Below are 288,358 nucleotides of genomic sequence, written 5' to 3' on the forward strand. Positions count from 1 at the left end.
TTTTATAGTTGTACGGTCTGTTCTGGATTAGCACAGTAGAACATGGGAGAGTTTAATTTTCGATTCTTGTAAATCGGGTATCTGCATCTGCCAAGGTTTGTACTGATGCGGTTTAGGATGGACCATGAGTTTCGTGGAAGATTAAATATAGGAATCTTCTGCGTTCGATCTTTTACAAATTTACATGACCTACATGAATATCATCATTCGATTCAATAATAATTACCACCCTTGTGAACCTAGGCAGCATCTTGTGGTTTCAGGGATCACGTGAAACCATTGCATCCAATCAATACGAATCAACATTTCATTAATCGGTTTATTTGCTGATGATACAAATGGAAAACTGATTCTTACATGAGATTCAATGCTTTGAATCGTGAGCCTAATATAATCGATAATACACAAAGCGTGAAAGAGTAAGCCAGAATACCCACGATAGAGTGGCTCTCGAAGGCTTGACCTATGTTTTGCGGAGGCCCCAATATATTATACCTGTCAATCAAATGTTTTGTCCGTATTGAAACGGCTGTACGCCGTATGGACCTGAACACTCAATTTCCCTGTAATAGAATACGGGTAAACCGTATGGATTTACAGGTATGATATAGTGTAGTGTATAGTGTAGTGTATAGCAATGTAGTGTATAGTAATGTAGTGTACTGTGTAGTAGTGTACAGTAAAGTAGTGTATAGTGTCGTAGGGGTAAAACCGCTATGGGCTCACAGCTATGCACTTTGACACTGGAAACAACAACAACAACGTCACTATGGGAACCTCATTTGCCAGTAAAAATATGATAATTGGTTCTTTACCCTTCTATCTGGCAACAAAACTGACACCTTTTTACAAGGAGTCATGTTTGCATAGACCGCAATACCTGCAGTCATAATACAAACAAAAGAACATAACTCTGATAATGTGCATTGTCCTTGAAGTTGATTGGTCCACACCCGAGACAGCTTTCCTTAGAGCCTAGTCTCACATGGGTTGGACCAGATGACGCCAAAAGGCGCACAACTCAAGGACAATGCACCATCAGAGTATGAGAGCTCGGGGCAAGCATCTACACTATGGGAACCTCATTTGCCAGTAAAAATATGATAATTGGTTCTTTACCCTTCTATCTGGCAACAAAACTGACACCTTTTTACAAGGAGTCATGTTTGCATAGACCGCAATACCTGCAGTCATAATACAAACAAAAGAACATAACTCTGATAATGTGCACTGTCCTTGAAGTTGATTGGTCCACACCCGAGACAGCTTTCCTTTGAGCCTAGTCTCATATGGGTTGGACCAGATGACGCCAAAAGGCGCACAACTCAAGGACAATGCACCATCAGAGTATGAGAGCTCGGGGCAAGCAATTATCATATTTTGACTGGCAAATGAGGTTCCCATAGTGTAGATGCTTGCCCCGAGCTCTCATACTCTGATGGTGCATTGTCCTTGAGTTGTGCGCCTTTTGGCGTCATCTGGTCCAACCCATATGAGACTAGGCTCGAAGGAAAGCTGTCTCGGGTGTGGACCAATCAACTTCAAGGACAGTGCACATTATCAGAGTTATGTTCTTTTGTTTGTATTATGACTGCAGGTATTGCGGTCTATGCAAACATGACTCCTTGCAAAAAGGTGTCAGTTTTGTTGCCAGATAGAAGGGTAAAGAACCAATTATCATATTTTTACTGGCAAATGAGGTCCCCATAGTGTAGATGCTTGCCCCGAGCTCTCATACTCTGATGGTGCATTGTCCTTGAGTTGTGCGCCTTTTGGCGTCATCTGGTCCAACCCATATGAGACTAGGCTCGAAGGAAAGCTGTCTCGGGTGTGGACCAATCAACTTCAAGGACAGTGCACATTATCAGAGTTATGTTCTTTTGTTTGTATTATGACTGCAGGTATTGCGGTCTATGCAAACATGACTCCTTGCAAAAAGGTGTCAGTTTTGTTGCCAGATAGAAGGGTAAAGAACCAATTATCTTGTTTACATCTTATTCTTGGTTCTTTCGGTAAATAAAATAATAAAAATAAAACACCAAAATGTAGTCCAGATTTATTAGTATTTATTATCTCCCTTCTACGTGACTTTACCGAAAGAACCAAGCATATGAATCCATTGCAGTCACGAAAGCTTTAAATCGAAATTAGTTCACATCTCTTTTAAATTCCCTCCCCCGCCCATTGCCCCGCGTGCAAATCGCCGCGGTCCCTTAGCCCCCTCTTTCATTCGTTAAGAAGAAGGGAGGAGGAGGCGGCGGCGGCGGCGGCGAAGTCGTCGCTATTTTTGGACTTCGCCATCCGCATTCTCCTGGCTACTGCGGCCCACAGCGAACGTACGCCACCACCACCACACACACACACACGGCAGCAGCAAGCAGCCAATTTTAGCGAACTTTGTTTCTTTTATAAACTTGCTCTACCCCCCCCCCCCCTGCATCTCCCCAACCTCTCCCCCCCCCCCCTTCTCTCTCCGCCAGCTTTAAAAGAACAACTTCAATAGTATTCGGTGGTTGGAGCGGTAACGCTGCGGTTTGGTTGGTGGGGTGTGCACTTTGCACTTGGAAAATCGTGGGCCACCACCATCATCACCGCCACCACCACAACCATCATCACCATCGGAGTTGGGATTTATCGCGTGGTTAGCGAACATCGCTGGCGAGAGAGCGAGATCTTTACACGCACAGCCTCCGTGGAGAACAAAACAAAAACCTTGATCCTGGTTGCTTGGACCACCCGTCAAGAAGCCTGCATTGACCAGCGTGGTGAAGTATGTCCGAATGACCACCCTTGACCCATTTACTTGCGGCACGGTGCGACGGGGGGGAGGGGGGGCACTCATCCAGCAGTGGAGAGGCAATGGGGGAGCGGTCACTCGTCCGCTCACGTGCAAGTTGGGACAAAGGTTCCTGTACAAAGCACGTGTTTGCGTGGGTTAGTTGTGTTTCTTAAATGTATAGCCGTGAAATAAATGATAATACGGATGGGGAACAGCTCTTTGTTCGGTCCACTGCTGGATGAATACCCGTGTTTTCGTGTGAACGTGTTGGGTTCATTGCGTTCCGGTTTTTTTTTAATATACACAACGACAACATGAAAAGTGTCGTCTTGTGACCACGAATTACAGCGCACGTCAGATCTCGGGTGCTTAAAAGGCATTCTGTTGAGTCTGGTTGAGAGCTTTGATGGGTAACCACTGTGCATAATAGGTGTTACAGGCTGCAAGGGGCCGTAAGTGGAACAACGTGTGAGTGGTGCGCAGAGCAGCACCCACATCCCATTGTTCTGTGCTCCCAAGTCCCACGTGCTTTTCCACATTCGCCAAACTTACATTGACCAACGTGGTGAAGTATGATCAATAACCCCTCCCCCGTGACCTGCGCAGCACGTGGAGGCCGTCGTCCAGTAGTTGATTTGACAATAAGGGTTGTACAGCATACATGTTCGTATTGCACAGGGAGAGATTTCAGTTTTCAGTTGCATTTATTTGGTATAACCCTGTGAGCCATTCGGCTCTTGAATTGGGTTCAACCGCAACAAACAAAAAACAAAAGCACGAACAAGAAAACAACTTCAAGTGATTATGCGCAAACAGAAAAAACCAAGGAAAATCCATCTATCGATAAGGCCACTGAAGTCTTCATGGCCGAGTCGGTAATTGATGACAACAGGTGACTTCTGGCTGGGAAAGCGCTTGACATCGGTGGGAGACATTGTGGCGGTGTTGAATTCAAATGTTGTTTACTCTGCGTCTTTGGTTGGGTAGCTTGTACAACGTTGACTGTTAAGTTGCACCCAATCCATTTGTCTTGTGGTGCTGCGTTGGACATGGCGCAATAAGCACGAATTGCAATCGCTCAACACATTTGCCCATGGCACATCGCTCACCGCCTTAGAAGGAAGCAATATAGGCCACGTTTCGGGCTATGACCCTTCATTAGTATCAACCACACTTGTTTACCCAGGAAAGCCTCACTGCGTCTCAACACTCAGAAGGGCCCTATCAAGTTTTTGCAGGAAGGGGCTTACTGCCGATTCGAGTAATTGTCAAGATTCAGGGTCGCGATTCGGTTCAAGAATCCCATTCTCTTTCGTCTCGTTTTAATCGTATTTTTTTTGCTCTATTAATGCATGTGCATATAGTGCACACAGTTGCATGCTGTACATTGTCAATAGAAGGCACATAGATTATCGTATTTTCCTGCATATAACCCGCAGACGCATAGACCCCGCAAAAATAGCGTTTTGTTTTAAACAAATTTCAGATAGCCCGCACCTCCATATACCCCGCAGGGTCTTGTTTTGTTTGTAAAAAGTGGTATACCCCGCGGGTTATATGCGGGAAAATACGGTAATTATCTATGTGCTCTTTTCAATTTTCTTTAATGGCAAATGTTATTGACGAATGCGAGCGGCGGTAGGACTGCCGCAGGGCGCAGATTATATGGCTAATCATCACTGATGACTATTGTTTCATATTTTGTTTAATAATTTGTGCGTACACATATTTAGCCATTTTTTTTCAATCACTGTAGGATTCAGGGCCATTTGTTCGAATTAAATCTCAATCCCAAATCGTGACAACTGTATTCATCAAATCACTGGTAGCAGTAGGGTTATTCGTTATATCGTCTCTTAACAGGGTTTCTTCCCACCAGCAAATGCATTCACATTTTCTAATCATTGGTTTTGTGAAGCAATGGTGTCTCTAATGCAAATGCATTTTGGAGGCAAATGAAAACTGCGCATTGTAACTGTTAAAACTTATGTCGGTGTCCAATGAATGTATTGCACATCTCATCAGGATGGCGTGTGCAGTGGCCACCCCATTGCTGGAGCCGAGCGGGGACTTCCCGGCGTGGCTGGAGGCGCAGGGCGTGAACGAGGAGGTAGCCCGGGCCATGAACTCGGAGCTGGGCATCCGGGACTACGGGGTCCTGCGTGCCTGTGTCAGGGACGGCCTCGTGCGGGCCGAGCTGCTGGCCACGGCGCGCGACCGCCTGCCCTTTGGCTTCTACGCCGTGCTGCGGCAGGTGGTGAAGACCCTGCAGGGTGCCGAGCCCCACGACCCTGAGACGCCGCGATGGGACGCTGCCACCGGCGCCCCCTCCTATCCTGGCGACGTGACGCTGGGAGGCCTTGTGGATGTGCTCCTCACACTGTTCAGTGGCTTGAGCCGGGAGCTGCAGTTGTGTGTGCAGAGGCTGGGAGGCATGGATGGCAATGAAGTGTGCACCGAGTATTCCCCTTCACCTACTACGGCAGTCACCCTGGAAGACGGTGCAATGCATGAAATTGATGATTGCAACATCAATGGTAAATTTACATTCTTAGAACTAGGCGCATCTCTTTACATTGTCATACTTATCAAGTAGGATTCTAGATCTACGTCCCAAATGGAGTATTCATCCCATGACCTGATGTAGATAGCACAATGAGAAAATGTTTTAATGTTGTAGAAGGGTATAGAGTTTTGGCTATATGGACATCCGAAGATGTAGCCTTGAACCTGACTGATGCTGCTTCATCAAAAGGTAACACCTTTTGAGACTAGGCTCCAAAGAAAGCTGTCTCTGGTGTGGACCAATCAGTTTCAAAGACAATGCATATATTATCAGAGTATGTTTTTTGTTTGCATTCTGACCACAAGTATCGTAGTTAATGCAGACATGATTCCTTGTGAAAGGTTTCAGTTTGGTGTTTTAACATCTTAACACCTGTTTTGTTTCCAGAAAAAAGGGAAAAACCTATTCTCGTAATTGATGCTGTGTTCTTGAATTTCCCCAGATGAGGTTGGAGAGAACCAAAACTCGGAAAGAGAAGAGGATGGCCCCAGCGAGACATTGCACACGATTAAAACGGAGCACTTCAGAGGTAAACCTTACATAATGATCTATATTTAAACATTTTAATTGTTCTGTTTCACCCAACAGATTCAGCACGGTTGGCTACTGGTGGTGCAGAAAAAAATTCAACGTACAACTGCATTTAAATTGCACGGGAAAATAAGTGAGGTTTAGGATAGTGGCTTATACAGCTGTCTTGACTGTTGATTCATGGTTCAATTTGTTTGGAAAATGTGTTATGAACAAATAGCTTGGGCCACTTCAGTGGTTTGATCGTGTTGATACTGTAACTTTTGACTCGGTAGATGAAAGGAACACACGTATGGACATGGGAAATTCTGACCCAGAGCGTATATTGCACAAATTAAAGACTGAATTGCTGTGAAGGTGAATCAGGATTGCAACAATAAATTTCAACATGTTTCATGTGACCTCACTGCCAGACAAACGAGAGGAAGTAGTGCTAATCTGAAACAGTCACAACAAGGTCAAATTACAGCATACAGAGCAAAGGATGCAAGTTTACAGGACCTTCAATTTTTATGGAACCACTTTCAGTTAACCCCCACATGTAATCAAAGGGAAGTGCAGTAAAATATATCGTACTTCATCATCTATGCTGCCTGCATTCAACTCACACTGACCATTGTGGTGAAGTATGGTCAATAATTACCAAGACGCACTTACCATAGGAGGTCCTCATCCAGGAGTGGATTTGACAAAGGGCCATACATTTGCATTTACATTAGAAAAATAGACACATTTTTTCTAATCCCCAATTCAAGTGTTTGTGAATTTCTCTATCCAGTTTTTCCACATATGCTGACTGAATGTCTACATCACCAACATGGCAGATCACCACAGTGATACATTTTTACCCACAGCATCAAGTCAAGTGTGTGAGATCAGGCTACATTGAAAGAGTGGCAATGTCTTTGCTGAGGTCTGATTTTTAACAACTGAAATCCCCCATACCATAACTAACTTGGTTTTTATTGTTTTTTTTCTATATCTCAAAATAAAATGAAAGGTGATGCAGGACTCGCCATCACAGGCGTGCTCTCGCTCGTCGAGAGAAAATCAAACCTCGAACACGTTAAGGAAGATCCACAGATCCACCAACAGCAGCTTGAGCAGCAGACTGGTGACGAAATACAAATCATCGCCGACGCTGAAGAAATGTCTTCGTGCAAAGTGAACACGCACATGCCAGCTGATACACAACACACTTCTGAAAGCCAGGAGAACCTGAATCATAATTTTACTCCCTTGAATGACAAGGATATGCCGTTAGAGCTCCAGCATGATGAACCGAAATCTTCAAGATCTAGCTCGATGAGAAACGTGAATGAAAAATCCGAAAAGAAGCCCTTTGAGTGCACAGTGTGCAACAAGAAGTTTGCACGGAAATACCAATTCCTGACCCACCAGCGTGTGCACACGGGTGAGGAGAAGATGATTCACTCCATGTGCGACCTTTCTTATCCCCAGTCTTCCGAATTTGGGGCCCATGAGCAGATGCATGAGGAGGAGGAGGAAGAGGAGACGCACCCGTGCAAGTTCTGTGATCAAAGCTTCGCATACAAATCGATGCTCATGGACCACATGCATTTACACTCGGAGTGGAGGCCCTACCAGTGCAAGATTTGCGACAGCAGCTTCTTCCGTAACGATCACTTGCAAATGCACGTGCGCACGCACACAGGCTTACGGCCGTACCAGTGCAAGGTGTGCACGAGAAGTTTTATGCGTAGTCATCATTTAAAGGTTCACGAGCGCACGCACACAGGCTTGAGGCCTTACCAGTGCAAGACGTGCAATGCGACCTTCATATGTAGTCACCACTTGAAAGTCCACGAGCGCAAACACTGTGGACAGTGATGGCAATCGAACGAAGTGCGTCAAATTCTTGACTTTCTTGAGTACCAGCCCCTGTGGCGTAGTGTGGATGGCACAGGTCCATAGTGAAAGAAGAGAAATGGGAACCTCTGTCTCAATCACCCTTCCCTCTTTGTAGCCTCAAACCTGGGCCCTTTCTGCCCCATTGGCCTTTGTGCAGTTGCACTGCCTGCACACTGCAAAGCTATTCCTCTGACAACCCCCAAGAATTGAGCCCATTTGTCAGCCGATGCAGTTTTATTTTCACAAGTAAATTTGAGTTCACATCCTCCCTCACACCATATATTGATGTTCCGGGTGTTGGTTCTCGGGGCATCGGTGGTATAAAATATAACTCCCACAGTGAACTCTTCAGAGCAGGTGGTGGGAGGAGGGGGGAGATTTTCCGTGGGTGGGGAGTGAGGGTTGCCTGGACATTACCATTCTGGGTTGATTCTGGGTTTTTCCGTTTGAGCTTATAGTTCTCATTCTACAGGATTTAGATTGGGCCTAATGAATTCAGCCATTGAGTATGGGAGGGGAGTAGGTGATTATTTCACGTACTCAATATGGTTTTCCTGGCCCGATATATGGAAAGTTCTGAACAAAACTTTCTATGCTCGGGTTAGCCCCGCTTCTCTTAGGCTCACCAGGGTAGTTTCCATACCGATATTGACAAGATGTATTGTTAATCTTATTGAAAACCACCATTATATGTTCATAGAGCTCAGCAATAGTCGGACATGACCGTAAAGCACGTTTGTAATTGTGTAATATATCTTGGGGGGGGTCATTCGGACATGAGGCTGTACCAAACTTGGCGCTCCTCTGGTTGTTTGTAGGCCCCATGTAAGAGTTTGATTTGGACAGTTCTCATGTAGAAGGATTTTTTCCCTTTGAGAAGTGGATTTCTAATCTGGGTCCATGTCTGATTGGGGTTTGGCCCATTTGCAATTTGCTCCCACAACCAATTCTCGCATGTATCCCACCAGTGGCGTGGGAGGGGTCGTGAAATAGGCCCTCAAACGGCCGGGAGGGCTGATCGTTAGAAATATTATCTAGCTCCTCTCTTGCTCGACAGAGCTCAACCCCACGTCTCCTTACCTTGGGAGTGTCTTAATAGTAGTTATCGAGGAGCCTCTGTCCCCTTACTTTCCTGAGCCACACACCCCTTGCTATAAGGACCTCTATGAGGTGAGCAAAGGCGATGTAGGAGGTTACGCACTTAACCCTTTCCCATTCCGATGACGTATGTGTATGTCGTCACCTTTTATTCCGATTCCATTCCCATGACATACGTGTACATCATCAAAACAAAACCGGAAGAAAAACTAAAATAACTTTATCAGTACCGAGGCTCCCCCAACGCCATGCAGGAGGGCGTGTGGCACAGTTTGGCACTAGCCAAACTGGCACCAGCCAAATTGAGTGCGGTCGTGTTCCTGTAGTTCTCTGCGTTGACTACAATGTCTTTTAAAAACAATGGCGCTATGCCTCGAAATAAAATTTACGCTGACCCGCTTCCACGTTCCACGTTCCAAGCATCCCTCGGAGGCAAATGGAACCCACCCTACAACTTGCAGACGTGTTGGAACGGGAAAGTGTTACTTTCCATTAGCGACCCTATTTTCAACTTTCCTATTTTATCTTTTCAACCGTTTATCCCTACTAAGCAGGCCTCCGTCTGGGGCCCATGTCCTGTGCATCCACTCCTTCGGGTCCAATACCAATTGTGTAAGGACTGGGGTGTGATCACACATTTGGAAGTCCAGAATTTTTACTTTTGTGACTGAGAGGGGGGTGTTTGACAACAGAAAGTTGTCTATCCTTGATAACGTCCCGTGCACTCTAGAAGCGTATGTGTAATCTCTCTCCCCAGAATTCAAGGCCCTCCAGGGGTCTGTCAGATGATGGACTGAGGAGATCTCAGCTCGGAGTCCTCTGTCTGGCGTGCGCCTCCGTTTTTGGGGGATTTGACCTGGCTGATCCAGTTTTTTTACATTGAGTACAAGTAGCAGATTCATCTCTTTGATATTGATAATTGCAGGTTAAATACAACAGTTTTTAAGAAAATGAATTTTTTATGCAAACATTTTGATTCAATTGATTTCATGGGTCAGATCGTGCAAGTAAAATGAGAGTCGTTAAAAACTCCACCTTACACAGGATTATCACGCAGCGAAAACCGACTTAAAATGCTGGTTGTAACTGCCAGTGAAACGTTGCAAATTGTTAAATGTTATGGGTAGCTCTCCAACACACCGGTGTCTAGAAGCACTCAGTGGCATGTTCACGTGACGCATTTATTGTCTGCGTCGTTTGGAAGAGAGTGTACAACACATTTTACGCGATATTAACCAAATATCTCTTATGACTCATTGGTTGTGAAAGCCATTGTGTTAAATCTTATAGTGTTTGGGAAGGGCGCCGCAGTGGTGAGATGTTAACTCCCTCGCCTGGTATGCAGGAGGTCGTGGGTTCGATTCCGACGGTGACCGCCTGTGTATTTGGCGTTTGCGTATCTTCCTGTGGGGTCCTCCAGTTTTTCCCTCTACATTTAGAAACATTCGTTTTGAGTATTTGGCTACTATAAATTTCCACATGATAAGCCACTGTTGAGCTATCATTTGTGGCCAGGTCGCTTCTGAAAAAATAGCCACAAAAAGAAAGTGTATGTACATTTTATGTCCAGGTTTAGATTTTCTAGCCGCGTGTTAAATAAATACTTTAACTGACGTGTGTTTGTACCGGTTGTAACTTTTTTGTTGTTAAATTAGTCATAAAAAATTGTAGACTGCTACAGTAGTAAGGTGACGGCTAGCAACCGCTGAGAATCTGGGTTCAAGTCTGGACAGCAGCAGCAACAGCCCATGGTTAAACCGGCTTCTCATGTGCAGTGAGTTGATGGTATACCAACACAAATATAGTTTTTTATTTGCTTTGGCCAAATTAAAGTTACGAAAATGTTATTAATGTAGATTAATAGACTGTGTGCTCGTCAGTTTGACCGTCACCGACATGGTTCAGCCTCCTCCCTGTGTTATGAATCCGGCCAACTTCCATCCATGGCTGAACAATCAGTGGCGAGAGATATTGGAGCCGGTCCTGAACAATCCCCACTCCCCACCCCTTCCTCCTCCAACCCACTGTGACCAACGTGCTGAACTATGGTCAAACAACCCCACGTGGCCGACACGGCATGGTGGTGTCGGTGGGGGGGGGGGAAGCCCTTCACCGAATAGCAAAGGGGCCGTCCATAAATGACGTCACGCACCTAGGGGGGGGGTGGGTTCAGACATTTGTGACTGTAACAAGGGGTGGGGGGGGGTGAGAAATGTGACGTCACATCAAAATGCGCAACTTTAAATAAACAGACAACACGTTCTAATTAATTAAATAGACTTTTAAATATTTTTTTCTCCTACAACATCAGAGTGCAGCGCCACATTAAATACGCACTACAATGACAATAGTTTAAAGCGATTTGAAGCATGTTTTAAAAAAATGGGGGGGCAGAGATTTGTGACGTCATTTGAGGGGGGGGGTCAAAAATCGTCCAAAATCGCGTGACGTCATTTATGTACGGCTCCAAAGGGAAAATCCCGCAACATCCGGCGCGTCAAGAGTGCCGCCCGTGCAGTTGTGGTCAAATTGCCGCGTTCCCTAAGTTCGCTGGGTCTGGGAACGGCGCCTGGCACGTGAAGAAGAAGCAGCAGCGGGCATCTTGGCCTCCGTTTTTTCCCATTCTGACACCGCGGCTCCAAACATCATCGTCGACAACAACAGCATCGTTAACATCCACAACAACAACATCAGGTACGGAAAGTAACAACATCATCGGCTAACAGCAGCGGCGTACAACGGCGATATTCAACCAGTATCATCGATTCTAGATTTGAAGCTTTCGTGACTGCAAGGATTCATATTCACGTAGGTAAAACATTAAAAAAGTAAAATAAAATAACCGTACAAAATTGATTTAACTACACTTATTTGCCAATCTTATTTGACAGATAACTATTACAGTTTTACCATGTTTAGTGGTTGTCTCCCTGTCACAGGTTGATTCACAAACCGCACCTCTCCATAACAAAAGCTCACCCTCTTAAGCCTCACCTTACCATATTAATAAAAAGTATGCGGTCCTTGCGCTACCACCTTCTCCAACCATTATATAAACGTAGTGGTAGCTCCTGTAATCTCTCATTTACTTGATGCAGCTGTCGTGGCTGTGACGGTCCCACCTGAAGACGGAGGCTTGTGTTGCCTCCGAAACGTCGTGATTTTTATTTCATTTTACTTTTTTAATGTTTACGTACGTGACTTTACCGAAAAAACCTAAGAATACAGTATCATCGACATCGTCGGCTGCAGAACGCAAGCATCAAAAGTGAGTTTACTGGTAAACTTAACCCCCTTATTAAGTAAGCGAATTAATTACGAATTAATCACGGCTGTACATGTAACGGCGGGCCGCGTTGAGTGGCGAAATCGTCCCGTTGTAATGCTCTGGTCAACAGTGCAAACTCTGGCCCTTCTTTATGTTAGTAATAACGCAGAATTGTGAATTAAAATTAAAATTTCACGCGTTTTGCTCCACACGTGCGTGTACTACTGTTGTGTTAATAAAGTGAAAGTTATTAAAAACACAAGGGTGTTAATTTCATGGGACCTACATGACAGTATACAATAGGCGACGTTTCGGGCGATGTCCCTTCACAAGCACACAGAGGCCGCTGAGGAAGGGTCCATAAGAGGTTTTTGGGGTTAGATCGCGTAAATATAAATGTGTCGTTAAACCCGCCACCACCCGACACAGACAATTAGTAAAGGTTTGTCACGTAAACAGAACACGCCAATTCGTTGCTAGTTCAGCACACCGATGTTGTTGGAGAGTAAAACTCACAACATTTACAATTCGAGTACGTTGTTGCGCTAGTAATTACAACTAGCATCAGGCTGAACTAGTAAGGAATTGGCATGTTTTGTTTACGTGACAAACCTTACTATAATGGGCTGTGTCGGGTGGTTTCGGATTTAACGACTAATTTATATTTTACGCGATCTAACCCAAAAACCTCTATTGTGAATATGGCTCGCGAAAACCTCTGTGTTAAACGGAAGGGTCATTTGCCCAAACGTCGCCTATTATATAATTTAATTTTAAGGCGGTGCTATTGACATGTTAAGGTATTTTTTTATTTGTGCTTGTGTACCACTGTCAGTGCAGCATCACAAAATAGTGTGCTATACAGTACATATTTTTTTATTTAATTTTCACTGTTGATGGCAGGCCAGTGTTTCTGTATGACGTGAAGCCTGAAACTTGTACCACATCTATGAAACGTGAATCGGGAATACCTTAAAGCTTTATAACCCACAACACTCACCCATGGTGAATCAATGTGGTCTGGCCACAAAGCTCTGAACACCTCGGGGAAGACATCGTGGTGTTTGGGTTACTCCCACAATCTTCTTATGTAACTCCCGTATGCCAGAATCGCGAAAGAATAGTGTCCACATTTAAAATGAAAAATTAATTCACTTTGCAGCTGAAATGTTGTTTGTTTTGTATGAGTCTATGTGGTAAAAGTATTTTTGATAAAATTGCTGCCCGTGTACCAAGCCCCACCAGAATGGCGTGCGCGGTGGCCACCCCGGTGCTGGAGCTGAGCGGGAACTTCCCGGCATGGCTGGAGGCGCAGGGCGTGAACACGGAGGTGGCCCGGGCCATGGACTCGGAGCTGGGCATCCGGGACTACGGGGTCCTGTGTGCCTGCGTCGACGACGGCCTCGTGCGGGCCGAGCTGCTGGCCACGGCGCGCGACCGTCTGCCCTTCGGCTTCTACGCCGTGCTGCGGCAGGTGGTGAAGGCCCTGCAGGGCGCCGAGCAACACGACGACGGGACGCCGCGCTGGGACGATGCCACCGCCGCCGTCACGTCCTCCCCTCGCGACGTGACGCTGGGAGGCCTGGTGGACGTGCTGCTCGCACTGTTCAGTGGCTTGAGCCGGGAGCTGCTGCTGTCCGTGCGGAGGCTAGGAACTATGGACAATGTCGGAGCTGTCGATGTGGATTCGCATTTGATTTCTCCTGAGGACAATGTGGTTGACGATACAGATGAAGATGCGGCTCATGGTAAAGTCGTTCAGTTCGCGGAGGTGCTTCGTGAATGCTCATGTGGCATACTGATTATCCTATCATAAATGTTTAAGATAAGCCATGTGTAAATAATATTGCAGTGGTAGATTTCTAAAATGCATATTTCTGCCACAGCCAGACTTAGAAATTGCAGTCAACCGTCCCTCATTGAGAGGTCACTCATTCTTCTCTGCTCCCATTATTGTCTGCAACTCGCTTCCCGCCAGTCATCTGTGCAGCTGACTCGCTGTCCCTAGTCAATTCCGAATGTGGGGTAACCCACATTCGGTAACATCCTGGCTTCATTCAAACACACGATGATCTGCTTTTCATAAAAAAAAATTACGTATCATGTTCACACAATTAACTTAACAATTCACTCACTATCCCCTCGATCCCCATGCTCTTAACAAAACACTACTTTCTAGACAGTGTATTGCATTTTATTTTCCAGTGTAAATTATCAAGGCGTAATTCATCCTCAATGAGGGGTAAACTGGCTGCATCTGCAAGGGGGGATGTTAAGTGCCTAACGTGTAACCTGTCTGTATGTATCTATTAATTTTTAGTGGCATATAAATAATATCACCTGTTTGGGTTACCTTTTCTAAGATGTCACTGTTGTGTTCTTGAATCTTCCCAGATGAGGCTGGGGGGAATGCAGACTGGCAGAGAGAAGTCATCAGCCCAAGGCAGACATTACAAATGATTAAAGAAGAGGCAAGTGCAGGTAAGGCTGCACCAAAAAAAAAAACACCATAAATCATCTGCTTGGCTAGCAGATTCTTCAATAAGGCCTTTAAACACTGTAAGCTTTATGATCTTCCGTTTTTAACTGGTACAGCATATACTAACACTCTCAGGCATGTTTCTCTGGGTTCCATGCTGTCACCAGTCTCGTCCATTGGATATCCTTTGTCGCACGGCAACTTTCCCTAGCCCACTTTTTAGATGGACATTGTTTCTAATGTGCCTTTTCTCTTAATCCAAGAGTTCCTGTTTCTGTATTGGGTGTTATTTTTTTCAGAGGCCGCAGACATTTGTTCAGATTGGACAAATAGGTCTCGAAACCAGAGTTTCAGCGACTAGATCAGCGATGGGACTATATTACGGCGAATTCAAGTAGAACGGTGCGATGTTTTTTGGGACTTTTTACCAGATTACGATGGAGAGAGGCCAACATCAAGCGCGGAGGATTCGGACCCCATCACGGTGCTACGTCATTTAAAGACGGAGCCCTTTGATGGTAGAGCTGGATTATCTTCACTGACCACACATTCTATAAAAAATATTATTTTACCAGGTAAGGCCTCACTGAACTATGTAGCGCTTTTTCAGAAGCGACCTGGCCAAATATTATAGCTAAACTAAGTGGGTTATCACATGGAAATGTATAGTAGCCAAATACTCTTAAATGCACGTTGATTCTAATTGTGGAGGGAAAAACTGGAGGACCCGGAGAAAAATCCACACGACCAAGGGGAGAACATGCAAACTCCAAATATACAGGTGTCAGGGTGGGGATTGAACCCATGTACTGTATACCAGAAGAGGTAGTTAACATCTTACCACCACGGCACCATTCATATTGCCTATGACCAAATCACCCTAAATTTGCCAAATCTCGTTTGGATCTTGGAAGCTCAGCAGGTCTTAACCTGGTTGATACCTGGACGGGTCACAACTGGGTGAGAAGAATCAGTGGCAAATAACATCTGAACCGATCCTAAATATCCTCCCTTTATCAACTAACACAGACCAAGTATGGTCAAACAACTTTCCATGGTTGACAGTGTGGTGAGGCCTTCATCCAGCAGTCGATTGACTAAGGCATGTATATACATTTTCAGCTTGTTTTCCAGGCACTCCTATATCTTCCCAAACCCAAATAATACTCCGAAAAGGAACTGAACCAGCATTCTAGATTAGGACAATTCTGATCTTGACTGTTTTCTCGAGAGCCATTCAGAATATTTCTAGGTAATAAATAAACAATTTTGGTAACATTCCATTACACTTCGGTAATTATATATGTTATGATGTCCATTGCTCCTAGGTACAGTCCAAGGGCCCAGTCCCATTTAGATGTATCTTCTTACAAGCCGAATTGAATTTTGGTTGTCTTATTGATGGAGTATTTGTCTTGTATTCGCACTATAGGTAAAAATACTATTGAAGATTTTCCAAGATTCGTCCATCAAGAGGAGACCTCGTTTCAAGGGCTGGGAATATGTGTGGAAAACTCCACCAAGATTGGCACTCACCCACAAGTGAATCAGCAGCAGCGAATGGACAACGAAACGCAAGACAACACCGACGTATTTGACAGGTCTCACAGCACCAAGTGTTCAACTGAGGCGTTCAGCGGCCATTGCTCCGAGGAAGAGATGCCGAACAGAAACGCTTTTCTGCCAAGCGACGAGCAAGGTTTTGCCTTTGAAAATCACGAACCATTTGATTTCCAGTCCTGCGCGCAGTGGCCCACAACGTCCGGTTCCCTGAACAAGGGAGTAGACGTGGCAGCGGTGAAGAAGCCTTACCAGTGCGCAGTATGCGAAAAGCGTTTTGCGCAGAACTGCCTTCTCAAGTACCACCAGCGGATGCACACAGGCGAGAAACCATTCCGCTGCAAGATGTGCGACCATTCCTTCACCCAGTCGTCCCACCTGAAGGCACACCAGCGCACGCACACGGGCGAGAAGCCCTACCAATGCAGTCTGTGCAGTCAGAGTTTCTCGCGCAGTCGCAATTTGAAAGCCCACCAGCATACGCACACGGGCAAGAAGCCGTACAAGTGCGAGCTGTGCAGCAAAAGCTTCCTGCGCAGCGATAGCCTAAAGACCCACCAGCGCAAACACACGGGAGAGAAGCCATACAAGTGCACGGTGTGCAACCAGACCTTCGTGAAAAATTACCACCTGAAGGTCCACGAGTGCATGCACACGGGCGAGAAGTCATTCAAGTGCAACTTGTGCAGTAAGAGTTTTTTGCGTAGCGATAGTCTGAAGTCCCACCAGCATACACACGCACGGGCGAGAAGCCCTACAAGCGCAGGGTGGGCGATTAGAGCTTCCCGTAGCCAAAGTCTTAACATCCACCAGTTCATGCACGCCGTGGGGACAAGTTATGATGCAAGGCGCCCACTCAAACCTTCTTGCACGGTACAGTTTTAAACACCTGTAATTAGATGAGCGCCATCCAGTGGGTGCCAGAGGATAACTGGGTACAGGCACTTAGGTAATCGCCATCCAGTCCTAAGAGGGAATGACATCTGGGCCAAAGGTGACGGGCAGAGTCGAGAGAGATGCTTCGGGAACCATCGGGAAGGTTCCACGAGGGGGCATGGATAGAGGCGGAGCCTTGCTCCGCCAGGGGAAAATATAAGCAGGGGAGAACTCGGTCGGTGTGGGGAGCCTGCGGTCCGGACTGCGTCGCTGCTTGTCATCTCCTCTTCGCCACCGACCATGTGCCGGGTTCTCCAGTGAAGCTTGCCTCTTCTCTTCGGCACGCCGCCAGCGAGACCGGGGGAGCGCAGCGAACCTCGCTGGTGAACCGGAGAGAGACGCCTCGTCCATGGTGTTGTTATTATATAATTACAATACCCTCCCCCTCCTTGCCTCGAATCACTGTACCAGATTGAATTGAATTAAATGATGACGTCACCATGATGCTGCTCTATTTAAGACCGGAAGCAACAGGAGAGCTTCACTATTCTTGCCCGATGAAGCTGATTGTAATTATCAACGAAACGTCGTACTCAAATTTTTAAATGCTGTTGATTCTCTCTTCAGCACACCGGTGGGCTAAAGAAGTCAATTAATTTGTCCTTTGAAAACGTGACGCATTTTTTTACTGTTTGGCCGTGTCGGGTGGTGGAGGGTTACGACACATTTATAAATAACGCGATCTGACCCAAAAACCTATATTATGAAGGGAAATTACCTGGAGAGGGAAGAAGAGAACCGTTGCAGTGCTACAGTTAATAAAGAAGCACTCTTTTCACAATCGTCGTGGAAGTCGTTTATTACACACCTAACAGCCCGCACCGTATGTCACGGACTCGCACAAGCGGTTTAAACGAAGGAGCGAATGGATGTAAGACCAACGTAGCATTCGTGAAGGATGTCGGGCTAATTGTACTGCAGAATAGTTAAACCGAAGACCATTTGATTCACAAGCGAATGCGGAAAGTGGGCAAATGCGGGCCTCGTTGAGCTGGATTGGAGACTTAACGCTTGGTTACTGTTCTAAAGTATTTTTAAGTTTTTGCGTTTTATTCTGATTTGTGTACACACTTATTCTGTTGGCATCATGTCACGGGGTGATAATATTCCACTTGGAACTCGTGCAGCTGTCGGCGCACCAACTTATAGAACGGGACCGAGAAGATGACATTTGTCCACACAAGGGTTACTTTTTATAAGCAGAGTATATTCATCGCATGACAAACCAAATAGTTTTCGTTTACACCATTGGAACCTCCTTTGCCAGTCGCAAAATATGTTGTTTTTTTACCCTTTTATCTGGCACCAAAACTGACACCTTTTTACAAGGATGTCATGTTTGCATTGACCACAATACCTGCAGTCGGAATGCAAACAAAAAACACAACTCTGATAATGTATGCACTGTCCTTGAAATTGATTGGTCCACACCCGAGACAGCTTTTCTTAGAGCCTAGTCTCACATTGTGTTGGACCAGATGACACCAAAAGTGTGCCTTTTGAGAGCTGGAATATGCTGCAATGCTGAAAATGTAATAAATTGGGTATTTTTCAGTCAACGGTGACCGACCTGAATCCATCCACCTGCTACACTTGAGAACCCAGTTTTAGTCACAGGCTCGTGTGGCTATTGCCCGACTTTCACACCCAGGGTCTGAGCAGTGCTGATTCGGTGCTTCCGACAGTTAACGAGTCCCTTTGAGCCACCTGGCCAACCTCTGCGTGTCATGTGCTCATGGCGGCGGTATTGTACACCAGCAGACACTGAACACGCTGTTGGTGATGCTGATATTGAAAGTTGTCCGACGGCTACAGGTTCCCGTTTGCACATGCAGCCGGTGTGAGCTCACCTGTAATTTAATCACGAATAATTGCGCTGCTGCTAATAGCACGGGGTCGCTAGGTGCGTTTTATCATTAAAGTGAATGCAATGGTGATCAGGGATTGCATCCAAAGCCCTACGTTCACTGTGTACGACACTGCCACGCTAGGATTTGGGCTAATTTCGGACTGAGAAATTGAGCTGCGGTGTTTGTGGGGAGTGGTGTTTCTGATCGCCATTGCAGAGAGCACAACTGCCCTTCTGAGGAACGCTTTGAAATAAAGTTTCACCTTTTCACAAATCCCACCCGGGTGCTCAGCTCATACCTGTCAACCCCTCATCAGTGCCTACCTTATTGCAAGACCAATTCAGACATTATTGGTCACACAGTACTCCTTAAAAATCTCAACGTTCATTCTATGAAGTCCCATCACAACGAAGAAACACAAATGGTCAAAAAAGTGTCCGGATTGAAACGGTTGTATGCCATATGGACATGAAAACTCATTTATTGTACAAAAATACGGGTAACCCGTATGGGTTGACAGGTATGTCAGCTTTTTTCGATTTAAAGCTTTCGTGACTGCAGGGATTCATCTTCTTGGTTATTTCGGTAATGTCACGTAGAAGGGAAAGTAATAAAATAATAAAAATAAAAATAAAATAATTCTCACGACGTTTCGGCTTCACCTGAAGACGGCTGCTTGCGTTGTAGCCGAAACGTCGTGAGAATTATTTTATTGTTTTATTTTTATTATTTTATCACTTCCCTTCTACGTGACATTACCGAAAGAACCAAGAAGAGGTATGTCAGCTGTTGTGGAGTCGCCCACGACGCAGAGGACGCATCAACGCATCCGTTTCAGAACTTGATTAATTGTATTGGCGATTTAGCCAACCGATCCCCCCCTCGCAAGGATTCACGATGGGAGGAGAGGGGGCATGGCAGACCGGCTACACATGCACACGTTGATGTTTATTCCATGTTTTTCACGATGGATTTTTGCCTTTAGATTTACTGGCTTGTTCAATAAAGATTGTTCTTTAGAGGGGTGGCCGAGTCCATTTTATGCCATTACCGGTGGTGATGGGTGTGCTGGGTGGAAGCCACGGGACATTTGTGTACACCAGTGGTTCTCAATTTTCGCTTCTAAAAAATACCTACATAGCTCAGTGGGTCTTACCTGGTAAAATAAAAACATTTAGTTCAGTTCTCAACCTTGTTTGGTTATTGTACCCCCTTGTTGACTTTTGTTTCAACAGAGTAACCCCCTTACCTGGCCCTCCATGATTCTGAAAAATGTAAGTGAATAATGAACATCAATATTTAGACCACTTGTTCATTTTGGGAGGTATCCTAACTAGCTCGTAACTGCAAGTGAATAAAAGACATTGAACAGACATTCCACTCTTGGAAACCACATTGTTTATGATTAATCAGTTTAGGTCTTTTATATCGTTCTAGGTTACCATATGGATTTAAATTTTCATCATAGTTTGTTTATATTGGAAAAAAAAATATTCACCAATGACTAGTATGTGCTATAATTTCACACAACCTCACGTACCCCCTCTCCTAGTTGAGAACCACTGCTGTACACAAACCACTGCGATTGCACTTAAAGATGCAGCGAGTCAACGCATGTTAAGGGTCATATTCAAGAGCCAATCAATAGTTCTGCCCTTTCTGCTCCGAATAATGACCATTGCCAAACGTCCGGATCTATTTCGTGTATATTTTCTATGCATTTCAACTTATTTTCTCGGTGTTGCAAGGCAATCTCGATGACAAAAGGTATAACGTTTATTGTATTACTCCGAGTACGACACTTACCTACCTTGGCGAGATGAAAGCCAATCATCACCACGAACCAACAAACAGCAACATCGCAAAGGCGCCAAACACATTGTGAGCGATTGCTTTGTTTTGCTCGATTGAGGAGAGGTCAGGAGTGGTAGCCCAGTGTTTCTATCTCCAGCATTCTTCACAAATGTTAAGAGCGGGGAGCACTTTCGCCGATAAGACATCAATGTCAGGGCCACCACACATTTGAAACCATTGGGTTTCACAGCACGATTGTGGAGGGTGTTTTCACATTAGGGTTATTGTCAGAGGCCGCACTAAAGGTCACCCAGGATCGCCAGTGGCCTTGCAATGAAGAACACAGTTCTAAATTGGACTCCAGTAGTTCTCCTCTGGGGTAGAGTCCTGGATCAGGGCGGGGTACCTTACCTCAATTCCAGCGTACCCACAGATACCCGCAAAGGGTAACCCCCCCCCCCACCTTCCACAAGTGAGCTCCCAACTAAATAAAATCATCCACTTTTCCTACGTTTTACCCACGGACTATCGAGGTTTCCTTCGCTTTACCTTGCTGATCTGGTCAAGGAGCATAAACCATCACGCAAACTCCGGTCGTCCTCGCAGCAGTGTCTTTTGGCTAAGCGATCGAACAAAGACGGTCACCCCATCGTCGCGCGCTTTCAGATGCCTCTGGAACGCTCTTTTTTCCGATAGGAAGCCGCTGGAGCTATGCACTTTTAATTATTTGTATTTCGTTTGTTGTCCTCCCCCACCACCTATGATTAGTACGGCTGGCAATGTACCGTGCGAAAGAAGTTCAACATACGATACATGCAGTAGATGCATTTTAAAAAAGGACGCAACAACGCGAAACCGCACGAGAGAAGCTACCTGCCCGGTAGCGCATATAGCACACAATTTCCCAAGTCCGACCGCCATAGCCGCATGGGTGAATTTAAATTGCTAATTCTGAATTTTGCGTGGAAATAGGTTTTATGTTGCATGTTGAACTTATTTCGTACCGTACTAATCGGAGGTGCGGGGGAAAGACAACAAACTAAACACAAAAAGCAGTTCTAAAAGAAATAAGTTACCCGCATATACGAGAAATCGCACAAACCAAACTCGCATATGGAAAGGGGACCCTGTACTTTGGAGTAAAGTTGGATTTTGTTTGATAGGCAGGCACATGGGAGTGGGTAAAGTAATAGCCTGTGACTCCAATACTATCCGGTTGGTGAGCTTCATTAGCACAGTTGGCTATGCACGGTGCGAAAGAAGTTCAACTTACATACATTTGTCAAGACTACGCGAGCACAATCTACGCATCCCAACGAATACCAGGTAGCAGTGGATTCAGCAGTTGTAAGAGGAACATGCATCAGGAAACCAGCAGTAGCAACAGTGAAAAGCACCCAACATTAGTGAACGGCAAGCAGCAGCAGCAGTTGTCGTGGATGAGCGTCAACAATTCACAATCAGAATATTTATAACTGGAAAAATTCGATGAGCTATAAAGCAATTCTTTTCCACAGATGTCCAGGAGATTACAGGAAGCACTCAGGACGCACAGCGCTCCCGGCAGTTTAAAGTCAGTCAACCGGTTCTCGCAATGAAATGGCTTGTCGAAAAACCAGTTTTGCTCGCAGTATTGTATTACATAGAGTCGTGCCCGTGTGGCCACTCGTGAAAAGAGGATTTCAGCTCGGCCTGTGGAAGCTCTGTGGATCTTCCCCCCCCTCTCCCTGTCACCTACTGCCCTGGTGGGAATGGAAGATGGTTGCCTTCACGAGGCCCACTGTTAAGTGGGAAATCGCAACGAATGCTTTCAACGTGGCAACCATCGAACATCGATCATCTATCTCCAGAGCGACAACACTGTCCTGGTGAACAGCCAATGATCGTAGCCGGCTCTTGCTGCGTTTCATTGTTGTCAGTCTCTTTGTTATCTTTTGCCTTCCCTCTGGGTGGGCCTCATTCAGACCACATCAATCTTTTCAGTCTTTATCACGCAAGTATGTTCCGATTGACTTTAATTAACGATAAATGTACTAGCTGCGAAATGTATTATGCACTGGGAATCTATGGATAAAATGCACCTTATAAATTAAAATTACTGTTCATGATTCCTTAATTTTATTTGTAGATGTGGTAGTACAAATTAGTCATGGCCAGCTATCCAAAGCCTCAACGCAAGGCGTCCTACCACCCTGGTGCTTTGCAAGAGATGCAATGTTGCTGTGCAGTACACTTAGCACAAGTTCCACCGCGCGCTCTCGCTGTCTTCAAGGAGTCAGTATAGCACGGTGTTCTTCACTAATTTTCAGAGGGAGAGAGCCACTTTCGCAGATATGACATCAGTGTGAGAGCCACCACACATTTTAAACCATTGGGTTCGACAACACTAAGGGGTGTTTTCAAATGTTGTGTATTGCTGGGGGCCGCACGTCAGGGGCCGCACTAAAGGCCACCAGAGGCCACCAGGGGCCGCCAGTGGCCCGCAGCACATGAGAGTTACATTGTCAAACTACAAAATCAAATTGACTTTGGCCCAGAGTTCCAAAGTCTCGTGGGAAAATAAGCAGCACTGCCTTTACAAAGCAGCCCCAAAACAAGGTCAAGCTCGTGTCCAGAGGGAAGGGGCAGAGCCTGAAGAGAAAGAGGTGCAGCCTAAACACCAGAGGGCAGGCATCCAATCTAAAAACACAAAACAAGAATAGGGATTTGGTCTCAGAAACCAATATCTGAGAAAATGTTATTTGAAAACTCATCCCGAGTGGAGACTGTGTGCACATGTACATCTGTTTGTGCGAATTAATGTGTATAAAATAATGTGTGTGTTGGGGAAGTACTACCCCCGTACTGTGTGTATCAGTGGTCACTTAAAGGCATCTTGGGAGGAAGTTCTCTTTTACAGTGATACCCAGATTTAGGCCCTCCCATCTTGTGCTTTCGCTATAGCGTACCCAACTTCTTGATAGGCAATCCCGTTTTGCGTACTGTGTGGTACCTTGCCCTAACGTGCTCGAGATCATCTGTGACTACTGGACATGTGAAAAAAGAGCTTCATAGCTCATCGGATTCCTCCAGTGTAACTAAATAAAGATTCGGAGATTTAACAACTTCACCATTTACGTCGTGGCATTCAAAAAATAATTAAGCTCGAAACTACCGTCGCATTTCTCGCTCCAACTTACTCAAGCTCTGTGGGTGCGCTGGTGACCTTTTAAGTGTTGACTCTGCTTGAAACATTTGTTGCAGATCTTGCACCGGTAGGGCTTCTCCCCCGTGTGCGTGCGCTCGTGGACCCTCAAATTGCCAGAGTTTGAGAAGGACCGGTTGCACACGCTGCAGCGGAACGGCTTCTCTCCCGTGTGCACGCGATGGTGGTACCGCAGGAGCGAGCGCCACGCAAAACTCTTTTTGCACACCGTGCACTCGTACGGCTTCGCCGAGTTGACGTTCAGGCTCGCTTGTCGCGAACCGCACCCCACCATGTAAAGCTGGCGCTCCGCTGGATTTTCCTCTGCAAAAGCAGGAATCTGCCGCACATCGCTCGGCAGAGCCTCGGTAATGTTCAATGGCGCTTGTCGCCCGTGAACATGTCGATTTGCTGGAGGGTTGGACGTGTACAAGCTGCGCAGAGAAATGTTTTCCACCTCGTCAACTTGGCAGCTTCTTCGCATTCTGTCTCCTGTCTGCTGCTGCTGCTGTTGTTGCTGCTGCTGTTGCCATGAACATGAACCAACGTCACCAATGTCACCAACGTCATCAACGTCATCAATGTCACCAACATCACCAACGTTCGTAAAATGGTTTCCCATTGCTTGGAGTGAAACCACATCTTGCACTGAATTGCCTTCGATGTCACTAGAATCTGTAAGGGCATACCATTGAACATGTTATTAAGAAGCCATAGACAGTTAAGCGAAAAAAATCGGACGTTTGAAAATGCTTCACATTTGCACTTGAGTCGATACAGTAACTTCTGTATCATACCCTTGTGGTCGGTTCTGGAAGGGACTCCATGTCAACTGTTGTCTCTTTATTCTCCCATTTGATTTAGTAGCGACCAGAGAGTCGAACTGAACTAATAACGTCAACCGTTAACAAAATATAGTTGCTTTCGATTTTGAACTGTTATCAAAAACCAAAGTGAATTTACTTTTCACGAAGGAACAAAAACTATGAAATGTAATTTGTGTAACCAGTTTTAACCATTTCATGCATTGGATATCTAAATGTTGTTGTCACCAGCTGTCTTGCATGCCATGGTGTGCATCTGCACTATAAAAAGTCCACTTGGAAACTCATTTCTTTAGAACTGCCTTTCTTGTTTAGTTCGTTATCCTTCCCCCGCACCTCCGATTAGCACGGTTGGCTACGTACGTGCAAAATAAGTTAAACATACATACACACCTTTCCCTCAAGAAAACGGTAAAGGTGCACTTTTCTGTGGACTCTCAAATCAATGTGCGCTTCTCCAATGTGTTTTCGGATTGTATTGCGTGTTCGGCATTATGAAAATTAGGACATATGCATTCCCGTGGCAGTACAGAGAGCAGAGTGACACAAAGCACAGATACAGACAGTGATAGACACAGAGATGTAGAAACACAAAGAAGTGAATGTTGCAGCAATGGTGCAGTGGGTTAACAGACTGAGCTAAAAACCCAGCCCTGAGTTTGATTCACGGCCATGGCTTTTACTTGTGGCAGGTGAAATCTGAAGCAGTCCTGAGAACCACCTTCACCAACTTGCATCAAGCAGCTTGGTGAAGTATGGTCAACAATTATCATGACCAACGTGGGGTGGGGAGGCCTTCATACAGAAGTAGATTGACAAAAGGATGAATATTATTATCAGAGGGGAATGGGAAACGTTAAAATTGGGTTTATAATTTGGTTTTACCTTCAAGGGCTTCCGTCTTTATTAAAGGTGATGTGTCCACAGCTTGCGATTCTCCCATATCTGGGATGAAGTTCCTCTCACTTTCATCTGTGTAAAGCATAATGCATTCGCGGGTTTATTTTCCAAACCTATGCGTTATTTTACAAGTTAGCTAAATCCAATGGCTAAATACCATAAATGAGATTTAATGTTATAAAATAAGTTGAGACTTAAAACTTTCATATTCTTGGTTCTTTCGGTAAAGTCACGTAAATAGAAAAATAAAAAAATGAAAATAAAATAAAAAAATACAAATTAAAAAAATGTCATTAAAATAATAAATTGAAAGTGGGGGCAAGCCTCATAAGCAGCTACATTTGGAAGCTTGCCCCCACTTTTCTCTCCGCCTGATGAAGACCGCTTGTGTTGCGATCGAAACGTCGTGGGTTTTTTGCTTTCATTATTTTCAATTTATGATTTTGATTTTATCTTATTATTTATTATTTTCATTTTTTATTATTATTTTCTTAATATTTACGTGACTTTACCGAAAGAACCAAGATTATAAAATAAGGTCGGCGAACAAGAATACAACTTTACCGTTCACTTTGTAATCTTCAATTTCATTCATCACACTGTTCTCAGGCAAAACGACATTGTTGACTGAAGGAGAGCCAACAGCACACATTCCAGTGTTATCAATGTCTCCCAGCCTCTGGACGGACAGCAGCAGTTCCCGGCTCAAGCCGCTGAACAGCGCGAGCAGCACCTCCACCAGGCCTCCCAGGGTCACGTCGCCAGGGGAGGAAGCGGCGGCGTCGTCCCAGCGCAGCATCCCAGCGTCGTGGGGCTCGGCACCCTGCAAGGCCTTCACCACCTGCCGCAGCACGGCGTAGAAGCCGAAGGGCAGGCGGTCGCGTGCCGTAGCTAGCAGCTCGGCCCGCACGAGGCCATCCCCGACGCAGGCGCGCAGGACCCCGTAGTCCCGGATGCCCAGCTCCGAGTCCATGGCCCGGGCCACCTCCGCGTTCACGCCCTGCGCCTCCAGCCACGCCGGGAAGTCCCCGCTTGGCTCCAGCACTGGGGTGGTTACCATGCATGCCATTCTGATGGGAGGTAAATATTTGAAAACAGTAATGAATGCATCGAAGACAAGAAACTTCTCACAACCACCGTGGAGATGCGGCGATGAAATCAGTTCACGCGAAGATGGATGGAAGCAGCATTGAACTGCGAGGGATGGCGACGGCACGGGGATGAATTCCTCCAGCAGTGCATAGACAATGGCTGATGATGTTGAGTGCACATTGAGACTAATTGTCTCTTTTAAGGGGGAGATAGATGGCCTTATTAGCCCTTCTATCCGAATTTGATTCCAGGCCATTGCAAGCATCAGAGGCAAATGATGTCTAACCTGGTCCCTGGCCATTGACAAACAGCTGAAAATCATGATCAGGTTTAGAGCATTGTGAAGTTAAACATATTAACACAGGTTAACTGAAATGCATGTAACAGGCAAGGGGAGGTAGCATCGATATAATTGGTCTTTGAAGCTACGGTAAAACCCCGGATAGCCAGACTGAGAAGCGGAGTGCTCTGGGGCCTGATTACATACAAAAATTGCAAATAAATTCCGAGCAGGCAGCGATATTTGTATTTGTGTGCGTCTAAGCCACACAGTGGTCGCTAGGGATTACATCATCACTACACCAGCCAATTAGCTGCCAGGAAAGTCATCCTGATGTAATATGGCTGCTGTTGATGCACCAAGTCCCCAACCCAATGCGACATAGCCCCCGGTGAAGTCAGTTGGTTTTGTTTTTTAACAAAGTCAGTTTAACACGTAGTGAACTTTCGCCCACCAATATTATCCACAAGAGATGTTTGGGTTGGATCGCGTTAAAAAATGTGTCGTTAAACACGCCACCACCCGATGACACAGCTACACACATAAACAAAACGTGCCAATTCATTACTAGTTCAGCACACCAGTGTGTTTGGAGAGTAAAACCCACAACATTTACAATTCGAGTACCGTGAGCTTTCGCCAGCAATTACAACTAGCGTCAGGCGGACCGCCTGGCTGAATTAGTAATGAATTGGCATGTTTTGTTTAAGTGACAAACCTTACTAATGGGCTGTGTCTGGGGGGTGGCGGGTTTAACGACACGTTTATATCTACGTGATCTAACCCAAAAACTTCTATTATGAACAAAAAAGTTAACACGTGCGATTTTGCGTGCATTTGTTTAATGCGTGGTGTCCGAGTGCACTTGATTGGGTCAAACATGTTACTTTGCGTGAAAAGGTGCGTGTTGAAGGTGTAATCGACCTTCAGAGATGCTCATTAACAGTCTGTTAAACAAAAGGCCAGGGCGTGGTGCTGACCCACCAACCCCCTCGTGTGTCACACAGTGCTGGCCTTCATAGGTAGGTGCTTCTACTCATTACCAGCACTTGCCCCAACAGTCTGTTGAGGCTACACGGTGGATCTTTGCGAGGGCGCGGGTTTGTTTGGTGGCCTCAAGGCCGAAATTTACGCAATCCCGTTGGGAATCGGATAATAAAAAATGAGAGACCACGAGAGAAACCGTGAAGAGATGCCCCTATGGTGTTTTTTTTGGTTTACAGGTGGGGCCAAATGTTCTGTGACCTCCCCAATTCACTGACCCCGAATATATTTCCACCCTTTGCACGTTCACTTGTTTCAAATAATAACAAAATAAGTTTGAGAGAATGAAAAGGGGGAGGGGAGGGGTCAAAAGACATCTGGTGCACCCAGTCCTTAATCGAGTGAAACATTTACTAAGGGCCACGTGTACCCCAAAACCAATGCCCGCCATTCAGTGAGGGTGACGTCACAGCGGCACCTGTGCCAGGCAAGGTGCACGTTAAGGGGGGGGGGCAGACCGAGCACACACAAAGACAAAGATCCCCCGTGTAGCCCTTAAAAGACTGTAGGGGCAAGTGCTGTTAGCGAGCACCTATAAAGGCCGGCACGGCACAAGAGGGGATGGGTGGCCAATACCCACTCCCGGCCGCCTTTGTCTCCCACAGTGGCGATGTTTACACATCGCACCAGGTACTCATTTGATGCCGAGTCGATCTAGGGGATGCCCTGCACCGGTTCGAGATAATCTTCACTGGTTGTTGGCCGTGAGCGGGAATCGAACCCGGGTCGCCAGGTTCATAGCGCAGCGTAGCGCTAACCACAACACTACCGCTCCCCACACACACACAGACACACACATAGACAGACACACAGACACACACACAAAACAACAACCGCCATTCGCCACTAAGTGGCGGTGACGTCACCACGACGCTTGTGCCAGGCCATGTGCACCCTGAGGCCACGTGAAGTGTCGAAAGCCCGCTGGCAGGATGTCACGGGACAGACCCAGCAGGTGCCACGGGTCGACTGACTGAGATGACCGAGATGACTGGCTGATGCACCACCTGTGCCCCCTACTGTGCCAACTTGCTGTGCTTTATCCACCATGCGCTCCGCTCGTTGTTGTGAGCGTCGCTCCTCCGCCCTCCGTTGTTGCTGGAGGGCGACTGCCTCCAACTGCCCAGTAGCGTCCTTCACGAGCCTCCTCCACTGAGGCCGATCTTGACACCGCTGGTACCAGTCGTCGGCAAGTCCACTCAGCTCCACGTCCTCCTGTACCACATCACTCCATCTCTTCTTTAGCCCGTTTAGCCCCCTCGATCCGACCGAACAAAAGCTGTTTAGGCATGTGGTGGCTGGGCATGTGGGCTACATGACCCAGCCAACGCAGCCTTGCCTGCCAAAGGTGCTCACCGATGGGACTTTGTCCAGATCTTTCAAGGATTTGTGAGCTCCTCACACAATCCAGCCTGGTTAAACCCAGGATGGATCGGAAGGCAGGCCAGCCTGAATGTTTCTAACCGGCGAAGATGTTCCATTAGAGGGGGTCCACGTTTCGCAAGCGTAGAGAACGGAGGGAATGACTGTGGCCGAGAAGACACACATACACAGACACACACAGACAGACACAGACACACACACACAGACAGACACAGACAGACACGCACACAGACACACACACAGACAGGTACACACAGACAGACACACACACAGACAGACACACAGACAGACACACAGACAGACACACACAGACACACACACAGACAGACACATAGACAGACAGACACACACAGACACAGACAGACACACACAGACACACAGACACACACACATACGAAGACACACAGACAGACACACACACACACAGAGACACAGACACACACAAAGACAGACACACACAGACAGACACACACACAGACAGACACAAACACACACACAGACGAAGACACAGACAGACACACAGACACACACACATACGAAGACACACAGACAGACACACACACACACAGAGACACAGACACACACAAAGACAGACACACACAGACAGACACACACACACAGACAGACACAAACACACACACAGACGAAGACACAGACAGACACACACACACAGACAGACACACAGACAGACACACACACAGAGACACACACACACAGACAGACACACACAGACACACACAGACAGACACATACAAAGACACACACACACACAGACAGACACAAACAGACACACACACAGACAGACACACACAGACACACACACAGACAGACACACACAGACACACACACACAGACACACACACAGACAGACACACACACAAAGACAGACACACAGACACACACAGACAGACACACACAGACAGACACACACAAAGACAGACAGACACACAGACAGAGACTACGTACGCGATTCCGTTTAGTCTCCGGGCCCCGGCAGCTTACGACGATGTTGCTGTAACTGATGATGATGATGTTGTTTGTTTGTTGTTGTCGTTGTCGTAGTAGTAGGTGTTGTTGCTGATGTGGATGATAACGTTGTTTTGTTACACTCACGAAAGGCTGTCGATGTTGGAAGCGGCGGCCTCAAAACGAAATTAAAAACCCAACCCGGATCACCAAATCGCTCCGACAGCCGCCTCCTTTATAAAGAAAAGAGAGTCAGGGACCGCGGCCATTTGACACCCACTCGATTCTGCGGCAGTGTCGATGAAACCCAACACCCAGGGACGCACGTGGAACTTATTTCGCACAGCACGTAGCCCAACCGTGATAACACTGGTAGGAACCACCTGGTTCCACCTGCTCACAGGGGATTATTGTGTCCGTCCGTCCGTCGTGCATCCAAAAATGGGAGGGGTGGAGCTGGGTGGAGAGGGGACGGTGGGGAGGGGCTGGGTGGGGAGGGGCTGGTCACCCCGTGGTGCCCTTATAAAACTCAACGTTTAACCTACTCACGCCGGCTTGTGCCCGCCCTCATAGTCAACCATATTTGCGGAATATACCATGCCGCCGTTGACCCTGGCCATTGACCGAGCAACCCAACGTTCCTACCAGCTCCCTCCGCAGGAATGTGTTTATAATCGGGAGGTGCAGCGTTGAGTTGTCTATGGCCAGTGTGAGTCTGTGGGCAGTGTTGAGTTGATGGGCAGTGTTGAGTCTGTTGGTAGTTGTTAGTCTATGGGGCCGTCCATGAATGATGTCACGCGATTTTTGACCCCCCCCCCTCGTCACACGGCGTCACAAAAAGTCAGACCACCCCTCAAATATGACGTCACGAAGCTCTGCCACCGCCCCCCCCCAAATAAGACATGCTTCAGATCGCTTTAAACTATTGTCATTGTAGTGCGTATTTAATGTGGCGCTGCACTCTGATGTTGTAGGAGAAAACATTTATTAAAAAGTCTATTTAATTAAGTAGAACGTGTCGCCTATATTTATTTAAAGTTGCGCATTTTGATGTGACGTCACATTTCTCAAATCCCTCCCCCCTCGTCACACATCGTCACAAATGTCTGACCTACCCCTCCCCCTAGGTGCGTGACGTCATTCATGGACGGCCCCGTGATAATAGGGTTTTCCCCTTTCTGGCAATTAAACAGGTGTTCAGATGTTAAAACACCAAACTGAAACCTTTGCAAGGAATCATGTCTGCATTAATCACATATACTTGCAGTGAAAATGCAAACAAAAAGCATGCTCTGAGGCTCTGGGGTCACACCGCTGGCTTGCTCTGCCAGGCCCTGAGAAGGACTGCGGGTCAGAGGAGTCCCAGGGTCTATCTAGCCGGTCTTCAGTCTTCAACTGGGTCTTCGGACTTCGGCTCGCGAACACTGCCCCTATCTCTCTGGCTCCCCGTCTTTTATACTCATTTCCCCACCGAGGGGCGGGGTTCTGAGGGATCACAGCACACCCCACAGCCCCCACCCGTTGGGAGGGACACGGGGGATCCAAAGCCCACAGCCCCCTGCGGGTAAGCCAAGGGTGCTAGCTACACCAATATTAAATTATTGTCTTTGTGCGCTTCGCCTTTTGGCGTCCTCTGGTCTCTATATAACTGTGTTTAGATTATTAATTTGGGTTCAAGGGAAAAACCACGAGATATTATTAATTTACGTCAAAATCTCAGGGGCGTGATTAATCCACAAATCGGTTAAACCACACGCGGATAGTCGAGAGTCTACTGGACAAATAAACCACCACTCACACATACCAGTTGCACACAACCTAACTGCACATCATCAAATTCGGGCCTACTTCTTCTTTTGTACAGCTGATGTAGATGCAGAGGAACCATAAGTTCACATTCAAGGTGGTCAAGCCAGATAACCGCATTAGGAGCAGCAGAGTGTATCGCTGTGATGTCTTCTTCGTATTTGTGGATCGGGGCATTGCGTTGTTATATGTTGTACTGTCTGTTCTGGATGACCACAGTCGCACACCTGAGGATTGTTAATTTTCCATTTGTGCATTAGGTATCTGCATCTAGGCGAAGACTCCGGGGCCGGCCCAGGACATGCTGGCGGCACTATGTTGCTCGGCTGGCCTGAGAACGCCAAGGAAAGGGAGGTCTGGACCGCCCTACTCAATATGATACCGCCGCAACCCTCACCAGAACAAGCGGATTGAGAAACTAGCAAACAATATCTGCCATGGTTTGTGTGGATGCGTTTTAGGGTCGACCAAAACCAGGGGATCATCTGCGTTGGGTCTTTCACAAGGTGTTTGCAAGTTCTTATAAACTCCATTCAGCTTTCCAAGCTTCATCAGGATTGAATTCACATTGTTGAAGGTTACTGCGAATGGGTCCCAAAGGGCTATGGAAAAACACTGGATACACCTTAAATGTCCCCTGCATTGCAGACTGATCTTTTTATCTGCAAATGGAACGGTCTCGTTACCTGTATGGACGTTGATCTTGTTAATTATAATTATCAGTTGTATTATTCGTTTTACCAGTTGCAGTCATTAAGGTATCCCTTGAACAAAATTCAACATCCAAAAGGATATTATTTGATGTCATGTCTTTTATTCTACAAAACTGCATAGTAGTATACCTTACACAACACCGTGAAAAATGTCCACAGTAACACATTTCATCATTACAGCCGATATCCCGCACCTCCAATTAGCACAGTTAGCTACGTACGGTGCGAAAGAAGTTAAACATACATAATATCCAATGTGGGTGTGCCGCAAGCGAGCTTTTATCCCGGTTATGCAAGCTCACCGGGTGGCTCACAAGCCCGGGTATTGAGCCGGTACCATAGAACCTGGGTTCGAATCTGGGATTTATCAGGCCGTGATTAAATCTGGTTCTCAACTGGAGTGAGATGGCCTCAGTCTAGCCACCAATAACTGTACATTAAAAAAAATTCATCGCGTAAAATTAGATTCTGCACTTAATTTGGCTAAATGTAATTCTGAAAATTTAAATGTTTCACTCAGTGGAAAGATGGTAGGGAAAAGCACTATCTTACCCTCGACTGTGTGCACCATAGGTCACGAGGATGGATTTGATCTGCTCAAGTAGGCCATTCGCTGGCACAAAGGGTTGCACTTCTATGTGAGAGTTCTGAATGGATTCTTTGCCTCATGACCTGATACGGATAGCACAATTATCAAAATCAGAATATGTATTTATACTGGAGGAATTCGATAATCTATCTCTTTTTCCCAGATGTTCAGTAGTTTTCACTGATGTCCAGTAGTACAAAAAAATTATGCACAAATCAACAATCGCATTTCTTCTACCACTATTTCTGCTCAAGGCTTGTGCGTGCGCTGGTGACCTTTTAAGTGATGACTGCGCGAGAAGCTGCTGTTGCAAATATCGCACCGGTACGGCTTCTGTCCCGTGTGCGTGCGCTCGTGGACCCTCAAATTGCCAGAGTTTGAGAAGGACCGGTTGCACACGCTGCAGCAGAACGGCTTCTCTCCCGTGTGCACGCGATGGTGGTACCGCAGGAGCGAGAGGCACGCGAAACTCTTTTTGCACACCGTGCACTCATACGGCTTCGGCGAGTTGACGTTCACGCTCGCTTGTCGCGAACCACACCCCACCATAAAAAGCTGGCGCTCCGCTGGATTTTCCTCTGAAAAAGCAGGATTCTGCCGCACATCGCTCGGCAGAGCCTCGGTAATGTTCAATGGTGCTTGTCGCCCGTGAACATGTCGATTTGCTGGAGGGTTGGACGTGTACATGCTGCGCAGAGAAATGTTTTCCACCTCGTCAACTTGACAGCTTCGCATTCTGTCTCCTGTCTGCTGCTGTTGTTGCCATGAACATGAACCAACGTCACCAACGTCATCAACGTCACCAATGTCACCAACATCACCAACGTTCGCAAAATGGTTTCCCATTGCTTGGAGTGAAACCACATCTTGCACTGAATTACCTTCGATGTCACTAGAATCTGTAAGGGCATACCATTGAACATGTTATTAAGAAGCAATAGGCAGTTAAGCGAAAAAAATCGGACATTTGAAAATGCTTCACATTTGCACTTGAGTTGATACAGTAACTTCCGTCTCATACCCTTGTGGCCGGTTCTGGAAGGGACTCCATGCCAACTGTTGTCTCTCTATTCTCCCATTTGATTTAGTAGCGACCAGAGAGTTGAACTGAACTAAAAACTTCAACCATTAACAAGATATAGTTGGACTGTTATTAAAAACCAAAGTGAATTTACTTTTCACGAAGGAACAAAAACTATTAAACATAATTTGGGAAACCAGTTTTAACCACTTGGAAACTCATTTCTTTAGAACTGCCTTTCATGTTTAGTTTGTTATCCTTCCCCCGCACCTCCGATCAGCACGGTTGGCTGCATACGTGCAAAATAAGTTAAACATACATACACACCTTTCCCTCAAGAAAACGGTAATGGTGCACTTTTCTGTGGACTCTCAAATCAATGTGCGCTTCTCCGATGTGTTTTCAGATTGTATTGCGTGTTCGACATTATGAAAATTAGGATGTATGCATTCCCACGGCAGTACAGAGAGCAGTGACACACAGCACAGATACAGACATTGATAGACACAGATAGAGATGTAGAAACACAAAGAGGTGAATGTTGCACCAATGGTGCAGTGGGTTAACACACTAAGCTAAAAACCCAGCCCTAAGTTTGATTCACGGCCATGGCTTTTACTTGTGGCAGGTGAAATCTGAAGCAGTCCTGAGAACCACCTTCCCCAACTTACATCAAGCAGCTTGGTGAAGTATGGTCAACAATTATCATGACCAACGTGGGGTGGGGAGGCCTTCATACAGAAGTAGATTGACAAAAGAATGAATATTATTATTAGAGGGGAATGGGAAACGTTAAAATTGGGTTTATAATTTGGTTTTACCTTCAAGGGCTTCCGTCTTTATTAAAGGTGATGCATCCACAGCTTGCGATTCTCCCATATCTGGAATGAAGTTCTTCTCACCTTCATCTGTGTAAAGCATAATGCATTCGCGGGTTTATTTTCTAAACCTATGCATTCTTTTACAAGTTTGCTAAATCCAATTTTAGTGGATTAACGCGCGCCAAAAGGGGGAATTGGAAACATGTGTGTGTTATGGACAGTGGGGTTGCGTCAGGGCAAACAGGTGTTGCTGGGAGGATAACGGCCGGAGGGAGACGGTTCATTAAGCGGTTGTAAGATGCGTGGCGGTGATTGGATGGTGGAGGTAGCAGGTGCAGGGTGGCGCCAGCAAGTCTGCAGATGGGAGCGGTGGCGTCGGTGGGGACGCCGCTTAATTAATTGGTAATGAATGAAGACGGAGATATATACGAGAGCGTGAGAGAGGGACAGGGAGTTGTTGCTGGGAGCTGGACGGAGATGGTCGGGGAGAAGCAGTGGAGCAGGAACAAGAAGAAGATATGAGAGATAGAACAGGCTAGCAGTGGAGCAGGAACGAGAGAAGAGTGAGACAGAGCAGAGTGAACAGAGAAGAGTGAGACAGAGAAGAGTGAGACAGAGCAGAGCGAGACGGAGATGCCGAGAGAGAGACAGTCAGAGCAGAGTCAGTCGGAGCCGAGAGAGCGGAAAGTTGGGGAGAGACGGGGCGAAGCGGAGCGAGCGCGGCGAACAAACGGCGGAGGGCGGGGAATCACGCCGAAGTTACGGATGTTGAATGTGAAGAGTTTGTAATAAAAGTGACAAAGAAAAAAGGAGAAGTTGTCTGCGTAAAGTTCAGCACTCCACAATGGCTAAATACCATCAACGTAATATTTAATATTATAAAATAAGTTTAGACTTAAAACTTTCGTGACTGCAGGAATTCATATTCTTGGTTCTTTCGGTAAAGTCACGTAAATACATTTTTTAAAAAAAATAAAATAAAAATAATCAAATTACATTAAAATAATAAATTGAAAGTAATGAAAGCAAAAAACCCACGACGTTTCGATCGCAACACAAGCGGTCTTCATCAGGCGGAGAGAAAAGTGGGGGCAAGCCTCATAAGCAGCTACATTTGGAGGCGTGCCCCCACTTTTCTCTCCGCCTGATCATCAAGCAGCTTGGTGAGGTATGGTCAACAATTACCATGACCAACGTGGGGTGGGGAGGCCTTCATACAGAAGTAGATTGACAAAAGAATGAATATTATTATATGAGGGGAATGGGAAACGTTAAAATTGGGTTTATAATTTGGTTTTACCTTCAAGGGCTTCCGTCTTTATTAAAGGTGATGTGTCCACAGCTTGCGATTCTCCCATATCTGGGATGAAGTTCCTCTCACTTTCATCTGTGTAAAGCATAATGCATTCGCGGGTCTATTTTCCAAACCTATGCGTTATTTTACAAGTTTGCTAAATCCAATGGCTAAATACCATAAATTAGATATTTAATGTTACAAAATAAGTTTAGACTTAAAACTTTCGTTTCTGCAAGAATTCATATTCTTGGTTCGTTCGGTAAAGTCGCGTAAATAGTAAACAAAAATGAAAATAAAAACTAATAAAATAAAAATTAAATTAAAATAATGAATTGAAAGTAATTAAAGAAAAAACCCACGACGTTTTGATCGCAACACAAGCGGTCTCCATCAGGCGGAGAGAAAAGTGGGGACAAGCCTCATAAGCAGCTACATTTGGAGGCTTGCCCCCACTTTTTTCTCCGCCTGATGAAGACCGCTTGTGTTGTGATCGAAACGTTGTGGGTTTTTTGCTTTTATTACTTTCAACGTATTCTTTTAATCATATTATTTAAATTGCATCTTATTATTGTTATTTTTCTATTTACGTGACTTTACCAAAAGAACCAAGATTATAAAATAACGTCGGCGAACAAGAATACAACTTTACCATTCACTTTGTAATCTTCAATTTCATTCATCACACTGTTCTCAGGCAAAACGACAGTGTTGGCTGAAGGGGAGCCAACAGCACACATTCCAGTGTTATCAATGTCTCCCAGCCTCTGGACGGACAGCAGCAGTTCCCGGCTCAAGCCGCTGAACAGCGCGAGCAGCACCTCCACCAGGCCTCCCAGGGTCACGTCGCCTGGGGAGGAAGCGGCGGCGTCGTCCCAGCGCGGCGTCCCAGCGTCGTGGGGTTCGGCACCCTGCAAGGCCTTCACCACCTGCCGCAGCACGGCGTAGAAGCCGAAGGGCAGGCGGTCGCGCGCCGTGGCCAGCAGCTCGGCCCGCACGAGGCCATCCCCGACGCAGGCACGCAGGACCCCGTAGTCCCGGATGCCCAGCTCTGAGTCCATGGCCTGGGCCACCTCCACGTTCACGCCCTGCGCCTCCAGCCATGCCGGGAAGTCCCCGCTTGGCTCCAGCACTGGGGTGGTTACCATGCATGCCATTCTGATGGGACATAAATATTTGAAAACAGTGATGAATGCATCGAGGACAAGAAACTTCTCACAACCACCGTGGAGATACAGCGATGAAATCAGTTAACGTGAAGATGGATGGAAGCAACATTGAACTGCGAGGGATGGCGACGGCATGGGGATCAATTCCTCCAGGCAGTGGATAGACAATGGCTGATGTTGAGTGCACATTGAGACTAATTGTCTCTTTTAAGGGGGAGATAGATGGCCTTATGAGCCCTTCTATCCGAATTTGATTCCAGGCCATTGCCAGCATCAGTGTCAAATTATGTCTAACCTGGTCCCTGGCCATTGACAAACAGCTGAAAATCATGATCAGGTTTAGAACATTGTAAAGTTAAAGATATTAACACAGGTGAACTGAAATGCATATAATGGGCAAGGGGAGGTAGCATCGATATAATTGGTCTTTGAAGCTACGGTAAAACCCCGGATAGCCAGACTGAGAAGCGGAGTGCTCTGGGGCCTGATTACATACAACAATTGAAAATAAATTCCGAGCAGGCAGCGAGATTTGTATTTGTGTTACTTTTTTGATGGAGTTAAATAGTGATTTGTGATCATGGGCCACTGAGGCAGACTCCATCTCCTCAGCAACCCGCGACCACCACCCATCCTTGCAGCGCCTCACTGCTCTCCGAACCTCCGAGCGAAGGCTGCGGTAAGCCTCCTCATTCTCTGACGTGGGATGCTGTAGCCGATGAGAGTGGACCTGTCGCTTTTTCTCAACTATCCCGAACACCTCCTCTGTCAACCATGGTCTCTGAGGAGGTCTGGACCGCGTACCCAAAGCAGCCATTGCATCTGCATGAGCCACAGTCCTAATCGTCGCCCATTTACCCTCGACATCAGGAGTGGGGGACGATGCCAGCCCCAGTTGCAAGCGATGATGAAATTCTCGCTTGCAACTTTCATCAGCTAACTGAGACCAGGCCACTTTAGGTTGGAATGGGGTCCTGGGTGTCCACCCACCACCGGAGTGGAAGAATGGCAGGCGCATCTTACAGATGACTAGTCGATGGTCAGAGGGCAGATCAGCTCCACGGTAGGTTCTGGTGTCAAGGACATGGGCTCGCATCCGCTGGTCCGTCACTATGTAGTTCAGCAGATGTTCTTGCTTGGACCCGGCATGCATCCATGATGTTGTGTGGATGCGCCGATGCCGGAAGAGCGTGTTGGTAATTACAAGCCCATGGGCTGCACAAAATTAGACACAGACAGACACACACAGACAGACACACACAGACACACACACAGACAGACACAAAGACATACACACAGACAGACACACACACACACAGACAGACACACAGACACGCACAGACATAAACAGACACACACACACAGACACACAGACAGACACACAGACACGCACAGACATAAACAGACACACACACAGACACACAGACAGACACACAGACACGCACAGACATAAACAGACACACACACAGACACGCACAGACATACACAGACACACACACACAGACACACACACACAGACAGACAAACAGACACGCACACACACACACAGACACACAGACAGACACACACACAGACAGACACACACAGACACGCACACAGACAGACACACAGACACGCACAGACATAAACAGACACACACACAGACAGACACACACACACAGAGACTACGTACGCGATTCCGTTTAGTCTCCGGGCCCCGGCAGCTTACGACGATGTTGTTGTAACTGATGATGATGATGATGTTGTTTGTTTGTTGTTGTCGTTGTCGTAGTAGTAGGTGTTGTTGCTGATGTGGATGATAACGTTGTTTTGTTACACTCACGAAAGGCTGTCGATGTTGCGAAATTAAAAACCCAACCCGAATCACCAAATCGCTCCGACAGCCGCCTCCTTTATATAAAAAAGTCAGGGACCGCGGCCATTTGACACCCAGTCGATTCTGCGGCAGTGTCGATTAAACCCAACACCCAGGGACGCACGTGGAACTTCTTTCGCACAGCACGTAGCCCAACCGTGATAATTATAATCGGAGGCACAGCGTTGGGTCGTGTTGAGTCTATAGGTAGTTGTCAGTCTATGGGGCCGTCCATGAATTACGTCACGCGATATTGGACGATTTTTTACCCCCCCCCTATCTCGTCACACGGCGTTACAAAAAGTCAGACCCCCCCTCAAATATGACGTCACAAAGCTCCCCCCCCCCCCCCATTTATAAAAAGTATATTTAATTAAGTAGAACGTGTTGTCTATATTTATTTAAAGTTGCGCATTTTGATGTGACGTCACATTTCTCAAACCCCTCCCCCCTTGTCACAAATGTCTGACCCCCCCCAGGTGCGTGACGTCATTTATGGACGGCCACCATGATAATAGGGTTTTGCCCTTTCTGGCAATAAAACAGGTGTTCAGATGTTAAAACACAAAACTGAAACCTTTGCAAGGAATCATGTCTGCATTAAACACGTTCCTTCGGAGTGGGCAGGTAGGAACTTGGTTGGACAGCGCATTCGTGCACGACAGAAAGCTCGTTGTCACGTGACGCACTTCAACCAATCCGGGAGCGTACATGTTTGGGAGGGGCTGTGCACGACAGACAAATAATCCCTGGTGGGCAGTGTGGAACTGTTGTTCCTGCCTGTACCACATATACTTGTGGTGAAAATGCAAACAAAAAATGCTCTGACAGTATGTGCATTGTCTTTGAAACTGATTGGTCCACACCAGAGACAGCTTTCTTTAAAGCCGAGTCTCAAACGGTGTTAGAAAAGAGGATGCCAAAAGACGAACAACACAAAGACAATGCACTATCAGGACATTGAGAGCTCGTGGTGTGCAGCTACATCACGAAACCTCCTTTGCCAGTATTAAATTGTCTTTGTGCTGTTCGCCTGTTGGCATCCTCTGGTCTGTATATAACTGTGTTTAGATTATTAATTTGGGTTTAAGGGAAACACCATGAGCTATTATTATTTATGTCAAAATCTCAGGGGCGCGATTAATCCGCAAATCGGATAAACCACACGCGGATAGTAGAGAGTCTACTGGACAAATAAACCACCACTCACACATACCAGTTGCACACAACCTAACCGCACATCATCAAATTTGGGCCTACTTCTTCTTCTGTACAGCTGATGTAGATGCAGAGGAACTAAAAGTTCACATTCAAGGTGGTCAAGCCAGACAACCGCATTAGGAGCAGCAGTGTATTGCTGTGATGTCTTCTTCGTATTTGTGGATCGGGGCATTGCGTCGTGATATGTTGTACTGTCTGTTCTGGATGACCACAGTCGCACACCTGAGGATTGTTAATTTTCCATTTGTGCATCAGGTATCTGCATCTAGGCGAAGACCCCGGGGCCGGCCCAGGACATGCTGGCGGCACTATGTCGCTCGGCTGGCCTGAGAACGCCAAGGAAAGGGAGGTCTGGACCGCCCTGCTCAATATGATACCACCGCAACCCTCACCAGAACAAGCGGATTGAGAAACTAACAAACAATATCTGCCATGGCTTGTGCGAATGCGTTTTAGGTGAAACTAAAACCGGGGGATCATCTGCGTTGGGTCTTTCACAAGGTGTTTGCAAGTTCTTATGAACTCCATTCAGCTTTCCAAGCTTCATCAGGGTTGAATTCACATTGTTGAAGGTTAAGCGAATGGGTCCCAAAGGGCTATGGAGAAACACTGGATACACCTTAAATGTCCCCTGCATTGCAGAATGATCTTTTATCTGCAAATGGAACGGTCTCGTTACCTGTGTGGATGTTGATCTTGTTAATTATAATTATCAGTTGTATTATTCGTTTTACCAGTTGCAGTCATTAAGGTATGCCTTGAACAAAATTCAACAGCCAAAAGGATATTATTTGATGTCATGTCTTTTATTCTACACAACTGCATAGTAGTACTAGCTGTACTACCCGGCTTCGCCCGGGACTTGTATCCACCACGGCCGGCCGCCTTTGTCTCCCCAGTGGCGATGTTAATACGCCACACCAGTTACTCGTTTGAGGCTGAGTCGACCTATGTGAGGTTCAAATAATCTTGATCGGTGGTGGCCATGAGCGGGAATCTAACTCGGTTCGCCGGGTTGGTAGCGCAGCGTAGCGTTAACCACTACACCCACCGCTCCTCACACACACAGACGCACAGACACACACACAGACACACGCAGAAACACACAGACAGACACACAGACAGCACGCTAACCACTACACTACCGCTCCCCACACACCACACACGCAGACACACACACAGAACACACACACAGACAGACACACACACACAGACACACAGACAGCACGCTAACCACTACACTACCGCTCCCCACACACCACACACGCACACACACAGACACACACACAGACACACACACACAGACACACACAGGCAGCACGCTAAGCACTACACTACCGTTCCTCGTACACACCACACACGCACACACACAGACACACACACAGACACACACACACAGACACACACACACAGACACACACACAGACACACACACAGACACACACACACACACATAGACACAGGCAGCACGCTAAGCACTACACTACCGTTCCCCCTACACAACACACGCGCGCGCGTCCATAGGTACACATACACGCGCTTGCTGCAGACACACACATACACACACATACATAACCGCACATACACACAAACACATACACACACATGCATACACACAAACATACACATACATACAAACACACACATACATACACACAAACACATACACAATACACACACACATACATACAGACACACACATACATACACACAAACACATACAGACACATACATACACACATACATACAGACACACAGACATACACATAAACACATACACACATAGTCATGACCCGGCTTTGCCCGGGACTTGTATCCACCAGGCCCGGCCGCCTTTGTCTCCCCAGTGGCGATGTTAATACGCCACACCAGTTACTCGTTTTGAGGCTGAGTCCCTCCCTCGCCACTCTGCCTCCCTCGGCACTCTGCCTCCCTCGCCACTCTGTAGAGGACGTGAAATTTGTATGAATTTACCTCAGAGTGGCGTGTTGGGTGTCGAGGCCTAGCACCGTGCAGAGCCTCCCGCCTTGCCTGATTTTCCCACCCGGCGAACGCTGGGTACGGGTGCCGGTCCCCCCCCCCCGCCGCGCTATTAAAAATGGCGTCCACCCCGCGGAGAAAAGTTGCTACTCGTTGCCAGGGGCAACCGCCGTCCAATGAAAGCTGCGAAGGCGTGGCTAGCCGTTGCCAGGGGCAACCGCCGTCCAATGAAAGTGCAGTCCACACACACACACACAGACACACAGACATGAACGATTTTATATATATAGATACCTTACACAACATCGTGAAAAATGCCCACAGTAACACATTTCATCATTACAGCTGATATCTCGCACCTCCAATTAGCACAGTTAGCTACGTACGGTGCGAAAGAAGTTAAACATACATACATACATATCCAATGTGGGTGTGCCGCAAGCGAGTTTTTATCCCAGTTATGCAAGCTCACCGGGTGGCTCACAAGCCCGGGTATTGAGCCGGTACCATAGAACCTGGGTTCGAATCTGGGATTTATCAGGCCGTGATTAAAACGGGTTCTCAACTGTAGTGAGATGGTCTCAGTCTAGCCACCAATAACTGTACATAATTCTTAGGTTTTTTCGGTAAAGTCACGTAGGTAAAACATTAAAATTAATAAAAGTAAAGTAAAATAAAAATCACGACGTTTCGGAGGCAACACAAGTCTCCGTCATCAGGTGGGACCGTCACAGCCAGATTTGCTGCATCAACTGTACATAAAAAAAATCATCACGTAAAATTAGATTCTGCACTTAATTTTGCTAAATGTAATTCTGAAAATCAAAATGTTTCACTAAGTGGAAAGATGGTAGGGAAAAGCACTACCTTACCCTCGACTGTGTGCACCATAGGTCACGAGGGTGGATTTGATCTGCTCAAGTAGGCCGTTCGCTGGCTCAAAGGGTTGTACTTCTATGTGAGAGTTCTGAATGGATTCTTTGCCTCATGACCTGATACGGATAGCACAATTATCAAAATCAGAATATGTATTTATACTGGAGGAATTCGATAAGCTATCTCTTTTTCACAGATGTTCAGTAGTTTTCACAGATGTCCAGTGGTACAAATAAATTATGCACAAATCAACAATCGCATTTCTTGTACCACTATTTCTGCTCAAGGCTTGTGCGTGCGCTGGTGACCTTTTAAGTGATGACTGCGCGAGAAGCTAATGTTACAAATATCGCACCGGTACGGCTTCTGCCCCGTGTGCGTGCGCTCGTGGACCTTCAGATTGCAAGACTGCGCAAAGGACCGGTTGCACATCTTGCAGCGGAACGGCTTCTCTCCCGTGTGTATGCGTTGGTGATACTTAAGAAGTGAGAGCCACGCAAAGCTCTTCTTGCACACCGTGCACTCGAATGGCTTGTTCACCAAGTTTACATTCCCGTTGGTTTCCAGCGACCTTAAAGTGTCCAGCTGGTTAACTGATCGGTCGGCCTCTTCAACAGCAGGATCCTGCCGACTGCTAGGCAATTCCTCGATGGCGTTTGGTGGTTCCTGTCGCCCATGATAGTGTCCAGTTTTTTCAGAATTATACGTACGCATTTCACTTCCAGTCCTCTGCCGATTGTGATACTGCTGCAGCCGTGAACACGAAGCAACTCTTTCGGAGTGTGCGAAGTTCAGTCCCATCCCTTGTAGTGAAACTACGTCTTGCACGATGAACCCCGTATTTTCTTCAATGCCACTAGCACCTGTGTGGGGAAAACAATACATGTGTTACTAACAGAACAGCATCAGAAATTGGGATTCTGAGAAAGGAAGGTGTCAGAAGGCTGTAAAGTGTTGAGATGTGGGTTTTGATGTCAAATGGATTAATGAAATTGAGTGGAATGAAAAGAGTTAAACAGTTGGAACAACCGACAAAAGAAAATAGATACGGATTGGGCACATTCTCTGAGGAGAAAGCTTGATGAAATAGGTTCTCAAAGGATGTTGGGAATATGTCAAGAGCCTTAACAAGGAAGATGCAACTTGGATTTACAGAAAGGTGATGGCAACTGTACAGAGAGGACAGGATTGAGGAGGTATGAGCCAAGGACCTCTGATTATCACGGTTGGCTACGTACGGTGCGAAAGAAGTTCAACGTCCATACATACAGGACAAAAAAACAAGAAAACTAAGCAGTAAACTCTGCAATTAAAGTTAACCGTCTGTAGCAAATGTTTGATTTATTTTACAATGTACCCAGCCTCATTGACACTCGACCTGATACAATGACTTGTCTAATTCTCTACTTGGTCGATTTTGAAAGTGATTCCAAGCAGTGGGTTTCTAACCGTGCATCCACAATGTCTTTATTATCTGATTTAATTTCATTGCGATGATTTTTAAAAATAACTACCACTTAAATCACCGATTTAAAAATACATTATATATATATATTTTTTATAAATCAGTTTTCTTTAAGTCTAACGTATATTACCTGCTATGTTATATGGATCCAAAACACGGAAGATGAATAAAATAGAAAAGCTGAAAAGTACAAAATTAAGTATGGAGAGAAGATAAGTTTGAAATTACGCAAAGAGATAGGAAGACCAAAATATGGATCAGATAACTTATGGAAATAATGGGAGTCATATTCAGTTTAACACGTATGCTTTTGCAACCAATGTTTTCCGCAAGAAGTATTTTTGGGTTAGATCGTGGAAATTTATAAATGTGTCGTTAAACCCGCCACCACCCGACACAGCCATTTTGTAAGATTTGTCCCATGAACAAAACATGCCAATTCATTACTAGTTCAGCACACCGGTGTGTTGGAGAGTAAACCCACAACATTTACAATTCAAGTATGACGTTTCTCTGATAACTACAACTGACTTCAACAGCCGATAGCCAGAAACGTGGAGAATTCCTCCTGTTTCGAGTCATATTGACTGTTAAAAAAATGGGCTTGGGCAGTACACTCCGCTAAAGCGTATAAGGGCCGGTGGTCGAGGCTAAAAAGAGTGGCAGCCAAAGCAGACAACACGTCCGAGATGATGCCCACCATGGAGATGCAGCGATGAAATCATCTCGTGTGCAGAAGTTTGATGGACTGTTTTATCGCGAGACTCTGAGAGATGACTTTCGAAAACCTTAACCCATCAGTGGATTGATCATGGCTGATGGTGATGATGAAGCGTGTGAAATATATCTGTGATATGACTGCAAATATTGGCAAAATTGTTCAAACGTGGGCTCTATAATTCGGCTTTACCTTCAAGGGCCTCCGTCTTAATTATAGATGATTCATCCACAGCGTTCGAATCTCCCATGTCTGGAATCAAGTCCTCTCCATCCTCGTCTGCATCAAATCACAATGTATCAGCAGCTTTATTTTCCAAAACTAAGCATTCCTTCATATGCTAATGCCAGACGTGACATCAAATAATGTACAGATGTGTCACTAAATCCACATATAGCATAGAGTAAAAGCTGTAGTAAGCTGAAATTGGGGGTAAGCCAGAAGGCTACTTGAATAATCACTGATGTATGGTCAACTTCTTACACACCGTATGTAGCACCGTACGTAGCTAACCGTGCTAATCATAGATGTTGGAAAACAAAGTAAACAGTATAAAATATATAAGCAAAACAACACTGTCATGCTAGCGTGGTAGGAAATAGTGTGCATAAATTCACTCGTAATTCTAAATCTGGGTTCTTGTCTGATGTATGGAATTCGGTGAATCCATTCACTTGGAACCCCTCTTTCCAACTTTGATTTTACATTCATATTGCAAATAAACAAAATCAATTCAAACCTGTCAGAAATTATTTTCAGCCTTCCACAGCCAGTCAACCTTAAGCCTTCCACCTCTGTTTTATGGTGACGTTGACGCCGGTTAAACTGTACCTAGTGATGTAATTTTGCATTACACTGTAAAAATGTACTCGTAAATAGATATTTGAATATATTATATGTTAATTTCGTGTAAATATCATTCAAATGTAGCCCTTAAGTATGATTTTATTTGCATTATTCCAGACATCCCCCATAACTGAAAAGGTCCTGTTAATTAGTCTGATTTTGGGAGGATCTACCGCTATATAAGAATTGAGATATCACGACCAACTGCCTGCTTAAAATAAATATTTCACGTGTTTAATAAGTTCAGCGAATAGGAAACAACTTTACCGTTCAGTGTGTAATCGTCAATTTCATTAATCACACTGTTCTCAGGGGAGATGACCGTTTTGGCTGAAGGGGAGCCAACAGCGTACACTCCGGTGTTATCAATGTCTCCCAGTCTCTGCACGGACAACAGCAGCTCCCGGCTCAAGCCGCTGAACAGCGCGAGCAGCACGTCCACCAGGCCTCCCAGGGTCACGTCGCCTGGGGAGGAAGCGGCGGCGTCGTCCCAGCACGGCATCCCAGCGTCGTGGGGCTCGGCACCCTGCAGGGCCTTCACCACCTGCCGCAGCACGGCGTAGAAGCCGAAGGGCAGGCGGTCGCGTGCCGTGGCCAGCAGCTCGGCACGCACGAGGCCGTCCCTGACGCAGGCGCGCAGGACCCCGTAGTCCCGGATGCCCAGCTCTGAGTCCATGGCCCGGGCCACCTCCGCGTTCACGCCCTGCGCCTCCAGCCACGCCGGGAAGTCCCCGCTCGGCTCAAGTATTGGGGAGGCCACTGCACACGCCATCCTGATGGGACATGGTTAATATTCAGGCTTTATCTAAAAATGTTTTTAAAACTGACATTTATGTATCTAAATACATTTTCCAAAATGTATATTTCCTCGGCCTAAAAATAAAAAAAATTCAATCAATTTCTCAGTTCTGGTATTGTTCCTTCAAACTTCTAAACTTGCAGCTGTCACTCGCCTCACGAAAAAGACAGGCCTCGACTCTGAGGTTCCAAATAACTATCGCTCAATCTCCAATCCACCTATCCTATCCAAGGTCCTCGAACACGTGGTTGCCTTGCAGTGAAACCAACATCTGTACTCTCATGACTTGCTCAGCACTCCCAGGTCTCTAGGTTTGTGTTCTTTTGGCGATCGGGCTTTTGTTAGCGTGGCACCCCAAGCTATGGAACGCTTTTCCACTTGAAATCAGGGCAATCAGAGTCGGTAGATAGATTGAAGTCTGCTTTGAAAACCCCATCTCTTTAAAGTGGCCTTCCCTCTCTCGTCTGGTCGGTTGCCCCTGCTTCTGTTTTTGGTTCCTGCATTCCATGTAATGAGCATTGGGATCCGAGGATGGAATGGCACAATAATACATTTGAATAATTATAACCATCATCATCATCTTATCTTTGTTTTAATATCCTAAGCCAGTCTTTGTTTTAATATCCTAAGTCTCGCAGGAATACGACGCTGTACTGAACATTCGTGTTACTATAAACAACACTTACCTGAAGGAGCCTCAAAGAACGAATGCCGTTTGGACCTGAAGGGTTTCAAATTCCTGAAAAGAGGGATTTGACAAACTATGAGGGGCCGTCCATAAATGACGTCACGCACCTAGGGGAGGGGGGGGGGTCAGACATGTGTGACGATGTGTGACGATGGGGGGGGGGGGGGGGTTTGAGAAATGTGACGTCACATCAAAATGCGCAACTTTAGACAACACGTTCTACTCAATTAAATAGACTTTCTAATAAATGTTGTATCCTACAACATCAGAGTGCAGCGCCACATTAAATACGCACTACAATGACTATAGTTGAAAGCGATTTGAAGCATGTTTTATTTGGGGGGGGGGGCAGAGCTTTGTGACGTCATATTTGACGGAGGGTCTGACTTTTTGTGACGAAGAGGGGGGGGGGGGGGTCAAAAATCGTCCAAAATCGCGTGACGTCATTTATGGACAGCCTCTTAACACCTCATTGAGATCAATCGCCTACGAGCACATTGCGGGTTATGTTTACCCAGGTCGTGTAGCTGACGATGACGATGCTCTTCTTGCTGTTGTCGTTGATATCGATGTCGCTGATGGTGACACCGATGATGCTGTTGTTGTAGTTGATGATGCTGTAGTTGATGATGTTGTAGTTGATGGTGCTGTAGCAGATAATGGTGTTGTAGTTGATGTTGCTGTAGTTGATGGTGCTGTAGATGATGATGTTGTAGTTGATGATATTGTAGTTGATGATGCTGTTGTTGTAGTTGACGATGTTGCCGTAGATGATGATGCAGTTGATGGTGCTTTAGCAGATAATGCTGTTGTCGTTGATGATGTTGTAGTTGATGATGCTGTAGATGATGATGTTGTAGTTGATGATATTGTAGTTGATGGTGCTGTAGATGATGTTGTAGTTGATGATGCTGTAGTTGATGATGTTGTAGTTGATGGTGCTGTAGTTGATGGTGCTGTAGTTGATGGTGCTGTAGTTGATGATGTTGTAGTTGATGGTGCTGTAGATGATGATGTTGTAGTTGATGATGCTGTAGTTGATGATGTTGTAGTTGATGGTGCTGTAGATGATGATGTTGTAGTTGATGATGCTGTAGATGATGATGTTGTAGTTGATGGTGCTGTAGATGATGATGTTGTAGTTTATGATGCTGTAGATGATGATGTTGTAGTTGATGATGCTGTAGATGATGATGTTGTAGTTGATGATGCTGTAGATGATGATGTTGTAGTTGATGGTGCTGTAGATGATGATGTTGTAGTTGATGGTGCTGTAGATGATGATGTTGTAGTTGATGATGCTGTAGTTGATGATGTTGTAGTTGATGATGTTGTAGTTGATGATGTTGTAGTTGATGGTGCTGTAGATGATGATGTTGTAGTTGATGATGTTGTAGTTGATGATGTTGTAGTTGATGATGTTGTAGTTGATGGTGTTGTAGATGATGGTGTTGTAGTTGATGATGTTGTAGTTGATGATGTTGTAGTTGATGATGTTGTAGTTGATGATGCTGTAGATGATGATGTTGTAGTTGATGGTGCTGTAGATGATGATGTTGTAGTTGATGATGCTGTAGTTGATGATGCTGTAGTTGATGATGCTGTAGATGATGATGCTGTAGTTGATGATGTTGTAGTTGATGGTGCTGTAGATGATGATGTTGTAGATGATGATGTTGTAGTTGATGGTGTTGTAGTTGATGATGCTGTAGATGATGATGTTGTAGTTGATGGTGCTGTAGATAATGCTGTTGTAGTTGATGATGTTGTAGTTGATGATGTTGTAGCTGATGGTGCTGTAGTTGATGTTGCTGCAGTTGATGTTGTAGTTGATGATGCTGTAGATGATGGTGCTGTAGCTGATGGTGCTGTAGCTGATGATGTTGTAGTTGATGATGTTGTAGTTGATGTTGCTGTAGCTGATGATTATACTGATGATGCTGTAGTTGATGTTGCTGTAGCTGATGATGATACTGATGATCTTGTAGTTGATGGTGCTGGAAATGATGTTGTAGTTGCTGTACCTGATGATGATGATGTTGCAGTTGATGGTGCTGTCGCTGCTGATGATGATGATGTCGCTGCTGATGATGATGATGTTGTTACCGGTGGCGCTCGTACAGCAGTGCACTGTCCCTTTAAAGCTAGGGACCGCGGAGATTTGCCCAAAACCAGAGGCCCCTGCAGTTTGACCAAACCAACCCAGAATGTGCCAGATCTCAAAAGCCAAGCAGGTGTTCAGCCTGGATAGTAATTGGATGGGCGATCACAGTACATACAATTGGTGATCTGATCCCATCTGTGAAGGATGTGATCCCTGCCATGCAATACCCCGGCGTCTACAAACTACATAAAATTCGTGATCTGATTCCATCTGTGAAGGATGTGATCCCTGACATGCAATACCCCGGCGTCTACAAACTAAGCTGTGTCTGCGGCAGAAGTTACATTGGGGAAACTAAGTGACATGTCTCGGACCGTGTTCGTGAACGCAAGGCAGATCTGAAACACGGTAGGACCAATACCTCGGCCGTGGCTGATCATTTGTTTAATGCGGTGGGCTCACACGAAATTGATTTCTCTAAGACGAAGGTACTTTGCAAACCCACTGGCTATCAACAAAGATTCGTTCATGAAGCCATCCATATATACAGACACAGACACAATTTCAACCGAGAAGATGGGTACACACTTATCAATCATTGGAAGGGCGCTATCAACCAGTTTAAGTCACAACTGGCTGTGATGTTCCCATCCTGCCAGCTTCCAGTGTTAGTTGTTATTTTCGGCTCTACGATTTGACATGAACAGGTTACATGTCTCACACTAACACAGCCACCTTCACTTAAGAGGTTGCGGCTCTGCGATCTGCCATTAACATGCTAATCTCTCACATGTTTGTTTTTCAATGCAGACACTTTTCAAATTTGACGTGCTCAATAAACGTGGATGGTCTCCTTTCGATGTTTAATTTTCTTTATGCAAGCCACCCACTTTTATTCAGCACATCAAATTTGATTGTGTGGTCAAATAAACGTATTATCTACTTTTTTGAGTGCAACTAAAACTAGTTTTTTTACCTTAATATTCTTTTTGGCATGGAGATCAAACTGATATATTAAGATATGCTATATGCCAAGGCGTGTCCTTAAATGTCTTTGCACAAAAATGCATTTTGAAGAACTAAACGTTTATTCCTCAAAGGGAGCGGTCTCTTGCATTTGCGTGCACCTTGATCTTGTTGATTTGTGTTATGGTTGTCGCGTTATGTTTACCAGTTCCATTGACACCACTCACACCCAATCCAACATCATGTGCTGATGAGACACATCCTGAGTATGATTGCATGTCTTGCAATCAATGTTGCTGAAATTATACACTCTGAAAAGGCTGATGGGGGGGGGGGGTAATATTTGTTTTTAAATGTGAAGATCATACGGATACATAAACGAGACATACTATTGCAATGTGGCACGGTAGAATTAGTGACATTTAAATCGATTGTGCGTGCATGAACCTAACCTCACCAATCGCAGGCAATGTCACACGATAACCAATCAATGCAAAGTGTATATTCCGTAGTCGCTGCACGTTAAATCGCATCGATTACAGTACAATGGAATACGAGCGTAGATTTTCAGTGTGGGATTCAGCATGGAGTCGAGCATGGTATTGGAACTATTATTTATATTCCTGTTCCGCAACTCCCAAGGTGGGTAAGCACACGCCCAGGAAAATCTCATTTGGGGGCGACTCACCTACATGACAATAATTTAGGCCTTCATATTCACCGATTCATTCTGTCGCTTTCCAGAGCAACGCTCGGCTTCACCAATAATAGGCAAGGCGTGGTGGTGCTCTACCGTCATGGGCTATGGGGAAAAAAAAAACACTGGCTACACATTAAATGTCTGCACGGAAATGCATTGCAGAACTGTCGTTTCCTAAAAGGGACCGGTAGCATGCAATTTGTGTGCACATTGATCTTGGTGTGACAGTAAATGTTTGATGTTTACCGGTGGCATGAACACGTGCAAGTCTTGTACAAAATTCCACAACCAAAAGGGGTTATTATTGGGAGTAATGCTTTTATTTAAACACAACTGCATAGTTAGTATACGTTACACATCACCATGCAAACTTTATACAGGAACACATTTCATCATTAACACCTATAATTCAATGTGGGTGCCCCAAGTGAGTTTTTAAATGATAATTATGCGAGGCGGCTGGGTAGTTGAGCTGGCTGCACGGCATGGGTTCAAATCCAGGTTGTATCCACTCATGATTAAAATCGGGTTCCCAAGTATCGCGAGTTGGTGGTCTCAGTCTGGTCACCAATAACTGCAGGCAAAAAAAATCAATCATCAAATTGTGTTCTGCACTTAAATTGGCTAAATTAAAATTAGCTTTTGACTGTCAGTGGAAATATGAAAGGGAAAGTGCTCCCTACCCTCTACTGTGTGGACCATCGGTCACAGGAAGGGATTTTATCTGCTTAAACTGGGCAATCTCTGGCAAAGGTTTCTACTTGTATGCTTCGCGCAAAACAACCGTCGCATTTTTTGCGCCGGTAATTTTTTTGCTTAAGGCCTGTGCGTGCGCTGGTGAGCTTTTAAGTGATGACTCCGTGAGAAGCAGCTGTTGCAAATATCACACCGGTACGGCCTCTCTCCCGTGTGCACGCGGACGTGCGACTTCAAGCTCCCGCTGCAGACGAAGCTCTGGTTGCAGAACCTGCACCGGTACGGCTTCTCCCCCGTGTGCGTGCGCATGTGGACCTTCAGATTGCAAGACTGCGCAAAGGACCGGTTGCACATCTTGCAGTGGTACGGCTTCTCTCCCGTGTGTATGCGATGGTGGTACTTCAGAAGCGAGACCCACGCAAAGCTCTTCTTGCACACCGTGCACTGGTATGGCTTATTCACCGACTTAGCAGTCACATTCAATTTTGGCGAACGGGAAGTCGCACCCATTAACATATAAAGTTGGTTGTCCGATGCATCGGGCTCATCAGCAGCAGGAACTTGCCCATCGATTGGAAAATCCTCTATACCATTCGGGCATTCTTGTTGCCCGATGACGTGTCGAGTCTTTAGGGGATTGGATATAAACAATTCACCCGGGGACATGTCTTGCATCTCTTCTGCTTTAAAGTTTATTTGCATTTTACCTCCAGTCCTCTGATGCGGATTCTGATGCTGCAGCTGTGAACATGAACCAACGTTGTCACCGTTTGAAGAAACCACATCTTGTATGATGAACCCTGAATCCTCTTCAATGCCACAAGCACCTTTGATGGGAGAAAACCATAAACATGCGTCATTAACCCTTTGCTGTTCCGGTGACGTACTGAATAAAAACTGATGGTGTACGTGGGCGTCGTCAAAAAAAGTGGGCTTAGGCAGTACACTCCGCTAAAGCGGATAAGGGCCATTGGTCGAGACTAAAAAGAGCGGCAGCCAAAGGAGGGAGCACGTCCGAGATGACGTCCACCATGGAGATGCAGCAATTAAATAATCTCGTGTGCAAAAGCCTTCATCCAGAAGTGGATTGATCATGGCTAATGATGATGAACTACAAACATACCTATATGACTGCAAATATTTCCGTGATATTTAAGCGAAGGGAAAAATGTCAAACTTGGGCTTCGATTAGCATGGTTGGCTAAGTACGATGGTGGAAGAATTTCAACATACAGGTAGTCCTCTTACGATGGAGATGCGTTATGACGACCCCAACGTAAGTCAAAAATATCGTAAGTCGAAGATGGCCTAGCCTACCCAGGAGTCTTATAGAATGGTGATAATCTAGCAAAACAGAGCAATTTACAGTACCGTATAAACTATATACTGTATGTATTTATTAATTACAATACTGTATTGCACAGTAAAATGTAAAATAAAAAAACAAGGTAAATTCTGAGCCTACCTATATGAACTGAAATTTAATAGAAAGTTTTTTCAGGAAACAATCCTATCTGCATCACACAAGGCGGGAGATGCGTACATCCCGGCAGCGTCCCAACGTACAGTATCGTACCTCGTACGCTGCTGCGTTTTCCTGGCGCGCGAAATTTGAAATATTTTACAATTTTGTCGTATCGTTATCGCAAGATCGAAATATCGTAAGTCGGACCATCGTAACTCGGGGACTATCTGTACATACACAAAGAATTTGGCTTTACCTTCAAGGGCCTCCAATTTTATTGAAGACGATGCCTCCACAGCGTCCGCAGCGTCCGCGCCTCCCATGTCTGAAATTAAGTTTTCTCCATCCTCGTCTGCATAAAATCACAATGCACCAGGAGCTTAATTTCCCAAAAGTAAGCATTCCTTTACATATTAATGCCAGATGTGATATCAAATAATGAAATGTACAGATGTGTTGCTAAATCCATACACCACATAGAGTAAAACCTCTCAAACCCAGACTCGAGTAACCTATAATTTGGAGTAAGTCAAAGGCTACTTTAAATCACCACTGATAAATTAACAAAAAAACTACAAATAGAACAACTCTGACCGTAACACTGTTTGTGCACTAATTAAGTTAATTTAGTAGGAAATGGTGTGCGTATGTGCACTGGTCATTCTAAAGCTGAGTAATTGTCTATGCTAGGTGTACTCTTGTTTTTGAACTTTAAAAGTACATTTTGTAAATAAACAAAATGTAAAGCCTGTCGTAAAATATCTTCAGCCTTCCACATCCAGTGAACCACATCCTTCCACCTCTGCTTCGCAGTGATGCCGATTGCGTGTGTTGCGATCAAAACGTCGTGATATTTTTAGAAATGTTTCTATCTACGTGGTTTCCTGCAGTCACGAAAGCTTTAAGTCAAGATTCATGAAGTTATTGTTATTTCAATATATTCAATGTTAATTGATTGTAAATGTAGTTAAATTAAGCCATGTATTATTTTGGTTGTAGTTTGCCAGATATCCGCTGTAACTGAAAAGGTTATTTCCCCAAATAGTCTGGTTTTGAGAGGATCTAATTACCGTTTGTTGTGTAATCATTAATTTCATTCATCGCAATGTTCTCAGGATGGCCAACCCAAGTGGCTGAAGGCGAGCCAGCAGGACACGTTCTCTTGTTATCAATGTTTCCCATCCTCCGTACAGACAACAGCAGCTCCCGACTCAAGCCGCTGAACAGCGCGAGCAGCACGTCCACCAGGCCTCCCAGCATCACATCGCCAGGGGAGGAAGCGGCGGCGTCGTCCCAGCACGGCGTCCCAGCGTCGTGGGGCTCGGCATCCTGCAGGGCCTTCACCACCTGCCGCAGCACGGCGTAGAAGCCAAAGGGCAGGCGGTCGCGCGCCGTGGCCAGTAGCTCGGCCCGCACGAGGCCGTCTCCGACGCAGGCACACAGGACCCCGTAGTCCCGGATGCCCAGCTCCGAGTCCATGGCCCGGGCCACTTCCGCGTTCACGCCCTGCGTCTCCAGCCATGTCGGGAAGTCCCTGCTTTGCTCCAGCAGCGGGGAGGCCACTGCGCACGCCATCTGGGACACCAACGTTAATTCAAAGGGATTCTTTACTCAAGTGAGCAATTGACGGCATTCATTTCCTCTGGCAGCAAGTAGGCGAAGGTGTAAATCCACATTCAAATGGCAGGGGCTGAAAAATTACATTCTAACCAGTAGTTACTATTTAAGTGTCTGAAACTAATGTCCATGCAAATGCAGGGCAAGAATATCAGTCCACTGTCTGTAACCTCTAAACCCTAACTTTAACTTCTAATCCTAAGTCCTAACTCTAACCTCTAATCCAAGCTCTTAATTCCTAATCCTAACCCGTAACTTAAACCCTAACTCTTTACTCTAAACCACGATATCAAACCCCCTAATCTTACAAAAAAAACTGGGTACTTGTCTGGAATTTGGTGCTATTGTGCTAATCTTATGCAACAAGGGAAGCAACATCTCCCTGCATATTTCAATGACTGAATTGAAGAGGACCACTTGCAACCTAAGGACTGTGATTGGACAAAAAAAATATCTGGTCTATACTGCAATTGAATAAAACCTCTAGGGCAGGGGTCTCCAATCTCGGGGCCGTGGATTGGTACCGGTCCGTGGCCTGTTAGAAACTGGGCCGCACAGCAGGAAGTGAGCGGTGAGTCCGCGCGTGGCCCGCCCATTATTTTATTTACCAATCCATCCGCGCCCTCTTTCCCGCACTGCGCACTTGTCTCGGTCACAGTTTTGGTAAGCCCACAAGCTAACCTTAGCCAAAATGAGTAATAAACAAACGTCGCTGGAGAGCTTCTTTGAAAAGGGGGAAAGACCCAATGATGAACCCCCCCCCCCCCCCCCGGTCCGTGAAAAAAATTGTCTTGCACGAAACCAGTCCCTGGTGCCAAAAAGGTTGGGGACAACTGCTCTAGGGGACATTTATTACTCCTTACGTTAATAAACTGGCCTCAGGGTAGCCACTTGTGAGATACAATAAACCGGGACAGAATATATCACAATACCAGAAGAGAAAACTGCATGTAAATGTATTATCTTAAGTAGTGCACTTTGCAAATTACAAAGACTGAGACCCTACACTAGGAGGCCGATCCTGGAAAACCAGGATAGGTGGCAACCCTTCCTTTTCCTGGTGACATTGAGGTCAGAGCATGCAGCTCCCGAGAGGAGCGTTTTGAGTGTAAATCCGTGTTGAGTAGGCCTAACCGTCCCTCCGAAGTGGATCAAATAAGTACAGTGCCACTTTGTGAGAAAGCTACAGTTTTCTGGGCTGTGGAAGGATCCTGTCATGGTAATGTGGAATTTCCAACACTGGCTAGGGACCGCCAATGGCGATGAGCACTGCCCCCATTGCGTTGTTTGAGCAGAGGCAATGTGATGTTTACACAAGTCCTTTTCATACTCTTTGGTTCTTTCGGTAAAGTCACGTAGGTATAAAATAAATAAAATCACGACGTTTCGGGCGCAACACAAGCGTCCGTCATCAGGTGGGACAACCACAGCAAGAAACATTTGCTGAAGTGGGCAAAAGGGCTTCTGTAACAAGAGGCTATATAGGTAAGAGAGGGGGGAAGAGCCAGGTAGGAGAGATACTGCTGGATCCACTGCTGGATAAGGACCCTGCACGCCGTGCAGGCCGGGGGTTATTTGACCATACCTCACAACGCCAGTGAGGGTTTGTGAAAACGGGGGGTACATAGACGTTGGAGCATAGGTGAAGTACAACAGTGGTTTTGTTACAGTGCCCTGACCTAAACTAAGCTACCGGAGAAACTAATTTTTTTTTTATTTTACCGGGTAAAGCCCACTGAGCAAAATAGCTCTTTTGAGCTAGCCACAAATAATAGCTTAATGAAGAAGTGCCTTATCACGTGGACATTTATAGCAGCCAAATACGGTACTATAAACGCTTGTTGATTCTAAATGTGGAGGGGTAAACCCGGAGGACCCGGAGAAAAATCTACGCGACTACAGGAAGAGAGATTCCGCAAACTCCAAATATACAGCAGCAGGCACCGTCAGGGTCGGGGATGGAACCCACGACCTCCTGTATACCAGGTGAGGTAGTCAACATCTCCCAGCCACCGTGATGATGATGAGAGAGAGACACGCAAACTCCAAATACACAGCAGCAGCAGGCATTGTCAGAGTCGGAATCGAACCCACGACCTCCTGTATACCAGGCGAGGTAGTTAACATCTCGCTATCAGGGCACCCGGTGGTTTCGTCACAGGCTGCACATTTAGACATCTTGCAACGTAACCATATAAAGATTATAAATGCCGGCAGCCCGAGTTTGATTCCAGGGCACGGCTCAGTCAGTGGCGATCGATATTAGAACCGCAACCACGTGGGCCCTGCCCTTGCACCAAACCCACGCATTGACCAGCGTGGTGAAGTATGGACAAACACCCCCCCTCCCCCAAACCACCATTCAGCAGTAGATTGCGACAGCCAGCACGGAATAATTATTGTTGCGACATTAATTCGCAATTCAAGTCCATCATGTTGACGTCTACCAACTGTGCTGCAATGCGTAGTCGGAATGACCGTGGTGAAAAATAACGTAAGCGTCGCGAACAAACACGACATCAGCATGTATAATGAGTGTATAGCGACACTTATTTAACGATAATTATTATTATTTTGCACAAATAATGAACTCCGAGTTACTTTGTCGTCGAAGATTGGTGATGGGTGGGTGCCCGGAGCGCGCAGGTTGACCGCTGTGTCGCCACCAGCTGATTCAACGCGTTAAGGGACCGTAGCGATTTACCGTCGAAAAAAGTAAATTACAAAAAAAAGCAAGCCGGCAAAACCACTCTATTGTGTGAGCAAGCTCAGTTGGTATGCGAATACTGTACGTTATCTACCATCGTTGTGATACATCGATAATCCATGCAAATTGATCTCGTGAAAATTATTATTATTATTATGTAGACAGTTTGAGACATGTACATGTCGAATAACATACACATTCTTAATTTTTTTAATATTACACTATTGAAATGAAATGTCAAATAATTATTAATACACTCCTTTAAAATAGGTTTTTTTTTTTTAAACAACGGTTTTATTTCTCTTCTTGGTTCTTTCGGTAAAGTCACGTTGTGGCCGAAACGTCGTGAGAATGATATTTTATTATGTTTTATTTGTATTATTTTCCTTCTACGTGACTTTACCGAAAGAACCAAGAAGATGAATCCCTGCAGTCACGAAAGCTTTAAATCGAAACGGTTTTACTAACAACTTCGTTTAACTCACGGTCGAGAGTACGTCAATGGTGCCTGCTTTTTGTGCGAGCCGATTCCACCGTTTAGGGACCGCGGCGTTTTTTACCTACACAAAAAATATAAATAATTAAGCGTCCATACAAAATGTAAATTGCTTTAAAGTACGAATTACAGTAATTGATTACTTGATGCCGATTTTGATACAGGCATGCATTGTCACCGGATCTGAGTACGTGTGCAACATGTGGAATTGATTGGACAATGGGAAGTGGACGAAATTTTGATTACAAGATTTGACCACGACAAACAGAGGAATCAAGTTAAATAAACCCGTTGGAAAAGAGTCTGCAAAGTGGACCTCAAAATAATAAATAAACAAAAAAAAGCTCACGTACACCACGCTTGCTAAACAACTGAGAATATATTTTGTGGGGAAACAACTGGAATGCATTCCATGGTCAGAGAGAGAGCTCTGATTTATGTGGCCGCGATGGATCGTCTCGGGATGGTGGAAATTCACCACCAAATCAGATCCTGAAACTATCCGAAACACCTGCCTAAACGCTCTTGACAATTAGCTTCGGTTACGATGCTCTCTCTGCGCTAACAGGTCGTTCAGTGGGGGGAAAAGAAGCGCTCTGCCCATTGAACGAACCCTCTGAGAAACAGAAATTTCGGGAAACTGAGCTTACTCATGAAGAGCAGCATTGCAATGTGCCCGGATAACCTTTGTTTGAATCAGCATGCATTTACCTGCTGTGACTGTATGGGTCAGAAGCACAGGTCATCATTGAAGAAAATTGAAAGAACTGATGTGAAAAGCATGGGTGGGATGCGTGCTTGGAATTCCGCTGGCAAAACAAGAGACACGTGGATGACAGAAGATACGCAGGTTAATGCCATCAAACTGTTTCTAGACAAGTGGGTTTGGGCAGGACACCTCATCACTGTAATGGGAGTGGTAGCCAATGAATGGAACTAATCAGAAAAAAAACCCATCGATCAATGAAACCAAGTGATGAAATCGGTTCTTGTGCAGGTGTGATGACCAATGAGAGCAGGTTATGAAAGAGGCTGCAATTTTGATTCAGTGGGGACAGGAGGAGGGGGGGCAATTATTGGGCCAGGAAATAGGAAAGATAACCCATTTAAAGATCACAACTGCGGGAAAAGAGCAAGGCAGTGATGGGAGAGCCATTATGAAAGTTTTTTTTTTATCTTGAAGCTTTCGTGACAGCAGGAATCCATAATCTTTGGTTATTTCCGTAAAGTCACGTCGGTGTAAAATAAAACAATAAATCACGTTTCGGTTGAAACACACGCGTCCGTCATCAGGTGGGAAAGCATGGTCTGCTGCTGAGGCAGACTGTTTTAAAAAGGCTTGAAATGGGTGTAGCCCAAAGGTCATAAAGAAGTGGCCGGGGCTAGTGATGTTAATGTGAAAAATTAGCATGTAACTGTAAGATAGGAGAGCGGCCTCCTCGACGAGGACACGAAAGTGGCTATGTTAATGTGAGGGATTTAACCCCAGGTAAAGCCCACCGAGCTATATAGCTCTTTTCCAGAAGTGACCTGGCCACACATTCATTGCAGCCAAATACTCTCAAACGCATATTATTAAAAAACCTGGAGGACCCGGAGAAAAATCCAGGCGACCACAATGAGAACATGCAAAATCCAAATATATAGCAGGCATCAGGTTCGCGATCGAACCCACAACCCCCTCCATACTCGGCGAGGTAGTTAACATCTCGCCACCGTGGTGCCATAAAGGTAGACAGAGCGGGCCAGGAAATTGGAAAGATAAGCCGTTTAAAGAAAGAGGCATCACAGCAGGACAGCACGAGTGTGAAGACAATGAGCTTTTGAGGATGTGAACCCAAACAAGGCATTAGAGGGAACTGGCACGGTGGGAGAGGGAATGAAGGATAGAATAGTTGAACAGAAGTGATGGAGTTGACGCTGAGGTGAGAAGAAGTGGAGCAAGGCTCAGGGGGAGAGGAGACGCCGAGGACAGATTGGTAACCATGGGAATGGAGTGCTCTTGGAGAATGCAGCACGCTGGCAAGGGACACAAAAATAGCAAGACACGTCACAAACCACATTTAGACAAAGATCTTTTATTGAGATTTCCGAGTACAGTCTGTGAATTGTTTATGATACAAGCGTCTGTGGACCAAATTCGACGACTTAAAACTGTCATTAAACAGGTGTTATAGGATTAGATCATAGGATCATGAGATGGTGGCGGCTTGGGGAGGCTTTCATCCAGCAGTGGGTTGATCATGGCCGATTCCACAACAGTTGGCAGTCGGGTAAGTATAAAAATAAGCCATAAAACATTCCAGATGACCTCTTTTGGTTAGCATGTGTGCAAGAAACTAATGCTTGGCCTTTTAATGAGACAACCACCAGTTTTAACAATGTACTGTCACATCATTCCGTGTTAAGTGAAATAATTAAGGCACCCTTTCCTCGGGGGCTTGCTTGGTGGGACCTGGTAGGCTAGTCTGAGGCCAAACTTGAGGTCTTCACTATATTTTTATATGGGAATGTACATGTATCACATGTCTCGTTCTGGTGAATTATTTTTCTGCCATTTAATGACTGATTAAACAGCATTTGCATCGAACCAAATCACCCAGAATCGTGGATGCTAAGCAGGCTTGAGCCCAAATAGCGCCTCAATGTGCGGACTTCCATGTATTAAATGGATGTTGTAGGCTGCTGCAGGGCTAAGATGTTATTCAGCACGATGTCCGGACATTTCTCTCCCAAGTGCTGGGGAGAGCTGCCTCTGCAACCTCCGTTCGTTTCCAGAGATCGTGCCGAACGACCACGCGCGGTTAACAACCCTAAAGCAACCTCGGAGAGTAACAAACCTACCCCGGACCCCGGGGGGAATAACATAAAAAAAAATAACCCACCCACTACCGCCGGCATCAGTTTGACGATGGCGGCGGCGGAGGAGGTGGCACACCCTGGGGTCTTGGGACCCCCTGCATGTGAGGGGGACCTGGCGGGGGCGGCCGGATCAGCATGGGGGGCGGCGGCGGCGGCGGAGGCACGGGTCCCGGTGGGGGTGGCCCAGGGGGCATCCCCCCGGGTGGCGGGGGCGGCGGAGGACCGCCCGTGGACGGCGGCGGCAGCGGGGGCGGCGGCGGCCCCCCCGAGGGAGGGGGCGGCGGAGGGATGCCCGACGGGGGCGGGGGAGGGGGCGGCAGCCTGTTGGACATCAGGGGGGGCGGCGGCGGCGGCGGAGGGAGGGGCCCGGTGAGCGGGGGTGGAGGCGGGGGCCCCATGCCCGGAGGGGGCATGCCCATGTGGCCCACCATCGTCCCCATCATTGGGCCCATACTCATGTTCATGGGCATCCCCATGGGGGGCATGTGCACGGGGTGGTTCATGGGAGGCGCCATGCCAGGCGGCGGGGGTCCACGTGGGCCGGGTCTCACGGGCGGGGGGGCCAGGTGTGGGGGCTGCTGTACGGGCACCGGCTTTTCCAGCTTGTAGTGGAACTGCATGAAGAACTGTGGGGGGTGAAGGGTAGAAGGGGTGAGTAACACAGATGTCGTGTCAGGGATTAGCTAAGCTCAATGTACGTTACCCCCTTGCCTGCCTAATACACAGCCAATGCAGAGTTCAACAAGAGCCACCGTGCACTTTTCCACCCATCTTTGGTGGAAGAATGTGGGACCCGTGTATGTCACATCCATAATGTGACATACACAAGTGTGTAAAATGTAAAATGCTGAGAATTTAAATTTCATGTGAACAAACTCTTGTCTTCACAATGACAAGGTTAAACCTGTTTTCTGAACGTTCTGCATTTACTCAACATCTGACGAATAAAGTGTCTGGTCCTTTACTTGCTTGGACACAACAGAGGTGCACTCATTCGTTTAATCAAGTGGCTTTTCACATGGGCATAGTGCGTCAACCAACTATGAATGTACTTGCAATAATTTGTCTACCTTTGTTGATTATATAGACACATGCTCAGTGTCGGACACTCAGATGAACACACTTTACCATCCACAATGGGATGGTGACGGTGAATTATCTTTCATCCGTGTCAAAAGTGCCAATTTATTCCATAAATAAGACATTTCTAAAACCACAGATAATTCCCTTCAAACTGACACCCCCATATGCATTATTGAGATGATTTTAGGGAGTCTAACTTGTGTAATTGCCATAACACCAAGGCAGCTAACTGACTGGAGGACGGACTAATAGACTGACAAGACTGACAGATGGACTCACCTGCTTGGTCTCTTTGTTCCAATGCGTCCAGAACTTTCCCTCGCCCTTGTCGATCTCACGACTCGGCACCTGAAAGAAAGGTGAGCGGGCAAGCGAGCATCATGCACGAGCCCAAGCCATAACCCCCCCACCATCATCATGCCATTACAAGCACAATTACACCGTTACCATTCGCAACATCGTTATTGCTCATGCCACCAAAATACTACCGCCACCACAACATACCCCTGGCACCATCACGACGATCATGACCACCATCGCCACTGCGCTGTCACCACAACACCACCCCCAACACCACATCACTATCGTCGCCACGCAAAGACGATCAACACAACTTACCATATCATACCACACCGCACCACCACTAACATTGGATCAGTATCCAAACTGCTTTTTGTGTTAGTTTGTTGTCCTTCCCCCGCACCTCCGATTAGCGCGGCTTGCTACGTACAGTGCAAAAGGTCAACATACATACAGGTATGAATGTCTGCTCCTTGCACCCACAATCAGCCTTGAGTACTTCAAATTTGGGCCTCTGAGGTTCTGGCTCTGTCCTTACAAAGGCAGCAGCTCCTGAAAGAAAAACTCAAGACCCTCCCCCTCCGCCCCTCCGACCGCCTTCCCCTACATGCGATACCAGCCCACCTACGCGAGAGCTCTGTTGTTACTACGGCGACCACTGCCGACGTTGCAGCATCACACCTTGAAGGCAATGGTCTCGTAAGGCTCGGCAGCGAAGAGCAAGTACTGCCAGCGGCGGTCGGGCGGCTCGACGCGCTGCTCGTAGGCCGACATGAAACGGTGGCGTGGCACAACGCCGTCCACGATCTCCGGGTAGTCGATCTGTGACGGCAACAAAAAAAAACCAGACAAAAGGGCACCATCAGTGAAGGTGCCAGAGATGCTGGCGGCACTGTTCTCTGCTCTACCCCCCCAAACCCAGACATAGGGTAAATAATAATTACGACAAAAGTAATGTGACCTCAAATTACATTTACAATAACAATGCAATGGCACTTATTGTGAACTGCCAAATAAAAAATGGAGTTGACCCATGTCTGCTTCTAATGAAGAGCTTGCTGGGTGCAGCTTAAATATATTGGGTGGGTTCTATAATTTAGGCAATAACTCCAAGATAGTCTGAACAGTGCATATTGGGTGTCATTTTGAAGGTAAATGTCGACACATTTTCGAATAATATTGTACTGCCCTTTGTCAATTTACTGCTGCAATTAAGGTATGTTGGTCATGGGTTGACCATACATCATGCTGGTCAGTTGCAGGTTGAAGAAAGTAATTAGAAGGGTGAGGAACCTTTTTATTGCCAAGCACCCAACATGAGTTTCAAAGACACTTAGTAGGCACCGCGTTCGCACACCTCAGTCGCTTCCGTCACTGCAAGAGGCCCTTGAAGTGCCGGAAGAGATTGAGGGCGCAAAAATCATAAACAGTGTTGCCACATCGAATATATTCCCTTCCATTACCCAATGACTTGGCCAAGAGACACAGTGACGGATGTCCTCTACAGGCCATTTGAAAATTGTCGGCCTCGTGCAGCCGTGAGGAGGATGAAATTGTGGGAAATATCTGGGCTACGGATTACAGGTTTCCCCACCCTTGCTTTCATAGTACACGTGTGCGCTCTCTTTTAAATCAAGACTGACTGGATGGAGGGGCCCTTCCCACCTGGAAGAGCAGCGATTGCTGGTTGGATTCGGGGTCTCTTTGCTTGGTGACTGCACAGGAAGAACAAAACATGGGCAAGTCAGTATCGGTCAACTGAACGACGCCGACTCGTTAATTACAATCAATTCTTACGCTCAAAATAAGTGCATAAATCACGTGATGCGAATAAATTACTTACAATTTAAGAAAACTGCATGTATGCTCATGTTACATTTAGGATACAAAACTCAACAAAACTCAAGGTAGGAAAATAATAAACAATACCAAGAAGATGGTAAATATGGGTTTAAAAAAAAAGATTCTTGATTATGGTAACGACTTGGACAGATGAATTTACGTGCCTACTTTAAAATTGTTATCTATCCAATAAAGCCACATTGAGAATTACAATTACAGGATTTACCACCATGAAACAAATATTGTTCTGAAGTAGCAGTAGGGTTGGAATGTGCTGCTTTCCTACTGTGAGGACCAGAAGTTCACTTAAAATAAGTCTCAGATGCTGCTCTGTGACATCCGCTTTCATGGGCCGTTAAACACAAAGGGTCGCACTGCTCTGCAAGAGATCCGAACGAATTCTTTATGGTCAGGACGCCTACATCACAATCAGGATGCAATTGTGGGGAAAAAAAAGACAGAGCATTCAAAGATTGGCAAACTTCTGCCTTAACCAACGAGGTAAGACACGATGGAAGAACCAGTCACATTCTGTTAACGACAGTCTCCAACGGACCAAAGACGTCAGTGTGCGGGGAATGACCTTTGTATCCAGGGCGTCCGATCTTGACAAACTTCTTGACGTCGACTTTCACCTTCTCGGGCGCCGGCTGCACCGGAGCGTCCTTCGCCTCCTTCGCTGCTCTCCTCGCTCTGGCGGTGGGGGAGGTGAAGAGGGGGAGAGACAGAAAAAAAATACAATTCAATATCTTTGGCTTAGGAAGCCGCACCTCCGATCAGCATGGTTGGCTACGTACGGTGCGAAAGAAGTTCAACATTCATAAATACTGACCATAGACTAACACTATCAATAGACAAACACTGCCCATAGGCTAACACTGCCCATAGACTCAACGCTGCACCTCCGATCAGCACGGTTGGCTACGTACGGTGCGAAAAGAAGTTCAACATACATAGATACTGCCCATAGACTCAATCCTGCACCTCCGATCAACACAGTTGGCTACGTACAGTGCGAAGGAAGTTCAACATACGTACGAAGGGTTGGAATTGTGGTTTATGTGCTGTGAACTCAGCAGCCCGTGTCTAATTTCCATGTGGTCCATAAGATCAGTAGCAGGTGATATCTGAAGCAGTCCCGGGACCCCACTGCCTCTCTACTAACCCGCATAAACAGGTGTGAAATACAGTCTGTTCTCCTATAACACTTGTTTCCATAACGCGAATTGGATAGAATGGGATGAATGTATTAGGAAACACATTTTTTATAACACGAATGCGAATTGGAGATAACGTGATTGAGCGAACAGAACTACGTCACGCGAGTAGGAATAAGCAGTTGTACGACTGCCTCGGCATAACATGACACAAGGCGGGAAGCTGCTGGATGCTTCTAAATGCTATGTACGCATCTCAGCCTTTGTTCAGCCTGCATACGCATCTCACGTGCTATCGCGTACTGTGCTTTACCCTATATTATATAGAATTTATTATAACGCTATTTTTACATAACGCGGTGTTCTTCAGGAACACAACAATCGTGTTATAGAAGAACAGACTGTAGAACAGACTGTATGGGAAGCCTTCATCTATCTTACATTACGCTTAAACTTTTTTTCTCCAGGTCCTCCGGTTTTTTCCCTCCACATTTAGAAACACACGCTGAGATTATATGGCTGCAATAAATTTCCACGTTATAAGCCACTTTGTTCAGCTATCATTTGTGGCCAGGTCGCTTCTGAAAAAGGGCTATGTAGCTCAGTGGGGCTTACCTGTTAAATTAAAGTTTTTTGTTTGTTTTTAATAGCAATACACATGACGACCACTTAACATATGTCGAAAATCGAGCGGGATCCCATCTACAAGTCTGCTGCAGAGAAGGGCTATATAACTGGTGCCGGTTAGCTACAAAGCGAAAAGCTTATTGTGTCATAAGGGTTACACAATACTTACAGATTAGCCTGATGTTTCTTGCCCTGGGTATGAGCCAAGTAGCTTCCCTGCAATGAAAAAAATAATACAGACATTACACAAACGCTTATGTATAGTAGCGGTGTATTAAATAATAAGTACGTATTAGTCAGGAAAAGCTGCATTGATTCTTAAGACTTGTTTCAGGAGGGTCCTGTACTGGGATGTTTGGCCAATTCCCCGAGTTGAGTATATTTTCAGGAGCAACCAAAAAAAACCTCCTACACAGAGGGGATAACAATTAAATGAACAAATACATCTTGTTGTATTCATATTCTTGGTTTTTCGGTAAAGTCACGTAGATAGAAAATAAAAGAAAAAACTATTAAATAAAAAAAATTAATTGGAAATAATAAAAGCAAGAAACCCACGACGTTTCGATCGCCCGATGAAAACTTGTTTGTGGATGATGAACAACATATTTTCTGCATTGCCACCAACTGGAAACATCTTAACCCTGTTGTAACAAGCAGAGGGTAATGTACCAATCCCGCCCTAAAAAGTTGAATTACAGGCATGTCCTACCACGCCAGGCAGTGATAAACATGACATTTAATTCAAGGCTATTGTAGAGCCCAATTCAGATTTCTACTCAGAAATGTAAAAAAAGGTACGTTTTGAAACAGAAAGCTATATTTAAATGAGCGGGTACCTCATTGTTGTGGAGCGTCAAACACAGCTTGCACTCGTATGAGCCCAGGTGATTTTTCATGAAGTACGGGTCCTGTGCGAGAAGAAGCGGGTAAGGGTATTGGTCAAAGAGCAACACTGTGTTACACCAACAAGCATGGGGACCGTTAGCGGCACGTTAGTCAGAATGACTTCCAGAGGTGCGAGACTGAACAATGCAATTGAATTAACAATCTCATGCAACTGGACAGATATCCTCTACGAACATGGCCTTAGCCTGAAGCTCTTACCAACTCTGACATAATAGCTCTATTGTCTAGTCTACATGTGCAATAAATGCACAGCCCTCTTGTCAATCAAATGCTGGATCAGGGTCTCCCCACACCATTCAGGTTGTTTTACCGTAATTCGCCACAATGGTCAGTACAAGTTGGTGAAAGCTCGGAGCACAAACGTGGTAACACAGTACAAAACACGAGATTTTCTTTTTGTTTAGTACGACATCAAGTCATGGGCTGAACACGCCCACATGTCCCATAGTTTTTCTACCCAATCTTCCCACCCCCCTACAGCGAAGGTTGCTTCATATGTACGCGCACAAGTTCCCAGCAGTGTCTTCACTTGCCTTGTTGATGTCAATCGTCTCCAGTGCGAGCTGCTTCAGCCGCTCGCGTCGGTCGCGGTTCGACTCGGAGGAGGAGGCGACGCCGCCTCCGCCGGTCTTCCCGCCCGCCCGGTGCTGGAAATCCATTTTTGACGGGAGTCACTGTGCGTGCGCCTGGGATGGGAACGGCGGCACCTGGGGAAAGACGAGGGAGCAAACGGCGCTTCGTTAAACACAACAGCGGCAGCAACAACGGGGAGAGGGTGAAGCGGTACTGGGGTCAAACTAAAAAATTCTTATTTGTCCAGGTAAGGCCCACTCAGCTGTTTCACTCTTTTTTCAGAAGCGACCTGGCCACAAATGATAGTTCAACGAAGTGGCTTATCATGTGGAAATTTATAGCAGCCAAATACTCTAAATGCACGCTTCTAAATGTGGAGGGAAAAAACAGAGGACCCGGAGAAAAATCCACAACGGAGTAAACATGTAAACTCCAAATAAACATACGTTAGGGTAGGGATTGAACCCACCACCAATCAGAGGAATGAGGGCTCGGGGTAAGCATTTACATCATGAGGCCTCCTTTGTCAATCGCAAAATATTACTCTGATAGTGCGTTGTCTTTGAGTTGTGCGCCTTTTGGCGTCATCTGGTTGAACACCATATGAGACTAGGCTCTAGGGAAAGCTGTCTCTGGTGTGGCCCGATCAATTTCAAGGACAATGCATACATTGATAATTGGTTCTTTACCCTTCTATCTGGCAACAAAACTGACACCTTTTTGCAAGGAGTCATGTTAGCATAGACCGCAATACCTGCAGTCGAGCTCGAAGGAAAGCTGTCTCGGGTGTGGACCAATCAACTTCAAGGACAGTGCACATTATCAGAGTTATGTCTTTTGTTTGTATTTATGACTGCAGGTATTGCGGTCTATGCAAACATGACTCCTTGCAAAAAGGTGTCAGTTTTGTTGCCAGATAGAAGGGTAAAGAACCAATTATCATATTTTTACTGGCAAATGAGGTCCCCATAGTGTGAATGCATACATTATCAGTGTGTTTTTGTTTGCATTCTGACCACAGGTATTGTGGTTAATGTAAACATGATGACTTGTAAAAAGGTTTTAGTTTTGTTGTCAGAAAAATTGGGGAAAAAAATGTATTGTAAGATATGAGTTACTGACAATTGATTCAATAATACTCTCAGTGAGGTCATTCTCAAAACGCGCAATGGGGCGGTTCCCATCCGATAAGTGAGAAACTCCACGTTCGATAGTTGTCCTAAAGTTAACTGAATGTACGGACTTCTTGTAAATTCACTGCTGTACAAGAACATCCCCGTGCTGTGTTATACGACCATACGTCACATCACGCTGCTGATTACGGATTGAAGTCGGGAGAGGAGAGGCCACCATAGACGCAGGAACATACAAGTACAATACAATAACTGATTTTGCACGAGCAGTATCTGCCGCTCACCACGTATGAGCCACAGTAGCCTACGGCACCCGGTGTTGAGCGGAGTGATAGCCCAATTAAAACACGACCTCGATTCATTGAGGGCCAATGCCCACCATGGATACAATAACTGTTACTGTGCAATTAGCCGATTGGTTTACGATCGCAACCTTAAGCAATGGGTAACTTCCCGTTCGCAATTATTTAAAAAGAGAAGGGGGGCGAGGGAGAAGCCGGTTAACATTGCGAATCCGGCTCTCGCCTTTCATTCGCCGAGGCGAGCGAAGGTCTGAGGCCTACTCGACCACATTCAAAACGTGTCAACCACACCGTGGAGAAAGCAACAAAACACCGCCCTTCTCGAAGCTCAGGTGGAGACCCAGACGTTTGGGGGAGACTTAAGATAGCAGATAATTGAAGTAACCATCACAACGAAGTATAAACGGCGCTGTACTTACGCGGACTATGGCAGAACTCACGCACCAAGGAACGCACGCGCGGGCCTCACGCGACAATAAGCCGCGTCGTGATTCGTCCAGGAGGTTCCCGCCCCTTTCCCTGAAGCGGACCAATCAACGCACGTTCCGAGAGGGTTTTTTTCCCCCCCACCCATCGCTTATGCCGGACCAATCAACGCACGCCCAGAAGTTCCCCCCCCCCTTCTCTTCCTGGAGCAGGACCAATCAACGCACGCCCCGAAGCTTTCCCCCCCCCCCTCCAATCAACGCACGCCCCGAAAACTCCCCCCCCCCGCCTCCTTTACCCGCGGACCAATCAACGCTCGCTCGATACGGCCGCGTCGCGCGCTGGTTGGTCATGACGTCATCGGTTCATTCGACCCGGCCCGCCATGTTGGGTAGGGAACAAAAAACGTGTTTTTGTTACTCGAGGGCTCGATGACTTCATACTCAAAATCAACATTTGGAGCGGAGGAGGAAATCCGATGCGCCGCGAAGCTCTTTTTAAACAGATCTCCAGTACGGGGGGACGGGGGGCAAAATCAGCAAGTTACGACAGCAAACAAATCTAAAATAAAGACTGTGGGGGCAAGTGCTGTTTAGCGAGCAGCACCTATGAAGGCCGGCACGGCACACGAGGGGGTAGGTGGCGCAGCAACGTGGATGGCAAAAGAGCTTGGCGGCTCATCGGATTTCGTGCGGTTATTCTTGACGCGCCTGTCCTCACCTATTGATGCTCCTGCTGCTGTTGTGGAGTGGCTCATGCAGCCAGCTATGGCTGCAGGGTTTTGGTAGTACATGTTGTTTATGCAAATTTATTGTGAAAATTCCGTGACAGTTCCTATGATTGCTTTTTCATTGCTTTCATGGCTTTATTTTGGTGATTTCGAAAAGTGTATTGGTTTAGCCATGTTTGTGTTGTTGTAGTACAGAGTTAGACTGATGGCCTTAATCTAAGTTGTCTTATGGTTGTTGGTTGTTTGACTTGCATCCCACTGGGATTTTTGCACACCGCATTGGTGTACGGTGTTTTTTTCTGCAATATTTTGCTGTCTTTTCTTGGATTTTCTGTTTGCACTTAGTCACACAGTCACTTTAAGATGTTTTGTGTTTGTTGCGGTTTCACCCGATTCAAGAGCCGAATGGCTCACAGAGCTCTATACCTAATCAATGAGCTTGTCCTCACCCAACATGGCCGCTGCTGCCTCTGCTGGGCCGAGTGGCCGCGGCTCCGCCCTCTGGGTCGCGGAAAGCTGCACGCGGAAACCGCTGCAATTAAATTTATTTATCTTTACAAACAATTTCCCTGGAAAGTCGTCGGTGATTTTTGTTTCTTTTTCTCTTTCTCTACAATTTTCTTTTAAAAATTTTAAAGTCGCACCTTTTCGCCCAAGATTTGATTAAGCACCGAGTTTGGTAAGTTTAACGCGTGGGCGAAACGTCGTATTCGGATTGTAAATGTTGTGGGTTTTATTCTCCAACACACAAGCGGTGTTGCTGTCCTAGTAACGAATTGGCCACGTTCTGTTTACGTGACAAACCCCTTACTAATTGGTTGTGGTTGGTTTAACGACGCATTTGTATTTACGTGATCTTACCCGGAAAAAAAACTCTTACAGAGTGGTAAGTTCACCTTTTTGTTATTGTTGGTCTATGACTGGATAAATGTCCGAAGGCAGGTCCATGAATTCAGATGAAGGTATTTTTTATGAGATGTGCGTAAAGAGTTAGTACTGTCACACAGTGACTTGGGCATTGTATTGTCCACCTTTCTTGATGTAGATATACTCATAAATATCTGTGGTTGTCGGACGTACACGGATGAAACTGACTTTTGCATTCACGCTGAGATGGTGATGGTGCATGCAGTTTCAAACCAAACTAATTATTTCACCAGGTAAGGCTCACTGAGCTACATACAGTATGGTTATTTCGGTAAAGTCACGTAGAAGGGAAATAATAAAATAATACTAATATAAAACAAAAATTATCACGACGTTTCGACTGCAAGACAAGCAATCATCATCAGGTGTGAAATCCACAGCAAGAAATTTTGAAAAAAGCTTTAAATCAAAATTCTGCATGAAGTAGTTATTTTTCAGAAGCAACCTGTCCATCACAAATGATAGCTCAACGGAACCAATGACATGTTCCGTAAATAATATATTTAAAAAAAGCGATATTACAGTGCATAACGAATGTTGTCATCACATGTATTGTGCTTATTTTGAAATGTTCACTGTGAAGTTGCGTGATTTGTGAAACTATCCTTCATGCAAATCTTACCACTCGTACAGCAGGTTGTACTGATCATACCATTTTTTTTTATTATAATTGAGGGATGGAATCAAATGGATTTGTCCGTGCCGTACATTCGCCAGGGATCCTTGTTTGGTTTCTACTGAGACGTTTTATTGGCGGGGAGAAACCGTCGGTGTCAGGCTGGGAGGTCGTGAATGTTTTTTTTATCTTCAAAGGGTTACATTTACAACTCGAAGGGATGTGTGGTATCATGGCACAGAGTTCACTGCACTGAGCCGGCTTCTCTTGAAACGCCTGGGTTCGAATCTTGGCCGCCGCCTGTGATTAAATTGGGTTCTCAAGTGTAGTGACAACTGTACATAGAATAATTATTGCACAATTGCCGCATGGCATTTGCTCAATCCCAGCTCACAATAAAAAAAAGATAACTGCTGTGCAACAAATGATGAGGATGTTGCAGGGTGGTTGGAAAATTGCTTTCCTCTGCTCTGTGGACCAGAGGGCACTTGAAGGGTTCTCAGATGCAGCTCTATGATCTCTGCTTTCGTGGGTCATTCTCTAACGCGAAGGGATGCCCTTGTTCTGCGAGCGAGCCAGATTTATTCTTTGTTTCATGCCATGACACCGATTGCACAATGGAGTAAAACATTGGGGAAAAGTGACAAAAAATATCGCCAAAAATTATGGAAGAATAAGAATAGGTTTTACCCTTTCTGGAAATGAAACAGGTGTTAAGATAGTCAAACAAAATATATACCTTTTGCATGGCATCAAGTCTACACTAACCACACATACTTGTGGAAAAACATGCAAACAAACGTGCTCTGATAATACAGGGTGTTTTAAAAAGATGGACCCAATTTCAAAGCAGTATATTTCACGATGGCAACATGTTACAATTACACAAAAAGTTACAAACGGTTTAATGAGTTATCAAGTTTTACTAATCATTTTATAAATGCTCTGTGCCCTCCACCTGCTGTACGGACAACATCGAGACGATAGTTGAATTCGTCCCAAACGCCTCTCAAAGTGTCTTCTTCCACTGAAGTCACCGCTGCCGTGATTCTGTTTTTGAGGTCATCCAGATTAGTCGCTAATGGTGGCACAAAAACACGGTCTTTGACGTATCCCCACAAGAAAAAGTCGCAGGGTGTGATGGCTGGGGATCTTGGGGGCCAAGAGTATAGCGCCAAGTCTTGGGGTCCCGTGCGACCTATCCAACGTTGAGCCAGTGTGTCTTGCGAATGACTGAGGCTAGGGGCTGTTTGTGCGCTGGGAGAGGCATTTAGCGGTAATAATTTCAAAGTCTATTCCCCACCCTTTCAAGTGGTATGAGTTTCATTCATGGGCGGTTCGTGGTTGCAGAGATATAGCGATTTCATATCGGGTCTATCTTTTTCAAACACCCTGTATATGCATTGTCTTTAAAACTGACTGTTATCTATTTGGTGTTTGAAAATCTTAGCACCTGTTTTATTGCCACCAAGGGTAAAACCTATTAAAATAATGCATTATTTTTATACTGGTTAAAAAGTACCATTGATAATCACCAAAAAAGTTAACAATTGAAAAATGTAGGCATTGCTATATAAGAAGATGCTTAATATGTAATTGAACCTGCTGAAAATAATGTTGAGCATATCGCGATTTCGAAGCTTTGAGGAACACAGACATAAGATGACCGAGAAGATAGCGGGAGAAAAGGCTGCAATGGTTATGAAGCATAGTGAGAATGAAACTGGCAGAATGTCATATTTGGCATTGTATGAGGGGCGTATGTATTAGGAAAGCAGGAAGGTAGATAACCAGAAGGATTGACATTGTGAAGAAACAACTGAAAGAAAAGACTGGAATTATACAAAGAGATTTCCTTATCATTTTAAAAACATTCTAGTTTCACTCATACCACCACCTCACAGACAGTATCATTATTTCTGGTGAATTGCAACGATTGTGCCGTTTAAGTTAAACATATTACCTCTCCGCGGCCGCTTAGAGCTCCAACGCAGTAGAGAAGAAATGGAGCCTCCCGATGCCTCCTACAAGGAGCTCAAGGAGGCATTCGTGAGTAACCTCAATGGCACGGACGTCAGCGAGATCGCCCTCCTGCTCACCATCCTCCCTGCGGGAGACCTCTGTCGCGGCCTCCTGGGGCTCTTCTGGGCAGGCTCGGCAAGCGCAGGGTGAGTGCTGTCGCTGCAGAACGACGTGTCGACGATTATGATCGGTACTCCTGCTCACAATCCACACCTGGAATTGTGCACCTAACAATGGATTATTTTTAATAGTTTGTATTGCTTTTTTTGGGGGGGGGAGGTGAGTAGAGCACTGTGCTATTAACCCGGCGATCGAAGTTTATTTTACGGTCATGGTGTATGTCATCTGTCATGAGTGATATTTCAACCGACCCTTGGCCCCCCTTCAACAACCCGCACTGACCAGCGTGGTGAAGTATGGCCAAACAACTCCCATGACTGACACGGTTTGGGAAGGCCTTCATTCAACAGATGATTAACAAAGGGCTTCTAATGTAACTTTTCGTCTTTTATCCCTCTATTTTATCCCGATTGCACGATTGGCATCAGATCACACAACAAGGAACCCATTTGGATCGCCTGCACAGCAATGCAAAATCATTGTGTTAGAGACTGGCTTATGGATGTGGATATCACAGAGCTACCTCTGAGTTCCTGTTAAGTGACCTTTGGTTCACAGAGTAGCACTTCCCCACCCATTCTGCCACTGAGACTAATGATTGTCACTTGACAGCGAAACGAATATTTTTTATTCTTTGAAATGGAATTGATCTAAATTAAGTACAGAAACATTTAATGTGATGTTCTTTTGGTGTGGCCATTGGCGATTGACTCAACTATAAACATATTTTACTTGACAACCTAGTTTAATTACAAACGGTTCCCTTTTTTAGAAACAACAGTGTTATTGAAGATATACTCGATAAAAGATAATACGTTTCTTGAATTGAGATATAAGAACTTGGGAAAGAGGATTATGGGAGGGATTTCCAAAATCGTGCAGATAGAGAAATGTGTTGACTTGCAGTAAAGTGGCTGAGCAAAGGGTGGATAAGACAGCCAGTTTAATAGACTGATTCCTTGCCATGGGGTGGAGAAAGCGATTTTGACCCAGAATTGGAGCAGGAGCAGCTCAGCGCTCTGACGCAATGCCCGATCCACAAATATGAAGGAGACATCACAGCGATACGCTTCGCTGCTCTTGACGCGGTTTTCTGGCTTTACCACCTGAATGTGAAAATACAGGTAGTCCTCTACTTACGATGGAGATGCGTTACGACGACCCCATCGTAAGTCAAAAATATCGTAAGTCGAAGATGGCCTAGCCTACTCAGGAGTCTTAAAGAATGGTGATAATTTAGCAAAACAGAGCAATTTACAGTACCGTACTGTATAAACGATATTCTGTATGTATTTATTAATTACAATACTGTATTGCACAGTAAAATGTAAAGTAAAAAAAAGGTAAATTCTTCGCCTGCCTATATGAACTGCAATTTAATAGAAAGTTTTTTCAGGAAACAATCCTATCTGCATCACACAAGGCGGGAGATGCGTACATCCCGGCAGCGTCCCAACGTACAGCATCGTACCTCGTACGCTGCTGCGTTTGCCTGCCGCGCGAAATTTAAAATATTTTACAATTTTGTCTTATCGCTATCGCCATCCTAAGATCGAAATATCACAAGTCGGACCATCGTAACTCGGGGAATATCTGTATAGCTGTTGCTCTGCATCCACATCATCAGCCATACAAAAGAAGACGAAACGATCTGATCTCCAAGTCACCCGGTCACCTACTTAACGAATCTAATTGCGTACACGTGAGTTTCCCTTGCGGTAACGCCAGCGCATGTGCCTCTCACTTGCGTCGTCCCCATTTGTTTGTCTGCGCCCACAGGGTGGCGTTTGTCCGCGACTTCCTGCTGCTCGTGCTGCCTTACACGCTGAGCACGACGGTGCTGGCGCCGCACATCAGCACGGTGCTTGTAGTCCTCCTGGCTGCCGCCGTCACGCTGACGGGCCTGCTGCTGCTCCTGCAGCGATCGCTCAAGTGCCGACGCAAGGCGGAAACAGCCTCTGCAACCGCCGATGCTGAAAACGTCAACGACAAAACCGGTGACAATGCCGGCACGCTGGGCTGGGTTTTGGTGGCACCGGGAGAGCATTAAATATTCTATCGTTTAGTCCCGGTAGCGTAGCGGTTAGCGGCGCTGCACTACGAACCTGGCAACCCGAGTTCGATTGCTGCTCATGGCCTACATCGGTGGTCAATATCTGACTTCGTCCTATGGCTCTGCGAAGTCAAGTCAAGTCTATTTTGCACTCCTATGTTTTTTTGTAATTGTTTTTGTGTTGTAACTTGGTGACCCGTCCATACTGGACATTTGTGAAAAAGAGCTTCATGGCTCATCGGATTCCTGCAGTCTAAATAAAGATTCTGATTATGGTTCAAGTCAGCCTTAAATTAGTTCACAGTACGGTGTGTAATACATTAATGGTGGGGAGTGAGAAGCGGCCAGAGGTGATGCTAACCACCGCACACCCCCTTGTGTGCTGTGTCAGCCTCGTAGGGGCTCACTTACAGCACTTAGCCCCAATAGTCAGTGCTGGCTATATTGGGGGATCTTCTTCCTTGTGTTCACTTTCCCTGTAACTTTGCCTGTAATGATTAAATGTAACAGTTCATAGCCATTTGTCAACGCACTTCTGGATGTGGCCATAATTTTACATGCTGATCAGTGCGGGTTGGGGAAGAGAAGTTGGAGGCGCCCAGGACTGGTTTCCGATATCACTTGCACTGACATTAGGGCCCCACCTCATACTCATTTTATCAGAGAAACAGTTTTACCTGAGCTCTCCGATAATGGCTTTGTGTTGTATATGTATGTTGAACTTCTTTCGTGCCATACGTAGCTAACCGTGCTAATCGGAGGTGCGGGGGAAGGACAACAAAGTAAACACAAAAAGCAGTTCTAAAGAAATTAATTTTCAATCTAGATGTAAAAGGGCATAGCTCCATTGGCTTCCTAATATCGGAAGGAAGGGCAGCTACACAGCACCACCGCCACGAAATCATGTGCAGGTGTTTTACTTGACTTTAACCTTTGAGATTACTCCCCCCGCTAGGGATGTGCGCCCAATTTTTATGGTTAATCCCAAAAAAAAAAAAATCCGAAATTTGGGTCTAGGTATGAAATCTGATGGTCTAAAAAGAAAATACCCTTTTGTATTTTATTGATACGAAAGTATGACGTCACAGAAAAGAACGTCACACACGTATGACGTCACATGCGTGCATTTCACGCAAGAAGTGGCATCGGGTGATGGTCACTTTTGCCAAGTTAATACTAAATGTACATTATCCGAAAATTCGAAAAGATCAGTTATGAAATGTCTTTAAAAAGAAAAAAAAATCCTTAAATCCTGTTTCTCTCATCGCCATGCCCGCACAGGCCAGCACCTATTCCTGTCAGAGGAGGGCCACGTGCGCTGCCTCACCCAGTTCCGCGCCTACACCAACCTGCTGACGGTTGTGTGCATCCTCGCCGTCGACTTCCGCGCCTTCCCGCGCCGCTTCGCTAAGACGGAGATGCACGGCACGGGCCTCATGGACCTCGGCGTTGGAACCTTCGTGCTTTCCAATGCCCTTGTGTCGCCCGAGGCGCGCAACGTGCTGAGGTTGGACAGCAAATCACCGGATATCACTCGTTACCGATGCTGTAGCCGTGACACGTACACGCACACACACCGACACGTGGACAGACACGAAAGCCACCAAAGACAAAGATCCCCCGTATAGCCTTAACAGACTGTTGGGGGAAGTGCTGTTAGTGAGTCACACCTATGAAGGCCGGCACAGCACACGAGGAGGTGGGTGGCCAGCACCACGGCCGGCCGATTTGTCTCCCCAATGGCAATGTTTACACATCGCACCAGGTACTACATTTTTAGGCTGAGTCGATCTAGAGGAGGCCCAGGAACGGTTCAGATAATCGTCACGGGTGTTGGCTGTGAGCGGGAATCGAACTTGGGTCACCGGGTTCGTAGTGCAGCGCGCTAACCGCTACCCTACACTTTCCCCACACCAACAACAACCGCCATTCGCCACTAAGTGGCGATGACGTCACCACAACGCTTGTGCCAGGCTATGTGCACGTTGAGGCCACGTGAAGTGTTGACCGCCTGCTGGCAGGAGGTCACGGGGCAGACCCAGGTGCCACGGGTCGACTGACTGAGATGACTGGCTGATGGACCACCTGTGCCCCCTACTGTGCCAACTTGCTGTGCTTTAGCCACCCGGTGCTCCTCTCGTTGTTGTGAGCATCGCTCCTCCCCCCTCCGTTGTTGTTGGAGGGTGACTGCCTCCAACTGCCCAGTAGCATCCTTTACGAGCCTCCTCCAAAGAGGCCGATTTTGACACCGCTGGTACTAGTCGGCGCCCGTTTAGTCCCCTCTATCTGGCCGAACAAAAGCTGTTTATGCATGCGGTCGCTGGGCATGCGGCTACATGACCCAGCCAACGCAGCCTTGCCTGCCGGAGGAGCTCACCGATGGGACTTTGTCCAGATCTTTCAAGGATTAGTGAGCTCCTCACACAATCCAGCCTGGTTAAACCCAGGATGGATCGTAAGCAGGCCAGCCTAAATGTTTCTAACTGGCTAAGATTGTTGCATTAGGGGGGTCCACATTTCGCAAGCGTAGAGAAGGAAGGGAATAACTGTGGCCGAGAAGACCTGAAGCTTCGTGCGGAGCGACAGACCAGGTAGCTTCCACACAGCATTACGCAACCGATGAAAAGATAATGCCGCTCGACTGATTCGGAGTGAGACCTCTGCTGTTAAACTGGAGCCGGTCATGAGCACACTGCCAAGGTATGGGAAACTATCCACTCTTTCCACAACTGCCCTATCACCAATTGGGAGTTGTGGGGGTGGAGTGTCTGATGGTACAAAATACCCAGGCAGTGCTTAGTTTTGGTGGGGTTGATGGTAAGGCCCCACCTCTTAGTGGCAAGCTCCAGGTTCAGCAGCAGTGCCTCCAACTCCTCCTCTGAGTGAGCAGCAATTACCAGATCATCGGTATACATAACATGGTTGAGCAATAGGGAGCCATCCCTTGACCGCACCTGGGCATCAATCAGCCTCCCATTGTATCTGTACCAGATGGAAATTCCTCCGGTACAGCTATTGAAGGCTTCACGGAATTATGGTTAATGCATGTCTGCATTAACCATGATTCCTTGTAAAAGGTTTCAGTTTGGTGTTTTAACATCTTAACACCTGTTTTTTTGCCAGAAATAAGGGGAAAAACCTATTATCATTGAAGTCACCCAACAAGATGACTCTATCCCGAGGGGCCACTTTAGCCAGCACCTGTCACATAGGTCATAGAAGGCATCTGACTCATCTGCCTTGCCTGCATCCCTCCACGGATGTTCGTCTTTGGTGGGGGCATAAGTAACCACGACCACCACTCCTCACCTACGGTTGATGGGAAGGCGAGCCCAAAGTAACTTGGGGCTTACAGCTTCCCACACCTCACCGCCACGCTCCCACGTCCCCTTCATTCTTTTGTTCAGAAGAAGAGCCACTTCCTGTTGTTTGGCAGTCTCCTGCCCCGAGTAGAGGACTGTCCACCCCTCATGGTGGCAGGAGCCAGAGCCGGTCCACCGGACCTCCTGAATACCATCGAGATCCAGGCGGTACCGGTCCAGCTCCCGACAGAGGAGTGGCAGCCTCTCCTTTGCAGTGAGCGTTCGAACATTCCACGTTGCCATCCGTAGTGGCGTTTTGTTGTTTCTGGGGGAGCCCCGAGGGTAAGGATTCAGTCTCCTGGCTCTGCCAAATGGGGTTTGGCCAGGAGACGTCATAGATGCCTGTCTCCCCGTGGCCTCCGGCACAAACTTAGTAAATGTTTTACCTCCTAGTTTAGCGGTAGTTAATTGAAGGTGGAGGGGTTACCAGCTCCTCGCACCCGTCCAGAGCCCCCTTTTGGCCGCTGTGGTGGTTACAAACGCTATGAAGGGAAAGGCCAATCTAAATTGGCCCTCCCCCCACGGCACTGCCCACCACAACGTTGCCGTCCGGCACCACGAGGAGGTAGGGAGTTGTTTTTTTCTGGACCCCACACCACGCGCACACACACTCATTTAGGCAGTTCACTGCACTAACATACACGCAAACACACATGCATGCCATCGTGAATACACAAGACAAGAGATTCCCCATCTAGCTGTACAAACTGTATGGGCAAGTGGTATTATCAAGCAACTGCCGCACACACCCACACAGGCTCTCACAGAAACATGTTGCTCACACACACACACACCCAACAGCTGGCAGTCTCCACTAGATTGTTGTGATGTCGCCACAGCGCTTGTGGCAGGCCGGGTGAAGGCTTGTTTTCAAGCAGGTTCAGCGAGCCACCAGCCCGTTACAAATTATAATGAAAATTACAGCGTTGACCCGTAAGAACATTGTACCGAGAAGCTCTGCAACACTTGCAGGGTGAAAAAAAGAAAACAAATAAATTAAATCACCGTTTTCTTTTTCTCTTCTTTGAACCTACGTGACTTTACCGAAAAAACCAAAGAGTATGGATCCTTGCAGTCACGAAAGCTTCAAATCTAGAACTTGCAGGGTGGATGGCGTGAAACGCGACGGCTCTTCTCGCTCGTCTGAACTCGTCCCCCGCTCTACTCCATTCTCCCTCACGTCGCCCCATCGGCGAACCCGTTTAACAGCGACAAGCGCGGCGGGCGCAGCGTGACGAAGCAGCTCCTGGCAGTGTGGCCACTGCTGCTGCTGGGGCTGGTGAGGCTGGCGAGCATCAAGGGCATGGATTACCAGGAGCATGTCACCGAGTACGGCCTCCATTGGAACTTCTTCTTCACCCTCGCGCTCGTGCGGGTGAGTTATGCATTGCCACGCTCTCCTCCCGTGCCTTCCTCCTCTCCCCGGATGAGTCCGTGGCCGCGATACAACATGGGACAACATGCAGCGGGGGAGGGTGGGGGGGGGGGGGTGAGAGCGGCGTAGGCTGCGGCATGGTACCGTGCAGGAGAAATTTAAAATGTACCACTGGTCTACAGTCAAAATGCTTCCGAAATAAATGTAGTCCAACCTTACTAATTCTGGGTCACTGAGAATGAAAATGATGCTTAAAATTGTTGATTGGCTCTAGTTTTCAAGATATGCTACTGGGTCAGTATATACGAGCCTTGACTTGGGAATGGCGGAGGATAAGTGAGTTATAAAAGGAAGGGATCTCAATTTAAACCAGAAATGACTAAAATACATCTTTGACTGGATCTATGAATAAATCTATGACTGGGTTTGGACAGTACTTGCTTTTTGAGCAAAACAATGAATGATGCAATCTGAACCTGGTATTGCATCATACATGATATGAATTGTTTTAATTGTCATATTTGAATTCAGCACATCAAAATTCATAATAAACAGCAAAATTGTAGACCAGTGTACTCAGGGAAATGTCGGCACCACATTGCGGCAACGAAACACACGAATACACGTAATACAAATGCCTTTCTAACACTGCGTCGCCTACGGGTGTGGACATGCGATCTCTCTGTGCATTGTGTCCTTCGTAACCTTAGTTGTGTTTCTGGGGCTCAGTTTTGGGGGCTGCTACTTTTACCATATACAGATGATCATCGATAATTATGCAGTGACATTATCCATCTTCCAACATTATCCGGCGCCCCCTCCCCCCCGAAGCCGCCAGATAATCGATGATCTACTTAAGGTTGAGAAGTAATCTAAGACGCTCGCCACCACCGCCAAACCCGTCCGTGCAGGTGATGTCGGTGCTGGTGAGCGCGTGCGGCGTGCGGCGCTACTGGGTGGCAGCAGTGCTGCTGGCCGTCTCGTACGAGCTGGCGCTGCACAACCTGGGCCTCAAGTCGCTTGTGCTGCTGGGCTGGGACGGCACGGGCGGGCGCGACGACCTGCTGAGCGCCAACCGTGAGGGTATCGCGTCCGTGTGTGGATACCTGGCGCTGTACGTCGCCGGCGTGCATGTCGGAAGCTACCTGCACCGTGTCAGGTGACGATTCTACTGCTCGCTCATTGGTTGGTTGGGTTTCACTCTTCAAATCTAGAATTTTCACTCATTGTTTTATAGTTTTTTTCCCCCCACAGTTGCTGAGCACAGACCCACAGGCTCAAAACGCCAAGCCAAATGCTGTGAAAGGATAGGGCAAGCAACTTAGGGTGCCACAGTGGTGAGATGTTAAATACCTCGCCTGGTATACAGGAGGTCGTGGGTTCGATCTCGACCCTGACGCTTGTATATTTGGAATTTGTGTGTTCTCCTCGTGGTCGCGTGGATTTTTCTCCGGGTCCTCCGGTTTTTCTCCCCATATTTAAAAAGATGCATTTAGAATATTTGGCTGCTATACATTTCCACACAATAAGCCACTCGTTGAGCTATCATTTGTGACCAGGTTGCTTCTGAAAAAGGGCTATATAGCTCAGTGGACCTTACCTGGTGAAATAAAGATAGTAAAGAGAGTCTTCTCAACTTGGAAGTCTGGAATATAATGTGTCAGGAAAGTGTACTGTAGATGTACATATATTCAGGAGACGGAGGAAGTTTGCGATGGGCGGGACATGTGTGTGGCAGATGGAGGAGGGCAGGTTTATTGAGATAGCATTGGAGTGGCACCCAGAGGGTTGGTGACCAAGGTAAAGGAAGACCCCAAAGCTGGACACTGGGATATTGTGAGAGCGGTCCTTCGGAAGGCCGGGTATCAATTTTACAACGGGCGAGGAATCTGGCGAAAGGAAGCCGATGGTGAGGTCTGGTGGAATCAACGCCGTTGGTCAAGATGATATTTTTTTAAATTCATAGTTGCTGAACATGAACAGTAAGCAGCACTCCTAAGGGTGTAATAAATAAGAGTTATTAATACGTTTCTGGAATTTAGCAGGGTTCTAATAACTTGGGTAAAAAGACGATAGGAGGGAATTGCAAATACGAGCGGTGTGAGTTTAGAAACAAAAATGTGTATTTCACTTAATTTGTCACTCATTCGTTGCTCTGTTACTAACTCAGTCTTATCATCTATGAATCACTCATCAGCGACCTGAGAATGGATCTCAGTTTGTAAGGATGTAAGGGCAATGGGCTAAGGATGGCGGAGCATTTTGCCTCACTTTTCCTTTAAAGGGACAATAACTTGAAAGTGTCTCCAAGCTCAAGTTAGCATTGGGCAGTTCACATCTCCAATGTTGACCCAAAGGCAGAGGGTGGAAATTCTACCTTTCTGTTATCAGTCCACAGAACAGCCACTGTCGACTTCCCACAATATGGTATTCATTTTATTGGCCCTTGTTAGATGATGATGATAATAATGATGATGATGTTAACCAATGACCAAATCATCTGGAATATGCTCAATCTCATCAGATCTCAGAAGCTAAGCAGGCCGGAGCCTCGATAGCGCTTGAATGGGTAACCACCATGCGTTGCAGGTGTTAGAGGCTAGAGGCTACAGGCTGCAGGGCTGCGTGGTGGTGGTGGTAGCCGACAGTGAGCAATGCCACATCGTGAGACGAAGCATCCATTCACTGGCACGTCCGAGCTGCACTGAGCGTGGGCCCACCTCGGCCATGGGTGATTTTCCACTGGCTATTTGCCAAGCCACACCAGAAACAAACCGTGAAGCTCTGGCTTCCACAAGCCATCTGAATCAACGGATCAGGACCAATCAGGGTCACGTGGGTGGGGTTCATAATTTCCGTCATTGCCGTCAGTCAGTGCACTGAACTGACACGTCATATGGCGCTGAGGTCAAGTGTTGCGTGTGACGTTATCGGCATGGCTTGACTTCTGCAGTGGATAAACAACCTGGCACTCTCCCTGTGCTGCAATTGGCTGGCTCAACATGGCCCCGCTGGAGCTCGGTTTTAAAGTGTAAAAGAGACCGTTGGAATGATGATGATGTTGATTTAATCACGAAAATCGCATTGTGTGTCATGACACAGCCACTCGTGCCTGGGCCTGAGAGACTGTGTGCTCGTGGTGCTCACGATGTTGTCCGGCGTCACGATGCTGTGGGTCGCGCTGCTCTTGTGCCGGAGCGGAGTGGACAACGTCTCGCGCCGACTCGCCAATCTCGCCTTCGTGCTCTGGACGGTGAGTAGTGACGGTGGTAGTGGTGGATGTGGTGGCCGTTGTGTTGGTGGTGGTGGTGGCAGTGGTGGCGTTCGTGGTGGTGATGGTGGCAGTGGCGGTGGTGGTAGTGGTTGTTGGTGATGGTGGCAGTGGTGGCACCAGTGGTGGTGGTATGAGCGGTGGTGGCAGTGGTGGTGATGGAGGCAGCGGTGGTGGTGGCGGAGGAGGAAAGATGGGACGAGAGGTGAGTGCTAAGCTTGTAAAGGCAGTAATAATATTCTCAAAACGAATTAGAAAGCAATCGTACGTACACTTGGATTATGTAACACTTTCCAACGTGTTTTCGTTTTTGAATGTATTTATTTAGTAGTATGGAAGCCGGCGGGTAGCTGTCAGGGTCAATAGTATTTTGTATACTTGTGTAGTGACTGACTCAGAGACACTAGAGTAGGAGGCAAACAGCCTTAACAGTTCACACTTTAGCAACTACGGTTCCCAGTCAGGACAGCTGGCAGACTGCCTGACTGGCGACGCCGAGATGGTGAAGACGGTGACGGCGACGAAGACTCCAGCAGCACGACGGGATCCCTCTCCAAACAACAGCCCCGAGGTCCCCTCCCGGGGCCCCTCTTATACTGCCAGCGTTGCCTGGCTCTGCCCTGGCCACGCCCCCCTTCTGGAAGCTACTAGCAGTTTCTCGATGAGCCTCTTCCGTAACCTTTCTCCTACATCCTTCTCTCTGGTCTATCACGTGACCTGCTGTCAGTCAGGGCTGCTGTAGCTGCAGATCCCTTCCCTCCCAGCAGCCAGTGATAAGTGACTGATTCTGTCACTACACTTGTAAAGAGTCATTTTAGCTCTGGGTTGTGTCTGCAAGATTTGGGCAACCCTTTGACCAATTTCACGAATTTTTTACTTGTGGAATGTATACTAATGTTTCAGTCACATTGGATCGTGTTTATGAAGGTTATCGTCTCCCCGCCCCCCCCCCCCCCCCCCGTGTTACGGACAGATGGATAGACGATCTTATTGCAGAAAATATTTCAAGATTATTCGAAAAGCATTCAAACCGGAATTGAAAGGTGCCCAGGTGACTTGGTGGTCAGAGCACTGAGCTGGCACCCCTGAGGTCGTGGGTTCGAATCTAGACAGTCATCTGTGATTAGAGAGAGTAGATGCGTCTCAACCAATGGCTGCACGAAAAACAAACCCAACCCATCGCATTCGCTTTGGTTCCGACACTTGATTTGCCTAAATTTCCAGCTCTGAGAATCCTAAATATCTGAGAATTCAAATTATCCTTGGACTGATTATTTAACTGCGATGAACCCTTGTAGAAAGTTGGGTGAAAAAGTGCTGCCCGCACCCCCACATTACTGTGTAGAGCTGAGATCTTGGAAGTAGTATTATGATATCCGTTTCTGTGGGTCATTCTCCAACACTAAACTAAAAATATTTTTTATTTTACCAGGTAAGGCCCTACTACGCTATATAGCTCTCTTTTTCACAAGCGACCTATGAATAATAGCCCAGCGAAGTGTCTTATCACGCGAAAATTTATAGCAGCCAAATACTCGAAACGCATGTTGATTCTAAATGTGGAGGGAATAAGCAGAGGACCCGGAAAAAAAATCCACACGACCACGAGTGTAGAACATGCAAACTCCAAATATACAGGTATCAGAGTCGTAATCAAACCCACAACCTTCTGTATACCAGGCGAGGTAGTTAATATATCACCACTGTAGTTCCCCGCACAGTGGGAGGGAGGGAGGAGACGGGGTTGGGATGTCTATGCTCTGTGAGAGGTGAGAGATCTGTCAGTACTTGCAGAGAGGGAAGTGGTAATTGGAGAGAATTCCAAACATCAGACAGTAAGACATTGTGACGAGACACTTCGTTTGCCTTTCTGCTCATTCTCAGCTGGCCCAGAGCATCCTCTTCATCTCCACCGCCATGCTCTTCGACCTCCTGCTCGTGGGCGTGACGCGACTGGTCGGAGGTGGTCACGCGGCGAGCGTCCCGCAAGTCGACGACGGGATGCCAGTGCACAAAGGTCGGCAAAGGGTCGCCCCCTGCTGGGCAGGTAATGGGGCGGTTCGCTGACCGGGTCACTGGGAGAAGTCCTGCAGTGACCCGGGCAAAGGGTGGGGGGCAGGGGGGGTGCTCTCAGCCTTGCTGATTCCCGTGACTGTAAATGTCTACAAGTACAGTCTTTTTTTTCAATCCGCTGCTGGACGGAGGGCTCTCCCCACGTCGTGTGAGCTCTAGGGGTTTGTTTTTTTTCAAACGTTAACTTCACTGTGCTGGTCGGTACGGGTTGATGAAGGCGAGGAGCGGCATAGACGTTGGAGCGTAGAAGTACAGCACTATGTATTTAGCTGAACTGCGCTCTTCTGCCTACCACGTAGCCCCACAAGCCTCTACTTCTGTTTTGCATGGTGGCTGCCCATCCAAGAACTGTCCAGGCTCAATCCAGGCTTAGCTTCGGACTTCTGATGAAATTTGGTCATAGGTGTGAGTAACTCTAATACTTTCACCCTTGTATAATTAGACTTAATGGGTATATAATCGGCCAAAAAGGGTTGAAAGCACAAAAGCTTTCCAGCCGAGTTGGAAAAAGCAAAAACTAAAAAAAATTACCAAAGTAAATTACAACGGTGATTCATTCTTCCGTCACCGCAGACTCCCGCGAGCTGGCACGCCGGGCTGGTCGGTCGGATGTGGCGGGGGCAGAAACAGCGGGCGGCACCAGCGGAAAGGTCGCGGGCTGCGCCGACGGCGGAGGGAAATCGTCGACCCGACCGCCGCCGAAGCACTGCCTGCTGGCAGCCATCAACCGCAACCAGCTGTTCTTCTTCCTCATCTGTAATCTGTGCACGGGCCTCGTGAACGTGTGCACCGACACGCTGGCGGCGTCCGACTCGAAAGCCACCGCAACAATGACGCTCTACCTGCTGACAGTGACGCTTATCACCTTCGTGCTGCACCTGCGCCAGGTCACGCTCAAGTGCTGGTGATGAGCGGTGCTGCAGTCACGGGGGGTGGCCGGGTGGGCCGGGAGGTTGCGGGTCGTAGAGAGAAATGCTGGGCCAGCACCGCTGATGATGCGGGTTTGTGATTATGTAGCTAGGTTCTCTCAAGCGCAGGGAGTTGATGGCCTCTGGCCCGATGGCCAATGAATGCGCACAAAAAAAACTACGAACGTAAGTTTGGGTTTTAACTTAATTTGGCTAAATTCCAGCTCTGTGAATTTCGAATCGTGTTCGAATTGGGATTTCTTGGGTTTTGGTGGCAGGGTCGCTCAGAGGTCAGACGATGAGATGGTCGCTTTGACTTCCTGGGTTTTGAGTTTCTCACCCGCCTACAACCCCGACTGTTTGCAAACCATTAACTTAAAGTTGGATTTTCACTTTATTTTGCAAAAATGTAAGCTCTTAGAATGAAAAAAAAATCCATTGACCACCGTACGCCTAAGTTTGAATCCCAGCAGGCACTGATAATTAAACTGGGCATGTTTATGCTCTCAGCATGGTCACCAATGACTACAAAAAAAATATCACTTTAAAGTTGGTTTGTAACTTACATTTTATACATTTCGAGTTGACATCCATCTGATGAACATTTCGTAGGTGGGCATGTGGGAAAGTGTGCTGTTTATTGTGTGGATACAAAAGGTGACTTTGACAGTAACTCGGAAGTAGTTCTGCAATATCTGCATTTGCGGGCCATTCCATAGCATGGGGGTGATGCACTACTCTGTAAGTTCTGAGGGGAATTTCATCTCATAACCAGATGGAAATAGCACAATTGGAAGCAAAATTTGGAAAAATAAAAATTAGTAAGATGTAAAAATATATAACCCATAAAACATTTTGTGACAATTTTATTACATTAATAAAATAATATCGAAACACAGCAATGCAGCAATTTATGTCTGCTTGTATATTTAAAAAACCTGCTTAATCACCTTGAAATCAAGGCTCTGAGCTCCAGAATGGTGTGCCGCCCTTGTTGCTGTTGTCACTGCCGGACGTATATGCATGTATGTTGAACTTCTTTCGCACTGTACATAGCCAACCGTGCCAATCGGAGGTGTAGGGGAAAAAAAAGCAGTTCTAAAGAAATTAGTTTGTCAATCTAGATGATTTAAAAGGGCTTCCTAATATCGGAAGGAAGACCGTTCCAGACAGCCACAGAAGTACGTTTGAAAGCGCTCGATGGCAGTGACGGCCGTCTTTGTTTGATGGCCAGCCAAAATCCGCTGCTGTGAGGATGATCGGAATTTGCGTGATGATGGTTTATGCTCCTTTCTGATTTTGGTGGACGATGGCCTTATTCTTCCCTTCCTTTCCTTAACCATTCTTGTCCAGAAGTGCCCTCTGAACGTTGCGATGTCGTCAATTCTGCCGCCACCTGTTCCACCATCTTTCGCTTCCCTCGCCTTCTCTCGGCATCTACTTCCGTAGTTAATTGTAGGTCTCTCTTCTCAAGTTCTCATACCGTGGGTCTACGCATTCCAATTTATTTTGTACTAGCGGAAAGTACCTGGCGTTGCTCGGTTCTTTAAAATATTTCAAAACTACTCTTAAAAATCTAACAGCAGTGCGTACTGTGGTGGTACCTGCTATGATTACAGCAGTGCATACTGTGGTGGTGCCTGCTTTCACTGCAGCAGTGCATACTGTGGTGGTACCTGCTATGATTACAGCAGTGCATACTGACTGTGGTGGTACCTGCTATCACTACAGTAGTACATGCTGACTCTATAACAGTATTTATCTACTCTATAGCACAAAGTACTCACCTGACAAGAGTGGCGTGGTGAGGCCTAGTCCCGTGTAGAGCCTCCTGCCTTGCCTAGATTGTCCAGCCGGCCGAGGTGGAACTTTGGCAGGCTGGGGCTGGGCTGCTACCCTTGACCGCCCCCCTCCCCAGCCACGATCTCCCCGGCCGCTCTGCAGTAATATCTACGGCCTATAGTGGTAGCATCTAGCGACTGTATATAGTTGTAACTGCACGCATCGGGGTGGGGGGGGACATCACACAGTGAAGATTTAAGCTCAGCGTTTAGTGTTTTTTAATAGCATTTTTAACGCGAAAGAAAATGCCCCCCTCACTCCCACCGAAGGCGTGCGACTTGTCATGGGGTTGTCTTCCTAGCAGCTGATTGGTTGGTGCAGTGGAAGTGATGACATTCCTAGCAACCACTGCCATGCCCCCCGATCTGATTAGGGGCGTACATATGTACTACTCTAAGATGTTTTACGTTTTACCTTGCAGCTCTGTACTCGGGCCACTGATGGCTTTTGACTCGCAATTCTCTTTCTTTTAATGGATAAAACTTCAAACGCATGTCGAACAGCTTATGTAATTACAGATACTTTATACTACAACGAGCTTTACTACCTAGCTTCGCCCGGGACTTGGATTCACCACACCCGGCCGCCTTTGTCCTCCCAGTGGCGATGTTCACACACCACACGAGTTACTCGTTTGAGGCTGAATCGACCTAGGGGAGGCCCAGGACCGGTTAAAATAATCGTCACCGGTGGTGGCCGTGAGCGGGAATCGAACCCAGGTCGCCGGGTTCGTAGTGCAGCGTGCTAACCACTACACTACTGCTCCCCCCCACACACATGCGCGTCCATAGGTGCACATACATGCGCTTGCAGCAGACACACACAACTTTCAGGGTGCGTACGGCAGTAAACGACTGAAATAATAAAGCAATGCTGCGCGAAGAACGCCTTCGACCTGCAACACATTTGTATGGCACTTTACTCACGGAGGGTTGGGGGGGGGTGCGTGACATCAGCAGGCACACTGTGTTACGCTTCCGCATGCGGGTGACATGACAGATGTGACGTCACAGCTCACTTGCCGTGCAAAATATTTGCATTATTGCGCCCCCCCAAAATGTATAATTTTTGCATGGTGTACAGTCTGGAAAATACCCACATGCCAAATTTCAAGTTTGTTGCATGTCGAACAAACACACATATTCACAAATTTCCCTTTTATATAAAAATATATATAGATTACATTGTGTTGAACTGATCGTCATCACTATTAACTTAGGACCCAGGCGAGACACCATACAGTTGCATTTACACGCCCGTTTTTGTCAGGAAAGAAAATACTTTATTGGAAGTAGTACACAGCAACAAATTAACACAAATTAAAACCCAAAATCCACACCACAATAAATGACAGTACCTTATTACAAAATAATATGTCGTGTTAATGATGACCGCGTTGAGTTGTGTTTTTTACTTGATATTCCAACTCGACCTTAAACGCCCTTCGACCAATCCAGAGGGCACCCGGTTTCAATTTGCTGGCACAGCAGTAGAAGCGGTGCTCAAGTTTGCAGAATTCCCCACCTCTTGTAAGACCACAGTTTGCTGAACAGCGGCTCGCACGCTCCAAGGCAAAGTCTGGGTACTCGCAACTATTCCAAGACATCTTGTAAGAGTAGGCCAAATATCCTCGAGTTCAGACCCGAGTCTATGCCTCCTTTAAAAAGAATAATCTCCACCTATCTCCTTGGTGTACACACACACACGGCTGGCTATTGGCTGCAGTTTACACCAAGTTTTGTACCAAGAAAACAGCGCAGCGTTGTGACGCATTGCGAGATTTTAGCGAGCGAAGCGTGGAACGCTCGGGAGAACGGGAATGCGGTCCTCTCCATTTAATTGTGCGGATTGTGAATGTGTCATTTAAATATGCCAAAAATATAATCGGGGACAATGTTAAGGTGTCCTTTAAAGCAGAAGTCTTCAACTGGTTGCCTGTGGGCCATATCTGGCCTGTGAGAGGCTTTTGGAGTGGCCCACTTAGTTATGGCCCACCGAGAGATAATAAATACAGATTAGTGAGATAAAATATACAGATCCAAAATAAAGGCATTTTTTGGGGTTAAAAGGTGATTAGTTACTACTCAGCACGTAAACATTGTAAATTGTAAATATTTACGTGACAAACCTTACACTAATTGGCTGTGCCGGGTGGTGGTGAGTTAAGGATACATTTATATTTACACGATCTAACCCGGAACAAAAAAACTCCTTAATCATGGATAATATTGTTCGCGAAAGCCTACGTGTTAAACAAATATACAGATGAGATGGATGACATTTTTATATATTATTGGTCACGTGTACAGATATTATTTTACCTCACAACTGTGCGATGTTATATAACGTCTACAAGTGAAATTACACGATGTCACGTGACCAGCCAACACTTGAAATTTATTGTGGCCTGCTGCAAATAAAGTTGGGGGACAATTGTTTTAAAGTAATGTTTTCAAGTGGTGTTTTAAATCTCGTTTATGCAACCAATGTGTTTATTTTTTTACGTATTTTCATGGGACTGTTGCCGGGTGTTTCAGTGTTTTCTCTTTTCTTATTTGTATTGGTTATATTATTGTTTCAATTTAGGTGTGATACCACTGGATTTCTGTAAAAAAAATGATTTAATATAATAACAATAAAGAATAATTTATCATAAGATTACACCCAACCAAGTCGCCCACAAGCTGATTTCGACCAGACCTGCACCACATGGACAAACTAAACACCCACCTAATCCAACACCCACACATTCATGGGTTCACCCAGCCATTCTCAACAGTACATCTCCGGGCTGGCATGAGCTCATTGAAGAGCGGAAAAGCGGCAAGCCTGCATGACATTCTTTGAAGGGACAAGTCAAAGATGTCAGGCCGAAAGCTCCAGGACTTTTACAAATTGTGTGGTTACTCACAAGGATCCCGAAACTCTGGAGGCAAGACAATGGGAGCACCACTTCTCACCACATCGCGCGCTTCCACATGCGCTTCTGCGGCCGTCTGGAATGCTCTTCCGATATTAGGAAGCCACCGGGAGAAATGCACTTTTAAATCATCTACATTGAAAACTCACTTATTTTGAACTGCTTTGTGTTTAGTTTGTTGTCCTTCCCCCCACATCTTCGATTATCACGGTTGGCAACGTACGGTGCGAAGTTCTACATACACACAGACATTATGACGGAACAAATCAAAGATGTCAGGCTGAAAGCTCAGGACTTCTACAAGTTGTGTGGCTACCCACAAGGATTCTGAAAGTCTGGAGGCAAGCCCGAGGGAGTTTCATTCCTCAAACGGGGGACAAGAGTTTTCGATCCATCTCCCCTGCTTTGCCGCACTAACAAGGCTCATGGTGATTCATATTGCATGACGTGTTGACGCGACGGAGCAAGCTGGAAATCGCCCCAGGTGAATCACGCACAAAAAAACAGCTGCTCCATCCTACGTAACGCACACCGAGGAAGATTTTGAGAAAGGTTTCGTTACAGGAGCTGTTGGAAGACCTATCGGCAGCCTACACAACACCGTCGGTTATCGACGGCTACTCGACAAGTTGCTGAAGATGACTTGAAGCTTCAAATCAAGATTGATATGACTTGAAGAACTCATTTACAGACTCGACTAAAGAACCGACAATTCTTCATAGAACTGGATGGAAAGCGAAGTCGCTGGCACCAATGGAAAATGGTCTTCCAAAAGGCAGCGTGCTCGCACCATCACCGTTTTTAACGTCTTATCGGCCAATCCACCAGGACCCCAAAGGTTTAATTTTCACGAACAACCCCTGTGACAGACCAAGGCACAAGGACGTTCACCACGTCACACCTCCGATTAGCAGAGTTGGCTACGTATGGTGCGAAAGAAGTTCAACGTACGTCGAAACAACCCCGACGGTGACTTCAACAAAGGTAACATTGCGAGGAAAAAAAACTCCGAACCGACCTGGTTAAGACCAAAGCGTGCACCTTCCATCTACAAGGGAACAGAAACGCGAAGCCGTACCTCGCTCCGAAATGCAATTGAATGGCGCAAAACTGGCCCACCGCTCAAATCCTGATCATCGCGTGCAACACTCGACTGACCGATCGCTGACACACAAGGCACGTGTTGAGAAAACCACAGCAACGGTTGCGTTCACAACGTACCATCGTCTTGAAACCGGCCAACGCTAAACGGGGAGCTAATGCATCTACACTCGGGTCAACCGCACCGGCTCACTGCTACTCAGCAGTGGAGTATGCATGCTCTGCATGGGAGAAACGTGCGTTCAGAGCAGTGGTTCTTAACATTTACTGCAGCCTGCACCCCTTTGGTTCTCAATCATTAAAAATGTATGTTAATACATAGGCTTTGATGAAACAAAGTAGTTGTACTTACGTGCTTAATTTGTGTTTTCGATGATCATGTTTCACACCCCTATAAGGGCATCTTGTCACACCCTCAGGTTCAGAACCACTGGTTTAGAGGAAAGTCTGGACGTGGCAAAAAATATCGCGACCCGGTGTTAAATAGATGCTGCGGAAGCACGATCGTCCGTCTCGAAAGCCGACCAACGTAGTGGACCTTCGTCCCTCTAGGCTTGTGCATCGCACCCCCGCACTGTTGCGCCAGACCACGGAACCAATTCACCTCATATCCTTCCGCCGCGCCTCCGATTGGCGCGGTCGGCTACGTACGGTGCGAAAGAAGTTCAGCATACATAACGTACGTACAGAAGAGCACACGGCCCCAACGGTCGGAACGCGTGACTGTGAACGGCAGCAGCTCCTGAGATGACACTGCGAGGTAGTCTCTTCCAGTAGGGTCTGAAGAACCGCGGGCCAGACATCTGTTAGATGCCCAAACCCCCGGTCACCAGCACGAATACAATTTATTAAAAAATTCCAAATTTCCTTAGGAGGCAGTTGTATTTTGTCCACTGGCCCAACCCAACGACTCAGAACTCCTCGGGCTTGCACAGGTGCGCCTTGAGGCTGCGGCACTGCAAGAAGGTGCGGCCGCACACGTGGCACGCGTACGGCCTCTCGCCCGTGTGCGTGAAGCGGTGCGCCTTGAGGCCCGAGGCCTGCGCGAAAGAGCGGCCGCACACGTCGCAGCTGTACGGCCTCTCGCCCGTGTGCGTCCGCCGGTGGTACTTGAGGCTCGAGTAGTGCGTGAAGACGCGGTCGCATGTGCCGCAGTGGTACGGCTTCTCGCCCGTGTGCGTCAGCTGGTGCGTCTTGAGGTTGCCCTTGAGTGAGAAGGCGCGGCCGCACACGTCGCAGCTGTACGGCTTCTCGCCCGTGTGTGAGCGCATGTGCGCCGTCAGGTGGGCTGAGTTGGAGAAGGCCCGTCCACACTTGGGGCACTCGATGACCTTTTCGGTGACTTCCTCGCCCTCCAACTGCGGGCGCTGTGACTGCGGCGGCAAATGAGCCGGGTCAGTCCATAGCGACCTCACGCCCAGTATCGCGAGGCCCATGTTTCTCGATGGCCCCTCAACTGCGGGGGGTGGTCGGGGGGGGGAGAAAGAAAACAACGGTGACCGATTCAGAATCGAAATATTTACACTGGATGAATCCGATGAGCCGTGAAGTCTCTTTTTCACTGGAGGTCCTGTAGGGGGGCACGAGGTCAGAATATTACAACAACAAACAATACAACAACACAAAAGGAGTGCAAAGTATAGGAAAGATAAACAAATAACTTTTAAAAAATACTAATTTAACTAAACTATTTATATCTTACCAGGTAAAGCCCACTGAGGAATTGGCTTATTTTTCAGAAGCGACCTGGCTACAAATGATAGTTCAACGGAGTGGCGGCTTATCATGTGGAAATGTATACCAGCAAAATTATCTAAATAATTTAAACGCACATTTCTGAATGTGGAGGGAAAAAACGGAAGACCCGGAGAAAAAATCCACGCGACCACGGGGAGACCCACCGGCCATGTCTTTACAAATCCACCCTATCGTTGATACAAATTCTAAGACTCATTTTTTTAGCACTGGCTTTTACAGAATAATTCACACTTAATGGTGGTTTTGTTAAATGGTTTCTAACTCAGGTTGAAAGGGTTAATGCATTTAGTGTTAGGCTGTGTTGATAAAATAAAACTAGCAGGTAAAACCCAGAGCTATATAGTTCTTTTTCTGCAGCGACTTGGCCACAAATGATAGCTCAACGACGTGGCTTATCACGTGGTCATTTATAGCAGCCAAATACTCTAACGCATGTTGTTTCTAAAAGTGCAGGGAAAAACCTAAGGACACGGAGAAAAATCCACGCGACCATGGGGAGAACATGCAAACTCCAAATATACTACAGCAGGCATTGTCAGGGTCGGGATCGAACCCACGACCTCCTGTATAACAGGCGAGGTAGTTAACATCTCGCCACCGTGGCACCATATTGTGAACTTCCACTGTGAAAACCGGCCAAATGAATCCAAGGGTTGCCCATGCCATCCCCCAGTAGAGCTGCTATCCGAACTCCGTTGTCCCATCGTAGCCGACAGATATTACCGCTCTGTGCACCTGGCATGGAAACGACCATTGCTACCTCTCTCTAATTCAGTGTCCTTCACTAATTTTCAGACAGGAGGGGGGGGAGGGGAACTTTCGCCGATAAGACATCAATCAGTGCGAGGGCCGCCACACCAATTGTCGGGGGGCCGCACGTCAGGGAACGCACTAAATGCCACCGGGGCCGCCAGTGACCCGCGGGCCTTTAAATGAAGAACACTGCTCTTGTTGGAAAGCAATACAGAGTTAATTTGTGTAAGCGTGATTTTTCTTACTTGGTTGTGTGTCGTGTTCACATTGTTAAAGTGCAGTTTTTGTTTGTCATTCAATAATGTGCCATGAGATTCAGTGTCTTTATACCTGATCATGGTACAATTGCAAAGCTTACAAAAACATTCAATGGACTGTTACACTCATCCGGTTGCAGCAAGTCGCTCCTCATGTGATGGCAATGAATGGTATTGGGGGGAGGTCACGATTTCCATTCATGAAGCGAGTCTCTTTTTTTATCACAACTTTATTTTCAGCAGTTTCCAACGTCATTACAACGGCCGCTGCAACGTCGGTCAATTAATGCCCCCAGTTATTCGCGAACAGTTGACCAACAACAAACTTTTTTTCGTCTTTTTTTTTACGGCGAAGCAGAGAGATAACGAAAAAGCTTCGTAGCTTCATTGGAGCGGAGGTAGATTCCATATCTTTGTTTAACCACCTCAGACCACCTGAGCTCCGCTTCTCTTTGTTGGAGAGAGACCTATTGGACCGTAATCAAAGGTGGCCCTGTGTAATCCACAATATGCCCCAACGTGCCTTGCGGGGTCATGGGGTTTAAATTGCCACACTTTTGATTATTGAAGGCAGGCAGCGTAGTTTACGTTGCGTAGCACGGTACAATCTACGGATTTTCTTGCACCATCCTCTGCAATAATCCCCTGGAAATTGGTCTACAGACTCAGCAAAGCTTTTCTGGATGAAGAAATCATGCAAAAAACATTTAACGTATTAAAATAACATTGGATGTACGTATCGCATGAACAAATCCCGAGTCTCCATAGCAAAAGACACACTTGTCTCGGTGGCTCTCACTTGCTTCTACCTTCGAACAAATTATTATTATTCATTTGCTTGCGGCACTGGCTTGTGCATCTGACGCGCAGTTCACATAGCGGACGGATCTACGCAACACAGATGCTGGAACACCGAGATAAAAGTACAGCACAAGGATGTACGGGGGCTAGTCTCGGCAACGCATTCTACACACAAACCCAAGTACGGATTGTCCTTCAACCCCATGTGTTATTTTCATCAAGCCAGTTGAATAGAGAGCACAATTAATGTATTGGGGAACGCATTTTTTTTTTATAACGCGGATGCGAACTGGACAAGACGCGATCGAGCCAACGGAACTAACGTCGCGAGAGTAGGAATTAGCGTCTGTAACGGCTGCCCCACCCGTAGTGTCGCACAATGCGGGATGTTGCTGGATGCTTCCAGATGCTACCCACCACGTGCCTCAGTCTCTGTTCAGCCTTGCGTTACGCATCTCACGCGTTATCGCGGACTGCGATGTTCTTCGGGAACGCAACTACTCGGACCGCATTATAGGAGAACAAACTGTATTGCATTCCTGGCACGAGAAGTATGATCGTGAAAGCTATTGCATCGTTGAAAATCATCGTACCGCTATCGAATTAAAGATACTCTTTGGATCTTTCGGTAAAGTCACGTAGGTATAAAATAAAATATAACTACGTGACTTTACCGAAATAACCAAAGAGTATGGATTCCTGCAGTCACGAAAGCTTCAAATCAAGATCGAATTAAAGATCTTCGTCATTCCACTTTGTCACCCGAGTACTAAGCAGTAGTACGAGTATTAGGCAATAACTCAAAAACTCCAGGGTAATAATCCACCGCTTCAAAATGCCAGACTAGCACTACGTAGGTTTTTGCAGATCAAAATTCCTAAAGAAGGTCCCGGGACATGGAGCAAAATGTTGAACATCTACCACGACTACTATTATTGTTTATTTACCAGGTAAGACACACATCTATATAGCTCTTTTTCAGAAGCGACCTGGCCACAAATGATAGCTCAACAAAGTAGTTTATCATGTGGAAATTGATCAAAGTAGCCAAATAGCTTAAAATGCACGTTGATTATAAATGTGGAGGGAAAAACCCGAGGACCCGGAGAGCAATCCACATAAGCACGAGAACATGCAAACTCCAAATATACAGGCGCCAGGGTTGGGATCGAATACATGTCTCCTGCATACCAAGCTAGAGGGAGATAACATCTCGCAACCGTGACGCCCCAAATGGCTGTCGTGTACAAAGGGGCCCAGCCTCGTGGTACTGTTGGCTCTCAAGTTACAAGTGGAATGACGAAGAATGAAGCGAGGAATAAAGGTCCTGAACCCACATGCTCGCATCCAGGAAGTACTGTATTTACAGTGAAGCAATCTTCCTCCAAAAATTATTTTATTTATCGGGTAAAGCCAGTGAGCTATTAGCTCTTGTTCAAAGGCGACTCTGGCCAAGCATGGTAACTCATCAAAGTGACATCATTACATGTGGGAATTTATAGTCGTGGCCAAGAAATCTAAACGCACGTTTCTAAATGTGGAGGGCAAAACTGGACGAACCCAGAGAACAATCCACGTGATCACCAGGGGAAGAGAGAGAACACGAAAACTCAAAACCTACAACAGGCATCGACAGGGTCTGGGATCGAACCCACGTCCCTCCTGCATATCAGGCGAGCGAGATGTCTCCTGTTAAATACCTCGCCTGGTATACAGGAGGTCGTGAGTTCGATCCCGACCCTGGCGCCTGTATATTTGGAGTTTGCATAAATTTCCACGTGATAAGCCACTTTGTTGAGCCATCATTGTAGCCAGGTCGCTTTTGAAAAACAAGTTAATCGCTCAGTGGGGCTTCACCTGGTAAGAATAAAAAAAATAGTTTCGTTTTATTGCTATAGATATATTTTTAAGTGATTTGTTTACCTTTCCTAGACTTTGCACTCCTATAACTTGTGATAGCCAGTTCGCTTCTGAAACAAAGAGCTATATCGCTCAGGGAGCCTCACCTTGTAAAATAAAAAAATGGGTTTGTCCCGATTGCATAACCACAGGGCACTTTGGATGTGACCCACATTAAGAATGGTGGCTATAGCGTAGGAAAAGAACACAAACTCACTCTGGACTTTGCCTGAAGGGCAGACGGGGTCCACACCTGAGCAATCAATTGCACAACTTCATTGCGTGCCAACTCGAACAATAAAACCCGGGCTAGCTGAACCCCTTGTTTGCCAGACCAGGTAAGTTCATTAACGGACAAAATAAAAATTTAAAAAGCACATATTCTTTGGTTTTCGGCAAAGTTATGTAGAATTAAATTAAAAAGTCTAAATTTTTAAAGCCCTTGTTTTCGTATGTGTGTGTGTAGAATATAAACAAAGTGTATTTCAAATAATCATGGTCATATATTACACACGGTCATCTATGAGCCAGCTGCAGCTAACTTGCAGCCACAAAAGGACTTTCAGTATGGACTGGTCCAAGGCCCATGAGCAAGAATGGTGCTCGTCATTGAAGCTAAACTAAACTTTTTATTTCACCAGGTAAGGTCCACTGAGCTATACAGGTATTTTTTTAATAAGCGACCTGGCATTCACAAATGATAGCTCAACGAAGTGGCTTATCATGTGGATATTTATAGCAGTAGCCAAATACTCTTCAACGCGTGTCGTTTCTAAATGTGAAGGAAAAAAACGGAGAAAAATCCACGCGACCAAGGGGAAGAGATACACCACAAACTCCAAATATACAGCAGACATCAGGGTCGGGGATCGAACCCAGGAGCTCCTGTATACCAGGCGAGGGAGAGAACATCTAGCCACCGCGGAGCCCCCAATATCGTCTCCTTCGCCTGGTGAAACAAGCAAAAAAACCCACCTCAAGTACAATGCCAGTCCAACACAAGAAACCCTCAAGGAGCTCAGTTCAGCAAGGACGTACAGTGTTAAAGGAAGCCATATGACATGCAAATTAGTTACGGGAGCGACTTGTGCCAAGAAATCCAAACCGCATCCGACGGTGGTAATCTTCCTCGCCATTTACGAGGAGATCGTGAAGGCCGTCGGCCTCCCCATGCTGTCAAGAATGCTGGTCTCTCTAAAGGGCGTGGAGATGGCAAGACGATCACAGAGAGAAAACGGCAGATGGCACAACGCTGAACTCTGTTTCCGTTCCGGGACGTCCGCAAGTTGCGGGGTGTGGGTGGTCCTCGTTCACCGCTGAATCTCGAAACGGCACGAGTGACTCAGAGTTAATTGGATCTAGAGAGGTGGTGTAGTAGTAGCGCTGCTACAATGAAAACCGTAGCGACACGACCACCGGACTCTCTACGACAGCCGGCGCCAAACTGCGCCACACGCCCCTCCCGCCATGCCTTCACTTACGCTTCCGTTCCGATGACACGTACATGCACGTACACATGATTGGAACGGAATCGGACGTAAAACCAATGGCTTACACGTACGTACGCACATCAGAATGGGAAAGCCGTCAAGTCGAGCGTTACCTCGAGCTGTAACCTCGAGAAGCTGATACATCTCTCATACGGGAGCGACTGCTAACGATGCTGGGGACTTAACGAGGCCACGGACGAGCTTGACGAGGCCGGCAACAATCGGGTAGCTGAGCCAGGCCACAGGCAGCCTTGGCGAGTAGGGAAGCACCGAGAAAGGACGGCATCTCCCCCAGCTGAGTTGCCAAGCAGTGGGGAAACCAGTCTTATACAACATCTGTATGACCTCCTGTATAACCTCATTTACGTCCTCTTGTTACTATTGTTGGTGGAGGGGAGCAGTCCGCCGAGATGGGAGCGATACAAACATCACTCCGCACAAGAACAACGACTGATACGTGGAGACTGCAACAACTACCGTGGAATTTCCCTCTTCGGCATTTTTTTTTTCTTTTGTCAGAGTGCTGCTCCGGAGACTTCAGCGGTTGCTTACCCCGAAGGCACAATGGGATGCACGTATGTATGTCAGACTTCTTTTGAAACCATACGAAGCAAAACGTGCCGCTCAACAACGGATATGATCTTCTCACTCCCCCGAGGAAAACAGAAATGCGGAGAAGCAGGCTAAGCCACCTCTACCTTGCCGAGCAGCAAATCTTTTACCAGGGGTCAGCAGATCAGGCTTCTACAAGATTCTAGAAAAGAATGGGTGCCCCCCCCTCCTCCTCACCCCCCAAAAACTTCTCAGCCTGATTCCGGCCCTTTCACTAAAACTTGGCACAGCGCTTGCAATTTAATGGATCCACATCCGACAGTTTCGAGATAAACATTTTCGGCAGGGGTCTCGTTTCTTGCACCCAACGCCTTTCGGCAACTTCTCGGTCCTCCCGATCCGCGCGTTTCATAACAGGAGCGCAGAGGGCCGTCTGTTTGTGCACACACGAGGTGCGACGGCAAGCTGTTCGATCCTGCTCACGTGAAAGCCGAGACCAACATTTATGAAGAGAGAACTTCTTCTGATGGCAGATGATGGGGTGCGGGTCGCACCCTGTGAGGAATGTAAGCTGCAGAATGTCGCGGACCGCCTCTTCCGTGCGCAACCCGTATGTCTTCCGTGATTAGCATCAAGATAACTGCAGTCATGGGTCAAGGTGTCACAACACTCGCTCGAGTGAGTCAACAAATTCTCCGCGGCGACCGACCTGTTGTACTTACAAAGTTCGATATAAACATTATACACGTACATCGTGGAAATTTAAATTAAACTAAGTAAAGTCTTCCACGTGGTGGGAAGCGCAAATCTGCAAATAGCCACGCCTGACACCACTGCGCAAAGAAGCAGCCGCGGGCAATGAAGTTGCCTAATTTCGAGAGGCGTTGCACAACGTATCGCTTAGCTGTGGACCCCACCCACACTTCCCTAACTTAGTAAATTCCGTCAAAAGTTCTTAACAGATTGAGCGTCAAAGTCCTCGCAAATTCTTCATTCAAAAAACCCTTCAACGTAAAAGCTGCCCCCCCACAGCCGGCGACCCGTCTGGGGGCTGCCGTGCGTCTGTTCCGGCGCTAGGGATCGGAACGGCTGGTGGCGTGCGGCTCCTTCGCGCCAGGCTAGTCTCAGCGTGGCATAGCGTGCTGCTGCTGCTTCTGCTGCTGCTGCTGCTTCTGGTGTTTTTGTGGTGGCAGCGGCGGTAGCGACAGCGCCATGCCCGTGTGCCGCGTCTGCCGGTGATACTTGAGGCTGTTGTAGTGCTTGTAAACGCGGTCGCACTCGGTGCAGCGGTAGCGCTTCTCGCCCGTGTGCATCATCTGATGGGCCCTCAGGTGTGCCTTGAACGCGAAAGTGCGGCCACACACGTAGCAGGGGAACGGCTTCTCGCTCGCGTGCGCGCTTATGTGAGCCGCCAGCAGCGCCGCACTGACGAACTTGCGCCCGCACTGACGGCACGTATTTTCCAAGGCGGCGGCGGTAGCGGCGGCGGCGAGACCGCGGGCCATGGCGTGCCGTTCCGAGCCACCCTGCAGGGACGTCACATCTTGAATGAAGAAGCTTGAGTTACGCTCAAAGGTTTTGTCTGAGGGGGGGACACAAGAAGCCCATCGGAGAGATGATTAGAAACCCGAGTGTGAAATCGCAACTCTCTTATCATCTCTCACGTAGCCTTGGTTTCACACACTCGGTTCCCTCCAACGAGTAATTCGTGATGACCTTGCAAACCAGATCACGTTTATCTTAATCGGTTGTTTCCATATTCCTGGTGAAGGGAATACTGGATCGGAATGGTGTTGTTGAGAAGCCAGTTTGCCTCAAATATAAAGTGTAACTTGTAAGTTTCCTTACAAGAACAAAAGAAGTGATCTCTCTCCCCGTGGTCGCGTGGATTTTCTCTGGGTCCTCCGGTTTTTCCCCTCCACATTTGGAAACATGGGGTTCTGAGTATTTGGCTGCAACGCGACCATCGTACTTGATACGCGAGCAGAGATCCGCAAAACACAAAGAAAGCCGAAACACAAACTTCGGCGAAAGAGTGCGCACATCGCTCCCACAGGGTTTAGCACGGCAATGTGATTACAGTCAGACAGAAAGGTCAGTGAGCGAGCTTCAGTCATAATGCACAATAATTTATTCGTGCTAAAAACAGATCACGTAGTCCCTCCCACGCTCTCGGGATCAACTATTACATCATCCTTGCAAATCCACCGCGCGTTAGAGGTGGAACTAAGCCGAAGATGCACCCAGAATTAAATTTTGCCGAGAATTTCAGACAATTCCATCCAGTGATCGCATCGGAGAATTACCAATCGTATATTAAAAAAAAGTAGTTCAATGGTGCTATATTGGACATTAGAAGCCTGGACAGCAGCGAAATGGGTGCATCAGTGAAATGTGATATTGTTACTTTTCTAGTATCAATTTGTCAACGTTTTACCCCTACCGCAGTGGTTCAAACCCAGCGGTGCCTTACGATGCTCGGCCTAAGGCCAATTTAACTCTAAAAGTGTGGCAGATCTCATCGGTGCTTGAAAGCGGAGTGGCCTTAAGCCTGGTTGTGTGCTTGAATCGCCAACCAGTTGGGATTGCTTGGTGTTGTTGGTACGGGGCCAGGAGATAGTAGTGCCGAGTCCCACCAGCTCGTATGCTTGCAAAAGGTTTTTATTTGGTGTTTAAACATCTTAACACCTATATTCTTGGTTCTTTCGGTAAAGTCACGTGACTTTACTGAAAGAACCAAGAATATGAATCCCTGCAGTCACGAAAGCTTTAAATCAAAATCTTAACACCTGTTTATTGCCAGAAAAGGTAAACCCTATTCTTATTTTTTCATACTTTGATACTGGAAAAAAGGTCCAATTTCATTTAGATTATTTGGTTGCTATAAATGTCCACATGATAAGCCACTCTGTTGAGCTATCATTGTGGTGAGGTCGCTTTTGAAAAATAAGTTAATAGCTTATTTTTCACCTGGTAACATAAAATAAATAGTTTAGTTTTATTTGTATATATATATTTTTGTGATTTGTTTACCTTTCTATACTTTGCACTCCTATCGTGTTTTTGTATTGTTTGTTGCTGTAACATTCTGATCCCGTGCCCCTACTGGACCTCCTGTGACAAAGAGCTTCATAGGCTCATCAGATTCCTCATGTATAAATAATAATTATTATGATTATGATTCCTCCAATGTGTCAGACTCCTCATCAAAGAGAGCGTTGAGACCGGCATTTAAACTCAACTAGTTTTATATTTTACCAGGTAACGCCCACCGAGCTACGTAGCTCTTTCCGATATTAGCAAGCCACTGGAGATATGCACTTGCAAATCTGGATTGAAAACTAATTTCTTTGAGACTGTTTTTTGTTTGGTGTGTTGTCCTTGCCCCGCACCTCCAATGAGCACAGGTTGGTTACGTACGGTGCGAGAGAAGTCCAACATACATTCAAAATGATTAATATTTTATCAGGGAAGGCCCACTGAACTACGCAGCTCTTTTTCAGAAGCGACCTGGCCACAAATGATAGCTCAACAAAGTGGCTTATCATGTGGATACTCTAAATCCATGGTTCTAAACACGGAGAGAATATGTGGAGGGAAAAACCGGAGGGCCCGGAGAAAAAAATTCCACACGACCACGGGAAAAACGTGCAAACTCCAAGTATACAGCAGGCGTCAGGGTCGGGATCGAACGCACGACCTCCTGTATACCAGGCGAGGTGGTTAACATCTCGCCACCGCGGTGCCCCTGTTCAAAGAAACAGCGGGTGACACCTCCCCCACTTCTCACATTGAAAGTCATCTCCGTGGTTTAGGCTTCTGAACAGCGATTGAAAATATTGCACGTTAGGGCAATATAAACACATTTCAGTTCATATCGTTGATATATAAGCTCTGCTGCGTAAGCTCCATTGCTGTTAAAGTGCAGCACAACAATTTGTATTGTACTTCTTAACAGTATCTACACCCAGCCCACTTATACAAAAGCGGTATTGCTTCACAATGCACTCTCATTCTGTGCTCAATGAAATATTATAAAAAAACAACGAAATCGTGCATTCATGTCAACAGTCAAGAGTTAACACAAGGCTTCAAAGATTTCAGTTAGAACATGAAGTAAATGTTATTTTAAATTGAATAATTACATACACACAATTGGCTGTCGAAGTAAAAGGGTGTAGTAGTGGCGCAGTGATTCGTACGTTCGCCATTCTAAACCCGTAGTCACGACTGACATCTACGAGCGATTACCTGGGTACCACCTACGCACCAACCCGTGCCAACAGCATTGGTGAAGTACGGTGCAATAACCTCCACAACGGGCGCAGCATGGGGAGTGACAGGTGTTCGTTCTGTGAGATCTTAAACATTTGCAACCTCTTAAAGTTTTTTTTTATTGTACTTCACGTTTAAAGCGTTAAAAAATGTGCAGCCTCCGGTGCAAGCAAGAGCACGCGGATTGCAGTGCACGCACAATAGGTGACCGCGTGTTTAATAGCTGCGGTGAGCAACGTGTAGCCTTGTCTCTCTATAGCCCAGTCTCTTTATAGCCCTGTGTGGCACATTAGGAATTGACCACTCTTTTTTGCCATTTCCTCGTGCAGCAATGGAGTAAAGTGTGGGTTTGTGAAGGTCCTTATGTGCTGTGCACTACATCAATGCACGTATGTACACCAGCATGCGATACTGAGTCGGGCCTGTAGGTGGCTGGCAGGGTTATTGAGTAAAGTGACCTGAACACCAGTCACGTGGTTAATGGCGACTCAGTCGAGAATTTCTGTGACACACGTGCTGTTGCATTTTACAGGAATAGGCCCCAAATGTTGTTTTTGATAGTTATAGAAATGTTCTAGTCTTTAAGTTTGGCTTTGAATTGATAGTTTGTGATATATTCAATAGGAGGGGGTTTGCACTGTACACTGTAAAAGATGACGTACTGTAGTTAACACTGGTAATTCTCTAACCCTAATACTGTTTATTCTATAACCATGCCCATGCACCCAGAATATGACCACTTGCAATGCTATTAAGAATATAACATGTAAGTTGTACAATGGTGACAAGTACAGTACATTTCCACTACAGATAATGGGTGTAAGTTATCAATATAAGTGAATGGTATAGATAGACATACAGCTCAGGATTCAAGTAATATTCGAATATCGAAGTGTATAGGTTATGATTAAAGACAAAGATGGTTTATCAGTAGTGGAATTGGGTTGAAGGGAAACTGTTATTGAGTAACCTGACCTGTACACCAGTCACGTGGTTAATGGCGACTCGGTTGAGAATTGCTGTGACACACGTGCTGTTGCATTTTACAGATGATCACAATAAATGTGTTTGCCCTCAATTTGGAACAGATGTATCTCAATAGCCCTGTCTCTCTATAGCCCTGTTTCTCAACGAACCTACCTCTCAATACTCGGGTCTCTCATGCTTTCTATTTCTCTGTCTCTCTCATTGACCTGCACATACGTTTACAGTAGCGGAGAGATATTACACAACACAAATTCAACATGACTTCCAGTACACAATCGGCAATTGAGAACACAAGTGGGGGGGGGGGAGGGGGGTTGGCCGTCTGCTTTCCCCCTGCTCAGTTCACCATATGGGTCTCGACGGGGGGGGGGGGGGGGGTGATTCCAGACCCCGGATTCCTCCCACGCGACCGCTGGAACATCTATGCAAAAAAGAGCTTCGGAGCAGATCCGGGATTCGTCCGGTCTAAAATAAAGATTCAGATTCTGTGATAGAAACCGGGCACGGGAGGTGCGGAAGTGCTCGGGAACGAACCGGCCTGGTGGCCAATATCAAAGTGTCTCTGCATTCCAACATAGGCTGCCGTGCTGCTCACCTCTCACTGATACGTCTCGAGCCAATGTAAAAATAAAGAAATAATGTACACGCTCTCTACTTGTTATAGTTTATGCGTGTGTGTATGTATATATCCGAAATACGATGGTGGTCATCGCTACCGGCTCACCTGACAGGTACTCACTTCCCTGTAGCATTTCTGTGCGCCAGATGGCACTTCAATCAATCCCCCCTTCTTCCTCATTCAAGGCACTACTCCCCTAACTGGGACCGAGCTGAGTGGGGACTTCACCGGGTTCTCAAGTGGGCACCCCCCTTCACCGGTGTTTCGTCGATAACCCCACGAAAAAGTGGGCTAATCATGGATTTATGGTAATACTACGCATGCATATCGACGAGTCAGCCGCAGCTAACTTTGGCCACAAAACGACCTGCTGTACGGACTGGTACATGGCCCATGAGCAAAAATTGTGCCAGACATTGAAGTTAAACTAAATATAAAAAAAATTATTTCACCAGTTAAGGCCCCATTTAGCTAGAAAAATCTGTTTTGATAAGCAACCTGGCTATCGCAAATGATAGCTCAATGAAAGTGGGTTTTATCATTTGGAAATTTCTAGCAGCCAAATACTCTGAACGCCTGATGTTGATTCTAAATGTGAAGGGAAAAACTGGAGGACCCGGGAGAAAACTCCACGCGACAAAGGGAGTAACAAACTCCAAATATACAGCAGGCGTCAGGATTGAAATCGAATCCACGGCCTCCTATATACCAGGCGAGGTAGTTAACATCTCGCCACCATGACACCCAACTGCTATCGTCCCACAAAGCAACACTCATTTCATCAGGCCTGAAATAAAAGATGACGATAGATGCGGCAAGTCTCACCCTGACCAGGATTTGAACTTGAGACCTTCTGATTTTGAGTTTCCTCCCCATCTCAAAAACACGGGAATGCACACAATGCCACCTTAGAACTGCACACGGGAGGTACACTTACCTCCTCCACAAGCGGAGGAGTTACAGAATCACCTAATTGTAACCAGAGAAGTGCGATCCATCGCAAACATCGCCACTGGTCGTTGCCGACACGCGCCCTTGTAGGAGGTACAAACAGAATCCATGTGACGCCACCAGACTTCATCGAAAGTCTTGTTTTCTGTCCTTAACATGCCGTTACGTTTGCTGGCGAGCTCTTGGAACGTGGAGCGAAACATCGCGCGCGACATGCCAAGTGACGTGAAAACACATCAGAGAAGAGCCATTCATTTGTCCGGTTTTTTTTTCCCCGAGTTCGGGGAAAAACAGCATCCTTTTTTCAAGACAAGCGGCACAGCCACTTCAGTAAACTCCACGCGGGGGGGGGTGGGGGGGGGACTCCTCAAGTGAGCCACGCAGACTCTCTATGAGGTCGCTATGCGCCCCTGCACCTCCCGGTGTGTTCGCTCATGCCGCTTGAGCCCATTGCTGTGGCGGAAGGCCCGGCCGCACACGGCGCACGCATGCGGCTTCTCGCCCGTGTGCGTGCGCCAGTGCACCTTGAGGTTGTAGTGCTGCAGGAAGGTCTTGCCGCATGCCACGCAGCGGTGGGGGCGGTCGCCGGCGTGCGTGCGCAGGTGGCGGCGCAGGCACGAGTGCTGAGCAAACGCGCGCCCGCAGACGCCGCACTCGTGCTGCGCCCCTAGCGGGTCCCAGGTGCCAGGCAGTGGCGGTAGCGGTGGCGATGACGCCGATGGCACCGGCGGCGGTGGTGTTGGCGGTCGTGGTGGTGGATGCAGCAGCGGTGCCACCGGATTAGGGATGCCGTGATCTCGCGCCGATTGGGGGGGCCACCAGGTGCCGCCACCGACGGCATCTGCCGCTTGCGAGCGCCGCGTCCTAAGTCCCGATTCATCGGCGTGTTTTGGATGAACGAGGAGCAGGAGGAGGAGGAAGAGGAGGGGAGGCGACCTGAGCGGCCTTCCACACTTTCACCTACAGGAGAAAGTGTGAAAGATTAATTTAGCCGCACGGATTTACGGTTGGAGTAAGAATTACATGTTGTTGTTGCAGCGTCGAGAATTCCAATCGTCAGGGTAATACAGGTTCGGAAATCTCCATCAAGGGTGGCTTTCCTCCAGCATGTTGCGCAGGCCAGGCACGAAAAAAATTCGAATAACCGACATCTCGAATTTAGTTCAGGTTTACATTTTCTCCTCGGGTAATGTTCAGGGTGCTTCTGCACCAGGGAATATGGGGCTGCGCACATCTTCATCATCAGCAGCAGCCCTGAGACAGTGATGGAGAGTTCACATTCCTGGATGGAAGGCCAGCAGCATCTCCAATGGACAACTCTTCCCAAAACACGGTACTATAGAAACTCCAGCAGAATTTAGACAAGCGTCTCAAGGTCTATTGTTCATTTGCTTGCAAGAGTTTCTTGATGGCGTGCGTTCATCATTGCTGTTGTACTTAGCTGCAAGCCAGTGAAGTTCGTGATAAAATATAGCAGGTAGGTAAAAATTATAGAATATTTGCAAGCGCTTCTTTATACGCTGTGTCGCTGCTGCATAACATGTTTAACCCTTTCCCATTCCGATGACGTACACCATCAGATTTTCTTGCGATTTCGTTCCAATGACGTACACGAAAAACTAAAATAACTTTATTGGCACCGAGGCTCCCACAAGGACCATATGGCATAGTTGGGCACCAGCTATCATAGAGTACGGTCATGTCGCTACGGTTCTCTGCAGTGAGTAACAATTGTCTTGAAAAACAACGGCACTACTACGCCCATCTAAATAAAATTCACGCCGAGCCGCTTGCGCGTTCCGAGATTCAGACGTGAACAGGACAACCACAGCCTGCAACTTGCAGACGTCTCGGAACGGGAAAGGGTTAATAAAGAGCTAAAGTGCCTTTGACTAAATGAGTTTGGAATATACTCAAATCTCTCGTGAGATCTGATCCTGGAAGGTTCTTGGATAGGTGACCGCCATGCACAGCGGGTTGATATAGGTAGCTCCGGGGTTACGCGGCGGGCGGAAAAGGGCAGTACAAAAACATTGCTTACCGTACTTTAATGTTCCCTGCCTTTGACCCTCATTGACCCAGCTTACTTCGAAAACGTGGCACCCTCCCTCAGGCCATCTTAAAGTACACGAGCAAAGCTGCTGTCCAGCCCAACCATGCACCAAGGGACACCATCGTTGTTGCAATAGCTCTAATGGCTTGCATTCTCCGTTGTCCGAAAACGGTGGTTCATCAGTGCTTGCGGGAAGTCACGAAAAAGGCTTCACTAGAAAAAGGCGCCCGGGTTCAATGGGAGAAAATGCAGCGGTATAACAAAGCCCGTGCATTCAATCGCACTCAACAATGGACTTTCAAATGAACACTTTTTATTCCAAGCTTAACACAAGTGCATGTTATAGGCAAAAAGAGAGAATATTTTTGTTATATAAATTAACCAAGTGACAACAAGTGCTTGGGAAATATCATACCAGTACACACGTTCAGCCTTCAAAAAATGTCGATACAAAAGTTAAGGTTCCATCGCCAAAAGTAGTACTCGTAAACACTTTAATAATTTCAAACTTATAACGCGCAAACAGCATTCAATCGCTCCGTGCGTGTTACAGCACGCTGCGTTTCCACGGTAAATAGAATTAGAAAAAACGGAATCAAGCCGCGCCGGGCGATTCTTGGTACTGAACGATTCATTTCCTGTCCCAGGAGTGTGTCCCGATGAGTTCAGACCCAATTTTCTGCCACGTTTTAAAAACAAAACTAAGGCCCTGAAGCTGACCCTAAAGCGAGGGACAATACCTACTACAAGGCGACCCTGAAAACTCTACGTCTATTTTGAGGGTGGCCTGGCTAAAAGTGAGCAGCCCCCCTTTGCTAAGGACAACCAAGTGGCCCAGCGTAAGTGAGCAGCAAGGCCCGGATACAACTCGCTTAGCAAGTCAAGACCGCCACAAGCCCATTTGTACCAGTTTTAGAATTGGCCATTCCAGTTTTAAGTGGTCATAGGTACACCATATAAGAGGGTGGGATGCTCAAGAGCACTAAACGTTTCGTGTGTTTGAACAATGGGACCAGTACCTATAAAAAACATAGGTTGGATTCCCGGCGGGTCACCTAATATTAAATCAGGTTCTCAAGTATTACAAGTTTTGTTCGCAGGGTGGTAACGAATTATTGTATCCTCATTGCCAGCGATTATTTATTCACTGCTGGATGAAGGTCACCTCCCAAAGACGTCGCTAATTACATATTTAATGTACTTTTCCCTCAAATTTCTGCGACTTCTGTGTTGGTATTCATTTGCCGATTCATGTTTTGTAGCAACCAACCCAACCCATCACATGGAATGGGAGTGCTATCTGGGATCAACCCGCCCCCACCTGTTATCCACCACCTTCATTCTATAAAGCATTACAATTCGATTCCTTTTTCATATAATTTCAGCGGAAGGTATCAGGGTCTCTAGTGGCTGGAGGGGTCGCGTGAACCCACTACGTGCAATGGAAATTCATCAAAAGAGTTGGCTTCTTGCACACAAAATTCAATGCGTGTCGCATCGATACTACGCGATGAATCATTGCATTGTCACACCCCCTAGGAGATGCTGAAAGTCTGAGACATCATCAATCGCCATCCTCTGCCGTTTGTCAAAAAGAGCTTGAAAGCTCATCGGATTCCTCCAGTATAAATAAATATTCTGATGTGTGAAATGGATGAGAATGGGGCAGGGCTTCTCCCAGTCACATGACCCTGGCAGCACTTTTTCGTATGCAGTTAATAAAAACTAAGTTAAAATATATATCCAGTAGACTCTCGAATATCCGCGTGCGGTTTATCCGATTTGTGGAATAACCACGCACCTGAGATTTTGACATAAAGTAATAACTCGTGTATTTTCCCTTAAGCCCAAATGAATTATCTAAAAACAGTTGTGCATTGTTATTCTTGTAAATGGCGATTATAAGTCACGTACTTTCACCGAACACATATGCGCTCCTGTTAATCCGAAATTCACGTGATCGCCGCTACAGTACGGTAGTTGCCATATCTTTACAACAGTGGGTTGAATTTGATTGATGTTGATTGGCGTGGCTCTGCTGTCATTCACTTAGTGGGCCGAGTCTTCTGCGCAGGATCAGGAAAGTGTTACCACTGAGCATGTGCATCGATCGGTAATTTAAACTTACGTTAGCGGAAAATTGGAATATTTTTGGATCATCCACGATTTTTAATTATCCACGGCCATCCTCCTCGTCATTCGCGCGGACAATCGAGAGTCTGCTGTAATTAGAAAAAAAATAACCTTTCCCTTGTTTTCCATGAAGAAAAACATGTATCACGTTGTCAAAAGTCAGAGTATAGTACCTTTCAGAGCCCCCAAATATTATAACAAAAAAATACACGCTGGGCTCAAGTTTCCTAGGGTTTCACTGTACGTGCAAGGATGTTCAGGCAAGTGCGTGCATTGTCAATATGTTCACTACATATCTATCCATCTATCGTCTATCCAGAGCGAAATTAGCCCGGCACAGAAACACTGGCGACTTCGCTGACACTTAGTGGCAAATGGCGCTGCGAGACCATGCACAACAGGTTCAGTATCTCAGCAGGGTACTTCATATGTATGTTGAACTTCTTTCACACAGTACGTAGCCAACTGTGCTAATCGGAAGTGCGGGGTCGTGTAGGACAACAAACTAAACGCAAAAAGCAGTCCTTTAATGGCAATCCGTGGGCCAGATGTGGCCTGCAGAGGCATTTCAAGTTTACCGAGAAATATGGCTCGCCGAGCTATAAATATCCAGATAAGTGAGATGAAAGCGTGATAAACAAGATGCAGAGATAAGGGAGTTGGAGACAAATCACAAAGATTACTAACTGCGAGTTTAGCTTATCGAAGAGATGAAAGACCCGGACATAAGAGGTACAGATTCAGGGTCACATACAGATGTTATGATGTCTAGGACACCACAAGATGTCGTAATGTCTTTTCCCGTGAAATAAGGACTTTAAGCACATCGCATGACATGTGACTTCAAGTGGTCCGCCGGCACATTTGACCTGTGTGGCCCTCCGGAAAATACATTTGAAGGCCGCTGACATTTGGGCACATGTATACGCAACATACGATTAGACGCAGATGTAAGCAAGCGTACGCAGAAGAGCACTGGCAACGAATGCGGCTCATAACGCATGGGCGCCGCGGTGGCGAGACGTTAACGGCCCTGCCTGGTGTACAGGAGGTCGCGGATTCGATCCCGACCCTGACACCGGGTCCTCCGATTTTCCCCTCCACATTTAGAATCAACGTCACGCGTTTTAGAGTATTTGGCTGCTATTGATTTCCACATGACAAACCAATGTTTGTTCAGCTATCATTTGTGGCCAGGTCGCTTCTGAAAAATAGCTGCATAGCTCAATAAAAAATCGTTTAGAGTTTAGTTTTGCACGTCCGATATGCGCGCGTCACTCATATGTGCGCGCATGTACGACGGCAGCATATACCCGTGAGTCCGACGAACAATAAAAAGAGGAAGAACCTGGATCTTGGGCAGTCTGTCTAGCAAGAACCAACAACACTCATCTTCTCCAAAGTCCGACTGCGTCGGCAAACACCACTGAGCAAACTGCCTAATAATTATATGCATTTTGTGATGCTGCGTTGGCAGTGGTGGATAAGTAATTAGCAACACTCTCGTCGCTCAACAGCGCTGCCTTAAAGGGAACCGATATATATGCGTAATAGGCAACGGTTCACACCATGGCTCTCCTTCATGGTACAATGGCGACAGCAAAAATAAAATTTTTGATGTCAATATTCTCATCAGGCTGGAAGAAACACACCATCCTTTTTGGAGCTAGGCAACGGTGCAGTACCGAGCAGTGGCGGTTAGTTCTAAGCCATGAGTGTGGAATAGTTTGGTCACACTGACAACGATCGTCAACATCGTTATACGATTGCCGTCATCAACATCATTGTCGTCGTTGTCCCGATGAACTTTAACACAGGTGGTTATTTTATCGGTGGCTGAACAAAACTAAAATTGCATTAAAACCTACTAACAAGTTGGCAAGCTAAACTGACACTCACCTATGGTCTTAAATTGAAAAAACAATTCAGACTTCTGACAAGTTTGAACTTCTACCACTCTCATAAACAGGGCCTGCTGCATTGTTAAAACACTGCTACAGGCTGGCCTGATATTACGGACAAGAACCATCCACGCAAAATCCTCAACAGGTTTGCAAGAAAGAATAGCTCAAAGCTTAAAATGACAATTCACCACCCCAGTGAATTTGTTTCATCAACGTAGCAAGGTAAGAAGCGCATCAGTGAATCTGTTTAACATGTCGGCTTTCGCGACCAATATCAGCGAGTCTGTCCTCTTAAGTGGACATCGGGCAGTTCTCATCTCTTGATCAAGTCATCGAAATTCCACATTGCTGTGGCAGAAAATAGTCTCTCCATGGGACAATCAGAAGGCACCCGCCCGTTTTACCCCACCAAAGCGAAACATTCCTCGTTCTGCCGACCTCACGGACTGACGAACCTCTGCCCGCCTTCCATGCTCGCCACGTCGACATCGGCATAAAACGTGGCACACGGCTCCTCCTCCTCCTCCACCTCATCAACCCGCCTTTCCTCTCTCGCCTCCTCATCCCCACGGTCATGCCGTCCGAGCGCCAGCAGCAGAACGTCCCTCTCGGCGTGCCGCAGCTGGTGCGTTTTCAGTGTGGAGAAGCGTGTGAAGCCGCGGTCGCACGAGCGGCAGCGGTACGGCTTCTCGCCTGTGTGCGTCAGCCGGTGCGACTTGAGGTTCGAGCGGTGCGAGAACGCCTTCCCGCACACATCGCACACGTGCGGCCGTTCGCCCGTGTGCGTGCGCATGTGCACCGTCAGCGAGTCCGAGCGCGCAAAGCGCCAGCCGCACTGGCCGCACGTGTGCCGCCGCTCTCCACCGACGTCGCCGCTCGCACCGATGCTGGCGCCCGCCCTCCTGCCGCGCCACCGCCACCGCGCGGGCGCCATCACCGCGCCCGTGTAGGGCCTCGCTCCTCTCTCCGAGATTCTGGTGCTGCCGGTGGCGGCGGGGTCGGTGGCGGTTGCTGCCGCCGAAACTAATGGGTCGTCCGAGTTGCACTGGAGTTTGCCTCTCGCCGGCAGGACCGGCCTGGCGGGCAGCCTAGTGGCCCTCGCGACTCGAGTGCGCTGGGTGGTGGACACCTGCAGTGACGTCACTTCCTGGATGATGAATCCGGAATGCAATGGCGTCCCTTGCCCTACAGGAGACAACATTGGACAGACTTTAGAAGAAGCGTAGACCCGCCGGTCCGGGGTGCATCGCCAACTCGCGGGCTAGTTTGTTTGACTTTTTTTCTTTTATTGTCGCCTGGTTTATTATTCGTCAGCAAGGGCTCGGGCTGTTTAGTTTTACGGCCAGCTGGCGAAGATGAAGATGATGATGTTCGGCAGGTGAGATATTTCGACGTCAAAGTGGTGCTGCAAGTGCGCTTTGGGCTCGCATGCCGGGGAGCGATTGTTTTAAGTCACCACGGAGAGGTGGTTTTTCGCGCATGCATTTACTTAAGAATTTCAGTGCAAAGTCACAAAGGTTGTAAAGCCCTCATTCCTTTAGCACCATCAAAATGATGGAATACAGATTTTAAAATATTTGAAAATGACATCCAATCACATGCCAGTGTGGTCATTCGTGAAATGTGATTTCACGTGGAACCTCAACAAACCGTTGCTCGGCAACAAATACCAAACGCCTGTCTTGCAAAAACCAGACCCTCAATCAGGACGGCCGCAAAAAATCTTCCGTTTCTTGAAGACAGCAGCGTTCGGGCACAATATTCCACACAGGGCCAAATGTTTGCCGGGCGACATTCCTGCCGGACGGACATTTCACCGTACTGGGAAGTATTTTGCGCCTCTGCCAAGTCCCCGCGAAAAAATGTGAAATACCAAGAGGCACTTCAAATGCAAAGTGGAGCATCGCCGCCATGATTGGTACGCGAAGCAGATAAACAACATCCGCAGCCAAGGCATAAAGACAGGCGCTTGCCACTGCAATCGCGTGCAACGTCAGGATATGGGGGCGTCATCCACTCAAGCGCAGCTCTGCAATGTCAAGCTTGGGATCTTTGTAAGGCATCAGGGACAGGGACTCTTTGACCTGGGCCTTAGCACAGTGTTCAGACGATGCAAGTGGTGACAGATTTGCGTGATGTCATGGCGTCCCGGTCTTGAGAGGTTTTTGGAGATTACTTCCGATCGCCACGTTCTATGCTTGCGCCCAGAGCTTGGTGCACTTTGAGCACCGAATAACAAATTCCACGTGTCTTCATGTGTTTTGTTATTTTTTTTTGTCTTCAGCCAGTTCCCCCTCCACAGGTGCACGATTCGTTCCCCGGAGTGCTCGTTTGAAGCTCTGGTGCGCGTGCGCACCCGCAGGGAAGCACGTTTGACGAAATAAACTGAACGATAGAAAGGAAAACTTACGGTGAGTGTTTTTTGTCAACAGAGCAATAACTGTTGGCTTTGGCTTCCCAAAGCCACTTGGGTTGAAAACTAGTGGAGCTGGGTGCCAAAGCTGAAGCTTGATTTTTGAGTGACTGGCGGCGATTGGTAATAGAAAGGTTGAGTGACTGAAAACACCAATTCTGGCTTAGTCACACACACATATATACCTATTGCCGTGGAATGGCTTTTAAAAACGTATTACACGTTTATAAACTCGTCTGTTGCTTTTCAAATGCAAAAGGAAGGAAGTCTTATACCTATACACATGTCAGGACAGCTCAAACTCATCTAAAAAGTTAAATGAAATTTCAACATATACAGTTTCTGCGCATCTGCAAACCATACATTCTTAAGATGCCCAAAAACATTCCAGAGCAAAACAAACTAAGGCCAATAAAGTAGATTAAGGTGTAAAATAGCATTAAGCCAATGTGTTTTAAGTGATTGTCCTTCAGACAAGACACATGACTTAAAAAGCAATCGCAGTGCATCGTGGGAGTCATGCACAGCATCACATGTCGCAGCGGACAAGTCACCGTTTAAGCAGGTCGATGGTCGCACGCTTGACCACAATGGCACCACCAAGCGATTTGCCGATGATCCATCAAGGCCAACAAAGGGCGTCTTACCAGCAGAGCTTTAAAATCTGCTACGGACTATTTAAAGAGGCCCACGCAAGCAAGTGACCAATGAAGGACATGAGAGATGCTGCAACGAAAAACCAGTAAAACAAAGAAATTTGAAAAATATGGGCAGACATCTTCACTTCAAAGAATAAAAGAAGCAAGATGAAGAGGCTCTGGTGTGTGATGGATGTGAAGATGCAAATGTGCTAAGGATACGAGTGGCACGATGGAAAAATAATTTTAAAACGATATTTCAACGCCACCATACACAAGCCCTCCCCAGAAAGCTACGCATGATTATTTTATGTATCCATCTACATATCTACCTCTGCAACATTCCAACATTGTCGACCCCAGCGTTGGGCTGGACACACGTGAAAAAGAGCTTCATTGCCTATCGGGTTCTTCCCGTATAAAAACAATGTCGTCTACGCCTAATACAAAGCTGTAAAAATCACGCACGGGTGCAATAGAACGTTGTTTTATGACTGCCACTGCTCTGTGAACCACTGAAAAAATGAAATGCAACTGCAATGCCGGATCACATCCCTGACAAGCAGCACATCTCGTGTCACACCACTGAAAGCAGAGACTTTGTGGCTTACCGTGTCACGCAACTTTCTTCGTAGCAAAGCTGAAAAGACGTAAACTGCCCACCGTTTCTTGTTGGTATATGTAGTGGAGTATACGCGTGTGTTGATGTGCTCGTGGTTTTAAACCGGGCACGGCTGATGGTGAGAAATAAATGGTCTCCTGTCTATTGAGTGTAAATGCCCTATAAGAAGAGAGAGTATGTATGTTTACCAGCTTTATATACCGCACAAAGTTTGACAGCAATGCACAAATATCTACGTATTCTGCATGTTCACGTGGTTCACCTGCTCCATGTCCCTGTGTGTCCCCATCTCCTGTGTCTCCACATGTATACCCTATGCATTTTATGCGTTTGCCAGTGCACTCTGCGCATCTGTGTCTCAGCCTGCTGTTCGTTGTCTCTACCAGTCCCCGTGCATCTCAGGGCATCACATGTCTCTGCGTCTCCTCATATGTGCGCTGTTTATCCCATACGTCTCTCCGTGTTGACTGTACATCGCCGTGGGTCTCTATGTGACTCAGTATTCTATGTCTCGATATTGTTCCAGTTTTCTGTATGTCTATGCGTGTCTCTATATGTTCCAGTTTGCTGTGCGAGTCTGTGTCTCTCAGGGAATCTCTTGGGGGTCTCTTCATCGCCTCGTGTCCATGTTAGCTGCATGTCCCCGCATATCCCCGCCTTTCGCAGTGCCGTTCCCATGTGTCTCCACATGTCTCCGCATGTCTCCACGTGTCCCTGCTCATTCCCGTGTGTGTCTCCGTGTCTCCGTGTGTCTCTGTGCTCTTGCCTGTGTGCTGCGTGCTGGTCGTTGCCACTGCCACTGGGTCTCCCGGCCCCTGCCAGCTGGGGTGGTTGCCCTCGTCTCCTCCCGGCGCAAACTCCAGCGATGATGCTTCACCTACAACATTCGACATAGAATTACTCCCCATCATCGCAGTTGCCATATTCCATTTTATTGCAAAATGTATAATTTACAAGGGAGATTAATACGCCGATGATGTCGTCAGATCTCGGAAGCCAAGCAGGTTTGAGCCTGGATGGTGCCAAAGCCAGCCTGGTGACTGTGCTACGCAGTGGACAGCAAAGCAAAGTGGAGAAATATCCATTTCCGTCATGTCTATGCACCCCGTCTTCACCAACCTGAACTGACCAGCGTATGGTGAAATAATCACCACTCACGATGCATCAGTTGATTGACAAAAGGGCCGTACATCTACACAGAATGTAGAGACAACAGACCTCAATGGATGCCCTCGGTAAATTCGAGGAGACCAATTTACTGAATTGATTGCTCAACACTCCCATTACATTCTCGCTACAACCGTGCGCTGTCTGGACTAGACTCTCCCCCTGCCATCATCTTCATGAGCCATGATCAATCCACTGGAGGATGAAGGCACCTCCAAGGCCGCTGGCGCCACCTCTCATGACCCTGCAATGCAAAAATCTGTCGAGCATCTGGACAGAAACACTGATCGCTTCGCTCCAACGTCTCGACGGATGTCATCTCGGACGCAATGCATCCCTGTGTTTTTATTGTAGTCAGCAATGACTGAGTGGACGAAAATCAAAGCGTGACAAAGACGTCAACTTCCCACCGTAACGTGAATTATGAGACGAAACAAACGAGTTTGAATGAAGAAGCAGACCGAGATAATTTCATTAACATCATTAGAGACTGCAGTGCACCGAGGAAGACCAAACAAGTGAAATGGCTATATACATGTGAAAAGATTTCCGAGTTCAATCTATGGGCCGACCTGACGATGTTACAGAGAAGTAGAGGAAAAAAGTGTGCACCACTCACACCAACGTTTAACAAGTGAATGGACTAAATGTTTGACTGCTTTAGTTGACTTGACAAAGGCAATGACCAAAACGAAATTCATACACTAAGATTTAACTAATATTTCATGGGTTTGTCGCCAACAGAATGAAGACTACCATTAAAACTCTGAAACAGACTTCACAGACAAGTCTGTGGCCGTCTGGAACGCTCCTCCTTCCGATATCAGGAAGCCACTGGAGCTATGCACTTTTAAATCATCTAGATTGAAAACTAATATCTTTACAACTGCTTTTTGTGTTTAGTTTGTCGTCTTTCCCCACACCCCTCTAATTAGCACGGTTGGCTACGTACAGTGCTAAATAAGTTCAACATACATATATACAACACCCCACTTGCGCATACATAACACCACTCACACACAACTACACATCATCAGGAGTCAAGCTTACCGACTCCGGTCCAGAATTTTGCTTGCCTTAAAATAAATGCTGCTCGAATTGCACGCTCCCCCCGCACACCCTCCAATTAGCACAATTGGCTACGTACGGTGCAAAGGAAGTTCAACATGCATACATACGGCGCTTGTGCATATACACACGCCGAGTATATTTATACCTTCTTTACATATATATTTTTTACTATTTAACTAGTTTTTTTATATATATTGTTTTGTGTTTTGTTCGAGGCCATGTACGATTAGTTTTTGTATCCATTTACATAACGTCCTCTGAAATGTTCCAGTCCAAGTCCAAACATGCATACACATGTAAAACACAAAACCGGCCTACTAAAACAACCAACACAGATGCTCACCCCTAGCCAGGCCAAAGCCCCCACCCTTGCCGCCGACCGATTCTGCGGGGGCGTTGAGGGGCGCGGCGTCCATCCGATTCCCCGGCTCCCCCCACGACAGATGCCGGCTGCCACCCTCCGCACCCCGTCGAGACGGCAGATGCGCCGTCGACTCCACCGCCGCCGACGCCGCCGACGTACTTCGCTCATCTGCAACCGACAGTTGCAGCGAGAACCGTCGGCCTGCCATCATCACCATCGTCTGTGCCGAGATCAGCGTGGGCATCAAAGGTGGGTGAGAAACTCCCCACAGAAGCAAATCGCAGGGTGGACCACGTGGAAAAATCTGAACTGTATAAAATAATTTGGCACGTGTCGTGACGGGTACTGGCAAGATCCGGCCATGTCCGTCTGGTTCTCGCTGAGCTGCATTGCCTTCTGGTTGCCGAATGAAAAGATTATAAGGTCACGCTCATTACACACAAAGTGCTTGCCACAAATGAGCGATAATACCTTGCTGATCTTGTGAAGGAGCATAAACCATCACGCGAACTCGGGTCATCCTCATAGCAGCGGCTTTTGGCTTACCATCAAACAAAGACGTCTGAAATGAAATTTCGATTTAAAGCTTTCGTGACTGCAGGGATTCATCTTCTTGGTTCTTTCGGTAAAGTCACGTAGAAGGGAAGTAATAAAATAATAAAAATAAAACATAATAAAACAATTCTCACGACGTTTCGGCTACAACGCAAGCAGCCGTCTTCAGGTGAAGAATGAGACAATGCCAAGCTAGGAGCTTATATATAAGCTGCGTTGGAGGTGGAGGAAAGAGCGCCTTAACAAAAGAATGTGCATGTGAAGAGGAATTTAGCATATTCATGGAAAATGCGTAGGAGGTGGGCGGGGGGGTTTCAAAGTCATATTATGCCCATGCATTATGCAGGATCAACAGCACCAAGGGGGGGGTTCAGGGATTAGCAGTAACAAAGGAAAGGAATGTTAATGATATGTAGCTGCAGTTACTCAACCACCACGTAGAAAACTAAAGTATAAACTACATAAAAAACTAAAGTATAAATAGCATAGCACCATCAGTATACTTACTATACTCTACACTAAGCTGAGTTACTAACAGCAAGTAATACATTACAATTCTACGTCGTAAAAAACTAAGTTTCCTCTGTGGTAGCAGTTACATTGGAGAAACCAAACGACATGTCTCGGACCGCATCCGTGAACATAAGGCAGACCTGAAACACGGTAGGACAAACACCTCAGCCGTGGCAGATCACTGTTACAATTCAGTGGGCTCACATGACATTGACTTCTCCAAGACAGAGGTTCTCTGCAAGCCATCTGGCTATCATGAGAGATTCGTTCATGAGGCGATCCACATATACAAACACAGAGACAATTTTAACCGAGAAGATGGATTCTGGCTTAGCAATCATTGGAAGGACGTAATAAACCATTTCGACACACATTAGGGTGGGTAGAATAATACATAGTGTTATATTAAATGTATAAGATATAGGTTGGTTTACAGCAATACAGTATATAATTTAATGTTGGCAGTATATAGTACGGTATATGCTCGTTGATGCAATAGAATAAAGTTTAGATGGAAGCATATTATATAATTTTTACGACGTAGAATTGTAATGTATTACTTGCTGTTAGTAACTCAGCTTAGTGTAGAGTATAGTAAGTATACTGATGGTGCTATGCTATTTATACTTTAGTTTTTTATGTAGTTTATACTTTAGTTTTCTACGTGGTGGTTGAGTAACTGCAGCTACATATCATTAACATTCCTTTCCTTTGTTACTGCTAATCCCTGAACCCCCCCCTTGGTGCTGTTGATCCTGCATAATGCATGGGCATAATATGACTTTGAAACCCCCCCGCCCACCTCCTACGCATTTTCCATGAATATGCTAAATTCCTCTTCACATGCACATTCTTTTGTTAAGGCGCTCTTTCCTCCACCTCCAACGCAGCTTATATATAAGCTCCTAGCTTGGCATTGTCTCATTCTTCACCTGAAGACGGCTGCTTGCGTTGTAGCCGAAACGTCGTGAGAATTGTTTTATTATGTTTTATTTTTATTATTTTATTACTTCCCTTCTACGTGACTTTACCGAAAGAACCAAGAAGACGTCTGAAATGCTCTTCCATTCGATAATAGGAAGCCACTAGAGCAACGCACTTTTAAATCTAAAAATAATTTCTTTGGAACTACTTTTTGTGTTTAGTTAGTTGTCATTCCCCCACACCTCCGATGAGCAGGGTTGGCTATGTACGGTGCAAAAAAAGTTCTACATATATACATACATACACAAGAGGAAAACGTCGATTAGAAAACAGATGCAAGTTGAAAGACATCGTGATAATCTGCAGGTCGCGTCACGAGAAGCGACGGTGGCCATTTGGCGAGCATAACAAAGGAGCGGCAACCAAAGAAGAGAACATGCCGAGAGGATGTACACAGAGAAGAAGCAGAAATTAAATGAGCCCTTGTATGTGTGTTACGTGGACCATTACATCATAGGTTTTCGCGAGAGATGGTGATGGGCTTGGAAAGGCCTCCATCCAGTCATTGACTGATCACGTAGGATTATTCAGAAAAAAATGGACACGTTAGCGCCACGCGGCGTCACCTTCGCATGCCTCCATCTTCACCCCGTACCACGAGCGCTGGTCGCTGACCCCCGTCTCCACCGACCCAATTCCTGTAGCCACGCCGCCCGTTGATGCCTCCGGCACCTCTCCTGCTGAGACAGCAACCGGTAGCACTGCGTCACAAAGCGATCCCGTGCGTGCTATTTACATCAAACTACACTATCAAACTATTTTCATTTTACAAGTTGATGTATGTATGTTGAACTTCTTTCGCACCGTACGTAGCCAATGGCGCTAATCGGAGGTGCGGGAAAGGTAAGGCCCACTGAGCTATACGGCTCTTTTTCAGAAACGACCTGGCCATCACAAATGATAGCTCAATGAATTGGCTTATCACGTGGACATTTATAGCAGCCAAATACTCTTAAGCCCATGTTTATATATGTGGAGGTAAAAACCTGAGGACCCAGAAAAAAATCCACACGACCACAGGACATGCAAACTCCAAATATACATGTGTCAGGGTCGGAATCGAACCCGTGACCTCCTGTATCCCGGGCGAGGTAGTTAACATCTCGTCACAGTGCCTAGAAACTACATTAGAAACTGATTAATCTGGCCATTGCCTACATACTCCATCAAAGAACATGCTACATGTTCTTCCCTTTTTAAAATGCATTTTCTTGAGTGGTGCATTATTATGCAATTGACAAAATCCAGTACTTTTAATGTTACATCACAAATCATGCATACCTGTAAACCCATACAGTTTATCCGTATTCTTGTACAGGGAAATTGAGTTCAGGTCCATACGGCCTACAGATGTTTCAATACGGGCAAAAATATTTGTTGTACATTTGCTTGTGTTTCTCCCTTGTGATTGGACTTTGTCGGATGAACGTTGAGATTCATAAGGACACAGGGTGACCAATACGGTCTGAATTGGTCTGTAATAAGGCAGGCACTGATAAGGGGTTTACAGGTATGGTGATATAACATTAGTAACATCACAAGAGTGGGTGATTCTGAGAAAACCAGGACAAGGTGGCAACCTTCGGCTGAAAGAAAAATCACCGGCAACGCCATGACCTCGCACCCACCGGATTCCCCGTTAAAGTCGCGCTCCTCAAACTCCTCGACTGCCGACGGCGGTTCGTCCTCGGCGTTTGTGAACTCGGATGTGTCATCTGAGTGTAGCAGGGAACAGGACACGTGTGTTAACCTTCACCGGTTGAACGGATTCCCTTTACATGCATCACAAACAGCGCTCTAGATCACGATGTGTACGGGGAATTTTCACGTTTCGTAAAAAATATCAATTTGTATACGATATTTAAATTGAATACGTAACAGCATGTATAGCAATTGTGCCAGGAAGCTGTGAGTTTGTGCGATGGAAAACAGACGCACGCATGTGATAGCAGTGCAATGGTTCACACCATGTGTCACCCCTAAGCGCATGGGAAGCACCAAGAACATGGGAGCAGCAGGACGGACACCGAGAGGCAGGCCTAGATAAAGAGGTGGTTCGAAGTGCTGAACCAGGATCTGAAGAACTCTGAAGTGGATGTGTCCCAGGACATGAATGAGTGGAACGATAGAACCAGAATGGCAAAGCCCACATGAGTGGGAAAAACAAAGGAATTTAAAAGTCAAAGCATAATTGTTCTGCTTCGCAAAACCAAATGGACTGCAGAGCTCTTTGAGCAGAAGCAACACTTACTGTGGTTTGAATAATCATTGGGCAGCTTTGCCGCGAGATGATCACCCTCAGGCGGTCTGTACTTTGTGCCTCCGCTGCTGCTCGGCGTAGACAAACCCCCCACATATGCGACGTCCATGGAGCCCAGCTTCTCCATAGACATTGACAGCTCCCGGCTAAGGCCACCAAAGAGCGTGACCAGCACATCCACCAAGCTGCTTAGAACCAGGTCCATGCGTAGAGCAGCTGTTTCGGATTGCGCCGTCGTCTCGCCGTCGTGGTGCTCGGCGCCCTGAAGGGCCTTCACCACCTGCCGCAGCACGGCGTAGAAGCCGAAGGGCAGGCGGTCGCGTGCCGTGGCCAACAACTCAGCCCGCACGAGGCCGTCCCCGACGCAGGCGCGCAGGACCCCATAGTCCCGGATTCCCAGCTCCGAGTCCATGGCCTGGGCCACCTCCGGGTTCACACCCTGCGCCTCCAGCCATGCCGGAAAGTCCTCGCTCCAGGAAGCAGTGGCAGCACATGCCATTTTTTAAAAGACCTGGAGAGAAGGAAGTAGAATGCAAGCAACGGTTAACATTTCAGCGACATGTTATCAGATGAATATTATTTCCTCAGGAAAGACTGGTCCCAGCATACGGATGTGGAATTTCCAGCAATGGCGCAGGACTACTGATGATGAATACCACACAAGAATGCGTACATTTAAGACTTGAAAAGTGTGCACGTTACACTCATAATTTCCTCTGCACATGCTGAAAACTTGTCCAGCACCATAATGTGTTCAACAGCCATTCGGGAAGTAAAAGTATTTCTCTTTCCGCTTCTTTAATCATGTTGCTGGACATTGGAATTAAATCCCATCGTCTCTTTTTCCAAGCTGCTATGACCTTGCTCAATGCAATACAATTATTAGTTATTATCTATTGAACACATGTAGGATGGTCACCATGAGAAAATTTTAAAGTGTGTTGCTCGAAAAAATGGAAGGAACCGGAAAGAGAATGGCTTGACGACGACGACATAAGAGATTGGTGCCAGAAAAATGTGGCACTACCTTGAGCATATTGGCACAAGACAGAGGTAATTAGAAAACAAATGACGAAATGTGCAGTGGACAACTATGGTTATCTACCCATGCATCGTGATGATGATTCCAAATCCAAGAACTATGTTGTTGGCAGTTGCTTGGTATTCATTGACATGCGTTCACACACCGCGATAGAAAAAACTGGACCTCGTTCATTCTCTACCTGCACCTTCAGCCTGGAAGTTCCTCACCCTGGTGCCTGGTGTGGGCAGAGCAAGTCATTAGAAGGGACGATGGCTTGTTGTTGAGCTAAAGAAGGCAACATATCTGACAGGACGTCCTAAGAGAACGTGCCTGAGAAACAGAGCGAAGAATTCAGCTCGCGTGAAATGAGGCATTACATGGATTGTTGCATGTTGGACACCTTAGGTGAAGTATGGTCAAATAATGCCCATGCCCCCCCCCCCCCCGCATGCACGGCATGGGACAGCCCTCATGCAGCAGTGGATTGATAAAAGGGCTGTGCGTGAGAATTGGGCTCAAGGGCAAGACAACTGGGTCACATTCCATCGCCCACGCCTCTCACCTGTGAAACCCGGGGCATACGTTGATTGATGTACAGTAGACTTTCGATTACCCGCGTTCGGTTTATCCAATTTGCAGATTAACCGTGCACCTGAGATTTTGACATAAATTAGTAACTCATAGATTTTCCCTTAAGCCCAAATTAATAATCTAAAAACAGTTATAAATTGTTATTCTTGAAAATGTGTATTACAAGTCACGTGCTTAAACCGAACAATTATGTGCTGCAATTAAACCGTAATCCACATAATCGCCTCTACAGTACAGTAGTTGCATATCTTTACAACAGTGGGCGGAGTTTGATTTATTTTGATTGGCGAAGCTCTGCTGCTATCCACTTAGTGGGCCGAGTCTTCTGCATGGGAGCAGGAAAGTGTTATCACTGATCACGCGCATCAATACATTCTTTTATTCCACATTTGTTTTGTTAAGTAACAAACTAAATTTTCTTAACTTAAACATAATTTATACGTAATTTAGTGGCTTTTGGCATAGAGATCCGAGGAAAATGGATATTTTTGGATTATCGCGATTTTGAATTTGCGGCCGTCCTCCCAGTCATTCGCGTGGATAATCAAGTGTCTACTGTACGTTGCTCATTAACGGAGCTGCCCAAACATCCTAATGCAAGACCATAACATTAGAGTGGGTGACAAGTCAATAGTGATCGTCCTATGGACGGGAACAGCCCTGCCCTGAGAATGTGGAACAACCACCAATTGTTCAGGGCCCGCCAATAAAGACGAGTGCAGCTCCACACTCAATTTGTTACTTTGACAACCGCACGTATTTGTGCAAATATACTGCGATTCGCTTTATCTTACCTGTAAAAGTATTTTTTTGTCTGTCTCTGTCTGTATGTCTGCGCACACGCCTTGCGACGCTTTTAACTGACAAACTGTTGGGTTTACGTTTCAACAAAGTACACAGATACAACACACTAAGTCCGCGGACGAAAAAGCCCGTTTGTTTTTCACCTCCGTCAAATTTTAACTAATTAAATCTCACTTTATATTACGCTGATCGCGGCACCAAAGCACACATCTGTGCATGTGCGGAAACGCTGACTCGCGGTTGCCCCTAGCAATGCACACCAGCTCGCTCAGCGGCGATGGGAGAGAGGTTCTCCTCGCGTTAAAAAGGCGAAGAAAAAAATACAGAAGCACAACACTGAGGTAAATTCTCAACAGTGTGATGTCCCCCCCCCACCGCAATGTGTGCAGTTACTAATATAGAGTCGTTAGATATTACTGTAAAGTTGGTAGGTACTACTGTAGAGCAGCCGGGGGATGGTGGATGGGGGGATAGCAGCCCAGCCCCAGCCAGCCAAGATGCCACCTCGGCCGGCTGGGCAATCTAGCCGAGGCCGGTGACACTCCGTGGGACTAGGCCACACCATGGCACTCCCTGACTCACCGACGCAATGCTCCATAGTTGTCTATACTACTGTAGAGTCAGTAGGTACTACTGTAGAGTCAGGAGGTACTACTGTAGTCAGTATGTACTGCTATAGAGTCAATAGATACTACAAGTCAGAAGATATTGTAGTCACTAGATACTACTATAGTTACTATAGAGTTGGTACATACTACTGTAGAGTCGATAGATATGACTATAGTCAGTAGAAACTACTGTAGAGTCGGTATATACTACTGTAGTCAGTAGATACTACTGTGGTCTCTAGATATTACTGTAGATTCAGTAGCTACTACTGCAGAGTTGGTAGACACTACTGTAGAGTCAGCAGGTACTACTATAGAGTCAGTAGATATTACTACAGTCAGTAGATACTACTGTAAAGCCAGATACTAGTAGAATCACTAGATACTACTCACTATTGTATGCAGGGTGTGTAGGTATAAATGCCTATGGGGAGGTAAAAATATTTTTTGACGGGGGGGTCGACAATTTTTGGAAACCTTTTAGATAAACTATTACTATTTACTCCCCACTTTCTATTACTTTTTGATTCAGGACTTCTGCAAGCCTCGTATCATTTTGTTGACGGCCAATTGGACAGACAAAATAAATGCTGGGCATTCACAATAGCTTAGTATTTGTGTACGAATATGTTACTTTTTAAGAGAAGACAAGTTTTGAAATATATTTTCCCCTGGGCAACGCCGGGTACTTCCTGCTAGTAATATATATATATACTTTATTTTACTGTCATTGTTCAAAAGCTCGCATCGGCCCGGATCTATCCACCGTTGGATGAAGGCCTCCTCAAGCCCGTTGCCATCTTGCACCAATCATGTGATGCCATAATCCGAGCCGAGCGCAGTACAGGGACTCCTATTTTGTTTTGTTGCCAGATAAAAGGGAAAAGCGTATTCTCATATTTTGGTACTGGCCAAGGAGGTCCCATGAGGGACCCTTCTACTTACAAACTTTCAGAGATACGAACAAACTTGGTGCGTACGTCCAGTTGCCTGTTCGGACCGAGAGTCATAAGATCAACCGCCGCGCAATAGATGGCGGCGGTGGCATCTGCATCTGTAGAACATGAAGAACCAGCAGCATCTACAGATAATGAAGAACCAGTGAAATCTACATCTGCAGAACATGAATAAACAGTGGCATCTACATCTGCAGAATGTGAAGAACCAGTGCCATCTACATCTACAGAACGTGAAGAAGTGGCATCTATATCTGCAGAAAGTGAAGAACCAATGACATCTACATCTACAGATTATACAATTTTTAAAGCCATTCCCCGTGTTTAGTGTACATGCCGTACCACACGTTTGGAATCGTCAGGATTAAAGTTGGGACTTACGAACAAGACCTCTGGAACCTAACTCGTTCGTAAGTAGAGTACCTGTAGCTGCGTACAAAAATGGGAGGTGTGCATGTGATGCCGACAACAGGAATTTTAATGCCTGAATCAGAAAATCCCAAAGTTATAAACATCACATTGACTGTTAAGAAAAGACAAAAAACACGTGATGAATCATTGCATTATACTCTCCAACACACAACCGGCATGCTATACTAGTAACAAATTGGCACGTTTTGTTTACGTGACAACCCCTTACTAATTGGCTGTGTTGGGTGGTGGCAGGTTTAACGATGCATTTATATTTCCTGATGATGCTAGTTGTAATCACTGGCGAAACGTCGTACTCGAATTGTAAATGTTGTGGATTTTACTCTCCAACACACCGGTGTGCTGAACTAGTAATGAATAGCCACGTTCTGTTTACGTGACAAACCTTTACTAATTGGTTGTGTCGGTGGCGGGTTTAACGACACATTTATATTTACGAGATCTAACCCCAAAAAACCTCTATTTTGGATAATCATTGCATCGTCACATCCCATAGCAGACGCTGAAATTCCGTGACATCATTAAACATCCTCTGACGTTTGTGAAAGAGCTTCATAGCTCATCGGATTCCTGCAGTAGAAATATTTAGATTTTTGAAGAAAAACAAATTAACTTAGCCACTAAAAAACACCACACAAAAGCTAATAGCTCAGCGCTAGGTTTTACCTAATACGATTTTAAAAAAATATACAGGATGTTTAAAAAAGATGGACCCAATTTCAAAGCAGTATTGCTTTGAAATTGGGTCCATATTTTTGAAACATCCTGTATATTGTTTAGTTTCATTTGCATATACTTTAAGCGATTTATTTACATTTTATATACCTTGCACTCTTATCGTATTTCAGTATTGTTTCTTGTAACTTTGTGACCCCGTGTCCCTACTGAGACGTGAAAAAATTGCTTTGTAGCTCATCGGATTCCTCCGGTATAAATATATTTATAAGTTGCGTTGGCAATGGTGCACAAGCACATACAAAAGGCAATACATTCCTCAACAACGCTGCCTTAAAAACACAAGCATATATAGGCGACGTTTCGGACAATAACTCTTAACAGGATATACATTTAATAAGAGCGGCTATAACATCGGCTAATTGTGTCCGTATTAACATCTGCAAGATATAGCAACGACCAGAGGAAGACTTTAACCCAGCAGTTTATATAGAGCACAGCTGATAAGTAGTATTATTATCGTTGTCAATGTTTAATTGTGTTATTACTCAAACGTACTAGCAGGCCTCAGGCCTAGGTAACGTCCGCTTAGAACGCCAATAAACATCGCAAAAACTCACCCACTCCGGCCCGCAGCGAGATAAAGCCGCTGTTGTTGTTTTTTCTGTATTAACGTTGACTGAATGTATTATTTGGGCAAGCGAGAAAAACGAGCGACGCTTAATAACGACAATATTAAAAGTAACAATAGCGAAGGCAATTAACATTAACACGCGGGAAGCTGACGGTGGTGGTGGGTGGGCGGCTCGAGTTCCTTATCGACGCGCCGGCTGATTCGCGAGAACGTCATCGGCGACAGAGCAATGGTCGAGCGCTCCGTCATCGGCGACAGAGCAATGGTCGAGCGCTCCGTCATCGGCGACAGAGCAATGGTCGAGCGCTCCGTCATCGGCGACAGAGCAATCGTCGAGCGCTCCGTCATCGGCGACAGAGCAATCGTCGAGCGCTCCGTCATCGGCAACAGAGCAATCATTCTTTGGTTTTTTTGGTAAAGTCACGTATAAAAATAAAATAATAAATTAAATAATAGCATACGACGTTTCGATTGCAACACAAGCAATCATCATCAGGTATAATGAAATAGCGACATAGAATATAACCAGAAAACTATATTCTATGTCGCTATTTCATTATACCTGATGATGATTGCTTGTGTTGCAATCGAAACGTCGTATGCTATTATTTAATTTATTATTTTATTTTTATACGTGACTTTACCGAAAAAAACAAAGAATAATTCCTGCAGTCACGAAAGCTCCAAAATTAAAACAGAGCAATCGTCGAGCGCTCCGTCATCGGCGACAGAGCAATCGTCGAGCGCTCCGTCATCGGCGACAGAGCAATCGTCGAGCGCTCCGTCATCGGCAACAGAGCAATCATTCTTTGGTTTTTTTGGTAAAGTCACGTAAAAAATAAAATAATAAATTAAATAATAGCATACGACGTTTCGATTGCAACACAAGCAATCATCATCAGGTATAATGAAATAGCGACATAGAATATAACCAGAAAACTATATTCTATGTCGCTATTTCATTATACCTGATGATGATTGCTTGTGTTGCAATCGAAACGTCGTATGCTATTATTTAATTTATTATTTTATTTTTATACGTGACTTTACCGAAAAAAACAAAGAATAATTCCTGCAGTCACGAAAGCTCCAAAATTAAAACAGAGCAATCGTCGAGCGCTCCGTCATCGGCGACAAAGCAATCGTCGAGCGCTCCGTCATCGGCGACAGAGCAATGGTCGAGCGCTCCGTCATCGGCGACAGAGCAATGGTCGAGCGCTCCGTCATCGGCGACAGAACAATCGTCGAGCGCTCCGTCATCGGCGACAGAGCAATCGTCGAGCGCTCCGTCATCGGCGACAAAGCAATCGTCGAGCGCTCCGTCATCGGCGACAGAGCAATGGTCGAGCGCTCCGTCATCGGCGACAAAGCAATCGTCGAGCGCTCCGTCATCGGCGACAAAGCAATCGTCGAGCGCCCGGTCATCGGCGACAAAGCAATCGTGGGGTGGGGCGCGGCGATCGGTCAGGTGGGAAGGGGGGGGGGTCCCTAATATTTTATTTGAATTAAATGAAAATAAAAACGTGGGACGTAATTTAAAGATTGTTTTTTTTAATGCCCATTTATATTTAAACCGCGTTTTAATGCGTTTTTATTTTTTTACACTGTTGTTGAAAATGTATCTCATGATGGTTGTCAAGGGGGGCCCAAATCGTAGCTTTGGCCACAAGGGAGGAGGGAAATGCAGCCCGTGCCCCCCTACGCTATCGTTACGCTTTTAACTCAGCTTCAGCTTCCCATAAATCACGCGACTTGTGTGTGACCCAACCGACACTCTGAATCACTCCCCTCTCATCTATGTATCTACATCTCTGCAGTATCTAAATCGCCTCAAGCGTCCCGTGAATCACGTGAGTTATGTGTGGCTCACCCTCCCCCACGCCCCCAGTTCTGGCCCCCTCCCACTTGCTGCCGCCCCCTGTAAAAACAGACGCCGCTTCGTGTAGCAGCGTCAAGGCCATTCCTTGTCTGCCCTGTCACTTTGATTCCCATTTCTCCACTCCCTTTCCATCCCCTTGTTCCCTCTTAATTTCCCATTCTTTCTCTCTTCTCTCTTCCATTTCCCGTTCCAGTTTTTTTCTGTTCCCATACATTCATTGCATCGTTGACTCTACTTCCATTGCTGTGGTGTGCCAGTGGCACAACGTTGCTAGTAATGCCAATTTAAGAGACTTAACCCTCCACCACCCAACACCACCAAGCAAATCAAGTTGTCACATGGGACAAATGCCGCGAATTAATTTACCAATTTTGTATGGGCAGGTAACCGAGTAACCCCCTTGCACTGACCCAACATGGTTTTCTGAGAAATAAATGTACGTATTAATCAACGTCAATATTTTAACTAATTGTCCATTTTGTGAGGTTTCCTACCTAGCTAAGCATGGGCGCTCTGCACGGTCGACGTCATTTGTTTGCGCTCACTGGTTACTATTGGAAACCACATTGTTTACGATGACTGAGTTTCTAGGTTACCATATGGATTAAAATGTTGTATGGGCAAGTAATTGCATTGGTTATATGAATAGCCCCCCGATGGACATAAGCCAATGCGATTGGTTATCACCGGCGGCCTGAACATACGTCTGGGTCGACCGGGCGACGTGCCCTTGTGCGATTTATTCTGCGAAGTGCTCTGCAACGTTCAGTCTTTGCGCGTCAATAACCACACTCAAGACATTGGTGGGATCCATGAGGGCGGAATGACAGCCGCCCTCAGTCAAGGGCATCGAGCAATCAATGTCTGTTCGACCACCGACTTGTGCAGTCGTCCATAAACCTTGAGCCGTCTGCTGCGCTGATGTACGAGACTTGTGAACGCCATTCGTGGGAGCCCTTTGATGCAAACTGCTTCTGCTCGGCCCTGCAGGTATGATGTCGATGCGGCGCTGAGCGTGCTATCACTCAGACCGACGATGGCACCGTGGTTCAGATGTACAAGACCATCACAGGCTTGATGTCTACGTCCCTGCAACCTCTTACAATCAACACCGACAACAGCGCCACCAAGCATTGTTCTCGAAACGCTTGAATCTCACAAATACTGCTGGAAATTGAACTATGCTCGGTCTGTCTTGGTTCAGTTTCTGTATTCCAGGTACACGTGTGTCTACAAAAAGTTTTCTGGAAAGCTAAGATCGACTCACAAATACTGTAACCCGAGAAAACCGTGGCGCTCCACCGACACCTATGCATGTGTGAGCAGAGAACGAAAAATGTTGTCAAAAAGTGACTTGGCAAACCTCATAAACAAGGTATATGATATCCATGCATCTGAAAAAAACTATTTTATTTACCAGATAAAGCCCACTAAGCTATGCGCTCTTTTTCAGAAGCGCCCTGGCCACAAATTATAGCTCAACGAAGTGCCTTATCGTGTGGAAATGTAGAGCAGCCAACTCATCTCAATTAAATAATCTAAACGCATCTGCAAATATGGCACCGTCCGCCACGTTTTGTTGACATCACAGTCAACGATCGGCTTTCGTCTTTCACTCCGCTGGGCATAGATGACGTCACAAAGGGTTGTTTACCACGCTCCAGATAACCAATCGCGTTGCAGCATGTGATGGGTGAGGCGCACGCGTGGGTGGAGATTTGACACAAGGCCATATATTTGCGCATCATGAGAATTGCAATAAAACCGGGAGCACAATAACAGCAATTAACACAACTTTTTCTATGCCAAACAAGGCCCCAACATATTCTTGGTTCTTTCGATAAAGTCACGTAGGTAAAGAAAATAATACATAAAAATAAAATATAAAAATAAATAAAATTAAATCACGACGTTTCGATTGCAACACAAGCAATCATCATCAGATGTGAACACCACAGCAAGAAATGTATACTAAAGTGGGAGAGATGCCAGGAGGCTATATAAGTCAAACAGGGGGGAAACGGAGGGGGGGGGTTAGGGAGCGAGGGGGAGGGCGCCTCGTGGACGCCTGGGACTGGGAACGCGAAAATGGACGGGTGGAGGGGGAAGTAGGCGGGGCCAGAAGCGAGAGGCCGAGTGAACTAGAGATGCGTGGGCGACGCAGCAGCAGCTACGAACTGCAGCCAAAACCAATGAGGGCACCCAAAGCGAAATAGCAGCACTGCTAAACGCTGGGGATGCAATTAACTCGGTAAAATAGTCTGGTATCCGATAAATAAGATGGGACAACTATGAACAATAAATTTTTTTCACCTGGTTAATAACATCTTTCCCTCCGTTCCCCCCCTCTTTGACTTATATAGCCTCCTGGAATCTATCCCACTTTAGTATAATTTTTTTGTATTGCTGTGGTGTTTACACCTGATGATGATTGATTGTGTTTGCAATCTAAACGTCGTGATTTATTTTGATCTTTTATTGAATTTATTATTTTATTTACCTACGTGACTTTACCAAAATAACCAAGAGCATGGATCCTTGCAGTCACGACAACTTCAATTCTAGAAGGCCCCAACAATTCAGTTTACACACAACCCTCCCTCTTAACAGCATCGTCACACAGCAAGGCATTGACACTTCTTCAGAAACGTTCACTTGACAGCAGCCCCTAGGCGCCGCCTCAGTTTGTAAGACGCAGCTGTTGTAAAGGGAGTGAGTGTAAGAGGCCGTCCCTAAATAACGTTACGCGATTTTGGACGATTCCCCCCCCCCCCTCGTCACACGGCGTCACAAAAAGTCAGACCCCCCCCTCAAATGACGTCACAAAGCTCTGCCTCCCCCCAAAAATAAAACATGCTTCAAATCGCTTTAAACTATTGTCATTGTAGTGCGTATTTAATGTGGCGCTGCACTCTGATGTTGTAGGAGAAAACATTTATTAAAAAGTCTATTTAATTAAGTAGAACGTGTTGTCTGTATTTATTTAAAGTTGCGCATTTTGATGTGACGTCCCATTTCTCAACCCCCCCCCTCTCGTCACACATCGTCACAAATGTCTGACCCCCCCCCCCCCCTAGGCGCGTGACGTCATTTATGGACGGCCCCTTATCATCACGTGCAAATGTATTGCAGTCAAACACTCGAAGAGCGTGTTTCTAAATGTGGAGGGGAAAACGGGATGACCCGGAGAAAAGTCCACGCGGCCACGAGGAAGAGAGACACACGCAAACTCCAAAATACTCAGCAGGCGTCGGGGTCGGGATCGGGATCGAATCCACGAACTCCTCTCTACCTGGGTGAGGAAGTTAACACATACTACAGGGGGGGGTGGAGCCTGACTCACACCCGGCTACGTTCTCGGCCGAGCTGTACACGCATCCACGTGAGGCCGGGACTGTCCTTTGACCCAAAACATCACAGATTGTCTTGAGAGATGGTCATGCATCAACTATACTTGTTTGCTCCAAGTCAAACCGGTCTTGTTCTGGATTCCGTCTGCCTCCCTCTCCTCGTGACTGATTACGCAATCCGGGTCATACCATTTTCATTCTTTTCACCGGAGGGTGGAATGTTTCAACACGGGGCATACCACTTCCGTGGATTTCACGGGGGTTGGTTTGTATAGTTTTTTTTTAAACATGTTCCCTTGAATTACGGTCCTCTGGTTTATACACATACACCAAGTAATATCAACAGCGTAAATCACGATAAATCACAGTCGGCGGCTTCCAACTTGGCTACTCAAAAGGACTCCATCGACGCCGTACGTCACACGGAATCGATGCCACGTTCTTCGCGTCCTGGGTTCCAATCCCACCCCCGCGCTTAAACTGTTTCATGCGTAGTAGGCTTTCGCGACCAATATCATCCACGATGCAGTTTTTTTTTGGGTTAGATCGCGTAAATATAAAAACGTGTCGTTAAACCCGCCACCACCCGACACAGCCAATTAGTAAGGTTTGTCATGTAAACAGAACGTGGCCCATTCGTTACTCGTACAGCACACCGGTGTGTTAGAGAGCAAAGCCACAACATTTACAATCTGAGTACGACGTTTCGACAGTAATTACAACTAGCTTAATCGACAGCCAGATTTGTGGAGAAATCATCCTGTTTAATTCCTTAAATAGAGGGGTAGATGTGATGACATCACTTGTGAGCAGTTCTTGCGTGAAGTGGGGGGGAATTAATTAATGCATATAAATGACTATGGGTATCCATTGCTGGTTGGGTTATTAATATGGTAATCAACGTACATAATTCATGTGCATTATGCACCTCCTATCCATTGTATGCACTAAAATAGCCGTACCTGTTATTGTTCAATGGTACTCCCTATTGAAGTATGGTGACCTGTATAGGCATGCATTTAAACAATGGTAAAGTGATGGTTTTGGTTGGATCCTCAGAAGGTTGTCTCCCCATGGCTGGGGAGGCAGCTTTGCGGATTGTACGGTCCGAGTATCCGTTCATCCTGAGGGCTTGGTGTACGTGCTCCAACTCACTAGCTAAGTGGTGCTGGTCGAAGATGCAACGGACATTATGGTATAGTGTTTTGATGAGGGAATTCTTCTGGGCTGGATGGTGGTGGGAATCAGGCTTTAGATAGGCATCCGTGTGGGTGGCTTTCATGTATACCGAATGTCCCAACGAGCCATCAGATCTCTTCTCGATCAAAACATCCAGGAATGGTAGCTTGCTATCCTTTTCTACCTCCATGGTGAATTTGATATACGGGTGTATGGAATTGATGTGGTTGAGAAATTAGTTTTAGTGCTGGCAGGCCATGTGGCCAGATGACGAACGTGTCATCTACGTATCTTTTCCACAAGCAAGGACGTAGGGTGGATGTCTGGATGGCATCTCCATGAAAACATTCGCTACCACTGGCGATAAGGGAGAACCCATTGGGCTACCGTCATTTTGTTTGTAGAATGTACCATTCCAGGTGACGTATGTGTTAGTAAGACAATGCCTTACCAAAGTTGGTTCATCAGGATTAAGTCCTTATTGGACCACGTCTTCAATGATTGCAATGGTGTCAAGTACAGGTACATTGGTGAACAGAGAGACTACATCAAAACTGACAAGCAAATCTGGAGACCATGAGATGTCCTTGATTAGAGAAACCAAGTGAGCTGAGTTAAGTACAGCTGAGGTGGACTTGCCCGTGAAAGGAAGCAGGGTCTCAGACAGAAATCGGGCCAGTTTGTAGGTGGGTGAGTTAATGGTGGAGACGATAGGACGGAGCGGATTACCTACTTTGTGGATTTTTGGAAGGCCATAAAATCTGGGTGGTGTAGCAGCCAAATGTTTTAGGGAGCTCTGCCTGGTCTGATCGATTAGAGAAGTCGATTTAGTGATGATATTGTTGGTTTTTGTGGCTAGGCGGTTGGTGGGATCTCTGTTGATTTTGGTATAGCTGCCATCATTAAGAAGGTCCTGAATTTTGTTGTCGTAAGTGGTTGTATCCGTAATGACAGTGACATTGCCCTTGTCGACTGAGAGGATGACAATGTCATCTCTGTTTTTTTTTTATTTAGAGAGTTCAAAACGATCGTCCTTGCTGATGTTACTAATGGGTTTCTTCGCGTTTTTGAGGATAGCAGCAATTTCAGATCTAGCAACGTCTGCCGGGATGTGTCTCAAGCCTTTGAGGGCTACATCGACCTGCGCAATTATATAATCCACTGGGATATGTTTAGGGGTGACTGCGAAATTCAACCCTTTAGCTAGTACAGATTTTAGACATGCAATACCTTGGTGTCTACAAACTGAGTTGTGGTTGTAGCAGCAGCTACATTGGGGAAATGAAACGACATGTCTCGGACCGCGTTCGTGAACACAAGGCAGATCTGAAACACGGTAGGACCAATACCTCTGCCGTTGCTGATCATTGTTTTAACGCTGTGGGCTCAAACGAAATTTATTTTTCCAAGACGGAGGTACTCTGCAAACCTACCAGCTACCTTCAGAGATTTGTTCATTAAGCCATCCAGATATATATACACAACTGCAACCGAGAAGATGGGTACAAACTGAGCAATCATTGGAAGGACGTTATTAACCACGTAAAGTCTTAACTGACTGTGATGTTTCCATCCTACCTGCCAATGTCAGCTGTTATTTCCGACTCTCTGTGTGTGTCTCTCTCTATGCCTCTCTCTTAGATCTGTCACATGTCCTTTGGATTGCACTCTCATGCTCACATGGCCTTTGGATTGCACTCTCATGCTCACATGTCATTTGGATTGCACCTCCCATGCTCACATGTCCTTTGGATTGCACTCTCATGCTCACATGTCCTTTGAATTTAACTCTCATGGTCACATGCCCTTTGGATTGTACTCACATGCTCACATGTCCTTTGAATTTAACTCTCATGCTCACATGCCCTTTGGATTGCACTCTCATGCTCACATGCCCTTTGGATTGCACTCTCATGCTCACATGTCCTTTGGATTGCACCTCTCAGGCTCACATGCCCTTTGGTTTGCACCTCTCAGGCTCACATGCCCTTTGGATTGCACTCTCATGTTCACGTTCTTTGGATTGCACTCTCATGGTGCTAATCTCTCATTTATACTGCTGTTGTGCGCATATGCGGGCATGATACTCTTGTGCGGTGATGGAAGCTCATTCATGCTAATCTCCCTCCCTAATCCCTCTCTCCCTAATCTTCCCTATTAACACAACTGACGTGGTTACGTTCGTGGATGCAATTACTTTCCAGCTCAGACCGTTTGCTTGCCCATCGCCACAAATATATAACTTTGTTGTAACTGCTCTCTCGCTGGTTCAGCAGTTCCACTGCTGAATTATATTTTTTTCCGCCTGAGGATGACCGCTTGTGTTGTGATCGAAACGTCGTGATATATTTGATTGGATTTTATACCTCCGTGACTTTACCGAAAGAACCAAAGAGTAGTGATTTACTCCTGATAGTAATCCTTACAATTTAAAGAATTGCATTTTAAAAAACAAATTCTATTTGTGCTTTTTTAATTCAATCCAAAAAGTTTCTGGTTAGGTCAGATTTGGTTGAGATTTCAGACCTCGGCTGAAAATTTGATTAGATTGAAATCGTCTGATGGATTTATTGGATGTCTATAATGCAATCCAATCATCGGATTGCTTAGGTGTATTATTAAGGGGGTTTTATTCCTTCTCAATGACGAATCTTAAACCATCTGTGGACAGACCCCAGCCTCAATACTTATGTAGTGTAGCAGCGCCGACTAGGCAGAGAGAAGTAGCAATTGTGGATGTACCCACCCAAGGGGAGACAGCATACAGGGGAAGGTGCAAGGGATAATAACTGGGCCAAGGGTCATGGAAGGGATCCATCTTTGAGCTCCCAGAACCAGCTAGAAGGTTCGAGAAGGGGGGCGTGGCCAGGGCAGGGCCGGGCCCCGCTGGAAGCATAAAAGGGGGCGAGAGAGGGAGCTCAGGGCTGTCTGTGGAAATCAGGGTCGTCTCGCCATGGAAGTCGTCCTCGTCGTCGGTGCTGTCCTTGCCATCGACCCGACGTCGCAAAAGTGCGAGGGGTGATGTTGCCATTTGCAAGCGCTTTCCTAGCACTTGGTCTCTCCACTTCGAACAAGCGGCAACACTGGAGACACAACGCCACCTATAAACAGAAAGTGCGAGGAAAACAACAACCCGACGTTGCCACTGGTGGATAGTCAGCCAGATATCCATTCAGTTAGCGCCGTCGAGCTTGACGGTCAGCATTACATTGTGCTCAGTCAGTCGTGTAGTGTGAGTACGAGTAATATAAATAAAGAAGGTGCCTCGACAGTTATTGTCTCCGGAGTCCTCCATTACACTTGTCTACAAGATAGATGTTTTACAATTAGCTTGCATAATCATTTATTTTTCACGAGTGGGATTGCTTTGATCTACATGATAGCTGCCCTATCCTTCCTTACAACCTTTTCACTAGTGAGAGCAAAACATGACAAACCTATTTATAAACACTTCACTTTAGGCAGTAATTTTATTCGACTTCAGTCATACAAAAAAGGCAACCCACATGAACTATATAGAAGACAACTGCATCATGAATGGACTGAGGACTGTAGAGTACAGTAAATGTTCATCTAGTCAGCTGTCTCAATAAAACAACAGCAATACACCCCCGTCCTAATATCCCAACAAGGAGAGAGAGTCCGTAAAAAACGATTATAATGTATAACGGGGCGAAGCGATAGTGCAGCAGTTACCACATTGTGCTATGGAGCCGACGACCTGAAATTGATTCCTGGCTACGGCAAACAATAGTGGTGATTGCTATCCGAACCGGTCCTGGGCCATAGTCCCCCCCTCCCCCAACTCCCCCACACCTTTACCGCCCCTTATACAATGAGATCCCTTGTTAGCTTGGTTCAGATGCACTGTGCGAGTGTGTTTGAAATATGGTTACAAAAAAAATCCCCCATGACTGACAAGGCATGGGGAGGTCTTCATCCACCAGTGAATTGACAAGGCACTGTACATTATTATTGTACATTAAGTGCCATTTGACATGTTGAACATTATTCATTTTCGTGCATTTCCTTTGCCAATTTTTATTCTCTAAAATATATACATTTTCACAAAAAACGTTTTATTTTCATATCTACATTTGCAATTGTGGGGTAGAAAACGACAACCTTCAACGTGGTCTTCCATAGATACGTGGTAAAACACAACAAATATCATCACTCCCGGTGAGCAAACATTAAAACCACCTGGTCAAAAAAAGCAATGGGTAACAATACAACATCGGAGGCAACCCTGAAGCTGATGAGATTTAATAAAGTCAAAATGAGTCCCGTCGTTTGTCGGCTTGAGACAAATTCTGCCGGCAAAACAATGCTCCAGAATACCCATCAAAGTTTATGGCTTTCGCGACCAATATAATCCATGAGGTTTTTTGACGAATTGCCATGTTCTGTTTACGTGACAACCCTTACTAGTTGGCCGTGCCGGGTAGCGGCGGGTTTTAACGACACATTTATACATTTACGCGATCACCGCCACATGTCCCGCCAATCTTCTTCTACTTCAAAGACAAATGTCCCATTATTGCACGGGATTAGGTGCTCAGATTATTTCTCTACAAACCTCTACGCTGTGATTCTTCTCTTGTCACATCGATAATCCTTACATCTCATTCCACCACATTCTTCCATTTCACCCTCGGTCTCTCTCTACTCTTTCGACCCTATGCACCAGGATCTCTCTCCATAGTCCTTTGAATTACATCATCTTATCAACACATGCCCAAACCCATCGAAGTCTCCCATACCGTCTTGTGATATCTGTAACCACTGTGGAAGCTTTAAAACTCCTTCATGCTGTCCAATCACGTCTCCAATATCCATCTATCATCTCCATCCTTTCAAGCACCTTTTGTTATTCTTCCTTAGCGTCACTTCGTCACATCTCAACACATGCCCAAACCCATCGAAGTCTCCCATACCGTCTTGCGATGTCTGTAACCACTGTGAAGACTTAAAAACTCCTTCATGCTGTCAAATCACAACATCCCCAATATCATCTCTCATCTCCATCCTTTCAAGCACTTTTTGTGAACTCTTCCTTCGTGCTCACATCTCTGCACCACATAACAGAGTTGGGTCGTATCACTTGATATATTTTCCCCATTCAGTTTGACCAGGAGCCAGAGCTGGTGGAGATGGAAAGGTACCAACTAGATAGAGTCAATCTCACCTCTACACCGAGCATTGGCACTGGAACCAAACTTCTCGATCGGAGGTGGTCTCTCTCCTATCCCAGAGTAACCCCTGGTCAGAGGCCCCGGGCGGGTGTGGGGATACTCATAAGCCCCTGGCTGGGTGCTGTTCAGTTGGAGTTTGTCCCAGTGGATGACAGGGTCACCTCAATGAGACATCTGGTCTCAGAAAGGAAAACTATGACTGTTGTCTGTGCTTATGCACCAAACAGCAGTTCAGAGTATTCGGCCTTCTTGGAGACGGTGGGGTGCAGTCCTCCACAGAGTGCTGCCTACCAGCTCCATAGTCTTACTGGGTGACTTCAATCCTCATGTGGGAAATGATGGAGATACTTGGAGAGGTGTGATTGGGAGGAATGTCCCCCCTGATGTGAACCTGAACGGTGAGATGTTATTGGAATTCTGTGCTAGTCACGGAATGCCAATAACAAACACCATGTTCGAACACAAGGATGCTCATAAGTGTACTTGATGCCAGTGCCCCTTGGTGCCGTAGGTCAATGATTGACTTAATAGTTGTATCATTGGACCTAAGGCCGTATGTTCTAGACACTTGAGTGAAGAGAGGGGCAGAGCTGTTAACTGATCACCACCTGGGGATCAGTTAGACGTGGAAGGCCCAAACGAATAGTTTGGGTGGAAGGACCCAGTGCATAAATATTTCAACTTCCACCTCCGGGAAAACGTATCCTGCACTCGAGAGGAGGTCGTGGACATCGAGTCCGAGTGGACAATGTTCAGGACCTCGATTGTGGATGCAGCTGCGAAAAGCTGTGCCCTGAAGGCAGTTGGTGCCTGTCATGGCGGCAACCCTAGGACACCAGTGATGAGGGAAGCTGTCGAGTTGAAGGAGGCTTTCCGAGCTATTCTTGGAAAAAGGTCTCCTGACCCAATAGAGAGGTACCAGCGTGCCAAGACGGGCGACAGCTACAGCAGTCGCTGAAGCGAAAGCCTGAGTGTGGAATGAGTTTGGAGAGGCCATGGAAATGTACTACTGGGCAGCCTCAAATATATTCTGGCAATACATCTGACGCCTTAGGGGGGGGTCGATGGGACGTGGCCCAGGCTGTTTTCAGTAAAGGTGGCGTAACATTGACCTCAACTAAGGAGATCGCCGAGAGGTGGAAGAAACACTTTGAGGAGCTCCTCAACCCGGTATACATGCCCTCCTTTCACAATGCAGCCCAAGAAATAACTGCTGTGGTCAGATCCATCACGGTTGCGGAAGTCACTGTGGCGGTCGAGGGCCTTCATAGCACCAAAGCTGCTGAGGTGGACGAGATTCGCCCAGAATTGTTAAAAGCGCTGGACTGTGTAGGAGTGTCGTGGTTAACACGCCTCTTCAATGCTGCATGGAAAGTGGGTATAGTGCCACTGTACTGGCAAACTAGGGTCATGGTTCCCATTTTTTTCAAAAGGGGACCAAAGGGTGTGCTCCAACGACAGAAGAATTGCACTCCTCAGTGTCCCAGGTAAAGCCCATGCCAGAGTGTTGGAGAAGAGGCTCCTCGCGGTGGTCAAGATTCAGGAGGAACAATACGGATTCCGTCATGGTTGTGGAACAATGGACCATCCTCTTTTCCCTTTCACAAATATGAGGGGTCATGGGAGTATGTTTCTCCAGTCTACCTCTGCTTTGTAGACTTGGAGAAAACATATGACCGTGTTCCTCGCAATGTCTTGTGGGCGGTGCTGCGGGAGGATGACGTACCGGTGCTGCTTTTGTGCACTATCCGGACCCTCTATTCCTGGAGCGAGAGCTGTGTCCATATTCTTGCTTTTAAATCAAGTCGTTCACTGTGGGTGTTGGACTCCGACAAGGGAGCATCTTGTCTTCACTCCTGTTTGTGATTTTCATGGACAGGATATCAACGCAATGCCGAGGTATGGAGAGTATCCAGTATGGGGGCATGGAGGTGGCGTCGATGTTTTTTACAGATGACGTTGTCCTCTTTGCCTTCCCACTCTCTGATCTCCAGCGTGCACTTGAACGGTTTGATGCGGAGTGCGTAGCGGCTGTGATGAGGATCAGCACCTCCAAATCTGAGGTCATGGTTCACTCCCGGGAGATGGTGAATTGTTCTCTCCAGGTGAGGGGGGAACAGCTGCCCTTAGTGGAGGAGTTTAAGTACCTCAGGGTCTCTTTCGCGAGTGATGGTAAGTTGGAGCGGGAGATCGGCCGGCGGATTGGTGCGGCGTCCGCAGTGTTGCGGGCGCTGTACCGTTCCGTGGTAGTGAAGCGGAAGCTGAGTCCTTGAACAAAGCTCTCAATTTACAGGTCGATCCAAATTCCCACCCTCACCTATGGTCATGAGCTTTAAGTAATGACCTAAAGGATGAAATCGCAAGGTACAAGGGGCCAAAATGAGGTTTCTCCTCAGGGTTGCCAGGCTCACTCTGTGCTAGGTTGAGGAGCTCGGTATTCCGGGAGCACCTCAGTCGAATCTGCTGTTCCTCCAGATCGAGAGGAGCCAGTTGAGGTGGTTTAGGCACCTGGTAAGGATGTCCCCCAGTAGACTGGGCGAAGACCCTGGGGCCGGCCCAGGACATGCTGGCAGGACTATATTGCTCGGCTAGCCTGGGAACGCCTGGAAATTCCCTAGGAAGAGCTGTGGCGAGGGAAAGGGAGATCTAGACCGTCCTCCTCAACATGATGTCACCGCGACCTTCATCAGCACAAGCTGAAATTTGATTGGGATCTCTGTCGCATACAGTTCCTGAAACCTCTATCGATTTGTGCCATCCTGTCTCAATTCTTTCCTTGACCTCCAACTCACACCATCCTTCCTCTCTTTTATACTTAACTACTCTAAAACTACTTTGGCCTGCACTTTATGTGCATCACTCTGTCCACAATATTAACGTCATCCTTTCTTATGGACTGCTGGCCTCTTTCTTTCTGGGAAATGACCATTCGTTTTCCCTACTCCAAGACATTTGCGCCATCACAGCCACCTGGCTTTCAGCTCCCCTTGCAAATGCCATAACAGCCACATCAGTAAACAAAATGCTTCCACAACAACCCTTTTTTCAGTTTCCTCACTCACTCAACACATTGCAACAGAGATGACAAATAGCAATGGTCTTAACGCTGATCTCTGACATAACCCGGTTAACTTCAAACTCTTCCAACCACACCTCTTTGTCCATAACCACTGCCTTCACCCCATTATACATTTCCTTAAACTATTCTCAACCAATGATCTGGTTCGCCTTCCCTCCGCAGACTTCAACATGCAAAATCCCTCAGCGCATTTATCAAAGGCTTTGTTCAAAACTGTCAAAAATGTGAGAGAGAAAAAAACTGTCCCGCCAATATGCATCAAAACCCCCGCGGAAATTTCAGTGAAGGGCCGTCGTCTCTTGGAGTTTTGGTTGTGCATACGCACGCGTGCATGCATGCCTTTGTGCAATACTGTGTACGGTGAATTGAAATGAAAGTCAAATGTCCTTCTAATATTTAAAACAATGTGTTAAAATCGTAACCACAAGCCTGAGGGCCAACATTGGTAATTCCAGTGTAAGTGGTCATACTTATTAAACCAAGGATTTCAATGAACTTCAAGAAACATTTACACTCATGTGTAGACTGTAAAACATAAATTATCTTTTAGGGCTGTGAAAGACCCAATGCTGAAGATCCTCCGACTTCGATCTTCTGCAAAGCTTATGGGCCACAGCAGATACTTGAAGCACAAATGGAAAATTATAAAATTTCCAGCAGTGTGTAGCGACTCTGGTCACCCAGAACAGAACCATGGAACATATAACAAAAATTAAAATGTTTTTTATTTTATCAGGTAAGGCCCCACTGAGCTATATAGCTCTTTTTCAGTAGCGTCCTGGCCACAAATGATAGCTCAACGAAGTGGCTTATCATGTGCACATTTCTTGCAGCCAAATACTATAAATGCACGTTGATTCTAAATGCGGAGGTAAAAACCGGAGGACCCGGAAAAAAATCCACGCGACCTCAGGGAGACAGAAAGACATGCAAACTCAAAATATACAGGTGTCGGTATCGAGATCGAACCCACTAACTCCTGTCTACCAGGCGAGGTATTTAACATCTCGCCACCGTGGCGCCAACGCAATGGACTGATTCACAAATATGAAGGCGGCAACATCACAGCGATACCCCACTCCGCGCGCTACTCCTGACGCAACCATCTGGCTCAACCACCTTAATGTAAAATTATAGCTGTGTTGCTCTATATCAGCCATTCTAACAAGGGTTGTGATGTCGTGGATTTTTAGAATGCTGATTCCAAGGAGCATTGGCCATAGTTTAGTAAAATCACGTTATAAACTTCCCATGAAAACAAACAGACACATTCCTAAATTGTTGTGAGGCTGAATAATGGTTAGTTTTCACAAAAGACAAAATTAAATGTAACACCACGTTGGTTTTCCAAACCAATATTATTCCTCAAAGTTTTTTCGGTTTGATCGTGTAAATGTGTTATAAAAACCCACGTCCACCCGACGCAGCCAATTAGTGAGGTTTGTCACGTGAACAAAATGTGCCAATTAGTTACTATTACAGTCTTAAATAGAGTAAGGTGATGTCAACAAACCCCCTGGGTTTTTTGCACCTTATAGGCACTCAGTGATGACGTCGCCTTTACTCTAATTAAGACCGGAAACAGGAAGATGTCTTCACAAGTATGGCAATCACCTGATGAAGCTGGCTGTAATCAGCAGCAAAACGTCACGGTACTTAAATTGTACTGTGAAGTGTGGATTTACTGTAACTGGTATATTTTGTTCACGTGACAAGGTGGGTTTACAACACATTCACGTTTATGCGATCTCACCCAAAAAACGTTAATATTAGCAAGTATCACCGACACCAGTTTGACCACGCCTAAACGTTCACCATATTTCTCAAAGGCTGTCGCATGCGTTGACGTAACATTTTTACAGGGATTTTTTTTACAGGAATAGCCGCTGCCCCTGCTATCATCCCACTATTCATTTACATTCTCAAACGTCAGCGGCATGGGGATTTTTAAGTTTGGATAATGCCATTTTAAAAAGCAAAACATTTACAATTCAGGCAAGTAATTTCTGTTCTTTAAAGTTAAGCGGTGGCACAAGAACTGTTATTGATGACAATATAAAAAAGCAGGACACAAATTAAACAGAACAGCGTCCATACATGGCAATTTAAGAGATCAATTAAGCCTCAGTAGTAGACTTATCACCACAGTTATCGTAATATTGCTTTCGAGATTTATTTTCTCTCCATGGGAAGCAATTCCTGTGTTTTTTTTGTTATCGTATGGAATAAATTTCCACGCAAATTGAAAATACTTCTTCGAATACTTCTTCGAAGGTAAGCCCCATTAATTGGCAGGGGTAAAGTGGTCTTGCTTACCGAGGCCATCGAACCCAGCTATCCAGAGTTTGATACCAGCTAAGGCTAACATCAGCAGTGAGAGATATCGGAATAAATCTTGGGTGCCTCTTAACCTTCACCAATCCCCACCATGCTCCACAATACGGTTGGAGCATCATTAAATGGTGTCGACAATCGACACTGTCTGGAGGTGTTCATCGAGTGGAAAACAAAAAAAACGAAGGGTAGCTTTCCTATGATTACAAAATGGGGGAAAATACTTCGATTCCAGGGTTTGTTTGTTCTGAAAATCACTTTGGCTGAGGCAAGTCCTCAGGACGGATCTTTTTAACGGGCTTTTTCCTCTTGCGGACGTTCCCTCTCGACTCACTCTTCCTGGGGTCGTTCGATTCCACCTGGCTTATTGTGGGCTCGTTTGTACGAGTCTCACTCTGATGCTGCTGCCTACTTTCTTCATGTTCGGACATTCGAGCCTTTTTGTGCTGAATATAGGCATCCTGAAGATCGTGTGTCCACGACTCGATTCGATTCTCCCCGGGCTCCTGATCCTTCAGCCCGCCTGGCCGAGCTCCGTTGCCGTCAGCGGCCTTCGCCTGCAGGCTACTGCTGCTCCCCTGGCACTTGACGCGGTGGCGCTTGTAGTTGCTGAGCTGCGCGAATGCCTTGCCGCAGACGTCGCACTTGTGCGGCCTCTCGCCCGTGTGCTTGCGCATGTGGATCTTGAGCTCGCAGTAATAGGTGAAGCCGCGGCCACACTCGTCGCAGACGTGCGGCCGCGGCCCGGCGTGCGCCCGCTCGTGAACTACCGCGTCCTCGTGCAGCGCGAACGAGCGCCCGCACACGGCGCAGACGTGCGGCCGCTCGCCCGTGTGCACCACGTGATGCCGCCGCAGGTTACTCATCTGCGTGAAGGAGCGTCCGCACACGGTGCAGACGTGCGGCCGCTCGCCCGCGTGCTGCCGCATGTGGGCGCGCAGTGCGGCGCCCTCCGGGTACGTGCGGTCGCACACGCTGCAGCGGTGCGGACGCTCGGCCGAGTGCCGCTGCCGCTCGTGGGCGTTCACCTGCACCTCGGTCATGTATACCTGGCCGCACACCGCGCACGGGTAGCCCGGCGCGCCCGTGTGCAGCTTCATGTGCGAGTACAGGTTCTCATGGTGATGGAACATGCGCCCGCAATCCACGCAGCGCAGCTGGGGCTTGTCGCGGCCGCCGCCGTCGTCGTCGCTGTCACTGTTGGCGGCCGAGGCCTGCTTGGCGACGGCTTCCGATGGCGGTGGCGGTGGCGGTGGTGGTGGCGGCGGTGCACTGCATGTGGATTCCACGCTGCTCGGTACGGGCGGCCAGACATTGGTGGGCGGGGAGATGACCGTGGCCACGTTCAAGCAGTCTTGGTTAGTGCTGTCCTGTAGCATGCTCTGGTGAAGCCACGCAGTTTGGAGAAGCAGGAAGCGGGTACCCTCCGATGAGCCCATGTTTTGGATGACGAATCCCTCCATGTCCTTGTCTGCAAGAGATTGTATTATTACAGAGAGCAACTTCACATTTTGTGAAATAGGTAATCGAGGAGTTTAAGTTAAATTATATATATAAAAAAGAGTTTAAATGTAGATTCATGTGACGTTTGTCAGTTCTGCGATCTGCAGAACCTCAATGGAGCTGATAGATTGATGACTTAGCAGCTTAGAACGTCTACACACTGCATAAAATTTAGAATCAATAATAGTCAGAATGTCTTCCTGTGCCAATGAACAATGTGGTAGCTAGCTCTCATAACAAAATACATGCTAACCCCATTCATCATCATGGGATCTCCTTTACCAGTACCAAAATATGATTAAAGGTTTTTCCCCTTTTTCTGGCAACAAAACAGGTGTTAAGATGTTAAAACACCAAACTGAAACCTTTTACAAGGAATCATGTCTGCATTAACCACAATGCTTGTGGTCCGAATGCAAACAAAAAACATACTCTGATAATATATGCATTGTCCTCTCATTACTCTGATAGTGCATTGTCTTTGGGCTGTACGCCTTTTGGCGTCCTCTGGTCTAACACCGTTTGAGACGAGGCTCAAAAGAAATCTGTCTCTGGTGTGGACCAATCCGTTTCAAGGACAATGCATATATTATCAGAGTATGTTTTTTGTTTGCATTTTGACCATAAGCATTGTGGCCAGCACTTAAGTCAGGTGCTGTTGTATACATGGGCTTTAAGAGGTGGGCAGGATATAGCAGCACAGTGATGGGATCAATCCACAGGTAAATTCAACCAACTGGATCTGTTTGTGTGTGGAGCTTTTGAGTGTTATCCCCTCGTGTGTGCGGTGTGGGCTGTCCGGTTTCCTGTCCATACGAGTCCAAAAAGATCATACATTTGTGGATTGATTCAACCATCCCAATGTAGAACCTTCACAAACAGGAGTCTTGAGATTTTGCCGGGTTAATAATTAGCATTGCACATGGGCCGTGTGTGCATGTGTATGCCTGGCACAAGCGTCGTGGTGACGTCACCACCACTTAGTGGTGAATGGCGGCTGTTGTGAGATTGTTAGTTGCCTTTCCAGTGTTAAAACCTTTTACCTCCATCTGCGGTGAAGCTGGTCGTGGCTTGCGGACCATCTCTGCCGTGACAAATGGGGATCGTGGTCGGTTCCACCATAGCAGCCCCCACTTCACCTCCGCCGCCACCTTGACTTGCGCCAATGGCAGACATGTCCACCGCAGCCTCTTTGTACGTGGGGCTGTGCAAGTTCAGGGCGGGTGCCGTCACCGACACCAGGCCTCTCTGTTGCTGATATTGCTGCTGCTGCTGCTGCATATTCATGGCAGCTCCCTGCATCTCCAGGCCAAAACAACGTGAGTTTGCGGCGGGCTCTCCGACTGCAGCCACCAGTTTGCTCCCGTCGGGGCTGCCTATGCTGACGACGGCAGGCGCCCTTGACATGGTCTCCTGCTCCTGCTGTTCGGAATCGCGAAGGTTCACTGCCACAGCGACCAACTCATCCCACAGAGGGCGGCTCTTATTTCTGGTGAACGATTCCGTCGCGTTGCCCGACGGCTCCTGCTGCGCGCCAACGGAGGGCTTTCCCACAGCGGTTCTCAGCCCCTCAGCGCAAGCGCTTGTGGAGGCACTCGGTCCATTCCGCCTGTCGACGGCAAAGGGTGGCACCGCTGCCGTGGATGCCTGCTCCTTCCGGCCAGGCTCTCGAGTGCTGTCGGTGGTGGGGTCTGGCGCTTGTGCTTTCGCCTTCTCCTCATGCGCGTTGCTGGCAGGAGATTTTGCTACTGGCGCCTCAACTTCCTCCACCCCCAAGAGATGCGCGGTGGTGCCAGCCTCCAACATCTGATGCCCAGAGCCCTGTTTCCAAATGGCAGGTGATCCCAATGTGGGCACCTGCTGATCCTTTATGTGGGAATGTGAGGTCGTGGCAGGTTTCTCCAGCAAGGTCCTCAACTGTGGCAGGTGCTTGCTGCTGCTGGTTTTACTGCTGCTGATGTTAGAGGTTGAGGCGATAGTGACGCTGCTCGTGCTGGTACCAGAAGTGGTGCTGCTCTGTTTGCCGGCGGCAGTCAATTCCAACTCAGATTCCTGCTGGTCGCTCCCGTGGTGGCGTGCGCTGGTGGAAGACTTTTTCTGCTGTTGTTTGCTGATACTGTTTGTGCTGCTAGTGTTGGTGCTACACGTGCTAGTACTTGTGGAACGCTCAAACATCTGTGGGTAGATGTCGCCAATGGATATTTCCATTATGGGCCTCTGTTGCACCCTCGTAATATTACGCGGATGCCTCCCAGAGGGCAGTTTGTCCACCAGGGAGCCATGCTGGTGACTTCCCCCGCTGCTCTGCGACTCGAACACCGTGCCTTCCCCCCCACTGTTCATGCCGGAGCTGTGGATTCTGCTGATGGGAACCTCCTTGATGGCCCTGTGCTCAAACCTAAGGCCAGACGAAAATCTGGTGCCCATGATGGGCCTTTCAAGCAGCACCCTCAGCTCCTGCCGCTGTCTGCTGGTGGCCACGCCGGGGGTGCACAGCACGGGGATGCGTGCGGGGCCATCCATGGGGATTTCCGACAGCGGCCTCTTCTTGAGAATGCTGTGGATAAGCGGATCCGTCGACGACCCCAGCGTTCTCAGCACAGGGATGCGTAGGGTGCTGCCGACAGGCATTTCCAACATGGGACTCTGCTCCAGCATGCCTTGCTGGTGTGCCACGGATTTGTCCTTCTCCGGACCCTGGCTTGGAGTGATGTTGGTGGCCGGTTCTGCAATGCATTTCTGTTCCTGTGGACCAAGGCTTGGCGTTTGTGTCGTGGCTAACTCAGCGACAGATTTATCTTTATCTGGCCCATGGCTTGGTGCGATGGTCGTTAATAACTCTGCAACAGATTTGGGATCCTGTCGTCCATGGCTCGGTGTACTGGTGGCAGTTTTCTCTGCTGGAGCTCCTGGTTTCTCTGGCCCATGGCTTGGCGTGATGGTGGCGGATAAATTCAATTTCTCTGGCACAGGACAAGGAATGACATTGACAGCGAATTCTGCTGCAGTTGTTTGTACTATTGGCTCATCACTTGGTTTGCTGGTGGCCAGTAACTTTGCCACAGTTGTCTGTATCTCTGGCACAGGCTGAGGCACGATGGCGGTGGGCGATTGCATCACAGCTCTCTGTTCCTCTAGCACAGGCAAATGTGTGACATTGCCGATCTGAATTTGCATTAACGGCCTGTAATCAACTCTCGCATAGCGCTCTGTGCTTTTGGAGGGCAGTTCCACCACAACCCTTTGTTCCCCCGCGGGCCCTTGCCACGGTGTGCTGTCGGGACATACGTCCAACAAGTCTTTCAAACTCTCAGTGTGAATGGTGGTGATAGGCGAATGCGGCCTCGATTCTTGTTCGTCAGTTTCTTCGCCAGGCAACTCTGCCATGGCACCGTTCTCCTGCCACGCAGTGCCATGCACGACAGCAGCCATCGTGGTGTCGGCAATGGCAGGTGGTTCATTCGATAAAGCTTCCCGCGGTTCTTTGAAAGTGCCAATGACAGCCGCCGGCTCCAGCCACCCCGGACTACGAGCACATGTGCAATGTACTTCCGCCAGATCTCTGGGTTCCTGTTGTGCACTGGTGCCAATATTTGTTAAAGGGTTTCTCGGCTCTTCTTGGTGGACACTGGTGGCAGCTGTGGTGGCTTCTTGCCAAAGAATAGGTCCGGAGGCAGATACTGACGCCACCGTCACTGCTCCTAGGTCCTCCATCCAGCCAGAATTCTGTGTGCCGATGGTGGGTGCTAATTTTAAGGCTGCTGGATCTTCTTCGTGCATGACGACAGCGGCTTCTTCTTCCTCATACTCTTGTGATCTCATTTCCTCCACTTGCTGGTGGTGCTCGTCCGTCGTGGTGGGCATTTCTGCCGATTCTCTCGACCCGGGACGTGCCGTGCTGCTGCTGGCAAGATTCACTGCCACGGCTAACAGTTCCTCCCAACCATGGCTCTGAATTTTGCCGGTAGGCGGTTCCATCATGGCACCTGACACAGCCAACTGGGGGGATTGCGTATCGACGGCAGGCAGATGATCATCCTGTATGTTGCACCGTGCACTGGTGGCAAGCCTTGCCAGCAGGGATCTCAACGTCTCCTGGTGCTGGCTGGTGGTCTCCCCCAACATTGGCAAGTTGGGGCCATGGGTGCTGGTGGCAGGGAGGTCCTCTACGTGCGTGTTGACAGCAAGGTCCACAGCCGTCGCCACAAATTGTTGCAAACCAGAGCCGTGTGTGTTGGTAGCGGGCGGCAATCGCAAGTCTGATGCTTGTTCACTTTGCCCGAGACGTTGCGTGCCGGTGGCCGGCGCTCCCGAAGTGGCATTTGGTTTCCATTCATGTCCTCTCATGGCAGCTTCTGGTCTTGCCCACAGCGCGAGGCGCGCGTCCATGGCAGGTGTAGCAGTCATAGCCCTGAGCTCCATCCAGCGAGCATCTTGCGCTTTGGTGGTGGGCGCCAGCGACAAGCCTCTCTGCTCCTTCTCGGGTTGCGTGCTGTTGGCTGGCAGTGTGCTCTTGGGAGGTGGAATAACAGCGGTTACCTCCTCCCTCCACTCAGGGCGGTGTCTACCCTTGGCGAGGTTTAGCGCCACATCACCCGGGTCCTGCCAGCAGCTGCTGGCGCCAGTCGTGAGCATCTCAATCTCTTGGTCTTGCGCTTCTCTGGCAGGGGGGCCCGTCACGGTCTCCCATCCCATGGAGCGAGAGGTGACAACGGTGGGATGCTCGGCAGCGGACGTCCATTCCCTCGGCCACGGGCGGTGTGCATTGGTGGCAGGCCCTGCGGCCAAAACGCTGGTGGCGGGCGTTTCTGCCACAAACCCTCGATCCTCCCATGCAAGTGGACGAGTGGCGATGACGGGGGCCTCCGCTACCTCTCTCGGCTCCTTCTCATTGTTGCTGCTGCTGGTGGTGGTGGTCATGAGTTCCGTCCATGTCTGGCGCAGAGCGCTGGTGCCAGGCAGCGTCGCCACGGCAGCCCGCTTCTTCCATCTGTGGACGCGGGCGTTCGTGTCAAGGTCAAGCACCACGTCCGTCGGCGGTTTCCCCACAGGGGGGTCGCATACGTCGATGGCGGGCGGGACCCCTATGGCCGCGCGTTCATGGTGCTCGGAGTGGCGTGATCCGATGGCGAGGTCAATGGCAACTTCCTGAACCTCCTCCCCGTGGTAGGAGCCCATGCCAGGTGCACACTCCACCAAGACGGAGCCACGTGTGCCGATGGCAGGCGCGTCTCCCGCAGCCCCCGACTCTTTCCTCCTCCCAGGCTGGTTTGGGACGATGGCAGGCACGACTGCTACGGGACAATCTTCATCCCAGCTGGGGTCGTTGACGTCGGTGGCAGATTTGCTCGCCACGGTTGCCGAATCCTCCTGGTACGCACACGCGGGAGCCTCCGGTGTCTTGCGCGCATCCATGGCAGGTGTCGTTTCCGCCTCGGCTACTTGTTCCTTCCAGTCGGTGAGGTTCGTTCCGATGGCAAGATTGACCGCCACGGCCACCAGATCCTCCCAACTGCTGTTGCTGCTGCTGTTGTTTGCATCGGTGGCAGGCAATTGCTTCTCCATCTGCGGAAGTTCTTCATCGATCGGAGACTCCTCTACGCCGGACATCTGCTCGTCTGGCTCACAGCAAGATGCGCTGGTGGCGGGCCTCACCAGCGGGTCCCCCAGCTCCTCGGTTCCCTCGCTGGCGGCTGCGTCCATCGTCTCCATCTCGGGGTTGGCGGCGGTGGCAACGACAGGGGTAGGCGAAACCCCCGCGACCGCCCCTTCCTGTGGACCGCCGATGGAATCCTCCTCCACAAAAGTCAGCTCCTCCTCGCAAGCGCCGGCAGCGGCGTCCCGCGGCTCCTGCACGGCGCCGTGCGCGCCGGCGGCGGACAACGGCAAACTGGTCACGGGTTCTATGCCCTCCCGCTCAGGGACGTCATAGCTGGTGGCGTGGCCTTCTGCCACAGGTCCTAGATTCTGTGGCTCGGGTTGGTCCAGCTCCTCCTCAACTTCCGGCAACAACTCGAAGGCTTCTCCTGCACCCAGCAACAAAACAAGGCACTCGGTTGGACTCGCAATCACGCCTCCTCTCCCCTTTGTCGTACTAGTCGTGTGTTCACGACCTCAATATTGGTGACGAAGCCACTCCACCATGGGGACCTTTATTGCCAGTATCAAAGTATAAAAATAACAATAGGTTTTTACCCTTTTTGGTAATAAAACTGGTGTTAATATGCTTACCCCGATCTGTAAATGCTCTGATACGTTCATTGTTTTTATACTGTTTGCCTTTTGGCATTCCCTCGTCCGACACTGGTGGTGAGACTGGACCATAAAGAAGGCTCTGGTGCAGGCTAATCAGTTTCAAAGACAATGTTTATATTATTACCAGAGCATGCTTGTTTGCATGTTCACCACAAGTACTCGTGGTGAACGCAGACTTGATCCCTTGCAGAAGCCACTTCACTCCCCCCCCCCCCCCATGCATTTTGGGATTTGCAATAAAATTTGCGACACCTTCCTCCTGGTTAGATTTACTGTCTGTTCATCGTAGCCTCTTGTTTGTCGTAGCCTCTCTAGCTCATCATCATTATCAGCCGTAATGAAATCGATAAAAATGCTGGCTACAGCCAACTCAAGGCCTCCCCAAAGTTGCTGCCACCTATTTTGACTGGTTAAACATATTTGTGATCTGCACGACGTTAAGGAGGCCCCTAATGGAGCAGTGATCCAACAATGTACGTGTACAGTACAAATTCTCCGGCGATTTGGCTCAAGGCAACTTGGTCACATTCCACCATCCACGCCCATCACCCAGTGCAAAGGTCGCTCACTCGACAAACTGAAATCGTGGCTTGCACTGGCCGCTGCCACTGGCTCCACGTGTGGTTAAGTACGACAGAGTAGCCCCCCCCTCCTCCCCCGCCGACAGTGATCCACATTGTACCGGGAGGCCCCTCGTCCAGCAGCGGATTGACTTAAGTGGGATATATGGACGGTGAGGGTGCTCGGTGGTGGAGCAATCGCCGCTTGTTGGAGACTGCCGTGCTTTTTTTGAGCCCAGCGGCCGCCCAGGTCAAATGCTGCCAGGCGCATTAGCCGTGAAAAAAAAGCGACCGTCTGCTCTACGGTGGACAATAAAGATCTCACAACGGCACAAGAAACAACAGAGGAGGGCGTTTGTCGCGAAGAAGGGCACGTGCAGCAAATGGTTCAAAGTCGCAAGTCTTCATAAATAATGTGCTAATCACTAAATTGGGAAAAGCCACACGGCGATATCGCCCCCTATAATGGCATGGGCTCATGCCCATTGTTGACAGGCCGGTGGCTGCATTCACTTTTGTGCCGCAAAAGGACAGCTGTTACGGGGGAGCGGGGGGGGGGGGGTTCCCTTGGGCTAGACTGTCGCAAGGTGCCTTGACATATACGTTGAACTTCTTTCGCACCGTACGTACCCAGCAGTGATCGTAATTACCGCCGAGACGTCATGGTACTCGATTGGTAAATGTTGTGGGTTTATTCTCCAACACACTGGTGTGCTGAACTGGTAGCAAATTGCCATGTTCTGTTTATGTGACAACCCCTTACTTAATTGACTGCGTCGGGTGGTGGCGGGTTTCACGACACAAAAAAAGACCTCTATTATGCATAATAATATTGGTCGCGCAAGCCTAATATGCGCTAAACTAATCGGATGTGTATTGCATGGGAGGCACGGCACGTATCATTGTGACGTCGGTGTACAAGAATGAATGAACGGCGGCTCACCAGCACATGTGTGCGGCTCTCTCTCCACAGAATCATCCACCACCTCCTCCAACCGGGAGGAGTCGTCAGTCGTGATGCCATGATCAGACGTCGCCGACGAGATTGGCGAGTAGTGGCCGCACAGGTCCAAGGCCACGCTCGTCTCCATGGGCAAACGGGCCAGGGGAGGCTCTGCTGTGACAGCAGCGGCTGTTGGCGGCACAGGAATGGGCGGTTATCAGGTGAGCGTCAAGAAACAGTTGTGCCGTTATAGGTCTCTAACGTGTCTCCGGGTTGTGTCCGCGGCGTGTTGCTCGGGGGTGCGATGTCTCAATATTTCGCCCACCTCCACATGCTGCTGGAAGGTTCTTCGGGGAAATTAACCGAAAGCTCCCAGCAAGAGGAGCGAAATGTTGGTACACTGTGCCCAACGGCCCAGGAAAGCCACGCTGATGGCGTTGGTGTTATTCATTAATAAATATTGTTATATTGTATTCTTGTGTACGGTAAACATGGTTCAGGAGCTGAACGCCAATGTCGAGGTCTGCTGCTGGCCACGAGGAAGAGGGCTTCGGGAAAGCTTGTGTGGTTTTGCTATTCCTCCTCCGCTGAAGGAGCACAGACTACAGTAGTTTGAAGGATACGGGCACCATAGTTTGGGTTGCATGGTCACAGTCACGCTGCTGTGGTTTGCATTTAAATTTCGAATCATGGAGGTGTGCACAGGGGCCTGTTCACGACGTCCAGAAAGTGTCCGACTGCGTAGATGAAACAAGATCAGCAGGGTGTAAAAAGATAGAAACGTATTTGATAACATCACTGTGTGTGCAGTGACGTCAAAGATGCAAAATGCTTCAGGAGAGCAAACGGATGTGGGGATACATTCACTGCTACTAATATTCTACTGAGAGGCGGCACAGTTGACAGGTTAATCGTGGGCTTTGCCTGGTAGGATGGGGATGGTTTAGTTTTATTTGTATGTGGTTTGGTGATTTGTTTATCTTTCTTGTACTTTACACTGCTATCATATTTTTGTACTTTGTATTGTTGTAACGTTCTTACCACGTGCCCCTACCGGATTGCTCATCGGATTCCTCCAGTATAAATAAACATTCTGATTCTGAATAAAATATATCAATGTACCTTTTTGGAGCTTCACATTAAAATAAAATATATTATTCGGTCTATTGGTGTCGTGGTTTATTGGCCTTATATACTTTTATTACCCAACGGCGTGATAACACCAAACACGTCTCAACCGTCAGGTCTTGGTAAGAGCAACTCGCTCTAAACCACTCAATCCTTATTGACTGATCGGTTGCTATTTTCGTCAATGTGTTACTCTCCAAAGATGCTTTGTTATACAATTTTGCTCACTGCATATTGCAATCTACGGCACACATTGATCAGATACATTTGACACCGACGGCAAAACCGGAAAAGTGTTAAAAAAGTGCGCAGAGTGGCACGGAAATAGGAACACGTGGGTTAAGATAATGTAGTAACACCGGATAACTTTTGCTGTTCATAAAAGTGAGGCGAGTTTGTGCAGGACGTCGTTAGGGGGAACGACGCCCAACGTGTCACGGAGAACGACAGTGGCAGCCAAGGGAGGGGAATCGTGCCCTTTGAGGTGCGCCGGCCACAAAGAAGGAGTAGCGATGCAATCAACTCTTGTTGCAGGCGACAGGGTCGGTGACAGTCTTGGGCGAGGCCTCCGTCCAACAGCGGATTTGGTCATCGCCGATTGTGGAGGACGGCCATGACACACCGGCACACTGTCGCTGGGCAGGGTTTTAGTTCCCTTTTTCCGCTTAAGCGGGCTTCTGAATGACTGTATCTGAACCGCCGATCTTCGCCCCCACCCCAGGCACAGAATGTTCGATTCGTTCCAAAGCAACAGCTGCGCCGCCCCCGACTGTCCACCAACAGGACGTGTCCATTGAGGCGGACCGTGTTGCGCAACCCTTGCCCCCTCGGTCAATGTGCGCAAACCACCGCAAGTCACTTTGCAGTGCCTTGCCACCTTATCTCCTCCCTTAGGAGGCGAGCAGGGTGAAAAGTCAACAAAAAGCTACTTTATACAATTAAACAAAAAATATTTCTGCGAGAGGAACAAATGGGGGAAGCAGCAGCTCATCATCATCACTCGTTTTTTCCCCCTCCACATTTAAAAAAGAATAGGTGTTTAGAGAATTTGGCTGTGTCGACACGATAAGCCACTTCGTTGAGCTATCAATTGTGACCAGGTCGCTTCTGAAAAGAGAGGTACTACCATGTTTCAGATCTACCAGTTATGTGTTACTTATTTATTGAATATTTACTTTTGTTACTTATTTACTGTTTTAAGTTCACTCGTTTCCGGTTAGTTTGTTTTATTTGTGCACGTTATGATTATAATGTTAACAATTGATAGTGGAATGTATTACAAATGTAAACTTTGTATTAATATGATGGAATTAAGCTGCGGTAATGACGTGAAAGATATGAATGCATGCAGGGTATATGGAGGTACGGGCTATCTGAAATTTGTTTTACACAAAACGCTATTTTTGCGGGGTATATGCGTCTGCGGGTTATATGTGTATGCGGGCTATACGCGGGAAAATACGGTACTTTGCAAACCCACTGGCTATCAACAAAGATTCGTTCATGAAGCCATCCACATATACAGACACAACTTAAATCGAGAAGATGGGTATAAACTGAGCAATCATTGGAAGGACGTTATCAACAAGTTCAAGTCATAATTGGCTGTGATGTTCCCATCCTACCACCTTCCGATGTTAGCTGTTATTTTCGGCTCTGATTTTACATTAACAGGTTCAATTTCCCACACTAACACAGCCTACTCTCTTGCCAAGCTCGACATTGCTGCTCTGCGATCTTACATTAACATGCTAATCTCTCACATTAACATAGCCACCTCCATTCCCTCGTCGTGGAGGCCGCTCTCTGATCTTACATTAACATGCTAATCTCTCACGTTAACATGCTAATCTCTCACATTAACATGCTAATCTCTCACATTAACATGCTAATCTCTCACATTAACATGCTAATCTATTACATTAACATGCTAATCTCTCACGGTATCATCACCAGCCCCGCCCACTTCGTTTATGACCCTTGGGCTACACCCATTTTAAACCTTTAAAACAGTCTGCCTTAGAAACTTTTCCCCTCTTTTTGCCTCATGATGACGGCCGCTTGTGTTGTGATGGAAACATCGTAGTTTTTAAAACATTTCTTTGAACCTATCTCCGTGACTTTACCGAAAGACCCAAAGAATAGGTGTTTTTCAGTCACCTTCGCCCGAAAGCCCACTTTTCTTAATGCTCAAAATGTGCATTGTTATACTTTGGCACGTTTTTTTTTTTTTTCTCAAGTCTCGCCCTCCTCCCAAGCATTTACCACGAAATTTTCAGATCTTTATTGTTACACTTTTCCAGTCGAGGACCACGATCCTGACCGTTATGTTCAAGGGCATGACAAGGCAGCTAATTGATCCTATTATTAACTACGCGGATAGGGTGATTATTTACCGCAGATAACAGGCTATACCTACTACAATCACCGAGGAATGTTTGTTCTTAACGCTCGTGATGTCACTTCACATCGACCAGCCACCCTCATTGATAATCATGAACAGGTTACGTCCTCCAAATGGACCCGCCCCTCATTAATAATCATGAAGGGGTGACATCACTCCCCATGGATTAACCCCCCCCCCCCTTATTAATAATCATGAGCAGGTGATGTCACTCCACATCAAACAGCCCCCCTCATTAATAATCATGAACAGGTGACGTCCTCCAAATGGACACCCCCCTCCATTAATAATAATTAGAGGGTGACGTCACTCCACATGGGGGGGCGAGGCACCTCCTCCCCTCTCCTCAGCGTCAAATTATAACCCTCACTACACGTCACGCAATCTCCATAACGCTATTGAGACATCAAAGTAAAAAGGACGTCAATATGAACAAGGGATTATAACCTTTAAATGAAATAAGTCTGTGTCACCGCGGCCTTACAAATTGCACACGAATGGATGCAATGAATATCACGTTGTGGTCTGCTTTTCGCTTGCAAGTTTAAGATTTACTGCAACACACCCATCCTTGGACGGGCAAAAGGATAGCTTCTAATAGTTACCCCCGCATTACTTTGCATACGAGAAGTGTACTTTACTCCCCATGTATATGGCTACTGAGCCAGCGTAAGATTAATGGTTTATATGTTATTGGCATCAGCCTGTACACATCACGGTAAGAAATGAACGCAAACAAGAACTGAAGTTCGATAATTGCTTCACCTACTGCTTAGAGCTACCAAGGACTAAACAACATAGAATGCAGTTTAACGCGTAGGCTTTCGCGACGAATATTATCCATAAGAGGTTTTTGGGTTAGATCGTGTAAATCCAGATCACAAATCTGGCTGCCGCCTGATGATGCTCGTAATTACTGGCGAAACGTCGTACTCAAATTGTAAATGTTGTGAATTTACTCTCCAACACACCGGTGTGCTATACTATCGTAGTGCAGTAGGACCACGCGGAGATGAGGAATACTATAAGGGCCGTTGCCGTTTATTAAACCACTATCACACTCGACATCCTACACTGACACTAGTGTAGGTGTACTCTATCACGGTCCTTTACCTCGGACACTGAATACTATTCGGGTCCTACCCTTGGCTACCCTTTGGGCTCTCTCACTTGTCTGCCTGGAGCGGAGGTTCAGCCAACACCGCTCCGCGACGAGGAGAGAGACCCTCTTCAGCCGATCCTTACCCTGGCTCCCCACAACAACAATGCCTCCGTCACGGGGTCCCCCTTCAGAACCCCTTGGGTGGCTCCTCCCCCCAGCTCGGCTCTCTTCCAGCCAACCCTTTACTGAATACTACGATACCCTACCCTCGGCTATCCCCCTGGCTCTCCCACTCATCTGCCCGGAGCGGGGGTTCAGCCAACACCGCTCAGCAACGAGGAGAGAGACCCTCTTCAGCCGATCCTTACCCTGGCTCCCCATAACGACCACGCCTCCGTCACGGGGTCCCCCTTAAGAACCCCTTGGGCGGCTCCTCCCCCCAGCTCGGCCCCGCCCTTGTTGCCGAAAGCGCTCTCCGAAAGCCCCATTCGTAACCCGTGACGTTTCGCCATTCTTGACCGTCAACCCGCTCGCACCTCCTTCTGTTCGCCCCCTCATTGGTTACTCACAATACTCCTCTACACAAGTAACGAATTGGCGTGTTCTGTTTACGTGACAAACGTTACTAAGTGGCTGTGTTGGGTGCTGGCGGGTTTTTACAACCCAGAATGTGTCCGATCTCATCAGATGTCTGTAGTTTAGCAGGATTGAGCCTGGATAAGCGATGGGCTGGCTGGGCAACCACCATGCACAACAAGTGTTATAAACGGAGGGGTAAATAATCTAGATTTGTGGTTTTCGTAACTGCAGGGATCCATACGCTTTGGTTCTGTCGGTAAAGTCACGTAGGTATAAAATAAAATAAATATTTGTGGGCAGCAGGATGCAGTGCAGCCAAATCTCGCGTTGTACCGCACTCGTACGCTTCCACGTTTATGCTCCTCGACCTTCACCAGCCCCCGGTGAGGTACAGTCAAACAAGCCCTACAGGCTCACACGACATTGAGAGCGGGGGGGGGCTCATTCAGCCAGTGGCTTAGTGTTTGCAGAGGCAGGGGGAGGAAGGTACACACCCCACAGCTCACGTCAACTCGTGCACATTCCAAACAACCCACACCCTTCACCTGACACTGTAAAACCCAGAGGGGATAGGGGGGGCCACACTCGTTTCCTCGCCAAACCGGAATCTCACGGCTTCGTGCCACGCTGCACTCGTGAGCAGCGATAAATGCGACATCAATGAGCAGCAACCTCCATCTTCAGTGGGGAGGCGTTTGACTTTTTTTTATGGCGAAACAGCGTTGTGAGCAAAGTGGCAAAACCCACATGCGGTAAATCACGACATACTATGTAAATTACAATACAAATTTGGAGGTTTGTCGTGTCTACGAGAGGACATATTTATTCATGAGACAGAAAGTGTTTGTTCGGTGATCGGCTGAGGTGAAAAGCAAGGTCTGGAGCCTGGATTTGAACAGAGGATTGGAGTCAACAGCATGGATTGCTGGAGGAAGGGAGGTTACAAGTCTTGAGGGCAACAAAGGGATGAATGAGTGACCTGCTGAGCGAAGGTTGACTGGGGGCTCGCTGTCTCCTTGGCTGCTGGAGTGGTGAGTTCGTGAAGGAGGGGAGCACAACGAAAGGAAAGGTTTACGAGCCCGGTTGAGTGACAAACGGGACAGCCACCACTGAACTCCCACAAAGTCACACTCAGTTTAATGACAGTGTAGAAAATTATGAACCGACTGGCATTTGAACTTGAAATATATGTGTGTTGAACTTCTTTGACACCGTACATAGCCAACCGTGCTAATCGGAGGTGTGCGGGAAGGACAGCAAACTAAACACTAAAATCAGTTTCCAAGAAATTAGTTTTCAATCTAGACTTAAAAGTGGAGGTGTTTAGTCTAGACTTAAAAGTGCGTAGCTCCAGTAGTTTCCTAATATCGGAAGGAAGAGCGTTCCAGATGGCCGCAGAAGCGCATCCGAAAGCGCAATGTCAGTGACTGTCTTTGTTCGATGGCCAGCCAAAAGCCACTGTGAAGAGGATGACCAATTCCAAACTGCAAGTAAGCGCCCTAACCAAAGCACAACGTAGTGCAATACGTCCATAGCTAACAGCGAACACATTATCAACAACTATTGATCGAGGGAAGTGTCAAACGAGGTCAGGTCTTCCCCCGCCCCCAAGGGTTCTGCGACAATGTGTGGCTACTTCCTCAATGTCTTTGCACACGTGAGAGTTACGTGGGTGGCTCGGAGATCAAGAGCGTCTGAGCTGGGAATGCTTAAAACATGTTTTTGTCGAAAAGAGGAAGCCGCCTGCCTGCCATTAAACTAAATTCTCAAGCGGAGGGAGTTGTCTCAGTCTGGTCATCGATGAGTGGCAGGGCAGGTGGGAAAGTCTTGCCCCCCCCCCACCTCCCTTCTCCCCACTACAGTGTGGACCAGATTAGACTTTCAAAGGGAGCCCTGGTTATATCTGCATCGGTGGGCCACTCTCTAACGAGAGGGTTTGCGCTGCTCAATGAGGATTCCCAAGAGGTATTCTTTAATTTCCTGACATACCACCGATAGCGCAATCTGAAATTTTTTGTAAAAAAACCACAGATTTTCACTTTTATTTGCGCTAAAAACTAGAAAATAATTACTTTGACCCCAGAATTAATCGAATCTGATGTGCTCAATAAAAGTGTGTGGCTCGCATAAAGAAAATTATACACATCGAAAGGAAGACCACCCACTTTTATTGAGCACATGAAATTTTATTAATTCCGGGGACAAAATAATGTATTTTCTACTTTTGAGTGCAAATAAAAGTATGTGCATTGAAAATCTTGTTTTTAACCAATTTTTTTTGGGTACTTGTTGCTCTCGCACAAAGGAACAAGCAAGCCACAGCGGCCCCTCCGGCGCCATGACGAGTGGCGATAGAAGCGCTCCTTTCATTGGTTACAGGCTGGCCAGCAACAGCCGCTGTGATTGGACCAGACGTTTGCCGTCGAAGGTGTGGGCGCGACCATGCGTGAATTTAAAAAGTTGGGGTGGAATGTGCAATTATTGATTAAAATGTAGTTAAAAACACGAATAGGGCCACGATGGGCGGGATCTGGACCTTTTTTTTGATGAAATCTTACATTGTCAAGCGAGGCGGCGAGTCTGTGTAGAAATTTCAGCTCTGTAGGCTTGGTAGATCCCAAGATATTACGCGTCAAAGATTCCAAAGAATAGAAACGGACAACACGGCAAGTTCAATCAAGTGTGTAATAGTAAAAAATAACTGTGGGGGGAAAAAATATAAAAAATGATATTGCTCTTGAGAGGGATGTTGGTCATCTCGTGAAGCCACCCCAACTCGACCCCTACAGTCTCCCCTCCCCGCACCACTACCACTGCTGTACGCACTCCCCAAAGACAAAGATCCCCCGTATAGCCTTAACAAACTGTTGGGGTAAGTGCTGTTGGCGAGTAGGACCTATGAAGGTCCGCACGGCACATGACGGGGTGGGTGGCCAGCACCATTCCTGGTCGGCTGGCCTGCTGCCTTTGTCTCCCCAGTAGCAATGTTTACACACCACACCAGGCACTCATTTGAGGCCGAGTCGACCTAGGGGAGGCCCATGACCGGGTCAGATAATCGTCACTGGTGTTGGCCGTGAGTCGGCAGGCATCGAACTCGGATCGCAGGGTTCGTAGCGCAGCGCACTAACTGTTATGCTACTGCTCCCGACGCACTTTCCCACCCCTTCCACAAACCCCAAAACTACTAAAACCAGCTCAACACCACGTCTGGGGGAGGGGACAGAGCCTAAACCGAAAGAGGTGGGGCCTACAGAAGAAGGGGTGGGGCCTACAAAGGAAAGGCGCAAAGCCGGAAGAGGAAGAGATGGGGGCCCCATATCAGAAAGGGTTGGGGCCTAAGAAGTAAGAGGGTAGGGCATAAAGATGGGTCGGGTCCTACAGAGGAAGGGGTAGGGCCTACAGAGGTTGCATTTCACTGTTGATTTAAGATAATAAAAGCATAGAATTAAATACGCGCGGCAGGCAGCATACTTCTAATGATACAGATGTGGCCCACAGGCCAACTAGTATTTTTTTATTGCATTTGAAAAAGAGACCCAAGTGGTTAGATAAAACGCGGCGCCATTCCAATTGAAGATAACTCACATTGGTTGGTCTGTATCGCCAGTCTTTCCTGCTGCACCGGCTGTTGTGGTTGAAGCTGCTGCTGTTGCTGCTGCTCTTCACTGCACCTGTGCCCAAATCGGATGACCCTGGTGGGAATGGTGCTTCCCTCGTTGCCCACGGATCCTTCCATGGCACCGAGACGATGCACCGACAGTGACAGCTCGCGGCTCAGGCCGCTGAACAGCATGACCAGCACATCCACGAGGCTGCTTAGCACAGCGTCCACGCCATGGAATGCCTCCATAGACGGTGTCCCACCGTCGTGGGGCTCGGCGCCCTGCAGGGCCTTCACCACCTGCCGCAGCACGGCGTAGAAGCCGAAGGGCAGGCGGTCGCGCGCCGCGGCCAGCAGCTCGGCACGCACGAGGCCATCCCCGACGCAGGCGCGCAGGACCCCGTAGTCCCGGATGCCCAGCTCAGAGTCCATGGCCCGGGCCACCTCCGCGTTCACGCCCTGCGCCTCCAGCCACGCCGGGAAGTCCCCACTCGCCTCCAGCACCGGGGTGGACACCGTGCAAAACATTCCGCCGCCCCCCCCCCACCCCAGTGGAAGTTTTCAGTAGAAGTTTTAACCCTTTTCGACTTTGCCAATGTCCCACACGACCAAAGCTGGAATTGAAGTGCAGAACAACAACACATTAATCCATCCCAGAAGAATTCCCTCATCAAGACTCTATATCATAGAGCCCAATGCATCTCCGACCATGAACACATTTCCAGTGAACTCAAACACGTACGCCAAGCTCTTAAGGCAAATGGTTACTCCGACTATACAATCCGCAAAGCCATCACTCCAACCATCAAGAAGGATCCTGTTGAGGAGCCTTTCAAGACCATCACCTTACCCTACATTGCTGGGGTCACAAAAAAGATCTCCAAAATCCTGATTAAACACAAGATCCAGGTCCGATTCAACACAGTACATAAAATCCGTGATCTGGTACCGTCTGTAAAAGATGTGGTTCCAGACATACAGTACCCTGGCGTCTACAAACTAAGTTGCCTCTGTGGTAGCAGTTACATTGGTGAAACCAAACGACATGTCTCGGACCGCATCCGTGAACATAAAGCTGACCTGAAACACGGTAGGACTAACACCTCAGCCGTGGCAGATCACTGTTACAACTCAGTGGGCTCACATGATATTGACTTCGCCAAGACAGAGGTTCTCTGCAAGCCATCTGGCTATCATGAGAGATTCGTTCATGAGGCGATCCACATATACAAACACAGAGAAAATTTTAACCGAGAAGATGGATTCTGGCTCAGCAATCATTGGAAGGACGTAATAAACCATTTCGATACACATTAGGGTGTGTAGAATAATACATAGTGTGATATTAAATGTATAAGATATAGGTTGGTTTACAGCAATACAGTATATAATTTAATGTTGGGTTTATCTATGGCAGTATATAGTACGGTATATGCTCGTGTGATGTAAGAGAATAAGGTTTAGATGGAAGCATATTATAGAATTTTTACGAGGTAAAATTGTAATGTATTACTTGCTGTTAGTAACTCAGCTTATTATAGAGTATAGTAAGTATACTGATGGTGCGATGCAGTTTATACTTTAGTTTTTTATATGTAGTTTATACTTTAGTTTTCTACGTGGTTGTTGAGTAATTGCAGCTACATATCATTAACATTCCTTTCCTTTGTTACTGCTAATCCCTAACCCCCCTTGGTTGCTGCTGATCCTGCATAATGCATGGGCATAATATGACTTTGACACCCCCCCGCCCAACGCCTACGCATTTTCCATGAATATGCTAAATCCCTCTTCACATGCACATTCTTTTTGTTAAGGCGCTCTTCAACCCCCAATGCAGCTTATATATAAGCTCCTAGTTTGGTAGTGTCTCATTCTTCACCTGAAGACGGCTGCTTGCGTTGTAGCCGAAACGTCGTGAGAATTGTTTTATTATGTTTTATTTTTATTATTTTATTACTTCCCTTCTACGTGACTTTACCGAAAGAAACAAGAAGAGAATGCTTCTTACAAACATCACAGTAAGGCAAGCTGCCCATGCAACAAGCACGACACGTGCAACAGTGTTCATCATTGTGTCCTGAAAAAAGACCAGCAGACATTGGCTGTGTTGTGAAATGTGCAGGAAACGCTCCTGACCATACCAGCATCACTCACCTGGGCTGCACAGGAACACTCGCCTGTGTGACAAACAGACACAAAACACACATACACACTCGTACTCAGACTAACCACACACACACACACACTTGTGTCACTAATTCACATGAACCACTAACTCGGGTAGTTTTTCCTCTTTACAAGAAGCGATCGAGCTTATTGTAACAATAACCAGGGCATTTCCCCTCAAGTGTGTCGGGAGAGGTCCCGGCAAGGATTATGCAACATTGTGGTTTCGGGCAGGGGCGGTACAAGACAATTTGCAATATTCTCCCTCTATTATAACTATCAACAGGAACACACTCTATTTACCACAAAGTGGCAGCGATATCATCACAGCACTTGTGCCAGGCTAGGTGCAACTGTGAGGCCACGTGAAGTCAGAATCAGAATATATATTTGTACTGGAAGAATCCGATGAGCTAGAAAGCTCTTTTGTCACAGATGTCCAGTGTAAGTCTCTTCTTCCTTCTCCTCGAGGCTTGTGTGTGTGCGGGTGGCGTGTGTCACGCACACACTCAGTCGGAGACAAGGTAGTCGTAGGAGGCACCGTCCTTCCCTTTTATTGTGCTCATGCCACCAACTTCCGGCCCCCTCTCTCACGACCACGCTGCCGTACGACCCGGCCCAGACACGACCTTGTCCGCGTTGCGTCGACCGAGACAGCCAACTATTGTCCGGCCGCGCAATGATCGGGCGAAGGCGGCAGCGACGAAGGCGACAGCGATGAAGAGACGAGTCCACTCCCATAACCGGCAGCCCGGAGCCTTTGCTCTCCGCTGCTTTTATTCCCCTCGGTGCGGCTTGGCTCCGCCTTAGCCATGCCTCCCTTCTCGAAGCCACCAGAGGGTTCCAGGGGCCTCCCCAGAAGGTCTATCATGACCCTTGCCCCAGTTACTCTGCCCTGCCGGCACATCCGTGTATATGTTCAACGAAGTGTTCTCCAAGTGTCTACCAGCAGTTGCAGCTGCTGTACAACAGTCAGCACTGTGTCACTACATAAGTATTGAAGGCTTGCTGGCAGGTCACAATAGTCTCAGGTGTCACAAGTAAAATGTCCTAGATGCACCACCACCTGCACACCCCAATTTTGATACCTTGCCATGTTTTATCCACCCGACCCTCTGCTGGAGGGCAACTACGTCCAATTTCCCAGCAGCATCTTTTTATAAGCCTCATCCACACAAGGTCAACCTTGACATCACTGGTACCAGTCAATGGTAAGTCCACACATCTCCAGGTCAACGGGCACCACATCAGCCCATCTTCCTTTCTAGCCCATACTGTCAACTTAGCCCCCCCCCCCCTCTATCTGGCGAAACAAAAAGCTATTTTGGAATGCTATTGCTGGGCAAGTGGGCTACATGAATCAGCCACAACATGGCTCCATGGTATGTCCCCTGGTGAAATGGCGTTCTGGCATGTTCATCACTCATTGCAGAGATGGACGGTTCGGATCCACCAGCCGCCCTGATTAATTTAATACCCATTTTTCACAAACACTTTCTGCTTCAAAGCAGACATCAAAGATTCAGTCGTATCAGTTGGCAAGAGCAGACCATTTGTGTGCCGAGGTCATAGTCCAAGTTTGCAAAATTTGATAAATTACCCGCAAAATACTAATTGGGTTTATATATCGCAATCATCACTGCCGACAGAGAAGACTTGGCAAAACTCTCCTAAAAAAAGTCATGAGGCTCGCCTGGGTAAACACATATGATAATTGGAATAACACATCCTCTTCTGCCGGAGAAGCTCACTCATGGGACAACGTCCGTATCTTTAAAAGATCGACAAAAGGCTTCGCACAATCCACTCCAGATGAACCCAGGATGGACTGTGGGAACGCAGGCAGGAATGTTGTGTTTATGTAAAGGGGTCAGTGTTTCATAAGCGTAGGGACGGATAGGGTGCGATTGTGGCCAAAAAGACCCATCAGTTTGTGTTGAGTGACAAGACCACAATGTTCCGCAACTGATAAAAATGTCACTTGACTGATTCACAGTGAGAGTTCTGCTGTCAAACCGGAGCTGGTTATGAGCACTGTCTGGGTATGGATACTTCTTCACCTTCTACACTACCTCACCACTCAAAGAGTGGGGCTGATAGTAAGGCACTGCGTCTTTGTGGCGAGCCACAGCTTCAGCAGCAGAGTCTCCAACACATTCTCAGCAAGTACCAAGTCATCGGCATACTTAACATGGTTGACCAGTAGGGAGCCATCCCTAGACTTCACCTGAGGCATTGATCAGCCTGCCATCTGTACCAGTGGAAGTTCCACTGGTACAGATGAAAGTTGCACCGGCACAGACATGGTAAGCTTGTCAAACTATACGGTCAGAAAATTTGTTAAATAGTAGAAGGGCCAGAGGACGTTTCTGTCACAAACCAGAGTGAAGAGGGAAGATCTGTAAACTGGCAGCCATTTAAGCTTTACCAAGATCAGCCCACCATCATGAAGATCCTTAATGATCAGGGACCCGACAAGCATGAAGAACCCAAAGGTCTGACCCTTGATGGTATCATAGGCCTTGGTGAGGTCAATCAAGCTGTAGGCCCTGTTGAACTTCCCTAGCACTCTGCTGTAGAGCATGTGGACAGAGAATTTGGCACCCATGCAGGACCAACCCTCTGTGAAAAATCACACAATGAGGCCCCGCAAAGCTTCTGTGTGCCTCGCAAGATGATGCTGGGTGACACTTAGCAAGACTTTCCCTGACATATTTAAGCAGGGCGATATCCGGATAGCTGTTACAATAAGCACGGGTTCCCCTTCTTATAAATGGGGCACAACTACAGCATCCTCTCAATCCTGCAGAACTCAGCCAGTTGTCCAATAATTTACAGGAATATTAAGGTAAAGCAGACTGCACACAATCACGACCTTCTCCTAGAACAATGCTTGGGAGACATTGCTCTCCAGTGATTTACTCTGTGGTTTCAGGCTCTCGATCGCTCTTCACACCGCTTCAGCAGATGGCACATCAATCGAGTAACTCGTGAGCTGAAGTTGGCTAGCTACTCCAACCTTTATGGCTCCACAACCATCAGTCAGGCCACCCTTGTCCCATTGCTATTTGGGGTTCTTCTCCCCCCATCCTCTGCCCTAAGTCCTCATAAATTTGTTTAGAAAATCTGCACACCTACTCCGGCGGGAATCCTGAAGCTCATCCACATTTCCTCTTGGTATCAGATGCCAATCCCTACTGTAAGCGTTGTTCAAATTCTCACTTGCAATTTACAGAAGCTGAGACCACGGTATCTTGGAATTTAGATGGGATCCAGGGTGGGATGCGCACCGCCACAGTAAAATAATGGTGTCAAGCCGATGATGGTCAATTGTCAGATCACCTCAATGGTATAGGTCCTGGTGTCAAGGACATGGCTACACATTCACCGTTCCGCCATTACATAGTCCAGCAGATGTTCTTGCTCGGACACGGCATGGATCCAATGTGTGACTGTGCCAATGATGGAACCACGTTAGGGAATTACAAGTCCATGGGTTGCAGAAGAATCTAGCAACCTCCTGCAAGTATTGTTGAGTTTATCTGCCCCATGCCTTCCAATAACTCCTGCCCAAGTACAAGTATTGTTATCCATTTGGGTACACCAACTAAGATTGCTGTATTTTGTATTGTGGAACCAATTTAGTAAATATCGAGGAAAGGTCAAAGAAGACATCCAAATCATCAGCCTTGCCTGCATCCAATGACAAATGTCCGTCTTCAGTGAGGGCAAAGGCCACCAACTACCAGCATTGCTTGCTTCGTGCAGATATATGGGAAGGTGAGCACAATATCTCTGGGGGTTCACGGCCTCCCATAACCCACCACCATACTCCCAGGCCCCTTGATTGAAAGAGCCCCCACTGTTGTTGGCTTTTGAGTAGACAGAAGACTGTCTACCTCTTGTGGTGACAGTATCTGCAACAAGTCAAATGCACCTCCTAGAGTCCACACAGATCCAGGCAATACCAGAGTAATGGAAGCCTCTCCTCCCCAGCAAGGGTTTCAGACATACCCACGTGCGCAGCCGTAGCAACTATATTTTTACTTCTGGAAGCTTCTTGAAGGGGGAGCGTCAGTCCCCTTGATCCACCAAAAAGGGAATTTTACCAGGAGACTTTAGGGACACCTGCTCCCTCGGGGCCTCCGGAACACATGCTTGGGTTTTTTACCTCATGGTCCTTTGGCAAACCATTTTAAGGGCGTGGGTATACCAGCCACTTGCACTGGTCCACAACACACTAACCGATACAAGGACAATTACCCCCCAGAGTAGCATACATAGACTGTTTGGATAAAATGCTGTTAGAGAGCACCTATTTAGGCTGGGAGAGTGCACAAAGAGGTGGGGGGTGTAGTCAGCACTATGTCTGGCTGTCTTTCCCCCAACCCCACCCAGTGCTGATGTTTACGCACTGCACTTCGTACTCATTTAAGCAGAGTCAACCCAGGGGAGGGCCAAGAACTGGTTGAGATATCATGGCTGATATTAGCCACGAGCAGGTATCGAACTCAGGCCTCCAGGTTCGTAGCGCAGTGTACTAACCGCTACCACAAACTCCAAGAGACATATACTGTACATACTTAACATACACACTCATTACTAACCTCAACAGCACCACACATACATGCCTTAATTTCGTCAACAACTCAACGAACACACAGCAGACATCATGCTTCTGTTGCATCGTCACTTACAGTGCGAAGCGCGCGTCGCCAGTCACTGAAACTTGACGCTTGGAAATGCGGTATCCTGTCCAGTGGACGCTGGCATCTTGCCTAGCTGGCACTCAGTCATTCCTAGAAAAGCATTGATAATTTAAAAAAGATTACACCAATAAGGGGTGGATCTTCAACTGCCATTCTTGACACGAAAGACATGGCAAATCTTTTTGGTTCATATATTATCAGAACATGTGTTTCTAATACGATTCCTTACAAAAGATGAAACTAAGATTTGCAATGCATGCAAACAGTAACTCCTCACTTTTTGCACAAGATGCGTTCCTGAAAGGCGCCGCATTAACGCGGAAAACCGCGTTAAGCGAGGAATCACATTTGCTACCGAATCCCATTTGCACTTCAAAATCAGCCTTCAGTCATCCCATGGCGGGACAAAGAATTGAGTATGAGGGCAATGTATCATTCTGCCTACTGTATCATTCTGCCTACTGTATCATTCCGTTCAGCCACGCAGCTCAAGAAAGTAGGTCGTCGCCAACCACTTAGAAACTGCGCCATAATGGTGCGCATTCCATGTTGGGTGAAGTGTTCCCTCACGGAAGAACGGCATCACAGTGAAAAGGCATTGTGTGAACGCCATACGAAACTGAATACCCCCATAAGACTTGCAGTTCCAATGGTAAACCAAGCATTGTGCTTAATAGGTGTGTTCCATAACTTGCACCAGTTCTTAAAAGGCTCTTCAAGCTCTCATATAGCACCAAGGCTGTACCAGCGAAATTAGGCAGGGGACTGCTAGTCCACACAAAAAAGGGCGTATCCATATCATGCAAGTAAGTATCGGCCTATCACCTTGACTTCGTTACTTGGCAAAGTGTCTCCATCGATCATCAACAATCAGCTCCTCCATCGTGGAAGCGTCGAACCTATGGTGACACGGCCTAGTAGTATGGCGTGTTCGTCGCTTATAACAGAGGTTCACGGTCCAAATCCAGCAGTCGCCCTGAATTATCCAGGAAGGGGCATTAACCGTAAAAATAAATGTCCTGTCTGCTTTACAGTGGACGTTTAAGATCCCGATATATCATTTGCTTCTGCACGAGTGATTTTCAACCCCCTTTTAATTCTCACCTCTTTCAACTCCACTGGCTTCCCGTTTACTACCGCTGCCTTTCCAAATATCTGACAAAAGTTTTTCAATCTCCTCATTGTCTTGCCCCACATTATCCTGCCTCTCTCACCTCCTTCCATGTTCTCTCCCTCGTCCTCTTCGTTCCCAATCTTCTCTACTCTGTCCTTCCTCCCTGTACCCAATCCCGTCTTCGGTCCTTCACCCTCCTTGCACCTCTCCACTGGCATAAACTTCCCTTTTACATTGACCAACACTACCTGTAGACTCAACACTGCCCATAGACTCAGCACTGCCCGTAGGCTCAATGCCGCCCGCAGGATCAACGCCGCCCGTAAGCTCAACACTGCGCGTAGGCTCAACACTGCCCATACTCAACATTGCCCCTGTACATTGAGCAGTCCCCCCTCCTTAACCTCCTTCCGTTACTCTCTTTAAAGCCGCACCTATTCTCTATTGCTCATTCTCTTCCCTCCCCTCACCCCTCCACTCCTTCCCGTCCCTCCCCAAACCTTTCGTGATCCCTAAGCAGCCCTCTATCGCTCTCACTCATTCGGAAATCCGTGCACGCCCCTGACATCTAAATCATTTTATATTGTCACAATATTGTAAGCTATGTCAAGCGTCCTGAGTGAAGGTGCCTATAAATATGCATTAGATTTACATGAGTAGGCCATTGAAATATTACCCACAAGTGAATAAATTGGGATAATACATAACATCGCCCACATCCGCAAAAACTTGACAGGGCCCTCTCGAAAAAGGGTCTTGAGACAGCGAAGATTTCTTAGGTAAACAAACATAATAATACTTAATTATATTCCTAACCGTAGTAAAATAACCTATCTGATTCACAAAACAATCTCCTCTGACCTCTCACAGATGGTTATATTGTTGATTTGGCTAATGCGGCATCGAAAAAACTTGATTTAACTTTTGTTAGAAAATGTCTTCTTTAACTCTGAACAATTAACCCTTATATCTCATATAAAAAGCTAAAATACAGCTGAAGTTAGAATACTGTTATTATATATCCGAGATGGAGCACCTAGATCCTACCTCACCGTACTCGACAGGGCTCAATGTAAAGCAGACACATGAATTGATGATCCAGTGCTCTCCGATTTACTAATGGTCAGTAGTAGCGTCCTTTTCATTAATTTACCGCTGCTAGCATGGTTACTGTTCCCGTGAACTTCACACATTGGTTCCACTCTGGAAAGAGGTGAAAGCTCTCAATGACGGCAATGGTCCAACACAACAGCCTCATCGTCGATCGCACTACAGAGCACTCCCTCGAATGGACTTGCCAATGATCATTTGGTCTGTTTTGAACCACATCGGAACATCGAAAGGCAGGTGGCCACCGATTACTCCGGTGAAAAATGAAAAGCCAGCCCACGAATTACAACTGGGGCTGTTCGTAGCCAGGTGATGGAACACGTCAACCAACAATGCCCTCTTCGAACATTCAATGGCAACATCTCAGACATTCACAACATAATTCTTGTAAGGCCTCAAGTGGCTCTCTGAACCTCAAAATATAACGTTGCTTATCACCCTGCCATAAGAAAGAAAGATATGGCTTCCTCCTTTCACGATGAGGACTCGATCCTCCAGACTGACTGTTCAGTCTTAGCCATACAGAGTTCAACCACCACCTGACAAGGTCAAAACATTTATATTTCTTGACTTTGACATTTCCTCTCTCTGTTTAATTTCTCCAAAGTTCGTACAAACTTGCTCAATTACATTCAAGAAAACGTATTAAACTCTTACATAGGACAACTTTAAAAGTGCCGTTTGCTGCGAAACCGCTTGGCGTTTTGGGCCTTTGCTCAACAACTGTAACGGAAACAAAACGCATCGAACAAAACCGCCCCACCTGTGTCATTGTTAAGCAATGGAGACACGATCTTTGCCCTCAAAATGCACGTGTCAAGCAACTAGCGTAAGACAGAACACCGCAACTCAATCTATAACTGGAAAGAACCAAACAGCTCCAGTGTCACAAGCTGCAAGAAGCACACACCCACATACCTCACCTGTGTCACGAGCTCACGTTACGCGCAACAGACAAGTAGTTCCATTGACAAGGCAAGTTATCGTTGTCAACAGCAGTAGTGCAAAGTATGCATCGCCTATGTCGAAATCCAAAAAACCGGACTCAAGTAAGCCGGAATTAGGGGTATGTGGGAAATTATTTTTCAAAAATAAATGAACACGTGTAATCGGATGTGTTCCGTGGTCGATCTGCAAGCATCAGTCTACCAAGTAAGCCATCTGGTGATGATATTAATTCCCTTTTTTGGACACTACTCTCTTAAATAAACTACATTTCATTTCTCATTTGTCAAAAAAGAAGATGTTAAATTAATTGATTTACCCTGGGAGCTCAGCCATATAGCGATCGGAAGGTTGCAAGTAAAAATCCTGGGTGGGGATAGACTCGGTTCATCATCCCTTTGGGGGTGGGTGTGTGGATTTTTCTTCGGATCTTCTTGGTTTTTCCCTCAACGTTAAGAAGCATGCTTTTTGATTATTTGGCGACTATAAATTCCCCACATGCGATAAGCCACTTCCCATGTGGGCCAGGTCACCACTGAAAAAGAGCTTATAACTCCAGTGGGCTTTACCTGGCAAAATAATAATTACTTTTGTAGTCGTAGTAGAACTATGTTTGACTTCTGTCCTTGTCCCCCGCTGTCCGTGCCCTACACATCTAATTGACATGCTAGTATGGGGTAAATCTCCAAACAAAGTCAAAAAGAGTCTCCAAACATGTTTTCCATTTAATTGACCATCAATTGTCATCACTAAATTGCTCCTAAATCCCCCCCCCCCCCCCAAGATGAAGACCATGCTCTTTCATCGGACAAAAAATGCGGTTTCATTCCCTTCACATATTACAGATATAGGAAACGGGAACTTTTCCCCCAAAGGAATACGTGTTAATGGGAGGGGTGAGGCAAAGCGGGCCAACACTAACCAATTCACTCCAGTCACTTGGCCACCCTCCACCCATGTTGAGCATTCGGTCTACCAGACTGACTGGTTTCACCTCATCCATACTCTGTTCAACCACTATACTGCAGTTCAAACACACTTGTCTTTCAGATATTTTCTCTAGTATCGCTAGCCTTTGGAGTTCCTTCCCGTATTCTCTTTTCCTACTGCATCTAAGCTGGACCCAAAGAGCGACCAATGTAGAAGTAAGAAAAATGTTGCACATCAAAGAAGACCTGATGCAGGCAGTGATTGAGAAGGAAACTGGCAATATCTGGACACACAGGATGGGTGCAACAGGAAAATTAAAAGTGTGTTGTTCGTAAAAATGAAAGGAACCGGAAAGAGAGAAAGACCTAACAGAGAATGGCTGGACAACGATAACAAGTAAACCCGTAAAAACAAAGTTTTTCACTATAAATCCTTTATATGCGTGGCGGCTAGAGTCCTCTCGTCCTCTGGCTTGAGATGGCTGCCACCTATGCGTCAGATGATTGTCTGCCACCATTAAGAAATTGGTAATTAAATATAATTTTTTGTCCTAAAAAGTGTAAAATTTTGGAAAGATTTTTTCACGAACATTAATTGTCACGCACAACGAGTCTGTGTGGAAAATGTCAGCTCGATTGGATGACGGGAAGTGGGTTAAAAAACGAGCGAAAGATTTGCACGGTCCTAAGCAAGCAAGCGAACTTAATATAAAGGATTTAATAATATATTCGCCTGTGGAGGACGCGGGGATCGATCCCGCGACCTTTGGCATGGGAAGCGAGGGCGCTACCAACTGCGCTACTCCGCCACGGCCTGTGGAGGGGTTACGCTCTGGGCTCTTACACTCTGACGTTCAGCCAAAGCCATGAATGCGTTCTATTTGAATATATGTAAAATATTTGTTTTTGCCTAAAAAGTGTAACATTTTTGGAATTTTTTTTCACGAACAATAATTGTCTGGCACAACGAGTCTGTGTGGAAAATGTCAGCTCGATTGGATCACGGGAAGTGGGTTAAAAAACGACCGAAAGATTTGCACGGTCCTAAGCAAGCAAGCACGCAAGCAAGCAAGCAAGCACGCGAACTTAATATAAAGGATTTAAAAAGAGATTGATGCCAGAAAGATGTGGCAACTACTTGACGCATATTGGCACACAGACAGAGGAAAGTGGAAACAAATGATGTAAATGTGCAGTGGACATCTATGGGCTATCTTCCCATGATGAGGATTCTCTTTTCCAAATCTCCTACAAATGTATTATTATATTCTTTGGTTATTTCGGTAAAGTCACGTACTGTAGTTAGAAATAAATAAATAAACAAATCACAAAAGTTTGTTCATGAAGCCATCCAGATATATAAACATAGACATAACTTTAACCGAGAAGATGGATACAAATTGAGCAATCATTGGAAGGATGTTATTAACCAGGTAAAAAACCTTAACTGTTTATGGTTGTCCCATCATATTTGCCGGGTACTAGTCTATTTTGCCGAGTTAATTCGCCCCCCCCCCCGCATCCCCAGCGTTTGGCATTGCTGCTGCATTGGCTTTGTTGCTTTATTGGCATTGCTGCTGCATTGGCGTTGTTGCTGCATTGACACTCGTGCACCGCCCGTGTTTCCGAGTTTACTCCGCCCCCCCCCCCCGCATCCCCAGCGTTTGGCATTGCTGCTGCATTGGCTTTGTTGCTGCATTGGCATTGTTGCTGCATTGGCGTTGTTGCTGCATTGACACTCGTGCACCGCCCGTGTTTCCGAGTTAACTCCGCCCCCCCTGCATCCCCAGTTCTCTCGGCCTCCCACTTCCAGCCCCGCCCACTTCCCCCCGTCCAGCTTCACGTTCCTCTCCTAACGTCCACGCAACGCTCCCCTCCCCCTACCCCACGCCCCCCCTCTCTCTCCCCCCTTGCCCCCCCCCCTCTCTTACCTATATAACCTCTTACCACGGCATCTCTCTCCCATTCTTATTCTTAGGTTTTTTCGGTAAAGTCACGTAGGTAAAACATCAAAATTAATAAAAATAAATAAAATAAAACAAAAATCACGACGTTTCGGAGGCAACACAAGTCTCCGTCATCAGGTGGGACCGTCACAGCCGGATTAGCTGCATCAAGTGAGGCAATGATTCAAGATGTAATCCCTTAAAAAGCAAGTTGAGGGGGAGGAGAGGGGGGGGAGCTAATCAGAATGTGGTAGCCAATGAATGGAACGTATCGGGAGGGAGGGGGCGCGGGGCTCAAAGACGGCACGGAGTGCCAACGTACAACGCATCGGGAGGGGGGGGGGGGCAAAAGAATGCACGACGGCATGGGCGCTGTTGCTGTTGCACAACGCCAACGCATTGGACAGAGAGGGGGAGGGGAGGCCTGATACACATGATAGAAAAGAACGAAAATGCCCATGTTTATACCAAATTTTGATGTTTTACTTACGTGACTTTACCGAAAAAACCTAAGAATATGAATCCTTGCAGTCACGAAAGCTTCAAATCTAGAATCTCTCTCCCACTTCAGCAAAAAAAACCTTGCTGTGGTTTCCCACCTGATGATGATTGCTTGTGTTGCAATTGAAACGTCGTGATTTGTTTTTATTTTATTTGTAACTACGTGACTTTAGCGAAAGAACCAAAGAGTATGGATTTCTGCAGTCACGAAAGCTTCAAATCTGTATTTTGATATGTTATCTATGAAACAGTACCTTCAGTCGGGGCAAGCCAGAAAGGCTACCAAACTAAGTGAAATAAAGTAACAAATTAACCACCTGGGCACACTAATTATTCTCTGTGCGCGACAGCATAACAATGTTATCTGCGTGGTCAATTCGAAGGCATCATTCTACCACGTGGGTCCACTGCTGATACAAGGCTATACACTCCGCTCTCTTCGGTCATTATTTGAACCAACCAACATCCGCCCATTCTGTCCATCACCACTCGCTTCATTTTGCAACATTTCAATCAGCCATTCACAAACAGAGCACGCCGCGCTATCCTCACCCCCCCCCCCCCCTTGGCAACCTACGGCGGCTGCCCCCAACTGCCCTGTCCTTGCTACTGCACTGATTATTATTTGAAGAAATATGTAATGGGGTCAATCGAGGCACACACTAGAACTTGGAGGCAACACGTTTTATTAACTAACATAACACAACTCTTAACACTAACGGGATAACGACATAGGGTGGTAACCCACCTCTCCTATTCTTAACTATATACACTTTGGATGGGACAACTACTAAATCGGACCAGGACAGCCAACACACGCTGCCTGGTCCACGTGCACGACGCCCGGAGACCACAAAGGTTTATTCCCAGCCAGGATGAACGCCCCCTCCCCCCCCCCGGGGCTCGGCTTTTATTCTTGCGGCCCCGCCCTTGGCCACGCCCATTTTTCTAGATCCTTCCCGAGGGTTCAGGACCCACCTCACGTGTTCCTTTCACCCTGGTCCCCGTTTCCACTTCATCCGGTTACGTGTCCCCTACTGTTTACCCAGACTCTACCTTTCTATGTCCATCCGGTGCCCGAAGGAGGCTCTGCCCATACAGTACCACTCGCACTGTACTGTCGCTACACTACGGTGCCTTCATCAATGACACTACAAATACATGAAATCGCAGTGGCTTTTAAGCGAAGCCATCGAAACAAAGACGGCAGTCGCCGGCATCGGCGCGGTACTTCTGCGGCCGTCTGGAATGCTCTGCCCTTCCGAGATTAGGAAGCCAATGGGAGCTATGCGGTTTGAAATCATCTAGCTTGACAAACTAATATCTTTAGAACTGAATATTTTGTGTGTTTAAGTGTGTTGTCCTTTTCCCCCTGCACCGCTGATTAGCGCAGGTTGGCTATGTACATACAATTTTTTTTTATCTTTGTTAAAACCTATTAGAAATTTAATACGACCGTATAACGTGAACATAAAGTCAGCATCAGACCAATTGAAAGACTAGTAATAAACTTAAAAAATAAAGACCCTGTAAATGTCTTCAAGCCTGTCAGAAAATCTCATTAGCCCTTCACAATCAGTGAATCTCATCTCATCCCTTCCACTGCTTAGGAGTATTCATCCACACAGAGTAGTCATCAATTTATTTGACTCAAGCGTTACTGAAACAGATTAATTAAACCTAAATATTGTAATTCAAATTAAGTTATGATGTGTCATTTTATATTATTTGCAGTACGCCATCCATCTGGGTCGGAGAGGTTTTACTTTAGAGAAACTGCTGCTGTAACAAACTTGGTCACCTGCGCCACATTAAACGCGACATCTACTCTTTGTTTCTCATAAGCGGGGCACAACTGCCTCTCTCAAGGTGTGTTGTAAGGTATAATACAATGTACTACCATGAATGACACGGCTAACCACTGGCACCTCCGCTTCGTCAATAACACACACGTCGCCTGTGCCACACTAACCACACACACACACCCCGTGTCACTCAGACTAACCACACACACCTAAAGACAAGATCACTAACCCCATCTTTGTCACTCACACTATACACACACATCCCAACTATGGCACTCTAACCAGACACCCCCCAACTGTCACTCACTGTGTCACTCACACTAACCACACACACCCCAACTGTGTCACACTAACCCACACACTCCCCAAATGTGTCATTCACACTCACCACACACACCCCAACCGTGTCACTCACACCACACACACCCCAACCGTGTCACTCACACTCACCACACACACCCCGTGTCACTCACACTCACCACACACACCCCAACCGTGTCACTCACACTCACCACACACACCCCAACCGTGTCACTCACACACACCCCAACTGTGTCACTTACACTCACCACACACACCCCGTGTCGCTCACACTCACCACACACACCCCAACCGTGTCACTCACACTCACCCACACACACCCCAACCGTGTCACTCACTCACCACACACACCCCAATTGTGTCACTCACACTCACCACACACCCCAACCGTGTCACTCACACTCACCACACACCCCAACCGTGTCACTCACCACACACACCCCAACCGTGTCACTCACACTCACCACACACACCCCGTGTCACTCACACTCACCACACACACCCCAACCGTGTCACTCACACTCACCCACACACACCCCAACCGTGTCACTCACACTCACCACACACACCCCGTGTCACTCACACCCACCACTCACACTCACCACACACCCCCCAACCGTGTCACTCACACTCACCACGCACACCCCAATTGTGTCACTCACCAAATACTTTTGTTGTTAGCGAGAACCAAGCACGGCCGCCTTCGAGTCCCGAGTGTTGATGTTTACGCACCACATTATGTACTCATTTGAAGCCGAGTAGACCTAGAGGAAGCCCACGACAATTTGAGATAATCGCCACTGCTCTTGACCCTGAGCTGGAATCGAACCCGGGTATCCAACGGGTTCGTGTCACTACCGCTCCCCTACTCACCACACACAACACTTACCACGCACACACAGACCTCACCTGCCTCACCTGGAACAGTGTGACGCTCACACCTGACCACACACACACAGACCACACAAACCACACACACACAGAGACCGCACACACACAGACCTCACACATACACAGACCACACATACACAGACCACACACACCACGCACAGACCTCACACACACCTCACCTGGGACAGTGTTACGCTCACACCTGACCACACACACAGACCACAGACACAGACCACACACACACCTCACCTGGAACAGTGTGACGCTCACACCTGACCACATATACACAGACCACACACACACAGACCTCACACACCACGCACAGACCTCACCTGCCTCACATTGAACAGTGTGACGCTCACCACTGCGCACGAGCACGCTCTGTGCAACAAACACACCTGGGCGAATACTTCACTTGGGTGGGGTACAAACACGCATACCTGTGCTCACCCGTGCTCACCTGTGCTCTACAGTGGGGACAGTGGCTCCCTCCTCCCAACTCACCCCCACACAAACCACGTGAGTCGTACCACCTGGAGATGGGGCAGACGCCCACGTTGTTTCCGGTTCCAAACATAGTCATGTATGGGCGTGGTCCGCTCGACAAGCGACGCGGGTGATTGGTTGGTGCGCGTTGATCGGCGCACGCCCCTTTTCTTGATGGCCTGTCAAAGTTAACACCCCCCCCCCCCCCTCTCGGCGACCCTCCCCCCCCCAAATCAACCGCCCTGACCCCTCACAGCCCCAACCTCCCCCACCCGCCCCCACCCCACCCCACCTCACCCTCCCCCACCCCTCACAGCCCCCACCTCACCAGCCCCCACCCCACCTCACCCGCCCCCGCCTCTCACAATTGCCCCCACCTCATTATTTTGCAGCCTACTATAAAATGAATGTCCAATTGATGGGCCACTTTGTTGAGTGGCTTTCATTCGTGATAGCCAGGTCGCTTCGGAAAACATAAGTTAATAACCTCAGTGGGCTTTGCCTGCTCGGATGGGGAATGGTTTAGTTGTATTTGTATGCGTTTGGGTTATTTTTTTACCTTTCTTGTGCTTTGTACTACTACGTACCTGTCAACCCATACGGTTTACCCGTATTCTTGTACATGGGAATTGAGTTTTCATGTCCATACGGCTGACAGCCGTTTCCATACGGGCAAACATTGTTTTGGTCTATTTGTGTTTCTCCCCTGTGATGGGAACTTTGTAGGATGAACGTTGAGATGTATAAGGGTTGACCGATAATGTCTGAATTGGTCTGTAATAAGTAGGCACTGAAAAGGGTGTGACAGGTATACTACTATCGTTGTAATCCCCCCTACTGGACGTCTGTGAACAAAAAAATAGCTTTGTAGCTCATCAGATTTCTCTGGTATAAAATAAATATGATTTCACTCCCCCCCCCCCAGCATCCTATGCCCTTGACCTTCCCTGTCCTCAAGCGGCCATTTTGGAATTTAAAATGACCGCCGTTGTGTAGAAGGTTGAAAAGTTGCAGAACTGGTTATCTGTGCTTTTTAACAACGACGAAAAGCACTCGCGTGCCGGTTTAAAGGGACGATTGTCTTTGCAGTGCTGAAGGATTATCTCCGGGCGAAAGGGGAGTTGAATTTGGAAAACAAAATAAAATTAAACCCCAACTTGCAGTGTACACCTCGTAGCTTCGGTGGTACTTAAGCTTCTTTTTGCGGCGTGTCTTATATAACCGCAAAACTACTCCCCATGAAGTGTAAACATTTCCTTCAGAATGTAAAAACTGCACCCATGTGAAAACAAAAAAGTCCTGCCAAACTTAGTTTGAAATTTTTAAGTCACTATTTTTGGAACATCTCTAGCTCGATACTGTAGTTCTATATACCATTACAGGCTGGAGTGGTGGTGCAGTGGTTAGCACCCTGCGCAAATAACCCAGCCAATGTATAGGTTGCCACCAGTCCCGGTTTGACTCGGACAGTCGGGTGACTGGAGTTGATATGAATAACAAATCTGATGGTACAGTTGTGTTGAACTTTTTGACACGGATAGTATATTGCACAAGCTTTGATACATGTAGGCTGAGTGACAAATGTGTCCGGCTTTGGTCTGTGGAAAATGTGATCGGAGTTCAAATCCCGGATCACTGCTAACATCAGTAAACAAGCTAACACGCATCTGAACCACAGGCCCTGGATAACCCCACGCTGATCAGCGTGAGGTGGCCAAACAATTTCCACAACCAACAATTCACATGGAGGCCTTCATCCAGCAGTGACTTGACAAAGGGATGCACATTATTATCAAACGATTAACACGTGTGTGTTGAAGCTTCCTTGATGTAGAACATTCTATTTTAAAGTACTATCATGTGCGTCCATCATGGTGTTCCTGCCATGTCGCATCTAAAATCTTGCGCCACCTAGCCAGTGAACTGGAGCACATACACCAAGCCCTCAAGATGAATGGATACTCAGACCGCACAATCCGCAAAGCTGTATCCCCAACCATAGGGAGACAAACATATGAGGACCCAATGAAAACCATCACCTTGCCATACGTAGCAGGTGTTACCGAAAATATTTCCTAAATTTTAAACAAACACAAGATCCAGGTCCGATTCAATACAGTACACAAAATCCGTGATTTGATCCCATCTGTGAAGGATGTCATTCCTGACATGCAATACCCTGGTGTCTACAAACTAAGTTGTGTCTGCGGCAGCAGTGACATTTGGGAATCGAAACATGTCTCGGACCGTGTTCGCGAACACATGGCAGATTTGAAATACGGCAGAACCAATACCTCTGCCGTGGCTGATCATTGTTATAACGCAGTGGGCTCGCACAATATTGTTTTTTTCCGAGACCAAGGTACTCTGCAAAGCTTCGGGCTACCATCAAAGATTTGTCCATGAAGCCATCCAGATATATAAACACAGAAACAATTTCAACCGAGAAGATGGGCATAAGCTGAGCAATAATTGGAAGGCCGTTATTAACCAAGCAAAGTCGTAACTTGCTGTGGTGCTTCCATTCTTCCCTGCCGTTTGGCTGTTATCTCCGACTCTCTGAGTTGCATTGCCCTGTTAGGTGCCTCTGTATTAACGGGCTGGGGTCTCACTAACATGGCCATCTCTGCTCCCTTAGCGTCAATGTATCGATGGTTCTGGCTGTGTGATGGGCTGTGTGTCTCACTGGCGCGACCACCGTTGCGGTGGTTCTCTTGCGTGGACGCGTTTGCCTCTCACAGCGCAGTTGGCAGGGCCGCATCGTGTTACACATAGACATGACATTAACCTGCTAATCCCCCTAATCTCTCTGCCTAATCTCCCCCATCAACATAGTGCTAATCTCCCATTAACACTGCTGTTGTGCGCATATGGGGGGCGATACTCTTATGCGGCGACAGACGCTCATTTCATTATAATCTCTCTCCCTAATCTCTCTCTCCCTATTCTCCCCCATTAACACAACTGACGTGCTTGCGTGCGGGGATGGAATTCCTTTCCAGCTCAGACCCCGCCTGCTTGCTCTTCACCACATATATAACGTCTTGTTGTAACAGCTCTCTCGCTGTTTCTTCCTGGTTCAGCAGTTCCACTGCTGGATGATTTTTTCCGTCTGAGGACGACCGCTTGTGTTGCGATCGAAACGTCGTGATATTTTATTTTAATACCTACGTGACTTTACCGAAAGAACCAAAGAGTATAGCTTGCTCTTGTTCTCTACCTTTTAGCCTTTCCCCTCCCCTATCATTCACAAGGCTTCACATTCACGTGAAATGGCCTGGAACACATATCTGAGTTGTGTATCTTAAGATCTAGTTTGCTTTTTTTCAGAAATGTTCTTTAAAGGAATTTGCATTTGAATGGAAATTATATAACACGGTCGAAAGAAGCCAATGTGACTTCACCCCCCATCTCCTGTATATAGGTGACCCTGAATCAAGGGATAAAATTCCACATTCCCATGGTGTGGGACGACTTTTCTCTCTTCTGTTGACTACTCACAAAGTGGTGCTCATGTTTGTCGACCCAGAGAAAATGATGGGCTAATTTGGCCCCTGAAAAGGATTCAGTTGATGTTCTGTCAGCCAATTGTTTAGTATGTGTACAGTAGAACCCCTCTTAACTATGGTAATTGGTTCCACGAAACCGGTTGTTAAGCGAGTATAGGAAATACATGTTAAAAGGTTTAATTCGTTCCGATAACATCGAAACATACCCCTTTTCACCCAAATTCATATTTACTTTACCTACAACAACCCATCGTTAAAAGTGGAATGGTCGGTAAGCAAACACATTGGGCTCTATGGAGGTCTGTCATTAAGCGATTTAGACATTAACAGGGGTGGTCGTTAAGAGGGGTTCTACTGTATATCAACGGCGGCCAATACACCAAGCACCGTGATACATTTTGGTGCTTCACAGACATATTTATGAAGTCCTCTCCATAGTTTGTGGTTTTGTATTAACTTTGTTGTCCTTCCCCCGCACCTACGATTTAGCGCCATTGGCTATGTACTGTGCGAAAGAAGTTCAACATAACGTACATATGTAGAGACAGTGCGTGGACTAGCAGCCACGAGTGGTAACTACGGGTGTGGAAACAGTATAGGATTACAACAGAGAGAGTATATATGCCTAGCGACCAAAAGGGGGGATAACCAGGCCAGGGGAACTAAGAGGGGAATGATCTAGAGGCTTCAGGAACCTGTGAGGGAGTTCAAGAAGAGGAGCGTGGCCAGGGGCAGAGCCATGGCCACGTTGGAGGATAAAAGGGGGCGAGAAGCGGGGTTCTAGGCTGCCGTGGGGCTCGGAGTCCTGGCCGTCATCGCTGTCATTGTTTCATCGCCATCGTCGCTGTTGTCGCTTCATCGCCGTCGTCTCCATCGTCGCTATATAGTCAGTCAGCTGTATAGTCAGTTGTCGCTAGTCAGTCAGCTGTATAGTCAGTCGTCGCTATATAGTCGGTCAGCTATAGTCAGCGGTCGTTATGTCCTCAAATCGTAAATGTGAGATCGAATGGACGCTGTAAAGAGATCGAGAAAAGAATAAAGACACCCTCGACAGTCCGTGTCTTCGAAGTCATTACACATACATACCGATCAACTTATTCATACTAGGGGCACATATGCAAAGAACATTCGTTGAATGCCCACAAACTTTATTACTTTTTACCTCAAAACTTAATGGAGTGAAAAACCCAATTTGAACACGACGGCTCTTTGGTGAGGTCATACATTTGTAATGTAATTACGCAGGCTGCTGACAGGGAAGTGGTACTGGCAGGAGGGGGCAGTACACACGTCAGCAGGAGAAGATCAAAGGGGAAGCCCAGGAAGGGGTCGATCTGGAAGCCCAAGAACCTGCTAGTAGGTACTAGAAAAGGGGGCGTGGCAAGGGCGGGGCGAGGCCACGCCAGGAGAATAAGAGGGGGCCCGGGGTGGGGGCTCAGGGCTGTTGCTGGAAGTGGATCCCCTCGCTGTGTCGCTGTTCGTCAACTTTGTCGCTGCCATCTCAACCACCTTAGACACCGCTAGCTAAACAGCCTGCCAATTGTTCTAGCTAGGTAGTGCCGTCGAAAGAGAAGGGTGTGTGACTAGTGTGTAAGCACGTGGGGCGCGGTTAGCTCCCCAACGTGTTTAATAACAGAGGGTGCCTTAAGAACCCTGTCTCCGACTGAGTCACTACACATTTACCACGTTTCCATGAATCACATAACTCAAGACTCAAGTTGCCGCCCCCTAACACCTCCAACACTATTGTCGTGACTCCTGCTTAAAAATAAACAACAAAAACATATAAAAAATAAGTTTTACCCTTTCTGGCAATAAAACAGGTGTTAAGATGTTCCAACCACACGTACTTGTGGTGAACATGAAAACTATTACATGCTATTATAATATACGTGTAGTAGTTCACACGAAGGGAGACGAAGGCTTCTTGGAGGCAACACGTTTATTTAACAATTCAGCCCTAAACACCAAGGGGTATCTCCCCTTTACCCGATAACCTAGGGAGGAAGTCCCTCCAGGCTAGCAAACCCTAACACACGCTGGGGAGGCTATATCGGACGGGACCCCGGCTCGGGTTCGGGTCTTGTAGTCGGGGCTCTTCCTTTGGGTGACGACTTGGAGTCTTGATGCGTATAACAACAGCAGCCGGACTCGTTCAGGGCTCCGGCTTATATTGTCAGTGGCGGGACTGGCTCCGCCCATAGCCACGCCCACCTTCTCGAAGGTCCTAGAGGGATATTCCCTGGACCTGTTATCCCCCAGCCCCCTCTTTGGGGGTCCCCCCCAGTCGGTACCTCCGATCACGTGCCCCGCGGGTTCACCAAGAGTGCCATGGCCCCCGGTGAACCCCGCACCATACCCGGCACTCTCGCCCCTAACCTCTAGGGGCTGGCACTGCACGCAGAGTGCAGTGCTATCCATCCCTAACAGGCGATCTCAGCCGGCCCCCACTAGGGCCGGTACTGCATCCACGAAGCAGGGCTGTCAGTGGTGTGAACGCCGTGTGTCATGCCTCACACCGACTAGCTTCACATAATCATGCAGTGACACCCTACGATGCCACTACATCCGTATTGTCTCTGGTGTAGAGCATGTTTGTTTGCATGTTCACCATTCAAATTTTTTATACTTTGACAAGTTCATGAAGCCTGTCTTTGCCAGGCAAAAGTTTTCAGTAAATAAATCTTGACTTAAAGCTTTCGTGACTGCAGGAATTCATCAATAGAATAATTAACCTGGTATGATTTCTTTACAATTTGTATCTATGATCAGACATTAAAAACTACTCCAAACATTATATTTAACAGCAAAAAAAACACAAAAATTGTTGACGACTTGATTCTACTCATATTTAAAAGCGTACCCATCAGAAACCACTCAATTTAAAATTCCGTTCTTCGTTTTATTATAAAGAACACATATCTCACGTGAGACTAGGCTCTAAGGAAAGCTGTCTCGGGTGTGGACCAATCAACTTCAAGGACAGTGCACATTATCAGAGTTATGTTTTTGTTTGCATTATGACTGCAGGTATTGTGGTCTATGTAAACACGACTCCTTTTAAAAAAGGTGTCAGTTTTGTTGCCAGATAGAAGGGTAAAAAAACAATTATCACGCACAAACATGTTTATACGTCACTTAAAAATCGAGATTTGGGGGCCTTAAAATTAAAAATCTTGGGTTTTCAGATTTGTTCTGTTGTTTGTGTCATAAAAACTACCTACGTACCAAATATCAGCTTTATACCTTGTCGGGAAGTACCCTACATGTTTTTGAGACATACAGATCAAGATATTTATTTATATAAATATTAGCAAAAAAAGGTCTCATAACAAAAAAATACTCCAGAGTTGCCTGCCAATTTGGACAGGAGCTAGAGTTTTCCAGGACGAATTCGCTTCTCAATCTGGTGTGAATTCTGTACGTCAAAACATTCGACGTGGGTGGAAATAGTTGATCATCGATTATCTGGCTTCCAGCATTGTCCAGCAGTCCCCGGGGCTCATCCGGTAAAAGCGGAAGAAACCGCTCCAAAGGTTGCATCAGTCCTGTGATCGTAAAACACATCATGTTGTTGCAACATGAGCATAGTACGTACATCACCCCATGCAGAAGTCTTCGAGATGGGAGTGGTAAGTACGGTACAGTAAATGCAGGAACTTTTTAACAGGAGGATATTTAATTTTGTCTATTTGTATGTTTATTTATGCCAATTTTGTATAGTAAACAAATGTAAAAGACAAAAAATTATATATAAGCAACACCTACGCAAGAATGGACAAAAATAAGCTATTTTAAATAATGATTGTGATTATCTGGCGGCCCCTTCCACCCCCCCGCCAAAGCCGCCGGATAACCGATGATCTTACTATACACCTCTCAACGCAATCGCGATTGTTGTAGGCGGAGGGAACAGTGACATTTTACATCTGGGGAGCAAGAAAACCTGCCGGTATTAGGTGATAACTCGAATAATTCGGTAAATCAAGAAAACGCGATTTGATATATTTTTTACAAACTCAGGTTTTCATTCACTCATGTAAAATTATTAATTAATTAAACAAGTTACTTATTTTGTTGACCAGTGCCAGGAGAAATCAGATAAACTCGAGGCGCACTCGCGTCGCCTCGTGTGGTAACAGTGAACAGTCCCCATCAACCTCTCAACACTCGAATCTCCCCCCCGTCTGAACGCCGGTGACTTCACGAAACCTCAGCAAGAGAACTCGCAGCGTCTCAGCAGTGCTGCTCAGCGCTCTCTGCCACCGCGTGCACATTTAGGTGACCGTGAATAAACATGTTGACTTTCCGAAGCCTTGACAGATGTCTTTTCAGACTGGCTATAACCTGTACGCCCCGGTCGAGTCGCAATACCAACGCAGTCACCTCGTGTGCCACGTGCAGTTGGATGCGCCTGGGACTTGGCTGCAGGGGAAGAAGACCTGTCTGTTCTGTTTTCAAAAAGGCCGTCCGTGAGTTTTTTTTGGCTTTCGCATTAATGGCCGTGACTCGGGCACAACGCGATCCCTTCGGGCCGACGGTGGCGCGCCAGTACCGTTTGATGTAGAAGGGTTTGTGGAGCTACGTGGCGCCGGAGCGTTGGTGGGGGTGGCGGTTGGTGGTGGTGGTGGTGGGGGACGGCGGTGAAGGCATAGGGATGAGCCATTGCTCGTCACCGAATCGTGGGTCACCTCTATTCTGGAATCACTGCAGAAAAGGCGGAAGCTGTGGCTCAAAGTAAAAAAGTGAAAGCGTGGCACTACGGAGCGGGTTTTCGTGTTTACTCCCTCTATAGCTCTCGAATAATGTGTTTTCGGGTTGGACCTGCGGAACATCGGACTTCGTACCAAAATGTTGCTAAAGAAGCTCCCTGGAATTTGGAGCGAAACGAACGATGTGCGCTAACAATCGGAAAACGCTTCGGAGAGCTGTAAGTGAGGTGATTCCCTGTCCACGGTGGAATGCTATTGAGGGGCGGTGTTCATCCCTTGGCCAGTGGGGGAAAATTTACGTTCATGTGATCGATATCAGCCTCTGTACAATGACAGCAGTCATCCAATCTGTCAACAAACCAAGATCTTGATAACAAAAATATAATAACATAGAAGTTATCAAAATAATTGACACTGAAAGAAGAGGGAATGAAGTTCGCGGCAAAATCCGAATCGGAAGAGTTAGATGAGCAGATACACTCTTACTCAAGACTTTTGACAGGAACATTCAACTATATAGTATCTGAAAAGTGGGTTAGAGAAAATTAAAGCATAGGTGTATACGTAGGAGGCGTTTTATGAAATAGTTGTCAGAGCGATGGAAACGAATTTCCAAAAGCGAAAGAGTAAATTTTGCAAACAAGGCTGCAAAGTTGGATGCAAGATAAACGATTTTGCTAAACAACATTTTAAAAAAAACGTTGGATTACAATGAGGACCAAAATTTTCAACTCAAGAGGCAAACGAGAGCAGAGTTGAGTTATTTTCCGTAAAAACTTAATGTGATAATGAAAGTAGCATAGCAAATGGGCTTGAATAAAAAAAATGTTTCATTCATTACGTATTTGTCAGCTGCGACGGATTAATCAGAAACATGGGCCCCGGACAAAGGTGGAACGAAAGCTAAAAAAGAGAAGAGAGAAGCACACGGAGAGACACTTACACGTGGAGATAAACTGAGAGCCATTGCTCAGAGAGCAAACACAAATCGAAGACGTTGCGTTGACTGTCAAGTGAGTGGCCTCTTTTGGCAACTGCCTCAACATTTCACCGGTAAGACTGCAGCTTTACAAATCCTAGGTGTTAGTAGGTTCTCACGCACCATTGACCATGCCTCCGCTATCAGCCACGCTTTCGGCATAAAAGTTCCGAGGTTCGGGCTTCTTTGGTCCTCGGCCCTAACTCAGATTTGGAACGCCTCCGCCTGAAGAACTGCGCCTGACCGCTGACAATTCTCCCATTTAGAAACTAAAAACAGACTTATTTCCTATATGTTAGATAAACTAGAGATGTGGGTTTTTTGTAGATGTGTATATTGTACTGTACGGTACTTGGAAGCCCTTTGTTGTTGGATCCGCTATGCCTTATAAAATAAATAAATAATATTGACGTGACCGGTGACAGAATGCCGGCCAAAGGAAGGAAAGCACCAAGAGAGGATGACCCACCGGGGAGATGGAGCGATAGGGTCGGATCGTGCGCAAAAGAGAGACAGATTGCAGATGTCACGAGACCGTGAGGGATGGCCAACGAACTAGGGAAGGCCTCCATAATATAGTTTGTTTTTAGGTTCGATCGCGTAACTATAAATGTGTTGTTAAACCAGCCGCCACCCGACACGGCTAATTAGTAAGGTTTGTAACGTAAACAGAACGTGGCCAATTCGTTCCGAGTGTACTGACAGTAGACCCTACATGCGGGATAAGTGGACTAGTGGCCACGGGAGGTAATGACAGGGGAGTCAGCCTACAGTGCAAATGCACTAGTGGCCACAGCAGGTAATGACAGGGGAGTCAGTTGTGAGTTCGAAGGGACTGGTGGCTACGGGAATGATCGAGAAGGGAGTGTGGTCAGGTGACGGAAGAGGACGGTAGAGTCTGCCGGTGGAGCGAGCGTCCAGAGTCAGCGAGAATGTTCGGGAAGGGGGGCGTGGCCTCGGTCGGTATATAAGTGAGATGCGCGGGAGACTGAGTTGTTGCAGTGCGGTCTCTGCCTGTCAAGTGAACGTGTCTTCAATAAAGTGCCATCTCAAGAGAAGTGTGTCAAGTCCTCATTACACTAGTACAGCACACCGGTGTGTTGGGGAGCAAATCCACAACATTTACAATCTGAGTACAACGAGCTTCATCAGGCGACAAGCCAAATGTGTCGGGTGGTGGCGAGTTTAATTACACATTTATAGTTATACGATCTAACCCAAAAAAACCTATATTATGCATTACATTTGGTCGCGAAAGCCTACGTGTTAAACTAGGGAAGGCCTTCACCCTGCAGCGCATAAACCCTGGCCGCTGACAATGACGACGACGACAATGATCGAGGGCGAATCGTCAACTTTGTCTCCCCCTTTGGATGCCCCTTCATCCCAAGACCTCTCTCCGCTGCCATCTCATCATCGCCGATTTTTGTACGCATCCATTGCCTTCTCTGGGAACGTCGGACCACGGTATACATTAACTTGTTATTTCCTTGGAGTGCCTGCAGTTTGTCTGGGTTTCACAATCCTTCTTTTTTGGTGCACGTGTCTCTTGTCCTGGCTCCTCCTGTCTTGCCTGGAATTACAAAATGCCCTTTAAAAAAAAATCTCTCGTCTCTTTCCTCAATGTTATCCCGATTGTGTTATCAGAGTCACGTCGTGACAAGAAGTATCCGTTCAGAGCAGCGCAACCCTGGAATTTATCCCAAATGAATGCCGGAGCAACTTTAACGTGACTGGTTCTTTCCGCCGCACCGTACATTATTATGAGATCATCAACTCACTTCCACTTCAGAACCCAGTTGGAATCACAGCTGGGCAACCATACACCCGGAATCGAACCCAGGTACTCAGCGGTGGCAGCTCAGCTGGTGGCTCGATCCTCCCCGAGTCGCCCGCGCTACCTCACAAAGCCCTCGTTTTCAACCGACACGACAGGGTGGATGACATACAAAGATCCCCCATATAGCCTTAACAGACTGTAGGGGCAAGTGCTGTTAGCGAGCACCTATGAAAGCCGGAACAGTACACGAGGGGGTGGGTGGCCAGCACCACGCCCGACCGCCTTTGTCTCCCTAGTGGCAATGTTTACACACCGCACCAGGTACTCATTTGAGGCTGAGTCGACCTAGGGGAAGCCCGGGACCGGTTCAGATAATCGTCACCGGTGTTGGCCGTGAGCGGGAATCGAACCCGGGTCGCTAGGTTCATAGCGCAGCGCGCTAACCGCTACACTACCGCTCCTGGACGACATACGCACGCACACACACATACACGCTTCCATGGTTGCATATTCTGGAGCGCCTGTCTTGCATGCACTTGGAGGTATCTGCTCTGTTGAAAGGAGACAAGGAGCTTTCTAATCATCAAAGTCTTTCCGGATAGGCAGCATGTGTGTGTGTGTGTGCGAGCGCACGCGTGCGTGTGTCCCATAACACAAGGGTCTCATGTGGTACAAGGTCGCAGCGGCTACGTTTGATGCCCATGAGCGTTTGCATCTGCCGCGCTATATCTGATCCAGCGTGGTTTGTCTCTTAACGAGCGACAGAAATGTTTGACTGCGGCCTTGGAACAAGAGCCAGAGTGATTCCGTCTCATGGTTCCTTTTCAACGTCCATATCCTCAATCTGGAACGTGTCTTGAAAATGGCCTTTGGATGACCCAATGGGGATGGGTCTGTGGGAGCGGTGGCGCAGCGGTTAGAGCATTGTGGTACGATTCCTACTCACAGCCACCAACACCAGTGACGGTTATCTGAACCAGTCCTGGGCGTCCCCAAGGTCGCCTCAGCCTCAAGTGAGCCACTCAGCAGACAAAGGTGACCGACCGTGGTGCTGGCCACCCACCCTCTCGTGTGTCATGCTGGAAATTCGTAAGTGTTCGCTAACAGCATTTCCCCAACAGCATTTCCCCCAAAACTCCATTAAGGCTATACAAGGGATCTTTGTCTTTGTGTGCGTCCTCATTCTCTACAATGCATGTTTCATGTCCAGCTTTTATCGTCGTAGTGTTGAAATCCGATTGGAAGTCTACTGTCCGTAGATCCAGAGACCGGTCTTTGAGTCTATGCAAAAAATATTCTTGGGTCACCATCAGATATGATTAGTAGCCCCCATCAGAGACTGGTCTATCACTTTATTATCTTAAGGTCACATTAAGCGGCTGGCCAAAACTTGTCTTGTCATCTACAGTCTACAGACTGTGTCAGGGACCAGACTGTCAGCACTGCCTATAATGATCTCGAGACCACTTAAAAAAAAAACCAGTCTTTAAGTCATTGTCCAAAGACCCCCAATCAGAGACCTATCTGTCATTCTAGAATTGCCTAGATACATCATTAAAGATCAGTCTGTCGGTTTATAATTATCTAGATAACCCATCAGGGACCGGTTTGTCAATCTATCATTGTCTGGAGACCGCATCAGCAACCAGTCTGTGTCAATCTTTTGTCCATAGATCCCATCTGCTCGTGTGGCCCTCATCATTGTCTACAGTGCCCTATCAACAAACGAGTCTCCAAACCTACACGAAATCAGCCAACGAATTAGGAGCATCGGGGGAGGGTGGGGCTGCTGCTGAACCATACCATGCCCCAAAACACTCAGACGAACACACTAACATTACAAATGAATAATAATAAATTATTATTATTAACCATGATAAAATAAAAGTCCAAGGTTGTGTGGGGGGTGGGGGAGGAGGCTACTGAACATTGCACGGTCTCTGCCATTTGGCATTCGAAGGCGAGGCTATTCGACGCAACGAGTGCCAACGGTCTTCGTGTCGACCGAGTCGCTCCGTGTCGCTCGCGACTCCCCTCGTTCCACCCCGCAACTCCAAAAGGCGTCCCCGCAACTCCGGCAGTACGCGTGAACCTCGCGCACGTCGCACGCGCTTTGAACTTTTCACATCGGCTTTTTTTAACCTTCTGGTGGGCAGTGGCACTCGTTGGTGGTGTTTGGCTCCAATTGGTAAAAGTCAAAAAGGCTGAACTCGTTTTACTCTGCACAGTCGACTCGCGCAACACCGCGGGGAGGTCGCGACTCTCTCGCTCCAACTCCATGTCAGGGTCAGGAATCGAACCACGCTGCGACGAGCCGAACAGCTAACTCGTGCCCCAGAGGGCAGGGGAGGGAGGCCTCTTTGGGGGAAAAAAAACGATGGGACGGTCAGCTGTTGCGGCCGCGGTGGTCGGGACGGTTCTGACCGTGGTGGCCTTGCTTTCAGCCTCGCTGGGTGGTCCATGCAAAGGCCTCTATCATCAGCAGGAGCATCAGCAGCAGCAGGAGATTGCACGTGGAGCCGAGGACAGAGCAGGTGATCCGCTTGCTACTCACAAAGATCTCCTCCAAGTGATATTGAGGAGGCTCCGAAGAGGAGGAGAATCAGGGGGTGAAGGAGAAGCGAAAGATCAGTGGGCTGGTTCAGGGTCTCCCAGCTCATCCTCGGCCGGTCTACACACGTCAGGTGAGATGGTGAGGTACCGTTTATTGCTGGTGCTGGTAGTCATGGTGGATGTCTGCTCGTGTTCGTGGTGGTGGTGGTAGAAGCAGTAGTGATGCGGTTTGCGCTGTGCTACGAACCTTGCGGCCACTAACACCAGTGATGATTATCGGAAGCGGTCCTAAGCCTCTCCTAGGTCGACTCAGCCTCAAACGAATACCTGGTGCGGTGTGTAAACATCGCCACTATGGAGACAAAGGCGGCCAGGTATGGTGCTGGCCACCCACCCCCTCGTATGCCGTGCCAGCATTCATAAGTGCTCGCTTTCAGCACTTGCCCCAACAGTCTGTTCAGGCTATAAGGGGGATCTTTGTCTTTGGTATAGTGATAGGATTAATATATCGGTGCCCGTGGTTGTGATGATGGTGGTGATGTTGTTAGTGCGATGGTAGTGACGTGGTTTTTGTGATGGTGTTCGAGTAGTGGGGCGACGGTGGTGTCAGTGTGACAGTGATGGTGTCAGTGTGACAGTGATGGTGTTAGTGTGACGATATCAGTGATGGCGGTGATGGTGTTCGTGTGACGATGTCAGTGATGGCGGTGATGGTGTTTGTGTACGTGTGGTGTTAATGAGACCGCACGACGGTTTGCACGCTGGCGCCTGATTGAGAGGCATTTCATAACAAGTAAACCCGTAAAAACAAAGTTTTTCACTCTAAATCCTTTATATGCGTGGCGGCTAGAGTTCTCTCGTCCTCTGGCTTGAGATGGCTGCAATCTATGGGTCAGATGATTGTCTGCCAGTATTAAGCAATTGGTAATTAAATATTTAAATTGTTTTCCCTAAACAGTGTAAAATTTTGGAAAAATTTCACGAAAATTAATTGTCACACACAACGAGTCTGTGTGGAAAATGTCAGCTCGATTGGATCACGGGAAGTGGGTTAAAAAACGAGCGAAAGATTTGCACGGTCCTAAGCAAGCAAGCGAACTTAATATAAAGGATTTAAAAATATATTCGCCTGTGGGGGACGCGGGGATCGATCCCGCGACCTTTGGCATGGGAAGCGAGGGCACTACCAACTGCGCTACTCCACCACGGCCTGTGGAGGGGTTACGCTCTGGGCTCTTACACTCTGACATTCAGCCAAAGCCATGAATGCGTTCTATTTGAATATATGTAAAATAATTTTTTTTGCCTAAAAAGTGTAAAATTTTGGGAATTTTTTTTCACGAACAATAATTGTCTGGCACAACGAGTCTGTGTGGAAAATGTCAGCTCGATTGGATCACGGGAAGTGGGTTAAAAAACGACCGAAAGATTTGCACGGTCCTAAGCAAGCAAGCACGCAAACTTAATATAAAGTATTTAAAAAATCGATTCCGACGCTCACTTTACACGCATCGAACCATACGTGTGACCATCGATTAGTCACCCGTTTATGCAAATTATAGGTAAACTAGCCTCCAAGTACAGGTGTATTGCAGTAAATCTGAGACTTGCAAGTGAAAAGCAGACCGCGACGTGATATTCATTGCATCAATGTGAGTGCAATTTGTAAGGGCGCGGTGACACAGACCTATTTCATTTTAAGGTTATAATCCCTTGTTCATCGTGACGTCCTTTTTACTTCGATGTCTCAACAGCGTTACGGAGATCTCGTGACGTGAGGGTTCTGCCTTTGTAGTGAGGGTTGGAAGTTGACGCTGAGGAGGGGGGAGGAGGCGCCTCGCCTCCCCATGTGGAGTGACGTCAGCCGCTAATTATTATTAATGGCGGGGGGGGGGAGGTGTCAATTTGGAACACGTCACCTCTTAATGATTATTAATGACGGGGGTTGTTCGATATGGAGTGACGCCACCTCTTCATGATTATTGAGGGGGGGGGGGTGGTACATGTGGAGTGACCTCACCTACTCATGATTATTAACGAGGGGGTGGGGGTCCATGTGGTGGATGTTACCTGTTCATGATTATTAGAGGGGGGCTGGCCGACGTGGAGTGACGTCACGCGCGGGACACACAAACATTCTTGGCTCATTATAGTAGTAAATACAGAGGATTAAGAGAACGTGCAGGATGAGTGGCGTCATCCGAAACTCTCAAGACAAGTGAGCGGAGGCTTGGGCAGAACAAATACGGTCACCGAATCGCGCGGCGCTTTCAGATGTGCTTCTGCGGCCGTCTGGAACGCTCTTTCGTCCGATATTAGGAAGCCACTGGCAGCTATGCACTTTTAAATCATCTAGATTGAAAACGAATTTGTTTAGAATAGCTTTTTTGTGTTTAGTTTGTTGTCTTTCCACCGCAATTTCGATTAGTACGGTTGGCTACATACGCCGTGAAAGATGTTCAATGTAATACATACAAACATGACTGAAGACGGTGAAGACATTTACAACAGAAAAGCGAGATTCCACTCAAATTATCCACTTATTAATATCGGCCTTCTGGCCTCATCAACAGGGTGTACGTGACCTGTTTGTTCTAATTTCACCTGTGTAGATGCACAGTTTTTTTTTATTTCGCGAAAGCGTGCAGCGTGTTGTTCAATAAATGTACACCCGTGTATTTTATTTACCCAGGAAAGCCTCAAATGAGTCTTTTATTTCAGGAGGGTCCCGGCTACATTGGGATGGTTGGCCAATTCTTATTGGGTGGCATAGTGCGAGGAAAGCCAGGAGTAAACACCACCTCTCAATAGTGCTGTTTGTTGATGGCTGCTTGGCGTTTTGGTCCCTGATCCTCTGCTTGGGGAGCCAGAATAACAAAGCCTCATGCAGCAGGAAAACACGCTCCTGATTGCGTTCGCAGCTGCACATGTCTCAGTGTTCCGAGAATACTTCTGATACCAGCAGTGTCACGAGATCGGCCTCTGTGGAGGAGAAGGCTCGTGAAGGCCGCTACTGGACAGTTGGAGGCAGTCACCCTCCAACAACAGCGGAGGGCAGAGGAGGAGCGACGCTCGCAACAACGAGCGGAGCACCAGGCAGCTAAAACGCAGCAAGTTGGCACCCAGAAGGGAGCACAGGTGGTGCATCTGCTGGTCATCTCAGTCAGTCAACCCATGGGTCTGTCCCGTGACCTCTTGACAGCAACGAGCCTTTGACAGTTCACGTGATGGCCACAAGGGGCACCTACCTGGCACAATCGCTGTGATGACGTCACTGCCACTTAGTGGCGAACGGCGGTTGTTGTTCTTGTTGTTGAGACTATTTCTAGGACACGCCGGCGCCCCCGGTAAGCATGAAACGTTGGGCCAACCTTGGTCTTAACGATTCCACATTCCGACGTTTCCCCCAACATTGCACGTTTGCCGACGCAGTGGTTATTATAGCGGCACTGCTCCTGCAGACCCGGCAGTTTTTGGTTCAATTCCTTGACCGTGGCCAACACCAGTTGGAACAAACCCTCGCAAAAAAGCGAGATGTTCCATCGTCAAAGTATTTTCCTGATAACACGTAAATAAATAAACCCGAGCCATTTCTGGGCCTCCCCCTTAGGTCGTCAACACAGCCCGACATTAGTGCCCTGATGCAGAAGTGTATAAAACGACAGCAATGAGGAGAGAAACAATGGTTGCTGGGTAGTGGTGGTGGGCGCACCACCCCAATTTGTGCACGCACCGTGTCGGTCTTAATAGGTGCTCGCTAACCGCACTTTACTCAACAGCCGGTGTGAGGCTAAGTGGGGGATCTTTGCCTTCGTCTTCGAGAATTCTCCATGCCGGCGTCGTCTCTCGCCAGGAGGAGAAGGAGGCAGTGATGATGGTGCCGATATTACGCGGCCCCAAGAGCGACCAAGGGATGGGGCCAAGATCCGTGGGCAGTGCCACCGCAGGGTGGCAGAGACGGCGCCGGTGGTTCGGAGCGACGTGGACCACCCCAGGTAACGGCGCTCAACCGACACCAAGATTCTCTATTTAAGACCGAAGCAGGAGGATTTCTCCGCAACTCTGACTGTCGCCTGATGATGCTGGTTGTAATTACTGGCACAACGTCACGGTACTACTCCAATTGTAAATGTTGTGGTTTTACTCTCCAACACAACCAGTGTGCTGTACTAGTAACGAATTGCCACGTTTTGTTTACGTGACAAACGCCTTATTAATTAGCCGTGTCGGGTGGCGGTGGGTTTAACGACACATTTACATTCACTCAATCTAAATCAAAAGCTTATATTATCGACACCAAGATTCGTACCGCAATTGATGTTTTTCGGGCGGGTAAGTTTGCAGCGTGAGCAAAAAAAATGCCAGCGTTTGTGTGTCGTACACCCTCCGCCACCCGACGCGGCCACGCCATGCGAGCAAACGTGGAGGTTTCACTCCCGCTTGGACAGCACCGTGGTCGGTGGTGATGTTGTAGAAGAGCGATCCACACGACATTTAACAAATGGGTACGAACGTTCCGCGGGTAGTTCCGAATCAGAGTCAGAATATTTATTTATACTGGAGGAATCCGATGAGCTATTAAGATCTTTTTCACGGATGTCCAGTAAAGGCACGGGGTCAGATTGTTACAACACCAAACAATACAAAACCATGACAGAAGTGCAAAGTATAGGGAAGGGAAGCCAATCACATAAAATAAAACCAAAATATGTTTTTCATGTGCGTGCAGTATATATCTTACCAGGTAAAACCCACTGAGCGAAAAGCTTCTTTTTCAGAAGCGACTTGGTCACATGTGATAGTTGAGCGAAATGGCTTATCATGTGAAAATGTATAGCAGTCAGCATCATCACCATCATCGGGCGGTTGCCAGAATTGTGAAATCTTCTCCAGTCTTAGGCCGGAAATAGTTGGTGTGATTACCATAAACGTGCCCCCACCTCACGTGAGTCTGGGTTGCAGAGATAAAAAAAAACAACTTGGTGATGTCAGGTGGAAGAGGGCGTACAACACACATTGGCATTTTACTCACAACGACCTGATCCAAAAGTCTATTCTGGACCTTGATATCGGTTGTGAAAGTTTGACATTAAGTTTTCAATCCTTTATACTCCTCAGCCCCGTAGCCTTGAAGGGGAAGTTGGGGGGGGGGGTGCTGGAGGGGGCTGACCAACAACCCCACTTCTGCTGTAAGCTCAGCCCCCCCCCCACCCCATTTAAATTCTCATAGTCAAGAAAAAAATGTTGGTACAATGTTTCACAGAATTTATCTTCCGCCTTAATTTCACTCGCGGGTTGGGTGAGAGCAAGAGCAGAATTCACGACAGACAAGGCAGACGATGATAGCGCGAGTCATTCTGTTTCATTAAAGTTTAACATTTACTGCGTTGCAGTTAATGTAATGCCGCTCCTGGCCCGATTGCCCCTGACGATTTAATACAATTTTGCATTTTTTGTCCCAGGTTACTCACGAGGGTTCGGAGTAAAGGGCAGAGTTGTGGGTGGGGCCACCTGAGTAGGGGGGCGGCACTACCTGAGTAGTGGGTGGAGCAACCTGAGTAGGGGGTGGCGCTATATGAGTATTGGGCGGCGCTACTCCAGTAGTGGGTGGAGCCACCTGAGTAGGGGGGCGGCGTTACCTGAGTAGTGGGCGGAACTACCTGAGGCCATAAGTGGAGCCACCTGAGTAGGGGAGTGGTGCTACTTTAGTGGCCGGAGCTACTAGGGTAGTGAGTGGGGCTACCTGAATAGTGGGTGGGGCCACCTGAATAGTGGGTGGGGATAAATGTATAGTGAGTGAAGCCACTTGAGTCGTGTATATCTAAATTATGATCGCATCTCCTATCTCATATCTCATGCATCGCTTTCCTGCGTAACCACATCAATCCCTTGAAACGATGTCTCTTCTTCTCCAGCTCGACGTCTGTAGTGGAGGAGGAGGTGGAGGAGGTGGTGGAGGAGGAGCAGGAGGGCGTGCACGAAGGCGAAGATTCCGGCACCACCTCTGCTTCCGCCGCCGACCAAGGCTGCGGCGCCAGGCCGCTGCACCTCCCGAAGTCCTTCATCACCGACATCTTCAGATTCCTAGCGTCGACGTCACGCCCCGGCAACACGTGCGGTCGCCCCGGCAGCTGCGGCGCCGCCGACCGGCCCCTGGCGCTGCCGCGGCCGCCATGCGCCAAACAGGACTCGTGGAGTGACGGCGCGATGGAGGCCAGCCTGCGCACCCGGGAGGCCTTTGCGTTCGCGGTGCCCAGCGCCATCATCGCTGCGGCGCCATTGCCGGACGAAGAGGAGGAGGTGGTGGTGGAACAGAAGGCTGCGTCGCCGACGGCAGCGCCGAGATGCGGAGGGGAGAGCTCGGCAAATTGCTCTCGAGCGAACGCAAGGAGACGGAGGGATGGACCCGATGACGAGGAGGAGGCGGTGGCGGAGGGATATCAAGCAAAAGAGTTGGAGGAAGAGGAGGAGGAGAAGGTGATGGTTGCTAAATTACGCCGTGCCGTGGAGCAGTGGGCAACGGAAGGGAGCGAAGGGAGTACGGGTGCCGCGGTTGAGAGTGATGGTTCGAGCATTTCCCGCGATGACGGTGGACGTGGAGGAGAAACGGTCGCAGGAGGACGAGGTTCTCGAGGAGGCGACGGAGGCAGAGAACGCAGAGGAAGGGGAAGTAGAGGAGCAGGAGGAGCGCGCAGAAGCCACGACCCCTTGTGGGAGGTCGTGCGGAGCCTGCGCGAGAGGCGCGGGGCCCCGCCGGGAGCGGAGTGGCCGTCCGGCCTCGAGGGGCTCATGGACCGCACGCTGGTGCTGCTGCTCAAACAGCTCATCGACACGCCGCCCATGAAGGACCCGGCCAGTGGCGCCGCGCACTTTGGCAGGCTGCTCAGGCACTACCTGAGCCGGGACGACGCAGCGCCCCTCGCGCCCGCCGCTCGCCGCGACGACCCGAGGGCCCGGACTCGGAGGGCCCGGCACCCCCGGTGGCAGGCGGCTCTCCGCGCGGAGGAGGAGGACAAGGAGGAGGAGGATGCTGTTGCTGCCGCCGTCACGCCGGGCGGCCAAACACACGGCAAGATCACCAAGTTCCTGGTGCTCAAGGCAATGCAGGCGGTGTGCGAGCAGTGGTCGAGGAAGAAGCCTCGCAGCGTCGAGGCGGTGAGCATCGGCGGGCCGTGCAGGTGCGAAAATCACTGCCCGTCGTCGAAGAACGACACCAAGAGCGATGGCAGCGGCAAGGCCAAAGGTCAGAGCAGCGGCGCATTCAGCCTGTGCGCGGGCTGCAAGCTGGAAGACGTGAACATGTGCCTGTGCATGTTGTACAAGCAGCACGTGGTGGAGCCTAAGCTCGCCAACATCCACGACTGCTCTGGGCAGTGCCTATCGACGTCCGGCTGCTTCGACCTCTACGTGAACCACAGCTACGTTCTGCTGAAGCAGGAAAGACGCCAGCCCCTGTGCGTGCCCGTCCACTACACGGGCCTCAAGATGCTCGTCATCGACAACGGCAACAGCACGAGCGGCGGGAACGATCGCACAAACTTGAGCGCCCACATCATCTTTTACAAACAAATTATCGCAAACGAGTGCGGGTGCAGATAGTAGGACGGACGGGGCTCGCGATGATGACTTAGTACTTGTTGGCAATCACAGAGGTCAGACGTTTCTTGTAGTTGGCCACCAGGTTTGCACACATCTCAGGAGGGATTTTGTCCCACTCCTCTTTGCAGATCTTCTCCAAGTCATTAAGGTTTCGAGGCTGACGTTTGGCAACTCGAACCTTCAGCTTCCTCCACAGATTTTCTATGGGATTAAGGTCTGGAGACTGGCTAGGCCACTCCAGGACCTTAATGTTCTTCTTCTTGAGCCACTCCTTTGTTGCCTTGGCCGTGTGTTTTGGGTCATTGTCATGCTGGAATACCCATCCACGACTCATTTTCAATGCCCTGGCTGAGGGAACGAGGTTCTCACCTAAGATTTGACGGTACATGGCCTCGTCCATCGTCCCTTTGATGCGGTGAAGTTTTCCTGTCCCCTTAGCAGAAAAACACCCCTAAAGCATTATGTTTCCACCTCCATGTTTGACGGTGGGGATGGTGTTCTTGGGGTCATAGGCAGTATTCCTCCTCCTCCAAACGCGGCGAGTTGAGTTGATGCCAAAGAGCTCCATTTTGGTCTCATCTGACCACAACACTTTCACCCAGTTGTCCTCTGAATCACTCAGATGTTCATTGGCAAGCTTTAGACGGGCATGTATATGTGCTTTCTTGAGCAGGGGGACCTTGCGGGCGCTGCAGGATTTCAGTCCTTCACGGCATAGTGTTACCAACTGATTTCTTGGTGACTATGGTCCCAGCTGCCTTGAGATCATTGACAAAATCCTCCCGTGTAGTTCTGGGCTGATTCCTCACCGTTCTCATGATCATTGCAACTCCACGAGGTGAGATCTTGCATGGAGCCCCAGGCCAAGGGAGATTGACAGTTCTTTTGTGTTTCTTCCATTTGCGAATAATCGCACCAACTGTTGTCACCTTCTCACCAAGCTGCTTGGTGATGGTCTTGTACACCATTCCAGCCTTGTGTAGGTCTACAATCTTGTCCCTGACATCCTTGGAGAGCTCTTTGGTCTTGGCCATAGTGGAGAGTTTGGAATCTGATTGATTGATTGCTTCTGTGAACAGGTGTCTTTTATACAGGTAACAAGCTGAGATTAGGAGCACTCGCTTTAAGAGTATGCTCCTAATCTCAGCTCGTTACCAGTATAAAAGACACCTGGGAGCCAGAAATCTTTCTGATTGAGAGGGGGTCAAATACTTATTTCCCTCATTAAAATGCAAATCAATTTATAACATTTTTGACATGCGTTTTTCTGGATTTTGTTGTTGTTATTCTGTCTCTCACTGTTCAAATAAACCTACCATTAAAATTATAGACTGATCATTTCTTTGTCAGTGGGCAAACGTACAAAATCAGCAGGGGATCAAATACTTGTTTCCCTCACTGTACATCTGCAGAACGTGAAGAACCAGTGGCATCTACATCTGCAGAACGTGAAGAACCAGTGGCATCTACATCTGCAGAACGTGAAGAACCAGTGACATCTACATCTGCAGAACGTGAAGAACCAGTGGCATCTACATCTGCAGAACGTGAAGAACCAGTGGCATCTACATCTGCAGAACATGAAGAACCAGTGGCATCTACGTCTACAAGAGATTATACAACCTTTAAAGCCATTCCCCGTGTTTAGCGTACATGCCGTACAACATGTTTGGAATCGACTTACGAACAAATCGACTTACGAACAGACCTCGGGAACTTATAACTCGTTCGTGAGTAGAGGCGTCCCTGTATATTTGTGATAAATTCTTAGGATTCCGATAACGTTTCTTACCTAGAGACGGTGGTGCTATCTGTAAGACGCTTGGCGGGAAAGGGCGATAAGGTCACGAGGTGTCGTCGATTTACCTCCAAGGCACCTCGCTCCAGGTAGCAGAGCTGTCGTAGCACAGGCGTCCGACGTTCAAGGATCTCACCCTCTTACAGTATCACCAAAGATCACTCTTCCCCTCCCCCCTCCACCCCCTCCGTTAAGCCTTAACAGACAGTTGGGGGAAGTGCTGCGTTAGTAAGCAGCAGCAGCACCGATGAATGTGGGGAATGGCACCCACGCCCGGCCGCCTTTGTCTCCCCCCCTCCCCCCCCAGTGGCGATGTTTATATGCACACCACATGAGGTTACAGCACAGGGTGGACCAGATGTCTTGTGCACCCCCCCCCCACCTCCAATTAATTGAATCCAAACATTTTTTTCCATTTTGCATATTCATTGATGTCTAAAAGAAACATATTTTGTTGTTCAACAAAATATTCTTAAGTTTTAATGGGGATGGGGGGTGCTGGTGGGTGGGGTAGGGGGGCCACCCTGTGTAGTACAGCGCCGTCATCAATTGAGGCCGAGTCAACCTAGAGGGGAGGCCACGGGCACCGGTTGATGACGGTGGCCCCGTTGGTGGGTAATCGAAATTCACCACAACCATCACCACCGTGACCAATGACAACTTACTAGCTATCTAACTAGATATCTAACTAGATAACTATCTAACTAGCTATCTAACTAGATATCTAACTAGTGATCTATCTAACTAGCGATCTATCTAACTAGATATCTAACTATCTATCTAACTAGATATCTAACTAGATATCTAACTAGTGATCTATCTAACTAGCTATCTAACTAGCTAACTAGATATCTAACTAGATATCTAACTAGTGATCTATCTAACTAGTTATCTATCTAACTAAATATCTAACTAGCGATCTATCTAACTAGTTATCTAACTAGATATCTAACTAGCTAACTATCTAACTAGATATCTAACTAACTAGCTAGACATCTAACTAGATATCTAACTAGCGATGTATCTAATTAGCTATCTAACTAGATATCTAACTATCTAACTGGATATCTAACTAACTAGAGATCTAACTAACTAGATATCTAACTAACTAGATATCTAACTAGCTAACAAGATATCTAACTAACTAGATATCTAACTATCTAACTAGATATCTAACTAACTAGATATCTAACTAGCTAACAATATATCTAACTAACTAGATATCTAACTAGCTAACTAGATATCTAACTAACTAGATATCTAACTAGCTAACTACATATGTAACTAACTAGATATCTAACTAGCTATCTAACTAGCTAACTAGATATCTAACTAGTTATTCCAACTAGCTAACTATCTAACTAACCAGCTACCTAACTAACTACCTAACTAGATATCTAACTAGCTAACTAGATATCTAGATATCTAACTAATTAGCTAACTAACGAGCTCCCCACGAGGGCTTAAGCCCCAAGGTCTTTGACTGTTGACCGCTAGCATTCGCCTGGGAACGGAACGAACCACAGAGAGGAGAGACTGGTGCAGGAAACGCTGTCAACAACAACAACAGACGGTCGTTCATGTTAAGCGAGAGGTCGATTCAGAGAGACGGGTGCAGGAAACGCTGTCAACAACAACAATCAACAACAGACGGCCGTTCATGTTAAGAGAGAGGTCGATTCAGAGAGATGGGTGCAGGAAACGTTGACGTCAACAACAAACAACAACAATCAACAATAACAACAGACGGCCGTCCATGTTAAGCGAGAGGTCGATTCAGAGAGACGGGTGCAGGAAACGTTGGCGTCAACAACAACAACCAACAACAATAACAGATGGCTGTCCATGTTAAGCGAGATAGGTCGTGGCTGCAGGAGGGAGGGAGAGGAAGTGGAAACGGGGACGGAGGGAGGAAACGAAGGAACACCACCATCATCACCATCAAACAAAAATTTGTTGTTGTCGTTGTTGGAAAGAGTTGCGCGTACCTCCTCGCCATGTTGACGGGGGTAGGGGATTGTCACACACACACGGGGCTGGCGTGAAGACGCGGGGTGTGTGTGTGTGTTGGGTGGAGGTATGTGTGTGTGTGTGGGTGATGGGTGTGTGTGTGTTGGGGGGGTGTGTGTGTTGAGTGTGTGTGTTGGGTGTGTGATGGGTGTGTGTGTGTTGGGTGTGTGTGTTGGGTGTGTGATGGGTGTGTGTGTGTTAGGTGTGTGTGTGTGTTGGGGGTGTGTGTGTTGGGGGTGTGTGATGGGTGTGTGTGTGCATTGGGGGTGTGATGTGTGTGGCGGGTGTGTGTGTGTGTTGGGGAGGGGGGCAGAGGGGGCCCTTTGAGAAGCTCTCATCTCGCATGCCCTGGTCCGCTTCTTACACCCGCTGGAGAGACACCGAGACAGAGAGAGACACGCAGAGATAGAGAGACACAGAGACACAAACAGAGACACACACACAGAGACAGAGAGAGATATAGAGACAGAGACACACACACAGAGACACACACATAGACAGAGAGACAGAGGATATCAAAGAAGAGGCGCTGTTACAGCACAGTTACAATAAACCCACCGACTGTCACTTCCCCGCCTCCCGATAACTCGGAAAAGAAATCCTTTGCCCCGGTTCTACTCTTGGTTGTTACCCCAACGCAGCCCGCTAGGCGGAGAACACGAGGCACAAGACAAAGATCCCCCGTGTAGCCTTCACAGGCTGCTGGGGGCAAGTGCTGTTCAGCGAGTCAGCAACCTGTGAAGGCTGGCGGGACTGTGGCACTTTTGGCTCGTTAAAGAAAGTTCATTGCGGGCTCGTGAAATATCCAGAGGGTTTTTTTTTGTTTACCGAATTGAAAAAGGGGGGGGGGGGGGGGGGAATGTCTCGTTTTGTTATTTTGGTTGCCGACCCCTTGATCGTGGAAGTCCAGTTTACCATGGAAGTCCAGTTTAGCACGGAAGTTAAGTTCACCATGGAAGTTCAGTTTACAATGGAAGTCCAGTTTACCATATAAGTCAAGTTTACCATGGGAGTCCAGTTCACCATGGGAGTCCAGTTTACTATGGAAGTCCAGTTTACCATGGAAGTCCAGTTTACCATGGAAGTACAGTTTAGCACGGAAGTTAAGTTCACCATGGAAATTCAGTTTACAATGGAAGTCCAGTTTACCATATAAGTCAAGTTTACCATGGGAGTCCAGTTCACCATGGGAGTCCAGTTTACCATGGGAGTCCAGTTTACTATGGAAGTACAGTTTACCATGGAAGTACAGTTTACCATAGAAGTCAAGTTTACCATGGGAGTCCAGTTCACCATGGGAGTCCAGTTTACCATGGGAGTCCAGTTTACTATGGAAGTACAGTTTACCATGGAAGTCCAGTTTACCATATAAGTCAAGTTTACCATGGGAGTCCAGTTCACCATGGGAGTCCAGTTTACCATGGGAGTCCAGTTTACTATGGAAGTACAGTTTACGATGGAAGTCCAGTTTACCATAGAAGTCAAGTTTACCATGGGAGTCAAGTTCACCATGGGAGTTCAGTTTACCATGAGCAGGGGTCGGCCACCTGCATCTCCAGAGCTTCATGCTGGCTCTTTGGCTTCACCCTTGCAACTCTTTGGTTGCCCGCAGTTAAAAAAAGAAAACGTAAAACCTAAATAATAATTTTACGTAAAGCTGATTGATTAAATATGGTAGAGAATGGGGTTACTATGGAATGGATGTCTTGGTGACAACATGTACAGTGCAGTCAAACTGTATTGTTAAAGAATAATTAATGGGGGGGGGAACCCTAACTTGACGTAGTTTATTCCATCACCTATTTCGTTTGAGTCAGAATGTATTTGTCATCTTCTGTCTGCACGCTGCTGTGTGGTGTGGACACGTGGCTATGCGTGCGATGCGCCTCTCGAACTAATTTGGTCAAAGACAAAAACAAGAACAATGGCCCTGCTTTTTCTTTGAAAGGTTGTCGACCCCTGATCATGGGCAGCATCCAATATAGGCAGCATCCACCAAATGGCAGTGTCCACCATGGGCATGAAGGATGCTTAGCGCAAATGCTCTCTGTTTTCAAGACACTCTTCCTATTTAACCTCGCATACCGTAGAAGTTCAACATCACAATCTAGATTTTAAGTTTTCGTGACTGCAGCGATCCATACTCTGTGGTTCTTTCGGTAAAGTCACGTAGGTATGAAACAAATGAAATCACGTTTCGGGCGCAACACAAGCGTCCGTCATCAGGAGGGACAACCACAGCAAGAAACAATTGCTGAAGTGGGCAAAAGGGCTGTTGTAACAAGAGGCTATATAGGTAAGAGAGGGGGGAGGAGCCAGGGAGGAGAGAGAGGGGGTGTGGGGTAGGGAGAAAAGGGCGAGTACGGCAAACATACATAGCAGGCGTTACCAAAACAATTGCCAAAATCTTAAACACAAGATCGAGGTCCGATTCAGTACAGTGCACAAAATCCGTGATCTAATCCCATCTGTGAAGGATGTCATTCCTGACTTGCAATACCCTGGAGTCTACAAACTAAGTTGCATCTGTGGTGATTTTTACATTGTGGAAACGAAACGTCATGTCTCTGACCGTATCTGCGAGCACAAGTCAGATCTGAAACACGGCAGAACTAATTCCTCCGCCGTTGCTGATCATTGCTATAACGCTGTGGGCTCTCATGATATCGTTTACTTCGAGACCAAGGTGCTCTGCAAGCCGTCTGGCTACCATCAAAGATTTGTTCATGAAGCCATCCAGATATATACACATAGACATAACTTCAACCGAGAGGATGGATACAAATTGAGTAATCATTGTGAAAGATGTTATTAACCAAGTAAAATGTAACCGTTCGTAGTTGTTCCATCTTATTTACCGGATACTAGTCTATTTTTTTACCGAGTTAATTGCATCCTCAGCGTTCAGCAGTGCGGCTATTTTGTTTTGAGCATTATCATCTGTTTTGGCCGCAATCGTTTTGTTGCTTTGCTCCCGCCCCCCCTGCCCAGTCCCACGTCCCAGCCCCTAGCGCACACGCAACGCTCCCCCTCCCCTTATTCCCCCCCCTCACCGCCCTCTCTGACTTATATAAACGCCTTAATTCCGGCATCTCTCCCGCTTCGGTAAAATTTTTCTTGTTGTGGTTGTCCACCTGATGATGATTGCTTGTGTTGCAATCGAAACGTCGAGATTTATTTATTTTCACCTACGTGACTTTACCGAAAGAACCAAAGAGTATGGATCCTTGCAGTCACGAAAACTTCAAATCTAGAATGTATTTTAATGATTTTATAGATGAGAAAAAATATATAATCGACTTAAAACTTATTATTATATTCAAACTACCTAATTATATTTGTTCACATCGTACAAAGGCGTGCATTGCATACGTACCCTCATATCATCGGTATACTTAAACTATTATGATTAAGCGAGTTAGATACCGTGTATGCGCAATTGTATTAAAACTATTCACTAGTGTCTGAATATCCTAATAAACACGCAAAACTATCCCGTAGCTTGAAATATTATTGCACATTGTGATATGGCAACTACAATATACAAATGTGCGACGTAGTTTTCTCAATCCACTGCTGGATGAAGGGCTCCCATGCCATGCATGTTGTGTTGTGTTTGACCATACTTCGAAAGCTGTGAAAAATTGTAATAGCAAGTGTGGTGCTCCGGTGGCGAGATGTTAACTACATCACCTGGTATACAGGAGGTCGTGGATTCAATCTAGACTCTGACGCTTGCTGTATATTTGGAGTTTGCGTGTCTCTCTCTCTCTCCGTGATCGCGTGGATTTTTCTCTGGGTCCTCCGGTTTTTCCCTCCACATTTAGAATCAACATCACGCGTTTTGGAGCATTTGGCTGCTATATTTTTCCACGTAATGAAAAGCCACTTCGTTGAGCTATCATTTGTGATAGGCCGCTTCTGAAAAAAAAATATATAGCTCAGTGGGACTTACCTGGTAAAATAAAAAAAAAAAGTTGAGTTTTATGGTTTATGATATCCCAGTGCTTCCAATTACTAAGCTTTACCAAGTCTGATTCTTTTATTTAATAACAGTGCCAATGTGTGTTGTTTCTTTCGTGAGCATGCATTGTCTTGGGCAACTTGAATCATGAACCCCCCCATCCCCTGCTCACCACCACCAAAGTCTGGACAAATCAGAATAAGCAGGGAGCAAAAGCCAACCGGGAAAACTGCGCGAGCGAGGCCGCTTTGATCCATTAACGCAAACCCAGAGGAGCCGATTTAAAAATTCACGGGGCCTTGTTCCTGTAATTCACCGTCTGTTAATGTACACCATCCTCTTCACGCGGGTAATTGGTTCCACGGAACCGGTCGTTAAGTTAGTTGGTCGTCAAGCGAGTACCTGTATAGATGTTTCCACTTCAAATGCGCGACACACTGAATGTAAACGATGCCACACACACTTCACTATACACTATATACTACACTACACATTGTGCTCTATGGAGGCCCGTCGTTAAGCGATTGGTCATGAACAGCGGTGGTCGTTAAGAGGGATTCTACTCTACAATACTATACACTACACTATACACAACACACATCATAGGGCTCTGATAAGGGGTATGTTGGATAAGGGGTTGACAAATATGGTCACGACTTTATGTACGTATGTATGTTGAAATTAAAGTACATATGTATGTTGAACTTCGTGTATCTATGCTGAAATTCATATACGTATGTGGAACTTCATGTATATTGAGCTTCATGTATCTATGTTCAAATGCATATACATATGTTGAACTTCAAGTACGTATGTATGTTGAACGTCATGTATGTTAAACTTCATGTATTTATGTAGTACTTCATGTATGTATGTTGAACTTCAGAACAAGACTCTTTAACGGTCCACTCTCCCATCGCTCTTTACCCCGAGATAAGTTTACAAAAAGAGAGCCAAAAGCACATCGGTAAGTTCAGAGGGGTAATTTATAGTCGCATTTGGTATTATTTTTTTTTGTCATATCACTGCACCGTTAAAATCGGTTAAAACACTCTCCCGCCCAACGATTCCAACGCCGATGCATCTTCCCTGCGGCTTAAGTTCTCTCCCGGGAAGAAGTATCTTCTCCAGCAAAAGGGCCCTTCCCCCCCCCCGATCATGGGGCAGAGTTTTGTGTTTTTATTTTTCGTCTTCTTCTCCTTCCGGCAGTATTCTTCTCGCTTCTGGCAGGAGCTTGGCCGTATGACGTGATAACATAAAAAAAAACAAATTAATAAGTAAAACAAATTGAAAATATTCTACGAAATAAAATTAACTGTACAAAACTAATTCAAACAGAACAACGGGTTAAGTTTGTTGATTAACATTTTTAATCAATCAACCGCAACAGGGCACTTTCGTGGTTCAGCGCATCCCAGGACTGGTTTTGTTTGAAAAACAAAACCCTGTGGCTGGTTTTTGACTTCAACCGATTCTCATTATCGTCAGCAGCAGCAGCAGAATGCTGCGGCCAAGTTTGACCAACGCCAACGAGTGGTCTCATTTAACTTAAACCTGCTGCAGGCTTTGCCCTTGCTTAAAACTTGGGATGCGCCAAACTGGAATTCCCAAAAATCGTTCGACGGATCGAACGGTGTCAACTTCGTTTAGGCAGTAAAACAAAACGCCGTCGGCCTCTCTCTTTTCACGGATCTTGCCGTTGCCCGTAATGATCCGGGGCACCACCGCCGCCTCCGCCGTAATGCTCGTGTACAAAACTAAGCCATCTTGCGCCTCTGCCAACAAAGGCTCAGACACCCAACTACCCCTTTTTCTCACTGGCACATCCGAGCCGAGAGCCAGGACCGGGCCATTATGGTACTGGGGAGGGGGGGGGGAGTGGGGAGACACGGCCTTCCACTGCCTATATTTGCCGTGCCGAGCCGGAACCACCAAACCCGCGACTTGCTGGTCCTCGCAAAGAAGAACATCTGAATCTGGATCCGAGTCCAAGAGAGGACCAGCAGCAGCAGCGGCGGCGGCGGGGGGCGAATAACGCAGGCGGTTTGTTGCGTGCGACATCGGTTGGCTGCATCACCGTCGCGCATCTCGACTCGTCCGTCGCGTGCGACGTGACGGACACGCGGTTCGCTCGCCGCGCCGCCATCGCGCGTCTCGACTCGTCCATCGCAAAGCACCGGCTCGGCTCGGCTGATGCAGTGGAAAAACCAGGCAGCCGCCTTCAGCCGCGCCGCCGGGCTCGCTCAACATTGGCAACGGCGCAGCTCGGTTGTTCAGTGGGAAGGGAAATAAAGTCAGATACGGCGGGGGACTAGATGGGAATGGTGCGAGAGGGGGGCGGGTGGGAGGGGGGGGCGCGGTGGTGGGGAGGGCAGGACAAATCAACGCCCCCACCACGCAGTGGAATGATCCACGTGGCTACCCTCAAGGACTTCAGTGAGCACACGAGACGAGCCTCAACAACATCTGCACTTTTACCCTTGAAAATTACATTTTTGCCCCCCTCCCCCCACCCCGAAAAATAAGTGGCCCATCAGATACTTGAGTGGCCGAGCTGCCAAAAAAGCGTTCCCCATCAAGCGGGGAGGGAAATCCGCGCCTTCCGATGTTGGCAGAACCGTTAAAAACAGGAACTCCAGACACCTTCATTTTTTTTTGCAAGTGGCGTGCGGTCCGCATCCCACGTCGGGCGATTAAAGCGCGGAGCGTGAATGTGTTCGATCCTAGGAATCCTATGTAGCGCAGAAACACTGTTGTCTCGTGGGGATTACTTGTCGTTTAACATTTTTGCCAGGAGCACCTCAGAGAAATGGCTGTGCACGTCAACCCTTTCCCGTTCCGATGACGTACGTCGTCACTGTGTTTTCTTCCGAACGTAACCGGAAGAAAAACTAATAAAAGTAACTTTATCGGTACCGAGGCTCCCACAAGGCCACGCGGGAGGAGCCGTGTGGCTATCGTATAGTGCGACGGTTGTGACGCTACGGTTCCCTGCGGTGACTCGTGTCTTTAAAAACGGCGCTGCTGCGCTTCTCGAAATAAAATTCATGCTGAACTGCTTGCGCTTTCCCGAGATTCAGCGGTGAACGGGTCACCCGCACCCTGCAACTTGCAGACGTCTCGGAACAGGAAAGGGCTAATAACCTGTGCTCCCCCTCCACCCCCACCCGCCCCCCCCCCACCCCAACCCACCCTCCTCAAAAACCTTGCCGAGCGAGCATCAGGAACTTTTCACCGTCTCGGCTTTTTGTCGACTTCGACATCCCGCGCAGACTCTGCTCTTTGTTAACGACGACGGCGACGATTACATCAACGACGTGGACGTCATCGACAACGACGTCGACAACGACGTCATCGACAACGACGCCATCGACAACGACGTCATCGACAACGCTCCCCATGCGATGCCGCGGTACGCGGGCCCCAATTCGGCAAGGGGAGTCACCGCGCATCCCCTGCGATGCGACGAATGCTCTGGTCGTTCCCCGCGATGCTCGCAACGTCGAACAGCGCGGCCCATCGGCAACGGCCTCTCGGGAAAAAATAAAATAAAAACGACATTCGGGCAGTGAAGGTCTAACGGTTCGGTGTCGAACCGACGGACGACCTTGCAAAGGGAAATAAACGACAACAAAAATTGACAACTGTCACAAGTTTTTAAAATGATGCTCTTCTCTCTCGACTAAACTGCCGACGACGCGCCGGGCCGAGTTGACGAGCGCGCGCGTGTAAGGGTCAGGAGGTCACAGGCTGAAGGTCGAAGGTCAGATGCTCGCTTTCCTACCGAATGCAGAAAGGAGGTGGGGGGGGGGGCTATGCTAACCCTGTGCTTGCAAACAGGATTACAGTCTTTGCAAATGTACTGCGTTTATTTCGCGCCGCGCGCGCACGCGCAGTCACCGTTAACGTTCGTCTCCTCCCGCGCGCAAAGTGTTTCCAATAAAAAAAATGCTTCACTTGGCTGACTACAAAGAAGTGATGCTGTGTCCAAGGGGCAGACGACGGACGGGCGGGCAGGGGGGGGGGTAGGGAAAACACACACGCGCGCACGCACGCGCGCACACAAGGACGACGCCGTCCTAAGAATCCAGCCGCTCGCACTCAATGCTCCTTGCACCGCTACCGGGGTGGGTCTGGGGGGCGCCCGCTCCGCCACGCCACGGCGGCGAGCGACATGGGCAACAGCTCGCGGCGCCCAATTACGGCCCGGCATGGCTTAGGGTGGGGCTCGGCACGGCCCTGCGGTTTCCGGCACGACCCGAACAAGTTCTGGTGCGGCGCGTCCGCCTCCCCCGGCGCAGTCCGGAGGGGCCGCCGGCGTTGGATGGCGTCTCGGACGAGGCCCGGAGTTTCCCGGCTCGGCCTCCGGCCCACCCCCGCTTCCTCCATCAACACCACCGCCCCCCCACCGCCCCTCCCGTTAGAAGTCGGCAAACTCTTTGGCGCACTTCTCGGTGGAGGAGATGCGGATCTCCTCCTCCTCGTAGTCGTCGAAGTTGCTGGCGTCGCCGGGGCCCTTGCACTTGGGGATGAAGGGGGCCTCCACCTGGTCGCAAAGAAGGGCCGCACACAACACCGCGGGAGGGGGGGGGGGTCACTCCCTGGGTCGCGCGGTGGGGGCTCGCCGTCGTGGAATTTATCACGGTACAACGGCGACGTGACGTCAATCGAAAAGCAAGCGGCGGTCACGGTGGACATTTTCCCAAGTTTCGAAAATTTACTTAAAAATGACTCAAGAGTGGGATTACACGTAGCTAAAATAATGCTCGCTACCCCTCGCCACCCAATACTAATACTATGGTACCCCGGGGTACCGCCATAAGGTTCAAGTGGCTTATTAATTTAACGCAGTCAAATACTCTCGAAACACGTGATGTTGATTCTAAAAGTGGAGGGAAAAACCGGAGGACCCGGAGCAAAATCCACGCTACGACGGGGAGAGCGAAAACACTTAAGCTCCAAATATACAGCGGGCGTACCAATATCAGGATCGAACCCACGACCTCCTGCATACCAGGCCAGGTAGTCAACATCTCGCCACCACGGCACCCACATTGTTATTACTCAGAGAGGCCAATTGTCGCAACTCGGTTGTATCGGTTGCGCGAGTGGCTCCGAGCCTGGGCCTTAGCCTGGTGTTGGCCGACCGAGTGGCCAGCGAGACGGGGGTACGGGGACGACGACGAAAACGACACCTTGCGCTGGTAGATGGCGATCCAGTCGGTGGTGGAGAACCACTTGTGCCCCTTGATGTCGTTGACGCCGTTCTTGAGGTTTCCGAAGCGCTTGGTGAGGTCCACCTGGAGCAGGTTCCTCAGCACGTCCTTCAGGTCTGAGCTGAAGTGTGAGGGGAATCTCACCTGCGAGCGGGCACAAAGATAAAGATCCCCTGTGTAGCCTTGACAGACAGCGAGTAGCAGCACCTACGAAGGCTGGCACGGCGCACGAGAGGGTGGATATCCAGCACCACGCAGGCCGCCTGTGGCTCCCCAGTGGCAATGTTTACACACCGCTCCAGGTACTCATTTGAGGTTGAGTCGACCTAGGGGAGGCCCAGGACCGGTTCACATAATGGTCACTGGCGTTGGTGCCCGTGAGCGGAAATCGAACTCGGGTCGCCGGGTTCGTCGCGTAGCGCGCTAACTGCTACACTATCATCATGGGATCTCCTTTGCCAGTACCAAAATATGATAATAGGGTTTTTCACCCCTTTTTTCTGGCAACAAAACAGGTGTTAAGATGTTAACAACACTATCACTATGAGACCTCCTTCACCAGTGACAAAATAAAGTAATAGGTTTTTACCCTTTCAACTGGTACAAAAACTGACACCTTTATACAAGGGATCATGTTTGCAATAACCACAACACAAGCAGTCAAAATGCAAACAAAAAGAAACAACTCTGATAATGATGAAATGCACTGTCCTTGAAGTTGATTGGTCCACACCCGAGACAGCTTTTCTTAGAGCCTAGTCTCCATTGGTGTTGGACCAGATGATGCCAAAAGGCGTACAACTCAAAGACAGCGCACTATCAGAGTATTGAGAGCTCGGGGTAAGCATTTTCACTATGAGACCTCCTTTACACCATGCCGGTAATTTACAAGCAGCGCAAGCCAGTCGCTTTTTTCTCCGGGTCCTCCGGTTTTTCCCTCCACATTTAGAAACATGCATTGAGATTATTTTGCTGCTATAAATGTCCAAATGATGGGCCACTTTATTGAGCTATCATTTGTGGCCAGGGCGCTTCTGAAAAATACGTTAATAACCTCAGTGGGCTTTGCCTGGTAGGATGGGGATGGTTTAGTTTTATTTGGTTATGTTTTGGTGATTTAATTAACTTTCTTGTACGACTGTCGTGTTTTTTGTACCGTTTATTGTTGTAACTTTTTTCCCCGCCCCTACTGTGAAAAATAACTTTACAGCTCATCGGATTCCTCGAGTGTAAATAAATATTGTGATTCTGATTCAGCTTTTTCCGTTCGGAGGCGGGACGGCGCAAGGCAACCCAGTGCTCTGAGAGTCGTGGATCACAGGGGGGTCATTGTGTGGATAAGGCTGCCACCTGCTGGGGGCTCAGAGGTTGCTTGGCGTGCAGGGGGGGGCTGCAAGAGGTTAGCGCGCTGCTCTACAAACCCGGCGACCCGAGTTCGATTCCTGCTCCAAGTGCAATAACAGTGGCGAATATTTGAACCAGTCTTGGCCCTCATCCTAAGTCCACTCAGCCTCAAATGTGAGTACCTGGTGCAGTTTGTAAAAATCGCTAAGGGGGAAAAGAAGGCGGCCGGGCATGGTGCTGGCCACCCACCCTCCTCTTGTGTGCCGTGCCGGCCTACATAGCAGCTACTCGCTCACAGCACTTACCAAACAAAGTCTGTTGAGGCTATACTTGGGAGATCTTTGTCTTTGTAGCAGGCAGTACACAGCAAGTGAGCAGTCGATCTAGCCTTCCGACGGATTATTTTCACCGTGCACTCACGGTTTCCATCAATCACAGAGACAAGACAAAGATACCCCCCATTCAGCCTTGACAGACATTTGGGGCAAGTGCTCTTAAGTGAGTAGCACCGATGAAGGCCGGCACGGTTAACGAGGGGGTGGGTGGCCAGCACCACGCCCGGCCGCCTTTGTCTCTACACAGCGGAAACACAGCCTCACTGCAACACAGCGGCAACACAGCATCACTGCAACAAGAGCAGCAACACTGCCCCAATGCAACACAGAAGCAAGAAAGCATCACTGTAACACAGCAGCAACACAGCCTCACTGACACATAGCAGTAACACCGCCGTCGTAGCCACCACCACCATCATCCTCACTGCAACACAGCAGCAACACAGCCTCACTTACACACAGCGGCAACACAGCGTCACTGCAACACAGCGGCAACACAGCGTCACTTACACACAGCAGCAACACAGCCTCACTTACACACAGCCTCACTTACACACAGCGTCACTTACACACAGCCGCAACACAGCGTCACTGACACACAGCGGCAACACAGCGTCACTTACACACAGCCTCACTTACACACAGCGTCACTTACACACAGCGTCACTTACACACAGCCGCAACACAGCGTCACTGACACACAGCGGCAACACAGCGTCACTTACACACAGCCTCACTTACACACAGCCGCAACACAGCGTCACTTACACACAGCGGCAACACAGCGTCACTTACACACAGCCTCACTTACACACAGCCGCAACACAGCGTCACTTACACACAGCAGCAACACAGCCTCACTTACACACAGCCGCAACACAGCGTCACTTACACACAGCAGCAACACAGCCTCACTTACACACAGCGGTAACACAGCGTCACTTACACACAGCCGCAACACAGCGTCACTTACACACAGCCGCAACACAGCGTCACTTACACACAGCCGCAACACAGCCTCACTTACACACAGCAGCAACACAGCCTCACTTACACACAGCCGCAACACAGCGTCACTTACACACAGCCGCAACACAGCGTCACTTACACACAGCCGCAACACAGCGTCACTTACACACAGCCGCAACACAGCGTCACTTACACACAGCCGCAACACAGCCTCACTTACACACAGCAGCAACACAGCGTCACTTACACACAGCCGCAACACAGCGTCACTTACACACAGCCGCAACACAGCGTCACTTACACACAGCCGCAACACAGCGTCACTTACACACAGCAGCAACACAGCCTCACTTACACACAGCCGCAACACAGCGTCACTTACACACAGCCGCAACACAGCGTCACTTACACACAGCCGCAACACAGCGTCACTTACACACAGCCGCAACACAGCCTCACTTACACACAGCAGCAACACAGCCTCACTTACACACAGCCGCAACACAGCGTCACTTACACACAGCCGCAACACAGCGTCACTTACACACAGCCGCAACACAGCGTCACTTACACACAGCCGCAACACAGCCTCACTTACACACAGCAGCAACACAGCGTCACTTACACACAGCAGCAACACAGCCTCACTTACACACAGCAGCAACACAGCGTCACTTACACACAGCCGCAACACAGCGTCACTTACACACAGCCGCAACACAGCGTCACTTACACACAGCCGCAACACAGCCTCACTTACACACAGCAGCAACACAGCCTCACTTACACACAGCAGCAACACAGCGTCACTTACACACAGCAACAACACAGCGTCACTTACACACAGCCTCACTTACACACAGCCGCAACACAGCGTCACTTACACACAGCGGCAACACAGCGTCACTTACACACAGCCGCAACACAGCCTCACTTACACACAGCCTCACTTACACACAGCGGCAACACAGCCTCACTGACACACAGCCGCAACACAGCCTCACTTACACACAGCCTCACTTACACACAGCCGCAACACAGCGTCACTTACACACAGCGGCAACACAGCGTCACTTACACACAGCCGCAACACAGCCTCACTTACACACAGCCTCACTTACACACAGCCGCAACACAGCCTCACTTACACACAGCCTCACTTACACACAGCCGCAACACAGCGTCACTTACACACAGCGGCAACACAGCGTCACTTACACACAGCAGCAACACAGCCTCACTTACACACAGCCGCAACACAGCCTCACTTACACACAGCCGCAACACAGCGTCACTTACACACAGCGGCAACACAGCGTCACTTACACACAGCGGCAACACAGCGTCACTTACACACAGCGGTAACACAGCCTCACTTACACACAGCGGCAACACAGCGTCACTTACACACAGCGGTAACACAGCCTCACTTACACACAGCGGCAACACAGCGTCACTTACACACAGCGGTAACACAGCCTCACTTACACACAGCCGCAACACAGCGTCACTTACACACAGCAGCAACACAGCCTCACTGACACACAGCGGCAACACAGCGTCACTTACACACAGCGGTAACACAGCCTCACTTACACACAGCCGCAACACAGCGTCACTTACACACAGCCGCAACACAGCGTCACTTACACACAGCGGCAACACAGCGTCACTTACACACAGCCGCAACACAGCGTCACTTACACACAGCGGCAACACAGCGTCACTTACACACAGCAGCAACACAGCGTCACTTACACACAGCGGCAACACAGCGTCACTTACACACAGCGGCAACACAGCGTCACTTACACACAGCGGCAACACAGCGTCACTTACACACAGCGGCAACACAGCGTCACTTACACACAGCGGCAACACAGCGTCACTTACACACAGCAGCAACACAGCGTCACTTACACACAGCGGTAACACAGCGTCACTTACACACAGCGGTAACACAGCGTCACTTACACACAGCAGCAACACAGCGTCACTTACACACAGCAGCAACACAGCGTCACTTACACACAGCGGCAACACAGCCTCACTTACACACAGCGGCAACACAGCGTCACTTACACACAGCAGCAACACAGCGTCACTTACACACAGCGTCACTTACACACAGCGGTAACACAGCGTCACTTACACACAGCGGTAACACAGCGTCACTTACACACAGCAGCAACACAGCGTCACTTACACACAGCGGCAACACAGCGTCACTGACACACAGCGGCAACACAGCGTCACTGACACACAGCGGTAACACAGCGTCACTTACACACAGCCGCAACACAGCGTCACTTACACACAGCGGTAACACAGCGTCACTTACACACAGCGTCACTGACACACAGCGGCAACACAGCCTCACTTACACACAGCAGCAACACAGCCTCACTTACACACAGCGGCAACACAGCCTCACTTACACACAGCGGTAACACAGCGTCACTTACACACAGCGGCAACACAGCCTCACTTACACACAGCGGCAACACAGCGTCACTTACACACAGCCGCAACACAGCGTCACTTACACACAGCCTCACTTACACACAGCGGCAACACAGCGTCACTTACACACAGCGGCAACACAGCGTCACTTACACACAGCGGCAACACAGCGTCACTTACACACAGCAGCAACACAGCCTCACTTACACACAGCCGCAACACAGCGTCACTTACACACAGCGGTAACACAGCCTCACTTACACACAGCAGCAACACAGCCTCACTTACACACAGCGGTAACACAGCCTCACTTACACACAGCCGCAACACAGCGTCACTTACACACAGCCGCAACACAGCGTCACTTACACACAGCGGCAACACAGCGTCACTTACACACAGCGGCAACACAGCGTCACTTACACACAGCCTCACTTACACACAGCAGCAACACAGCGTCACTTACACACAGCCGCAACACAGCGTCACTTACACACAGCCTCACTTACACACAGCCGCAACACAGCGTCACTTACACACAGCCTCACTTACACACAGCCGCAACACAGCGTCACTTACACACAGCCTCACTTACACACAGCCGCAACACAGCGTCACTTACACACAGCCGCAACACAGCGTCACTTACACACAGCCTCACTTACACACAGCCGCAACACAGCGTCACTTACACACAGCCTCACTTACACACAGCAGCAACACAGCGTCACTTACACACAGCGTCACTTACACACAGCGGCAACACAGCGTCACTTACACACAGCGTCACTTACACACAGCGGCAACACAGCGTCACTTACACACAGCCGCAACACAGCGTCACTTACACACAGCCTCACTTACACACAGCAGCAACACAGCGTCACTTACACACAGCGTCACTTACACACAGCGGCAACACAGCGTCACTTACACACAGCGGCAACACAACGTCACTTACACACAGCGGCAACACAGCGTCACTTACACACAGCGGTAACACAGCGTCACTTACACACAGCAGCAACACAGCGTCACTTACACACAGCCTCACTTACACACAGCGGCAACACAGCGTCACTTACACACAGCCTCACTTACACACAGCGGCAACACAGCGTCACTTACACACAGCCTCACTTACACACAGCGGCAACACAGCGTCACTTACACACAGCGGCAACACAGCGTCACTTACACACAGCGGCAACACAGCGTCACTTACACACAGCGGCAACACAACGTCACTTACACACAGCGGCAACACAGCGTCACTTACACACAGCGGCAACACAACGTCACTTACACACAGCGGCAACACAACGTCACTTACACACAGCGGCAACACAGCGTCACTTACACACAGCGGCAACACAGCGTCACTTACACACAGCGGCAACACAACGTCACTTACACACAGCGGCAACACAACGTCACTTACACACAGCGGCAACACAACGTCACTTACACACAGCGGCAACACAGCGTCACTTACACACAGCGGCAACACAGCGTCACTTACACACAGCGGCAACACAGCATCACTGACACACAGCAGCAACACAGCGTCACTTACACACAGCGGTAACACAGCGTCACTTACACACAGCGGTAACACAGCGTCACTTACACACAGCCGCAACACAGCGTCACTTACACACAGCGGCAACACAGCGTCACTTACACACAGCCGCAACACAGCGTCACTTACACACAGCCGCAACACAGCGTCACTTACACACAGCCGCAACACAGCGTCACTTACACACAGCGGCAACACAGCGTCACTTACACACAGCGGTAACACAGCGTCACTTACACACAGCCGCAACACAGCGTCACTTACACACAGCGGTAACACAGCGTCACTTACACACAGCGGCAACACAGCGTCACTTACACACAGCGGTAACACAGCGTCACTTACACACAGCCGCAACACAGCGTCACTTACACACAGCCGCAACACAGCGTCACTTACACACAGCAGCAACACAGCCTCACTTACACACAGCGGTAACACAGCGTCACTTACACACAGCCGCAACACAGCGTCACTTACACACAGCCGCAACACAGCGTCACTTACACACAGCAGCAACACAGCGTCACTTACACACAGCCGCAACACAGCGTCACTTACACACAGCGGCAACACAGCGTCACTTACACACAGCGGTAACACAGCGTCACTTACACACAGCAGCAACACAGCGTCACTTACACACAGCCGCAACACAGCGTCACTTACACACAGCGGCAACACAGCGTCACTTACACACAGCAGCAACACAGCGTCACTTACACACAGCGGCAACACAGCGTCACTTACACACAGCAGCAACACAGCGTCACTTACACACAGCGGCAACACAGCGTCACTTACACACAGCAGCAACACAGCCTCACTTACACACAGCGGCAACACAGCGTCACTTACACACAGCGGCAACACAGCGTCACTTACACACAGCAGCAACACAGCGTCACTTACACACAGCGGCAACACAGCGTCACTTACACACAGCAGCAACACAGCGTCACTTACACACAGCGGCAACACAGCGTCACTTACACACAGCCGCAACACAGCGTCACTTACACACAGCAGCAACACAGCGTCACTTACACACAGCCTCACTTACACACAGCAGCAACACAGCGTCACTTACACACAGCCTCACTTACACACAGCGGCAACATAGCGTCACTTACACACAGCCTCACTTACACACAGCAGCAACACAGCGTCACTTACACACAGCCTCACTTACACACAGCAGCAACACAGCGTCACTTACACACAGCCTCACTTACACACAGCGGCAACACAGCGTCACTTACACACAGCAGCAACACAGCGTCACTTACACACAGCAGCAACACAGCGTCACTTACACACAGCGGCAACACAGCGTCACTTACACACAGCCGCAACACAGCGTCACTGACACACAGCGGCAACACAGCGTCACTTACACACAGCGGCAACACAGCGTCACTTACACACAGCGGCAACACAGCGTCACTGACACACAGCCGCAACACAGCGTCACTTACACACAGCCGCAACACAGCGTCACTTACACACAGCAGCAACACAGCGTCACTGACACACAGCCGCAACACAGCGTCACTTACACACAGCAGCAACACAGCGTCACTTACACACAGCGGCAACACAGCGTCACTTACACACAGCGGCAACACAGCGTCACTTACACACAGCCTCACTTACACACAGCGGCAACACAGCGTCACTTACACACAGCCGCAACACAGCGTCACTTACACACAGCAGCAACACAGCGTCACTTACACACAGCGGCAACACAGCGTCACTTACACACAGCCTCACTTACACACAGCGGCAACACAGCGTCACTTACACACAGCCGCAACACAGCGTCACTTACACACAGCAGCAACACAGCGTCACTGACACACAGCGGCAACACAGCGTCACTTACACACAGCCTCACTTACACACAGCGGCAACACAGCGTCACTTACACACAGCCGCAACACAGCGTCACTTACACACAGCAGCAACACAGCGTCACTTACACACAGCCGCAACACAGCGTCACTTACACACAGCGGCAACACAGCGTCACTTACACACAGCAGCAACACAGCGTCACTGACACACAGCCGCAACACAGCGTCACTTACACACAGCCTCACTTACACACAGCAGCAACACAGCCTCACTTACACACAGCCGCAACACAGCGTCACTTACACACAGCCTCACTTACACACAGCAGCAACACAGCGTCACTGACACACAGCCGCAACACAGCGTCACTTACACACAGCCTCACTTACACACAGCCGCAACACAGCGTCACTTACACACAGCAGCAACACAGCGTCACTTACACACAGCCTCACTTACACACAGCAGCAACACAGCCTCACTTACACACAGCAGCAACACAGCCTCACTTACACACAGCCGCAACACAGCCTCACTTACACACAGCAGCAACACAGCGTCACTGACACACAGCAGCAACACAGCCTCACTTACACACAGCCGCACTTACACACAGCAGCAACACAGCGTCACTGACACACAGCCGCACTTACACACAGCAGCAACACAGCGTCACTGACACACAGCCGCACTTACACACAGCAGCAACACAGCGTCACTTACACACAGCCTCACTTACACACAGCAGCAACACAGCCTCACTTACACACAGCAGCAACACAGCCTCACTTACACACAGCCGCAACACAGCCTCACTTACACACAGCAGCAACACAGCGTCACTGACACACAGCAGCAACACAGCCTCACTTACACACAGCCGCACTTACACACAGCAGCAACACAGCGTCACTGACACACAGCCGCACTTACACACAGCAGCAACACAGCGTCACTGACACACAGCCGCACTTACACACAGCCGCAACACAGCGTCACTTACACACAGCAGCAACACAGCGTCACTTACACACAGCCGCACTTACACACAGCAGCAACACAGCGTCACTGACACACAGCCGCAACACAGCGTCACTTACACACAGCCTCACTTACACACAGCCGCAACACAGCGTCACTTACACACAGCCTCACTTACACACAGCAGCAACACAGCGTCACTGACACACAGCCGCAACACAGCGTCACTTACACACAGCCTCACTTACACACAGCAGCAACACAGCCTCACTTACACACAGCCTCACTTACACACAGCAGCAACACAGCGTCACTGACACACAGCCGCAACACAGCGTCACTTACACACAGCCTCACTTACACACAGCAGCAACACAGCGTCACTTACACACAGCCTCACTTACACACAGCAGCAACACAGCGTCACTGACACACAGCCGCAACACAGCGTCACTTACACACAGCCTCACTTACACACAGCCGCAACACAGCGTCACTTACACACAGCAGCAACACAGCGTCACTTACACACAGCCTCACTTACACACAGCAGCAACACAGCCTCACTTACACACAGCAGCAACACAGCCTCACTTACACACAGCCGCAACACAGCGTCACTTACACACAGCCTCACTTACACACAGCAGCAACACAGCGTCACTTACACACAGCCGCAACACAGCGTCACTTACACACAGCCTCACTTACACACAGCCGCAACACAGCGTCACTTACACACAGCAGCAACACAGCGTCACTGACACACAGCCGCAACACAGCGTCACTGACACACAGCCGCAACACAGCCTCACTTACACACAGCCGCAACACAGCGTCACTTACACACAGCAGCAACACAGCGTCACTTACACACAGCCGCAACACAGCGTCACTGACACACAGCAGCAACACAGCGTCACTTACACACAGCCGCAACACAGCGTCACTGACACACAGCAGCAACACAGCCTCACTTACACACAGCAGCAACACAGCGTCACTGACACACAGCCGCAACACAGCGTCACTGACACACAGCCGCAACACAGCCTCACTTACACACAGCCGCAACACAGCGTCACTTACACACAGCAGCAACACAGCGTCACTTACACACAGCCGCAACACAGCGTCACTTACACACAGCAGCAACACAGCCTCACTTACACACAGCCGCAACACAGCGTCACTTACACACAGCAGCAACACAGCGTCACTGACACACAGCCGCAACACAGCGTCACTTACACACAGCGGCAACACAGCGTCACTTACACACAGCAGCAACACAGCGTCACTGACACACAGCGGCAACACAGCGTCACTTACACACAGCCTCACTTACACACAGCGGCAACACAGCGTCACTTACACACAGCCGCAACACAGCGTCACTTACACACAGCCTCACTTACACACAGCAGCAACACAGCCTCACTTACACACAGCGGCAACACAGCGTCACTTACACACAGCCTCACTTACACACAGCCGCAACACAGCGTCACTGACACACAGCAGCAACACAGCCTCACTTACACACAGCCGCAACACAGCGTCACTGACACACAGCCGCAACACAGCGTCACTTACACACAGCCTCACTTACACACAGCCGCAACACAGCGTCACTGACACACAGCAGCAACACAGCCTCACTTACACACAGCCGCAACACAGCGTCACTGACACACAGCCGCAACACAGCGTCACTTACACACAGCCTCACTTACACACAGCCGCAACACAGCGTCACTGACACACAGCCGCAACACAGCCTCACTTACACACAGCAGCAACACAGCGTCACTTACACACAGCCGCAACACAGCGTCACTGACACACAGCCGCAACACAGCGTCACTGACACACAGCCGCAACACAGCCTCACTTACACACAGCAGCAACACAGCCTCACTTACACACAGCAGCAACACAGCGTCACTTACACACAGCAGCAACACAGCGTCACTTACACACAGCCGCAACACAGCGTCACTGACACACAGCCGCAACACAGCGTCACTTACACACAGCAGCAACACAGCGTCACTGACACACAGCCGCAACACAGCCTCACTTACACACAGCAGCAACACAGCCTCACTTACACACAGCAGCAACACAGCCTCACTTACACACAGCAGCAACACAGCGTCACTTACACACAGCAGCAACACAGCATCACTTACACACAGCAGCAACACAGCGTCACTTACACACAGCAGCAACACAGCCTCACTTACACACAGCAGCAACACAGCGTCACTTACACACAGCAGCAACACAGCGTCACTTACACACAGCCGCAACACAGCATCACTTACACACAGCAGCAACACAGCGTCACTGACACACAGCAGCAACACAGCGTCACTTACACACAGCCGCAACACAGCGTCACTTACACACAGCCTCACTTACACACAGCAGCAACACAGCGTCACTGACACACAGCAGCAACACAGCGTCACTTACACACAGCCGCAACACAGCCTCACTTACACACAGCCTCACTTACACACAGCAGCAACACAGCGTCACTTACACACAGCATCACTTACACACAGCAGCAACACAGCGTCACTGACACACAGCAGCAACACAGCGTCACTTACACACAGCCGCAACACAGCCTCACTTACACACAGCCTCACTTACACACAGCCGCAACACAGCGTCACTTACACACAGCATCACTTACACACAGCAGCAACACAGCGTCACTGACACACAGCAGCAACACAGCGTCACTTACACACAGCCGCAACACAGCCTCACTTACACACAGCCTCACTTACACACAGCAGCAACACAGCGTCACTGACACACAGCAGCAACACAGCGTCACTTACACACAGCGACAACACAGCGTCACTTACACACAGCCTCACTTACACACAGCAGCAACACAGCGGCACTTACACACAGCGACAACACAGCGTCACTTACACACAGCCTCACTTACACACAGCGACAACACAGCGGCACTTACACACAGCGACAACACAGCGTCACTTACACACAGCAGCAACACAGCGTCACTTACACACAGCGGCAACACAGCGTCACTTACACACAGCGACAACACAGCCTCACTTACACACAGCGACAACACAGCGGCACTTACACACAGCGACAACACAGCGTCACTTACACACAGCAGCAACACAGCGTCACTTACACACAGCGGCAACACAGCGTCACTTACACACAGCAACTCGAATGTGCAGGTACCCCCCCCCCCACCCAACTTCGCCTCGCGTGCGCCCGAACGAACCTTCCCGGAGACGATTTTCTCGTAGATCTGAATGGGCTGGTCGGCGAAGAAAGGGGGGTACCCCGCCGCCATCTCGTACACCAGCACGCCCAGCGCCCACCAGTCCACGGCTTTGTTGTAGCCCTGTCGCGCGCGTAGCCAAAAAAAAACACCACACCGGAGAGACAAAAAGACGACGATCCCCTGTGTAGCGTTGACAAACTGTCGAAGGCAGGCGCGGCACACGAGAGGGGGCGGGGCTTGGCCAGCACCACGCCCGGCCGCCTTTGTCTCCCCAGTGGCGATGTTTACCACGCACCGCACTAAGTAATCATGTGAGGCTGAGTTTAGTGAAACAAAGAGACACCAACCCACCCACCCACCCCCGCCCACAACAAACCACACGTTGACTTTTGAACCCTCTCCCGTTCACGTACGTCATCGGAACGGAACCGGGAAGGAAAGGAAAAAACTTCATCGGTACCGAGTGCTTCCACAAGGCCATGCGGCGGGAGGGGCGTGTGGCACAGTTTGGCGCCGGCTATTGTCGAGCGTGGTCGTGTCGCTACGCTTCTCTTTTAAAACGCGACGACGCTACTACTACTACGGCCTCCTGCCCTCTCAATAGAATTTATGCCGAGCTGCTGGCGGGGACACCAACTCACAGCCTCGGTAGGGTAAATGCTGTAAGCGGAAGCACCGGTTACGGTTGACTGTGGGCGGCGGTGTGGCCAGAACCATGCCCGGAAAATCCTTTGTCTCGCCGGTGCCGGTTGGCCACGTACGGTGCGAAAGAAGTTCAACACACAAACGTACGGAAAGTCCTCCTGAAAACACCACGCGTTAAGCGGAGGACTTACCGAGTACTATTGACGGTATTCATAATGTGTGTGGACGGTGAAGATGGGGGAAAGGGTGGGGGGGGTTGGTGGGGCACGTGGCGATCACAACACCTACTTTACTGAGGATGATCTCCGGCGCCAGGTACTCCGGGGTCCCGCACAGGGTCCAGGTCCTCCCCTTGACGCGCTTGGCAAAGCCGAAGTCGGTGACCTGCGCGGACAATAATGGCGACGGGAGAGACGTAACGTATCAATGTGTGTCGTTAAGCCGCCGCCACCTGACACAGCCAAATTGGTAAGGTTTAAATTTCGATTTAAAGCTTTCGTGACTGCAGGGATTCATCTTCTTGGTTCTTTCGGTAAAGTCACGTAGAAGGGAAATAATAAAATAATAAAAATAACACATAATATAATACAATTCTCAGGACGCTTCGGCCACAACGCAAGCGTCGTGAGAATTGTATTTTATAATGTTTTATTTTTATTATTTTATTATTTCCCTTCTACGTGACTTTACCGAAAGAACCAAGAAGGTTGGTAAGGTTTGTCACGTAAATAAAACGTGCCAATTGGTTGCTACTTTAGCCCACGATTCTGGAAAAATAACCCGATGATGCCGGATGTTAATGACCAGCGAAATGTCACGGTACTAAAATTGTAAATGTTGGGAATTTGCTCTCCAACACACCGCTGAGTGCCGAACTAATTGGTATGTTTTGTTTACTTGACAACCCTTACTTAATTCTAGATTTGAAGCTTTTGTGACTGCAAGGATTCATACTCTTAGGTTTACCGAATAAACCCTTACTTAATTGGCTATGTCGGGTGGTGGTGGCGGGTTTAACGACACATTGATACTTATGCGATCTAACCCAAAAAAACAACAACTTTATTACGAATAATATTGGTCGCGGAAGCCTACTTACGTCTCAAACAGATGTGAGAGACGGCCCAACGCTCAGCTCTGGCGCGTGGCAGGGGGGCGGCCACCCCCCCCACCCCCACCCCCCCAACCTTGGCACGCGATGAGAGCGCTTGTTTAAAACCAGGGTTGTCCTCTTCGACTGTTATTATTTTCCGGGGGGGGGCATATAACATACAATACAACTTATGTACGCGCTGGCAAGCGGGCCACGTGGCGTAGCGTGCTGCGTGCGCAGACGTCACGGCACCTAAGCTCTTGCCTCCAGTGGCATCGCAGCGTCTAAGCTCTCGTCTCCAGGTCCATCATCTCAATCGCGACGGGAGAGAAAGTCCAGGCACTGCTTATTGCTTTTAATTATTACTCCTGCTACTTGTTTTTTCCACACCTGCACTCACCTTTCTGGATAATTCTGTTTAACCGGGTGAGAACTCAAGAGACCGGGATGAACCCTCATTTGCAAGAGTGTGAGGAATTGGCGTGTTGCGTGCGTGTGTGTTACTGCGGAGAGACAAAAACGGACCTGGATGTACCCCTGCTGGTCGATGAGAAGGTTCTCTGGCTTGAGGTCTCGGTAGATGAGGTCGAGTGAGTGCAGGTACTCGAACGCCAGCACGATCTGAGCCGCGTAGAACCGCGAGTGCGGCTCGCTGCACACGCCCAGGCAGAGAGACACAAGGTCAGAGCGAACACCGGTGAAGGCCGGCAACTGCGGCACACGAGCGGTGTGAGTGGCCAGCACCACGCCGAGGCAAACTTTGCCTCCCCAGCGCTGATGTTAACACACTGCACCGGCAGAGGTCGTAACCAGGTACCCGATACCCTACCCGATACCCGGCTACCCGTACCCGGTGCGGCCGGGTACGGGTACGGGTAGGCCGTGAGTCACTGGTGAGTAACCGTTTGTCACTCATTTCCCAACGTCTTGTCTCTTCTCACAATTCAAGTTCCTAGAATTAACCCACCCGCGCCTGCAACATGGCTTCATCCCAGAGGTCGCAATCGGGGACCCGTACCCGTACCTTACCCGATACCCGGCCGGGTCCGGGTTGACGGGTATCGGGTAGGGTACGGGTACCCATTTGCGACCCTGGTGCGGACGGGTACGGGTACAGGTAAGGAATCAAAACCCGTTTGCGACCTCTGTGCACCGGGTACACATGTAAGCGTGAGTCGACCGAGGGGAAGGCCTAGGACCAGTTAAAATATTCGCCACTGTCATCGTCTGTGACCGGGTTCATGGCGCATTGTGGACGATCGCTCCCCACCTCCCCGTGACAAGTCTCCCCCTCATAAAGCCTGAATAGTGGGGCTGCAGAGTTTGGTAGTACATGTTGTTTACGTCGTTTATTGTGAAAATTCGGTCACAGTTCCTATGATCACTGTTTCATTGCTTTCATGGCTTTATTTTGGTGATACTCGAAAAGTTTTTTGGTTTGGCCATGTTTGTTTGTTGTAGTACAGAGTTAGACTGATGGCCTTAATCTAAGTTGTCTTGTGGTTGTTGTTGTTGTTTAACTTGCATCCCACTGGGATATTTGCACAGGGTTGGTGTACGGTGAATTTTTCTGCAATATTTTGCTGTCTTTTCTGGATTTTCTGTTTACACATAGTCACTTTAAGATGTTTTCTTGTTCATGTTTTTGTTTTTTGTTTGTTGCGGTTGCACCCGATTCAAGAGCCGAATGGCTCACAGAGCTATACCTAATAAATGAACTTTGAACTTGAAGCGAGTACTCTTATGAAGGCCGGCATGGCGCACGAGAGGGTGGTGGTGTGGCCAATACCACGTCCGGCCGCTTTTGTCTCCCGAGTCGCCATTGTGGCGAGATGTTATCTACCTCGCCTGGTATACAGAAAGGTGTGGGTTCGATCCCGACCCTGACAATCTGTATATATGGAGTTTGCGGTGTGTCCCTCCGCGTGGTGGCATGAATCTTTCCTCCGGCTCCTCCGGTTTTTTCTCCCTCCACATTTAGAATGAACGTCACGGCGTTTAGAGTTTTTGGCTGCTGGTATAAATTCCCACGTGATCATGATGATGATATAACAGAGGTCGCAACCGGGTACCCGATACCCGTACCCTACCCGATACCCGGCCGGGTACGGGTACCCGTTTGCGACCCTGGTGCGGCCGGGTACGGGTACGTGTAGGCCGTGAGTCACTGGTGAGTAACTGTTTGTCACTCATTTCCCAACGTCTTGTTTCTTCTCACAATTCAAGTTCCTAGAATCAACCCACCCGCGCCTGCAACATGGCTTCATCCCAGAGGTCGCAATCAGGTACCCTATACCCGTACCCTACCCGTACCCGGCTGGGTACGGATACCCGTTTGCGACCCTGGTGCGGCCGGGTACGGGTAAGGAATCAAAACCCGTTTGCGACCTCTGCGATATAAGCAACTTCCTTGAGCTAAAGTAGCGAGTTGTATATTCTGATAATTCTGATTCTGTCCGATCGGGGGTGGTCATAGGAGGGTTTTGTGTGAATCCTATAAAGCCAGAGAGACCGCCCATATTAAAACTCGCCTCGACCCGCTCGCCTGCTGCGCCGCCGCCGCCGCTGCCGAACTCGGCTTCGTCGTGACTCATAAAACCAAACGTTTTGGAGCAACCTTGGTTTTGTTTCCTCCCTCAAACATCATAAATCTTCCTTCCAAAGAACTATCCTGAAGCAGAAGATTTGTGTAGGACACGGCGGCCACATCGCTGCAACTTTGGTCCTTAGCCATGCAGCATCGGTAGTTTCACGTGAATGTGGCCATTTTATGGAAGGGACGACTGCTGTTGATGCCGTGTGCGGTGTTCTCTTGTTGGTGTGGTCTGGGACAGTTTTTGTTGTTGTCGTTTTTGCTGCCTTGCCCAAGATTTTAAATACATGTTTTATCTATCTATTTAGTTATAGTGAATTGCTTTACCGTTTCTCTATTTTGCACTACTGTTGTATTGTTGTATTTGGTTGCCGTTGTATAATTTAGCTGACCATCTGTTCAATAAGTAATATTTAAAAAGACTTTTTTTTTTAAACATGCTTTAATGAAATGTACCGTACTCGTAATGGCAAAACTCCACGACTCCAGGAAGTGGCCCCGAAGCTTGCCATAACGTAAGGGGGCCGTGGTGATTTACAGCCAACGTCAGTTGAGCGTGGACAATTAGACCGAAGCCGAAACATAACATATAAAAAAGATTGTTTAAAAATATATATTTTATTTTTAATGATAGAATATAGTATTGTCATCAGTATGACATAAGTATACCAAGTTTGCAGTCGATAGCACATTGGCAAGTGGGTTAAAATTGAGTTACACGATTTGGGGATACAACAACAACAGAGTGAGTTAAATAAAAGCGTGTAAAAAGAGCTTTATATCTCATCGGATTCCTCCCCCTCCCTCCTCCTCTTCCCCCCTCCTCCTCCCCCCTCCTCCTCCCCCCCTCCTCCTACCCCCTCCTTCGTCTTCCTCCCTCCCCCCTCCTCCCCCAGTCTAAACAAAGGTTCTGATTCGAAAGGCCGAGCCACCGCACGCACGGTGGTTACCTGAAGCGTCCGATCCTCCGCAGGTGGGAGAACATCTCTCCCCCGGGCACGTACTCCAGCACCATGTACAGGTTAGAGTTGTCCTGCACAAGACAAAGAACAAAGATCCCCCCGTATAGCCTCGACGGTCTCCTGGGGGCAAGTGCTGTTAACGAGCACCAATCAAGGCCGGAGCGACGCACGACGGAGGTGGTGTGGCCAGCACCACTCCCCCACGCGGACTTTGTCTGCCCAGCGCCGATGTTTGCCGATGTTTCCGCAGCATAGCAGGCACTTAATTGAGGCTGAGTCAACCTAGGTGAGGCCCAGCACCAGTCCAGATGATCGTCATCGGCGGTATTGACGGTGAGCTGGAATCGAACTCAGGTGGCAGGTTTCTCAGTGCAGCACTAGTCCGCTCCCCCCCCCAAAAAGACAAACATCCCCCGTATAGCCTTTAACAGACTGTTGGGGTAAGAGCTGTTAACGAGCGGCACCTAAGAAGGCCGGCAAAGGCACACGATGTGGGTGGTGTGACCAGCGCTACGCACCCGACCGCAACTTTGTCTCCCAAGTGACGATGCTTACGCAGCGTAGCAGGTCGTCATCATTTGAAGCCGAGTCAACCAGGACTAGGTGAGGGACGGGACGAGGAAAGGACGGCACGGGACGGGACGCGCTACCTTGAAGCTGTACTCGAGGCTGACGAGGAAGGGGAAGCTAATGGCCTGGAGGATCCGCTTCTCGTTGAGTGTGTGCTCCACCTGTTTTAACTTCACCACCTGCAAAGAGACAAAGTTCCCGTCGTTTGCCAGGTATCTTCGCACGTTCTTGGGAGGGGGGGGGGGGTACCGAAGGTGGACGCGCCAAAAACTGGAGTGGGGCGACATTTATGGGATTCAGTGCAGAATTGGAATTTTTTTGTTTTATACCGGTGGAATCCGATGAGCTGTAAAGCTCTTTATATGTCCAGTAGGGGCGGGTCAGAAAGTTACAACAACATACAATACGAAAAGGCGATAGGAGTGCAAAGTAAGCGATTCAATCAATTGCAACGACGACGAAAAAGCGACGTTTATTTTATCAGGTATGCCACCACCAGAGGTCGCAAACGGGTTTTGATTCCTTACCCGTACCCGGCCGCAGCAGGGAAGCAAACGAGTACCCGTACCCGTACCGTATCCCGGCCGGGTATGGGTACTCGTACGCTACCCATACCCGTACCCTACCCGAAATGAGTGACAAACGGTTACTCACCGGTGACTCACGGCCTACCCGTACCCGTACCCGGCCGCACCAGGGTCCCAAACGGGTACCCGTACCCAGCCGGGTACGGGTAGCCGGGTATCGGGTAGGGTACGGGTATCGGGTACCCGGTTGCGACCTCTGGCCACCACTGAGCTGTGAGCTTCTGTTTCAGAAGCTCACAGCTCCCCACCACTTCGTTGAGCTATCGACAGCACTGCGGGCACCTTCTGCTTGTCGAGGATCTTCATGGCGAAGTATCGGTCCGTCGCCTTGTGCTTGACGAGCATGACTCGCCCGAACGAGCCCGTTCCCAGCGTCTTCATCCGCTCAAAGTCGTCCAGGCACGATGTGTTCTGCGTGCGCCGAAGACAGCGGACACCCCCGGCAAAGACTTCAGTCGACCGTTGGGGGCGAGCGCTGTTGTAAGCGAGCGCCCGATCAAGGCCGGCACGGCGCACGAGAGTGGGGGGGGGTGGGTGGGGGACGGCCAGCACCACCCCATGCGCTGATGTTTACTCGTACTCGTTTGAGGCACGCACAGACGCATGCACGCTTACAAGCGCTCACAGGCAAAGACAAAGATCCCCCGTGTAGCCTTAACAGACTGTAGGGGCAAGTGCTGTTAGCGAGCACCTATGAAGGCCGACACGGCACACGAGGGGGTGGGTGGCCAGCACCACGCCCGACCGCCTTTGTCTCCCCAGTGGCGATGTTTACACACCGCACCAGGTACTCATTTAAGGCTGAGTCGACCTATGGGAGGCCCAGGACCGGTTCAGATAATCGTCACTGGTGTTGGCCGCGAGCGGGAATCGAACCCGGGTCGCTAGGTTCATAGCGCAGCACGCTAACCACTACACTACCGCTCCCCATACACAAAGACAAAAGACACACACACGCGCACACACGCGCACACGCGCGCACACGCGCGCACACGCGCGCACACGCGCGCACACGCGCGCACACGCGCGCACGTGCCGCTCCTCCCACCTGTTGGGGGTTTTCCCATTTCTTCAGGAAGTCTTCCTTGGCTTTGGCCAAAAACTCCTTCACTGCAAAAATACACAAGGCGGCAACGGCAGGGGAGGGAGGGGAGGGGGAGGGCATGATAACAGCAACAACGACGACAACGACGATGGGAGCGCCGCGCGCGTCGGCGCGACGAACTCTCTCCCCAGCGGCGAAAATCCAGGGCGGAAGCGGCTTTGTTACGGCGGCGCTGGCTACGGCGGGCAGCATGCTGCAACATGCATCGTAGCTGCGTGACAAGAGCAGTTCAAACTATTGTAAACTGCAGATATTGACATGCCATGGTTCTTTCGGTAAAGTCAAGTAGATAGAAAAAATAACAATAAAATTATATTGAATTTGTATTACCAGGTAAGGCCCGCTGAGCTATGTTAGCTGCTTTGTTTTTTACAAGCGACCTGGCCATGACAAATTACAGGTCAGCGAAACGGGCTTATCATCATCATCATCATCGCGTGGACATTTAGAACAGGAGCCAAATAACGTGATGTTGATTCTAAATGTGGAGGGGAAAAAACTGGAGGAATCCCGAGAAAAATCCACGCGACCACGGGGAGAGATGAGAGAGACACCGCAAACTCCAAATATACAGCCAGGTGTCAGGGTCGGGATCGAACCCACGACCTCCTGTATACCAAGCGAGGTAGTTAACATCTCCTAGCCACCGTGATGATGATGAGAGAGACACCGCAAACTCCAAATATACAGCAGGCGTCAGGGTCGGGATCAAACCAACGACCTCCTGTATACCAGGCGAGGTAGTTAACGTCTCCTTGCCATCGTGGTGCCCCACTGTGATCGCTGGATGCTTTGGATGTCATCTGCCAGCCGAGTAGCTCCCTCGACAAAGAGCTTCGTGGCCCGAAGTGCTTTCGTCGGGAAATAAACTGCTGATAAAACTTCTGAACTCCTGACGCAAAATTGCGTTGGCAGAAGTCAAACCTGGATTTTAACCGGAGAGTTTTTAGCACTGCGCGTGCCTGAATTTAAAAGGGTATTTTTTTCACGTCATAAAATAAATTGGTTCGAAGTGGAAGGAGTCTTTTTTTTTATAAATCTCATGAATCGTGACAATTAACGACTAGAATGTAAAGCTCTCTGTATAGAAGCAACTGACGCCTCATTAAGGACGCAATTCATGCCCTCCCCATTGTTGTTTACTTATTTATGAATCATCACAATTCAAAGAACCGATCAATTTCACGTCTCATTTTTGGCGGCTGCGGCTGTAGGTTTAACGACACGTTCCTATTTACACGATCTCACCCAAAAAAACCTCTTCTGGATCATATTGGTCGCGAAAGCCTACTACTTCTACTACGCGTTAAACCGTCTCATTTTTGTCATCCGTTTCTTATGTTCTCTATCACCTGCTCCATGAGCCCTATAGGTACAAATCCGCACATGTGGTTTGCCAAAATCGTAGATAACCAATGCTTACACATAACCTTCGATGTAATGTACCTCCAGCGTAAGAAAAGTATTTTTACTCGATGAATAATTCACGTAATCACAATCGTCTTCTGCACGTAAGCTCTCATAGCAACAAGCCATTTAGAACCAGCAGCCCCCGTTTCACACTAGGAGAGGTTTGTGATTCAGCTTCCTATGCTAAGTTGGCGGTACGGCCTTGTCCTCCTACAACGCAGTGGGGTTAGTCGCGTTCCTGAAGAACACTGAGTTATGGAAAAATCGCGTCATAATATCATATCGGGGGTAAAGCAACAGTCCGCGATGATACGTGAAACGCGTAACGCAGGGCCCGAACAAAGACTGAGACACGTTCTAGATTTGAAGTTTTCGTGACTGCAAGGATTCATACTCTTTGGTTTTATCGGTAAAGTCACGTAGGTAAATTTTTTAAATAAATTAAATCACGACGTTTCAGGTGCAACACAAGCCTCCTTCTTCTTTAGTTGTCCCCACCTGAAGAAGGACGCTTGTGTTGCGCCCAAAACGTCGTGATTTAATTTATTAAAATTTTTTAACCTACGTGACATTACCGAAAAAAACAAAGAGTACTGAGACACGTGGTGGGTAGCATCTAGAAACATCCAGCATCATCCCAATATGCCTTGAGTGAAGCTTCACCGAGGCAGCCGTAAAAAAACGCTTATTCCTACTCGCGAGACGTAGTTCCGTCCGCTCAACCGCGTTATATCCAGTTCGCATCCGCGTGAAAAAAAGAAATGCGTTCCCTAATACATTCATCGCGTTCTATCCAATTCGCGTTATGAGAACATCACGCGGCGTTACAGGAGAACGGACTATGCCTGGCCAATTGCTGTCACTGTTGTAGTCAAGTTTAATGTCATCTGCTTGACACTGGGTGGCGTCATTGGGTTTTGAGACCATTTTGCTTGAACATCGATCACCTTACACTAACACGGGAATTGAATATATTTTTCCCTGACTTACTGATAGAAAAACAAACTATTGTCAATAAAATCTCTGCTCTGAAAAAGACCAGTACATCGGCGAACCCGATGTAATGATACGTGTCTTGTAATGGCGGTCTTCAACCTGGGCCGATACTTGGGACGTCTGTATGTACGTACGTTGAATTTCTTTTGCCCCTTACGGAGCCAACCATGCTAATCGGAGGTGCAGTGTTGAGTGTATGGAAAGGTTTCAGCCAATGGGCAGTGTTGTATCTATGGGCAGTATGTATGTTGAACTTCTTTTGCACCATACGTAGCCAACCGTGCTAATCGGAGGTGAGAGATGGACTCGCAAGACGTGACCACTGGAAAGCTGAGAAGGCGCACAAAGTTGTTCTCTGTACCCCCCCCCCCCGCTCCCCCACTGCCTCAACCAACAGGCCTCCCCCAGGTCATCCCAGGTCACCCCAGACCAGCCAGGTCATCCCAGGTCACGCCAGGTCACCCCAGTTCATTCCAGGCCACCCCAGGTCATTCTAGGACACTCCAGGTCACCCCAGGCCACTCCCCCCCCCACCCGTTACCGTTACACAGTTTCACATTCTATGCCCGTTCCGTCAGCCGTCACAGATGCAGGGTGACGGCACGCGAATGGTACGAGGGCCGGGTGCGATTGGTTCACCAGGGGGGAAGTCAGGCGGTCGGTCGTCAGCCTCCGTTTATAACAGCCAACGGGTTCCCGATCGTTGCCGAGCAAAAAACAAACAAACTCAGACGAGCGACAGGCCGGGGGGGGGGGGGGCGGTGGTTTTAAGAGTGTGGTGCTCTCTCATTTCATCTCAACACCAACGTCGTCATTCTCCCCAAACCCCTTTTGGCAACTTCAAAAAAAATGTTGTTGCAGCGATTGCAAAAAAAAAACATGCCGGAGTCGAGTCGCCGTTGCAGGCAGCGAGGGGAGCGATAACGGCGATAACGGCGTGTCCGTACAGGGCGCACCGTCCATTATTTACGAACCGGAATCAACGACGGCGGATTTGAGGCAAGGTCGTCATGCACGCTTTGTAGTGCGACGATTTTTATCGTACGGGACTCATCCCCCCCCTCCACTCCACGCCCGGGGCGTTAACGAACGTTTCGCGTTTGTGCGACTGTTCGCAACGCTCTCAGGAGTGAAACACGAATCGCCGTCCGCGATTCTTGATCGCTTAAAAAGGATTTTCTGGCTTTCACTCGGCAGCAAAAAAAAACTCCACGTGTGTCATCCGTCAATAAGAAGCATGAACACATAATAAGAATAGCTTTTTACCCTTTCTGGCACTGAAACAGGAGTTGCTTCAAGATGGTCAAACACCAAATAGAAACCTTTTGCAAACGAATCGAGTGCTGCATTAACAACACACAGTAGTTGTGGTGAACATGCAAACAAACGTGCTCTGATAATATTGTATGCATTGCCGTTTAAACTGATTGGCCTCCACCAGAGGACAGCCTTCTTGGTGGCCTTGTCTCCACCAGAGTTAGACCAGAAAACACCAAAGGAAAACCGTATAAAGGACAAATGAACGACTCAAAGCGTTAATAGCCCGGGTTGAGCGGTTATATCACGGATACCACTTTGCCAGTATCAAAATTATGAAAACATAACAATAGGCTTTAGCCTTTCTGGCATATAAAACAAGAGGGGTTTTCAGATGTTTAAACACCACATAGATACCTATTGGAAGGCATAAAGTCTCCATTAACTTAAAAATTATAACGTGAAAAATGAGAATAGGTTATTACCATTTCTGTTCACCTTCTGGTGCTCTCTCGTCTACTGACATCAGTGGCGAGACGAGGCCGTGGAGAAGGCTGCAGCTCTAGTGGAGGCCAATCAGTTTCAAAGACAATGCGTGTATTATTGTCAGAGCGCGTTGGTTTTCATGTTCACCACAAGTACGTGTGGTTGATGCAGTACTCGATTCCTTTGCAAAATGTATCTATTTGGCATTTAAACATCTTAACACCTATATTCTTGGTTATTTCGGTAAAGTCAGGTAGAAGGGAAATAATCAAATAATAAAAATAAAACAATAAAATTATCACGACGTTTTGATTGCAACACAAGCAATCATCATCAGGTGTGAAAACTACAGCAAGAAAATGTTCTTGCTTTCTCTCGGCAGCAGAAAATTTTCTTGCTGTGGTTTTCACACCTGATGACGATTGCTTGTGTTGCAATTGAAACGTCGTGAGAATTTTATTGTTTTATTTGTTTTATTTCCCTTCTACGTGACTTTACCGAAAGAACCAAGAATATGAATCCCTGCAGTCACAAAAGCTTTAAATCGAATTCTTAACACCTGTTTTGATTGTTCTAAAGGATAAAGCCTATGCTTATTTTTCATACTTTGATACTGGAAAAGGTCCCAAAAGTGTAACTTATTATCCTTCAATTATGGACGATACCCCAAGTGTTGAAACCTGAACTTTTTTCGCACCTGTACGTAGCCTAACTGTGCTGAACCACTAACCACCGGACGTCTCGCGTACGTTGAAATCTTCAGGAGCCCCCAGAATCATCGTTTGTGGTGCTATTACTGCAGAACAGGGCTTCGATTTTAGCTTTTTTTTGTTTGTGCGAAACTGAGACCGCGTTATTTTCAAGCGTAATATGAACTGCGAGCAAGTGTAACAATGTCCCCCCCCACCCTCCGCTCCCCCCTGCCCACAGACTCAACACTGCCCATAGACTCAACATTGCACCATAGACTCAACACTGCACCATAGACTCAACACTGCACCATAGACTCAACACTGCACCATAGACTCAACACTGCCCATCGATTCAACACTGCCCACAGACTCAACACTGCCCATAGACTCAACACTGCCGGTAGACTCAACACTACCCATAGACTCAGCACTGCCCATAGACTCAACACTGCCCATATTCTCAACACTGCACCATAGACTCAGCACTGCCTGTAGACTCAACACTGCACGTAGACTCAACACTTACCCATAGACTCAACACCGCCCATAGACTCAACACTGCCCATAGACTCAACACTGCCCGTAGACTCAACACTGCCCATAGACTCAACACTGCCCACAGACTCAGCACTGCCCAGACTCAACACTGCCCACAGACTCAACACTGCCCGTAGACTCAACACTGCCCACAGACTCAACGCTGCCCACAGACTCAACGCTGCCCGTAGACTCAACACTGCCCATAGACTCAACACTGCCCATATACTCAACACTGCCTGTAGACTCAACACTGCCCACAGACTCAACGCTGCCCTTAGACTCAACACTGCCCATAGACTCAACGCTGCACCTCCAACTGGCACGGGGGAGGGGGGAGGCCCGGGAGTGGAGGGGGGACTTCATCCAGCAATGAATTTGAGAAAAAAAAGGGAGGGGGGGGCTGTGTGAATGTTCGTCTCCTGAAGCTGTAGGAGGTGATGACTACACAGCTCCCTGCGTTGTGTTTCTGGGGTTATAATAATTATAATAATAAAAATGTACAGGATGTTTCAAAAAGATGGACCCAATTTCAGAGCAGTATACTTGACGATGGCAACATGTTACAATTACACAAAAAGTTACAAACGGTTGAATGAGTGATCAAGTTTTACTAACCATTTTATAAATGCTCTATGTGCCCTCCACCTGCTGTATGGACAACATCGAGACGATAGTTGAATTCGTCCCAAACGCCTCTCAAAGTGTCTTCTTCAACTGAAGTCACCGCTGCCTTGATTCTGTTTTTGAGGTCATCCAGATTAGTCGCTAATGGTGGCACAAAAACACGGTCTTGTGTGACACCATGCTCTTTGACATTGGCGGATCAATGCCAAAACGCCGTTGAAACGCACGCTGCACCGCAATAACGAATTCAGTCTTGCTGAACTGCAGAACGCAAAACGCCCCTTGTGTTGCGGGGTCACCGTCTTGCGAATGACTGAGGCTAGGGGCTGTTTTTGCGCTGGGAAAGGCATTTAGCGGTAAACATTTGAACCTCCATGCCCCGCCCTTTAAAGTGGTAAGAGTTTCATTCATGGGCGTTTCATGGTTGCAGAGATATATCGATTTCAAATCGGGTCCGTATTTTTCAAACGCCCTGTATGAAGCACACTGAAACAACCTTTCTTTAGGGCGCTTCGTCCGATGCGGCGTCTCCTCCTCATTTCACAAAACTTGGCGATCCGTGATTTTTTTTATCTAATCCGCGAATCGCATCTGGAACTCTACGTGACCGCATCGAGAGAGAGAAAGTGATGAGATAAAGTGCGGTGAGGGTACAGGAGAAAGAGAGTGTGCGGTGAGGGTACAGGAGTGATGGGGTGTGTGGTGAGGGTACAGGAGAGTGAGGCAGTGTGTGGTGAGGGTGAGGGTACAGGAGTGAGGGTGTGTGGTGAGGGTACAGGAGTGAGGGGGTGTGTGGTGAGGGTACAGGAGAGAGAGGGTGTGTGGTGAGGGTGAGGGTACAGGAGAGAGGGGGGGTGTGGTGAGGGTACAGGAGTGAGGGGTGTGTGGTGAGGGTACAGGAGAGAGAGGGTGTGTGGTGAGGGTACAGGAGTGAGGCAGTGTGTGGTGAGGGTGAGGGTACGGGAGGGGGTGTGTGGTGAGGGTACAGGAGTGAGGGGGTGTGTGGTGAGGGTACAGGAGTGAGGGGTGTGTGATGAGAGTACAGGAGTGAGGGGGTGTGTGGTGAGGGTGAGGGTACGGGAGTGAGGGGGTGTGTGGTGAGGGTACAGGAGTGGAAACCAATTACCGTCATTAAGAGGGCTTCTCCAGTACTTTGCACTCCTATCGGTTGTTGTATTGTTGTTGTATTGTATTGTTGTTGCATTGTTGTTGCATTGTATTGTTGCTGTATTGTATTGTTGTTGCATTGTATTGTCGTTGCAACAACTTTCTCCGACCCCGTGTCCCGACTGGACCGCCAGTGAAAAAGATCTTCCCAGTCTCAAATCAAGATTCCGATTTCTGATAATTCCAAAACTATCGGTTCCGCAATCTCCAATCTGCACCCCCCCCCCGCCCACCCCCTGCTTTCTCCAATCTGCAGCCCCCCCCCCGGAAATCCGGCACACGTTTTCCCTTATCGGTCAAACGTGCACCCGTCCCGTCGGCCCATGGGGAAAGCCGTGGTCGTGGAGGTCACCGGCCCAGAAAAAAACGAAACAAAAGGGGCTACACTGGGAAAACTTGAGGTGGCCACTCCACAGAACGGTACGCTCCAGAGGGGAGGAGCGCACGCACTCGCGAGAGCAATGGAGCGATGTTTTTTTTCCACACAGCGAGATGGAGGTCGTGACATCGCCAGGTCTATAAGAGGTTTTTATTTTGGGGTTAGATCTTGTGAATATAAATGTGTCTTTAAACCCGCCGCCACCACCACCACCACCCGACACGGCCAATTAGTAAAGTTTTGTCACGTAAACGTGCAAATTCGTTCCTAGTACAGCACACCGGTTGTGTGTTGGAGAGTAAACCCACAACATTTACAATTCGATCCAACCCAAAAACCTCTATTACGGATAATATTGGTCGCGAAAGCCTACGTGTTAAATCGCTGGGTCTAGTTACAAAACAGTCGCGTCAAGATTTATACTCCCCCCGAGCCCCCGCCCCCCACCCCTGACGGTCATTCAATGAATTGTCACAATTTTACTACTCAATTCAAGAATTGGGGCACCATGATGCAATTGATGTTAACTACCTCGCCCGCTATGCCGGAGGTCGCGGGTTCGATCCCGACCCTGACGCCTGCCGTATATTTGGAGTTTGGGGTGTCTATCTCTCTCTCTCCCCGTGGTCGCGTGGATTTTACTCCGGGTCCTCCGGGTTTTCCCATTGAGAATCAACGCGCTTTGGCTGCTATAAATGTCCACACGATAAGCCATTTAATTGGGCAGTCATTTGTAATAGCCAGGTCGCTTATGAGAAAGAGCTACACAGCTCACTTTCTCTCTCTCTACCTCGTGAAATAAAAATAGTTTAGCTTAGTTTAAAATAGTTTACAGTTTTAATTGATTATTTTGTTGTGTTATATCCAACCATCTTAATTGTTATGTTCTCATCAGTTCTGCCTCGTTTATATGGTTACGTTTGCTTCGTTGGCCCTGGGGTAAAATTGCTGTGAAATCGTACAAAGAATCGATTCCCGCAGGCACAATTAATTGCATTCACTGCGAGCATAAGAAACTATGGTGCTTCAAGCAACGAACTCAACGCATCGTTGCGCGCTTGCTTGATAAGAAACCGTTGCTGCCGAGCCGTGAATCGGTGAGGAACTGAGAAGGCGCAGACGATGCTTCAGCGGCTCCGATGATGTTCGTCACAGCTTCTCTGGCTTGTGATACGACTCGACCGAGAGAGACGACTTCTACTGCCACCGCTAGTCCGGCGAGAGAAGGAAAAAAAAAATGCCGCTATCGCAGCCACGAATTTTTAAGCGACGCCAACGGATGTCCCATCGATAAAGTCTCCAGGCTTTTGGGATGAGCCATCAAACAAATACGGTCGCTGCCCTGGCACGGCGCTCTCGGACGAGCTTCTGTGGCCGTCTGGAACGCTCTTCGTTCCGATATTAGGAAGTCCACTGGGAGCTGTGCACTTTTACATCGTGTAGATTGAAAACTAATTTCTTTAAAACTGTCTTTTTGTTCTGGATTTGAAGCTTTCGTGACTGCAAGGATTAAAACTCTTTGGTTTTTTCGGTAAAATCATGTAGGTAAAAAATCTAATAAAATAAATGAAAACTAAATTAAATCACGACGTTTCGGGCTTAAGCCGTTGTGCTTTCGCTACGTTGTCCCAACCTGAAGAAGGACGCTTGTGTTGCGCCCGAAACGTCGTCATTTAATTAAGTTTTCATTTCATTTATTTAATTTTTTACCTACGTGGCTTTTCGTGTTTAGTTTGTTGTCATTCCTCCCGCACCACCGATGATCAGGGTTGGCTACGTACGGTGCGAAAGAAGTCCAACCTATATAGGTACAGGAAGCCACTGGAGATATGCACTTTTAAATTTAGATTGAAACCTCATTTCTTTCGAATTGGCCTTTTATGTTTAGTTTGTTGTCCTTTCTCCGCACCTCCGATTAGCACGGTTCGCAATGTACGGTGCGAAAGAAGTCCAACATATATAGGTACAGGAAGCCACTGGAGATATGCACCTTGAATTAATAAAGATTGAAACTTAATTTCTTTCGAATTGACTTATGTTTAGTTTGTTGTCCTTCCCCCGCACCTCTGATTAGTACGATTGTCTACATACGGTGCGAAAGAAGTTCAACATACACACGCACATACGCATGCTCGCCTTTAGATTGGCTCGAGGTAGGGGTTGGGGGGCAAGGGGGGGGGGAGGCGAGGGGGTAGGGGGCAGGTGGGTGGGTGGCGGTTCACACAAAGCAAAGTGAGCGGCAAGCTCGCGTGGGGTCAACAGCATAGCTGCTGTCGCGGGGTCCGCGCGGAGGCGTCAACTCCGGAGAGTGGAACCCGGGGGGGTGCGAGGTGGGGAGGCCGTGTTCACCGGCCGCTATAAAAGCGTGGGGGTGGGGGGGGGGTTCGCGTGGGGCGGTGCTCGCTACTTGTGTGGGGGAGGGCTGGTGGCACCGCATACAGAGGACGGGGGGGGGGCCGTTGGAAGCTGCAGCTGCATGGGGGGGAGCGTCCGCAAGTGAACGGAATTTCTCTGCGAATCAACGCGCAGGCGCGCCGTTCGCTTTTTTGATGTAGGGGGGCTGGGGAGGGGGGCGAGGGAGTTCGCGAGCGCTCCGTGATTTTGCGCCAATTTTAAAAGAGAAGGGGGGAAAAAACGGGAGCGGACGAATCGGTTGGAAACGTCGGTGCCAATTTTTTTGGACTCGGGAACGGACACCACCCCCCCTCCCCGCTCCCCCCCCCCCCCGCCTCCGGCAGTTTTCGAGACTCTCTCGGCGCGGTTCACGTCCAGTAGGCCGTTAGTGGGGAACAGCAGCTTCAAACAGCGTGGCTTCATCTATGCATATGCATGCACACGTGGTGTGTGTGTGTGTGTGCGCGCACAGCATATTACTGTATTCGCCAGCCAAAGTATATGCGTTCATATGTCGTGCGCGCGTGTGTGTGTTACGTTTTTACACGTAGGCCAAAGTCCTTTTTTTTTTTTACAAACGGGGTGAACTACCCATTGATATTATTTATCAATTACGACCTCGATGAACGGCTCAAATTGTACGATCAACTTGAAACTCAGGACGTAGCAGTTTGGTTTAGCGTCAGTTATTGCTACATTGCTCACAATCTTTCTCCGTTACACGTCTTCATGGCGATTTGAACAGAAGTGCTCTTTCGGAGGATTTGGATCGGGAATCAACTCGGAGAGCTCCGTAGCCGAGACTAGATTTCTTTTTTACGTACAAAAAACTAAACCGCTCATCCGTAACCGCCGGTCGTGTTTTAATCGTGGGCGCATCAGCTGCTGAGATGCACACACCTCGCTCGGCTCATTGAAGGGAGAACCGTTGTCTGATTAGTATGCCTACATTTTGTTCAGCGTGTTGGGTCAAATGCCACCAAACCACAAACCAATACATTCTCAGGAGGCACAACGTGATAAATGCCACAGAGATGGGAAGCGTACTAATTTAAAATGATCCCAATTCACTATCGACTACAATCGAGTTCTCGTCGATGACACAATTAGAATTTTTGTTACACGGGGCTCGAATGCGCCCTGCTTCAACGAATGCTCACAAAGAGCTTGCATCTTAGTTGGTCGAGCAGCAGGTATCCCAGCTGTGAGGCCATGAGTTTGAGTCCTGGCCATGATTCACTCGGCCCAATCATCATCACCATGTCGTGGGTGAATAAAACGAATACCACCCGGTGAGTAGGTATGCACCACTTGGCATGAAACCAACAATGCCTGTGTTTAAAATTCACAGCAGACCGTTGCTCCTCTGCCACATTGCCGAGGAATCCAAACACTCACTTGAGCATCGGTATACTTTTTGGACTTTTGCCTACACACACGCATATTTACGCACGCACGCGCGCGCGCGCACGCACACACAACGCGGGCGGGCGTGCGTGCGAAATATGCAACGTGCACACACAAACACACATGCGCGAGCACATACGGTGGCATTTGTACACGGGGTCTGTGGCCCCCTTCGTACAGAGTGCTTCACTACACACGTGAGCCCGCACACCCCCGACCCCCCCCACCACCCCAGCCTTTTCTGTTGGGCATCTCAAGGCCATGCACCCGTCGCGCCGCTGACCTTCGAATGATCTGCTGACCTTTTCGCACGCTGCAACGAAAAGGGCGAGACACAGCAACGGAGGAGGAGGAGGAGGGGTTGGGAGAGGCTCACCTGCCACGTCCATGTTTGCCGTCACGAGTGAGCCGCACGGCCCAGGCGCACACGGCGCAGCATCGCCCGTCAGCGCCCGCAAGCGCACACGCCCCCCCACACGGAAGGCGACTCGTCGCGCGCAGCCCTTGTGAATGTTCAAGTTTGATGTTTTTTATTTTTGTCCGTTAACTAAACCTACTCTGTTTCCGCCCCCCCACCCGACCCCGTACCACCCTCCCCCCCCACACCGCCCTGTCGAAACGGACGCCGTGATCCTCAACGCCGCAAAACGGTTTTCCCGCCGCAGCCTAATTTAGTTTTTTCAGCATGACCAGTTATTATTATTATTTATTTTTCACCTAATTTTTCGCTAAACGGGGCGAGCGTGTTCCGCCATTCGTTTACGGGAACAAGTGGAGCCCGTCGCTTTTTCGTCAGTGACGTTGGGTTCTGCCGTGCGACGTGACCGCACGGCCCGCCCGCCCGCTTTATCTCGATGGTAAATTTGCGTTTCCTCTTTTTCTCTCTCTCGCGCGCGCACAATTCGCAACGCGAGGTCGCCCACCCGCAGGCCAATGTAACGGCGCTGCCTCTTACCTACCTACAGCCGCGACAGCCCCCACGTACGAGGTGTGAGAGCGAGTGGTCGAGCGTGCGGGCGGGGGGGAAACGGGCAGGAGGCGGAGCGCATTGGGTTTCGTTCCAACTCCTCTACGATGTCATGAAGCCACTGGGAGCTGTGCACTTTTTAATCATCATCTAGATTGAAAACTCATTTCTTTAGAACTGCTTTTTTCCATTTAGTTTGTTGTGCTTTGCTCGGCACCTCTGATTAGCACGGTTGGCTACGTATGGTGCGAAAGAAGTTCAACGTACATACGCACTTTTAATCTAGATTAAAAACTAATTTCTTTAGAACTGTTTAGTTTGTTGTCCTTCCCCCGTACTTACGATTAGCGCAGTTGGCCACGTACGGTGCGAAAGAAGTTCAACGTACATATACGTTGATGATGGACCCTCAACTTCTGACCTCTCGCTTTATTCCTGGAGTTTTTCATCAATTAATAGACTAATTGAATAATTATTTTTCGCTACCCTTTGTCAATGTACAGAGCTGCAAGAGAGCTGTGTTGGTCATGGAGTTTGATTATACTTCACAAATGCTGGTCAGTGCAGCCTGGTGTGAATGGGCAGAGGATTGGCGGCGGTGGGGGAAGGTTGGCAAGACCACGACCTCTCCTGGTATGCAGGAGGTCGTGGGTTCGATCCCGATCCTGACGCCTGCTGCTGTATATTTAAAGTTTGCATGCTTCTCTCTCTTTCCCTATTTGTCGCCTGTATTTTTTTTATTGGGTCCTCCAGTTTTTTTCCCTCCACGTTTAGAAACATGATTTGAGATTATTTGGCTGCTAAAAAAATGTCCACATGATCAACCACTTCGTTGAGCTATCAATCAGGTCACCTCTGAAAAATAACTAATAGCTCAGTGGGTTTTACCCATCAAAAATAAAAACTGTTTAGTTAAAAATGTTTTAATTGATTTTCTTACCTTTCATACAACGTCACGCTCCTATCGTTTTTTTGTTATTTTTTTTCTCGTCGGAACTTTCTGACCCCCGTGCCCCCTTACCAGACATCTGTGAAAGAAGAGCTTCATAGCTCATCGGATTTTCTCCAGAATAAATAAACATTCCCGATTCTGATCATGCTGCCAATGCTGCCGATGCTGCCGGCTGCTGCTGCCTGCCTGCCGCACGTGAACCTCGCAGTCTGGCCTCTGCCAAGTGTGTCCTGCACGACCGCCCATCGTTTGACTTCACATTGAGCGGCGGGGGGCGGAGGGGGGGAAACACGCTACCCAAGACAAACGTGGCCCGTTGTTGTGATGAAGCCTCATTTGCGTCAGTAATAGAAGCAACGGCCGAGAGTTTTGACTGTTTCTGGGTCTCATCATCATCATGATCGGCGGCGATGTCAGAAAACTACGTGCAATGCTACACGACACCTGCATGCAGCTAACTGGTTTTAACCAAGGGGTCTAACTGCAGACGTATTCAATGCCCACACGTGCACATGGGAAAAAGTATTTTCGCGCACAACGGTACATACAACACACGGTGCAGAACAAAATATATATACACACGTGTACACATTAAAAGGAGACTGAAATATACCGACCTGCACGCACAGACCAGGCTATATTTAAATGCACAGATACAAACAAGCATGTGAAGTCACGTGAGTACACACACACACAGACGTAAACACAAATGCATGCGCATACAGGCACAAAACAACACAGGCACGCTGAACATGAATGAACACACGCACAAGGCACGCGAAGACACGCATGCATTGACACACGTACGCGTACGTTCACACACGCGCTCACAACATTCGAGTGTCACTGTGTGGGTTACGGACGTGATCAAGGTTGAAACGCGCACGGTACTTGCAAATGTACGTATGTGCGTATGCTAAACTTCTTTCGCACCGTACGTAGCCAACCGTGCTAATTGGAGGTGCAGTGTTGAGTCTATGGGCAGTGTTAGTCTATGGGCAGTGTTCGTCTATGGGCAGTATGTATGTTGAACTTCTTTCGCACCGTACGTAGCCAACCGTGCTAATCGGAGTTTGCGGGAGGATGACAAACTAAACACACACATCTCACAGTGTGCACATCCCTATTGCTCTTGAGCCAAGGGGGGTACAGATTCCACGCTCCAACGACAAGAGACCAGCCCCTTTCCACGTGACAAGCCGGCATCTGCCAACCTCCCACGAAGCGGTACTCATTTTTCGAATTAAAGCTTTCGTGACTGCAGGGATTCATCTTCTTGGTTCTTTCGGTAAAGTCACGTAGAAGGGAAATAAAAAAAATAAAAAAATAAAACATGATAAAATAATTCTCACGACGTTTCGGCCACAATCTCAGGTGAAGAACAGGTCTGTCGGAAAGACATTCAGACGCTGTCTTTCCGACAGACCTGTTCCTCACCTGAGGACGGCTGCTTGCGTTGTGGCCGAAACGTCGTGAGAATTTTATTTGATTATGTTTTATTTTTATTATTTTATTATTTCCCTTCCACGTGACTTTACCGAAAGAACCAAGAAGAGCGGTACTCATTTGTTATTTCACCGTGGCAGAGGAACAGCGTGGGTCACGCCCTGACCGGCGGTCGAACTCACAGGCTTTCCGATGGTGAGTCAAGCAGCCTAAACCACAGTCCCCCCCCTGTTGGATAATATACCACCAATAATAATACGACTGCAGCAATTACAATTCTTTGTTTACCCGGGGCCTGTGACCAAATCGTTCGGAATACGCCCCAATCTTGTCAGATCTCGGCAGCTCTTAACTTAAACTAAACAGAGCGCCTCTGTGGCTAAGAGATGTTGACAACCTCGCCTGGGATACAGGAGGTCGTGGGTTCGAACCCGACCCTGACACCTGCTGTATATTTGGAGTTTGCATGTTCTCCCCGTGGTCACGTGGATTTTTCTCCCTGTCCTCCGGTTTTTCCCTCGACATTTAGAGAATCAACATGGGGTTAGAGTATCTGGCTGCTGTACATTTTCATCTGATGAGCCACTACGTTGAGTTATCATGTGTGGCCAGGTCGCTTCTGAAAAAGAGCTGCGTATCTCAGTGGGCCCTACCTAGTAAACAAAATAGCAAATAGTAAAAGTCAACTATTTTTATTTTACCACGCAAGGCCCCACTGAGCTATATAGCTCGTTTTCAGAAGCAACCTCGCTATCACAAATGATAGCTTAACGAAGTGGATTATCATCAACAAGTTGAAATTCATAGCAGTAGCCAAATACTCTAAACGTGGGATTTTGATCCTTAATGTGGAGGGAAAAACCAGGGGGACCCGGAGAAAAATCCACGCGACCACGGGGAAAGAGAGAGATCGCAAACTCCAAATATACAACAGGCGTCGGGGTTGGGATCGAACCCACGACCTCCTGCATACCAGTCGAGGTAGTTAACATCTCGGCACCGCGCCAGCGCCCCCAGCAGCGTTAAGCCTAAATAGTCGCTTAGGTCTGCGGGGATATGCGTTTGGCCGCAGAGGGCAATGTAACTAAATCCATTCTTGTGTATTTCTAATGCTCCCACGACCTTAATCAACACGCACTGGCCAGCAAGATGTGAAGAGTTCAACCCCTGTTAACGACCACCCCTGTTCACGGCTAATCGCTTAATAACGGGCCTCCATGGAGCCCAATGTGTAATGTATAGTGTAGTGTATAGTGTAGTGTATAGTAGAGTAGCGTATAGTAGTGTAGAGTAGAACCCCTCTTAATGACCACCCCCGTTAACGACTAATCACTTAACGACGAGCCTCCATCGAGCCCAATGCATTCGCTTACCGACCATTCTCCTGTTAATGACGGGCTGTTGTAAGTACAATAAATATCAATTAACGCATCAATTAAACAAATTTATTTTACTATTATGTGTTATAATGTTGTTAGTATCTTTATGTGTTAATATCCATTGTTTAGACATGATAAAGTACTTTATTAATGGACGAAAAAGGGGTAACTTTCGATGCCATCGGAACGAATTACGCCTTTTAACGTGTATTTCCGAAACTTGCTTACCGACCAAATCACTTAAGGACCTCCCCGGGGAGCTGCATGGAGGCCCGTGGGCAGATTTTTTTACCCACCAGAAAACCCCACCTTACTGAGTCTCAAGACTCTGCCAAAAGGAGTCTCGCTTGGGATGTTTGGCTAATTCTGTTTACAACACGCTGCCATCGCGTGGGGCGGGCGACTACTGTACAGCGTCCCGACAAAACCCACGCGGCGCGCGATCACTCGGCACGCTCACGACGGCACGAGGGGAGGGGCTCAGCGACCGACTTGCTGTACTTCCCCCCTTTCCTGCTCGCGGTAAATGACCGCTCAGTCTTCAAGCAACCAGCCTGAAGGGCAAGGTGAGGGAGGGTGCCCTTGACGAAGACCCACCAATCAAGGACGCCACGTACGTAATGACATGAGAACGCCACGCCACCCTTTTTAAATCCTTTATATTAAGTTCACTTGCTTGCGCGCTTACGACCGTGCAAATCTTTCGGTCGTTTTTTTACCCACTTCCCGTGATCCAATCGAGCTGACATTTTGCACACAGACTCGTTGTGCGTGACAATTAATTTTCGTGAAAATTTTTTCCCAAAATTTTACACTTTTTACGAAAAAAAATTTATATGTAATTACCAATTGCTTAATGGTGGCAAGCAATCATCTGACCCATAGGTGGCAGCCATCTCAAGCCAGAGGACGAGAGGACTCAAGCCGCCACGCATATAAAAGGATTATAGTGAAAAACTTTGTTTTTACGGGTTAATTTTTCATCTTTCCAAATTGCTCACGAGCCCCTTGTCCCGTTCTGACACGTCTGCAATCTGCAGGGCGTGGGGGGTGGATGTTCCCGTTCACCGCCAGATCTCGGTTACGGTGCAACCGGGTTCAGAGCTCATTTTATCGAGAGAGGAGGCGTAGTGGCGGCGGCAGCAGTACCATCGTTTTTAAGAAGACGTCGCTACTCGCTGCAGAAAACCAGAGCGACGCGACCGCCACACTCGATGATAGCCGGCACCAAAAAAACTGTGCCACGCGCGCGTGCCCCTCCAACGCATGGCCTCACGAGGAGCCATCGGCACGTCCTCCGGCCATGAAGACGTGTCGATAAAAAGTCATTCCGATGACGTACACATACGTCATCGGAATGGGACCAATATCATCCATAATATAGGTTTTTTGGGTTAGATCGGGTAAATATAAATGTGTCGTTATACCCGAAACAGGAGGATTTCTCCACAAATTTGGGTTGTCCGCCTGATGATGCTAGTTGTAATTAATAGCGAAACGTCGTACTCAGATTGTGTGCTGTACGAGTAACGAATTGGCACGTTTTGTTTAAGTGACGAAACTTTACTAATTGGCCGTGTCGGGTGATGGTGGCGGGTTTAACAACACATTTATATTTACGCGATCTAACCCAAAAACCCGACATTATGGAAGGGTTAAAATGTCGGACAAAAATGCGACAATCTTTTTTTGCGGTCAGGGGTTTGACCAAAATGTCCGCAGCAATGCCCAGCCATTGGCGGCACGAGCGTGGCTTGCATTGGGTGCAACAGCTCAACTCCCACCAAAGACAAATATCCCCCGTATAGCCTTAACAGGCCGTTGGGGCAAGTGCTGTTCGCGAGCAGTACCTATGAAGGCCGGCACACGGCACATGAGGAGGGGGGGGGGCGTGGGGGGCTAGCACCACGCCTCCGGCCGCCTTTGTCTCACCCAGTGGCGATGTTTACACACCGCACCGGGTACTGATTTGAGGCTGAGTCGACCTAGGGGAGGCCGCCCGGGACTATTTCAAAGGACCCGTCACTGGTGGCCGTGAGTGGGAATTGAACCTGGATTGCCCGGGTTTGGAGTGCAGAGCGCTGGACCGCTACCACTACCGCTCCCCCCCCCCAACTCCCACCACCACCACCACCACCCAGCAATTACTGCACGGTGTTGATAACACAGTGAGTCAGTAGCCACACATTTGACGCGAAACGCCTTACGCCGTGGCTCAAGTGCATATATACGTTGAGCGTATTTGGCAATAGATTCTCTCTATAGAAGGCTCTTTTTGCCCAAAAGTTTGAGCGTCTTTGTAAGTTACGTTTTTTTTAATAGCTGGATAAGGCGGCGTTTGTTATCATGAGGACGGGGTAAGTGAAAAAAAACCCCGGCTCGTACGTGGATAGGTTTGGCAACTATGCTTCTCGTGTTCGTAGGAGAGCGGGGTGGGGAGAGGGGGGATTTTGGTGCACCGGTAAAGATATCCGACAAACCACTCCGCTCGCTTGGCTGAGTAGCAAGGTAGGTGGACAACGCTAGCTGGCGAGGTGTGGATACCCGGGAGGTGGCAAAACAAACGAAGGAAGACGTAAAGGAAGAGATGGCAGCTGCTGGACGAAACTAGTAAAAAGTTTGCAGGCCACTAGAACGTGGAAGCTACTGTGGGGAAGGGGCGGAAAGGAAAGGTACTGAAGAAAAATAGAGCAGACATTTCGGAATCACAAACCTGTATTTATCATAGAGAAATCCTATGAGCTATGAAGCTATTTTTTTACAGATGTCCAGTAAGGGGGCACGGGGGGGGGGGGGGTCACAAAGTTACCCCAGGATTGGGAAGTTACACACTGACAACAACCAAAACAGCTCCCGAGACACACACACACAAAATCTAATTTAAATAGCGAAACAGTCTGGTCACTAACACTTCCTTAGAACTCAAGCATACGAGCTTTAACAGGCTGTTGGGGCAAGTGCTGTTAGCGAGCAGCACCTATGAAGGCCGGAACTGCACACGAGGGGGATGGGTGGCCAACACCACGCCCGGCTGCCTTTGTCTCCCCAGTGCTGACGTTTAACCACCGCACCAGGTACTTGATTTGAGGCAAGGTCAATCGAGGTGAGGCTCAGGACCAGTTCAGATAATTGTCACCGGTGTTGGTCCGCGAGCGGGAATCAAACTCAGGCCGCCGGGCTCATAGCGCAGTGTGCTGGACTGTTACTTTACCGCGTAGATGCAGGAGCACAGGTGAGTAAAACTGTGGATTTCTCTACGCAGCCATCTGCAGTCGCGATGTAAATTAAAATAGCATTATTATCATCGCAACTCTGATTAGCATGGTCGGCTACGTACGGTGTGAAAGAAGTTCACAATATAGATATGTACAGGAAGCCACTGGAGCCATGCACTTTTTTAATCTAGATTGAAAGCTAATTTCTTCAGAACTGCTCTTTGCGTTTAGTTTGTTGTCCTTCATGTGCGAAGATCAGAGGGTTCGCACCCTACTAGAATCTCTTCCTATTATCCACGCGCATCCACCTCCGATTAGTGCCGTTGGCTACGTATCGTGCGAAAGAAGTTCAACAAACATATTGCACATAGACTAACACTACTCATAGACTAACACTTCCCAGAAGACTAACACTGCCCATCGACGAACACTGCCCATAGACTAACACTGCCCATAGACTAACACTGCACATAGACTAACACTACTCATAGACTAACACTGCCCAGAAGTCTAACACTGCCCATAGACTAACACTGCCCATAGACTCAGTGCTGCACCTCCGATAACCATGGGTGGCTACATACGGTGTAAGAGAAGTTCAATATATTTCGATTTAAAGCTTTCGTGACTGCAGGGATTCATCTTTTTGGTTCCCCGACAGACCTGGTCTTCACCTGAGGACGGCTGCTTGCGTTGTGGCCGAAACGTCGTGAGAATTATTTTATTAAGTTCAATATACATAGGTACATACCGCTCATAGACTCAACGCTTCACCTCCGATTAGCACGGTGTAGCTACGTACGGTGCTAAAGAAGTCCAATATGCATACACCCTGCCCATAGACTAACATTGCCCATCAACTAACAATGCTTATAGACTAACACTGCCCATAGACTAACATTGCCCATCCACTAACACTGCCCATAGACTAACATTGCCCATCCACTAACACTGCCCATAGACTAACACTGCCATAGACTCAACGCTGCACCTCCGATTAGCATGGTGTGACTACGTACGGTTCGAAAGTAGTCCAACATGCATACACCCTGCCCATAGACTAACACTGCCCATAGACTAACACTGCCATAGACTCAACGCTGCACCTCCGATTAGCATGGTTTGGCTACATACGGTTCTAAAGTAGTCCAACATACATACACCCTGCCCATAGACTAAGTCTGCCATAGACTAAACGCTTCACCTCCGATTAGCACGGTTTGCTACGTACGGTTCGAAAGTAGTCCATCATGCATACATACTGCCCATAGACTAACACTGCCCATAGACTAACACTGCCATAGACTCAACGTTGCACCTCCGATTAGCACGGTGTGGCTACGTACGGTTCGAAAGTAGTCCAACATACATACACCCTGCCCATAGACTAACACTGCCCATAGACTAACACTGCCATAGACTCAACGCTGCACCTCAGATTAGCACGGGGTGGCTACGTACGGTGCGAAAGTAGTCCAACATGCACGCGCACATTGTTGTTGTTGTACTAATTTGTGCTATGTGACTCCAGCAAGGTTCCATCGCTGTGGCCGGATGGGAGAGGGAGCGGTTAACAGATTTTCATCAAAACCCTAGCGAAAAAACCACAAGGTCTTTTTCTTTCCTCCTCCTCCTCGGCAGAAACAAGAGGTAGCTCATTAGACCGAAGCATTCCCTCGTGAACCTGACAGAGAAACGTCTTGACGATGACGACGACGACGACATCATCGAGATATTGGTACCAGAAAGATGCCACCACTACCCTGAGCATATTGGCGCCACAAGACGGAGGGGGAAAAAAGTGGAAGGAAATGACGAAACGTGCGGTGGACAACTACTGCAGGATATCTGCCCCATGCATCGTGATGATGACGACGATGATTGCCTCGTTATTCACGAACTTGGCGATCCGCAATTTTGGCTATCCGCGAATAGTGTCTGGAACTCTACGCGACTGCATCGAGAGAGAGCGAAAGTGATGAGATACATTGATGAGATAAAGTTACGAGATGGAGTGATGAGGGATAAAGTGATGAGATACATTGATGAGATAAAGTTACGAGATAGAGTGATGAGGGATAAAGTGATGAGATACATTGATGAGATAAAGTTACGAGATAAAGTGATGAGGGATAAAGTGATGAGATACATTGATGAGATAAAGTTACGAGATAAAGTGATGAGGGATAAAGTGATGAGATACATTTATGAGATAAAGTTACGAGATAGAGTGATGAGGGATAAAGTGATGAGATACATTGATGAGATAAAGTTACGAGATAAAGTGATGAGGGATAAAGTGATGAGATACATTGATGAGATAAAGTTACGAGATAGAGTGATGAGGGATAAAGTGATGAGATACATTTATGAGATAAAGTTACGAGATAGAGTGATGAGGGATAAAGTGATGAGATACATTGATGAGATAAAGTTACGAGATAAAGTGATGAGGGATAAAGTGATGAGATACATTTATGAGATAAAGTTACGAGATGGAGTGAGGAGACATAAAGTGATGAGATACTTTAATATTTATTTCTATTCGTTATTATTTGGTTTCTTTGCCAGCATCCTTCCTTCCAGAACTTCATTTGTCAAGCTAGCCATTGCACATTATTATATTTGTATTACCTCGTATGGATCACCATCATCACAATCAACACAGCACACACGTTGCTTCATCACGACACAGCATCATCATAAACCATCAATCACGCAAACTTAGGTCATCCTCATTTCTTTAGAACTGCTGTTTGTGTGTTTAGTTTGTTGACCCCCCCCCCCGTACCTCCGATTATCACGGTTGGCTACGTACGTTGCGAAAGACGTTCAACATACAGACGTGCATACATTCATCCTTCTAGAACTTATCTTTGTTAAGCTTTCACCTCTGAGAATGCTGTCCGATCCAAATCGTTTACCTCCCCTGTTTTATTCTCATTAAGACTTCCATCTTCCTGAACCTGTTTCATAACTTCCTCATTTCTCCTCGGTTCCATCTAATGGGATTTTTTTTCCCATCACTTCTCGCAAATTAAAATGTTAAGGCCGCACACAAACTGCCCGGTAAAATTATTAAACTAAAAAACTCTTTAGTTATTTTACCACTGAGCTACATAGGTATTTTTGAGAAGCAACCTGGACACAAACGATAGCTCAACCAAGCGGCTTATCACGTGTAAATGTACAGCTGCCAAATACTGGAAACGCACGATTCTAAATGTGGAGGGAGAAACCGGAGGACCCGGAGAAAAATCCACACGACCACGGGGAGAGAGAAACACGCAAACTCCGCATATACAACAGGCGTCAGGGTCGGGATCGAACCCACAACCTCCTGTAATACCAGGCAAGGCAATTAACATCTCATAGCCACCGTGATGCCCAAGCCCCACATTGCATCATAAGCCATCGCAGAGGAGACAGCAGAGGCCTGCGTTATGCGCAGCACGGATGAAACCAGCCAACAAACCGCTTGCAAAAAAGCAAGTCAATGGATGGATGGCATTAATTGCTCGCTAATTCCACCAAGAGTAAAGTGAATATCTGTGCTTGGCCAATTAGTTTTTTTTTTTAACGTGACACTGTTCTAATGGTGTGTGTGTGTATGGCCCTTTGTCAATATAAAACAAAAATAAGACTAAAAACAATTTTTGTTATTTTACCAGGTAAGGCCCCGCTGAGCTAAGTATAGCTGTTTGTTGAGAATAGACCTGGCTATCACGAACGATAGCGAAACGAAGTGCCTTATCGTCATCGGGTGGATATTCATAACAGCCAAAAACTATAAAACACGTGATGTCGATTCTAAATGCGGAGGTGAAAAAAAGAAAGGACCCGGACAAAAATCCACGCGACCACAGGGGGAGAGAGACACGCAAACTCCAAATATACAACAGACGTCAGGGTCGGGATCGAACCCACAACCTCCTGTATACCAGGGGAGGTAGTTCACATCTCGCGACCACGAGGACAGAGAGAGAGACACGCAAACTTCAAGTATACAACAGATGTCAGGGTCGGGATCGAATCCACGACCTCTTGTATACCAGGCGTCAATCATAAGGGGGGGGGGGTAGGGTTTGTTTGACCATACTTCACAACGCTAGTCAGTGCGGGCATTGCCGAAGGTCGGTGCCGCCCAGGATTGGCTTGGATATCACTCAACCACTCGTGTTAAGCCGTGTCCGGGAATCGACCGGACCGCCGGGGGTCGCCAGGTCACGGCAAAGCGCCGCCCAAAACCGCTGCGCCCCGTTCTGTAATCAGCACTTCAATCTCGTGCGTTGAGCCGCGCTAATAGAAGTGAAATAGGGGAAAAATGCGTACACTATGCATACGCTTGCACTCATTACCCACGCAAAAAGCGCTTGCCACAAATGAACCACGGTAACCTCGCTGATCTCGTCAAGGAGCGTAAACCATCATCACGCGAACTCCCGCCATGTTCGCAGCGGCGGCTTTTCTGCTAACCCGTTGAACAAAGACGGTCACCGGCATCGCATGCTTCCGATATTAGAAAGGCAACGGAGCAATGCACTTTTAAATCTAGATTGAAAACTCATTTCTTAGAAATGGCCTTTCGTCTTTAGTTTGTTGTCCTTCCCCCGCACCTGTGATAGCACGGTTGCCTACGTACGATGCCGAAAAAGTTCAGCATACATACATACTGCCCATAGACTAACACTGCCCATAGACTAACACTGCCCATAGACTAGCACTGCCCATAAACTAACACTACCCATAGACTAACACTGCCCATAGACTAACACTGCCCATAGACTAACACTGCCCATAGACTAACACTGCCCATAGACTAACACTGCCCATAGACTAACACTGCCCATAGACTAACACTGCCCATAGACTAACACTGCCCATAGACTAACACTGCCATAGACTAACACTGCCCATAGACTAACACTGCCCATAGACTAACACGGCCCATAGACTCAACACTGCCCATAGACTCAACACTGCCCATAGACTCAACACTGCCCATAGACTCAACACTGCCCATAGACTCAACACTGCACCATAGACTCAACACTGCCCGTAGACTCAACACTGCCCGTAGACTCAACACTGCCCGTAGACTCAACACTGCCCGTAGACTCAACACTGCCCGTAGACTCAACACTGCCCGTAGACTCAATACTGCCCGTAGACTCAACACTACCCATAGACCCAACACTGCCCCATAAACTCAACACTGCCCATAGACTCAACACTGCCCATAGACTCAACACTGCACCTCCCGTATGTATATCTCGCAGCTATTCCCTTATCCACTGCTGAAAGACAGGACATGGGCGCCACGGTGGCTTGGAGATGTTAACCACCTCACCTGGTATACAGGAGGTAGTCTGTTCAATCCCGACCCTGACGCCTGCTGTATATTTGGAATTTGCATATCTCTTTCTCTCTCCCTGTGATCGTGTGGATTTTTTTCCGGGGTCCTCCGGGTTTTCCCTCCACATTTAGAATCAACATGCCCTTTAGAGCAGCGGTCCCCAACCTTTTTGGCACCAGGGACCAGTTCCGTGGAAGACAATTTTTTCACGGACGGGGGGGGGGGGGGGTTCATCATTGGGTCTTTCCCTCTTTTCAAAGAAGCTCTCCATCGACGTTCGTTTTTTTATTAATGTTGGCCAGGGGTTAGCAGCTTGTGGGCTTACTAAATCCGTGACTGAGACAAGCGCGCAGTGCTGGAAAGAAGGCGCGGATGAAAGTGGTAAATAAAATAACGGGCGGGTTCCACGCGCGGACTCACCGCTCTCACCTCCTGCTGCTGTGAGGCCCGGTTCCTAACATGCCACGGACCGGTACCGGTACCGCGGCCCGGGGTTTGGGGAGCCCTGCTTTAGAGTATTTGGCTCCGATAAATGTCTACGTGACAATAAGCCCACTTGGTTGAGCTATTAATTATTTGTGATGGCCGGGTCCCTTCTGAAAAAGAGCTTTCTATAGGGAGTGCAAGACTCGCTATTTTCTCATGGATTTTACTTAAACATTATTTTATTGTCTTATTTTATCTTCTTGGTTCTTTCGGTAAAGTCACGTAGAATCGAAATAATAAAAATAAAACATAATAAAATAATTCTCACGACGTTTCGGCCACAACGCAAGCAGCCGTCCTCAGGTGGAGAGCAGGTCTGTCGAGTAGACAGAGTCTGAATGACACACTCCAGAGTTGGAGCGACTATTTAAGCTGGGATGGAGGGGGGAAGGGTGCCTTGACAAAAGAATTTGCATATCAAGAGGAATTTAGCATATTCATGGGAAATGCAGATATGCGATTAGTACTACTTGTGAAATGCGTAGGAGGTTTGGTGGGGGATTTAAAGTCATTATGCCCGTGCATTATGTCTTATTTTAGTATGCGATGTTTTGATACTCCCTTGAGTGGAGGTGATATTACATTTAAAATAAATAGGGTAGACTTTTTGCGAAGGTATATAGCTCAGTGGGGCCTTACCTGGTAAAAAAATAATAAAAATGTTTATTAGTTACAGTGAGTTCCTTGTCGAGCTGGGCGGCGCTGCCTGCTGGTCACTTGAGGAAGTTGCGTTCCGTTTCATTGAGACGCTGGTAACTGCGCCCCAAAAAACTCTGTATCCCACCCGCCCCACACCTTCAGTCGCCGCACACTGCTGCCACCTCGCGTGCATTTCCTCCTTCGGCTCTCTAAACACGCGATCGTCGAGAGCAGGGGGGTCGTCGGCACGACCCGCGGCTTGGGACCCGCGTGCGGTGGCTCTTTAAAAGAAACTGCAGTGCGGCGCTTGAAAGTCGAAGGGAAAAATATGTGTCTTGTTATTTTGGATGCAGACCCCTGACCATGGAAGCCCAGTTTACCGTGGAAGTCCAGTTAACCATGGGAGTCCAGTTCACCATGGGAGTCCAGTTCACCGTGGAAGTCCAGTTGACCATAGGAGTTCAATTTACCATGGGAGACCAGTTTACAATACAAGTCCAAATGACCATGGGAGTCCAGTTCACCATGGAAGTCCAGTTTACCATGAAAGTCCAGTTTACAATGTAAATCCAAATTACTATGGGAGTCCAGTTTACCATGGAAGTCCAGTTTACCATGGAAGTTAAGTTTACCATGGGAGTTCAGTTTACCATGGAAGTCCAGTTTACCATGGAAGTTAAGTTTACCATGGAAGTTCAGTTTACCATGGAAGTCCAGTTTACCATGGAAGTTAAGTTTACCATGGGAGTTCAGTTTACCATGGAAGTCCAGTTTACCATGGAAGTTAAGTTTACCATGGAAGTTCAGTTTACCATGGAAGTCCAGTTTACCATGGAAGTCCAGTTTATCATGGGCAGGGGTCGGCAACCTGCCGGACCAGAGCAGCATGCGGCTCATTAAGGAACCGCTTCGTAACCGTTATCTATCAAGGACCACCACCGTCTCGTATTCGCCACGCGCATTGCGGATCTTGAAATAGGTATTTGTTACCGAATTCGAACAAAAGTGGCTCTATCTTGACTTAAAACGTGCGTGACTGCAGGAATTCATATTCCATGGTTCTTTTGGTAAAGTCATGAATAGAAAAAAATATTAAATAATACAAATAAAGCGATTATAAATATCACGACATTTCGATCGCAACACAAGCGGCCGAAACGTCGTGATATTTTTATTCACTTTCTTTTTATTACGTAGATAGAAAAGATATTTGATTGTTATATTTTTCTATCTACGTGACTTTACCGAAAGCATCATAGAATATGGCTCTATCTTGCTATTTTGGTTGCCGACCCCCGATTCAAAGTGACGTTCTGACCCCGTGCCCCTACTGGGCATCCGTATAAGAAGATCTTCATAGCTCATCGGATTGCCCCGGTATAACAGTGCCACGTGATTTTCAGCCACTTCGTTGAGCCATCATTTGTGGCCAGGTGGCTTCTGAAAAAGAGCTTCCATAGCTCAGTGCGCCTTACCTGGCCAAATTAAAATTATTTAGTTTTAGTTTAATAGTTGAGAGACGCTGCCCGACTCCATACTTGGCTCACCGCGTAATCCTCCTTCCCACCCTCCTCCCCCCACCCCCCCCCCCAATTAATTCAGGATTAAAGATTCCACCTCTTCCATCATTTTCTCCATCACGATATGAAGGAAAAAATAAGAATTATCAAGAAATCATTTCAACGAGCAATCTTCCTCGGTTCATTGCGATCGGCACCGATTGGCGAACGCTTTTTACGACCCGCTGGCGCTACACGATCGAGTCGTTCTGGATTTTTTTTTTTCAAACGACTGAAAAATCGTAAATCGCAAACGTGGATTGGTTGTTTTCGTCCGCGAGATTTGTTTTAAAGAATAAAAAAAATCATCGCTCAAGTGAGAAGAGTTTGCGGGGGGAAGAGCGGCAACCTTCGCAGTAGAGGTCAGCGCCTTCACGTCACAAACCCCTCAAAAAGCAACCGGGCAAAGATACCACCGTGTGTATATATCTGGCAACAACAAATCAAGTAACTTGATGATTTGCACAAAAACTTAATCAACGTGTCAAATTCAAATTCTTGAGTGGAAAAAAAGAAATCGTCGGGAATCGCTGGAAATCGTCGACCCCCTCCGTGCCAATTACGCACGGAGGGGAGGAACGCAACGGGCGGGTGGCAGCAGCAGGAGAAGCGAATTGTCGGGAGCGGGGCGGGGGGCGGAAGAGATTTTTAGCGAAGGGGGAGGGTAAAAAAAACTCACCGATGACGGTGGAAAGTGGCCTGGCTCCATCGTGGCGCCGTGCGCGGTGGCCTTGGTGTTCCCGCGTGCGCTCCTGCCGGCTAGAGGCAGCCGCTGCATTCACGTGCGTGGATATAACACAGCCACCACAAACCCCCGCGCTCAGTTTTTTCCCCTCCGCGGGCTGCGCGGTTTTTGGGCCGTTCACGCTCTCGTGGGGTGGGTGGGGGGGAGGAGGTGTGGGGGTAGAAGGGAATCGCCCCAAAACAAAGACCACTGGGGCCCGTCACCCGCGGCGAAGGCCCGAGGCTTCTTCCTTCCGTTACTGCTGCTGCGTTAAGATGCGGAGAGTGATGGCTACCATTTCACATGCAGGTGGATCGCAAAAAAAACCGGCAGACGAGGGGGCACCACGCATGGTCGTCTTCGTCTCCCCATTGTGCATGTTCACACACTGCACCAGGGACTCATTTGAGGCCGAGTCGACTCAGGGGAGGCCCAGTATCGGTTCAGATAATCGTCACCGGTGTTGGCCCGGGTCCGTAGCTCAACACGTTAATCGCCACACTACCGCTCCCTAGAAGGAGAAGATCCCCTATATAGCCTGGACAGACTGTTGGCGAGGACCTATAGAGGCCTGCAGGGTACACGACGCGGCGGGTAGCCAACATAACGCCCGACCACCTTTGTACACAAATAAGCACGCACACAATAAACGATTGAAAACGTCAGTAAAACTCTTCATATAATCCACTCTCATCATCCACGACACCCGAATCAATCGGACTACTTTCTATTTTCCACACGACGATTCATTCCCCCTAATCCCATCTCTTGCTATTATCCATGCTTACCCGCACGTTTATTCTATTACCCACGCTTATCCACCTCCGATTAGCGCGGCTGGCTACGTACGGTGCGAAAGAAGTTCAACATAGGTGGCCCCCACCACCGAAATGCGAACTTCATACTATTATACATGCTTAGCCACAGATAATCAGAGTAACCTGGAAGTGATAATAACAATGATAACCATTATATTATAACCATTAGACTATAAACAGCTTTCTGCATAATAGGAAGCTGCTTGGAAATAGGCGGCACATTCATCCTATTACCCTGGGTAAGTAACGCTTCTTTGCGCAATAAAACATGATATTCGTGATTTTGTCGATAATGCCCAGCACTCCATAGCAGACTCAGATTGTTAGCGTTTCCAACGTGTTACGTCCACTGTACGCACTGTAAATATATTTAACGCGGGCGGTGAGCGCTATCGCGAGAGACACGTTGTCAACGATCGCGCTATCGCCATCTGCGTACAAAGCGTTTTCCCGTTACGCATTCGCCCACGACAGCTTTCCAGATACCTCTGCCAACTGTTATAACGGGGGAACAAGCCAGTGGTGAAAACACTAACACGCTTCATGGGTCTCTCTCACGCAAAACACGCTTTTGGTACGCTCTCATCGGCTAGGTACATATACAAGCGCCTTTTCTCTGTGCTCATCTCAGATATAAGTGGCTAGGAGATGTTAACTACCTCGCCTGGTATACAGGAGGTCGTGGGTTCGATCCTGACCCGTGACACGTGCTGCTGTATATTTGGAGTTTGCGTGTCTCTCTCTCCTCTCTCTCTCCCCGTGGTCGCGTGGATTTTTCTCCGGGTCTTCCGGTTTTTCCCCTCCACATTTAGAATCAACACCACGCGTTTAGAGTATTTTGATACTGCTATAAATGTTCACGTGATGAACAAAAATGGCTCCATCTTGTTATTTCCGTTGCCGACCTCTGATTTAGAGGAACGCTCTGACCCCGTGCCCTACTGGACGTCTGTGGAAGAAGAGCTTCATAGCTCATCAGATTGCTCCGGTATAACAGTTGCCACATAAGCCACTTCGTTGAGCTCTCATTTTGTGATAGCAAGGTCGCTTCTGAAATAGAGTTACACAGCTCAGTGGAGCTTTACCCGGTAAAATAAAAAAAATAGTTTTTCCTCTTATTTTAGTTTATAGTTTTAAGCGGTGGCGCATGCCCGTAATCCAGCGCTGTGGAGGCAGCAGCGAGGATTGGTGGATCGCCGCACGAATGCTGTGAAACTCCCTTCCCGTAGGCATTGAGCGAGAGGTACGACCTGGCCAAATTGACCAAGGGGTTGCCGAATACTTGGAGATACAAGACAGTGTGAAAAACTATTACTGGTAGGAACTTCCTGGTTCCACCAGCCCACAGGGGATTATTGTGTCCGTCCGTCGTGCATCCAAAAATGGGAGGGGTGGGGCTGGGTGGAAAGGGGAGGGTTGGGAGGGGCTGGGTGGAGAGGGTGGAGAGGGGCTGGGTGGGGTGGTGGGGAGGGGCTGGGTGGGGAGGGTGGGGCTGGATGGGGAGGAGCTGGTCACCCCGTGGTGCCCTTATAAAACTCAACGTTTAACCTACTCACGCCGGCTTGTGCCCGCCCTCACAGTCGGGCATATTTGCGGAATACACCACGCCGCCGTTGACCCTGGCCATTGACCGAGCAACACAACGTTCCTACCAGCTCCCTCCGCAGCAGGAATGTGTTTATGGCACTGCGGAGGCAAGGGTTGGTGGATCGAAAACGTCGTGAAACTCTACCTACGGTCGGCAGTATAGCAAGTGGATTAATTGCCATCTCTTTTCATCTGTACAGGGATAGAGTGTTGCCCCCTCGCACATGCGTGGGTTTTCTCCGGGTGCTCCGGTTTCCGCCCACATGTATAATGCACACTCATCGTTAACCGTTTCCCGTTCCGATGACGTACGTGTATGTCATCGTTTGGAATGGAATCGGAAGAAAAAACGAAAATAAAATAACTTATCTTCAGGTCAGGAGACGTACCGAGGCTCCAACAAGCCCATGGCGGGAGGGCGCGTGGCATAGTTTGACTATCTTAGAGTGCGATCGTGTCGCTAGTTCGCTGCGGCGAGTAACAATGTCTTTAAAACAACGGCGCTACTACGCCACGACGCACGCGTCGCAGGCCCGCACTCATTTTGACAAAATATAAATGCCGGCCAGTCGTTATCGCAATCGGAGAAGTAACACCCCACCCCCCTTTTCTATAAACCGGGCTCGCTAATTGCATCTCCAAGTCAAAATTCCGACGCCCGTTCCACATCCCGTCGCGTCTCCAGGGAAAGGAAACGCGTGTGCTCTTCCTCGCAAAAAGTAGTCCCCCCCCCCTCCCCCCCACCGCGCCAAGCCCCTCTGTGGGAGTAATGCGGCTCGCCAGCTGTGCGTGCGGAGAGCTTATCCCGAATGTAATCCATTAACGGGGTAGAGATAAAGCCGGTGACCTGCACGTAGACAGAAGGGTGACTTGTTGATTTTAAAGTGTGTGTTTCGTTTTCGAGGCTTCATTCCGGACAGGATGCAAACCGCACACAAGTTTGGAGGGGCAACGGGTGTCAACGTGCCGAGCGCGAGCGATTCATTGACAGCTCCTTTCTGCGGCAAGGAAACATCAAGTTTATTAAATCCCTGAATGGATGAAAAGACGGCGTCGTGAGAGATGGTGATAGCTCAGGGTGGCCCTCCAACAAGCAGTGGACTGAGCATGGATGACGACGGTCGTGGACGTAGACGATAGAGGTGGGGGGGGGGGTCACCGAGTTCGTAGCGCAGTGCACTGGCCACTACACTACTGCGCCACATTAAAGACAAAAATACATCACACATCGTCACAAATGTCTGACCCCCCCCCCTTAAGTGCGTGACGTCATTTATGAACGCCCCCTTACACTCCCGGTGCCCACTTCCCCATGGCAAAGATCCCCCCCCGTGTAGCCTTAACAGACTGTAGGGTCAAGTGCTGTTAACGAGCACCTCTGAAGGCTGACACAGCACACGAGGGGGTGGGTGGCCAGCACCACGTCCAGCCGCCTTTGTCTCCCCGGTGGCGATGTTTACACACCACACCAGGTACTCATTTGAGGCTGAGTCGACTTCGAGGAGGCCCAGGACCTGTTCCGATAATTCTCACTGCTGTTGGCCGTGAGCGGGAATCGAACTCGGGTCGCTGCCGGGTTCGTACTGCAGCGCGCTAACCGCTACACTACCGCTCCCCACTAATACCACACGCGCACGCACACACACGCACGTACACTCTGTTGGACGTGCTTGGCACCGTGGGTGGTTTTTTTCCACGACGATGCAAGCAAGCCCCCCCAAACCCCACCCCAGATACACCTCACCCCCCCCCCCCCACCTTCGCCGGCACGCACCGCATCCGCGAATCTCTACCGCAGCTCAGGCAGCTGTGACGCGCGAGGCGGCAGCCGCCGGCGAACGGATATTTCCCGAGCGCGTCAAACGCAGCCAGGTTCGTGCCCGACCGCACTCGCCACGGGGCAGTCGCGGCAAGCGGCAGGCGCCGCTCTGGATACGGCCGGCGAGCGCACGTGTACGTTGGCACAGCAGGGGGTTCACACAGCTGGGCTTGCGTCTACCGTTCAAGTTCATTTATTAGGTATAGCCCTGTGAGCCATTCGGCTCTTGAATCGGGTGCAACCGCAACAAACAAAAAACATGAACAAAAAACATCTTAAAGTGAATATGTGACTAAGTGCAAACAGAAAATCCAAGAAAAGACAGCAAAATATTGCAGAAAAAACACCGTACACCAACGCTGTGTGCAAAAATCTCAGTCAGCCAACACATGGCACTTGCCGAGTCTGTCCCGAGCCTCCTCCTGTCAACGAGCCTTTGACATTTCACGTGGCCTCAAAAAGTGCACCTGGCCTGGCACAGGCGACGTAGTGACGTCACTGTCACGTAGTGGCGAACGGCGGGTATTGGTATGTACGTGTGTCTGCACATCGTGTACCTGGCTTGCTCACTGACTCGAGCTCGCACCTGATAGGCACCAGCCTCTTTCCAAGCAGCTTCCTATTATTATGGGGGCACCACGGTGGCAGGATGTTAACCGCCTTCGCCTGGTATACGGGAGGTCGTGTGTTCGATACCGACCCTGACGCCTGTATATTTGGAGTTTGCTTGTCTCTCTCGCTCCCCGTGGTCACGTGGATTTTTCTCCGTTTTTTTCCCCCTCCACATTCGGAATCAACGTGCGTTCAGAGTATTTGGCTGCTATAAATATCCACGTCATAAGCCACTTCTCATTGGCCTATCAATTTGTGATTGCCAGGTCACTTCTGAAAAAGACCTATACAGCTCAATGGGCCTTACCCCCCGGGGGTAGACGGATCGCGCTTCAGTTCCTGATGACGATGAACATCACTGGCAACCCATAACGCGCATCCCCTAGGTCAGCTCAGCCTGAGAACATCATCGGCAGCGGCACTGAGAAGACGAAGGCAGCTGGGCGCTCGTGAGCGTGCGCTATGAATCCGGCGACACGAGTTCAACTCCCGCTCACGGCCAACATCAGTGACGATTATCTGAACCGGTCCTGGGCCTCCCCGAGGTCGACTCGGCTTAAAACGAGTACCTGATGCGGAGTATAAACATCATGGCCACTTGGGGAGACAAAAACGGCCCCGGGCGTGGTTTCTGGCCACCCACCCCCTCGTGTGCCGTGGCGGCCTTCATAGGTGCTAACAGTACTTGCTCCTACAGTCTGTTAAGGCTATACGGGGGATCTTTGACTTTGTTGTGCGGTGCTGGCCACACTACTTGGCCACGTGTCATGCTAGCCGTAATAGGTGCCCTGATGACAGCACTCGTCCCAACAGCCCACGGGGCTATAATGGGATCCTTTGGCCTGTTTTCGTCTGGGCAGCCAATGTTTGTAGCACACTGTAGCATTGATAACCGAGGTTTACATTTTTTGGCATAATGCACGGCACCAGTTTGAAACCTTTTCATGAACATGAGCTGGACCGCTAAGTCGACTCAGCCTAAACTGCGTGGCACTGGATGGGTAGTGGTGGCATAGCGGCGGTTAGCGCGCTGCGCTAACGAACCCGGCTGTGATCCGAGTTCGATTTCCGCTCACGGCCGACACCGGTGACGATTATTTTGAACTGGTACTGGGCCTCCCCTGGGTCGATTTAGCCTCAAATGAGTACCCGGTGCAGTGTGTGTAAACATCGCCACTTGGGGAGACAAAGACGGCCGGGCATGGTGCTGGCCACCCACCACCTCTCGTGTGCTGTGTCGGCCTTCATAAGTGCCACGCGTGAACTTTACCCAAAAGTTTGTGAAGGCTATACGGGGGGGATCTTTGTATTTGCTCATATGGTGTGTGGTCAACATCAGCTAGGGACACACGTTGCAATCGCTGCTGACCACAACACCCACCCAACACATATGTGACTTGCCGGCCTTCAGAGACTTCCCATGACTCACTCCATCATGGCTTAATGGACCGATTTGTTTAAAGTTCACTTCTTTTTTTTAACACATTTCAACTGAGGCTTGAAAGCGTTTAAGCATTAACTCTGTCCGTCTGCCCATCTGTTGTCTGTCCGTCCACCTATAGATCTGTACGTATGTACATTGAACTATGTTTCGCATCATACGTAGCCAACCGTGCTAAGGAAAGGACAACAAAACTTAAGACAAAAATCCAGTTCTAAAGAAATATCGGAAGCGTATTCCAGGACGGTCGCAGAAGCGCATCTGAAAGTGCCGCTCGATGCGGTGACCGTCTTTGTTCGATGGCTAGACAAGAGCTGTCGCTGCGAGGATGACCGGAGTTCGCGTGATGATGGTTTATGCTCCTTCACGAGATCAGCGAGGTGTTATGGTTAATTTGTGGCAAGGGTTAAGTAAACGTTGCACTGGAACATTAAAGACTGTGCCTCCTACAGCACAGTAGTACCCAGAGCGCCATTTTACACGTTGGTTGATCTCCCACCAAGGGCATCTGTATCTATGTATGTTGAACTTCTTTCGATGGCCAGACAAAAGCCGCCACTGCGAAGGATGACCGGAGTTCGCGCGATGGTTTATGCTGTTCAAAAATAAATTCGTTTCCAATCTCGAAAAAAGTGAGTTTTCAATCTAGAGTGGAAGGGGCATGACAATGCTGGTGAAAGATGGCTCGATACGAATTAAATTCAAGCGCAGAGTTGCGTTTCCATTCGGGACTTGCCCAATGGAAAAATAAACAGCGAAAAACTGATCAAAGGATTGCCAAAAATGCGGAGATAAAAAAACCAGCAGGCAGGGCCTTAGGGAGGCTACCATCCGAGCCACCCCACGGTCTTACCGTGGCCTACTGACGAACTGGCCCGAGCCAGAGCGGCCGCTGTCATCGCGAAATTAAATATTTTTTCCAAAATGCGGAGATAAAAAACCAGCAGGCAAGGGGGGCCTTGGGAGGCACGGCCCTTGGCCAGCCGACGGCACGACATCCCGGGCAGAGGTGCCATCCGAGCCGCCTCGCGGTCTTACCGTGGCCTACTGACGAACTGGCGCGAGCGAGAGAGAGAGACCGCTATCGTCGCCAAATGAAACACTTCCGATGAGCAAACGCACACACGTTGGAAAAGCGAGCGGCGATAGCGAACGCGCGGTGATTTTGCATTCACTTGTCGAGATATTTATTTTTTACAACCTGTCCCGCCTTGGCATCAGTCACGAAGAGAGAGAGAGAGAGCGAGCCTCCTCCGCTCTTTCCATGTGAGCTTCCCCAAACTGACAGCGTAAACACGTAACCAGCAGGGACGAAGGGCTCAGGACCGAGACATCCAAAGGGACCACCCCCCCCCCTCCCCTCCCCTCTCCACATTCATTCAACCAACGAAGATCCCCGTAAGTTTCTTTGTAAAAAAAAATATTACCTTGGCTGCCCTTTAAAGAGACAATCGCAATGTTATTTTTTCTACCACCTCCCACCGTAGCATGCCTATGATCAGATCACCTGGAATGTGCCGATTGTTATTCGACCCTCGGAAGCTAAGCAGTGTTGAGCCTGGACAGCGCGTGGACGGGCGGTGACCACCATGGCGCCGACCGTGCTTGGATGGGCATGGCTATGTTGTGGGCAACAGAGGGCAGTGAAGCAAATCCGTCATTGCACTGCATTTCTATGCTCCCACGTCTACGCTCTTCGTAAACACGAACTCCCCTTCCACCCCGCCAAGGCCCACTGAGCTATATGGTTCAGTGGGCCCAACTTGCGGTAAAATAAAAACATTGTTAAGTTAGGTTTTAGATTAAATCCACATAGTATTGTGATTCCATAATAGAGCTTTTTGGGTTAGATCGTGTAAATATAAATGTGTTGTTAAACCCGCCACCACCCGACACAGCCAATTAGTAAGGTTTGTCACGTAAAAAAAAGCACCAATTCGTTACTAGTTCAGCACACCGGTGTGTTGGAGAGTAACCCAAAAACCTCTATTATGGATATTGGTCGCGAAAGCCTACATGTCAAACTGAGTTACATAAGAACCCCTCTTAACGACGGCAATTGGGTCCACGAAACCGGTCGCCAAGTGATTTGGTCGTTAAACGAGGACAAAAAAATTCCACGTTAAAAGGCTTAATTCATCCCGATGGCATCGAAGGTTACCTTTTTTCACCCCAAAAAGTACTTTATCATATTTATAAACAATGAATGTAAACACATAAAGAAACTAACAACATTATAAACACATAATAGTAAAATAATCATGGTTAATTGATGCATTAATTAATATTTACTGTACCTACAACAACCCATAGTTAACAGGAGAATGGTCGAGAAGCGAACACATTGTGCTCTATGAAGGCACTACACTACACTATACACTACACTACTATACACTATACACTACACTATACACTACACTACTATACACTACACTATCCACTACACTACTATACACTACACTGCTATACACTAAACTTGTATACACTAAACCTGATTACACTACACTCGTATACACTACACTATACACTACTATACACTGCACATCGGGCTCTATGGAGGCCTGTCGTTAAGCGATTAGTCGTAAAGAGGGGTCGTTACGAGGGGTTCTACTGTGATTGTGTTTGCATCGCGTAACCACTGTTCATGAGAACCATCCGAGCAGCGGGAGGCACATTGAACTTCTCAGCACGTGCCCAAGCCAGAAAATACGGCTCCTGACAAGAACACACACCTTGGCTCGGTATGCAGAGTTAAAAAAATATATATTTAAAACTGCACACGTGCGTACATTCAGAGAGAAAAAAAACCCAACAATAGATAAGACGCATGTCTGGAGTGGCTTACTCCTACTCAAAAAAACTACCACAGACAAACCAATTCGAATACAGTGGGTCTCTCGTGAACGATGCCATCGGTTGACCATATTTCGATTGCCGATCCGCCTCCCATAGAGGGGGTCCCCCATTGTTTCTATGAACGATAAATGTTCGTTTAACGATATGTTTACGATATCACGCGGCCGCCAATTTCCGTCCAATCGGAGAGCTCCTGAGTGAACTCGGCAGGACCTCGGCCAATCAGCGACGTCATTTTATGAGAGTTATGAGAGCAACTGGCTGCTCGCTTTGCAATGTTCGGTGGTGAGTTGCTTATGGAAACAGCTCCCTTGATTACTTGGTGTTTTTTTCTTTGCTTAAAGGTAAAATAAGATCAATAACAATCGCCCCCGAAAATAAATGTCAAGAAAGACGAGAAAGTGAGGAAAACAATTATCCTACGGTAACAATGTTTATTTTATGCATCTTTTTATGCTCTATTTTATGACATTTTTATCCATATTTCTATTAATAGCAATGCTTTAATCTGTTCTTATGACCTTTATTCATTAAAATTGCGTGCTTAAATATGATAAACTATGTTTTTAGGGTGAAAAAGATCAACCTCCGATCGTCTCGGAGCGAACGAAGCCTTTGCAACGTGTATTTCCCATATCCGATTAAGGGTAATTTCGATTAACGACGGTTTTCGTGGAACCAATTTAGTATCGTTGACCGAGAGAGGACCCCCTGTACTTTCCGTGTATACGACGAGAAATTCGTCTGAGTGCGGGTCAGCAAAAAATAAAAGACAAAAAAGATTAGCGGTGATTCATGACAAGAGGTTTTTTATGGGCGGTGGCGGGTTTAACGACATTTAAATTTAAAGAGATCTTCCCAACAAAAAAACAACCTCTATTATGGATAACATTGGTTGCGAAAGCTCCTGTTTGTTAAATTAGCCGTGATGACGATGATGACACGTGCCAGAGGGAGGAATTACGGACGGGAAAAGGTGCGTTTGCGACCACGCGATGGGTCTTTGCGGCGTGTGCGTGACTGCTTTGGCGTTCAACGGGTGGCATGCAGCGACTTCGTTTGCACGTGAGTGCGCTTGAATTGGTAAATGCGCTAAAAAGCACTCGGGCATGGTGGGTCGCCAAGGACTCTTCGTTAAGGAGCATAGAAGTAGGGTACAGTACGTTACCGCAGCGCCCACGGCAACGTTGTGGGGCCTACCATCACGCGAACTCTGGTCGTCTTTGCAGCAGGCGGCTTTCGGCTAGCCATCGAACACAAGACGGTCACTGCTTCGTGCGGCGCTTTCAGATGCGCTTCTGTGGCCGTCTGGAACGCTCTTCCTTCCGATATGAGAAAGCCACTGTAGCTGGGCACTTTTAAATCTCGATTGAAAACTAATTTCTTTAGAACAGCTTTTTGTGTTTAGTTTTGTTGCCCTTCCGCCCGCACCTCTGATTAGCGCGGTTCACTGCGTACGGTGCGAAAGAACTTCAACGTACAAGACATACATAGACCACCAACTCAAAACAGCCCAATCTGTAAGGACCCATCCCGCGGTAATGAATCGCACCTCTTCCTGCGCGGAAATCACCATCGCTTTGTGTTATTACCACCACCACCACCACCACGGGTAAGTGACTCGCAAGAGCTGCGTTCTCTCCGATTATTTAATTGACGACCTCCGATTAGCGCGGTTTGGCTACGTACGGTGTCCATACTCTTTGGTTCTTTTGGTAAAGTCACGTAGGTAGAAAATGAAATAAATCTCGACGTTTTGGGCGCAACGCAAGCAATCATCATCACGCTTGTGTCATCCTGCAGTCACGAAAGCTTCAAATCTAGATTACGTACGGTGTCTTTCCAAGTTCAACACACAGTACACACACGTACATACAGACGACTCTGCCGATTATCAGCTCGATTTGCTCGGCTAATCGGATAACACGGAAATCGTCTTCACCCATGTTTTCCACAGGTGGGATGCTATACGGGAGGCGATGGGCGGGGATTGGTGACGTCATCGTCAGCCGCGTCACGCTGGGCGTGGCTTGCAATGGTGGGGGTCCCTCCTTCGGAAGCCAGCCTGTCAGGGCATTCACCATAAATTTAAAGAGGCCTGAGTAATCAAACCCACAAAAAGGAGTAGTTGTTGGCTAATATTTAACCTGTTAAGAGAACAGTAAAACTGGGAAGATCAATATCTAGGAACCAATTAGTCAATCGATTGAGCTATTCAACTTATCATCCCAGCGTTTACTGTTCACTTGCCCGGGGCTTGAGAGATGGGGGCCTTAAGTCAAAGTTTTGTAGCGTCGATGGGTACGGCCGCAGCTGGGTTTGTACGCTGGTGGGGCGGTTGTGGGAGTTGCTCCTTTTGAGCTGCCCTCCTTTTGTATTCGCAACGGCAAAGATGGACCCAGCCACCGGGCTGAAGTAACAGCGTCCAATACAATACAATACCCTCTGACACAACGTTTGCATAGATTGGGTTCCCAAAGCGCTAGAGGGCCGGGTAGGGGGGGCATCTGGGACGCTCAATCCATCGCGAGCCTGCTTAAATATAGCCTCGGCTGATGCGCGAATGTGTATCCGCTGAATTGGACACCACACGCAACAGCCGCCTAGCACACGCGGTGCCTCGCAGTGGGCATCCACGTTGTGAAATATTATACGTTTGGGAAAGTTACGTTTAAGCCTCCGCAGGATGCGCGCGAGAATATAACCTGCGAAGGCATTTAGGTTATGTAAATAAATAATGATTTAGTTGCGGGACACGTAACAATTGTTCACAGGTGAACATAACAGGTTAAGTCTGACGACATCTGACGAGATCGGTGTGCATTCCAGGTGATTTGGTCAGAGGCATATGAATTCGTGTGTGTAATCAAAACACGTATTGGCACAAAACAGTGCACTATGTACGTTCACTGACTGTTCCGAAAGGAGTCTTACTCAATCTGCGAGTGAGCGACGGGCAACACTGACCTCTTTCCTCCGAAGCCTGTAAGCCAGAGGTAAAAAACTCTGCATTCACGTGGTCAAAGCCAGTCAGTCAGTCTCTCTCTCTCTTCATCAAGACAACCACCGTTGACATCGAACGCAAAGCAAAAAGTCGCTTTTACCAACCTCTGAGCAACAATGACGTTCGGAAGCCACTGGAGCAGATTCAAAACTCATTCCTTTAAAACAGTTTTTTTGTACTTAGTTTGTTGTCCTTCCACACACCTCCGATTAGCACGGTTGGCTTCGCACGCTGCGAAAGAACTTCAACGAGAAGTTCAACGTGCAATCTTACTTTTCTTTCGTATGGCTGACGTACATGCAGAGCAACAGCTAACAATTTCACATTCGGGTAACCGCGTCAGGAGAAAGCGGAGTGGTATCGCCGTCACGATTTTCTCCTTCGCATTTGTGGATCGGGGCATCGCGTCGTTCGTTAGACGTTGTTACGGTCTGTTCTGGATGACCACAGTCCGCACACTACTGGAGAGTTTTTATTTATTTCCATCAGGTATCCGCATCTACTGCCATGGTTTGTGTGCAGTGGATGCGGTTTAGCCGTGGATCATGAGCAGCTTTGCGGAAGATCAAACCGCGAAATCATTCTGGGCTTGATCGTACAACGGGCTGAAACGACTGCCAACGCAGGAACGGACCTCGCATGCTTTTGACAAGCGAGGCGAGCAGCTACCGGGCCGGCCGGATACGAATGTAGACAATTGCTACGTGCAAGCGAGAGAGAAGCGAGAGGCTCGGAACGGACCCCTGGTGTTACAGGCCAGCAAGCCCCAGGGGACGGGTGGTTGTCTGGCTGGCAGAGATGCGCCCACCTACATCCCCGCTGATAGCGGCGACGACACTATGAGGAACGGTGCCGCTCCCTTACAAAAGCGAAACGACCAACACAAAAGAGGTTTCGCAGGGGCGGTTTCACTCCCACCGGCCGCGTCCCCCCCCCTTCTCCTCCTCCCAAACAAACCCAAGAAAACAACAAAGGACTCAGCATTCCTGTTGCAGTGTTGAGACACAGAACAGCAGCCATCACATATTCTGTGGGTGTATCATGACGTTTCGATCGCAACAACACAAGCAATCGTCTTGTGTTGCGATCGAAACGTGATATTTTTATTCTTTTTCTATCTACGTGGCTTCACCGAAAGACCCATAAAATATGTATTCCTGCAGTCAGAAAGCTTCAAGTCAAGAGCAGCCATCACGTTCAGGCGAAGCCGTCGTTGTCGCAGCCGCTGCCAACACCACCACCACCACCACAACGACGACCACCACGACCACAACGACCACCACCACCACAACGACCACCACCACCACGACGACTGCGGTCACCTGCTGCTGAGGCTCATCATTCCACTTTTACTGTCGCTCGTTTGCGTCCGAAAGTTTGGAGAACGAAAAAAAAAGAAAACACACACGTGGCTGCATCCCTACCCAAAGTAAAGAAGCACCCGCCACGCATCACTCGTATTTAACAAAATAAACTTTTTCCCAAACTCACCACCGCTGACCACTACCGCGACCGCCACCAACCGTAGGGGCTACCGTCCTCACGGTGGAATGAGATTTTTATCCAGCGACCGCCCGAGATGGGAAAGATGACTCTTCAAAACCTTCCTCTTCAAAACCCTCCGAGCTTCTCCCCGCACCCCCCTCACAAGCCCGTGCAAAAAAAGACAAAGATCCACCGTATAGCCTTAACAGACTGTTGGGGCAAGTGCCGTTAGCGATAAGAGCCTACGAAGGCCAGCACGGCACACGAGGGGGGTGTGGGTTGGCCAACGCCACATATACGCCCGGCCGCCTTTGTCTCCCCCAGTGGCGATGTTTTCAACACCACACTGGGTAGTCATTTGAGGCCGAATCGACCTAGGCGATGCAAAAGACCGATTCAGATCACCGTAGCCGGTGTTGGCCATGAGCGGGGGGAATCGAACTCGGGTCACAGCCGGGTTTGCGAGCGCAGCATAGCGCTAGCACAACGCCACGCACGCACGCACACGAGACAAACGCGCGCCTCCGCTCGCAGAAACTCGACACCGCCGATTCCAAACTCTCCCACGTCAAAAAAGAGGGGCTCCGTCTCAAGCCTCAAAACGTTCGCAGCGCGAGCGGGCCGGCGCGAGAAGATCGCGACGAAAAGAGAAGAGGAACTTCAGCGGGGAGGAGAAGGAGGAGAAGGAGGAGGGGGAGGAGGAGGGGGGGTGCACAGACACTCACTGTGCTGGTGCCAGGGCTGGGACGCGAGAGCCTCGGCGGCAGCGGCGGCGGCGGCAGCGGCCTCATCCTTACGGCCATCCCCGCCCGAGGCCCTGGAGCACTTGTGGGGCCTCGGGAAGATGCCCCCGGCCCATGCCTCCAGACGGTGGAGGGCAGCGAAGGGGGCACGCGGTCGGCTCTCTCCACCAGACGCCTGCTGCCTGGCCAGGCCCTTGGGCATCGCGTGAGCGAGCGGGCGAGCGCCGATCTCCCCTGGGCGACGCCTGGCCCCTTGCTTCTTGAGCTCTTCCTTTCCTCCCTCTCTTCACTCTCTCTCTCTCTCTGTTCTGCTCTCTTACTTGCTGTACCAAGTCGCTCGCTTGTCTTTGCCTCACTAAGCCCCTCCCGCGTCGGCCCGGCTGTCTGCCGACTGCGCCAAGCTGTTGCCGCTGGCTGTCCCCCTGTCTGGCGAGAAATTATTATAATATTTTTTTTCTTCTTCTCCCAACTCGTTTTGGCGGTTCGAGCCGGCTCCTAGCGACCGCGGCGGCTTTGAACGAAGCCGCGGAGATCCGTGCCCCTGCTCTTTCTCAGCTTGCCCTGCCCCCGACAGGACTGGAACCTCGGGGCGGGAGTCCAACAGTGGGGAGAAAACTCCTCCTCACCCCTCCCACCACACCCCCAGTGCTCTTGCACGCACGCGCACCCAACACGCACGCGCGGGTGCTCTCTTGAGATAAACAGCGGGCCTGATGCTGAGCGGCTAGCACAGCCAAAGACAACGCGGTGTGGTTGGTGGTGGGAGCAGCAGCAGCATCAGGCTCGGTGATGGAGACACCCCGAGTTAAACGCTTACCAAAGCCCTGGAATGTGGGAGATAAGCAACAGACCGAGCCGCGTAGAAGAAACGCTCGCGAGTGCTCAGCAGCGAGCGTCTTCTTCTGACTCTCTGGTTTGCTGGGGTGTGTTTGTTTGTTGTTGTTGTTTGTTGTTGTTGTGTGTGTGTGTGTGTGTTGAAATTTCCTGGGTTCTACGATTTAAAAAATATATATATAATCAAAGCCAGTCCGGAATTTACTTAGGTGGAAAAAAAAAGCTGGAATGAAGGCAAGCCATCTTCGACCAAAATAGTTTCCCCCCTTTAAGCGGTGGTATTTAATTAATGTCAGGCCTCAAAACTGTACGAAGAAAAAAATTCGAACGTCGGCCGAACAAAAAAAAAGTTTGGCCGAATAAATCGTGCTGTCGCAAAACAACATAATAAGTTTGAAACTCAATTGATTGTCCTTCATTTAACCGCATCAGAGCCACTCGTTCAACAGCCACGTTTACGACAAAGGCATCCATCGACTTCGAGGAGACACACACCCAACAATTTACTCCGAGCTATCCGACGATTGGTCGCGATTCGGTCTCGTGTGATTCCACCGAATGCCCGAGCCACAAATACGAAGGAGACGTCGCGACGGCGATACCACTCCGCTTGCTCGCAACGCGGGTTATGTGGGCTTCACCACCTGAACGTGGAATTGTTAGCTGCTGCTCTGCATCTACATCGGCCGTAAGAAAGAAGATTGCAGAATTTTTGTACAGTTCACATTTTTTGTAAGTTTACTAAATTAAGTGGCCACTCGTAGCTGCAAGCGTCACATGAAACGAATTCTTGAATCGAATCGAAAGCCTATATCGTGCCATTACACTGAACCACGAGGGGTGAGGGCCAATCATTGTACCGTTGAACTCACAAACACCTTTGTGAAAGACCCAACACAGAAGATCCCGAGAGTTTGATCTTCCACGATGCTCATGGTCCACCCTACATCGCATCCCACTGCACAAACCATGGCGGTAAGATGCGGATGATACCCGAAGTACAAATGGAAAACGTTAAAAACTCTCCAGCATTGTGCGACTGTGGCCATATCCAGAACAGACCGTATAACGACGCAACTCTCCGATCCACAAATATGAAGGAGACATCGGGGCCATACAGTCCGCTGTTACTGGCACGGTTATCTGGCATGCCTACCTGCATGTAAAAATTTTAGTTGTTGCTCTGCATCCACATCATCAGCCGTACGAATAAAGAAAATTATACCGTTATAGGGGGGGGGTCAATCACCGTACCTCGCTCACTCATTACAGAGTGTGCTTGCAACAAATCAACCACAATACTTGACTGATCTTGCCAAGCAGCATAAACCATCACACGAACTCCGGAACTCCGGTCAGCGTCACAGTGGCCACTTGAGACTAGCCATCGAACAAAGACGGTCACCGGATCATCGCGCGGCGCGCTTTCAGGTGCGCCTCTGCGGTCGTACCTCGAACGCTCCTTCCTACCGATACTAGGAAGCCACTGGAGCTGTGGACTTTCAAATCATCATCTAAGTTGACAAATTAATTTCTTTAGAACTGGCTTTTTGCGTGTTAGTGTGTTCACCTCCGAACAGCACGATTGGCTACGTACGGTGCGAAAGAAGTTCAACAAAACATGTAAAGAACTATTAAAATTTTTTGTCATGGTTTCACCTCCACTAATTATGACGAGGTTCGAACCCACTGAGAGGAGTCTCTTCTTTCACAAACGAGGCCGAGTCTGCGAGCGTGGTACCGCGGGCAACAACCGGGGGCCCACTCACTGAGACGAGACATCCGCTCGCTCCGCGCCAACACCGGACTGCGCCGCGTGCCGTACGTGTAGCGCGTGAATATCGGCCCCGAACGAACGCCCGCTCCCGCCGGATAAAATTTCCGCGTTTTGGCCGCGTGGTGGCTGGCAAGCGGGTTGCGAAAGCAAACAGCGCTCCCACTCACTCGGCCCCGGTGTGTTTGTGAACCCTCGTTTGTTTATTTGCGTAACCGAGCGGTTTGAGTTTTTCTCTCTGCCTGCAGCCAAACGCTGATCACCGCACTGTCTGGCACTGTTCTGCTACTCCAAGACAATTTTTTTGCGTGTGTTTAGTTTGTTGTCCCCCCCCGCAAACCCCCGCCGCACCTCCGATTAGCACGGTTGGCTACGTATGGTGCGAAAGAAGTTCAACGTGCATAGACTCACACGGAGATCCACAAGCTCACACAGAGACCCACAGACTCACAAAGAGAGCCATCGACTCACGCAAAGACCCATTTCTTCAGAACTGATTTTTGTATTTAGAGTGTTGTCCTTCCCCCCACGCCTCCGATTCGTGCTGTTGGCTATGTATGGTGCTAAAGAAGTTCAACATACAGATGCCCTTGGTGGGAGATTAACCAATGTCTAAAGTGGCGCCCTGGGTACCACTGTGCTGTAGGAGGCACAACCTTCAATGTTCCAGTGCACCGCCGACGTAACCCTTGCCACAAATGAACCACAACACCTCGCTGATCTCGACCGAGGAGCGTAAACCATCTTCACGCGAACTCTCGTCATCCTCACAGCGGCAGCGGCTTTTGGCTGGCCATCGAACAAAGACTGTCACCGCATCACGAAGTGCTTTCAGATGCGAGAGCTGTGCACTGTTAGATCTATACTGAAAATTCATTTCTTGAGAACTGCTTTTTGTGTTTAGTTTGTTGTCCATCGCCACCCATCCCCCACCTCTGATTCGCACGGTTGGATACGTACTGTACAAAAGAAGTTCAACATACGTACATACATATACACGATGGAGCGAAACTTCGGATATCGTGCCCCAAAACATGCGATACAACCCGGAGGACTTGCCGCACAGACGTTTAAACGAAAAAATGTCCATGTCTAAGAAACTAAGCAGGCACGCAGCTGGATAATGTTTAGATGAATGATTGCTCTCCATAAAAAAACAGGTGTCACAGTCTGCTGCGGCATCTAGGTGTAGCAGAGGGCAGTGTTAGCAAATACCCACGGTTGTAAAAAACAAGAATAGGTTTTAATATTTCTGGCAATAAACCAGGCGGGCGTTAAGATGTTCAAACGCCACATAGACGCTTTTCGCAAGGCATCAAGTCCTGCATCAACCACACAACGTGAAAAGAAAACATGCTCTGATAATATATGCATTGTCTTTGAAACTGAACTGACACGAGAGACAGCAAGCAGCCTTCTTTAAATAGCCTCGTCTCACCACCAGTGTAAGACCAGGAAACAACGATACAATGCAAGCATCAGACCACTTATAGCTTGGGTCGAGCAGTTATAGCTATGGGATAACTTTTTTGGCAGTATCCAAAATGATGAAAAATAATAATAGGTTTTACCCTTTTTCTGGCTATAAAACAGGTGTTAAGATGTTCGAACACGAAATAGATTCCTTTAGCAAGCCATCACGTCTGCAAGGCACATAAAGAAAGCTGTCTCTGGCATAGGCCGATCAGTTTTAAAGACATAATAGAGGTTTTTTGGGTTAGATTGCGTGAATATATAAATGTGTCGTTAAACCCGCCACCACCCGACACAGCCAACTGGTACGGGTTGTCACGTAAACAGAACGTGGCCAATTCGTCACTGTACCAATGATGAATTGGCATGTTCTGTTTACTAGTGTACTAGTGACGAATTAGCACGTTCTGTTTACGTGACAACCCTTAGCAGTTGGCTGTGTCGGGTGGTGGCAGGTTTAACGACACATTTATATATTTACGCGATCTAACCCAAAAAACCTCTATCATGGATGATATTGGTCGCGAAAGCCGACGTGTTAAAGAGTTTTAAAGACAATGCATATATTATCAGAGGATGTTTTGTATGCATGTTTTGCCACAAGTACGTGTGGTTAATACAGATTTGATGCCTTGCCAAAGGTATCTATTTGATGTTTGAACATCTAATTGCCAGAAAGGGTAAAACCTATTCTTGTTTTTTCATCATTTTGGATACTTACTTACTCCTCTTCGCTCACTGTGGAGAGTAAGTCTGCAACAAGCCCACGCAATGCCGGACGGTCTTTAGCAGCTTTCTCCGCTTCACCCAAAGACAGGGCCCCATGATCTTTAGTTGGTCTTGAAAGAATTTTTGGGTAACCGGTTATTGTATTGCACTATGCTGCCAACCCACGCCGGTGACGCCGAGTGTGACAAAATTATCCTCAGTGGACCCCCATGGCCCACACGGCGTAGCCGAGGGCTCTCGTCCGACAGTGGGATTTTTACTTTGTATTTCTTATTTTTAGCTTTTTATGTCACCAGGTAAGGCCCCGCTGAACTGTGTAGCTCTTTTTTCAGAAGCGACCTGGTAGCGATCACAAACGACAGCTCGACGGTGTGGGCTTATCGTCGTGTGGAAATGTGTAGCAGCGAGCCAAATACTCGATGAACGCAAGATGCTGATTCTAAATGTGGAAGAGAAAAAAAATCAGAGGACCAGGAGAAAAATTCCCGTGACCGACCATGGGGAGAACGCGCAAACTCCAAATGTACAGCAGGCGTCAGGGTCGGGATCGAACCCACGACCTCCTGCATACCAGGCGAGGTAGTTAACATCTCCTAACCACCGTGCCGCTCTCTCGCCACCGTGGATTTGCCCAAGGGCTGCTGGGGAGGTACGTGAATTAAAACGATTATGATTCCTTTTCAAAGTCATATACGCCGCCACGTATAGAGCAGACCGGTACAGATGCGTTGTTTGTTTTGATATGCCCGTTGAAAAAGCACTCGCATATCTGCGATTGGGAACAGACTAAAAACGGCATCCAAACACAAACACAGAGCCACCGCCACCACACACTCGTTTACTGTGTGACTCACCCAACAGACATCGCTTAGCCACCCGTAATCAGATAGGGAGCCCATCGTCTTGCTTCAGGTGTTAAGCTTGGCTGGTGAGCGTGCCCTGAGCAGTTCCACTCGTTTGCAAAAGTGAAAGTGCCGAAAGTTGTTCCAACGTGTGCGTAAGTACGCGTGTGTGTACCGTTTGCGAACGTGCGCGCACGTATAAAGGCAAAGATCCCCCCCCCCCCCGTATAACCTTAACGGACTTTTGGGGGCAAGTGCTGTTCGCGAGGAGCAGCACCTATGACGGCCGGCACAGCGCTCGAGGGAAATGGTGTCGCTAGCGCCACACCCGGCCGACTTTGTCCCCGCAGTGCTGATGTTTATACACACCGCACCAACATTCAAAGACTGATTGCCCGAGGAGATGCGCAGGACCGGTTCCAATATTCATCACCGATGTTGGCCTTGGGCAGGAATAAAATTCAGGTCGCCAGGTTCATAGCGCGGTGCGCCAACCACTACTTTTGCTGTTCCCCACTCATGCGTATGCATGTCAACACGCGGACATGTTTGATAACCAGGCGGTGCCGATTAGCTATCGATGGCCCTGAGACATTGGTGGCAACTAAGTTCAAAGGGCAGAGACCATTCTCTCTGCAAAAGGCAACCACTGCTGACTTCCCACGAATCGGTACAATATTTTATTGACCTCTTGAGGGATGACGGGGGGAGGGGGGGTGCAGTGACAAGGTGGGTTTAGTGCACTGCGCTACAAACCCAACGACCTGAATATGATTGGAGGGCACAATTACCATAAGAGGCGAGTAAACGAAACAATTTTTATTTTACCAGGTTAAGGCCAAACTGAGTTACATAGCTCCTTTCCAGAAGCGACCCCACTATCACAAACGATAACTCAACGAAATGGCTCATCAACGTGGAAATTTATAGCAGCAAAATACTCTAAACACACGTTGATTCTAAATGTGAAGGGAAAAACCGGAAGGCAGGGAGAAAAAACCATGTGACCACGGGGAGAACACGCAAACTCTGAAAATACAACAGGGTCGGGATCGAACCCACGTCCTCCTGTATACCAGGCGAGGTAGTTAACATCTTGCCACCAAGTGATATCTTAACCCTGTTCACCAACCCACACCGATCAGCATGACCAACCTTCGTCCATGACCCAACATGGCGCAGTGGATTTACAAAAGGGCCATGAATGGTAGACACCAGTCCCTCTGAACAGACTGTACAACGTGCAACGGCGTGATGCCCGATCCACAAATACAAAGGAGACATCACAGCGATGCCACTCCGCGACTTCTGACCCACGTTGTCTGAATGTGGAATTGTAGTTGTCGCTCTGCATCTACATCAGCCGTATGAAAGAAGAAGACCGGTCTCTCTTTACGAAAAAACAATGTCGACTTCCCACAAAGTGGTAGCCATTTTATAGTCCCCCTAGAGGGATGAAAATTGGCCAAACAAACCCCAAGCAGAATTTGAAATCCAACAGGGGAAGTAAATACTACGCACGCATAGAGAAGTAAAACTCGATAACAGCTTCCTTTACGTTAATGTGTTCTCTTCGATGCTTTCCAACTAAGGTTAAAACCATTTAAGGAAAAACCTTGTCCATCCGTCCGTCTTTTCGTCTGTCCACACTTCCAGAATGGGGATGGGGCCGGATAACTACCATAAAGATGACCCGTTATGAACTAAACTTTCATGCAAAGTTGCGTTGCTTTTAGCGACTTTAACTCTATCGCGATCTGGCCAAACTGACCATAGGGTTGCCCAATACTGGCAGAGACAAACCAGTGCGAAAGGGCTATCGACAGCACTGTGGAGGGAAGAGCTGGTGGATTGAAAACGTTGTGAAACGTCCTTCCTGTGGGCTTTCCATACCCCGGCTCACCGATAGGAGGCAGTAGAGCAAGCGGACTAACCGCCATCCGTTTCCATCTGTACGGAGATAAAGCGTTGGCCCCCTCGCACGCGCGTGTTGTTTTCACCCACGCGTATAAAAGGACTCGTCATTAATTGGGTGAAAACATCTTACGAATGAAAACTCTAATGCAGGACAGTCCTAAAAAGAGTTATACTCTGGCTTCCTGAATAGATAGATAAATAAGTAAATTATCATCACATTTTGTCCTTCAGGAGCATTAATAAATACTTCCGAGTAGAAGAAGAAAACAAACGCACGCCGGACAGCGTTGCATAATCTATGCCCGTTAAGGATTTTTCTTCCTTTTATGGGAGTTACAAAATGTTACGATTTGTGTCCCTGCGGTTTTATTTACTTATTTAAATTCACGTAAACAAGAGCAGTTTGTCGTCGCTTGATTTCCGCAATTAGCAAAAAAAACGCTGGAGAGAGGCACCGTCGAACGCAGCGGTAATGAGGGGCAATTTTCGATACAAAATAAATAACTCATGGGCTTGCAGATTCCCGCTAAGCAACTACAACAGGTCTTAAAGGTACAGCTGGGACAGACGTGCTTTTCAGCCAGTAGCGTGGAAGCATCATTGCGTTCACGTGGTGTAGTGTCGAAATCGGCGGCGTGGCTCGTGACACACAAACAACAAACAAATAAACTCTTACGGAGTGATATCGTACCTTCTGTCATTCTGTTACGGCTCACGCGATTAGTTTAGACCAGAGGTCGCAAACGGGTTTTGATTCCTTACCCGTACCCGGCCACACCAGGGTTGCAAACGGCGACCCGTACCTGTACCCGGCCGGGTACGGGTACCCGTTCCCTACCCGTACCCTACCCAAAATGAGTGATAAACGGCTACTCACCAGTGACTCACGTCCTACCCGTACCCGTACCCGGCTGCACCAGGGTCGCAAACGGGTACCCGTACCTGGCCGGGTACGGGTACCCGTTCCCTACCCGTACCCTACCCGAAATGAGTGACAAACGGTTACTCACCAGTGACTCACGTCCTACCCGTACCCGTACCCGGCTGCACCAGGGTCGCAAACGGGTACCCGTACCTGGCCGGGTACGGGTACCCGTTCCCTACCCGTACCCTACCCAAAATGAGTGACAAACGGTTACTCACCAGTGACTCACGGCCTACCCGTACCCGGCCGCACCAGGGTCGGAAACGGGTACCCGTACCCGGCCGGGTACGGGTAGCCGGGTATCGGGTAGGGTACGGGTATCGGGTACCTGATTGCGACTTCTGGTTTAGACCCCGCCACCCCACCAATGTGACCACAAACACTCGAGCGCAATTGGCTGCCAGCCAAGAGCAAATGCCCAATCGCTAGTGAGCCACGGAAAATAATAAGCGTAGGGAAGATATGACATGGTGGAAACCCGCAATGTTGTTTGCAGAAAAAAAATATATTTTTTGCAAACAACACAAAATACCTTTTTGTTTGCAAGATATATATGTTAAAAAATACTAAATATACTAAAGATTTTTTTGGCAAAAATGTTCTATTTTTTTTAT

General features: G+C 48.0%; 11 protein-coding genes across 45 annotated transcripts in view; 3 read left to right on the forward strand and 8 right to left on the reverse strand.

The window, feature by feature from the left end:
- Nucleotides 1–2,253: 2,253 nt before the first annotated feature.
- LOC133359223 (zinc finger protein 625-like) lies at nucleotides 2,254–11,006 on the forward strand. Its single transcript, XM_061577674.1, has 4 exons — nucleotides 2,254–2,336; nucleotides 4,805–5,316; nucleotides 5,788–5,874; nucleotides 6,877–11,006. Exons 2-4 carry the CDS (start codon nucleotides 4,806–4,808, stop codon nucleotides 7,725–7,727), a joined length of 1,449 nt encoding a protein of 482 aa, XP_061433658.1. The 5' UTR covers nucleotides 2,254–2,336; nucleotide 4,805; the 3' UTR covers nucleotides 7,728–11,006.
- A 254-nt stretch (nucleotides 11,007–11,260) lies between these two features.
- On the forward strand, nucleotides 11,261–19,537 carry LOC133359212 (zinc finger protein 45-like). 4 transcript variants are annotated; one of them, XM_061577647.1, is made up of 5 exons: nucleotides 11,261–12,114; nucleotides 13,351–13,862; nucleotides 14,509–14,595; nucleotides 15,025–15,168; nucleotides 16,026–19,537. In XM_061577647.1, exons 1-5 carry the CDS (start codon nucleotides 12,032–12,034, stop codon nucleotides 17,036–17,038), a joined length of 1,839 nt encoding a protein of 612 aa, XP_061433631.1. In that variant the 5' UTR covers nucleotides 11,261–12,031; the 3' UTR covers nucleotides 17,039–19,537. The 4 variants fall into 4 exon arrangements, with proteins under 4 accessions (XP_061433631.1, XP_061433632.1, XP_061433633.1 ...); XM_061577648.1 differs by having other exon boundaries at nucleotides 11,262–12,114; nucleotides 15,025–15,111; XM_061577649.1 differs by having other exon boundaries at nucleotides 11,262–11,540.
- Nucleotides 19,538–19,858: 321 nt separating this feature from the next.
- LOC133359231 (zinc finger protein with KRAB and SCAN domains 3-like) lies at nucleotides 19,859–30,820 on the reverse strand. 2 transcript variants are annotated; one of them, XM_061577689.1, is made up of 4 exons: nucleotides 30,554–30,820; nucleotides 26,206–26,711; nucleotides 25,627–25,713; nucleotides 19,859–24,592 (listed from the first exon to the last, which is right to left on the reverse strand). In XM_061577689.1, the coding sequence occupies exons 2-4, from the start codon at nucleotides 26,708–26,710 to the stop codon at nucleotides 23,913–23,915; spliced, it is 1,272 nt and encodes a 423-aa protein (XP_061433673.1). In that variant the 5' UTR covers nucleotide 26,711; nucleotides 30,554–30,820; the 3' UTR covers nucleotides 19,859–23,912. The 2 variants fall into 2 exon arrangements, with proteins under 2 accessions (XP_061433673.1, XP_061433672.1); XM_061577688.1 differs by having other exon boundaries at nucleotides 30,407–30,820.
- Nucleotides 30,821–32,966: 2,146 nt separating this feature from the next.
- Nucleotides 32,967–42,994, reverse strand: LOC133359228 (zinc finger protein 669-like). Of its 5 annotated transcripts, none has more exons than XM_061577685.1 (6): nucleotides 42,870–42,959; nucleotides 38,843–39,034; nucleotides 37,303–37,808; nucleotides 36,657–36,743; nucleotides 35,357–35,443; nucleotides 32,967–34,413 (listed from the first exon to the last, which is right to left on the reverse strand). In XM_061577685.1, the coding sequence occupies exons 3-6, from the start codon at nucleotides 37,805–37,807 to the stop codon at nucleotides 33,764–33,766; spliced, it is 1,329 nt and encodes a 442-aa protein (XP_061433669.1). In that variant the 5' UTR covers nucleotide 37,808; nucleotides 38,843–39,034; nucleotides 42,870–42,959; the 3' UTR covers nucleotides 32,967–33,763. The 5 variants fall into 5 exon arrangements, with proteins under 5 accessions (XP_061433669.1, XP_061433668.1, XP_061433670.1 ...); XM_061577684.1 differs by lacking the exon at nucleotides 42,870–42,959 and adding an exon at nucleotides 39,492–39,917; XM_061577686.1 differs by lacking the exon at nucleotides 38,843–39,034 and having other exon boundaries at nucleotides 42,870–42,994.
- A 5,270-nt stretch (nucleotides 42,995–48,264) lies between these two features.
- LOC133359028 (dynein heavy chain-like) lies at nucleotides 48,265–52,524 on the reverse strand. The gene is made up of 3 exons (XM_061577399.1): nucleotides 52,520–52,524; nucleotides 48,782–50,411; nucleotides 48,265–48,318 (listed from the first exon to the last, which is right to left on the reverse strand). The coding sequence occupies exons 1-2, from the start codon at nucleotides 52,522–52,524 to the stop codon at nucleotides 49,061–49,063; spliced, it is 1,356 nt and encodes a 451-aa protein (XP_061433383.1). The 3' UTR covers nucleotides 48,265–48,318; nucleotides 48,782–49,060.
- Nucleotides 52,342–58,482, reverse strand: LOC133359234 (uncharacterized). Its single transcript, XM_061577696.1, has 5 exons — nucleotides 58,417–58,482; nucleotides 55,269–55,773; nucleotides 54,455–54,550; nucleotides 53,441–53,560; nucleotides 52,342–52,611 (listed from the first exon to the last, which is right to left on the reverse strand). Exons 2-5 carry the CDS (start codon nucleotides 55,771–55,773, stop codon nucleotides 52,556–52,558), a joined length of 777 nt encoding a protein of 258 aa, XP_061433680.1. The 5' UTR covers nucleotides 58,417–58,482; the 3' UTR covers nucleotides 52,342–52,555.
- Nucleotides 58,483–61,080: 2,598 nt separating this feature from the next.
- Nucleotides 61,081–70,360, reverse strand: LOC133359225 (splicing factor 3A subunit 2-like). The gene is given in 12 exon segments (XM_061577677.1): nucleotides 61,081–61,813; nucleotides 61,816–61,860; nucleotides 61,863–62,221; nucleotides 62,224–62,506; nucleotides 63,243–63,311; nucleotides 63,945–64,085; nucleotides 64,929–64,978; nucleotides 65,689–65,798; nucleotides 67,059–67,105; nucleotides 67,729–67,800; nucleotides 68,332–68,505; nucleotides 70,226–70,360. Coding segments are annotated over 11 exon segments (1,392 nt in total). The 5' UTR covers nucleotides 68,458–68,505; nucleotides 70,226–70,360; the 3' UTR covers nucleotides 61,081–61,723.
- Nucleotides 70,361–70,631: 271 nt separating this feature from the next.
- On the forward strand, nucleotides 70,632–92,199 carry PIGW (phosphatidylinositol glycan anchor biosynthesis class W). Of its 4 annotated transcripts, none has more exons than XM_061577658.1 (9): nucleotides 70,632–70,867; nucleotides 74,487–74,673; nucleotides 76,427–76,644; nucleotides 77,982–78,207; nucleotides 81,272–81,437; nucleotides 82,349–82,596; nucleotides 84,540–84,690; nucleotides 86,593–86,755; nucleotides 87,355–92,199. In XM_061577658.1, exons 2-9 carry the CDS (start codon nucleotides 74,510–74,512, stop codon nucleotides 87,687–87,689), a joined length of 1,671 nt encoding a protein of 556 aa, XP_061433642.1. In that variant the 5' UTR covers nucleotides 70,632–70,867; nucleotides 74,487–74,509; the 3' UTR covers nucleotides 87,690–92,199. The 4 variants fall into 4 exon arrangements, with proteins under 4 accessions (XP_061433642.1, XP_061433641.1, XP_061433644.1 ...); XM_061577657.1 differs by lacking the exon at nucleotides 70,632–70,867 and adding an exon at nucleotides 70,980–71,641; XM_061577660.1 differs by lacking the exon at nucleotides 70,632–70,867 and adding an exon at nucleotides 70,983–71,641 and having other exon boundaries at nucleotides 86,593–86,725.
- LOC133359213 (sal-like protein 1) lies at nucleotides 90,592–130,534 on the reverse strand. Of its 6 annotated transcripts, none has more exons than XM_061577655.1 (7): nucleotides 130,282–130,534; nucleotides 124,563–125,082; nucleotides 123,892–124,026; nucleotides 122,878–122,991; nucleotides 120,239–120,427; nucleotides 118,424–118,534; nucleotides 90,592–95,008 (listed from the first exon to the last, which is right to left on the reverse strand). In XM_061577655.1, the coding sequence occupies exons 2-7, from the start codon at nucleotides 125,068–125,070 to the stop codon at nucleotides 94,464–94,466; spliced, it is 1,602 nt and encodes a 533-aa protein (XP_061433639.1). In that variant the 5' UTR covers nucleotides 125,071–125,082; nucleotides 130,282–130,534; the 3' UTR covers nucleotides 90,592–94,463. The 6 variants fall into 6 exon arrangements, with proteins under 6 accessions (XP_061433639.1, XP_061433640.1, XP_061433637.1 ...); XM_061577656.1 differs by lacking the exon at nucleotides 90,592–95,008 and adding an exon at nucleotides 95,019–102,644; XM_061577653.1 differs by lacking the exon at nucleotides 90,592–95,008 and adding an exon at nucleotides 110,265–115,169 and having other exon boundaries at nucleotides 123,940–124,026.
- Nucleotides 130,535–140,154: 9,620 nt separating this feature from the next.
- On the reverse strand, nucleotides 140,155–207,785 carry LOC133359210 (uncharacterized). Of its 12 annotated transcripts, none has more exons than XM_061577642.1 (6): nucleotides 207,234–207,785; nucleotides 205,240–205,343; nucleotides 165,374–166,003; nucleotides 156,573–156,761; nucleotides 149,858–154,840; nucleotides 140,155–148,782 (listed from the first exon to the last, which is right to left on the reverse strand). In XM_061577642.1, exons 3-6 carry the CDS (start codon nucleotides 165,915–165,917, stop codon nucleotides 147,566–147,568), a joined length of 6,933 nt encoding a protein of 2,310 aa, XP_061433626.1. In that variant the 5' UTR covers nucleotides 165,918–166,003; nucleotides 205,240–205,343; nucleotides 207,234–207,785; the 3' UTR covers nucleotides 140,155–147,565. The 12 variants fall into 12 exon arrangements, with proteins under 12 accessions (XP_061433626.1, XP_061433625.1, XP_061433622.1 ...); XM_061577641.1 differs by lacking the exons at nucleotides 205,240–205,343; nucleotides 207,234–207,785 and adding exons at nucleotides 181,601–181,702; nucleotides 182,270–182,282; XM_061577638.1 differs by lacking the exons at nucleotides 205,240–205,343; nucleotides 207,234–207,785 and adding exons at nucleotides 181,601–181,822; nucleotides 182,162–182,208.
- Nucleotides 207,786–212,187: 4,402 nt separating this feature from the next.
- LOC133359043 (cAMP-dependent protein kinase catalytic subunit alpha-like) overlaps nucleotides 212,188–288,358 on the reverse strand; it is a 125,579-nt gene continuing 49,408 nt past the window's right edge. For 2 of the 8 annotated variants that reach the window (XM_061577417.1, XM_061577416.1), the window contains exons 2-11: nucleotides 248,446–248,475; nucleotides 236,754–236,815; nucleotides 235,988–236,116; nucleotides 235,199–235,297; nucleotides 234,537–234,619; nucleotides 231,519–231,645; nucleotides 230,189–230,284; nucleotides 229,253–229,375; nucleotides 216,415–216,579; nucleotides 212,188–215,765 (exon numbers count right to left, since the gene is read on the reverse strand). In XM_061577417.1, coding sequence (XP_061433401.1) covers nucleotides 215,640–215,765; nucleotides 216,415–216,579; nucleotides 229,253–229,375; nucleotides 230,189–230,284; nucleotides 231,519–231,645; nucleotides 234,537–234,619; nucleotides 235,199–235,297; nucleotides 235,988–236,116; nucleotides 236,754–236,815; nucleotides 248,446–248,475 — 1,040 coding nt within the window. In that variant the 3' untranslated portion in view covers nucleotides 212,188–215,639. Of the gene's footprint in view, nucleotides 215,766–216,414; nucleotides 216,580–229,252; nucleotides 229,376–230,188; nucleotides 230,285–231,518; nucleotides 231,646–234,536; nucleotides 234,620–235,198; nucleotides 235,298–235,987; nucleotides 236,117–236,753; nucleotides 236,816–248,445; nucleotides 248,476–248,538; nucleotides 248,727–264,840; nucleotides 264,934–279,232; nucleotides 279,787–288,358 lie in introns of those variants that run through there. The other 6 variants (XM_061577419.1, XM_061577418.1, XM_061577413.1 and 3 more) reach the window with 5 other exon arrangements.

This window comes from Lethenteron reissneri, chromosome 64, assembly GCF_015708825.2.
Source record: "Lethenteron reissneri isolate LAM-NWPU_2019-01 chromosome 64, ASM1570882v1, whole genome shotgun sequence".
Classification (NCBI taxonomy): Eukaryota; Metazoa; Chordata; class Hyperoartia; order Petromyzontiformes; family Petromyzontidae; genus Lethenteron; species Lethenteron reissneri.

Bases quoted from the DNA above. Each gene is read 5' to 3' on its own strand.
- LOC133359223 (XM_061577674.1), top strand. From the start codon at position 4,806: ATGGCGTGTGCAGTGGCCACCCCATTGCTGGAGCCGAGCGGGGACTTC. The intron at 5,317-5,787 runs GTAAATTTACAT...GAATTTCCCCAG, and splicing joins TGATGATTGCAACATCAATG to ATGAGGTTGGAGAGAACCAA. The intron at 5,875-6,876 runs GTAAACCTTACA...ATAAAATGAAAG, and splicing joins TAAAACGGAGCACTTCAGAG to GTGATGCAGGACTCGCCATC.
- LOC133359212 (XM_061577647.1), top strand. From the start codon at position 12,032: ATGTTTACGTACGTGACTTTACCGAAAAAACCTAAGAATACAGTATCA. The intron at 12,115-13,350 runs GTGAGTTTACTG...CCGTGTACCAAG, and splicing joins GCAGAACGCAAGCATCAAAA to CCCCACCAGAATGGCGTGCG. The intron at 14,596-15,024 runs GTAAGGCTGCAC...ACTTTTTACCAG, and splicing joins TAAAGAAGAGGCAAGTGCAG to ATTACGATGGAGAGAGGCCA.
- LOC133359231 (XM_061577689.1), bottom strand. From the start codon at position 26,710: ATGGCATGCATGGTAACCACCCCAGTGCTGGAGCCAAGCGGGGACTTC. The intron at 25,714-26,205 runs GTAAAGTTGTAT...TGCTTTACACAG, and splicing joins TGAAGATTACAAAGTGAACG to ATGAAAGTGAGAGGAACTTC. The intron at 24,593-25,626 runs GTAAAACCAAAT...ATGCCCTTACAG, and splicing joins AAAGACGGAAGCCCTTGAAG to ATTCTAGTGACATCGAAGGC.
- LOC133359228 (XM_061577686.1), bottom strand. From the start codon at position 37,807: ATGGCATGCATGGTAACCACCCCAGTGCTGGAGCCAAGCGGGGACTTC. The intron at 35,444-36,656 runs GTAAAACCAAAT...TGCTTTACACAG, and splicing joins AAAGACGGAAGCCCTTGAAG to ATGAAGGTGAGAAGAACTTC. The intron at 34,414-35,356 runs GTAAAACCAAAT...ATGCCCTTACAG, and splicing joins AAAGACGGAAGCCCTTGAAG to ATTCTAGTGACATCGAAGGT.
- LOC133359234 (XM_061577696.1), bottom strand. From the start codon at position 55,773: ATGGCGTGCGCAGTGGCCTCCCCGCTGCTGGAGCAAAGCAGGGACTTC. The intron at 53,561-54,454 runs GTAAAGCCAAAT...CTCCCATCAAAG, and splicing joins AAAATTGGAGGCCCTTGAAG to GTGCTTGTGGCATTGAAGAG. The intron at 52,612-53,440 runs GTAAAATGCAAA...TTTTGCCTGCAG, and splicing joins TCCGCATCAGAGGACTGGAG to TTATTGGTGACCAGACTGAG.
- PIGW (XM_061577658.1), top strand. From the start codon at position 74,510: ATGGAGCCTCCCGATGCCTCCTACAAGGAGCTCAAGGAGGCATTCGTG. The intron at 76,645-77,981 runs GTGACAATGCCG...ATGCCCGCACAG, and splicing joins AAACGTCAACGACAAAACCG to GCCAGCACCTATTCCTGTCA. The intron at 84,691-86,592 runs GTGAGTAGTGAC...GCTCATTCTCAG, and splicing joins TCGCCTTCGTGCTCTGGACG to CTGGCCCAGAGCATCCTCTT.
- LOC133359213 (XM_061577651.1), bottom strand. From the start codon at position 125,070: ATGGCATGTGCTGCCACTGCTTCCTGGAGCGAGGACTTTCCGGCATGG. The intron at 118,535-120,238 runs GTGAGCATCTGT...CGAATGTTGTAG, and splicing joins GGGCTTTGGCCTGGCTAGGG to GTGAAGCATCATCGCTGGAG. The intron at 115,170-118,423 runs GCAAGAGCACAG...TGTCTCCTGTAG, and splicing joins GACCAGCACGCAGCACACAG to GGCAAGGGACGCCATTGCAT.
- LOC133359210 (XM_061577642.1), bottom strand. From the start codon at position 165,917: ATGTTTTGCACGGTGTCCACCCCGGTGCTGGAGGCGAGTGGGGACTTC. The intron at 156,762-165,373 runs GTGAGTTATCTT...TGCCGCCAACAG, and splicing joins GGCGATACAGACCAACCAAT to CCGCTGCTGTCACAGCAGAG. The intron at 148,783-149,857 runs GTAAAAGGTTTT...AATCTCTTGCAG, and splicing joins CAGCTTCACCGCAGATGGAG to ACAAGGACATGGAGGGATTC.